At 42.3% G+C, this 254,294-nt stretch overlaps 3 protein-coding genes across 6 annotated transcripts; 1 reads left to right on the top strand and 2 right to left on the bottom strand.

The window, feature by feature from the left end:
* Positions 1 to 27,022: 27,022 nt before the first annotated feature.
* Positions 27,023 to 29,291, bottom strand: LOC147619836 (ubiquitin-conjugating enzyme E2 variant 1D-like). The gene is made up of 4 exons (XM_086825681.1): positions 29,141 to 29,291; positions 28,230 to 28,372; positions 27,491 to 27,616; positions 27,023 to 27,262 (listed from the first exon to the last, which is right to left on the bottom strand). The coding sequence occupies exons 1-4, from the start codon at positions 29,268 to 29,270 to the stop codon at positions 27,122 to 27,124; spliced, it is 540 nt and encodes a 179-aa protein (XP_086681807.1). The 5' UTR covers positions 29,271 to 29,291; the 3' UTR covers positions 27,023 to 27,121.
* A 59,618-nt stretch (positions 29,292 to 88,909) lies between these two features.
* LOC147619835 (DNA-directed RNA polymerases IV and V subunit 2-like) lies at positions 88,910 to 203,098 on the top strand. Of its 2 annotated transcripts, XM_086825679.1 has the most exons (7): positions 88,910 to 89,001; positions 122,797 to 123,213; positions 176,980 to 177,261; positions 186,716 to 187,641; positions 196,932 to 197,226; positions 197,634 to 198,838; positions 202,365 to 203,098. In XM_086825679.1, exons 2-7 carry the CDS (start codon positions 122,797 to 122,799, stop codon positions 202,834 to 202,836), a joined length of 3,597 nt encoding a protein of 1,198 aa, XP_086681805.1. In that variant the 5' UTR covers positions 88,910 to 89,001; the 3' UTR covers positions 202,837 to 203,098. The 2 variants fall into 2 exon arrangements, with proteins under 2 accessions (XP_086681805.1, XP_086681804.1); XM_086825678.1 differs by lacking the exon at positions 88,910 to 89,001 and having other exon boundaries at positions 122,425 to 123,213.
* A 37,574-nt stretch (positions 203,099 to 240,672) lies between these two features.
* Positions 240,673 to 242,973, bottom strand: LOC147619834 (uncharacterized). Of its 3 annotated transcripts, none has more exons than XM_086772640.1 (3): positions 241,693 to 242,973; positions 241,343 to 241,471; positions 240,674 to 241,103 (listed from the first exon to the last, which is right to left on the bottom strand). In XM_086772640.1, exons 1-3 carry the CDS (start codon positions 242,832 to 242,834, stop codon positions 240,956 to 240,958), a joined length of 1,419 nt encoding a protein of 472 aa, XP_086628766.1. In that variant the 5' UTR covers positions 242,835 to 242,973; the 3' UTR covers positions 240,674 to 240,955. The 3 variants fall into 3 exon arrangements, with proteins under 3 accessions (XP_086628768.1, XP_086628766.1, XP_086628767.1); XM_086772641.1 differs by having other exon boundaries at positions 240,676 to 241,103; positions 241,343 to 241,468; XM_086772642.1 differs by lacking the exon at positions 241,343 to 241,471 and having other exon boundaries at positions 240,673 to 241,103.
* Positions 242,974 to 254,294: the final 11,321 nt, after the last annotated feature.

The following is a 254,294-nucleotide window of genomic DNA, read 5'->3' as shown; positions in this document are numbered from 1 at the left end:
CTCTCTCATTTTATTGGGGGGCCAGATCAAGAGCAATATTTTTCCATGCTCAATCACATGTTGGCGCATGATCTAGTACTCACTACCCCAAATTGGTATTATTTTTCATGTTCACATAAATGGTGGTGGAGTACAGTGGGTGCAGTGCTTGCCCAATTGGATGACACCTCCAAGATGGACCGGCCTATCCACTATGACACCCATCAACACAATCGAGCTAATCAGAACTAGTCCACCACTGAGAGGGAAAATTTGACTATTGTTTATTCCCTTCATAAATTTTGTCATTATATATTCACCCATTTTGTGGTGATTATTGATCATCACACCTTGAAGCATCTTCTTCTTTTTTGGGACCAATAATATTTATTTATATTAACTGTTCCAAATTTGTCATATACCAAAGCCAGAACCAGAAAACCTCTATCTACTCTTTTTTCACCTCATTAAGATTTTACATAAAAACTCCCATCTTTCATCCTCACACAAGAAGCAAGATTGTTCCCAAGAGATCTGATACCCCAGCAGTAAGCAAGCCTCCATCATGGCATATGTAGTGCAACCATCGGGGGGGGGGACTATTTTTCCAGAATTCCCCCTCTTTGACCAAACTTTGACTGTGGGTCTAGTGCCAATCGGGTTCTCAATGAAAGCAACAAAAGTGTGATCAGTGTGTTTTTCTTGCGGTACCACCTCTGAATTTTAGGTCCAAATTTAGGAGGCCTTTTCTTCTCAACCTAACACCTCACCTGCAGAGCAGCAGAGCAGCCAACAATCCATCATTAGGGGAAGACCCCTAGTATGTTTGACGCTTATCAAGAATCAGGGCAATATTCAAAGCATATTCCTTTGCAGGTTTAGAATCAACAAATGCAGCTCAAGAGACCTAATTTTATTCACAATACATATAGACCAGCACATGCACACACATTTATGCATTAGCTCTGATTCTTGCAACCCTATACATGTAGCCTTCAAGAATACAATTTCATTCCTGCTAGTCTAGATTTCCCATAAGATGCAAGTTTTGATAATATTAAACACCAGCCCACTGAATTCATCACTGAGACTGACCACTTACCAAGTAACCAGTCCTCCCAAAAAGTTTGCATGTTCAAACCCTTGTCAATCCATTTAGACATTTTGCACCACGTGCTTCTTAAAGCTGGGCATTCCCAAAACACATGTTTGCCATTTTCCTATTGAAGACATGCACCTAGGGCAAATGCCATGAGCCATGTTTCTCTTTTGCAGTTTATAACCAATAGGTAATTCCCACATGCAAACCTTTCATAAAAAAACTTGAAATTTCCTAGGGACTTGATAATTCCAGATCAGGTTCCATCTCTTTTTCCAACTCCATTTTACATTCCATATTTTATTACAATATAACACATTGGCATCCCCCTTTCTCATTAGTGCATAAATGTCCCTAGTTTTACCCTCCTTTAGTTTGACACCATTGATCTAAGTCCAATCCTTGCTCCAGACTGAAGTGTTAGTTGTTGTGGAACATAATTCACTATGCAACACCTCTCCAGCACCTGAGCCCTGCCGTCTCTCTCTCTCTCTCCTAGTTAGCTGAAATTCTAGAGATAAGAGATTCATCTCTTTCCACCGAGCTAGATCCCTGTCCCAGTAGTTAGCCAAATATCTAATGCCTTTATTGTTAAGATTCTTTGCCACAGATGTATCAAGTGAAGAAAGAGGGGGACCAAACTTATGTGTCCACCATAAACCCAAAGACAGCATGGAGTTGCTTGTTACCCTTCCACCACCATCCCAAACCATGAAACCCAAGTTATCCTTCTAGCAATTGCATAACAGATTGCAAAACTTTGAACATGTGATCTTGAGGGGGGCACATGAGAAAAAATTATCCTTCCAATTTAGGTTCCCCCATCTGCCCTTAGCCATAATATCATCCATCTCCACCAGTTCCCTCATCATTAGAACCCAAGTAGCATTTTTAGATAAAAACCTAGGGATCATCGGAGTCCTTATGGCAACACAATGACTGGGCAAATGAATAATACCAATGCCCCCTTCCTTTTTAGGAACTAACACTTTATCCCAAGCAAGCCAAGCAGGGACTCTTTTCTTACCATTGCCATTTCTCCATAGAAAATCTCTAATAGGGCCAATGATTTTCTTCTAATGACACTTTAGCACAGGACTTAGAAACATGACATAAGCATTCAGAACTGAATTGCAGATATCAACCCTGTTATGGAAGGGAATTTTCAAGCCTTCCCACTTTTTCAATTTATCCAAAAACCTATCAATGGCCCACATTACCAACTGTTTATTAGTAAGTCCAACACCAAAAGGAACACCAAGTAGTCTGACAATATGGCCCTTTTGCACAACCTCACAACCCCACCTTTGAAGATCAAAGTCATTGTCTTCAGTCATGCTTATAATTCTAGATTTCAGAATGTTACATTTAGAACTAGAGGCATTGGCATACTCCTGCACTAGCTCTAGAGCCCATCTCACATTATTGTTCTCAACCCTTAGAAACAATAGAGAGATATCAACAAAACATTGGATTACTAACTATTCACTGTGCTTGAGCTTTAAGCCTGTAATCTTCCCTTCAATGTATGCTAGTTCTAATGACATTATTAAAGGGTCAGAAGAATTATCAAAAAGCAGGAGGGCTAATGGGCAACCTTGTCTAACTGATCTATTAATCTCAAATCCCCCTACAACTCTTCCATTGAGCAGCACTCCCCAGTGTCCTCTCAAGGTGTGAATGATGTCCACCCAGAGAGCCTGTATGACCTCCGCCGGTGGAATCGCCTGGCGGTCTATGGCCTCCCTGCATCGGGCTCTCCATATGTGCCAAGCCGTCATGCTACTGATCATCTCCCATCTGTGCCCGTCCCCATCCTGGGAGACTGCCGAAGAGAAGTCTGGCGTCGGAACCACTGCCATCGCCTTGTCAGAGACCTGGATGGTCACACTGCCAGGGACGTCCTCGTATCCAAAAGGGCCGGGCCGTTGTCCGTGGCCCAAGCCACCGCACCCCACGTCACCATCATCTCACCTGGCGAGCCTGCAAAAACCATCCTGAGAGCGCGCTGCCAGACCTGCTGTGCCTGTGGGCAATCCCATAAGCAGTGCCGCTGCGACTCCTGTGCATGGCTGCACCGAGGGCATGACGCTGGGTGTCTGCCAAAAGTTAGCCAAGCCCCCACAGCCAGTCCTCTATGCGCTGTAAGCCAGAGAAAAAGCGTCACCTTCCGGGGCCGGAAGCTGTCCCAAAGGCGCTGCCAGAAGTCCCTAAGGAAGGCAGGGGAGAGCCCCTGACGCCGCTAATGCTCGGCCGCCGCCGGGGTGCCCTCAATCCTGTGCCTCTGGATCCGCTGCCCCAACCTCGCTGTGTACTGAAAAAGGGGGTGCCTGGGCTGGTAGGGGCCGAATAGGGATCTCGCCAAAGCCACTCGCCTGGATCCCACTGTGAAGGCGAATAAGAGGCCTGCTGTCCCAAGCCCATAATCTCCAAGAATAGTCCTCCCCTATCGAGGCCGGTGAGGGGTCTACATGCCACTGTCTCTGATGAAAGCCGACCACCCGCACCCTCTGAAAGATACAACCCTGGAACTCATCCAAATCCAGTCGGGTCCTCTAAAGCTGGCCTCCCTCCCCCACCTCGAAGGTGAGTGGGGCGACTCTCTCTGCTGAGCCGTAGACCGCTAGAAGGATCTCATGCCGAGTAAAGACGCCCATCCACTGTGGAGGTGGAGGGTCCTGTACTGGAGTCCGCCACTCCCGGGGGATGGCCGCCTCAATGTCCTGCCTCATCAACTCTCTGCCCCTCATCCCGCTGAGTCTCCTCTCGTGAATCTCTAGAGGCAGCTGCTGAAAACATATCTAGTCGTCTAAGGACTGGGCTGGGCCGGAGCTCAACGGGCCCCACGACACATGAGATCGCGATCCAACCATATGACCACTGGGAAGTCGGATCAAGGGGTTCCAGATCAATGGCTGCCTCTCAGGCGCTCCTCATCGGTGCCCGGGGGAGTCTGGAAGAGTGACGGCCTCAGATGCTCCCAGGCCCTTAGAAGGCTAGCTGCAAAACGCTCCTCGAAACCAAGGCCCACTCCTCTGGATCGCTGATGCTGGGGGTCCAGGGGCCGCTAAGAGAAGGAGTGCGGCTGAGAATCCTGGAAACAAGAAACTCCTTCCACGGCTCGGCGCGCCTGGTAGGAGGCCACGAACCACCAACTTGCCAAGCAAAGCTCGGCTCTGACAAATAGGATCAACTATGCCCAGGCCGCCTCTCTCCCTCGGCTGAGTGATCACAGCCCATGCCACCTTGGCCCTGGCGGGCCGCTCGTCACCACCGGACCAAAGAAAGTTCCTGATGAGCCTCTGCACCTGGCCAATGCACCCCCGAGAGAAGGCCCAGCAAGAAGTGATGTACCACATGGTAGCAAGCAGAACCTGGTTGGCCACAACCACTCGGCCAGCCAGAGATAAACAAGCGGTACTCCAATACAAAAGCTTCTTCTGAATGCTCAGAAGAAGGGGGGCTATCTGCTGCTCCGGAGATATGTCAATGCCCACATAGCATCCCAAATAGCGCACTGTAGTGCCGTGGGCCAGCCACTGAAACCCATCAACTGGCCTCCAAGTTGGGGGGCACAGAACTGACCCACAACCCACACGACTTGTGCCAGTTGATCAAAGCGCCCGAAGCTCTGCAAAACCTGTCCATGGTTGAGGCGAAGCGGCGGAGGTTCTCCTCCCCTCCCTGAAGATAGACAGCAGTGTCATCCTCAAACTCCGAGTCTAGGAGCTCCTCCGAGGTGCCGATGGGGAGCTGGAGGCCCCGCAGACCTGTATCCTGTGCCGTCAAGACAGTGCTCATGGCCTACGCCATAAAAAGAAAAAGAAAGGGCGCCAAGGGGCACCCCTGCCGCACCGAGCGCGAGAGCTGGAACCTCTCTCCGCGCACGCCCTGTATCAGCTGGCTATGAGCCGATGTGTAGAGTGCAGAGACCCCACGGATCCACTAAGGGGGGAAGCCCATCCTCTCCATAGTGCCTTCCAAGAAGGCCCAGTCCACCCGATCATATGTCTTCTCGAAGTCGAGAAGGAGCACTACCAGATCCTCCTGCCAAAATCTAGCCAAAGCCGTAGCCTCCCAAAAAGAGAAGATGTTATCCAGGATGCTCCTATCCTGGATGAAGCCTGTCTGCGTGGAGTGGATGATGTCTGGAAGGTGAGGCTGAAGCCGCCTGCTGATCGCCTTAGCTAGGACCTTGTAGGCCGTGCCTAGCAAGGTGATCGGTCTCCACTATCTAATCTCCAGTCTGTCTCCTCCCTCTTTGGGGATCAAGTGAATCAACCCCTCTGCCATGCTGTCCGGCATGTATCCCGACTCCATGATCTCCTGGAATGCCAATCTGAAACCCCTATGCAAGAGACCCCAGTACCTCTGGAAGAAAGCCACTGAGAGACCATCCTCTCCTGGGCATTTTCCCCGAGGAAGTGCCTGAAGAGCCGCCTCCAATTCCGCATCCGAGAAGGGGGAGAGAAGGGAGTGCTGCAAATGGGCCGGCACAACCGGTCTCGTGAAGCTCCAGACTGCCTCCCGAGCCTCTCTCACCCTGTCATCTGTTGGCTCAGCAGAGAGCAGATCCTGTAAAAATCTATGGCGATCGCCCGAACCCTGGGGGGATCCACCACTACCTGGCCATCAGCCTGCCGAAGACGCCTGAGACCCTCTCGTCTGAAGCGAGGCCCTGTCACCTCAAAGAAATCCCGAGTCACTCTGTCTCCAGCTTGTGTCCAAAAAGATGCCCGAGCATGGAATCGGAACTCCACTCGCCTCTCCCGATGGATCTGATCTCTGTGCGAGCTGACTCCATCTGCTCTGAAATCCAAGGGCTCGTAGGATCCCTCTCCTGCAGTCTCTGATAGACTCCTCCGCAGGCTCCTCTCCTGCTCTCTGAAAGCCTCCAGACGGTCCACGGCAACCTGTCTGAGCATCCTCCTGATCTCCTGCAAACCCCTGGCAAGATCGCTAGCTGCCGATCCTCTCCTGAACTGAAGCTCCCGCCAGACCTGCTCAACTCTGGTCGCAATCTCGGGCTCCTCTATGAGACAATCTAGAATCCGGACGCTCTGGCCTCGCTCTCCTCTCGTAGGGTCCTCGATCTGGAGAAGCACTGGAAAGTGGTCTGAAAAAGAAGAGCCTGCAAGTATACCCACAGTGCCACCTCTATCGCAAGCCCACTCATCAATGTAAAACCTGTCGATGCGGGAAAGGTTAACTCCTATGACCCGTCTATCCGAGCACGAGAAAGATAAACTCCCCTGCATCCTGCCAAACTCCGAGAGAGTCCACGGATCCTGGCCTCTCACCTGCAGCACTAGCTCCTCCCAGGCAGCAAGCTCCGGCCCATGGATGGTCTCCTGGCTGCCCCCCATCCTGTCCTCTGCATCCTCTAGCATGTTGCAATCCCCCCTAGGCACCAATGGTCTGCCATGGGGAGGGACTGCCTAATGGTGCTCCAGAACTCAGCTCTCCCGGTCGCCCCGTTAGGGGCGTAGAAGTTGAGGAAGCCAATGCGGTCTTCCCCAACCCGAAGGATGATCCACTGCGCTTGACCCTGAACCAGAGTGCTAGAATCCACAACCTCGGATAGAAGCTGCTCGCTGACTGAGATGCATACTCCACCCTGGTTCCTCTAGGAGCCATATGCCGGTGACCAAAAAGTGTGACTCCTACTTGGCAAGATCTTCCCGCAGGTGTGGGTGCGCCCGGCAGAAAGGTGGTGCTCCTAGATGAAAAGGATATCTATGGGCCCTCCAACAAGAGCCCTCTGGATCTCCTGGCGAAGTCTGCCCTGACCAATGTAGCAGCGAGGTCCACCAAGACCCTGGATGTTCCATGAGAGGATCCTCATGGATGAGCTATGGCAAGTGAAGTAGCCGCCACCACTGGCTCACCCCTCTTAGCCGGCCCGGATGAGCTGCCCTCCACTCTGTGAGTCTTGGGCGCCGGCTTGAGGGAGAATAGTCACTGTCTGTCCGGCGGCGGCGGGTGCGGAGTCTCTCCAAAAAGAGGGTGACCCGTCTCTGTGTCCAGCCCCACTCCACCTTCGCCCTGTCCAGGGCATAGGCGTGAGACCAATCCTCTGCATATATGTATCTAAAGGTAGGCTGCATCCTCGGGGCGGTGTGGAGGAGAATCAGCAGCATCGCCTCAACTGAGGTGTGGACCGGATCCACTCGCCAATCTCCTATACCAAACAAGCTCATGCGGGCTGAGTGTAATCGGGTCTGCAATAGGTCCGTGAGCCCCAAGTCACTGAAGTGGTGAGAAAACTCCAGTATCTGATCACACAAAACTTCCTCTACAGAGTTGCAATCCCATGCTGTCTGGGGCAACACTGAGAGGAAAGGAGAAGGCCACCATGCTGCTCACCACTGAAGGAGAACGAGATGGATGGCACACCATGCATACTCGCAAGGGCGCGACCAGTGTCTCGAATGGGCCAGCATCCAGCTGGAGGCACCTGAAGAAACCGTAATCCACTGGGAGCCCCATCACTCACGGGGGTCCCCCAGGGGAGGCTGGTGGGAGAGAACTCTGTGGCGGGTGAAGCCAGGATCGCCATCTCCACCGGCCCGGAGTGGCGGTGGAACAGCCGCTGAACTGAACTCTGGCCTACCCAGCTGCGCTGCCCCGGGGCAGTGGGTGGTCTGGAGGAGTATCCTAGAGAGGCCAAGGGAGGGATGGAGACTCGCGGAGAGGAGGGGGGAGAGCGAGGAGAGGATGGAGAGGCATCTGCCAGAGGAGAGGTGTCAGGGGGGCCGCCAGGGGAGGCGGGAGGGGGGGGGCTGGGGGGGAGAGGGGGGGGGAAGGAGTGCTCTCCGAGTGAAGGGAAGAGGGGACGGGGGTCGCGGAGTGCGGCCCAGGATCCTCAGGAATCTGCTCCATGGAGGGGGCGGGGCCCCCCCGCGGGGGGAGGCGGGAGCAGGGTCTCCACATGGGGGGCTCCACCGGCGGCCTCAATAGGCACTGAGACTGAATCCTCGTCCATCGGGGTGGGACCTACTGGCCGCCTATCCCTAACTAGAGCATGGGTGCAGGTAGGTGCCTGGACGCTAGCCGGAGTCGCCTGTCTGCCAGCCTATCCGCCAGCCTGTGCTGCTTGCTTTTGCTGGCGTCTGCGACGGTCCCTGCGGGCCGGGCGTTTCCGCCGGTGAACCTCCTGCCATCCGCCAGCCTCCTGGGTCTGCGCGGCATCCTTCGCCGGGGGGGCCTGATCGTCAGATGATGGTGCCTGCTAAGACGAGCCAGGGATGTCCGGTCTCTGAGGTGGATGGCCACACCTCGAGCCTCCTGAAGGGGGTCCAGAGGCGGCAGAACATGAAGGATGAACCCCCTTGTGGGGACAGGCGCGTGCGAGGTGGCCCATCTCCCGACAGATGTAGCACTAGTTGGGGAGGCCCGAATACTCTACGCGCTGTATCAGATGTCCTCCAGAAAGACAAGGGAGGAGGATCGTCTTTGGGAGGGACTCCGGTGAGACGGAACCACAACACGAATGGCCGGGAGTCCTGCTGCCCGAGCTATCACTGAAGCCGCTGTCTGAGGCGTCTCCACCACCTGCCCGAATGCCTTGCCAATGGATGGCAAGAGAGGCAAGTACTCCCTGCGAAGTCCAGGAAAGCAGATAGTGATGGGGAAACCTGTCGCGCCTGCTAGCGGGTCAGAAGTGGGGTCGAAACCGTGAGTCCGTCACGCTAGGAACGCCCGGGATGAGCAGAGGGCAATGGGGCTCCGAGCCAGCACCGTTTGAGCTGCCTGGGGGGACTCGAAATCCACTTGGTAGTAGCCACGTCCCAAAAAATCGATGCTGATGATCTTGGCAGGCACGCCAACGAGGCTGCCTTGCAGAAGGTCGCGAAGCTCTCTCCACATCGGATGGCTACCCACTATCTTGCAGACCAAGGAGGAGGCCTCAAGAGCGGATACTGTGGAAACAAACAACTGATGATCTGCATCTATGAACTCCAGACGGAGACCGAAATCGGCGGGGGTAGTCGGAGCGGCTTCCATGGAGTCCTCCATAGGGAAAAGGCCAGAGACCGAGGTCACCAACGGGAGGGACACAGCCCTACGAGGAAACGGTGAGGCGGAAGGAGAGAGGATAGCGGGCGGAGCGGGGGGGGAGGGGAGAGCTGAGGCGGGCAGGCGACAGGCAGCGAGGGGGTGGGGGGCATGCGCAGGCTGAGAGAAGGTGGTGGGGATGGCGCAGTGAGGAGGAGGGAGGGGCTAGCGCAGCTAGTATTCTTCATGTTAAGGCAGTTTCTGGAAGCATCTCCACTTCCTCATCATCCCTCTGATTATTCTGAACCACACACGAACCCTTCCTCGTTTCACTCAATATCAGCCCAGTATTTTGATCAATCATCATAGGGTTATCTCTTTCCACCAATGGGCTGAAAGGGTTAGAAAAAATGATAGAGCTCAAACTCTCATCGTTCCCATTCTTTCTACTCTCGGGACCTCAATTAAGTTGGGCCTTCCTAGCCTCAGCTTAACCTATCTGACATTGGATTTGCTTTTAACTTTAGCCCAACCCCCTTCCCTATAGTGTTCTCCCTAGATTCCAACATTATTTCCTTCCCTTTAGTCTCTTTCTTCTAAGAATCCAAAGGTACTCTCTCTTTGTCACTTCCCCCCCCGGTTAGCCTGTTGTACCTCATCCCTCGTAGATTCTAAATCAGGACAGTCTTTGGCAGTATGCCCGAAGGCCCCACATCTGAAGCAAGCACTAGGGAAAGCTCCAAACTTGAGGCCTAAATCAAGCTTACCCAATTGACCTAAATCCATCTCCATAGATTTTGGAGTTTCATTAGCTGGATTTCAAGTGATACACACACTATTGCCTTGCCTCCCTCCTACCTCATCACCAAGAACATATGACATAGAGAATAGGGATTGGGCTATATCACGCAACATGGGAGGAAGCCAGGGAGGAAGCCCTATGACTTCTACCCAAACGGGCATGCATTCTACAAACTTTTATTGACATCAAACAAGGGATCAAAGGGAAAAACATGCACCAATTGTTGCCCAAAAAACAAAGGCCCCTTGGCAAACAACTCAAAAACACATTGACCTTTGATAAACAGCACATTGAAAAAACCCTTCCCCAAGTAGAAGATCTTAGAAACCGCACAGTCATGCAGAATGCTTTCCTAGAGCCACGTACCTAATTCACCCTTCGACAGAGGCTTTCCCGGGCAGAAAAGAAATACGCTACACATCGAAAATAACCCTATTTGGTTTCGAATAAAATCTTGGCTAAGTTTCAAACATACCTTGTTCTTCACTTGATTACAGAGTCTTTCATTTAGCCAGTCTGAAACACATTTTTTCTTGATGCACTCAGCCTCAATGTCCTCACTGGTGTGCTTCATCTCTTCCTTTGCCTCCGGATCCTAGTCCCCCCATCCAATCGCCCCCTCATCCTCACGTAGAAGCCATCCGCTAGAGGCCACCACCATGCAAAGCCCAAGTAGTCGACCGCCCATTGATGTACATTCCACTAACCCACTGCCCTTTAACATGTGCGACACGTTGTAGTCAAATTCGATCGCAAATTGTGGGTTAAGCCTGTAACCTTAAAGTATTTTCTTAATAAGGCTCAAGTGGCAAGTCTCATTTGGAGGTGGCTATTGTTTTGTGAAGAGTTTTAATTCCATATTATGGTGCGGTGAGGGGAAATACCATGTGGCCAATTTTCTTTCAAGAGTAACTAGTGGGGAGCCAACTTTTGGCATTTGTGATGACCTAATAGATATCATGTTATTTGCAATAAATGCCACTCCCACTTGGGATGAGGATATTGTGGTGCTACTATGATGAGCACGGCCTTCCCTGAATCAGTGAGCCCCAAGGAGAAGCATAGTCTTCTCATCAAAAGTTGACTGTGCCAAATCATCTCACAAGTCAACTCTACACGATGGGGAGGAATGAGGTTCTTCACCACTATGTCGATCCTCATGAGGTGAACTTAATTTTTGTTAAGATGCTCGTGAAGGTCTATGTGGAAAAACCCATCTTCTTATCTGGGCAAAGAAGGTTATTCACTCTAGGTTATGGTGGTTGTCCCTACTTTAACACATTATAAGAACCATGTGTGCCACTCTGATGTGTGTGCTAGAGGTTGTCCCAATCCCACAAGCAAGGATTTCTCTATGTTGCATGTCTCCAGCCCATAAGATCCCTTTGAGAGATGGGGCATAGAATTTATGGGGCATAGAATTTATGGGGCCTATCACTCCAAAGGATCACTTAAGCAGCTATGTAAACATCCTTATGGCCAAAGATTAGCCACAAAATGTGTGGAGGCAAAGGTCACAAAAGGGACAACACAACAACCCACAGTGCCAAAATTCCTCTATGGTAACAGTTTTACTAGATTTGGGTGCCCCTTGGAGATAGAGGCCCCCAATTCATCAACAATGAGGTGATGGACACCTTGCTTGCCTAGTACCAGTCTTTCAAAGAAAGTCCTACACATACTACCCACCAAGAGAGGCCACCACCTTGTACATCCCATTCTATCAAAGTGGGACAAAGCCCTTTAGGGGGTACTATGGGCTTATCGTACTACTTTCAAGGCCACCACCTTGTACACCCCATTCTAACTTGCTTTTGATCATGCCCTTTGAGTTCAATGATGGATCAATGTGGGTGGAAAATCCTAATGAAGAAGGATTTGGAGTGGCTTATTCGACTAGATAGGTAGCTCAAGGTCTTGGAGGAGACTTGTTGCCACCTAGCATATATGGCTATAAAAGTGAAGCAATCAAGAAGAAAAGATTGGCATGATTACCATATTTGCAGAGACCACAATTTGTAGTAGTAGGGGATTTGGTCCGGGTTTACAACTCCAAGTATTTGAAGAAGGCTCGAAGCTCATGTATGGGTGGCAAGGCCCATATAAATTGGTGGGCATTTTGCCCAACACTAGAACTAGACACACCCTAGATGGCATGGCACTCTCCCCCCAATCAATGGCTCTTGGGTGAAGAAATATTGGCTGCCCCCATGGAGCGAAAAGGGAATCCCCTATTCCTTCACATTGTGTACTATTATTATTCCTTTTCTTTTTTGCATTATTATGGGATCACTTTAGATAATTTAGCAAGTTCACCTTAGTTCCCCACCACCTACCCAAAAGTCTCAGACAGCTGACCACAAAAGTCTTGCCATGGCCAGAGAGTTTGCCACTATCCATGAGAAAGAGTTTGCCACTATCCATGAGGAGGAGTTTGCCACTATCCATGAGGAGGAGTTTGCCACCGTCCACAATTTTTTGGTTTGACCAAGAGGACACCACCATGAAGCAGAGGTTTGCCCACCGCCGACCCAAGTTGAGGATTTACATCAACCAAATGGCTACTATTTTTTTTTAAAGTGTTTCTCACAAACCAAGCAAGCCCGTTTTCAAAAAAGTGTTCTCACATACCACCCTTTAAAAGATCACCACCTAGAAGGGAGGAAGGCTATTAAAAAAAACAAAGTGCACCGACCAAGAAGAAGACATCGCCGACCACGAGGAAGGAGGAGATCACCAATCATGGAGCACTAAGGTCAACTAGAAGAACTCGCCCAAAAAAAATTTACCCCTGACCAGGCATGCCAGTGTCACCACCGAGTTTGCCACCAACCATATCTGCAAATTCCACCCACCGACCATATCTATTAATTTTACCACCAACTAGAGACCAGTGGCCAAGCATGTCAATTTCACCACTGAGTTCTCCATTGACCATAGTTGTAAATTCTTCCCCCACCAACCAGAGGTCTATATATTTAAAAATATATATATGCCTTATCCTCCCTCACACCCATGTGGCCCATCAGGCCTAGAATTTGAAGGGCGTCCTTATTTTTTCTTTTGAAGGGCTTTTCTTTAACTCGGTTTTCTTTATGAAGAGATTAGAAGGGCATATAACTAAATTTCCCAAAACCCTTCCTTTCCTTTAAAGGGTAATTGTGTTTTCACCCTTCTTGTTGTGAAGCTTTTGACCTCCTTGGAAGGGTACTGCAACCTTCAAATTCTAGCCCTGTGGCCCATCTTATATGCTCATCAATTCACCCCACCCCCTTTAAGGAAGGCCCGATCCTGGTGAAGGAAGTGGATTCAAAAATAGAAAAAGAGGAACAAATTATCATTCCCGAAGCTCATGTCTTGTTCTTTGATGGTTCGTATAAGAGGAGTATACATCACGCCACCGGGGGTTATATAATCCAGGATTCAGAAGGCGGGCTGATTCTAAAAGATGGAATACGTTTGAAAGCCGAAAGTAATAATGAGGCTGAATATGCAACGTTGTTTAAGGGACTGTAGGCTGCTCTAAAACAGAAAATTCAGAAGCTAATTATAAAAGGAGATTCCCTGTTAGTAGTAAAGCAGGTCTTGGGTAGCTGGTGGGCGAAGAATCCGAGATTAAAAGGATGTCTGGCTGATGTTAGAAGGTTGTTGCATCAATTTACAGCATGGAGAATTCAACATGTGCAGTGGGAGGACAATCATATTGCACATGAGTTAGCCCAGGAGGTAATTGATTAAGACCCAGTAATTGCAAAAATTGAAGAGCCATTATACAGAGGGAGAGAATACCTGTCTAAGGTGGTGGATTACTTACTCTCAGGTCGCTTGCCTGAGGAGCTCAAAAAAGGCCAAAAGTATCATTTTATCAGGAAAAGTAAGCATTATGTCATGATTGGAGATGAATTGTACATGCAAGGAGCTGATCAAGTATTGAGAAGAATTCCCTGGAGGGAAGAAATATATCATATTCTATCTTCAAATCATGAGGGAGCTTGTGGAGGTCATTATGCATTTAAGATCACTTTGCAGAAGATATTACTGGGGGGTTATGTATGGCCTTCCATCCAGAAGGATATTTAACACTGGTGCAGGTCTTGCCATGAGTGCCAGAGAATGGGAAAAAGAATCTTAAAAATGGAACCGAGAAATATCATGCTGGTATATGACATTTTTGAGAGGTGGGGGGTGGATGCAATTGGACCATTTCCCAGGACGGCAAGAGGGAGGTGTTACATGCTTACTGCGGTGGATTACCTATCAAAATGGGCAGAAGTGAAGGCGGTGAAGAGAGTAGATAGTAAGGAAGTGGGTGATTTTGTGTATGAACATATATGCTGCAGATTTGGTATTCCTATGGAGTTATTATCAAACAATGGTCTTGAATTTCGAGGAGAGGTAGTTGACCACTTATGCAGAAGACTAAACATCAACCACAAGTATGTCACTCCTTATCACCCTCAATGCAATGGTTTGAATGAAAAATTCAATGGTGAATTTAAGTTGATGATGACTAAAATGACAGAAAGTCATGTAAAAAATTGGGATGTAGAGATGAATCGTGTATTATGGGCATACAGAGTTGCGGTGAAATCTGGCACACAATTCTCACCATTTCATTTAGTTTATGGAAAAGAAGCACTCATGCCTATTGATGTAGAAATTCCAGCTTTGAAGTTTATGGTTGAAGAAGGATATGAACCTATCAGTTGTTGCAGAGAAAGATTGTTGGCTTTGCAAACAATCCAATTAGACAGAGAACTAGCTTTGATCACTATTCCACTATGCAATTGAAAAGACAAGGAAAAGAGAATAAGGAGGTGAAGCAAAAAGAAATCGAAGAAGGTGATCTAGTTCTCAGGTATAATAGCAAGCTGGATAGTACATTTCATACTGCATTCCAGACAAAGTGGGAAGGTCCATACAAAGTTGAGAAAAAGTTTGATAATGGAAGCTATAAGCTTACTGATTTAAATGGAAAGAAGCATAAAAGAAGAGTGAATGGTCTGCGATTAAAGAAATATTTTGCTCGGTTGATGTTAGCCTTAAAAGAAAAAGATTGGGAAACTTATGATGCATGTCAGGAGGTTGTGAAGAGTACAGAGGAAGATGTGAATATTACATCTCTGTTTGTACAGCTGCTAGACATGAATGTCTCAGCAGCAGAAATAGGGGGTTGCTAAATATGTGTGGACAAAAACAGAGACCGATGATGTGTATATACTGTGCAAAATACTAAGAGCTTCAGGAATATGTAATCAGTTTGAGTCAGTTTTGAGTTTTGGTTGAGATAAAATTCAATGTACCAGAGAGAGAAAGTAAAGAGAGAAAAATAAAAGGGTTTTGGCATAATTTCCAAGGTTTTTGAAGAGGAATTGAGGTACCCTGTGACATGGATGGTGGGCTGTGAGAACTGGACACCTGTGTGTCAGTAGGAGTTTGATTTGGAATAGGTGGCAGGTATGCAGGCCAATGCTAAGTGTCAGCACATGAAGGCTCAGGAAGCCTCATGGAGAACTCACCTGGTTTTGGAGCCTGCGAGAGTTCATTTTGAAATTTTTTTGAGCGTGGCGATGAAGTAGGCACCTGTTTTTTTTGAGTTTGGAGGAGCTGTGAAGCTATGGATGTAGAGGAGATCGACTATGGAGTTGCTACTACGGATGCCCGAAGAGGGATGCCCGAAGAGCTGATGGCGAGCAGAGGTTGCTGAATTTGCTATAGGAGGCCGCGGGAAGCAAGAGAGAGCCGGGTATTGCATTTCCATCAAAAGGAAAAGGTGACTTTCGAAGATTCTAGAGACAGAGCCAGAAGAAGAAGGGCGACCAGCTTGGGGGCCATGCTGGAGGTTTTCACGGGCGGAAGAGGTAGGGCAGAAGAGGTAAGACGACTCCTTTTTTTTTTAATTTTCCAGGTGCCAGGAGCCAGGAAAAGGGGGCGGCCTGTAGAAAAAGCCTGTAGGAGGCTGCTGAAATCTGTCCCGAGCAAAAATGAGCTGCTTCCAGGGCGAGAAGATTGCATGAGTGGCTGCTTGCTTGGTTGTTGTTGATGTTCAAGGAGCTGGGGCGTGGATAGAAGTATGGATGTCAGGGGAGCAAGATGCTAGCCATGAGATCAGAGACCGTGGAGTGTTAAGAGTGGCCTGCTGTGGCTGTGGGATAGTTGGAAACAAGGAGCCTTGGAGGTCTGTTGTCACATTTTGCTGAGAACTGGTCGAAGCACTTCTTCACATCAATACTTGGTGATTGAAAGAGGAAGAGAACCCTTGGAGAAAGGCTAACAGATTTGCTGCAGGCTGTGGTCAGTGTGTCGAGTTTAAAGTAAAGAGGGAACAAGAAGCAGCAGCATGGGCTGTCCAGAAACATAGAGGAGAAGCCAGAAGAGGAGGTGTTGGCTAGGAAAGTTGTTGAATTTTGAAAATTGACTGTAATCTCCTGTGTGAGAGCATACCGGACAGGTTTTCTGGGAAGTTTTGTGTAAAGAGTCAAAGCTGGAACTGAGCTCTTGTATACATGCTTGTAATAGTTGCTGTCCTGAAAATATAGTTTTGTAAACTTGAAGAAAAGCTTTGACGATAGCCCACCTCAGATATGTATCTTTTCCTGGAGTTTGGTCCGGATATCAAAGAACTGTACTTTGAAGATGGTTCTATGTTTGAGGTCGTTTATTCTGAGAGTGATGCAGGGTACTGGGGTCAGTCATAGTTCATATCGCTGAGGGGGAGTGGGCTGATTATGAATGGGTGTTAGATGAAGATGGTTCTGAGGATGTAATGGATGTTAAACTCTGTAAAGACGAAGACTTGTATTGAAATAAAGTTTTGTACATACTCTTGGGTCTGGTGTTCTGGGTGTGTTTGTATCAGTGTGTGGAAGTGTGACACTCTATAAAGGCATATATAGCTATACCGCTTCCGTGTCACATCAAAGTCATCATATGGTACCTTTTCCAAAACTTTAATGCTTTGCTAGTGGTATTTTGGTATAGAATTTGTTATTTTTGACATCACCATTATGTCCGGAGTGGACAAGAACCCCAAGAACAACTTTTGAATCACTTAAATTAGACACCTAGAGAGGCAAAAATAGGCAAAAAAGGTCGAGATGGTCTCATTGCCATTTGGCACGAATAGAGACTTTCAATAACATTGTAAGCCTCTATTCGCGCCAAATGGCAATGAGTCTCTTCTATACCTATTTTGGTCATTTTTGCCTCTTCGGGTGTCCGATTTAAGTGATTCAAAAGTCATTATGGGGGTTTTTGGCCACTCCAAACACAATGGTGATGTCAAAAACACCAAATTATGCTCCCAAAATACTATCAAAAGAAATGTATGGCCTCAAGTGACTACAAAGTTTAGCTCCAAAGAGCTTCTCCGTATCCAGTGATGATGTCAGCCGTATTGAATAAAGTAACTCTTATCTCATTTGAAAAAGATACCCGCATTGAACGTGTTCTCGACCATTTTTTAAAAAGGTACCCTCACTCAATGTGCACTTGACTATTTTTGACTATTTTTTGATTTTTTTTGCTATTTCTCTACGTTACATTGGCTTCTTCCTAATTGGTTGCGCTCTATTTTCTCTTTCCTCTAAAAGGCCCTCCTAAAGACCTTCAAAATGTCCTAATGGCTGCGTGACAACCATTTTAGATTATTAGATACTGGCATAGTTATAGTGCCAACTCATTTAGTCGGGTTCACATTATGGACCGACCCTTGTATGTTGTAGTAGTTGAGTACTAACCCATATAGTGTGTACTCTTATCTTTATGTTATGTTGGTTGAGTAGAGAAGAAGACAAAAGAAAATTCAGCTATCCATCTCTCTCTTGTGTCTTTCTTTCTCTTGTGTGTGTGTGTTTGCTTGCTAGGGTTTGAAGCTCTCCCTCTCCCCCACATTCTCTTTAGGTGCTTTCCTCACCACCCATCAACCAACCCTTGTTCCTTGGTGGCTACCTAGGTGCTTTCCTCACCATTAACCACCCCTTCCATTCTCACCCACCCAGGTGCTTTTCTCACTATCATTGAACACTCCTTTTATCCTCACCATTGGGTTTTCCTTTTTGTCTACCACCACCACCGTTCATTCCTATCCATTGACCATACCTCTCACCATCCCCACTCTACTCTCATCATCTAATGGTCTACCACCACCATCGTTCATTCTTATCCATCAACCATACCTCTCACCATCCCCACTCTACCCTCATCATCCACCATTGGTTCCCTCATCACCAATGCCATTATCATGGATTTTAATTTCTTAGCATCTTACTCAGCCTTTCATCTCCAAGTGTGCATGCATGGTGGTTTTGTTATCATACATACTTGGGCTTTTTATCTGTTGTTGCTATTACTAGTGGTTCTTTCACGGAATATGACCCCATTTTAGCACTATCTTGGTTGGTTTTGCATCTCAAAGATAGTTAATGGCTATAAGGACAAATGACTTTAACCCAAGGGAGATCCAAAGAAGAGGCCAAAGCATTGGAACTTCAAGCATAACATTTAGGAGAGGCAAGGTCTAATATCCTAGATTCTAGCTTGGCAAGTGGTAATGTGCTCTTATACATTGCATCCCTTGTGGCTTGAAGATCATTCCAATATCTCGAAGCATACATGATGCATAATTGCATACATGAGTGGGATGTATGAATGTTGTATTACTTCTAGATCTGGCCCATGAAGAACTAGGTAAAATTGGAACTAGTTTGACATAAGAACACCCATTCCTTATATGGTTGGCTCTCAAAAGTTATTGGTGGATTGGTAGTGCTCATAATCAAGCATAGTGCAACCAAAGTGCAAGAGATTGAACATTCAATTTGACATCATCAAAGACATCCAGGGGATTACACCGTATGCACTAGGCATTCAAGTGTCTAAACATCCTGGCACATCTAGATTTACATACGTGGATCCTTTTGGCATTCATTTGGTGTTTTATATGCTTTCTTGTACTTCAATTCGGCTTGGGTTTGGTCTTTTAGCCTCTTATGGTGGGAAGTTGGACATAATCGGCATATACCAGTTCAAACAGAGGTAAAATTGTTGAAAACTAGCTGATCTTACTTACCAAATGTCGGACCATTCTAAAGACCTCGGCTGAGTTTTTTGCTTTGTTTAAAAAAAAATTTCACCCTCTAGAGGTTTTCCATGCCTAGGTCTAGAAGCCATAATATTTATCAATTCTAAGAGAGACTTTGCATGGTGAAAGTCCTACCTAGAGGCTAGCTATCATCTCACATTACAAAATGGAGGGTTTATGCATTTGTAAGGTCCGGACCAAGAAATCAGCCATGTAGGTGACTTTTCCACACAGAGCTCTAGAGCCAACCTAGGAACTTTTAGTTTAGATTCGTGATATCTCCTACACACAACTATGGAGATTAGGGCTTATCTAATGACCTACTAATGATACTACATGATTAGACTAATCTAGGGTGGATGGTGCCTAAGTACACTCATGATGAATAAGTATGTGTAATAGACTCAAGCATAATGAGGTTACAAGATTAAGACTTGTACTCATAAAGAGGCTTGAGATGTGTGCAAGTGATATGATTTCATTGCTTGAAATGGCCCACTTTTAAATGAGGAGGTACACCCTTGGGCTTGTACATCGATGTGGGATAATTTCCTTTGCTCATGTGGCTAAATGCTATGTTTGCTCTTGCTTGGCTAACTCAACTCACTCCCTATCTCTTCCTTGTGCTCTTTGGCACCACAGTCAACACCCCCCTTGGTGCCAAATCTTTGGGCTACTCAATGTAGTTGGATGTCGGTTACAACATATTTTCACCCCCCTTGTTTCTAACTTAGCTGGGTAACTCATCAAAGGCTCTTTGGCTTGGTTACGCTCTAGCTAAGAGGTTACTTTAGAGATGGTCGAGTTGATTTTCACTCCCATAGGGTGCTATTTGGCTACTCTTTGGTGGTCGAGTGTTCTCAAAACATACAATTTGCCTACTCATTTGGTGGCTTTTATAACATATGATTTAGGTTAGGGTAGTGCTTGGTAGCTCAATGTTGCTTAGTGTTGTTTTGCTGGCTTGAGATCTCCTTGCTTTTGCTAGATGAAGATCCCTTGTTGCTTCCTTCATTCATCATGTCGATGTTATTTCCCTTCTCTTCTTTGCATTACTGGATGCTTGTTGCCTCTTGATCTTTGCTCTTTGGCTTGACTCTTGGCTCTTTGACAGCTCCTTTGGTGTGGACGACATTCTTCTTGTTGTCACTGATGCTTGGTGCTTTGATTCTTCCTTTGATGCTTTGTTCTTGATTTCCTTATGTGCCTTTGATTCATTTAGTGTGGATGCCATGCTATATGATGTGGTCATCTCATGCACTTGTGGATGCCATGCTATATGATGTGGTCATCTCATGCACTTGTGCTTTGGACATGCTTAGAATTGTGCTTTAACATTCATGCTTTGCTTTATGAGATGCTTGATTTGCCCGAGGATATGTGACCCTTCCCTAATGAGATTCCTAATGTTTGATGCCATGTGAGAGGGTCTTACCATGAGCTAGAAGTAATGTCCTAAGTATTTGATTTCCTCTTGAAAGAATTTTCACTTTTTAGAATTAACATAGAGCTGATTCTCTTGAAGAAGTGAGAACACTTTTTCTAAATGTTACTTGTGCTCTTGAGATGATTCTTACTAAAAGCTAAGATATCATCAAAAAACACTACAACAAAATTTTGATATTTCAAGAATATTCTTATTCATCATTCTGTTGAAAGTAGCTCGAGCATTAGTCAAACCAAATGGCATAACTAAAAACTCATAATGACCGGTTTGGGTTTTAAAAACAATCTTGAAGATATCCCCTTCATCTATTTGAATATGATGATAAACTAGACCTTGCTAAAGACTTGTGCTCCCTTGAGCTTATCTAGCAAGTCATCCACTCGAGGTATCGGATATCGGTTCTTGACAATGATCTTGTTTAGTGCACAATAATAGATACACATTTGATATGTTCCATTCTTATTTTTAATGAGAAGAACTGGAGCACCAAATGGAGAACTTCTAGGTAATCAATTCTTTCTCTAACAGTTCCTCAACTTGTCTTTGGATCTCTTTTTGCTCAATCATGTTAACTCGATAAGGAGCTTTACATGGTAGAGAGCTACCATGGATTATTTCAATTCTATGATCTTCTAGACAAGATTTGGGAAAGCCAAGAGGTAAGTCATCCATAAAGCAGTTAGAGAGCTTGAAGATGAAAGGATCATGAGACACATTTGGTTTAGAGTCAGCTTGAGCACTAAGCTAGTTGTTTGATAAGAATAAAAAATATCTTCTCCTTTTTCCTTACAGCTCTTTTTGCTTAGGTATCAGTCAAATGGTATGAGTTTCATAATCAATCTAGGGATGTCTCCATGAAATTCCTAAGATAACATCAACACCTTGCAAAGGAGCCACTAGAAATGTTCTCTTTTATTTTAGTGAATCCATTTCCGATTCCAAATTCTTAACCTCTTTAGTGCAGTTGTACTTAGTATCTTGAAATGCAGCTTTCACTTTGTAACTAGAGTACGATGCATCTAGGTTAAGTGCTTTGCATTTTTAGAAATGAAGTCATGTGAGCTACCATCATCATGCAATATAGAAATTAATTTTTTGTTTATTTTTCCTTGAATTCTCAATAAAGCATGAATTGAAAACTTACCTTTATCCAAATAATCAGGATTAGAATTACTCTCTTGCTTAAAAGAATTATCGTCATATTCTTCTAAGATGCACATTTCTTTTACTTCTCAGGACAGTCTAGCACAAGGTGTCCTTCCTTCATCCAAATAATCAGGATTGGAATTACTCTTGCTTAAAAGAATTATCATCATCTTCTTAACAATGTTGAGACAAGCCAGAGGTGCAGAGTTCTTTTTCTTCTCAGGAGACAGTCTGGCGCAAGGTGTCCTTCCTTGTGACATCTGAAACACTTAACGATTTGATTCTTTGGCTAACCATTATAGGGTTTATTATTGTTGTTGTTGTTGTCTTTCCGAGCATCTCCTTTGACCACATCTTTACCCTTATGCATCCTGGATTTATCAAAAGTACTTGAAGGAAAAGATGGTTTAGAAGACTTCGTAAAAGACTTTTCCGGAATCTCTAGAAATAGATGTTTTATGTTTAAAATTTAAAGCAAGATCCATAGTAGAACTAAGACCATGAGAATGAAACATATTGACATCAACCCTAATAGTAGGCCTAAATTTTCTTTGTTGCTCTTTTTCCTTGACTTTCTCAATCGCTTGAACCTGTAATAATAGAATATCCTAGAATTTGTCAATGTAGACATGGACATTCTCTCTCTCGACCTGGCGTAAAGTGTCCCATTGTTGTTGTGACACACTTTAGCCTTATATTAAGAAGGTAGAAAGTGTTTCTTTAAGAGTTTTGGGAACTCTTTCCATGTCGCATAGGTCGATGTTTACCTTGCTTGATAACATTCCATGATAAAGCATCACTTTCAATCAAGTGATTACAAGCACACTTAATCTTGTCTTTTTTCAAGAAAAATAATAATCCAATTGGCTAAGCCATGCAATAAGTACTCATGCATCTTTCTTGCCATCATAATTATAGAAGCTAATCCATAAATCTTTTCGAGAACTCTAGGCACATAAAGTAGCTTTGATAGTGTGCCTAACAGAATCACTTTCCTCCTCATCAGAGTTAGAAGAGTCACACTTACGCTTAGAGTGCTTCACATGATGCTCTAGCTTGCTTCGGAGTTCACGCTCACTTGCAATTTACTCTTGAAGTGTAAAATTTTACTCTTGCATAGTGGGTTGTGCAGGTCAATTGGCCATTGTAAATAAATAAATAAAGAAAACGTAATTTAATGATGCAGATAAATAAATAAAGACAAGAAACTTAGCTCTTGAACCGTGTTAAATTCGAGTTTGAAGTCGTCAAATGGTTGATCTTAGCACCGTCCTTTTACTCCAATTTCGAATAAAATTCGAGCGTGATCAAGAAGCTTGAGTTTTAGTCGACTTTGGCAAGATTTTTAAAGCCACTTCAAATTTCGTTGAGTATCCAAAAATCCTACCGAAGCTTGATGTGATGAAAAAATTGGAGCCAAAGATAATACCTCCAAAAACTTTCAATTTTTTATCCCTTTTGATGCCCAAAATTTTGGTTGCAAAAGGGCTTCCAATTTTTTGAAAAAGAGATAAACATAAACCTTTTTGTAATTTTGTGCAAGTTCAATAGACCTGAAATTTTTCCTTTAGTTGAGCTCCCTCCTTTCTCTTTTTTGACCTTTATGAGATTTTGAAGATAAGCTTGTATAAGCTTTTATGTAAGCTTTTGCTTCTTTTTTTAAAAAAAAAAGCTTATAATAGATATACTTGTAAAGCTTATAAGCATAGAAGCTTTAGCTTCTTTTAATTTTAAAAAAACTGCCTTCATCTATTGAAACCCATCGGCTGAGCTCCAATGCGAAGAAGAAGAAAATATGTAAACCAACCAGTAATTCGGCCACCGCCTCTGAATGAGAAGGAAATAAAACAATTGCCACTTCACAAGATTGATTGAGCTTTCTCTAATTGGTTAAACTCCTTTTTCTCTTTATTTAATTCAAAAAGTAATTCACCCAAAAAAGTGTATTTGAGCACTTCCTTAACCAAAATTGATTTGTGGGAGATTGTCTACCCTCCATTATAGATTTTCCTCTAGCAATTTGATGATTGGGCTCAAACCTCCTTTGGTAGTAGATGAATTCATCCATATGGTTAGATTATAGAGGCCAAAATTTGAGAAAAACCATTTTTCAAGAAAAGGGTGGTTTGGTAGTTTCTATAGAGTGGTTTGCCACCTCCGTTATCTCTTGGTCTTTGCCCTTTGGTTAAAAATCATACAACTCTTGAAACCTTTGAATTAAGTCTTCAAGCTTTTAAATCTTGTCTCCATCCTCCTAGACCCATAGCTTTGATACCACTGACATGGATCCAATTCTTATAAAATAGAGGAAATAGAAACTTGCAAGAAAATAGATTATTCATCCCACTTAACACATCAAAAGATCACAAATTCAACATCAATAGAGGAAATAGAAACTTGCAAGAAAATAGATTATTCATCCCACTTAACACATCAAAAGACCACAAATTCAACATATTCAAGATTTGAATGAATAACAAATAAAAATACTTAGCTCAAGATAACGACTCAAACATTGGGTGCAATCATCTCCCCTCATGTGTGCGGCCCCTCCCCACACATAAGTATTGACGTAATTATGCATCCCAAAATAGGCCATAACCTCCAAAAATACAAAAAGGTGCTTTTTCTTGCACCACACTCTCATGCTCAAAATAGAGTGTCCATAAATTGAGGCTAGGGTTAAAGCATATCATGCTTTACAAAAAAATTCTAAGTTTCCAAAAAATATCAAAATGTACACAAGCTAGCACATGTATATACGGAGCTTGTTTACAAAAATGTGTGTCAACAAATAATAATGTGCGAATTCTCCTCAATCTTCTGAATCCTCTTCACCTATAAAATAACCAAAAATAAATTAGTAAACAAATATTGCATAAGTATCCAAACCATAACTACACACATGTTTGCCAGACGTAAGTAATCTAGGAATCACCCTTCCATACAAACCAATTGTAATAAACATTGGAGGCCCCAACCATACGTCAATATATACCAAATGTATTAATATTTATAATTGCATCACCCATGATATTAACATGATTTGTCTTGATGCAAAGATAATCCAAGCGTTCCTGAATTATCTAAGAGGATAGAATAATATTTTTAAGAGAGCTTGAAATATATTCCCATAACATATACTATGCTTCCAATAAATCTAACAAGATTGATCTTTACCCATCATTAGGCTTTTCTTCCATTACACACTTACGCACATACATTTGCGTAATCACATTCCAATTTCCTTACACTCCATGAATATAGAAGTCCATACTTAACCATTATAATATTTATCATCTATTTGAACAAAGCCCCTTTTCATCAAGCACATGTTGTAGTTGTTAGAAGCTTCTATATTAGGTATTCATTACCAATCCTCATCATCTTGACAAATTTGTTTCCATTAACAAGTCTACCTATGTACTTTCTAAAGATAGAACTGTTCTGCATTATTTTCTTGTCTAGGAAACCTACTCTTATTTTAAAAAAAATCAAAAGAATAGCACCTCTTTAGATGTGGCAAGTCTTTGTATCTAAAGGCATTGACACCATGGCGTGCAGGTGCCTTTGCAACCTTCTGCCTTCGCCAGCCTAGAGCCATTAAAAAAAGGATGGGAATAAAGTAGTGGATGAAATTTTCAAAACATGGTTATGTTGCCAAACCTACCCCAAAGTTTCTAACAGATTTGATTCCACAAGTATATTCATGACCAACTCTATGCACTTTAGTAGCTTCCTAGCCATGGGTACTTTGTCAACATTAAAACCCTATTCCCCCTCCCTTGGTCTGCATTTCATGTGCATGGTTTGTACATTATGGTTGTGATGGCCAATGTAAAGAGGCAAGCATGTTTGACAACCCTCTTCCCCCTTCCTTGGTCTGCACATTAAGCATTCCTTTGATGTGCATGGTTTATACATCATGGTGTGATGGCTAATGTAAATAGTCAAGCACGTTTGATACACATTATACGACATTATGCAATAATAAAAATAACATATGAGGCTATAATCAAGCGTGTTTAACACACATTTAATAAAAATCTCATATGAGGCTATGGTTATTATCGTGGTGCTTTGTAATAGTGACTATTCTAACCTTGCATAGATTTAACATGGACCATTCAAAATGGCTTTGGCTTTTGGCCCCAAATTTAATGGAAGACGATAAATTTCCACATCCATCCAATAGTACCATTGAGTTCGACATTGGTAGTGATGTGATTTTTCCACATATGACCATCAATTTTATGCTTCATTCCATTCATGGCACCACCTTTGTTAGGTGTAGCATGAAGCTCAAAGATGATACAACCAAATGTGTGGGTAATTGCCTCATAATAAACATTTGCTTTACCTCATTAACCAACTTTTTATCATCTCAATCTTTGGAAGGCTGCCAAATTTTCCATTTCACTTGGACATTTGCATTGGTTCCAGTTGTTATCAAGAACTATACACATTAAGTAGATCAAGGTTAATACATATCAAGGGGCATGATTCCACTCAACCAAATACAAGTGTAGATGTAGATGATCTAGCCTTGTAACCCTCTAATCAAGCTAATTCCCTCATAAGAAGGAGATGGCCTAAGAACAAGGGCAAAGAAGGAAGGTAGAGTACAAAAAGGGTTATGTTTCAATTGTGTGAAAGATACAAGAAGGAGATGGTCAAAGAACAAGGACAAAGAAACAAGATAGAGTATAAAAAGGATTACCTCTCCAATTTGTTGCAACACCTACTATTGATAGCACCACAAAAAATGGGCTAAAAAATATATTTCAAAATGCGTTGAAAAAAGTTAATACACCTCAATTACTTGACATTGAGATTTTCTCTAGCACACCACACGATATTAACAAATGTGCCTCCTCACACTAAATAGGACTTATGTCATCTACATATGAGTATGTAAGTATTTCACATACTACTTTAGTACTATGCAAGCATATGCAAAAATTTGCACAAAATGTGCACATGGAATTTTATGTATACACATTGAAAGCAAATCGATTGCTATGAAATTTCTTGTAACATAAAATGCATAATTTCATATTTAATCCAAACATAGTCTTGACAAAGATTTTGTATGCAATGACTACCTCCCCACCACAATGAACCTATGGAATTAAAATCATGTCAAATCCAAATGTGCTCTATGATCTTTGTTTGGTAAGAGAGTCAACATTCATATCTAAAGCCACGGTTCTCAAATATCACTAGCAAATTTGTATTAATCTCAGCACTTCTCAATCACTTTAGAATGAGAAGAAAATGTATTACAGGAAGAAAAAGATTTTTGATGACTTCCAAACAAAGAGATTTGATTGATGGTTATACATAAGTGCTTGAGTAAAGGGTAAGAGTGCATACACATGTTTTTGTTCCAAGCATAAATACAAAACTATAATTTTCCAAAAAGAGTTATTAGATCTTGCTTTTTCAAAAAGAGCTATAAGATCCTGCTTTTTCAAAAGAGTTATTAGAGCTTGCTTTCTCAAAAGAGTTATTAGATCCTTCTTTTTCAAAAGTGCTATTAGATCCATAATATACAAGTGAAGCACATTAAAATGTACTACCCTCATGAGGTTGGAGGAGCTTCTTGTTTTGAGGAAGTGTCATCTCCCTTTTTAAATCAATTAATATGTCTTCCATTGTATTCTCCCTCTTCCATTTACCAAGCAATGAGAATAACCTTGGCTCCACCTGAACTCAAGCAAAGGGAATTATCCTGAAACCAACAAACTAGATGTTTCTTCCCTCCCCTTCTTTCCAACCCACACACATGCATGCACATAAGCTTATTCTTTCTAGCATTCAAGCACACTTTACACCTTGGGAAAAAAAAATACCTTTGTTATATATTATGGTGAAAAAAATATATGTGCTACTTGCTAAGCCTAATTAGTGCAATTCAAGCGGATGTGAGCTTACCACGCCAGTCTCTTGGTTTACACATGCCATGTTTATTTTTGAGTGGAACCTCACGCTTGGTGGTTTATCGGGGTAGTCCTTATCACAGAAAAGCTTGAGCTGGTAAATCCTCCCATCATGCACAGTCTGTATGGAATATCACAAAGCACACCACAAAATCTCGTGGAATATCTCTAACATAAGAATCAAATATTAATCCTCCCCCCTTTTAAAAAAACCCAATAATGGATCCAGTGCATTACACTCTTCTTGTTCACCTTAGCATCCTAATCTTAAACTTGTGCATTATCTCAAATAAAGTGTGCTTAGTTTAATATATGTAGATAGTTTGCATTTTTCATGAACATCACACCCTTATTTTAGCCTGTACTTAAAAAATGATCAAGACCTTGTGTAGTATGCATAGCTTATATTCTTATCACACCCTTATCTTAGCATTTTCAAATTATGAGTACATTTGATTAAGACCTTGTAAAGCATAGCTTATATAATTTTCCAATCTAATAATAAGTATATCATGAAAGGTTGTATGAATAAGTAAAAGCAGCAAAGCTAACTTAATGTTAAGCTTGTGAGTATGTTTTCTATCAATGATTAAGAATAACACCTAGGGTTAAGGTTAAAGAGCACAAGAATTACAATGACTAAGAATAACACCTAGGGTTAAGGTTAAAGAGCACAAGAATTACAATGATTGAGAATAACACCTAGGGTTAAGATTAAAGGGCACAAGAATTACATTACTAGGGCCGACAATGGTGCCAGTCCAGGAGCGCATGAAGATGTCATCCCCATCATCATCCATGCCATAGCTCACCGTGCCATCTCCTATGCCCTTCTCTCCTCTTTCTAACTCTTCAAGCAACCGGAAGTTTCTGGGGACTGCAAGGAGCTCAACATGCCATACCATACATACATGTCAGTAGTAAACATACGTGCACCCTACCTTAATATCACTAAACTATATCATTAAAAGCTAATTAATGATGATAAATCACAAATTCAATCAAGGGATCTAGGCCTACTGCTCAAGAATTAATCTCTAAAATTGGGTTTCTTTTTTAATAAAAAGAGGGTTTATGTTAGGATCTTTTCCTTTATGAGTAGGATTAACAGTCCTCTCAAGTCGCTTAGAAATAGCAGAGCCCATCTCCAATTTCTTGTCCTTCCCTGATGATCACACTGTCACCTTTTTGAATGATAATGAGGAAGCATTATACCATAATTGGGGCTTACTGCGCTCTTTAATCAGTGTATAATGTCCTTTGATCTAGGCAATTAAAGCAGCCTTTGATAAGATTACGCCTGATTTTGCTAAGTGTACCACTGATTAAGATGGTTTTATGATGATAAACTACACAATAATGGGCAAATCTCTCAGTCAAATTAGGAGATTTAATTGGCCCAATAACCCACAGATATAGATCTAGGTGCTGATTTTAAGGGGGGAAAAAAATTTAATTATGGCCAACTAGGTAGAAGTAGAGGACACTTCAACTCTGCCAAAAGCAACCGAAAAGCAGGGGGGGAAAAAGGGAAGTAAAATGAAAAAAGAGAGAAAAAAAAATAAGTAAACAAAATTGGGTAGTCTACCAACCCGATTTTTATGATTTTAAAAGAAAAAAAAAAGGAGAAATATTGGAGACTTACCGACAACAGAGCGTTGGAATCCCATGGCGTCTTCTTGCTGTGGACGACGAAGCTCTTGCACACTCAAAGGCCGCCGTGCATTTTGAGCTTGCTTTATTAAAAAAAAAAAAGCTAGTGCATGAATAAGCATAATACATGGCCCCCCCCAAGCATCTTTTATCTTTTGCTTTTCCACCCACCATCATCTAACAAAAATTCTCCCTCCATCCATACACCTACACAAACATGGGCAGCATGAATCTTTCCTAGTACCAAACCCACATCCCCACCATGATCTAACAAAAACTCTCCCTCCATCCATACACCCACACAAACATGGGCTGCTAGCATGAATCTTTCCTAGTACAAACCCACACTTATTACACACGCTTCACACATCCCACAAACATGGGCACCAGAAATCTTTAGTGGCATCGTACTACAAGGCTCGACCATGGCAGATGTATGGCAGACATCCGTTCTCAAATCAAAGTCAACAAAAAGTGTGCATGGCTTTATAAACACCCTTATTCTCACTCCATTTATACACCTAGTTTTATATTGATTGAAAATGTAGATTGATACTTTACATGCATGTAGTATGTATGTATTGAACAAAGGCATATCTTTCTCTCATTACGTGAAGGAATAGAGATCACGTCCCACACCCATTGGGGAAACTTGGTAGCCCCATTGCATTTAGATGTGCGTGTTTGATAGGCTAGAAAATGTGTAAAAACTTTAAGGATAGCTATCTGACAGAGTACTACAGATGTGCTTGTTTGATGGGCTAGCAAATGTGTAAAAACTTGAAGGATAGCTAGCCGACATAGTACTTCGGATGGAGTTCAACCATGCAATTTAATAGTTTTTTAACAAGTATTTAGAGGATCTAGAATAACTTAGAGGGAGAAATAGGTCTCCCTTGTGTGTCTGTGTGATATAGCAAACTACTTTGTGTGTGTGTGTGTGATAGACACACACATGAATACATATGTTTATGTACTCATGTGCATGTACATGTGCATTTGAGTATTAATAGATAGTGATAGCTTCCCTGTACTAGAGAAAACTCGGTCGTAGCTCCTCAGGTTGGTTTGGAGTTGTTTCATTACCCACTTCTGAGGTGGTCTAACCGTATGAGTTAATTAACCAAGGTAAATGTTGCGAGTTTCACGGGGATATGACAAGGCTACCTTGCTCTTGGACCCATTGCAGGGCCAGACTCTCATTCCGGATTCAAGCCCATCGTGATGCCGAACTACATCGAGAGTCCTCGACTTTGAACCCTAGTTGATAGCCATCGAATGCACGTGCACATGAGTTCATAAACATATGTATTCATGTGTGTGTGTGTGTGTGTGTGACACACACACACACACACATGAATACATACGTTTATGTACTCATGTGCATGTGCATTCTCTCTCTCTCTCTATATGTGTGTGTGTGTGTGTGTGTGTGTGTGTGTGTGTGTGTGTGTGTGTTATGGTGTGTGCACGTGTATTTTTGGAGTGCTATTATAGCAATTTAGGCATTAGGATCCTAATTGAGAGACCTCATGTTCATAACCTTTGTTATAATTATATGGATCATCTGTGATACACTATCTTGGCTATACTTTCAAGAGAGTATTGTAGGGCTATTATAGCAATTTATGGATTAGGATCCTAAACTAAGAGACCTCATGTTCATAATCTTTATTGTAGTTGTATGGATCACCTGTGGTACACTAGCTTGGCTATAATTTCTAGAAGACTACTCTCTCTCTCTCTCTCTCTCTCTCTCTCTCTCTCTCTCTCTCTCTCTCTCTCTCTCTCTCTCTCTCTCTCTCTCTCTCTCTCTCTCCCCCCATGATGTGCCTGGTGAGGTGGCTTCAAGGCTCAAATAAAGATTATAAGGTAAAGGCTTCTTTTTATTCTATTTATATGTATGCTATATATTTTCAAATCCACGATATCATAGAATCTCATGCTAGCATCATGTGAAGCCTTCCTTTTTACATTACCTTTGATAGATTCTTTACTTTCTAATGGTAAAGTATTGCATAAGAAATAACATTTTCGTTACATGTCAAAAAATTCATAACTTAGTCAACATCATAATCAATGTGAAGATTAACATTCGTTTTTGTAGGATCATGACCACTAGTTCTAGGTCATTGGATAGACATTCTTTTTTCATAATTTCCAGCTACAACTTGTTTTCTTTAAAAAAAAGGTACCAAAATGATATGGTGCAATTTAGTATTTTTTACGTGGTGCAATTCATGTATCTCTTATAAGGCCTTCTACTCCCTTTTATGGTTTTGCAAAGAATGTTGTTACAAAAAGCTTATGTGCTTTTCTTGACTTTGATGAAAAACCTTGTAAGTTTAAAGCAATTGCATGTTTTATAATTTTGCTTGAGTCAAACTTTGATGAAAAGCATTGTAAGTTTAAAGTAATTTCACATTTATGCATACTAGGCCTTGTAAGGTTGTGACTCCTTAAAAGTACTATAGATTATTGTTTTGTTATTAAAGAAGTTATTTGAATGTTATGACATCATCTAGGAAAGAGACAATTGACTTTTTGGAAACTTTCCAAAATAAAAACCTCCTCATTATAATTCTTTTTGCTATAAATAAAGGCATATGCTAGATCAAAGCTTGAAATCATATAGCTTCGATGCCTATTTTAGTGCTAGCTCTAACGATTTTGACGGCGATTAATAAGGTTTTTGTCACTTATATATTTAGCAAATTTGTAAAGGGATAGTTCTTGACATGCTAGAGTGAATTCCATGTATAAATAAATGGAGGCATGAAAACATGGTAGTGTTACATAATAATCTTATGTTGTCTTGTATGAATAGCAACATATAAAAGAGTCGAGGGATGGGTGGTTGTTTTTTTTTGTAGAGTAAAAATAAACATTTCCATGTTTAATGCCTTTGAATGAGTTTAGAGATAATTTGAAAGAGATTCAGGAGAAGGTGTCAATAAGATAAAAGAATTTTGAAGGTTTACTATGCTTATAGGGGGTTACAACTTGAATTTACATGTATGCTTTACATTTATACGTGTGAAAATGTTATTATAGAAATGAATATATTTGTAGTGGTAACATTGGTAAGGATGAAGGTTATGGTATGGCCAAATATGGTATATGGCAACTAGTAGGATTGATTAATCAATAATGATTTCTACAATTTGAAGAAGTATAAGTAGGACAATGGGTAGTATGATTTAATGAGGGCAAGGGAATGTTAGCAAATGTATAAAACTTTTTAGCAATAGACTAGGGGTGATAGTATTAAATATATTAAGCTAACTAGGGGTGATAATATTAAACTTTTAGTAGTAGAGTTGATTGCCAAAAAGGAGAGAAGAACACTCAGATAGACATGCATAACTTATAAGATCCCTCTCTATTCTTATGCTAGCTACTCATTTCTCCACTTTTATCATGCATGGCCAATCAATCATACAACATCTGAGATCATGTCATTATGGTATACCCTTTTCAATCACAGGGGCAAAAAATGAGAGAAGAACCCTCAGATAGACATGTATGAACTTAGAGAGAGGCCTACTCTAGGTCTATCACACCACACAATATGAATGTAACATTAGTTTGTTACTTATTTGCACAATATATCCATGCCCATTGATGAATCCTCTCTCTATTTGTCAATTAACTTTATTACATAATACTACCTTCAAACTTGAGCCACTCCTACTTTACTCCCCATTTAATGAAAGAAATGACTATTCCACAAAAGTTGCAACACAATATATATTGATGTTTTCCCCCCTTATCAAGGTGGGATATCAAATAAAGCTAGTAATTCACGATGAAGTGCACCTTAGTTAAAATAATTGAACATTTCTTCAATTTTGTTAATTGCTCAGGTTCATTATGAGAACATCATCGACTCAAATCCCTAGTTCATAATGTAAAAGAGCATATGCATATAATGTAATCTCTTCTTTCCTATGTTGTATGTGCACTTAATACACTCCCTGAACATGTAAATCAAGGTCATAACATGAGGAACTTGGCTTCCATGTTATACATGCTCTTAAGACACTCTCTAGATCATGTGTATCAAGGTCATAACATGAGGAACTTGGATTCTATTTTGTACATGCTCTCAAGACACTCCTTGATCATGTACATGAAGATAATAACACAAGGAACTTGGCTCCCACTTATAAAATCCTTTTAATTAGTCATGGGTTCCTCAGGTCCTCACTTACTCCCTACCAATCTAGTGATAATAAGCATATGAAACGGCAACCTCTTAGATTTGTGATCATATCTTGCATTATGCAATAGAGTGAATGTCCTCTCTACTTTATGTGGTACACAAGAGGAATGTGACAAACATGGCTCTCCACACATGAGAGTGAAGCTCTTTAGCTCAAGAGTTTCACTCTCCACACATGAGAGTGAAGCTCTTTAGCTTAAGAGTTTCACTCTCCACATGTGAGAGTGAAACTCTTGAGCTAAGCTAGCAAGAATCCATGATATTGGTGTTTGAGAGGCAAGGTGGATGTCTTTTATAACATCTTTGGTGCTTTTGCAAGGGAATGCCATGAAGATTTAACATACCACAAACTTGAAGATGTGCAAAACTTGGATATTTTGTGTATGTTGTTTTGCTTTATTTTGAGTTTTATTTTGATTTTAGTTGAAAGAATCTATCATGTTGTTCTGCAATGTTCTGTAATAGTATAAAAAAGTTAGATTTCATAATAAAAATGAAGAGTATATAGAAAACTCATAGATCTAGAAAAGGTTATCATTGTTTGCTAAAAACTAGCCTTACGAAAAAAGTCTTTGCTTGGAAAGTGGAGTTACTTGAAAAGCAATTGCTTGAATGATCGACTGCCTCCATGAGTATATAGTGAGCTTGTAGATGCTCCTTTGTTCATAATTATCAATAAGGGAAATAGGATTTGCATTTGTACAAGATGGAATATGGTAAGAATGGGGTCTACAATATCTTTCACATTAGATACTTTATCCAAATGTAGTATTGTGAATTACATGGGTGATTGTAGATGTTTCTTTTTAGATTGTCTTTAAAATGTGTTTAACATATTGTTAAAATTTAAATATGCTTATTTTTTGAAAGATTTTAAATTTTCAATAAATTTTAAAAAATAACTACAAAATTGAGCCTAGAAAAGATCTCTATTACAAAAACCTTTAATACATCCAACACATAACCTGATCATCACATATTGTGTATATAATTATAGATTAAAAACATGTAATCTATTTATTAATAGGCTTTTAAGATTTGAAACTACTGGTATTAATGTGTACATAATAAAGAAGGGCATAGTAAACAATACATGACAAATAATCTTGAAATTTCTTATTATATTTTAACACAAACTTAAATTTTCAATGCATCTAAAATTATTTGACAAAAAAATTTCAAGAACATGTGATAATCAACTCTATTACTTAAACACAAAACACTTAGGACTAACTATTACTTTTACAACACATAACCTAATCATCACATATTTCCTATATAATTATAGATTTAAAAACATGTAATCTATTTGTTATTAATAGGCTTTTGAGATTTGAAACTATCAATATTGATGTGTAAATAATCAAGAAGGGCATAGTAAATAATACATGCATTTGCAAAAAGAAAAATCTTGAAATTTCTTATTCTCACTATCTCTCTCTTATTAAATCCTAGAAAGATGTAGCTAGCTTAAATATCTATTAATAGTGAAAAGTATGAACCTGCACTTGGGTACTTTACACCTCAAAACATGCCTCAAAACAAGTATTGAGAGTAAGTTCAAAAAAGTGATAAGAGAGATCGAATGACACTTGCATGGGCTAGTCACTAATAGCTTTCTTATAAGCTCTTTAAACTTTTAATCAATATGCACCATTGGCAAGGGAAAAGCATCAAACAATTACCAAATTGGTTAGGCTATAGGGTGGAACTTGAACTATTGTGATAATCATTTTAAAGGTAATATTTAATTATTGAAATAGGGTTTGCTATTCATGCGGCTCATGATGGAGCTAGGCTCTTGCATACCTAATGAGAGACTATTTTAGTCTAGGTAGTGCATACCTCACGAGAGAATTTTTTAGTCCTTAACTTGGATGCAGATAATGTTATTGTATATAGATTAAAGGAAAATGCTTTATCTACTTTATTTGAGGATGGAAGTGAATGATTCAATAGATAGTGGTGGTGTAGAAAGTAATGAAGAGTGGTAGAACTAAATTGTCCTTGTCCATGTGATTCATATGATTCTCTTTTTTTGGTTGTGTAGATTTTGTTAAAACTACCTTGATTACTTGACCATTCAAGATAATTATTTATTCTAAAAATTAAAATTTAATTATTTTTTATAAGTACTTTCATCCCCCAATTATCGATATCCTTACATATTAAAGGAAAAAGTCTTGGGTTATAAATTCCTTGTGAGTAATGTGTCTTTATAACTTTTGAAGAAATATATAGGAATCTTTTAAATACCTAATCAATTTACAAGTGTGCTTAAAATTATCACCAACAGATGTAACTAATATGATACTTTTATAAATATTAAAAGTATGGAGGAATCCTCAGGTGGTGTCCTAGAAACACAATGAGAAAGATCCACTATTAATGGCTAGCCATGTGATTACTCTTAAAGGCCATGTTTTGGAAATGTCACAGTAAGAAAAGTAATGTAAGCATGATATGGTGGTCAAAATTATTCAAAGATATATGAATATATTGTAAAAATTATGATATGTATCAAAGAGCAAATTATCTAGTGGGATGCATTAGAGTGCACTAAAAGATTTTCCTTTTGAGAAATGAAAACTATGTCGTGTTAGGCTAGTTAATATGAAAGTCTAGCCATGAATTACATCACAAAGTGGGTAGAGGAGGCCAATTTAGTGTGAGAGAGCAGACACAATGCTTGCTCAATAGTAAAGAATATTATGAGAATATTATAGTGTAGTTTGGTTATTTGGTAAAATTAGTTAGTTTCTCAAAAAGGTCATCATCATCAACAAGGAAATAGCATCAAGGAAAATCGAAGCTCATTTTGGGGCCCTCTAAGAAATTCTTTAATTCTCTATTTATTTAATCTCAAAATTTTATAAAAGTGAAAAAAAGATCCAAAAGAAACATTATAATAGCCCCACATACTGAAAAGGTGAATCTATTTATATCCTCGTGCATTTAAGACGGAATACATGACACTAACTACATTACACATCATATTAACAAACTAATGTACACACCATACTGAAGGTATTTTCTATTTAATATCAAACATCAAATTCATTGAATTTTTAAATTTTGGAGGTAACAAACAAGTTTTGCGTGCCATTAGTCCTAATTTGGTATGATAAAAGGTCTCGTTTATATCAACAAACAACATAAAAATAGAAGGAGGTGAACATTCACACCGAAAGAGGATTTATCATCTTCATATAGATCTTGAAGATGATTATGCTCCAGTTCAGAAAAGGAGAAAAGGTCCATGCATTGGTGCTATGGAGAGAGAGAACATGAGGACATCAGGATTACGCCATATTGATCTATGGTGTGATGGCTCAATTTATCCCAAATGCCCAATCACAAACTCCACTCTCTCTTTTTCTGAAAGAAGGGAGGAAGAGGATGACTCGTTAGTGTGGAGCCAGGAACATGGGACATCATTTACATGGAGTCCAAGACATGGGTGAAGGTCACCATGAAAGCTTGCTTGAGAAAGACTTGAATTGATATTGAGTAAACGAGGATAAAAGTGATTATGAGTTATCTACAACTTGGCTTTATAATTGTCTTATATACAAAGAGAATAAAAGTATAGAGGGTTTTATGCAAAGATTAGACAAAAATTTCATGCAAGTATCTCAAAGTATTGTGCAAATTGATGAGGAAATTAGTCTTGAAAGATAAGATCATGATGTTGGTGGACTTGCCCACATGCATACCCAAAGGGTCAATCACAAGGGCAAGTATGTAGAGCTAAGCAAGATAGAAATGAATGAGTTGGTGGTACCCATTCTTGGTTACACTTCATGCTTGAGTGGGGATGCAATTCTTCAAAGATTTGGATATCAAAAGGGATAAAAGATGCTTGCCGCTCACTCAACCTTTTGATCATTGCATGGACTATGATTATTTGGGCCTTTGTGAGTTCATTGAGGGTATCCTTATAGACAACACACTTGCTGAAATTTCTGAAAAGCAAGTGATTGTGAAGCCATACACTCAAGTGAAAGAAGTTTTGGACACTATCTCATGTGCTGATTGTATTCCGGCATGCATAGATCTTTTTCCTATATTGAAAACATCCATACGTGTTGACGTAGTGGCCCATTGTGAGCCAATGATGGCTGAAAAATTTCAGATCATTGATAGCTGTGAGGACGAGCTTCCTTCACATTTCTTAAGGATTCTTCACACTTGGCTTTACAATACATTGATTGAGGATTATTGTGGGCAACAAGCACATGTGGATTGGCACCAAGCTTCTTGGGATTACTCATCTTTTCTTGGGATTACTCATCTTTTCTTGGGATTGACTCGTCTTCAAGAGGTGGATGGTTTTGATTTGGGAACTACATCTTCTATTGATGCATGTATCCATGGGTATGATGAGTTTGTGGAAGAAATAGATGCATATGCTTACAAGAGATTGGACAGGATTGCATCTACTTTGTGTGATGCTCATGGTGTGGACATATGTGATGCTCAAGCATCGACTAGTGTTACCCATGCATTGTTTGTGGGTAGCCGTGCCTTGGATTCATCTATGGATAGTGTTGGTCACACATTGATAGGTGGTTTGTGGACTACATTTGTAAATCCAACTTATGATGCTTTTCTGAGTTCGGATTGGAAAGTTTATGATTGTGAGCTTTATGAGACCGCTTCATGCGTAGATGCCTTATCAGAGTCCAGTATTGATAGGGATCGTGCCTATGTTAAATTTTAGAATCATACTTGGGATAGTAGGGAGGATTACACATGCAGTGATGATGATGCACGCAAGGATTTAGCCTATGTTGATCATAGCTATGTGCATTACATTGATGCCTTACACATACACCTATTGGAGATGATTTATACTTTGGTGATATGAATGGTGATTCTCCTAATGTAGGGGATATTGGTAGGTTCTATGCTCATTGCATAGAGGATGACACCAAGGAACTGACATCTTTAGAGAGTCTATGTGAAGCTCATGATCACACCTATGCAAGGATATTGGCTATGAGGTGTGTGTCTTTGGACTTTGTGGATGCCGACAAGAGGTGATGGTTTATGCAATTGGGGAATTCACTTTTGGATGTACTTTGTGCCATTTGGAATGTAATTTTTATGGGGAGCACATGACTATCTTCGTCTCATAGACTATGGTTCTTTATATTCTTTGTTTGATCCGAGAGGATACATGCTTAGCCTTGCCTCTGACGATGTTTCGACATTGGCCATTTGATCTAGGAGGTTCTAGAGCTATTATCTTGGCTAATTCATGACGTGAATTTCCATTTTACCCAAGGGGTTACATGGTTGTCTCTATCTCTTGCGTGCCTTTGGTGGATAATATAAGGAGACATAACAGTGACTTTGCTTGCTAGAAATTCCTGTAAATCATTGTAAGAGAGCTTCATACTACTTGGAGATTATGGAACTTGCATTTGGAAGTGTTGCTAAAGGAGGTACCATCATGAAGAGCAAGTTTGGGGCTGTTTTGCATGCTTAAGATGAAATTTTTGGTCATGGGAAGCAATTTACAGCCATGAATCATTTGGAATTCTCTGACATGAGTCACTTGTTTACATGTGGATTCCGAGGCACTATTATGTGGATGCCCAATCCATACAGAGGCCTAAATGTTTAATGTTTCAAGGATGAAACCTATGGGTGGGGATGGTTTGTAATATAGTGCTATGGGACTATATGGACCCGGGCCTTGGGCATGGCCCAATGTGAATAGGACATTAATAAGTGTGAAATGGTAGCCAAAGTATATAAGACAATATAGTGCTATGGGACTATATGGACCCGGGCCTTGGGCATGGCCCAATGTGAATAGGACATTAATAAGTGTGAAATGGTAGATTGTCAAGCTCGCCGCCCTCAAGGAAAGGCATGAAAATAGGCATCCCAGATGAATACAATCCTTGAGTCCCATACAATTGACTCTTTCACCATTAAATGCAAACAAACTTTGTGCAAATGGCTCTCCTCTTTTGAACCATAGACTACTCCTTGAGTCTCATACAATTGACTCTTTCACCATCAAATACAAACAAACTTTGTGCAAATGGCTCTCCTCTTTTGAACCATAGACTACCCACTTGAGTAGACACCATATACTCAAGAAAAGCTTACACTTTCATTGGTTTCAACAACCTTGTCTGCATAAGTCCATACATCATGGAAAACCTAAATCTTGCTTTTGCATCCATGACCTTTTGACTTTGAACATTACCACCATAATGTTCTATATTCCTTATGTCTTCAAAAGCATATTGTCCTTTGTCTTTACTCTCAATTGATAAAGAACTTTGATAGGCGTTTCCACCCATTTTCCTTGAAGATGAAAAGTCTCCAGTTGGCCTTGCTTGAGAGAAGCCTCGTCCTTGTATACCATACATACTTAAAGACGGTTGCTTAGTATAAACATTGCTTCTTGCTTTCACAGCATCAAAATCCTCTTCATCACTATCCTCATTAATTGAGTTAGTAAGATCACTCTCAAGGGTGTTGAGTTGAGACTCAACTCCACTTTCTTGGTTCCAATCACCATTGCTAAGAGTAACCTCATAGGAAGAATCATAGCCACCTTGATTGAGTTAAGATTCAACTTCACTTTCATGGATCCAATCATCATTGCTATGAGTGACCTCATAAGAAGAAGCATAGCCACCTTGATTCTCATAGGCATAAGCATCTTTCATACCTTTTGAATGCCCTTAAAGATCAAACTCGTAGTCTTCATCACATTGATCATTATCCATGCATGTTGAATCTTCATGATGCCGCTATCCCCATCAGAAGTATCATCTTTAATGGAATATTCCTCATCTGTGGTGGTACAACTTCCATTACAAGTACTATCATTGGTATTATAATCATGTTCATCCCCATAATAGCTTTCATCATCCTCACTATCATAGTCACCCATGACTCCCAAATAATATATCGGACCCACAATTGCCTAACTATGCCCCCAGTACAAGATTTAATCAACTAATGACTTTGGAATCCGAATGACAAGGTTCAAACCTTGTGTCATAAAGCTTATGGTGTGAGGATTGAAGCCCAATGATTGCTTTCCAAATAGCCCTAAATCCTCTTAACTGAATTAGGGTTTAACACTCTGCTCTATGTAGTCAAAAATAACCAAAAATATTAAATAGATTGTATTTTGCTCAAACGGACTCCAAATTTGATGAGCTTTAGTTTGCCACATCCGCAATGGAGAGAATAACGTGTATGCCACCTTGGTTTGCTTTCCAAATAGCTCTAAATCCTCTTGGCTGAATTAGGGGGTTCAGCACTCTGCTTTATATAGTTAAAAACAGTCAAAAATATCAAATAGGCTATATTTTGCTCAACGAACTCCAAATTGGATGAGCTTTAGTTTTCCACGTCCTCAATGGAGAGAACAACGCATATGCCACCCTGGATCCCACTTTGGATGTGCGCTTTACCTCGTTGTTTTGAGATTTGTAACGCCGTCCATTTTTTACTACACCACTCAAATTTGCGTGATCTTTAGGTCATTGGAATGCTCTTGATGAGTAGATCAAGGATGTGTGAAAATGGATTTTAAAAGTCAATTGCCTTTGTTGATCGATTGCCTTTGTTGATCAAAGTTGACCAGTAGAAAAGTTAACCGCTTTGCGTTGGCCGGTCAAATGGTCTCCAAACCAGGCATGCTTGGGCTTGTTGGAAAGCTCTTGATACATACCTTCATAATGTGTAATCACTTTTTGCCTAGCACCAAGAATTTATGAGTGGGCCACACTTTTGTGTATACAGTCCCAAAAATAATTTGGTAGGAAATCTTGAAGTTGACCACCTTTCTAGAATCCTATTTAAGGGATCAATAACTTGTAGAAATCTCTCAAATGAGGCTATCAAACACTCCATAGGGCTTCAAATGAGGTCACACTAATAAAGGCTGAATTTGATCCTAGCGCACAGCCCTGTATATAGCCAAAATTGACCCACAAGTCTCAAGTGTGCAAAACTTGATCACCAATGATATTCTCAATGTCCATAAGCATATATTGGCCCAAGAATAGCATTTGACATTGAATTTTGACAAAAATTCCACATGACCTAGCGATGACACTTGCTTATTGGGAATGTTACCAGTATCGAAATCGGACACTTGAGTGCTCCAAATTTAGCTCTTGGATAGTGCTAGCAAGCCATGCAAGTCACTTTAAAACTACCGCAATGGTTCTAGACTGAATTGATGATTTGTGCGATTGCAAAAATTACCAAAATTGTCAAAATTTTGACATAACCTCCTTTGTATTTAGTGCTGAATCTCAATGAATCTAATCATAAAATTATGTAATCAAAAGCATAGCAACTTGGACTATCTAATTCCCATTGCAATTCCCATTCCAACTTGGACTATCCAATTCCCATTACAATTGCATCCAACTATTGTCACAAATTTACCCACTCTTAGATCCTCAATGCAAAACGATGCATATGCCCATTGTCAATCTTTGCATTTGAATTTGCCAATTGAAATATTGCCACTTGTTGATGATAGAGTTGATGTAGCGAGTTGATGCTTGCCGTTCTCCCGGCCAAGCACTTCTTACCCCCTTACAAAGTTTGAATCTAAGGCAAGGGTTGAGGCCATGTCTTCACCACCTTGTACCTAGATCTCTTTCCATACTACTTTCCCACTGCACTCACAGCATGGAAAGTTCATGACAAACTTCCTCTTAGCCTCTCCTCCAATGCCAAGAGTACTCTCACACACATCTAGATTCTATAATTAGATGTGTAGGAACAATATGTAAGATATGTGTAAGCTTTAATTGAAAGATTGTCAAGCTTGCTTACATGTGTGGCACTTATAATTGCATGCCCAATCGAAAAATCCAATACAAGAGTTTCATGTTGTTGATGAAGATCAATAGGTTTTCACTTCCATGTTGCATAGCTCCAACTCCATTGCTTTGTTGAAATCTTCAAGGATTCTTGATGCATATTTGAAATGAAATTCTCATGCATTTATGCATAAAGATGATCCCAAACACTGTGAAGAAGGGCAAAATGGTTGCATCCTCACGAACCAAAAACGCGCAAAAAACAGCCACCATATGAGCTTGAAATAAAACTATTTCTCTACCCAACCATTTCCTTAAGCTTGGGCAAGATTTGATTGAAGCACCAAAAATTTGGTACGACTACCCCAAACTAAGTCAAATTTGGTGTAGAGCCTAAATTTTGGCCAAAATCTTCCAAAAGTTTACCAAAATCAATGAAAATGAACTTAATCCAAGGTCTCCATCACTCTCCCATGCCAAGAAAATATTTTCAACCATGAAATAGGGAGAAATTAGAAAAAAAATCAAGAAAATGCTAAAAATGGATTAAAGGCATGAGCTCTAATACCAATGAAAGAAGGGAGGAAGAAGTCAAGAACATGGGACATCGTTTACATGGAGTCCAAGACATGGGTGAAGGTCACCTAGAAGCTTGCTTGAGCAAGACTTGAATTGATATTGAGTAAAAGATGTTAAAAATGATTATGAGTTATCTACAACTTGGGCTTATAATTGTCTTATATACTTTGGCCACCATTTCACACTTATTAATGTCCTTGGCATTCACATTGGGCCATGCCCATGATCCATATAGTTCAATAGCACTTTATTACATTTTAAATCCAACATCACTCTTAATATTTACAGGAGATGGTTACAAAGGTCTGCTCGGATACATCTCAAGTCATTGATGGCTGCAAATGTGTACAAACACTTATATCAACAAGAAGCAACAGCCAAACCAGAAAAGATTATTGAGTACAACAACAAGAAGCAACAGCCAAACCAGAAAAGATTATTGAGTGTTCAAAGTTGAAGGAACTACTTATTACAAGTGAGATTGAAGAATTGCTAAAGAAAAAAGAGAAACTTAAAAAGCAAGAAGAAAAGAAACTCTATTAGGTAAAAGACAAAGAAAGAAGAAAGTTTGAAATCTTGCATAATTGAAAGTAGGCAGTGGTGGATGCAAGCGTAGAGTGTGACAAGCAAGGTAAGAATTATTATTTAAGAAAATTAACTATTATTAAATGTAATTTTGAATGAATAATAGATTAGTAAGATACTATTTTATTAGATATTAAGAACACAACTTATTCTTCAAGAACCTATTGGAACCAAACAAAGAAAACGTGAATCCTAATAACCTTCTAATTAAATAAATGAAAGGATTGGTACCTTCTAATATTACAAATAAAACATGAATCCTAATAACCTTCCAATTAAATAAATAAAAGGATTGGTACTTTCTAATATTACAAAGGATATGATTGAAGATAAAAGGTATAAAAAGGTGAAAATAAATGTTGTGCATCAATTTATTGATAGCAATAAAGTTGATGTTTATGAAATTCAGGAAGAATTACACGAGAGCAGTGTTAGTAGAAAAGGGTATACTTCTATTTTCAATACTGTATCCAAAAAACTATAGGACCAAAGAATCAAACGCATGCTTTTGCCAACAGTTGTTGCAAAAGTATAGAGACTAAGAAGCCTCTTAAATCAGTAGGTGGATGAGTATATTGGACAATGTTTCTGTACCAAACATTCTTCTAAAGGTAAAAAGTGCAGTATAATGTACTGTGAGACCCCTCTGTCCCCTCCACGCACCGGATTCCTGGTTGCTAGCAGCAGAAGTAGCTTCTTCTTGCTGTCGGGCAGGGTTTCCCACTTGGAGCCTCGCCCTCAAATGTCCGGACACAAGACTAATCTGGTGGTCATTCCGAAACCGAAATCGGGAAAATTTCCCTTGCTCGAAAAACGGGGACAATTCCACCTTTTTGATTTTCTTAACGAATTTTCTAACAGGGTCAAGAGACTAAACTATCCTTCACCTGATTAAACCAAATAGAAGAAAAACTATCACAGGAAAACTATCATTGACTTAGTTTGAAAAAATCCACGCTTTTTTCCTAACCGAAATCAGGCAAACTATCACAGGAAAACTATCACTGACTTAGTTTGAAAAAATCAACGCTTTTTTCCTAACCGAAATCAGGCACAGCCATTGATCTAATCATTTGAGGAAATCAATGCTTTTTTCCTAACCGAAGTCAGGCATAGCCATTGATCTACTCATTTGAGAAATTCTTCAGGTTTTTATTTAACTACTCGAATTCTTAGCGTATTCCTATTATTTCAATTTAATTATTAAAACTCCACTGATTCCAGCCTAACCCCATCTGGCCCATGGGTTAGCCACCGCCCAACCACTGGAATCGGTAGAACTAGACAATTACTCACCCACCCATAATTGAATGCCTTTCTTAACTTTTGCTTTCGAATACAGATACGCACACACTCCTCTTTAAAACTTTAACATATAAAATAATCCATTGGCAAACGGTTATTGGTTACAGATATCATAACTAAAAAATTCCATCCAGTCCCTTGTTTCTCAAAAATCAGTATCACTCTGGACTCTCCATTGAGACCAAGTGGTCAGCCAACGAGATCTAGTAATAGATTACAATAATCATTTCGTCCATCATACATATCTTCCACGACATATGCATGGGTGTCATAGGCACCGCAAGCCCGTGCATCTCCTGGTCAGAACCCTCCAGGATCCTCCTTAGGTGTCTTGGCACTTCACTCAGGACCGCTTCGTCGACCCTCGCCCATCGTACCGGAAGCGCACCATTTTTTAACCATACCGAGGTTGGTCAAGGCTTTGTCGCGTGAGCCATCCTTTGAACACTCCCCGCCAACTGTTGCAACCGACCTTCCCTTAGAAAAACATATACCAAATGCTCCCTCTAGCATTGTGGCGTAAGACAGTCCTTTAAGAAAACACGATTTCTAAGCAAGTTTTCAGTTTGATTTTCTTTTGAATACAAGGAGTATTTCTTGAATCAGTATTCCCAAAACTTCTTGATCGGAATTCAAAATTTCATACCAAAATTCCTCGAATTCTATAACCTTCATTCCACAGATCAATTCGAAGGGCCTCAAACTTAGTTTCAGATTTGGTGGGAGTTTTGAGTGTATTTTTCTAAACTGGTCACACTTTCTTTCCTCGAAACTGACGAAAGAGTTTGGTCTTGGTCATAGTTTGATTCAAGGTTCGAGTCGGATAAGATTTTTCCTGAACTATCTTTCTCGAAAAGGTTTGGTAATTCAGTTACTATTTTACTGAATTTCTTTCTTTGAATATTCACTTAACTAATTTCTAAATTAGTTACGAATTTCAATGAGGAATAAATTAATCATTTATCTAAATATTTTGATCTTAGTAGATTTCTTGAATTTTCTTTTTTACAATCCGTGTGAATATAAAACGATAGAAATTTCTCTCTTAGAGTATTTAATTATTCATTTATCAAATACTCATAGAATTTAAACATAGAATTTAAGAGAATTCTAATTTTGATATAAAAATTCTTTATGCATCTATTTATACATAAAAATCAACTTCAATGGGAATAACACTTTTATAAAAAAAATCCTTTTATGCATCTTTCTATGCATTGAAATCAATTTTAATGAGAATAACACTTTTATAATAAAAATTTTTCTTTATACATCTTTTTATGCATAGAAATCAAATTTAATAAGAATAACACTTTTATAATAAAAAAATTCCATTATGCATCTTTTTATGCATAGAAATCAATTTTAATAAGAATAACACTTTTATAATAAAAAAATTCCATTATGCATCTTTCTATGCATAGAAATCAATTTTAATAAGAATAACACTTTTATAATAAAAAATTTCCTTTATGCATCTTTCTATGCATAAAAATCAATTTTAATAAGAATAACACTTTTGTAATAAAAAAAAATTCCTTTATGCATCTTTCTATGCATAGAAATCGAATTTAATAAGAATAACACTTTCATAATAAAAAAATTTCCTTTATGCATCTTTCTATGCATAGCAATCAAATTTAATAAGAATAACACTTTTATAATAATAAAAATTTCATTATGCATCTTTCTATGCATAGAAATCAAATTTAATAATTAATATCAGTGATATCCATGCATATTCATAGGTGAATATGTACATGGAGTAATTAGAATATTTCTTTTAGATGCAAAAATGGTGGGATTTACTTTTTTGGAATAACAAAAAAACAAACTTTCTTTTTCACAAAATTCTGGAAAATTTTGCCATAACCTCCTTTGTATGGCTGACCATTTCTCATTTTTATCTTTCTTTACTTAACTTAATTAACCCAATTTAGAATTATAGAACTCTAATCTACACAATTTTCTAAATTCAAAAGAGTAAACAATAAGAAGAGTTTAATTAATCACTTAGTTAATCTTTATAGGATTAAGAAAAGTTGGAATGTAAAGAAGAGAAGGGGGTGGGCTTTTCATCAAAGGCATAGCATTTGAATTTAATTCAATCATTTGCAAAACATAAAAATCAAGAAAACCATAGATTTTACATTAAAATTCGTAAACAAAGTAAGAAAATTAGCTTACATGGAGCTTGTAAGCTCTCCTTTGGCTTGAGGGATTGAGGGTTCTACTCTTGTTTGAAGCAATAGTGGCTATCAATTCACTTTGGAGAGGATTAGGCCAAAAACAATTGAATTATTAAAAAATTCAATGTAGATGGCTCAGGACAGGAGTAGAGTAACAGTGCATAAACACCATTAAGCTTTTACAAAGGAGGGAGGCTTCTATTTATAGAAAAAAGTGAGCCTCTAACCAAGCAAACTGATTCTAGAATTTTTCAGATCAGTTTGGTCAAATTTTGACCATTTTTTGGTCAGTTCAGCTTACTTTTTGGATCTAGATTTGAAACAGGAGAGAGAAGAGATGAAAATATCTCATTTTATTGATTAAAAATTGGGGGAAATGATGAGAAAAAGGTGCCTAATTCATGAGGGGAGATCCCCACACTGAGGTGTCAAAATTCAGTTTTTAATTCTTTTCTTTGGTCCTTGGTCCACTCTTCATCTTACGTGAGTATTCACTCATTTTGGGGGGGGTTTCTTTTATTCTTCAATTTATCTCCTCTCTACATTTGGTTTAATCTCATTGGCCTATCAAACCTTTGTTTGGACCTTAATCCAAATTTTTTTGAAAACAAGGGCCCTTAGGCTAGTAAGGTCTTTTGTGCACATTATAATTTATTTCTAATGCACCTTAGGCTAAGGTCTTTTGTGCACATTATAATTTATTTCTAATGCACCTTAAGAATTTCTTTTTGAACTTCTATTTCGGGGGAATTTATTTTAATAAGAAGGAATATTTTTCCATCCAAAGATATCTAAAAACTAAATTATCTCTCTCTAGAATATTTTCTCTCTCAGGTAGAAACAAGATCTTTTATTATTCTGAAAAGGAGATTGATTACAGGGGAAGAAATTGCGTTCTTAGAATTTGCATCTGAGGTCGTTTCGGGCTCCGTTTTTGCATTTCAAGTTCTGCACAGGTGTTTTTGTCATTTTCTGCAGAAATTTCGACAGTGCAATTTTCTGCAAAACAGGCATACGTATTCTATTATGGACCGTGCTACATAGCACGAGTTGTTCTCTGTTCAGTCTTTGCTTCATTACAGGTAGCTTTTGCATCAGTTTCAGTCAGTGGCCATGGCTGATAACAACAATGATGTATTTCGCATGTTATCTGCTGATGACAAATTGGATGGAGACAGCAACTACCCACTTTGGGCATACATGATGCAGCATGTTTTGGTTGCAAAAGGAGTGTGGAACATTGTGTAGGTTATGGATGTACGTCCAGGTTCTGTGGGATGTAGGATCTGTTGAGGATGTTGCAGGTTCTAGCAGCTCTACTGTTGCTGCTGTCGTTGGGATGGTAAAGATGCGCAGGCTCATGCCTTGATTGCACTTTCTGTCAAACGTAACATCACCCCACATATTCGTTCAGCTAAAACAGAAAAACAGGCTTGGTATATTCTAGCTGGTTTGTATGCAGGTCGTAACGAGGCAAAAATCGCTTACCTACGTAAAGAGCTAGAATTGAAGATTATGCAAGAAGATGATGACATGAATGTTTTTCTTACTGAGATTAAAGATCTCAAAGAACCGTTGATTTCTGTAGGTGAGATTATTCCTGATCATTCTCTTGTGCAGACTGTTCTTAATGCTTTACCTGAGACATATCAGACTTTTGCTTCCACATGGAGACTTCTTAATGAGGACAGACCTGATGCTGTCAAGTATAATACTTTAGTCAACAAACTCTTGCAAGAAGCGCAGTCCAGGCAAAACAGGGCCAGGCAGCGTGCAGTTGATCAAGCATTTATTGCTGCCTAGCAGCAGAGAAGAAGTGGTAAGGCAGCCCCTTCCACTGTTTCTTCTCCTATTAGTAGGTCTGCAACTTCTTCTCCTTCCATAGGTAGCAACAATAAGTCTGAGAAGGCTCTTGATAAAGGCAAGAAAAAGACCAGGTGCAACTATTGTAAGGCAAATGATCATATCAGCCCCTTCCACTGTTTCTTCTCCTATTAGTAGGTCTGCAACTTCTTCTCCTTCCATAGGTAGCAACAATAAGTCTGAGAAGGCTCTTGATAAAGGCAAGAAAAAGACCAGGTGAAACTATTGTAAGGCAAATGATCATATCATTAAGAATTGCCCTAAGCTAAAGGCTAAAGAGGCAAAGAAGAAAGAGTCAAATGCAGCCACAATAGCGGATGCTTCTACAAATGCAGATTCTGCAAATGTTGTGCAGGATACAGAATGGGCGTTTAGCGTGTATTACCAGTATGACCCATCTGTACATGATGCATGTTTGGCAGTTTCTGTTGACTCTCATGTTTGGTATTTTGACAGTGGTGCTACAAAGCACATTACCTCGCATCGTGATATGTTCACTTCTCTTGAGGCTGTCCCTAATGGGAATACTGTCACATGTGCCAATAATGCTTCTTACCCAGTGAAGGGCGTTGGTAAAATTATGCTTACGACTGCAAATGGCAACGCTTTCACACTTTCAGATGCTTTGTATGTGCCAGGGATAAAGAAGAATCTATTGTCTGTCTCTGCGCTTGCTAGACTTGGACTTGTAGTCAAATTTGTAGATGACAGATGTATTGTTCATGATTTGACTTCTGGTGATACGATTATTGTATCTGGCACCTTCTTTTGTGGGCTGTATAGGCTCAATTCTTATGACAAGTGTGTGGAAGATTCAACAAATGCAGTTTCTGATGAAAAGGCGGTTTCAGATGCAAAACTATGGCATGCTCGTTTTGGTCATATGAACTTTGCTAGTTTGCTGCATTTGCAGAAATTTGATATGGTTGCTTCATTGCCTCCTCTTGAGGCACCATTGAAACATGTTTGTGAAGGCTATATTTTGGGCAAAATGTAGCGTTCTGTGTTTCTAAAGGATGGTTCTGTGCGGGCCACTCGCAAATTGCAACTTGTACATAGTGATGTATGTGGGCATATGCAAACTCCATCATTTGGTAAACACTTGTACTTCGTGACTTTCATTGATGATTACTCAAGGCATGCATGGGTATATCCACTGAAGGCAAAGTCTGAAGTGTTTTTGTGCTTCAAACAGTTTTTTCTTATGGTTGAAAATGTATCCAATTGTACTGTGGGCACCCTCCATTCTGATCGAGGGGGGGAGTACAAGTCTAAAGAGTTTGATGCATTTCTGGCTAGTCGTGGGATAAAACACCAATGTACAGTGCCATATACCCCTTAGCAAAATGGTGTTGCTGAGAGGAAAAACAGGTCACTTATGGAGATGGCACGATGTATGGTCAAGAGCCAAGCTTTGCCACATGCGTTTTGGCTTGAGGCTGTCATGTGTACTGCATATGTACTCAACAGGTGTCCCACTAAGGCCTTGCAGTCTATTACTCCATACGAAGCTTAGCATGGCAGGAAGCCTTCTATTGGTTACTTGCGTGTCTTTGATTGCTTGGCCTATGCTTTAGTGCCTATGCAACAACGCAGAAAATTGGATGATAAGGCTGTCAAATGCATTTTTTGTTGGTTACAGTACTGAGAGCAAGGGTTACAGATTGTATCATCCGTAGTCAAAGCGTATCTTGATTAGTTGAGATGTTGTTTTTGTGGAAGATGCTGTGCAGCCTTTGTTATCATGTACCAAAGAGACAGGTGTGAGCTCACGGGATGTATTTGATACATTGTTGCCTCTGTTCACAGGTGGGAATTCAAATGTAAGTCCTAATGAGGTAAATATTCAGCCTATGCAGATTTCAAACGACATCATAGATCAGCCTATTTCTGATGCAGATTTACAAGATGTAATTTCTGAGGATAGGGCTGAAAATGAGTAGGCTAGAGGTATGCCTAAATGGCTGGTGCAAACCTTGCGTGATAGTAAAATTGATGCACCTATATCTAGTCGTACTCGTTCAGGTTTTCAGCATGCCTCTTATGCATCAGATTGTTATGCTTTGGTTGTGTCTAGTATGTGTGAAGAGGAAGAACCTCTTTCATTTGATGAAAATCAAAAAATTGGTTGGCTGCAATGCAAAGTGAATATGATGCTATAATCAAGAATGGTACATGTCCTTGTGTGATTTGCCTATTGGTAAAAAGGCCATTGGATGTAAGTGGGTTTTTAAGTTGAAATGAAAGCCAGATGGCGGTGTTGATTGCTATAAGGCTAGACTTGTTGCAAAGGGTTATGCTCAAGAAAAGGGCATTGATTTTGATGAGACCTTTGCTCCCACTTGTTGTATGACTACCATTCATAGCATTTGTGCATTGGCAGCTCATAATGGTTGGAATGTACATCAGCTGGACATAAAGACTACGTTCTTGAATGGAGATTTGCATGAGGAGGTGTATGTATCGCAGCCTCGTGGTTTTGTTCAAAGAGGGCAGGAAAACAAAGTGTGCAGGTTGAAAAAGGCTTTATATGGTTTAAAGCAAGCTCCACGAGCTTGGTATGAAAAGATACATGCATATTTGACTGCACATGGGTTTCAGAATAGTCCAACAGAAAGCACTTTATATGTTAAACGTGTGGATGGTGTACATCTAATCATTGCTCTCTATGTCGATGACATGCTGCTCACAAGACCAAATGAGAGTCATATTGCTGATTTTAAGGCTGATTTGAATGCCTCTTTTGAGATGTCAAATTTGGGGCATTTGCATCATTATTTGGGGATACAATTTAAGCAGTGTGATGGAGGTATTGCTTTGTGTCAAACAAAATATATTGAGACATTGTTGCGGAGATTTGGCCTTGAAGACTGCAAGCCTATTGCTACTCCAATGGAGACAGGTTTGAAGTTGAGTCTTCATGATGCTGGAGACCACTTTAATGTCACACTCTATCAGACAGCTGTTGGTTGCCTCATTTATGTATGCATTACGAGGCCGGACATTCAGTTTGCAGTCTCACAGGTGAGCAGGTTTATGCATAGCCCAGGGTCTCAGCATTGGAAGGCAGTTAAACGCACCTTTCGCTACTTGAGTGGCACCATACATCTTGGGTTGTTTTATCCCAAGGGGGGATTGTTGCCGCCAGATTTACATGCCTTTTCGGACTCAGATTGGGCTGGTTACTATGACACAAGAGTGTCCACAAGTGGTTTTTGTTTCATGCTCGGTAGCTCATGCATATCTTGGTTGAGCAAGAAGTAACCTACTGTGGCCACTTCTAGTTGTGAAGCTGAGTACAGGGCAGCTTTCACAACTATGGTTGAGTGTGTGTGGCTCAGACGGCTTATGGCTGATTTGGGTGTTGGACAGGAGTCTGCCACCTCTATCTACACTGACAGTCAGAGCGCATTGGCAGTTGCGAGAAACCCAGTTTTTCATGCTCGCACAAAGCACATTGAGGTGCATTATCACTATGTCAGGGAGAGACTCTCAGCAGGAGAGATCAGCTTGGCCTATGTACCAACACAGGACAACCTCGCCGATCTTTTCACAAAGGCGCTTCCTCGTGAGAAGTTCGAAGCTTTCCGCAAAGCTTTGGGCTTGCTCCCCTTTGTGGATTGATCTACTTCGGGCATGGCACTCCCGTATACATGAGTGCCAGCTCTCGTTCACACCATCACTCCCAGGGAGGATTTGCTGCCATATACATAGGCAGTGATGTGTGTGAACACACTTAGGACCGCCGGGGCACTTTTTTCCTCTTTAGGAGGTTTTTTCCCCCGGCTTGTATATACACCCATCATTCTAGGGCTAACTTATCTTTGTACATTGACACAATCTAATACACTTTGTGTTGTGTGCATTCTTGCTTCTTCTTCTCTAAGCTTTGTGTGCTTTCTTGCAACCCTAATTCAAACACTTTTTTGGAATAACATAAATACAAACTTTCTTTTTCACAAAATTCTAGAAAATTTTGCCCTAACCTCCTTTGTATGGCTGACCATTTCTCATTTTTATCTTTCTTCACTTAACTTAATTAACCCAATTTAGAATTATAGAACTCTAATCTACACAATTTTCTAAATTCAAGAGAGTAAACAATAAGAAGAGTTTAATTAATCACTTAGTTAATCTTTATAAGATTAAGAAAGGTTGAAATGTAAAGAAGAGAAGGGGGTGGCCTTTTCATCAAAGGCATAGCATTTGAATTTAATTCAATCATTTGCAAAACATAAAAATCAAGAAAACCATAGATTTTTCATTAAAATTTGTAAACAAAGTAAGAAAATTGGCTTACATGGAGCTTGTAAGCTCTCCTTTGGCTTGAGGGATTAAGGGTTCTACTCTTGTTTCAAGCAATAGTGGCCACCAATTCACTTTGGAGAGGGTTAGGCCAAAAACAATTGAATTATTAAAAAATTCAATGTAGATGGCTCAAGACAATAGTAGAGTAATAGTGCATAAACACCATGAAGCTTTTACAAAAGGGGGAGACTTCTGTTTATAGGAAAAAGTGAGCCTCTAACCAAGCAAACTGATTCTAGAATTTTTCAGATCAGTTTGGTCAATTTTTGACCATTTTTGGGTCAGTTCAGCTTACTTTTTGGATCTAGATTTGAAACAGGAGAGAGGAGAGATGGAAATATCTCATTTTATTGATTAAAAATTGGGGCTCATGATGAGAAAAAGGCACCTACTTCATGAGGGGAGATCCCCACACTGAGGTGTCAAAATGCAGTTTTTTAATTCTTTTCTTTGGTCCTTAGTCCACTCTTCATCTTACGTGGGTATTTACTCATTTTTGGGGGATTTTTCTTTTAGTCTTCAATTTATCTCCTCCCTACATTTGGATTAATCTCATTGGCTTGTCAAACCTTTGTTTGGACCTTAATCCAAAATTTTTTAAAAAACTGGGGCCCTTAGGCTAAGGTCTTTTGTGCACATTATAATTTATTTCTAATGCATCTTAGGAATTTCTTTTTAAACTTCTATTTCGGGAGAATTTATTTTAATAAGAAGGGATATTTTTCCATCCAAAGATATTTAAAAACTGAATTACCTCTCTCTAGAACATTTTCTTTCTCTAGGCCAAAGCAGGTAAAACAAGATCTTTTATTATTCTGAAAAGGGGATTGATTACAGGGGAAGAAACTGGACATCTTGAGGGGCTGGGGAGGAATCTTACATGTACAATGCATGGATTAATATTTTCCTTGACTTATAACAACTTCAAAAAAGAATGGTAGAATTTTATAGTATCATGTTTGAATAATGTAAAGGTCTTCTTAAGTTTATGATCAAATTGAATAAATGTGAGATAGTAAAGGAAAAGAAGGTGGAACACATGACAGTCACATTGGTGAATAGGGCACTTGATCCATCCATGAAGACAAAAGATAACCCAAAGTATTTTAGTGTGCCATTTGGTATATCTCTACAATGTATGATTCTCTCTCTTCTTTGTAATTCCTATTGTCACATGATGTTATTGATATGTGTTAATCCCATTTTGGATTAACAAACATGATCCTCCAATTGAGGACATTAATAAGTGTCATGAAACGGCACTATAAAAGTTGTACATTATGAGATATTGGCCACCCAAGGCCTAGTAAGTAAGTTTTGGGTGCCCAAGTGTGAATAAGGGCCAAATGTATATAAGGCATTTTCTCATAATGAAAAGACACAATCCCCTTTGTGCTATAAAGAGCTCTCCCTTGTGTCTTGAGAGAGATTGAGAGAGAGAGAGAGAGAGTGATTGCCTTATGCAATGGTGCGAGCGACTCTACAATGATAGTGTGGAGGTGGAGCTTAACAAGCGAGCTGGAGGTCTTAAGGGACTCAAGTTCGAAGCATTGGTGCCCTATGACAGTTGTGATCTATTGCTCATCATTTAGTTGAATGTGTTTTCCCTCTTGGAGGTGTGGTAGCCCTAACATTTTTGGCCTCTACTGGGGAAGCACCTTTGTTTCTTCCATCCTCTTGGAGTTTCAGCTCCCATTGCATAAGATTCATGATTGCCCTTGCATTATGGTAGTGTATTGTGTAGAAAATGAATGGATAAGATTTGTGTGGTAGGAAGAAATCGTGAGAAATTGGTTTGTGATGTTGTGTATGTTTGTGGTGGAGTGGTCTTAGGATAGAGCTTCACTATTTTTTTTCTATTAATTTTGATATTTACATCATTGGAAGCACCAACGTGAATGAAGAGGTTGGTGTTTTGTTTTTCTTCTTTTTCAAAAAATTCACAAAAATCAAAAACCAAAGGAGCCATTGACTGTGCCAAAAACTTGCATTCCATTCCTTAGGCGTGGCACAATCAATTTGGGATTAATTGGATAAGTATTTTGCACCCAAAATCATAACTTTCGACATGGAAAGTTTCACGTGAAACTGCAAAAAAACGTTCACGCTATGAACATTTTCTGCAACTTCACGCCGCGAATCACTCCCAAAATCAGCACCGCATTTAACGTCACAAATCACGGGATTGCCTTCCCAAAAATAGGCAACCTTATCCTGACACCTTTGCCGCTCGACCTTTGCCGCCCACCACAGAGTCTGCCAAAATTTTGATCATGTGAAAGTTCAGCAAAATGTTCACGACGTGAAAGTTTCCAGAAAATCTTGATGGCGTGAAACCCTTTTCAAAATCTTCACGACGTGAATCCTTTTATGTTCACGATGTGAACTTCTTTTGCAGACTCGCGGTTTGGTCTAATACACAAATAGTCAGGCCAAGGCCACAAAGGTTGGTAAGGGAGAGCAACCTATAGCAAAAAGAGGGAGTCTGACCCGAAAGGCAAAAATATTTGAGCACGTGAAAGTACAGAATAACGTTCACGCCATGAACTTTTTTCTGACTTTTCACGCCGTGAAAACCATTCTCTGTAGTTTCACAGCTTCAAAAACAGAGTGATAGAATCAGAAGCAAAATCAAACTGGGTCGACAAAGTAGCTTATCAAATTGTACATACATGCACTTAAGATCTTGAAAACTCATCGGAGACGATCTTACATGCACTTAAGATCTTGAAAACTCATCAGAGACGATCTTACACCTGATGACAGTGCATCGAATCACCCAGGATCTTATTATCAAAGAAGTGTGGGATCAGGACATTTCGCAAGCACACACCTGAGTGTTTTAAGAAACCTGACCACTGCTAAAACTGATAGCGAAAGAGTCCATGAAAGAAGGGCTAAGATACATTGGGTTTGGGGAAGAGGAGAAACCACCCTCCCCAACCAGGTCCAGTGGTATCATTGATATCGTGCCCAGGGATTTTTTGGCCTCCAAAACCAGTCATGAAGAAGAAGTGCAATCTACGTCATGAAGAAGAAGTGCAATCTGCGAGCATGGGTCCATCAACCAACGCTGGACTCAGTCCACGACAAGAAGTGCCCATCTAAACGTCGAATTCTAGGTTGTCGAATATCGACACCCCCCAAATAAGACGGGACATGGAAAGTGCGACCGGGCTGGGTTAAATATTATTCCCCACCACCGAGGAAGTGGAGTTAGACCTTAAACGTCGCGAGGTGGAACGAAAGCTACTACGAGAATTGAGCTTAAGGAAACAAGAGCTCGATACTCAAAGGGCGAGCACTGAGAAAAAGGAAACGGGAAGTTTAAACCCACTCCAATCATGAGGGAAGGAACCAGAGTTGGTTATGGGAAGAAGTGAGGGAGAAATTCCAAACTTGGAACCCATAAACGAGGAATCCAGAGTGGAGGAAGGGTTTACAACCATAGAAGAGGAGGATAACCTAGCAAGAGTGGCGGGTGAAGTAGAGGACCGTCTGCACACCAAAAAGGATATTGAGCAGATGATCAATCACCCCACATTCCTACAAGACATGGAATGTCTGATTCTACAAAGATATATAGAGGTGACTAATGATGATGAGCCACTCCAAGGTACAACGGCTCGACCATCCCATGGACCAGAAATGCCTAGAAGAGCCAATAGAGGAAGGCCTTAATATACCTAGTGAATAAACCTTGCACCACGGGGAGAATCACGCGATGGTTGCTATTATTGTTGGAATTTCAGCAATTGGTGTTGATGATGATCTCCCTGATGCTGTGAGTTGGACATGGTACCCGAATGGAGTGAGGAAATCTCAGAGTATCTAACTTATGGTTTTCCACAGGAAATACCTTTGATGAACAAAGATAAAATGCGACGGCTTATCAAGCTTATTGCACTTTATCTACTGATTTTGCGGGGGAACTATATAAGGTAGGAAAAGATAATGTGCGCAAAAGATGCGTTAAAGAAGATGAGTTCGTCACCATATTGGAAGAAGCTCATTCAGGGATAGCAGGCGGGAATTTTGTTGGAGAAATCACAGCTCAAAAAGTGCTTCAAGCAAGACTATGGTGGCCTACGTTATTCAGAGATGCCATAGAATTTGTCAAAAGCTGTGAGAATGTCAACGTTTCGCTATTCCGCAACAAAAGGACAAGATGCCGCTCACCCCTATTATTGTAAGACAACCGTTTGAGAAATGGGGGATAGATTTTGTGGGACCTATTAGTCTATCGGCACATCCATTCCAATTCCAATACGTGATCGTGTGGCCACGGACTATTTCACAAAATGGGCAGAAGCCAGAGCCTCAAAGAGAGTTGATGCACAAACAACAACAAAATTTTAATACAAGCAAATCATCTCTCGAGGTTTGGCTGCTCGTTAGAATAAGTTAGTGATCACTGCTCAGATTTTATTAATGAGGTGATCGATCATTTACTTGCAGGATTCTTAGTGGTTCATCGAAAATCATCACCTTATTACCCACAAGCCAATGGTCAAGCAGAGAGTACAAACAAAATTTTATGTACTATCTTGACAAAAACCTTGGAAGCAAGTCGAACAAACTGGGAACGTAAGCTAAAAGCAGCCCTATGGGCATATCAAACATCATATAAAGTAGCGACGGGATACACTCCCTTCCGTCTCTACCTTATGGTGTTGAAGCAGTTCTGACCCCATGAAGTACCTAGGCTCAAGCTTAAGGATTGCCGTACAAGAGCATTTAACGGAGAATGCATTATCTAAAAGGCTAATTGACTTAGAGAAGCTTGATGAAACTAGGTTGATAGCATCACATGGACTCATGGTTGAAAAAATATGTAGTAGGAAACATTGATTCAACAAAAACCTTAAGCCAAAAGAACTGGGATAGGGGACCTTGTCCTCATTTATGGTGTCGGAAGCACCAGGAAGAAGAAACTCAAATACCAAGGCCTGGGACCATTCCGAGTATCGGAGATCACATCTCAGGGGTCTGTTCGAATTGAGACAATTGATGGCATTCAGATGGAGGGTTATGTCAATGATGGAAGTAAATTTAAAAAATATTTTGGACCACTGACCCAAGAGATGCTCTTGCAACAAGAACATCTCTTAAAACAACAAAAACAGCTTGCAAAGTAAAAAATCCAAGCAAGCTCAAGAAGAAGCTAAGGCTAGGGAACAATTATTGCACAATAGACTGATATATGTCAACATGGCTTCATGACTCTCTTGGATGAAGAGAAACTAAACATTGAGCCAGCACGACTCAAGGTTGGACTTACTACAGCTAAAGGCCATACACAACAACCATTGCATTGATAGATACGGGGTCCAGTCATAACTTGATCTCATATGAAACCTTGGTAACATTAGATAGACCACACCTTGAACCCACTAATGTGCAAGTACGTAGTGTTCACTTAATCACAAAAGCCGAGGGATTTTTAAATGTTAATATTTCCATCATAAATAATTCCTTATTCGGGAAGGTGTTTGTCCCTACAGGTTCCATGGGAGAAGAAATGATTCTAGGATGATCCTGGATCTGTGCAAGTAAATGCAATATCCAATGGGAAGAAAGGATAGCATTGTTAAGCACGAGTGACAAGGTCATGTCCATACCCTTATGGAGGTTGACATACCGAGGAAAACACATCATAACCGATGAACAAACAACACCGAGTGCAGTGGCAACACCTCAAAAAATAGAACCAGCATCCGTCCCATAAAGCTTGCCCACACAATACCTAACATCAAAGATTACATAGAAGTGGGTGCCCAAGATTCAACTTAAAGATCAACCAGACAAAAAGGACACCATGAATGATATGAAGACCACATTAAGAATTTGCAAAAAATTCAAAAGTTAGACCTTGTTGATACAAACCGATTCGCAGGACTCCAAGCATCCCAAAGGACCTCAAAGGTTCCATAAGCAATGGATCCGAAAGGACTTGCTCTGTGAGCACAAGGATACTACCAAGGCAATACGGCAATATGGGTACCCAAACCCCACTCAGTGGCCAATACCACAAGCAGTTCAAGTCATAAAAAAGAGGGTGGTAAGAGCATAAAACATCAACTCCCAACTCAAGCAAGAACCTCGCCAACCCTTGTGTGGAGGAAAAAGACAACTCAGCCAAATGGATTGGGAATTGCCAAAGCAGAACCTAAAGGTAGAAACAAAGAAGTTAAAAAAGGAGACACATATAGAAGCCCTCCACCATAAGGCACAATGACCACATTGTTCAGCTGGGTGGAAGGAACGATAAAAAACTCCCACATAGAGCTAAAACGACTGCATCAACAAATGCCACAAAGTGCCCAAGTGACCCCTTGGTTCTTGTGGCAATAAAACAAAAGGGTGTCTAGTGGTTGCATAATGGGTAAGGTAAGCAAGGTATCATTCTTTCATGTGCATGTTTGACTGCTTGAGCATGAAGGAAAAAATGAGAAGTATTCAATCTTATTATTTCAAATTTCACAAAACATTCACACCGTGAAATTTTTTACAAACATTCACACCGTGAAATTTTTTACAAACATTCAGGTCGTGAACAAATTTACAAACATTCACACCGTGAAATTTTTTACAAACATTCATGCTGTGAACAAAATCACAAAGGTTCACGCTATGAAAAATGGTAATTTTTCACGGGCCAATCATGCAATGCCACGTGGTATTCTTCATTAAGGCAGCTGCCCTGTTCGACGTCTACGTTATAAAATCAAATTTCTTTCCTCTTTTTGTCATTTTGCATATTGATCGATTGTGCATCCCTTTCGATTGCATCTCCCGAACCCGCCATCTCATTTCAACCTTTTCGACGATCTCCTTCGAGGTGGGAGCTTGATCCTCTTCTTTTCGTTTTTATTTATTTATTTTTGTTTTTGTATTTGTATTTGTATTTTTTCAAAGATTCATCACATCTTGTGTATAAACACTGTAATTAGTATAAACAATGACTTCGTAACATCTTCACATGTGCATCTTTCAATAAAATTAAAAAATGAAAAAATCCTCATAAACAAAAAATCATAATCAACGATTCACACTACATCCTACAGTTTTATGGAAACTCAGGATCGTGTTTCACATGAAACCTACGATTTCATGAAAACTCGACTTTTCACGTCTGTATTTCACAGGTAGACTTTTCACTTTTTCAAGTTTGCTTTTTCACGTCATGCCTTTTCACGTAAGACTTTTCATGTCTGCATTTTCATAGGTAGACTTTTCACGACTAAATTTTTCAGGTAAAACTTTTCATGGCTAGACTTTTCACGTGTGCATTTTCACAAGTAGAATTTTCATGACTAACTTTTTCACGTAAAACTTTTCATGGCCATACTTTTCACGTGTGTATTTTCACGGGCAGACTTTTCCACGACTAACTTTTTCACATTTGCTTTTTCACGTCTGCCTTTTCATGGCTAGACTTTTCATGTCTACATTTTCACGGGTAGACTTTTCACGACTAACTTTTTCACGTAAAACTTTTCACGTCTGCATTTTCATAGGTAGACTTTTCACGACTAACCTTTTCATGTCTGCCTTTTCATGGCCATACTTTTCACATCTGCTTTTTCACACTTGACTTTTTCATGGCCTGCAGATTCACAAACTCAGTCTACCCATGCACCTCCATGCCATAACAACCTGACTATTAACACACCCCAAGATTGCTCCTACACTAACAAACTCCTCAATCCAACTAACCTATTACCCATTAAATTTTTAAAAAAGAAAAAAAGAAAAGATGATATCAACCCCACCAGTCGTTAGACTGATCCGAGGTGCATGTATAGATGCCGGCCTTGGAATCAGAAGCACTCGAGACCCCAGTGACAACTCAAGCCAGCAGCGCCACTGGATCCCCAACAAGTTAGAGAAAGAGGCAAGCACAACACCCAAAGATAAACTTTTTGGGCCCTTATGCCCAAACCTTCCATGGGGCCATCATCAGCAAAGAAGCTCACAAGGCCCATGGAAAGGTAGCCCTCCCATACCACAGCCCGGAATGCCTACAAATTTTGGAGGAGGCTGAAGTTAAAGAAAAGCTGGACAAAGTCGGTCTAGGTAAGATGCCGTAGATACTCCCAAGAAGTATCGACACAGAACTATGCGTAGAGTACATCAAGACCTATGACAAGGAGACCAAAAGAGGAACCATCACCAAAGCAGATGGCACTACTAAGCAACTCCTCATCATAGAAGATCTCATACGGGATGCCCTTTAGCTTCCACCTGCGCAATCAAGGTCCACGCACACTCCATTGACAAGATGCCTCTAGATGCCATGCTCAAGAAAAGTTCGTACAACTTGAATGGGGCAACCGAGTATGAAAATATCCAAGATGAGGCTACGGAGAAAGCTTGCAAGGCCATGTCCTTGATGATGCAAGTAAAGCTCGTGGTGTGGACAGATACAATAGGGTGAGTCTAAATAAAAGCACATGAGGAGAAAGAAGATGGCTGGGCACAATATGTACATAAAGAGATGGAGAACTACTTGAAATCCCACCAATCTAAAATATGTAACCCATACCTCCTCACACAGGTTCTAAATCACGTAGCAAAAAGGCCTCTCAAGGAGCCCAAACCAGAGGAACACATGTAGCTAGCACTAATACTAGACCAGCCCACCAAATTAACTGAAGATATGCAAGAAGGGCCGGCTATCTTGATGGAGACCAAGGAAATCATAAAGTAGATCAAGAAAGGGTGAAAGAAGAAAACAGATAAGAATATGAGGGGAGTGCTTCCGGATGTAGCTGCTAAGTCACAGAGATTAGAAGCAGAAGTGGCCAAGGAAATCCGCACATACCAAGAGGCACTTCAAGAGACCATTCTCAGCCAAGCCACACATGAGCCTCAGCAACAAATCACTCCCCCGACAAGCCCAGCACAACTAATTTCTACATATCTGTCTCCCCTCAAAGAATCAACTCTGGCAGACACACCAATAGAGATAGCACTCGAACAAGCAGCACCAATAGATGCTGAGGAAAGACAAGGTGTTGAGGCGGCCACAACTCAAGAACAAGAACCAAAGGCCCCCATTGATGCAAGAAAAATACTAAGAACTCTAGAGCCATCCAGTCCAAGCAAGAGAAGGAGGTTGGAAGATGAAGAAAAACTACCCCCGCTGGCCTCCCTGCAGAACATCGACTATCAACAATTCTTGCAGGAGACCATGGAAGGACTCAATGAGCTGCTCAACCAACCTCTTGACAACACATATGCTCCACAATCATAACACCGCCCTCTCGAAACAGGTAAAAGATGCATCCACACAAGTGAAAAGATTAAAAACCAACTTGGAAGCAGCTGAAGCTACCCACAAGAATGTCATCTCATGAAGAGCTTGAAGGCCACAGAAGAGCAAGAGAAATGGTACAATGCCCTGGAGAATAATAACATGGTCCTAAGCCAAATAATAGTGCAAAGAATCAAGGAGAATGTGGACCTCAATGCCAAATTGGAACAAGTGAAGGAGCAGCTCCAGAAAGAAGTCATCCACACAAAGGAGCTCACTACACTTCATGCACAACAAATACAGGAGTTCCAAGCCAATGCCATGGCCAATGAAGAAGATTTGCAATGCCAAATCCAATAGCTAAAAGCACAGCTAAAGGCAGAGGAGGAAAGGGCAACCCATTTACAACATGAAAGGGAATAAACAAACAAGGCCCATGCAGAAAACATTAGAGCACTTAATGAGACTAAGTGCAAACCAAGCCGAAGCACAAAGAAAAGAGTTGGTACACGAAGAGAAAGTGACACGGCTTACACAACAACTACACGACACTCAGAGGCTCTGGCTGCCCAAAGGCTCCAACAAGTGAAGGAGCAGCTCCAGAAAGAAGTCATCCACACAAAGGAGCTCACTACACTTCATGCACAACAAATACAGGAGTTCCAAGCCAATGCCACGGCTAATGAAGAAGATTTGCAATGCCAAATCCAACAGCTAACAGCACAGCTAAAGGTAGAGGAGAAAAGGGCAACCCATTTACAACATGAAAGGGAATAAACAAACAAGGCCCAAGTAGAAAAAATTAGAGCACTTAATGAGACTAAGTGCAAACCAAGCCGAAGCACAAAGAAAAGAGTTGGTACACGAAGAGAAAGTGACACGGCTTACACAACAACTACACGACACTCAGAGGCTCTGGCTGCCCAAAGGCTCCAACACATTATCGAAGCTCAGGAAAGAGAAGCAATGACCAGGCGGGCCCAAGAAGACACAACACGAGGATTCGAAGAATTAGATGCTGCAAGGATGGTTAAAGAAACGTCAATTTCAAAACTCCTTATCAACACAAACTCCCACCTACAAAAGTTAGAGCGTGTCCAAGATAGAAGTCAACGGCCAGAGCCAAGCGACTCAGAATCAAAATCCACTTGGAAGAAACCTCTTCCAAGCAACCTGATATCTCGAAAGTGTAGAGCGAGGTCGGAGGCAAAGCCCCCAGGACCCAATCCCGAGCTTGGAGAGACGGGACGGGTGAGATCCAAAGATTCTGGCAATGAGGGTCATTTTGGAGTCTTTTTCTATTTCGGCGTAGAGGACTGTGAGCTCGGCTTCGAAAAATACAATGGTTCGCCCGGGCGAGGGAGAAAGATTAGCCATGATGCTAATCAAGGAAAAAGGCCCCGACTTGAACCCGGATAAGGAGCAATCCGAACCAAGGGGGAGGCGTTGCGGGGCGGAGGAAAGGAAAGGAGGGTGGAAAAGGGAAAAGCAAAAATCTCATAATTACATGATGTCTGCTAAGAAAAAACTAAAATCACATATAATAAAAATGACACAGAGTCCATATAGATTTGCATGATACAAAGTTCATGAACTAGTGGTAGTCAAACACCAAGGATGTTAAACTTTCATATCTAAAGATGGTAGACTCATATATAATTTGGTGGAACGTGGACACTTTATTTTATTCCTTTTGTTTTAAAAATCTTTAATTATGTGCCCTATTTCTCACAATCATGGAAAAACCTGCATGTAACTTGGGTCTATCTAGTGCTTGATTTGTGGCTTCATTAAGAGGCTAACTCGTTAAAGATTTAGAAGCTCTACTTGCTTTTATCATGATATCCTCAAGAAAAAGGGATGAATCCATGGAATTTAAGTTCAAATTGTGTTGATTTACAATTATTGTTGACACACACTAGCTATGTGCTAGTGTGGACACTTCTCTAACGCAAGTGATGTGCTAGTGTAGATATAAAGGCTATTATTTGATGTGGTTAGTGATGTTTAATTAAGTATTATTTGCTACGATTAGTGATGTTTAATCAAGTATTAAATAGAGTTTAATTATGAAGCCTTATAATTCCTCCACTACAAGGACGACTCATCCCCTCCTCCTCTCTCTCTCTCTCTCTCTCACCGTGCCTGCGTTTATAGGGTTTTGCTGTTTCATTTAGGATTTTTAGGAGTTCACTGCTCACCATGTTTTTAGGGTTTCGCTGCTGTATTTAGGATTTCGCTACTCACCATGCCTGCGTTTTTAGGGTTTCGCTGCTGTATTTAGTGCCTGCGTTTTGGGGTTCTCTCTCTCTCTCTCTCTCTCTCTCTCTCTCTACACGCCCCTGTTCTCCCTATTTCGCACTTGGGTGCTGCGCGCACCCGGCCCCGTCTACCCCCTGTGTCCCACTCACCCTTCCTCAGGCCCCCAAAGCAGCAACATAATTTTCTCTCTTAGGCCCCCAAGGGGATAGCAACATAATCTCCTCTCTCTCTCTCTCTCTCTCTCTCTCTCTCTTACGCTCTCTGCAGAAGAACTACCACTCTGAGCTTCAGCGTCATCATCCGCCTCCTCTTATGGAGTACAATGGCACCTACACCCGATCATGCAAATGGGAGGGTTTGTAATGCAAGCTGACCAACATCATAGACAAGATGGAAAAACACATTTCAGGACAGGAGGAGAAGAGTGTGCTAGGGGATTTATCAAAGGACAGGTTGAAAGTGATCAAGGACGTACTGGTATGGCAAGAAGACACATATTTAGGTGAAATCAAAGCATTACGAGAGGGTCAACCTTGCAAACGGAGATCTCTCAGCTTAAGGAGAAGGTGCAAGGGATTAAAGAACGGGAAGATAGAGAGATCAGCCCTGACATCGGAGAAATCAAGGTCGAGCTCCAGAAGGGGTTTGCTGAGGTGGTGAAGGTGGAGACAGCTATGGTGAAACATGAAATTCAGCAAGAGGCTGAAAAGGATAATTTGGGTGGTGGTCCAAACGAAAGGGCGAACGGCTTTGATGAATGCCACCCTTGAGGAGGAGAGAATGCGTCAGGTACGCCGATTGAACGTACGGGTGATAAAGGGGAAGACTACTCTCCGGAAGAGGATGGGAAAATGCTATGCAAGAAATTGGGATACGACGAAGATGAGACACCCTTCAAGAAAGCTTGGAAAGTAGGCAGAGACACTTCTAGTCCACATCCTCTCATAGTACAGTTCGAGGATGACACAAGAAATTGGGGCTGGATGAGGAGGACCTTGGGATACAGAGATCTTCGGAGGATCGAGGGGAGATCAAAAAACATGGGGGACGGCTATTGGTGTTTGGTGCGCATCATCGGCTCATTATTTATAATGGGCTTGAGAGGTGGCCAGGCTCAGGAGCCTACACTTGTTTTTCATATAGAGTATAGAGGAGGGAGGAGAACTGTTGACTACATTCTTGGTCCCATAAAGACCATGAGTCTCGTGGACTCTTTTTCCATCCCTACTTGTCCTATTGGGGTGGATCATACATACCTACTACTATCTTTTTTACGAGCACATCCTTCTAGTTCTACCACTTTACCTACTACTAGTACATCACTTTGCCCTACTATATATTTCACACATGATTGTGATCATTTATATAGTACTTCTATATAATACCGAGGCCTTCTTCATCTAGACCCACACTCACCTCTTGACAGTCTTACTACACAGCTTATGGATTTATTACATACATCCGCTCTATTGAGCTTCCCATATTCCTGTAGAGGAGTACTACCAAGAGTAACACTAGAAAGATGCCCCAAAATAGTTGGTACGATAACGAGTGTCTGGCTACTCGTTCACATCTCAAATGGGAGGTAGAGAGAGGTGAAATATTGGGCCACAAGGCACAGAGACTTAACCAATCTTTAACTCGCGTCGTAAGAAACACATGTTCAAGGAAACCAAACGTTGGGACATGTACCACTTATTTTTGAGCAACAATTCAGATGAGGCTTGGCAGAGGCTATGGGAACACCGTTCACACACCCTATCTCTGACCCTAAGATCTTATGCTCAGTCACTATATGATGTGCTAGATCAGCCGCCCTATACCCTATCGTTCAGAGCCTCAGCCCACTCACTCTACTCTCTTTACATCAAATATGGTGGAGAGTGCTATACGCCAACTTTAGCAAAGACGCATGGAGGACCACACAGGCCTTAGAGGTGAACCTTTTTCATATGCAGCTGACACGGTGGTGCCATTTATAGGACATCTCTTTAACAAGGCTATCATAGAGCGTGTTCCTGCCCACATGGACTTTACACACTATTTCCCCCATCCATGAGGCTGGCGACCCTATGGATCGTGTGCGATGCCCGGGGATTATCAGAGGAGCTTGCTAGCACTATTAGTGTTAAGCAAGGATGTCCATTATCTCCCACCCTGTTTGGATTATACATTGATGAGCTAGTAGATATTGTGGACAGAGGGGGGGATAATGGATCATCTTTGACAGATCTATATGTAGCTTTGATGCTTATGCAAACAATGTAATACTTGTCTCGGATACATAGCAGGGGTTACAACGGCACATGGATGCCTTGAGAGAGTTTTGTAATCAGAGGGGTATGACGGTCAATCTTGGTAAAACCAAGGTTATGATTTTCAATACCACGAAGTAGGGGCGAGAGACCACCCACGTCATATACCAAGATAGACGTGTGGATGTGGTGACTTCATATGTATATTTAGGTGTCACCTTTACTAGCATGGTAGGGAGGTTCTCCATGAGACAATCAATTCAGGGGACAGGGTAGCCAGAGGGTATGCAGCTGTAGCTTTACTTGAGAGGCAATGTCACCAGGCGCATTTTCAGGAACCCCATACAAAGGGATGGCTTTTTGATACCATGGTCACACCAGCCTTGATGTATGCATCCCCCATCTGGGCTCCAAGACTATCAATGAGCGGATGGCAAGGTTTAGAGTGCCCATAGATACTTGTGTTCTCACAGATGATTCATAGTAAAACCTCGACGCCACATGAGATAGTTTTGACAGAGTTTGCGCCTTTGCCCATGCTAGTGGAGGCACTCTTTCAGATAGTGACATTTATTCAGCAGGTTAGGCACATGCCGCCAGATAGATTACCGAGACAAGCCCTAGAGTCATCAGAGCAAGTAGCAACAATCATGGTATACAGAGGTTTTACAAAGGTTTTCATTACATGGGATGAGTATGGATAGGCTCTCTCCGTTTCTATATGATGAGGACCATCTGACCATGAGACTCTCCCATGTGGAGAGGAACCAATTGATACATCAAGACTTGATACAACTATACACACGTCATACATGGATTGATCCTTCACAACCTCTTCATGTGAAGAGGTAGCACTACCACGATAATTTCCTACAACTCACAGAGGATGGGTTTGTGCAGAGACCGGGTTACATGGATGTATATATGTCTCATGCGCACTACTATTGGGCAACTTCAAGTATCTTCACACTCTAGAGATAGAGACAGGGATAGCTACACAAGCCCCGAGGGATACATATATCTGCAGCTTGTGCCACATAAAGGTAATAGGAGCATTATGTTTGCCATTACCCAGTATACTATGAGATTCGGGGGAGATACCACTGTCTCTTCAGAGAGAAATCTGGTCCACTCAGCAACGTTATGCAGTTTCATGATCAGAGATGCTTGGGGGGATTTTGATGGAGTTACAACATCATAGAGAGTAGCTATTACAGCAGCTCCCACAATAGAGGGATACTACATCAGACACGAATCACTACCTTCTTCCAGCCACTCAATGGTGGGACATCCTCCACATCTCCTTCAGTCCAAACCTAGGTCACTCAAAGACACACTATCTCTACATCTACTACCAGAGGAGTGACATCAGCCTGAGCGAGAGAGCTACGATCCAGCAGGAGACGGCCCCACCCACCTAGCCCTCGCAAAGAGGACAGACCACATATTGATCTAGCACAGATTGGGAGATATCTTGCCCCTAACCCGATGTATGACATCCTACACCCAGTCATTGGCACCGGTTGGAGCTAGATGCTTTATTGGATGTATTACCCCCCCTCCCTCCAACCCACCCCAGAGTAGTTAACCAGAGCCCTATATGTGATTTATCTCCACATTATAGAGTACTTTGTACTTTTTTTTTCTTTTGTATCCATTTGATGTCCATTGAGACATGATGATGATGTACACAAGTTTTGTCTCATAGGCCATTTTTTGGCCTTTAGAAGACGTTAATAAAATCTCTCTCTCTCTCTCTCTCTCTCTCTCTCTCACACACACACACACACACACATATGTGCATGTGCACACATATGCACACACACACACACACCCACATACATACACACGTATGCATATATGCACACACACACACCCACATACATACACACGTATGCATATATGCACACACACACACACACACACACACACACACACACACACACACACACATAAACACACATACACATGCACACATGCAGACGTGCATGCACACACACACACATGCATGTACAAACACGCACACACACACACACACACACATACAAAACATCTCTTTGTAAGTAGGTGATCATCACCATACCTGGATTTTGTGGTGGGATCATTCTCCACATTTAACTTATTTAATCAAAAGATATTATCATAATTGTTACATTTTCTTGGGAAGGAAATGTATATATGCATTTCTATATTCATATATTTTTCGCAAGATGTGTTGCTTTACTTGATAGTTATATTTACTTGTTTACACACACACACACACACACACATGATGTGCTGCTCTACTTATAAGTTATAATTACTTGTTTACACACACACACACACACACACACTAAATAAGGGCCTACTCAGTCACCTAAAAGTTTATTTACATCTGAATCCAACAAATGCCTAATTTGTCATTTCTCCCTCTCTCTTTATTCCTCAAAATTTATCTTTCTCAAGTTATTTCATAATAGAACTCATGATGCTTAAGAACTTTTTGATGAAAAATATTCTTTGACAAGGCAGACCTCAAGTGCAATACTCTCACAAATAATTCTCACTAAGAGATAATACGCTAAAGTAATAATCTTACAAAGAGAAACACATAAAAAATGTACATATTAATAGCATATAGTCTCATAATTAAAAACAAGCATTCAAGTGCCATCATGAATTTCTCAGCCATGTGGATTTCTACTTCCTTATCAAAGGCACAAATTTTTATTTTTATTTTAAAAGAGGGAAGCTAGCTTTCTTATTGATTGCCCATTATCTATATACTTTCTCAAATTTTTATTTTTATTTTAAAAGGGGGAAGCTAGCTTTCTTATTGATTGCCCATTATCTATATACTTTCTCAAATTTCAAATACCCACCCATGAACTACTTGAAGTATAGCTCACATGGATATTTTTTAAAATATTTCCTAGCATTATGAAAGTGCAATCCTTTAAACCACCACTATCCAAAAAGTAAAAAGTGATTCATATCCAACTACCCACAAATCATTGTCCAACAGGACTGATAGGAGGTAGAAAAATACTTTACAATAACGAAATTAAGAGCTACACCAAAATGGATCAAAATGCTTACCAATTTGGTGTGATGGATCTATTTATCCTTTTTAAGTGATTTCAAAATGTTTTCCTCAATTTCATAGTCCTACTTACTTATTACAATAAGAATGAGACACTTGGTAATGGATTTCTTGGTTGTGTAAACATCTTAAATAGGAACTAAGTATTGAGAGGCAAAATACATATCACATTCTTTATTACATTAAAAAAATCTTCACAAATTTTGCAATCTCTAAAGTAGATATTTCAAGATTAAGAAGAGATGTGAACTTCAGATATTGCAAACATTAGAGAAGCACAAATATTTTCTTGAGAAAGAGAATGAAGCTCTAAAAAAACACTTTCATCTTTACAAAAAACTCGATTAGGGATTAGAAATAGAAAGAAACATGCAAAAGTGGTTGTATGGAACTTTTTATTATAATTTTTAATGAGCTAGTGACGTAAGGCTCGGTACATGTACAAGTCCTCTACCTCGCTTGGATTTACCTCTCATGTGAGTGATGTGGATATTTATGGGAGAGTTAATGTTTTGCAAGCTATTAAGTCTTCTTCACCATGGGTAAATATAAGCTTTCGGCCACACTACTCTATTCAATCAGCATGATATTGGAGAGACAAAATCATGTTGGGGATATTGATGAGGTCAATATAACCACACTACTTTGTTAAATCACCATGATATTAGAGAGGCAAGCATGTTGGGGCTATTGATGAGGTCATTACAACCTCACCAACATAAAGTGAGGGACCCATTGGTGTGACCTATCTTGAGAAGAAGTTAATGAAGCCACACTAACACAATGTGATATGGTACGTTACTATATGGATGGGATGATAGAAGCTTTCTTTCTTATGTGGAAGATAGGTCACACATCATTGGTAGGGAGGAGGCATATTTATGTAATGATGCAACCACTATATGGTTTGAAGGTGCTACCACATATAAATTACAAGCTTTCCTTTCATTTCTAAACTTTCAAGCAACCTATGGATGGAGCTGTTGAGAGAGTGAGTATGCACAAAATGGCCACTGTCGGGCTGCCTCCACTCAGAGCCCATCCAATCCCTCAACCCACTCACCCGTAAAGGGTGTTGTAGGGATGAGGGAGGCCTAAGGGTCTTTTAACCCTTATACTAAGGGTTTTTAAACCCTTTCAATTGCATGTGGGATAATTCCCAATCCACGTGGCATCGGAGGGAGACGGCTCTTCCAACACCTCCCCTTGGCTTCACAGCGATCACAACAGAGGCTCTTCCAACACCTCCCCTTGGCTTCACAGCGATCACAACAGAGGCTCCAACGAACGTATGATGGCTTGGATCAGGGGCTTGACAACGGCTTAGGCTTAGAGGCAGCATTGGCTTGGCCATGGTAGCTGCAGCTTGGTCAGGGGCCATGGCGAGCTTGGGGCGTAGAGGCTTTACAAAGAGCTTGCCTAGCAGCGTGTACACACAAGAAGGATTAGACGATGAGCAATACAAGGCAAGGAGAGCAACCCACTCTGATACCATGTTGAGAGAGCGAGTATGCACAGAATGGCCACTGCTGGTCGCCTCCACTCAGAGCCCATCCACTCACCCGTAAAGGGCGATGGAGGGATGAGGGAGGCCTAAGGGTTTTTTAACCCTTTTAATTGCATGTGGGATAATTCCCAATCCACGTGGCACCCAAGCGAGACAACTCTTCCAATAGGAGCAATGGTAGCATTGAGAAGAAGAAAGTGTGAGCTTGAGATCCTTGTAAGTAAACACACACATAAAAGCACACAATTGAGAGAATGACTGAATTTTCCATAGTGTGAAACTAGCTATATTAGCTAGCACTATAACTATGCCATAAATCTAGGAAACCAAAGTGGTTACATAGCTTGTAAACCACTATTGGGTGACATATCAACCATAATCTTACCAACTATGCTAGTGGCATAAGTGTGAAGATGACACCTTGGCATGTCATCTATGTGCACTAGTTAAGCTCCATATCTCAATGCTTCCCCTTGAGCTCAACTCTATACCATGCATTTCAAGTAAGCTTTTTTGAAATAGAGGTGCTACACCATGCCTCTATAAAAGCCAAATCCCATCACCACCTTTGTACATAAGAAGCGTCATAGCTCACCCAAAGTTTTCAATTCAAAATTCTTCTTAAGAAACATCTTCACCTCATGAATGTTAGCATCATTGTCCCTTGTAACAATAAAGCATCAACATAGATGACTACGAACATAATTCCCTTGTCAGTATTTTCCATGTAAAGTGAAAAATATATTGTAGATATCTGAAATCTAATAGTGATAAGATTATCTTCCACATGCTCTCCCTTAAGTAGCATGAGATAGCTAAGTTGGAGCTTACCTCACCCATTGTACCTACTCATGGTATTCTGCCTCAATCTTCTAGGCCAAGGTCTAACAATAAAGCCACTACTAGAGGACTCTCCTAGTCCACTAAGTACATGTGATTGCTACTCTCCATTCATTTGCAGCACAACCACATTGTTGTTTACATTAGCCTCTAGGGAATATTCCATAACTACTCATCTCATCCAAACACAACATCCCTACTCACTTGCATCTCACATGTAGTGGGGTTGTAGCATCTGTAAACTTTATGCTTAAGGGAATATCCAGTAAAGATATATTTTCCTACCTTGGGATCCAATATTTTTCTCACCTCATCTGGTACATGTACATAAGAAATGCACCCAAACACTTTCAAGTGTACTAAATTTGGTTTTCTACCAGTAAAAGGCTTTTACTCAAGCATCATGCTATGATGAATCACTGTAGTGTGGGGGTTTTATTCATAGTATAAACTACACTTTCTTTAGCCCAAAAAAGGTGAAGTACTTTTTCTCATTCAACAATGCACGAGCAATTTCTACAATATACATATTCTTTCCTTTCTGTACTATATATATTCTTCTCTACAACCCATTTTGTTGCGGGTGTACTTGCAAATAAGCTACCTTTGTATCCCAAATTGATTAGGAAGAAATATTTTTCCCTACATCTAATCTTAGGCATTTTATGTACATGCCTTTGTCTTTCTCACTAGGGAGAAATTATCCCCCACCATCTAATCTTAAGCATTTTATGTGCATACGTTTGTCTTTCTCACTAGGGAGAAATATTATCCCCCACCATCTAATCTTAGGCATTTTATGTGCATGCGTTTGTCTTTCTCACTAAATTTACTAGGGAGAAATATTCTCTCCCCCCACAATCTAATCTTAGGCATTTTATGTGCATACCTTTGTCTTTCTCAACATAGCCTTGAAGCTCTAAAAGTTCATAAACACTTCACTTTTATCTGCCCACATGTTCTTAGTGTGATCATTAATGTAAAATACATAATAGTGGCATTATTTGGTTGATGCCACCTTTGTTGGTCCCCAAATAATAGAATGCACTACAAAAGGTCTTTGACTTACATTCTTATCATGTGGAAATGCATGCTTAGATTAATTTCCCAATTGGAATACTTCATATGCTTTGTGCATTCTATCCACTTTGAACTGGGCATGCAGCATATTTTCAAACCATTGAATATTGTCATGACCAATCCATTTTTACCAAATGTCAATGTCTACAATCACAGCTGCACTATGTGCAAACATTGCCACCTTCACTTAAGGCATGTTTACATCTAATGTTAACATTATTCTCAGTATGTTCCCCTTTGCAACTAAGCATTTACAACCATGTGACACTGGTTATTGAAATCTTCTAAGAGACTGCAAAAGAAATTAATCATGCTTCTTGAATTTGTGTTTGCACTCTTCTTCCTTCTAGATTGTTGTGCTATTTTGATTTGCGCATCTGCACCTTATCCATCTAGTTTCCACACCGCCTTTGCCACTTTGAGATCGCTTCACACCTGTTTATATACATTACATCTCTCTCAACACCATGCTTGGGAGGGGTCATGGATTCCTCACACAATGTATAAGGCCATATTCCATTGTATAAACCCGAATATATGAGCTGGTGCTATAACTATACCATAACTCTAGTAAACCAAACTGGATGTAAACCACTGACGGCATATCAACCATAATATCACCAACCATGCTAATGGTATAAGTGCGGAGATGTCATCTATACACTTGAGCTTGATATCTCAATAAAAATAGATTCTCACTTTAGGTATGACAGCATTTTAACTCTCAAAAAATGTGTTAATGCTCTTAATGTCCCCTTGTTTGGACTCTCCATTATCTTCAAGGTGAACACTCAAAAGCTTCCTCTTACATGATATGTGGTGTACCTTGTTATATAAGGGATAACTTGAAAGGAGATGAGGTTCTTGTTGTAAAGGTTTTAAGTCATTTTTATATCATACCACACATTCATCAACATAACTTGAAAGGAGAAGAGGTTCTTGTAAAGGTTTTAAGTCATTTTTCTATCATACCGCGCATTCATCAGCATATGTTCAAGAGCCAATCAATTATCGATGATATTATAACATGGCATTTAACCCATGAATCCATTGAATTATGACAAATTAAGGGATAAATTCTGATGCATGGAAAGCACATTGAGAATAGATGGCCAATTTTTAAGGAGGAGCTTTATCACTTGCATCTAGGCCTAGATACAGATAGTGTGAATCCATTTTGTTTTCTCCCCACATCATAGTTAACATTGCCCATTGTACTATGAACTATAATCTTCTGTGTTAAGAAAGTTATGTATGAGGGCCATGGAAGGTACCCGCCTATAGATCATGATGCTTTGTATATGAACGATCTATGGGGAGAATCTAAGCATCAAATTGGAGAGATGCATGGATGGAGAGCTTTGGAAGACCACCTTCAAGCATGAAGCGAATCTCTCATCATCTTCCTTATTGGGGGAGTTATTGATTTATCATCTACTAGATCCTATACACACTTTTAAGAATATTAATAGTTCTATTCTAAAAGTAGATTGATGAGAATGAGTGAAGTACAAGAGAAGTGACATGATAAGGCCACTTACATACACTCATAAGAGTGCGTACATAGTTTTGGGGGGGGGGGGGAAATCTCCTAAAGAGGAAAAACGTGCCTCGGATCCGTCTATAGTGATGATGTGAACATGTACAGGGATCATGTGGCCGATCAATCCCCAAATAGCAATAATCCAAAGCTTTGCGAAAATCTTCAAACTTATCTCGTGAGAGAGCCTTCATGAATATATTTGCCACATTGTCGTGTGTAGAGACATAAGGCAGGCTAATCTCTCCGGCAATGAGCATCTCCCTAACATAATGATAATACACCTTCATGAATATATTTGCCACATTGTCGTGTGTAGAGACATTGTCGTGTGTAGAGACATAAGGCAGGCTAATCTCTCCGGCAATGAGCATCTCCCTAACATAATGATAATACACCTGAAATTGCTTTGTGTAAGCATGAAACACTGGGTTCCTCACTAATGGGGCTAATGCACTCTAGTTGTTTTACTGAAGATGGAGGTGGATAAATATGCCAAAAGGCATCTAAGCCATACACTCCACAATCGCTATATAAAAGCTGCCATGTACTCAACTTCACAGCTCAAAGTGGCCACTATCGATTGCTTCTTGCTAAAGCATGATATGCCTAAATCACCAAGGTTAAAGCAAAAGCCACCAATGGATACTCACATGTCATAACAACATTGAGCCCAATCATGGAATCAGTGAAAACATGTAGCTGAACATCATACACCTTAGCATAGAATAAGCCAAGGGACTGAGTACCCTGTAAATGAATTCTCGTTTGGCAGCCTGCTACCAATGCTTACTTTCGGGGCTGTGCATAAACCTGCTCAGCTAGGAGACCCAAATTGAATGCTAGCCTCATATTACATAGATAGATGAGATATCCCAATAGCCTACCTGCTTGCAAATAAAGTGATACATCAAATACATCCTAGAGACTAAGCCTAGCACTTATCTCTCTATTGGTGTAGCAACATGCTTACAATCTTCAAGACTAAACCGTGTATGTACTTTAACTCCAGCATCTTAATACCATTATACTCTACATAAGTCGTATGCCCAAATAATAATGTAATGAGACCAAATCTGTTATCTCAAATGTTACATGTAATTCAGCCTTGAAGGCTGAAATCTTCTCCTCATTAGGGCCTGTGAGAGAAGCATGTCACGAACATTAGGGCATCTCAGAGCAGCATGTCACCAACATTAGGACATGTGTGCGAACAGCATGTCACGAACATTAGGGCATCTCAGAGCAGCATGTCACCAACATTAGGACCTGTGTGCGAACAGCATGTCATCAACATAAAATGATGGCTAAAAATTAATATTTACTCCCAGGGGATTCACCTGAAAATATATAAATGTAGCACATGAGTTCATCAAGAGGGGTATATTAATTTAAAAAAGTTACAGAATTACATTTACAAGAGGGGGTTTTTTAACTAATTTTGTAAAAAAAAAACCATAAGTTTATGAAGAAAAAGGGGTCATTTTATTCACATAAGTACGTAAGTGTAAGGGGTTTTTTAAATACTCCTTGAACGCAGGTGATTCATAGGATTTCTTCATAGTGCACCCCCTTGAGTATTTACTTCTCTTTACATAGAGGGTACTCTCAGCTAGATTATTACAAAAACCATTTGCAACCAAGTATGTGTTTATCTTCTCATATCATGCTCTGGGAGAGCGTGCTTAAAGCCATATAAATATTTTCTTAACATGCATGCTTTAGATTCTTGTCCTTTCTCAACAAAACCATGAAGGTGAGATATATAAAACTCCTCATGTAAGTCACCATTTAAGAAGGCAGTCTTGATATCTAACTGATGTACATTGCAACCATGATGCGCTACTAATGTAATAATACACCTGATTGTAGCCATACGAGACATGGGTGCAAAGGTCTTATCTAATCTATGCCCTTCTCTTGAGCATAACCCTTTGTAACAAGCCTTATATTGTAGCTTCAATGCTACCATCAACTTTACACTTTAGCTTATAAACCTACTTCAATGCTACCATCGGCTTTACGCTTTAGCTTATAATGGTTTTCCATAAAGTAAATCTGCTAAATACCAAGTGTCATTTTTGAGGATTGAGTCATACTCATTCTACATGGCCTGCATCCAATGATTATTTTCATGTGCTTCCCTTAAAGAAAATAGGTTCCTCTTCATTTCATATACTCACAACAAGAGCATGATTCACAAAGGAATAAGAAGCATGATGGGAACCTACACATGTCCTGCTAGGTAAAGGTGCAGCTAATTTGTTATCCTACAATGTCTACACCAACCATTTTGGCATACTCTTGGGCACATGTATGGCTTCCCTTTCCTTATCCAACCACATGATCCATAACTGCTTCATCAATAGACTGATCTATGGACTGAAATTCAAGCTAATTTTCAACCAATATGGGTTGATTTGCACCTTTTTGCATTCATTTTCTCCATATATGGTTGCCTGGCATTGTACAAAGGTAGGAGTGTATCAAAGTTGCCCTATGAGCATACACTTTGTTTCTTTTAACATAAAAGCATGGATTTAACTAAGTTCTCAACAAATACAACATCTCTACTCACAAAAATCCACTTTGTGGTCTGATGGCAGAGTCTACACCTTTTTCTTTTGAGCTGTGTTTCACAAAAATACAATTTACTACCTTATCAGCTAGCTTATTACATTTTTGCTTATAAGCAAGACAACCAAAAACACGCAAATGAGCCACAAAAGGCTTCCTACAATTCCAAGCTTCATAAGGGGTAATTTTTTGCAAGGCCTTGGTTGGGCATTTGTTTAGCACATAAGTGGCATAACTACCTCCAACCAAAAAACAAGAGACAAATTTCACTTTATGTGGCTGGATGGTAGAGTCTATACCCTTTGCCTTTTGAGCTATGTTCCAACAAAAATACATTTTACGGCCTTATCATCTAGCTTATTACGTAGTTGCTCATAAGCAAGACAGCCAAAAACATGCAAATGAGCCACATAGGCCTTCTTACCATTCCATGCTTCATAAGGGGTGATTTTTTACAAGGGCTTGGCGGGGCATTTGTTTAGATTATAAGAGGCATAATTGCCTCTAAACAACCAGAAAACATGAGGCAAAGCCTTTAACCATGCAATGTGAAATCTCCATGAGAGATTTGTTGAAACGGGATCCTTTAATCTTCTTGAAGGGAATAATCAAAAACTCATAAAATATATCAAATATTAAAACAACTACTTGAATTAAATTGAACATTAAAGTATATAACAAAACATAAGGCAAGAGAAAGAAAAACATCACCATCAACACCATGCTGGGTGCAATCTTCCCCCCCCTTGTGCATGGCCTTCCCCCACACAAGAGTATTTTTATTAGCTTTCTTGCAAAAATAGGCCATAGCTCCCAAAAATATACAAAGTGTGCTTTTAGAGAGCACGACACTCTTCCACAATAAAAATAGAGTGTCCCAAAAATTGGGGCTAGGGTAAAGCCTTTAGGCTTTATTAAATTCAACATTATAAATGTATTTTTCCCAATGTATCAAAATGGAAAAATCAACTACTAAGGTTACTAAATATGATGCGCATATGAAACATTCTCCTCAACATTATTCATCAATCCTTGTAATCTTCTTGACCTGAAAATATAAGCCCAATTAATAATTAAATTAATCCCACAAATATTAAACAGGCACAAACCATAACCAACTCATGACTACCAGGCGTAAGTACTTCCAGGGATCACCCTGCCAATACAAACCTAACTGAAATAATCATAGACGGCCCCAAGCATACGTCATATACCGCACGTATTAATATTTATAGTGGTGTCACCCACGATATTAACCTAGCCGGCATGACGCAAGAGTAACCTAGGCGTCCCTAAATTACTCAAGAGGGAAAAACAATATTCTTAAAGAGAACTTAAATATATTCTCATGACATCCCTCTTGCTTGAGTTTGCAATTGCCCTCAATTGTTGCAGGTTTGCTGGGTTTGAAAAGAACGAAGGATCTCAGGATAAGCTTGGAAAAATTTCTCGAGCATCCATTTTGCATCTTCTTCGAGGATGGTTTTTGAATGTCAAAAGATATTTAATTAACATGGATCATAACAGTCCCCCCTGTTGGGAATCAACTGTCCTCAGTTGCGCAATCAATGAGTGGATGGCTTCATGGCACAAGTGGAGGACAAGATCATCATATCAAACAATTTCTGAAATTAAAACCAAACAAGTGAATGCATGTGAAATGTATCTAAGTGTCCCATACCACAGAGGTACCTTCCACATACAAACACTCGCTGGTGAAAGATAGAAGACATAAATACGACTGGTGTAGCCACCATGTAAAACCAATCTAATGTCCCATACCATAGATTAATTCCACACGACACTACGTTAAGAACAGAAGTTTGAGACGGAGTAGCTAATTCCCTCTGAAACTTTCATTCTGACATAACTTTTCTCTATCCTCAAAATTAGACTACAAGTCTTATTCCAAAAATAAATTAGGTCGAAATGGAAATTCTTGTCAACTTAAGATTGAAAAATAATCACTTACATTACTGTCAATAACTTGATGAATTCTGGGGATTTGTTCTTGATCTTAATCTTATAATTGTCTAACTAAATTCTCGGGATTTGTTTTTGATCTTAATGTTGATGAATTCTCGAGATTGGTTTTTGATCTTAATCTTAATCTTGTAATTGTCTAACTAAATTCAAAAAATTATAATCTTTGAATAGGTTTATAATTCTTGAATTTGTGAATCTTACTTGTAAACAATGAAATCTAAAGGGGATCTTGATCTCTTAAGCTTAATCTTAAACTTGAAATCAGAACTTGAAAAAAGATAGACATCTTGCACCCTAGTTGATAGCAAGAAATTGATATACTAGTAATGAATCATGGCTTAGATTAAAAATACTTGAATGGACGAAAATTGAGAGATTAGTCTTTAATGAATCATAATTGCAATTCTTGAATAAATCTTGTTCTTAAGGGGTTTAAATCTTGTGGTTAAATATATCTTTAACTTAGAGCAATTCTTGGTCTAGAAAGAATCTTATACTTGGATAGATCTTAAACTAGAACACTTGAAAATTTAGACAAAACTTTACTTGAATTGGTATAAACTTCGTAATTGTGATTGGCATACAACTTAAGCTTGGTTTCGAGTCACTTGAGAGACATTTCTTTACTTTTCTCATCATCACTAAATTCGATGGTGAAGCAATTGATAACTTGAATCAAAGATTGGAGAAACTTGCTTGGTTCTTGAATCTTCAAATTGGTCTTAATCTTCTATGAAATGTCTAGCAATCATTTTTACTTGAATTTGGGCAACTAGATCTTGAAGATAACTTTTGCTAATCTTGTCTCGATCTTTCTAGTTAGGTCACGGTATCTAAAATTCTTTTCAGGAGCTAAAGTTTTCCAACTAGGTCTAGAAGGAAAGAATATTCAGAAAACAGATACAAAAGCAAACAAGAAATTGTATACAATAAATAAATTTTTGTTAACCCATACCTCCACCTTTGGTTAATGTGTCGAGTGCGTTAACCTCTTCGGTGTCAAGCAGGTCCTTTGATGGAATTTGGTTCTTCTTTTTAGTTGGGAAAGATTTAGCATAATGTCCCATCATCTTACACCTGAAACACTTGACAATAGACAGCTTGGATACGATGTCATTAGTCGGGCTATGCATGTCAGATGCTTCTACAATTTTAACTTTCTTCTTAATATATTTGTTCATTCTAGACAGACGTCGTTCAATCTTTCTTTGAACGTTATCTCAATGCTCTCGTTCTTGATTCAAAAGAATATGGAGAGAATCAAGCTGTTCCTGAACAGTACGACGGTGCTGCGGATATTCACCCATTTCCTGACAATTAAAAGGAATAAGAAAAATTTAAAACAAGAGAAAAGATAGGGTTTCTTATCTCATATGGAATGTCGAGCTAGATGTGAATCCTGCCAAGTTAGCTCAATACACAAATGCATAAGTTTTCAAGAAATAATCCATGTATATATACTTTTAAAATTAGAAAACTAGCCGTAGGTTAAAGCAATATTTTAATGATATCTTCACTAACAAGCTGTTTATATTATTCGTACTTCATGAGGATTTAGAAAACAACATTATTCACAAGAATTTGACTAAAGTCTCAAAATTTCTCTTGAAGTAAATTCTAAAAATCTGTAGAAGAAATCCAACCTAACTATATGCACATGAGATTCTTTTCCATAAAATATGATGGGAATAGTCAAAAAAAATATTTTCTTTTGTAAAACATTTTACTGATCTCATTTAAGCTTATTTGAAAGTTTTTAAAGCTTAGTAAAAAGCTTATATATATATATATATATATATATATATATATAGTAAAATAATTTTCCTTCTACTAGGGTGCGCTCAGCGCATGAATAGAGAAGGGAAATGAAAAATAATAATAGTAATAATATGAAGCTTTTTTAATTAATTTTTTTAAATTATTATAAAGCTTTATTTCTATTATAAAGCTTTTAGCTAATATAAGCTTTGTAATAATCAAAGCTTTTAAGCCTCCATAAGCGCAAAGCTGAAAGTTCCTCCCCCCAACCTAAATTCGCAGCGTTCGCCCCGCCGGCTGGATGGAGAAAGAAGCCGCCGCCACCGCCCAGGTACGAAGGAGGGAGAGAGAGGGAAAGAAATCAATTGGAAATTGTATATATATATATATATATATATATATATATATATATATATATATATATATATATATTACTCTAAGCTTGTGCCCAGCAGCGTAGAGGAGGAAAAAGTAAATAAAAATTAGAAGTAATTTTTTTTGAAAACAACTTGAATAATTCTCATCCCTCTATTATAGAAACTGAGCAAAGGGAAGGTTTAGTAATTCTAATTATGGTTCTCCATGCTCCTCTGCTTGCTCTTTCAATCCGTATAGACAGATTAAGAAGAGGATTAGCGAAGAGGAAGGTGGTTTTATGGTTTTCGGAAACCCACTAATGGTTTTCCACCTAGTTTTACCCTTTGGGCAATAGATTGATGGAGATTGATTACCCAATGGTTAAAAACAAGCTTTATTTCATCCATACATAAACAAAAATCCCTAAACGTGTTCTTCTTCAATTTAAATTCAAAAAATTTACCAAAATCACCTCTGTTTTTGTCTCTTTCACCTCTTTTGACAGCCTTCAAGAAAATTAAATTACACCAAAGCTCTGATACCACTGAAACGGGATCCTTTAATCTTCTTGAAGAGAATAATCAAAAACTCATAAAATATATCAAATATTAAAACAACTACTTGAATTAAATTGAACATTAAAGTATATAACAAAACATAAGGCAAGAGAAAGAAAAACATCACCATCAACACCATGCTGGGTGCAATCTTCCCCCCCCCCCCCCCTTGTGCATGGCCTTCCCCCACACAAGAGTATTTTTATTAGCTTTCTTGCAAAAATAGACCATAGCTCCCAAAAATATACAAAGTGTGTTTTTAGAGAGCACGACACTCTTCCACAATAAAAATAGAGTGTCCCAAAAATTGGGGCTAGGGTAAAGCCTTTAGGCTTTATTAAACTCAACATTATAAATGTATTTTTCCCAATGTATCAAAATGAAAAAATCAACTACTAAGGTTACTAAATATGATGCGCATATGAAACATTCTCCTCAACATTATTCATCAATCCTCGTAATCTTCTTGACCTGAAAATATAAGCCCAATTAATAATTAAATTAATTCCACAAATATTAAACAGGCACAAACCATAACCAACTCATGACTACCAGGCGTAAGTACTTCCAGGGATCACCCTGCCAATACAAACCTAACTGAAATAATCATAGACGGCACCTAGCATACGTCATATACCGCACGTATTAATATTTATAGTGGTGTCACCCACGCTATTAACCTAGCCGGCATGACTCAAGAGTAACCTAGGCGTCCCTAAATTACTCAAGAGGAAAAAATAATATTCTTAAAGAGAACTTAAAATATATTCTTATGACATCCCTCTTGCTTGAGTTTGCAATTGCCCTCAATTGCAGGTTTGCTGGGTTTGAAAAGAACGAAGGATCTCAAGATAAGCTCGGAAAAATTTCTCGGGCATCCATTTTGCATCTTCTTGAGGATGGTTTTTGAATGTCAAAAGATATTTAATTAACATGGATCATAACATCTGTTCTTCCTCTCAGTCGCACCATTTTGTTGAGGTGTATAAGATACTGTGCATTGTTTTTCATGTTTCTTTTAGCCATGTATACATGCAACTCCTTTGACATATACTCCATCCCTTGATCTGTACAAATGGTGCCAACTTTACATGTAGGTCCCCATTTTTAACCATAGAAATAAAGTTTCTAAAGAATGTGAAAACCTTAAACTTTGCCTTCAATAGATACACCCAAGTGTGCCTAGAGTAATCATCAATAAGAGTCACAAAGTAGATATATCCCTCGATTGACCTCGATTGATGGTTTTCTCATGTGACCACATACATCACTATGTATAATTTTCGGATAGGCCGAACTAATCCATCTTTCAGGAACGATGATTGCATCTTGCCCAAAATGCACCCCTCATATACATGTTTGGTAGGGGCCTCAAGATTTATTAACTCTAACACCACCTCTTGCCTTTTAGGGTGTAATAAACTGCCAAAGTTCAAGTGACCAAAGCGGGGGCATACCATAGCTCTGCGTCACTCATAGCATGTATGGAAGTAACTAAACTTGTCCAATCTATAAATCCCATGGCTTAGAGTACTGGATACCACAATGATGTTTCCATCACTTTGGTCATGGACTGTACACCTATCATCAACAAATCTGACCACTAGGCCTTCCCTAGCAATGGCAAAGAGACTAACAGCAGCAAGTTCTTTTTAATGCCTGATATAGGACCACAACGGGTAGTTGGTCTTATCAAGCTTATTCTCAGTGACAAAAAGCATATCAAATGCATCATTGGCTACCATTCTGCCTCTACCATTTTATGTGCAAATAACTAATCTTTGACACAAAAGTCAAATATCCCAAAGTTACATGTAGGTACTGTTAATGCCCACTAAAGCCAGTCGATCAGGATAAGAAGTAGGAAACCTACAAAGTGTATGAAAAGTTAAAGAGTATAGAGTGTGGAAATGATACTTATCAGGAATGAAAAAATTAATAATAATGTTAATGATGTTGTTGAAACTATTGAAGGATGCACTCCCTTGGGATGCCTGTTGAAATCTTACAGCATGCACATGACCCGAAACACTTAATAACATGCAAAAATTATGTTACCATAGTTAACATAGTTAATAGTACACTATATGGAGGTGTGTTAGGTCCGTGAGAGCTCTAAAAGACATGGAAGCCTAGCATTCCAAACCAATCTTGCTCTCTTACCAAAGAATTCATAAACAAAATATTTATCAGAGGCTCTCACTTTGGCATAGAGAATAGGAGTGACCAACAAGAGTAGGAGTAATTAAGGGAGTGTGATTTCCATATAAGTATAATCCTCTCACATAATTATCTTTATATAAAATGTATTCATTATGTAATGACTACCATGTATAACTCCATGTTTTCATTATTAAGCATGAGGGATATTTTTTGAGCTTTTTTTACGAGCTTTACAGTTTTTAATGAGCCTTTTTTATGAGATTCGTAGTTTTTTTATGGGCCTTTTTTGCACCTAGGGTTTTAGAAAGCCATTATAATAACTAAATCAAAGATAATAAAATTGTATATGTAAAAATAACCACTCAATACACACACACACACACACACACACACACACACACACACACACACACACACACACCTATGTGTTGGGGAGAAAATTGTGAGATTTTTGGCTAAGTGCACAATTTTTGTGAGCTTTTTCAAGAGCGGCCCTTATGCACCTCCACCATGTCTAAAATCCTTCCCTCCATCCCCCAAGCAACCATGACCTCTTGTATTTTTAATGCCATGGTAACATAAGAGGCTCAACATCATAAAATCATTTGCATAAAAGCATTTACCCATAAAAGCATAAATTTGATGATCCAAGCATTCAATAAGACACTGACTATACATATTTCATTTTATAAAATTTCTTCAAAAGGATCATCCCACACCAAAATAAGGCTATGTGAACATTTACGAGGACATGTGAAAAAGTACAACATGAAATTATTTACTAAGTGTTGATCCTAGGGTGGCGAAGGAGTGAAGAATCATCAATACTAGAAAGGATTGCCTGGTGCATAAGCATGTCATGATTTTTATGAAATCTCTATACACTCATGAAAATGAAATATATATGCTTGCAAGCCACGTATGGTTTTCTACCTATCTCTCTCTTTTGGAAATTGGGACAAGTGCACATTAGTTCTATCTTGATGTGCACATCATAATTTCTTCCCCCCTCTGTTTAAAAATGGAACACACAATGATAAGAGGTTTAATCATTGTCTCCCTAAATATAACAACACTTGTTATTCTTTTACATGCCTCCTTCAATATCCCATGGCTCCACTTAGAAGATCTTGTCACGCTAGGCTGTGTATGTTTTTATGAACATTGAGTTCCTTTATTACCAGTGGCTAACATGTTCCTTGCCTTGCAGGAAAGCTACATTTATTGTCCTTGAGGTTCCATGGGTTGGATCCATTTTTTGCAAGCTTAAACCGGCATTTGTTAGGTTGATAATCTCCAAAATGTGATATTTTTTCCTACAACCACTTTCCACAACTTGGAAATTCAGGCTTGGGCACAATATTATGATTCATGTGCCCCATGTGTGGGTGGTATCATCAAGGTAGAACCATATCATTTGTGGCTTTGGGGATCCCAACCCCAGATGCCACCTCTCTCAGAGTAGAAACATGGAGCCACCACACCTCTTGAGCAATTTTAAATATATTGGTTGCATTTTATCTTTCTATCTATCCACCCTAGATACTTCGCTTTTTGGAGTTTTCTAGAGTTCTCCATATTTCCCACAAAGCACAATTTATAGCCTCTTCAGCAACAAAGGGGGTGGTAGGAATATTACCTTGCCCCATTGGTGGGTGGTAGGAATATTCCCTTGCCCCATTGGTGGTGGCATTGGTGATGTAGAAATTTATATTGATCCTCTATTGAGAGCATGTCCTCCCCACCGTAAGCACTAAGAGCCAAGAGAACATGCTCTGCTACCAATTGTTAGAGTGGAAAGGGAGTGGAGACAAAGGTAACAACACACTCCAAGTTCGTATATCGAAGGGTTTCTCTTGGGAAACTGTTCTTTAGTGCTCATCTCTCTCTCTCTCTCTCTCTCTCTCTCGGTGGAAACGAGCCCTCTACCACATGAATTTACACTCATTTTCATACCATTTTTTTGAGGTTGTGAACCAAGAGGAGGTTTAGCCATGGAGTCAGTGGTATGATGGAAATTGGCATGTGTGAAGTCATGGATGATGGAGGCGAGCTATGCTGCTGCGAAGACGAGGAGGGAGAGAGGGGACGATAGATCAAGTTGAGATATGTGATTAAAAATATGTGCATCATAAATTGGGTTAATGAAAGATCGTTCATTAGAGATAAAGAAGTTAAACCAACAGAGACAAGGAATAAATATTGGAAATTGAATGGTGTTTGACCACCACTGGTGATGTGATCTAGGTTGGTTGTGTCGTAGGTCAACCTAGGTCATCCAACCACCCTATAATTGGTCTACATGGCCCAAAGTAACCACATCACCCCAATTATGATAATATTAGATCAAACATAAGGCTGTTGATGCAAGCCCATTCAAGGTCATATGGGTGCCCATGATTTGGGTTCTGATAATATGTACCTAGGAAGATCTCCTTCTATCCTTAAGTAAGCAAGTGATCAGCCCACACTCTCATGCATCCTATTTGGCATGGTGCCAAATCTACATAACCATCTAGCCACCACCTATGGCCATCCCAACGTCTAAGCTAGGCACAATCGAGAATTTGAGTGTGCTCAAACATAAAGTAGCTTCTCCTCATATAGGGCCTTATAAAATAGAGCAACCTATGTTACTCACATAGTAACAATGACAAGGGTGGGTCTTTATTTTCTAATGCCACCCCTGAATGTCCACATGTAAGTGAACCACCTCTTTGGTCCAACGTGAAGATGTTGCTCCAACAAATCTCTCCCAAGAGCTTTTGTGAAGATAGTTGCATAATTATTTAATGGTGGGTAATAGACCTAGCTAGACATCTCCATTCATGATTAGCTCATGCACAAAGTGATATTGTATCTCATTGTGCTTTGTATGAGTGTGGAGCATCGAGTTCTTTCCAATTTCCATGCAACTTTGATTATCCCACAACAACTCTATTAGTGGTTACTCCTGTTCACCTTCCATGTCCCCTAAAATTCTTCTCAACTAGATTATTTCACATGAACAAGAGCACCTCTATTAGCTACTCTTGTTTAGCTTCCATGTCCCCAAAATTCTTCTCAACTAGACTACTTCACAGAAGCAAATCAAACTACCTTATAATCAAACTTTGAAGAAGTAAGGGCCACCATAGGCTATTTCTTACTGATATAGGAGATAACTCTAGACACACATGAAAAAAAATAACATGTCCCCTAAAATTCTTCTTAATTAGACTCCTTCCAATGAATAGGAGCACCTCTATTATAATATGTCCCCTAAAATTCTTCTTAATTAGACTACTTAACATGAATATGAGCACCTCTATTGAAAAACAATAACACGTCCTCTAAAATTCTTCTTAACTAGACAAACATGAAAAATAATAACGTCTCCTAAAATTCTTCTTAACTTCATTGCTTCACATGAATAGAAGCACTTCTATTGGCTACTCCTATTCACCTTCCATGTCCCCAAAGTTCTTCTCAACTAGACCACTTCACATGAAGCAAATTAAGATACACCTTATAATTAACCTTTGAAGAAGTAAGGGATTGTACTGATCTACCTTACTGATCCACCAGATAACTCTAGACATACGTGAAAAACAATAACAAAAATTGATTATTTTCTATTACAATCTCTTGCCCAATCTTAGTCACAATATCTCGAGTTAACATTGAGTCCAAAGTACTCCCTAATATATATTCAACACATGCATCCTTGCCTTCTAATTGTTCTCTCAAGCCTAATGCGAGAACCTGCTCTCATCAATACACCAACTACAATTTTAAAGCCAATGTTTGACCATGTAGTTTAAAAGAAATCAAACTTCTCATAAACTTTTCGTACTCCTTCACATCCATGAGTTATTAGGGGATTTGCTTCTCATGGTTTCCCATCAACATCACGTTGTCCACATAATTATGATCATGTACTCGCCTTGCTCAGAGAAAACATATAGATTTGTATACGACGGGATTTTAGAAAGACTAATACTCACCAAAAAAGTGTATGTCAACTAGTATCAAGATTAAGAGGCCATTCTCAAGGTTTTGGATCCTTGGTTTGATTTGTGGTCTCATTACTAGTTCCTTAAAACTAGCCATGCTTTTGCAACCATGGACATGTGCTGAATCAAAGTTATAACATAATCATTGAAATTGGTGACGGTGGCATGTAGAACAATTGTGTCCATTCTCCTCCATGCCAAAACAAGACCTAGATTTGGTGAATTGTTTGAATTTGTAGGATCCATCTGTATGAGGATCTAGAGTAGCTATAACCTCCTATCAAGCCCAATAGTGGTTAACACATGAGAGGACCTCAACTTCAACTTCAAAAGTGTATAGTTGGTCCCATCTAATTTTTCCCTTGTTGGTAGTAGTTAATCCCTTGACGCTGTGTTATTTGCAAGTTAGTTATTTCTCCAAATCTACTACCGTAAAGTTGCTTGTTGCAAATAAGACTTGTCACATGTGCCATCATTTTGAGTGTGAGATATCCTTACAAGCATGTTGATGGGGTGATAGATGGATAAGCTTTCACACATGCAAGGGATACCCAAGCGAAAAAAGCCTAACATGTCCGTGCACGAACTTACGTGGACAAGAGATTTCGCACGGTAAGGCATGAGTGGGAGGGTACCATCTGCCACACGTGCCAAAACTTTGGCTTAAAACTCTTTTAAAGATAATATATAAGAGCTGCATGGACTGCGAAAGGAAAAGAGGATCAAAGGTGACGCTGCTTGCGCGGACACACCGTCCGACAGGTTAATCACCTCGCATTAAAGCTGATTAATCAAGTTTTAATTTCTGTATTAAGTCTTCAGTAGAGCGAACATTAATGTAGACAATACCGCGGAATCTTAACTTGGTGTACCCCCTTCGAATATTGGATTAATTGCTCAATTATGGTGCGCATGTTGATATATTATGTGAATCTTGCCCTGTTTGATTGAGTTGAGCACGACGCTGGCCAAAAAGACAAGCCTATAAACAGTTCAACATGAGAATCTACAGTTTAGCCAACCTTTCAATGCAATCAGTTAGTAGTAAATATTTAAATTCCACCTCGGCAGGAAGAAGCCTTGGTGAGGTCCAGGACGAGATCAGATACATGGTAGTGGACCAGCATATGATGGCACCGAAGTGTAAGGGATGGTAGTTTTTTGATGGCATAGGCAATCCAACTGACCATATATGATCCATTATATGATGGCACCCAAATGTAAGGGATGGAAATGGGTGTTGTGGTGGAGTCAGGGATGAGATGAGTCTTTTAACCATCAGAACCAAGCCAGCCTTCCATATATGGCTCATATCAACGGCACCAATGTGCAAGGGATTGTAGGGTGAGTGTTAATAAAGTTGAAAATGGCCTTGCCCGCCAACAAGGGCAACACCAACAGCCTTTATTTTCCCCTTCACCCACTAGATCCTCGATCATTTTCATTATGAGAGTTCTCTTTTAACGCCACCACCAAGTAGTGGGGATAGTGAATGATCCATATGATGGCACCCAAGTGCAAGGGTGATGGGTAATGTGGTGGAGTCTGGGATGAGATAAGCTGGGAGCCTTTGGGGATATAGATGGGTAACATGGTGGGTTGGCACTGGTAGCAGAATTTGGGCTTTAAGCATGCCATTTTCATGTACGATCACCAGTGCAGCCACAGTTAAGGGTGCACCCAAAATGTTAGGAATCTCTGGTATGCAGGATAGTGGGAAATAGCATTCAAGGGTAAGGAACTGGGTAGACAAGCTTTTCTTCAGGGTCGGGGGGTGAGGGGCGGGGGAAAGTCATGACAGTTTTGAGAGGGGCGGGGGAAAGTCACCCCATGCACAAGGGACTGCTGGTAAGTACCTTGATGGTGGACCAAAGATCATCTGGAACATCCTCTGCCCAGAAGGCATACATTAAAAAGTGCACAGAGGCTTTTTGGGGAAATTAGAAAGCAAACAATCCCATGGCTATGACATGGATGTCAGAGCTCATCTTCTGGCGTTCTTCTTCTGAAAAGGCAAGGATTGTCAGTCATTGTTTGGGGGTGACTTGAGAACAGTAGAAGCAAGAGACTTGAGAACAGTACAAGCTTTTCTTCAGGGTCGGGGGGTAAGGGGCACGACAGTTTTGAGAGAGGAAAGCTCTTGTCACCACATGCAGAGGGGGGTAAGTACCTTGATGGTGTACCAAAGATCATTTGGAAACATCCTCTGTCTAGAAGGCATACATTAAAAAGTGCACAGAGGCTTTGTGGGGAAATTAGAAAGCAACCAATCCCTTACTTGGCTATGACATGGATATCAGAGCTCATCTGCTGGCATTCTTCTTCTGAAAAGCCAATGATTGTCAATCAGCTTTTGGGGGTGACTTGAGAAGAGTAGAAGCAAGAGACATTATACTAAACAATGGATGGGAGGCCAGTCTGTGTCCACGGCAAAATAACGAGGAAAGGATGGGGACTCTTGAACTCAATACTAGGGAATATCATGTATTGTGTATGATCAGCCCCCTCGTAAAAATTCTAAGGCCCAGCCTCCATGTCCCACCAAGTGAGATAGAATGGCATAAGCAACACAATTTTTTGCCATACTCTGTGGGCCTCTATGCATCCCTAACTGCAAAATGGACTTTGAAAAGGAGTGCATCTGGGGATCTTGGGTAGCACCTGTGACAGCCCTGACCAGTAGCACCTTACGAGCTGTCAGCCAAAAAACAGCATGACCTTTTGGCCTATGCCATAAATCCAAAGTCTCCTCCAAAAGAAAGTTTGTGTAGCCCTGGAGACATTGTTATTCTCACAATTTGGCTTACAGGACTTTGCAATCCTCCTTATTAAAAGCTCTACATGGCTCTAGTGATAGGTTGGTTCTCCAGTGGGGTCACCTCATGGGGACGAATATGGAATTGGAGCTGAATCTATGGATTGTTTCTTCCCTGGAGACATGGTTATCCTCACAATTCGGCTTACAGGACTTTGCATTCCTCTTTATTAAAAGGTCTACACAGCTCTAGTGATAGGTTGGTTATCCAATGGGGTCTCCTGGTGGGGACGAATATGGAATTGGAGCTGAATCTTAGGATTGTTTCTAAGTGTGTATTCAAAGAAGGAAGGACTTAAAGTATCAATCCATCCCCATGGATCCAGATCCCATTGCAAATCTTTTTTTTTTTTTTTCGGGGAAAAAGATCCTTCAATTAGTTAAAGAGAAAATAGCCACAAAGGGCTAAGTACAACCACAAAGGGCTAAATACAAACTTGCTTCATATAAGGGCGGGAAACAAGTGATCATAAGGGGGAGAGATGCTTCTCCTCCAGCTGGCCGCTCTATGAGGAGAAGGCTATCTCATAAAGGGGGAGAGGGGGGGAAACAACCACACAGGTGGTATGTAGTGCCAGATGGGGTCACCGCCTCTATCAGTGAGGAAAGGGCCAGGCCTCCAAAGTCTCAAGAAGGCTTCCTGCCACTTCAGCATGCGGTCAGAACCTCCGTGCAGCTTCCCCCACTGACCGCGGAGGGTGTGAATGATGTCGAGCCATATGCTTCTGATGGTCTTAGTAGCCGGCGGAGTGTGGGTACCCTCGATGGCCTCACTACATCTAGCACGCCAGATGTAGGGTGCATAGTGTGTATCTACCGTGTGCTACATGCATGCAAGACTAGTTTCGAGGCTTGGGGAAGCTTGGAACTAGGCAGGCTGATTGACGAGCTGAGTTAGGGAAATACTAACGGGCGGGCACCCAAGTATGGACGGGCGGGCGGCCATGTGTGGATGCCCGATGACCGGCCAAGAGCCTATAAAAGGGTGGCCAAGGTTAGTTATTGGGATATAGGGAGTCTCGCGAGTCTGGATCTAGTGCAGACGTGCACCTGCTTTACACAGCTGAGGCCGGCAGCAGTCTCGAGGCTCACGAGGGCAGCTTCGTGGCGGTATGGGACGTCGCGAGGAGGAGATTGGTCGGTACGTCATCCTAGTTAGCTCAGCTCGTGGCTCGGTGGGGACAGCCAAGACTGTGGGCTCGCCCACGGCTGTCATGGTTGGGAGGTGAGTCAGGCCTGCACCCCCCTTGCTTGTTTGTTTGTTCGTTTGTTTGCAGGATTCGAGTTTTGAACCAAGATCGATCACGAGGGGATTTGTGGGGATTTGACAGTGGTATCAGAGCATACCTCGTGAACGAGCAAGTCGGTAGGTAGAGAAGAAGAGGTTGAAGAAAGGTATGTGTTAAAAGCTTGCTGTTTTTTCTTTGCATACTGCAGATTTCAGAATAGTATGTGTTTTTTCTTCATCGAAGACACCCATGTTGATGGGAGGTGGTAGTCTAAGTAGGGTTGATTACTTTGCAAAGAAGAGGCATGTTTGTGTGTGCAGTCATACGCATGAACTGCAGGGAGAGAAACAGAAACGAAAAGCATGTTTGCTTTTCGTTGTTTTTTGGCGCAAGAGAGAGAGAGCGAGAGAACTGCTGGATTGGCGTGTTGCTGGCGTGTGTGCATGTTGGTCGAAAGAGGCCCTGCTGGCGGGCGCCCAGGGTCGTGTAGGTAGCTGTGTAACCAGCCTAAGGCCTGCATGACTAGGCGGCCCGGCCAGGCTGCGTAGCCAGCCAGGCAGTGCCCAGGCCAGGCCAAGCGGGCGCCCAGGCCCAGCGAGGCAGACGCCTAGGCCTATGCCGCTTTGTGGCCACGCCTACGTGGGCTGGCACAGGCGCAGGTTGGCGCGAAGGACCAGGCAGACACACAGGTGGCGATGGCAACCGTCCGGCGAGGTGGCAACAACGCTATTTTCGACGAGACTTGAAAAAAAAAAAAGCAAAACAGCAAGCGTATGCGCCCAACCCGATTCGACGCTTTGCTTTTTTGTTTTTATTAAACTTAAAAAACAAAAAAAACAAAAGTCGAGGGTCCTAAGGTTTCCAAGGTGTTTTCGTGGAATGCGAAGGCTTGCCGGCTACGAAAGGTACCGATGTCGATCTTTTTGACGATTTTGTGTCAAAATCAGATTTCCAAGAGTTCAAAGTAGCTCTCGAAGCTTCTTCGACGGAACGTCAGGCACAAATCGCAGCCCAGATGCAAGCTTTGCAGAACTCCATCGCTCTCTTGACCACTACCCTCTCTACTTTCTCGGGTATGGATACCTTGGCTTCAGCTTTAGGCCCCAATATTACTCCGGAACCGTTCGGGGGCGAGCAAAAGCAGCGCACCAAGGAGATTGTGGACACTTGGCTACATAAGTGGCAAGTTCACTTTCAGTTTCATCCATATGATGATGGAAAGAAGATCTAGTTAGCAGCAGGTTTCCTGTCCGGCAAAGCTTTGCTTTGGTGGAAGAAACTCAACCCTAAGCCAACGACTTGGGCACAATTTGAAGACATGCAGAGCTTCACTTACAGGTTTATGAGAAGGAGTTGTTGGCTGTAATTCATGTCCTTACTATTTGGAAACACTATCTTTTAGGGGCTGATTTTATGGTCAAAACTGATCATCAAAGTTTGAGATACTTTTTGACTCAAAGTAAGCTCTCAGAGAAGCATATGAGATGGGCAAATTTCCTCTCAATGTTTCATTTTCAGATTTTACACACTCCAGGGAAAAAGAATGTGGTGGCGGATGCCTTATCTAGACGACCACAGGTTCATGCTATTACAGTTGCATACCATGAGGACTTATCGGATATGCGTAATACTTATCATCTGGATGAGGATTTTGCACATGTATGGGTTGATTTTCAAGAGGGTATTGCTGTCCCATCTTATGTCATAAGAGATGGATATCTCATGATGCAAAATCGTATGTGTGTGGTAAAGAACCTTCGCCATAAGGTTATGGATGAGTGTCATGCTTCTCCATATGCAGGTCATAGAGGCATTTTGGCCACAGCACAAGCTTTGGAGAGGTATTTCTTTTGGCCACATATTCGCAAGGATATTGAAGCATATGTACGTGAATGTATGGTATGTCAAAAGGTCAAGTTTGATCGACATAAAGCACCTGGATTGCTTCAGCCTTTGCCTATACCAAATGAACCATGGGAAAGCATTGCTATGGATTTCATTATGGATTTGCCAAGGACGCCACAGGGAAATGATGCTATTTGGACCATTATTGACAGGTTTAGCAAGCAGGCACATTTCATTCCCGTGCGCAAGACAATAAAGCCAGATCATATGGCCAGGATGTTTTTGGCACAGATATTCAAACACCATGGCATGCCTAAATCTATTGTGGGGGATAGAGATCCTAGAACCACAAGTTTATTTTGGCGCGCATTGTTTGACAATATGGGTACAAAACTGAACTTCTCATCAGCTTACCATCCACAGACAGATGGGCAAAGTGAAATAGCAAATTCAGCCGTCCTCGACTTGCTGAAATCTTATGTATCCGACCGCAAATCGGATTGGGAGAAGTATTTACCACTTGTGGAGTTTGCCTACAACAATACGGTACATACTTCTACGGGCAAGGCGCCCTTTGAGATTATCTATGGCAAGGTGGTACTACCACCCATCCTTCGTACAAAGGATGAGATTTTTGCAGCAGATGAGTATGTCAGAGACTTAGATACTGCATTTGCACAGGTACGGACAGCCATAGAGAGGTCTCAAACCAAGAATAAAAAGGCAGCTGATAAGCATAGAAGGGATGTACAATTCAAACAAGGTGATTGGGTCTTGCTGAAATTTGAAAAGGCACGCCTTCGGAAGAGGCCAGGAAAAGAGGGAAAGTACCCTAAACTTTCCAACAGGTATTATGGACCTTTTCAGATCTTGGAGAAGATCAATGATGTTGCATTTCGGCTTGTACTCCCAGATCATTGGAACATGCATAATGCTTTTCATGTGAGCCTATTGAGGCCTTATGTGGGACCGACACCGTTTGAGCCGGTTTTGGAAGACCCACCCGAGGTGGATGAGCTGGAAGAGATTCTTCAACTTGAACAGATTGTTTTTCACAAGGAACGAAAGCTTGCGGGAGGCAAACTTGTTCGTAGGTACCTTGTGAAGTTCAAGAATTATTCAGCTTTGGATGCAAAATGGATGGATGAGGCCTACTTCGAGGATTACCCAGATCTTTTGAAGGCCTATCTGGAGGCTTTTCAGTTGCGGTCAACTGATTAGAAGCCGGGGGGATGTCACAAATCCCTATATTCTAGGGACATGCAGATGCGTGTCAGGCCTAGAAACATGCGGATGCATGTATGTATTATACCTGAGCATGTGTATGGATCATATGAGTGGATGCATATGAGTCCAAGGACATGGCAGGACATTTGTGGACTTTCGGGCGGTGCCCGTGTGGATTCCGGCCATGCACACATGGTGTGTTATGATGGCAGGCGGAATATTTTCAAGTACAAGAATGATGATAGGTGGTTCTCCAAGTTTACATGTGCACAATGCATAAATGATGCATGCCATAACTTTATTTTACTTTGTGTGACATTGTCTTGCTGCCTGGACAATGCTTGTTATTTTGGCTTGTGAAGTCCGAGGGACCGGGGACGCCCGGGCACCTTGTGGACGCGTGTGTGCACTCCTGTTTGGGCCTAAAATTGTGGGCTTATGGGTTTTGCAGGTGGTAAGTGCGTCCACACTCAATTTACAGCTTATTTCATTTACTACTAAAGTTTATTGGTTTGCAGGTCCACACTCATTAATAAGTGGCCGGACAACTTATAATGCGTTCGCATTTGGTTGGACCAAAATTAATGAAGTCCGGACAACTTATGGCCATTTCCCATTTGGTTGGACCTAAACTTATACAAACAGAACAAATGGAACACTATGGGCTGGACACCTACCTGGACACCTTATGGGGACACTTGTCAGCCTGTTTGTGAACCCACCAAGCCCCTTAGGTGGCACTGGAGAAAGGCGCCTCCTTCAAGAGGCCATTTGGGCTGTTTTATTCATAACTTAACACATTGGAGAGAGCTGGTTGAAGCTTTGGGAGTTGCTACAGGGCTGGTTGCTTGCTTCCCGGACTCACACAAGCTTGGATATCGATCCCCACACTCTTCTAAAGGGCTGGTTGGTAAATTTCAGACCTGTATTTTCTGGTTATTGCGAGTTTTGGGCTGGTTACAGGTGTCCAAAGTCAACTTGGACAATACAGGACAGCTCTAGGGACCTCCACAGGGCTGTAGGACCCTTTACAGGTGGATTTCTCGCGATGGAAAGCTGCTGTTTTGGACTGGTTATTGCATAAAACAGGCCGGACAGCAATGGAATATGTGAGCATGGATGTGTCTCAAGGATTCCTGGTGTAACAGGTGTTTAGGGCAAGCATTGGGAACACTTGCTTGCGGAGAACACAGGTTTCTGGATCAGTTTCTCGCGTGGAAACAGGGCCTAAAGATCCATTTACATCTTGTGCAGGGCGGAGTACCTGTGAGGATTGTGAAACTCTTGTGCAGGGCGGATGTACCTGTGAAGAGGCTTATGCAGGGCGGATGTACCTGTGTGTAGGGCGGATGTACCTACAGATTCTCTTGTTTGAAATGTATTCATTCATGATGTATTTGGAAGAATCAGAGGCAGGCTGGTGGTGAATCCCCAGGCACCCGTAATCTTGTACTTTGCAGACTCTTTTGGTAATATAACCTAAAGGGGGGGGGTCAGCCTATCATCGGCCCCTTTATGTGGTGTACTGTCATTTTCAGCTTTGTGGTTGTAATGCTCAAGTGTTAAGTGCTCAGAATCTTGTTCACATTTATACGATTCCAATACACGCGTCCGCCTCCCGTTACATCTATACTCCACCCTTCTCTCCTCAATGGACCGAATCTCCGTGCGGGTAGCTGCGATCTGACTCTCAATCCACGGGCTATTCGGGGAACTCTCCTGAAGACGTTGTAAAGAGGCCCAGCCCCTCCTCAGACTCATCTCCTGCTCCCGAAATCCCTCTAATCTCCTATGGGCTGCCTACTGTAAGAAAATACTGACCTCCCCAAGGTCCTCATCCAAAGTGCACACTGCAGATCCTGAGGAAAAGTCTAGACCCGCCCATATCTGCTCAATCTGGCTACAAATCTCGGGGTCCTGAATGAGGCTGTCTAGAATCCTGGAGCTTGCATGTCTGTCATGCCTCCACGGGTCCTTTAGGGATAGAATTACTGGGGCATGATCTGAAAATGTATCGCCTGCCAGAATACCAACCATGCCTGCCAGAATACCAACCATGCCTCCATGGCTGCAAGCCCACTTGTCAACATAAAACCTGTCCACCAGCCGAGAGAGGTTGGGGCCAGTGCTCCTATCCGATCGAGAAAAGCTAAGACTCCCAGGGCTACACCCAAACTCTGGAAGATGCCAAGGGTCCTGTCCCCTAAGAATTAGTATCATCTCCTCCCATGCAGAGTACTCCACCCCTGAGACAGTGGCCGTGCCACCTCCAAGTCTGTCCTTTGCTGCCTCCATCATGTTGAAGTCACCGCCCATGCACCAAAAATCAGCTTGGGGAAGAGCCTGTCGGACAGTGCTCCAAAAGATAGCTCTTCTTGCAGCCGCATTTGGGGCATAAATGTCGAGGAAGCCAACGCTATCCTCTCCAATCATAATGGTAACCCATTGAGCACGTCCTGGAACTATGACTCCTGATCTTGTCATAGATAGCAGAAGCTGCTCACTGACAGAGAGACACACTCCTCCTTGGGTCCCTTAAGGGCCGAAGGATGGAGACCAAAAAGTATGACTCCTGCTTGATAGAATCTTCCTGCAGCGAAGGGTACACCCCTCAGTAAGATGGTGCTCCTGAAGGAAAAGAATGTCGATAGATCCCCCCACCATAGCTCGATGCAGCTCTCCTCTAAGGACTCTTCATGTCTGAAAGCACTGAGGCCCCCCTAAGCCCTGAATGTTCCATGAGACAATCTCATGTCAATCTTTGTGTGAGGCGGAACTACCGGAACTGCCCTCCACTCGAAGAGTCTTGGGCGCGGGTGTGAGGCAGCTTAAGAACACAAGAAGGCCACTATAGCTCGCCGACTCACCACCTTCGGAACACTCACAAGCACAAGGGGCACCACCAGCTTCTCTAGCTGGAAAGAAAAAAAAATCTCTCTCTCTCTCTCTCTCTACCACCCAGAGATACCCAAAGAAAGGCAGTTTCAACAGCTCACATATCTCATTATCAAAGCCTTTTATCTGTCAGCAAAGCTAAACCACTCACATATCATCAACACAAACCCTATTGTCCATTTACAAGGGGTCACATATATTTTATCAATTTATAAGCTTCAACCCACTCTTCCTTGCACTCTCCTTTATATCACACACACTGCCCAAAGCTTCTCTTGGTCTCACACCAGAAGTCTCGAAACAAGGCAGCTACTACTTCTCTTCCTCTGCATCCAGTCTCGGTGTCGTCCAGCTTCTAACGACTGCCAGTCTCATCTGCACCACCAGCTCGTCTTTCTCCCACTGTCCAGGCGACCTTGCTTACTCGCCAACCACTACCACGTACAGAGGCTGCTGCCACAACCTGTTCTCCAGGATCGCCTAGAGGCCTGCAGCCCTTTAGCTATCACTCGCCAGTCCTTGGTCTTCCAGGCACACAACTTGCCTTGCCTCTCACTCGCCAACCTCTGGCTCTGCCTTTCTCTTGCCAGCCTCAGAACACACACAAGTCGGCCTCTCTTTTTTATGTCTGTAGCGCCTGAGGGAGAGCGTCCACTTTCTGGACCCGGGCTATACCAAACACGGCAGATTCACCAACGCTGGCCTCTGCAGCGCTTCCACACAATCACCTGGCCTTCTCTGTTTTTATACCCCCGACTCCTCAGCTCCAAGCGGCCATCTTCTTTTCCAGCATGCAGCAGCTTCAGCACCTTTGATATCTGCAACGCCTCAGCAAAGCGCTTCACACGCACAAGGCGGCCAGCTCTCAGTCCACCCACACGGCTTCCTCTGGCTTTCGAGCGCTTATCACCTTCTCTTGCGGCTGCGCTTATTTCACACTGTCTCTTCACTCGACCCCCTGGTCGGTGCCATACAGAATCACCAGCGCTCCTTCTCCACCAGCCACCGTATCAACGAGGCTCTTCTCTTCCAGCGCCTGCAGCAAAACGATTCTCCACTTATATTCCCGGCGGCCCCTACTCATCTACTCCTTCGAAGCGGCTACAGTCGTGAGCTCCTTTTCTCTGGCTCTCCCTCATGAACACCCAGGCGCCTTTTTTTCAGAGCCCCCCCCGGTCCTCTTGCTTTGCTCGCTTCTTCGTTTTCTCCACCAGCTTCTAGACGACGCCAACCTTCGAAATGCTGGCAGCCTACAACACCCCCACGTGGCCCTTATAAGGTGGCCACATAACATATGTATTATTTATTTTTTTTAAAGCCTCAAAGCCACCAAATGATGGCCACCCACTAATGCTAAAAGACTCTCCTTCTCCTTTCTTCAAATCATTACACCGCACCCATAACCTCCAAAATAAATGCGAGAGCTGCCCACAGCCTCGTCATCAGCATCATCAACTTACCAATCGTGAGTTGCCATTCAGTCTCGGTGCCATGCATTTAGTAACCACCCACTCACCATATGCTGCAATAAACTTCCAGATCTCCAGCATTTGTTTCCTTAAAAAAAACACGTGCATATACCAGCTCACAACAAAACCACTCAGCCTGTACATTTGCCAGGGCATTCAGGGCAAAGTTTTATTGCACACCACGCATCCCATATGTACACGGGCTCAAAACACCTTTACAGAAAAAAACCTGACATACTTTGCCCAACCCCCAGCCTGCTGAATCATTCATGATCAGCAGTAAAAAGCATTTCAAGACCTAAATCCATATCCAAAAACTGCCCTTCATCTGGAATCACATCTTCAGACGCTGCATCCTGCACAATCACCATTAAACGTGTATAATACTTCTTCAGCCTGTATCCATTTACCCTGGAAGCATGTAAAGTCCCATCTAAATCTGCCAATTGATAGGTGCCATTTGCAAATCCTTGCATCACCAAGAAGGGTCCTTCCCACTTAATTTGAAACTTCTTATGAAAGGCATTATCCAGCCTGCTATTATAACGTAATACCAAGTCATCCTTCATAATTCCTTTGCTTTTAATCTTCTTGTTGAACTTCTCCAGCGTCCTTGCCTGCATATCTTCATAATGCTTCAAAGCATTATCCCTGTTCAGCTGTGCTTCTTGTAAATATAACAGCCGCTCTTTAAGGGCATCTTTAGGCTCTTCCAAAAGCTTTTCCAACATTTTCACAGCTGGTATCTCCACCTTAATAGGCAATAAGGCTTCCTTCCCATAAACAAGATGAAATGGAGTGAAACCCGCAGCAGGCAACTCCAAATCCCAATTCTTGCCTTGTTGCTCTGTCACCTTAGATAAAATCTTGATCAACTCACCATTGAAACGCTCATTCAGGCCATTACACTGTGGATAGTAAGGTGTGGTAAAACTGCGACTGATCTTCATTTTTGTACACAAATAATCCATAAGCTCTGCTCTGAAACCTGGATCCTGATCAGAAAGCAATTCCAATGGCACACCAAATTTACAACAAATATCCTGATATACAAACTTTGCCACCTCCTTAGCAGTAATTTGTTTCACTGCTCTTGCTTCCGCCCATCTAGAAAGGTAATCAACTGCAGTCAAGATGTAGCACTTCCCTCGGCTAGTAATAGGCAATGGTCCCACAGCATCAATTCCCCATTTTTCAAAAACATCATAAGCAAGAATTGTCTTCCTCATCTCAGGCCTTAATATCCGTCTACTGTGAGCTTGGCATTGTTTGCATGACCTGCACCAATGATTAACATCCTTATGTATACTTGGCCATACATAACCTTCCTGCAATACCTTATGCAAGGTGATCTTTGAGGCAAAATGTCCACCGCATGCTCCTTCATGGTTTTCCTTAAGAATTTTGTAGATTTCTTCCTTCGAAGGTACCCGTCGCATTATCAAATCAATTCCCTTCAAATACAAAGCATCACCAACCATCACATACCTTGCAGCTTTCCTGATGAAACCATATCTTTTTGATTTTTCAATACCATTAGGAATCATCCCTGTCAACAAAAACTCTTCAACATCCTGTAAATTCTCCCTGCCACAATAAAATGATGCATGAGCTTTAAGAACAAAAACTTCACCAATCATTCCCTGGGCTGCTTCATGAGCCTCCTCATTATGGCCTCGATCCACATGCTTTAAACTCCAAGCTTCAAATTCCTTCAACAGACCTTTAATCTTAAAACACATTTCTTTGAGTAACATATTCTTTGACTTCCAAACTCCCAATACCTGTTTTACCACAAGCAATTCATCTCCTCGAATGCGAATCCTGTGTACACCATGCTTCAAGCATATTTGCAATCCAACTTCCAGAGTCAGATATTCTGCTTCATTGTTGCTATGTGCATCCACCTTAACACCCTTCTTAAAAACAAGGCAACCCTGTGGATCATAAAGCACCAAATCTCCTGAGGCTGCATCATGACTTTTCCTGTAAGAACCATCAAAATATAATAAGTGTGCATTCACCAACTCAGCCGCATCTTCAACTGGCTTCTTGATGGTCTCCTCCTTTATAAGAAGAGGACTCTCCTTATATGTCAGTAGATCAGCTAAGGTAGCCCTGGTACTCTCTTCCACCAAGAATGAGAAAGTAAATTCCTGCAACTCAATCACCCACTTCATCATAGCCTTAGATAAATTTGTGCCATTTATCAACTGAGGCAAAAAAGTGTAGCTCGTCAAAAACACAAAGGGGCGAGGCAGCAAGTAATGGCGGAACCACCTACATGCATACATCACACTAACCATAACAAGTTCCACTTCTGATAACAACCTTTCTCTGGCAAGTTTTACTCTGCTAGCATAGTAGACTGGTTGCATATAATGTGATTCTTTCCCCTTCTGTACCAACATAGCTCGACATAAAATACCTATTCCCAATTAGGCGCCTGCATTGTAGGAATAGCTCCCAACACCTCTTTCACTTTTTGGAAAACAACCTCACACTCCTCCGTCCAATGCAAAGGATCATGTTTTGCTGCTTGCTGCAAAGGATATAACAACTGTGAAGATAGAGAGATGAATCGAGCCATATACTTCACCTTTTGCACAAAAGTAGCCAGTTGCCTTGTATTCTTTGGTGTAGGAAGAAGAAGAAGAGACTTGACTTTATCAGGATCTGGATCAATACCATTCTCTGAAATAACATGGCCCAAGAGCTTCACCCTCGGTTGAGCTAAAAAACACTTTTTTGGATTTAATTGACCACCACACTCATCATAACGCTGAAAAACTGTAGCCAGCTTATCACAATGCTCTTGCCTGGAGCTGTATATACAAAAATCATCAATAAAATCCTTCACAAATTTGTTCAAAAAAGGAGATAATACCCAATTTGCCCTTCTTTGATAATAGGTTGGTCCATTCATCAATCCAAAAGGAAGAACTTTGTAGCAGAAACACCCCCACGGTGTAATGAAAGTCGTCTTGCGCTGATCTTCTTCTGCAATCTTTAACTGGAAATAACCTGAATACCCATCACAAACACTATACCTTTCATACCCAGCTACAGTATCCAAGATCTCATCCAAAAAAGGTAGGGGGTAAGAATCCTTCTTTGTAGCAGCATTCAAAGGCTTGAAATCCACACATATACGCCACCTGCCATCTTTCTTTGGACTCACCACTGTAGGACTTACCCACTCAGCTGTATCCACTGGTGTAATGAAACCTGCACTCAACAGCTTATCAACTTCCTCTCTCAGGGCCTGCATTTGTTCTCGTCCCATCCTGCGAAGCTTCTGCCTAATTGTTTTTACTCCTTCTTTCAATTCAATCCTCAGATCTGGCCCTTTAAATCCTCGAATCTCCTTATAAGAGGTGATAAACAATTCTGGAAAATGAGACAGCATATTAACATATCTAACCTTTTCTCCACTCGAGAGATCCGGACTCAGCATTCCTTCAATCAGCTCCTGCTTCTTCTTCACTTCTATCTTTGGTTGCATTAATTCCTCGATCACTTCATATGACCCCATAGTATCTTCTCCCTTAGCACCCACTTCATGCACTTCTTTATCTTCATCACCTTGTTGCTCTGATATTAGGAAGGCCACATCTGCCTCTTCTCCACTAGAAGCAGTAGTTGATGAATCCATCTCTGATTCAGAAGTACTGGTGGTAGTTTCCTCTTCACTCGAATCCTGTGGTCTCTCCCACACATCATTCAAAGATCTCATCTCAAAGGATTTTTTATTACCCTGCTTATTATGCAAAGAAATGGTCCCATACCTCCAGTCCTGTACTGCACCCACCACTCGCAACGAGGGTCGTCCAAGAATAATTGGAAAAGCACCAAGACCCGCAGGCATGACATGAAAATCTACAGTAGCTTTGACATTAAAAGCTTCAATTTCCAATTCCTTTATCATACCAAGACATTTTACCTTTTGATGATTAGCCATCCTGATTCGAAAACCAGAAACCCCAGACACCCTCAAGCCTGACTGCTCCACACATGATTGGGTAATCACACAGATTTGAGCTCCTCCATCTATATAGGCCTGACCAAGGTTCCTACCTTTACTCCACACCTCCACAATAGGGCAAATATCTGGAAGCTCTTCTAAAGATAGTACTTTGACTGACCTCTTCTCTGACTCCTTTTCCATTGGATTCACAAGTCTCTTCCATTGCCTTCTCAATTTTGGCACCATCTCTACCAACTGCCCAAAAGTGATGTTGGCCTTCCTGTTCACCAAATCAGATTTCAAATCATAGCTGGTTTGCCCATCCCCCAGTGGGAAGTCTGACACCTGGAACCTTCTATGAAGCTTCCGTTTCCTTTTGGCTTTCACATCTTCTCCTTCCTGCTGCTTCCCCTTCTTATGGCTGGGTCCAGCCACCCCTTTTCCTTCTCTTTCATCTGTTGTGCGCTTGCCAACAGGCATCACATCCCCTTCTTCTCTCACCTGAACATTCTCCAGAGTAACAACATTCATGACCTTTGCCTTCCCCTTCTCCTCAGCTGTGATTCCACTGGGGCCTGCTTGATCCCTGATATCAATACCATAATCATTTGACCTGTCAGGTAACTGTGAAGGTAGTGGGTACATATCACCACCCATACGCTGAGGCTTATCACAATCTGTACTCAGATGACCAAGCTCACCACAGTTCCAGCATGTAGGGATGAAACGACGGCCCCTACCGCGACCACGTCCATACCCTGCTTGTCCATCTCCCCCTTCAGGATTATTGCCACGGCCTCTACCACGTCCACCACCTGTACTTCCCATTAAATTTAAGCTCAAATTCTTCATAAGATCAACCATCTGTTTCATATTCTGTCGCAATCCCTCATCAGAACCTGCAGGAACCAAAGGTACTCCTTGACTAGCTTGTGGCACCATATGCATAGCTTGGGCTTCAGTGGGCTTCATCCTCTCAATCACTGCATTCATGTGTGTAGCCTCCACTCTACGAATCTCCGGCTGTGCTACAACTGGAATCATCCCTAGCTGATTCATCCGCTGTAATTTCCAGTCTTTTGATTTAGCAATTTTCACCGCATCCTCATAAGACCTGGGCTTCTTCAATTCCACTTTCCAGCGAATACTCCTCTTAAGCCCGGCTACAAACTTGTTTTTCTTCATCATGTCAGGGGATACCTGATCTTCCCCTAAAGCCCTGCATAGAGTTTCCCATAGCAAAGAAAATTTCTTCATATAATCATCTAATGATTCAAACTCACCTTGTGTCAGAGCTTGCACCTCATGCCAAACCTTGTCGGGGTCTTCTACCTTCTTGAACCTGTTGCTAAGTGCTGTCTTTAATCCATTCTCAGTCATATCAAGATGTGGAACAGCAACCCTCAATGACTCCTCATAAGTCCTGTACCAGAACCTTGCATCCCCTTTCAAACAAATGCTTAGTAGCCGCAACACCTGTACCGACTCATTAATATGGTTGCTTATGCATGCAACCTCCATTCTTTCCAGGAAATCTGCCACATCCTCATTAGGGCTACCATAAAACTCTGGGTAAGACATCATTTTAACCCCCAAACTTCACCTCAAAACCCAAGGAAAACCTTCCCTGAAACTCTCAACACCTAGGGCCTACACCCTGGTAAACTCAAGAAAATAGCAGAGCTATCCTCAGTCAGACAATGCTAGAGCAACTCCTCAGTGGGGGCACCAGAAAGATGTGAGGCAGCTTAAGAACACAAGAAGGCCACTATAGCTCGCCGACTCACCACCTTCGGAACACTCACAAGCACAAGGGGCACCACCAGCTTCTCTAGCTGGAAAGAAAAAAAAATCTCTCTCTCTCTCTCTCTCTCTCTCTCTACCACCCAGAGATACCCAAAGAAAGGCAGTTTCAACAGCTCACATATCTCATTATCAAAGCCTTTTATCTGTCAGCAAAGCTAAACCACTCACATATCATCAACACAAACCCTATTGTCCATTTACAAGGGGTCACATATATTTTATCAATTTATAAGCTTCAACCCACTCTTCCTCCCTTTATATCACACACTCACAGCAAACAACTCACACACACACTGCCCAAAGCTTCTCTTGGTCTCACACCAGAAGTATCGAAACAAGGCAGCTACTACTTCTCTTCCTCTGCAGCCAGTCTCGGTGTCGTCCAGCTTCTAACGACTGCCAGTCTCATCTGCACCACCAGCTCGTCTTTCTCCCACTGCCCAGGCGACGTTGCTTACTCGCCAACCACTACCACGTACAGAGGCTGCTACCACAACCTGTTCTCTAGGATCACCTAGAGGCCTGCAGCCCTTTAGCTATCACTCGCCAGTCCTTGGTCTTCCAGGCGGCACAACTTGCCTTGCCTCTCACTCGCCAACCTCTGGCTCTGCCTCTCTCTTGCCAGCCTCAGAACACACACAAGTCGGCCTCTCTTTTTTATGTCTGCAGCGCCTGAGGGAGAGAGTCCACTTTCCGGACCCGGGCTCTACCAAACACGGCAGATTCACCAACGCTGGCCTCTGCAGCGCTTCCACACAATCACCTGGCCTTCTCTGTTTTTATACCCCCGACTCCTCAGCTCCAAGCGGCCATCTTCTTTTCCAGCATGCAGCAGCTTCAGCACCTCTGATATCTGCAACGCCTCAGCAAAGCGCTTCACACGCACAAGGCGGCCAGCTCTCAGTCCACCCACACGGCTTCCTCTGGCTTTCGAGCGCTTATCACCTTCTCTTGCGGCTGCGCTTATTTCACACTGTCTCTTCACTCGACCCCCTGGTCGGTGCCATACAGAATCACCAGCGCTCCTCCTCCACCAGCCACCGTATCAACGAGGCTCTTCTCTTCCAGCGCTTGCAGCAAAACGATTCTCCACTTATATTCCCGGCGGCCCCTACTCATCTACTCCTTCGAAGCGGCTACAGTCGTGAGCTCCTTTTCTCTAGCTCTCCCTCATGAACACCCAGGCGCCTTTTTTTCAGAGCCCCCCCCCCCCGGTCCTCTTGCTTCGCTCGCTTCTTCGTTTTCTCCACCAGCTTCTAGACGACGCCAACCTTCGAAATGCTGGCAGCCTACAACACCCCCACGTGGCCCTTATAGGGTGGCCACATAACATATGTATTATTTATTTTTTTTAAAGCCTCAAAGCCACCAAATGATGGCCACCCACTAATGCTAAAAGACTCTCCTTCTCCTTTCTTCAAATCATTACACCGCACCCATAACCTCCAAAATAAATGCGAGAGCTGCCCACAGCCTCGTCATCAGCATCATCAACTTACCAATCATGAGTTGCCATTCAGTCTTGGTGCCATGCATTTAGTAACCACCCGCTCACCATATGCTGCAATAAACTTCCAGATCTCCAGCATTTGTTTCCTTAAAAAAAACACGTGCATATACCAGCTCACAACAAAACCACTCAGCCTGTACATTTGCCAGGGCATTCAGGGCAAAGTTTTATTGCACACCACGCATCCCATATGTACACGGGCTCAAAACACCTTTACAGAAAAAAACCTGACAGCGGGCATAGACGGGGAATAGTCACAATCTGTCCTGGTGCGGAGTCGTGTCAAGTGGGGTGGATCTTGCCCTCCATGTACTGCCACTCCACCTGAGCGCGAGAGTATGCATACTCCGTGCTCTATCAATCACAATGGAGGTATCTGTAAGAAGGGGGGAGAGGTACTGCGAGAGAGGTATGCATGAACACAAAAAGTAGCACCTCCAAGCTGGAGGTCACCATCTCCCCTCCCTGGTCTCGGTGTGCTGATCCACCAAGCTCCATCCTGGCCAAAGGCCATAGATGAGTAAGAACGTTTGTGGTCCGGAAATCCTGTAGATGATGCAATAGCTCAACTGCCTGATCCTGTATGGTAGCAGCCATCGACTCTGAATCCCACTCTGTCTCGGGGGCTGTGCTGAAGGGGAAAGAGAAGATCATCGCGCCATTATCTGGCGTAGAGGGTCTAGAGTGGTGGAAGACCACACATACCCGAATAGGGGCTATGGTCTCCTCCAAACTGTCTGTCCGTTTCGTCGGAAGACACCAGAAGAAACTACAATCCACAGGCTGCTGCAAGATCTTGGGGGGCCCGCCTGGAGACTTAGGTGGGAGAGCCCTCACTGGTGAGGCCGCAATGGTCATCTCCACCGGCTCTGAGAAAGGATGAATTAGGGGGTGAACGGTACTCGCTGGCTGTCTCCTCTCCGGGTCGGGGGCTAAGGGGGGCCGACGGGAATGCTCTGGAGAGGCGGAAGGGGCAGGGGGATTGTAGGCACGGAGAAAGAGGAAGGGGCAGATGGAGTGACTGCGGGAAGAGTCGGAGGTGAGGGTGGGAGAGGGGGGGGAGGAAGCGAGGGGGAGTGGGAAGGCGGAGAGGTTGGAGAGGGATGCTGCTGAGAGGTATCCATCGGAGAGGAAGGCTGAGAGGTCGGAGAGGGATGCTGCTGAGAGGTATCCATCGGAGAGGAAGGCTCGACGAAGCGAGGGTGGGGTCAACTTGCCCCACTGGGCACTGAAGGCCAGAGGAGAAGTCGCGATGAGGAATCGGCCGCCACCTCGGGGGGGCGGGGGGACCCTCTCCGTGACTGGAGGGGGCCTGCCGTCTGCGGCGGATGGGTGCTATGATAAGTGCTCGAAACGGTTCTCTGACAGAACCGAATCCTCCTGCATGTTGCCAGCCTGGCGCGCACGGTGGTGACACTTAGCTTTGGTAGTGACTGGGGCGGGGGCCAACCGTCCGCCAGTCTCCGGCTGATGGGTCCTCCATGGTCGGAACCTGGTGCTCCGCGGCCTAGGAACTTACTCCTCCCTGGGCCCCTTGATGAGGATCTGAGTGGGAAGTAGGAGGGGGAACCACCGGGGGTAGTCGCCTAGTCTGACACCGAGGGAAAACTTTGGCCAAATGACCCATCTATCTGCAAATAAAGCATTGGCTTGGAAGGTTGGAATACTCCACTCGCTGCATAATGGGATCGCCTCGAAGACTGGGAATAGATATCATGTGAGGCTCAGAATCCGGTGAGGCAATACAAATGCGGAGAGATGGAATCCCCGCTGCTCGTGCGAGGGCCGAGGCAGCGGTGGGGGGGGGGGGGTTCTATCACTCTCCCAATGGCACCACCAATCACTGGGAGAAGAGGAAGGTATTCCTTCTTGAGGCCTGGAAAGCAGACTGTCATGGGAAAGCCTGAAACTCTAGCTAATGGGTCAGATATCGGGTCGAAGCCGTATTGCCACCGTGCAAAGAAGGCTTGGGCCGTACGCAAGGCAATGCGGCTTAGCTGCATGACAAGATCAGACGCCGCTGGTGAGTCCAACTCAACGTGGTAGTAGCCTCGTCCCAAAGGATGAATATCTGCAATCTTTGCTAGTGCACCTAGGAGGCTAGCCTGAAGAAGATCTCTGAGTTGGCCATGCCCGGGGCGGCTACCGACAATCTTGCATACCAGAGTGGAGGCCTCTAGGGATGCGACAGTCATAGCGAGAAGTTGCAGGTCCGCTTTGGAAAACGAAAGGCAGGTAACGGCAGCCTTGGTCATGGGAGACGGAGCGGCCGCCATGGAGTCCTCCTGGGGGCGAAGACCATAGAGGCCGAAACTTGCCGAGACAAAGAAGAAATACCCACAACCTGAGGGCGCTGCCGGAGGAACAAGGATGGGCTAGAGATGGCAGAGAAGAGAGGAAAGGAAGGGGCGGAGGGCGCAGAAAGGAAAAGAAAAGAAAAAAAAAACAAAGAAAAAAGAAAGAGAAAGAAAAAGAAAAAAGAAAGAGAAAGGCGGCGAAGGGAAAGGGGCAGAAAAATAAAAAAGCAGCGAAGGGCAAGCTAAGGGAGAGGGGGGTCGCTGAACTAAACGGAGAGGGTGGTGGTGGACAAGAAGAGAAGAGAGGGGGGAGGGTCGGCGCTGAGAGGGGGGGGGGTGGGGCACAGCTGTGAAGAAGGAAGGGGCAAGAGCAGCAGGCGAAGGGGGGGGCGAAGCGCAGGCCGAACCATGGGAGGGGGGGGGGGAGGGGAAGAGCTACGGCTGAGATTGGTCCTAGCTACTTTAATCCCAAGTCCCATTACAAATATTTGTTAGGGAAACCACTAAACATTAAAGTCTCAAGGCTGAGCGACATACCATGTGTGCATGTAGGTCCATAATGCACATACCTGTGTTTGCCTTGCTATCTTACAACTTTAAATAGCAGGTAGTCGTGCATCTAGTAATGGCTCCTCATTGGTCCAATCTGCATTCTCTAGCCTCTCTCATGGGAATAAGGTTTCTGGACCATTATGTCAATGTATACCATTACCATGCAATGTGACAAAGATTCCAAGACTTTACGGATGGGCCGATCTCCGAAATTATCCCCTAGATACTGCAGACCATTTTGGGTTAAACACCGGATTGGTTCAGTTTCACATATGAGCTAGACTTGCCTTCTCGTGTGAAAGTTCATCCCATATTTCATGTCAGTAGACTTAAGGAAGTACTGGGTGGAGCAGACCAGTTAATTACTCTTCAAGAAATTATAGATGTCGAGGATATGACATTGTGCCACATGAACCGGAAAAGATTCTTGGATTTCGTGAAAGACGATTGCGGCATACGCTACTCACAGAATACAAGATCAAGTGGAAGAATCGTGTTGAGGACGCTACATTGGAGACAGTGACTACCCTTCAGAGGGATTACCCTGAGTTTTTACTGAGCTCAGGAGTGAGCTCTTAGAAGAAGGCTTATTTGGCTAGGAGGCTTTCTTATTAGTGTACAGGTTTGCATGGTCATGATCCTTTAGAGGATCTTTTGTGGGGGTTTTTTTGGGGCCATAGGTTCTGTGTGAGCCATGTGGCTGATATACATTTTTACATATAGTATAAAACACCATTTCACGAAAAAAAGAAGGGGAGTTTCATGTGCACAGAGTGTATCTATCGTGTGCAGTAGGCACACAAGACTAGCTTTGAGGGTTGGGGTAGATTGGAGCCAGGCAGACGGATTGGCGAGTTGGGCTGGGGATGGATTGACGGGCGGGCACCCATGTGTGGACGCTTGGTCACCGGCCAAGAGCCTATAAAAGGGTGGCCAGGGTCAGTCAATTAGTCAGAGTCTCGTGAGACTATGCGAGAGCTCTGTGGTTGGAAGCTTGGATCTAGTGTAGATGTGCACCTGCTTCATGCACCCGAGGCCAGCAACAGTCTCGAGGCCCATGAGGGTAGTCTCATGGTGGTATGAGACGTCATGGGGTAGAGGCTGGTTGGTACGTCTAGCTAGTTAGCTTAGCTCGTGGCTCAGTGGGGATAGCCAGGACTTATGGGCTTTGCCATGGGTGTCGTGGCATGCAACTGTAAGTGCCGATTGTAAGTGGATTCACATATACTTTCAAGTTCATGCTTCATAACTCACACACTTGTATTCACATCTCAATTCCTAGTAATCAAGTGATGTGTGAGGGTACCTCGACATTTGGAGGAGAGACCGGGGGAGCATGTCTTGAATCCGCCTTGCCGTGAGTGCCTTAGAAAAGCGGTAAGGTGGAGGATTAGGTACTGGTGGTGAAGAAATGGTCCCGACTTGTGCCTAGTTTCGACCTCGGTGCAAGGGTGGGAAGGGCTTGGCTGGGAGATTGGCAAACTTCAACGCTCTACATCGACTTCTGAGTGTCTATTGTGGATGCATTTTATTGGGCAAGGATTTAGCAAGCAGGGGATTCAATATTGCAATTGATTTCAATTGATTTGATATTGAGATTTAGTTGCAAAAACAAAGGAGACGTCAAAATTTTTACGAAAAGCACTTATGCAAGGCACTTGAGGTTACATGTGGATGCCAAGTTACAAATTGATGAGATTCATGCCTTCAAATAAGGTCTAAGACATTGCCAATGCAAAAGGGAAGTGAGGACTGAATTGGAGAGAAGTTTGAGAGTTTTCTGCTGTGGCACTAAACCCTAATTCAGTCCAAGAGGGTTAGGACTGCTTTGAAGGTGTTTGCATAGCCTCATTCTACTCTTCAAGAGCTATGTTTGGAGCCCTCAAGTGTTCGATTCGGACTCCGTTTACTTTTCCAATTGGCAAGTCTACCCGCAAGACAAGAAGGCTGCCCAGTCAAGAACAGCACTTCATTTTGGAAAAGTGAGCATAGGGCTAGGTTCCCCATACCCTAAGCTTTCCATCTAGCCTTAGATCTCACCATTTGAACAGTGGAGCTATCTGCTACATCCATTTTTCCACTGGATACTCTGTTTTTGTAGAAATTAGGGTTTCTGGACTGAACCTTTTTTGACATCATAGCTGGATAGTATGCTCTTCTCTCATTTGGGCAAGCTAAGAACTTCAAGATTTGGACCCTGTTTACTTGGTCAAAGTGGCAAATTACTCACCGGTTGACTTACGCATTGACTGTGGTCAAAGTGATCATTCACGGGTGTTCTACAAATCATTGCCTCTCCATAGAGAGAGTACTTACGCATTGACCGTGGTCAAAGTGATCATTCATGGGTGTTCTACACATCATTGCCTCTCCATAGAGCTAAAGAACTCGTAAACAAGAGTTTGGGAACATATCCAACTTGAAATTGGTAATTTTTCAATGGCATTAAGTCAAAGGCTAAGGCTACTTTCAAGGAAGTAGTTGAGCATGAGGGTGGTGTTCCGGAAGCAAGGCAAGATGTTCAAGAGCATGTGCAAAGTAATGTTGAATTGCATCAAGGGTCGCACTTACCACAAGAGTCCATTGAGAATCTAGGGATGATGCAATGGATGGAGAATATGTACCTTGAGCAACAAAGGACTAACCTTGATTGACAAAGTACTATGAGCAAATTGGTACAACTTATAGAGAGCTTAGGCTAAAAATCTCAAGATGATGCAAGAAAGGAAAGATTCTTTAACCTCTTGGATCAAAGATTTGAAGCCATGGATCAAAATTTCAAAAAGGTTAATGACACCTTGCATGAAGAGTTTATTGAGATCAAGGAAGGGTTCACTAGCTTAAGGCAAGAATTGGACAATTGGAATACTTCTCCAACTTTGCAAGATCACGATTCTAATGACTTGGGTAGCCGTTTCATCAATGATTCGGGAGCAGGTCATGCTTATGATTTTTATGGATATTGGGATAGTGTAAATTTTGGTGGCAATGCATATGCCTATGATGACTATGTCTATGTCTAGGATTATCATGCCTATGATGACCGTGATGCCTATGACTATGATATTCATGGTAGTCATGATTTTTTGTTATGAAGGCATGTATGCTAATGAGGATTTAGCAAATGTATTTGGTATGCCAATGCATTAAGTTGATGCATATGGATCAAGTACGTCTATGCATGATTCTTCTTCAATGCATATGTGCAGTCAAAGATACCCTTCACCCTTGTCTATGAATGAGCTACATTGTCAAACACTCTTCTCTTCAAAAGGAGTGATTGGAGAAAGGCAATGCATAATGTTTGATGGTGAAGCTACTACAAGTGAAGCCAAGATAAGGAGGATCAATGTACGTGAATTATTGTTGCTGACTCTTGGCTTCCCTATTGCTTTGAGTGGGGATAGAAGACCTATTATACACTCATTGTTGCTAGATTTGGGCTTTGCCAAAAGCAATGGAGGATCTCCGATCACTTTTACATTTGACCAATGTATGGAGTGTGACTATGTGGGCCTTTATGCACATATTATGGGTGTTGAATTGGAGGGCATACTTGCTGTAATTTCTGGACAGCAAGAAGATGAAGATACTTGGTTGCTAATACTTTCTCGACAAGTCAGCAATGTGTCCGTGGTCAAAGGGGATACACAAGTTGAAAATGGTTATGATTGGACAGCTTTCATAAGTGCTTTGATTGAGGAATTTTCAGCTTATGACATGATGCCACGAGGTTATGAGAACAAGAAAGGGGGGCTGAATGGACAAACCAATCTACTATGCCAGCCGCCTCCTCACACCCACTAAACAAAACTACACCACAATTGAGTGGGAAGGCCTGGCTATAGTCTATGATTGCCAAACGTTCTGACACTATCTCTTGGGCTCCCACTTCATTGTCATCTCGGACCACCATGCTCTCAAGTATCTTCTCAATAAGCCCGAGGTGGCTAGTCGTGTTTGGCGGTGGTTGCTGCTCTTCCAAGAATTTGACTTTGAGATCCTCCTTTGATTGGGCAAACATCATGTCATGGCGGACCACCTTTTCCGCATCGACACTTGGGAGTGTGCAACGTTGATGATGACCTTCTTGATAGTGTCCTTTTCAAAGTCGATGCTGCCTCGGACTGGTATGGGGATGGCCTTGCTTTGCTTTCCACAAGACACTTTCCAGTTGGCGTTAGCCCCAAGGACAAGTGTCGGTTTTTGGTAAAGAGCCGACCCTTCCAAATTATGGCTGGCAAATTATAGCTGGCAAACTCTATAAGGCTGGTCATGATGGTGTTTTACGTAGGTGCGTTAGTCCTCATGAAGTACCCCACCTAGTCGAAGATGCCCTGTTCCAACATGACCTGTGGTAGCCTACCATGTTCAAAGATTCTATTCCATTTGCCAAATCTTGTGATACTTGCCAACGGTGCGGGCCCAAACCCACGTGTCAATCCCACCGGCCCCTCCAAATCTCCCTCACTTGGTCCCCTGGGTCTTGATTTCATGGGACCCATCAACCTAGTGGCACACTCGAGCCAGTGTAGACACGTTCTCGTCGCCACCGATAACGCAATCAAGTGGGCGGAAGCCCAAGCCACCGAGGATTGCATGGCTAACACGGTGGCGTGGTTCTTATAGGAACACATCCTTGTTTGCTTTGGTTGCCCCTTGGAAGTCACCAGAGGCTACCACTTCGTCAATGAATTCATCACCACCTTATTGAGTAACTATAAGATCTTCCACCGCAAGTCATGTGCTTATTACCCCCGGGCCAACGGGTAGGTGGAAAGCACCAACAAAGTGCTCTATCACTTACTCCGTGAGATGTGCCATCAAAACCCGAGTGACTGGTCAGAGGCCCTCCTCGCCACCTTGTGGGCTTACAGAACTGCCTTCAAAGTCACGACCCGCCATGGTCGCTTTTAGTTGCTCCATGGTTTGGAGTCCACTGGGTAGGGACCTCCCGCCAAGATGACACTACCCACAATGCTTCAGTGCTTCGTATTACCATCTTGGACGAAACTTGAGCATTGGCAAACCAGGATTTGGAAGTGGAATAAAACAGAAGGAAGGCATGGCATGACCACCATCTCAGGCAAATTGTAGTGTACCTGTAGAGCAGGGTTGGTTTCCCGGCATACTAACAGGTGGCTTTTATGTGGAGAGTATGTTTGGAGTCCTTGATGCTCACAGCACAATATAGAAGACACTAGGGAACAGAACACAACACAAGATTGCAAATACAATAGAACATGCCAAACTAACCCTCTCGACCCCGAGGAACCCTTGGAGATGGCCAGCCAGAGGTCGTGGTCCCCACTCCAAGCGTGACGAGTTCCACTTTCGACCTTGTCCTCAATCTCTCGGCTCCAAAATATGAGCAAATCATCATGAGTAGGAATCCTGTACTTAAGCCTAATCTTATGTGCCAAGCCCTCTTGCAGATCACTACATTCAACCCCACCACTCTAATCCAAGCAGAGGATTATATAACAGGAGCACAACTAGCTACTTTACCATACCCTTTAGTGGGAGATAGGCTCGATGCATGAGAGCTGGGTCTCAAGGCTTGCCAACCTGTGGCTTCTTGATTTGCTCAAGATATGCATAGTTACATTCATGATCACCCACGCTTACAAGCGATGGAGGGGGGAGCATTCAGTAGTGTCACTAGGGAGGTTGTGAGAAAATACCTATAGATGTTGAAGGCCAGGTTGTGGTCGACAACTTTGGTATCGAGGTGAGCCTACAGATTACCATTCCTTGCCATGAAGGAATATGTTAAAATATATAGAGCATGTCCACGGCACCTTTGTGTTGAGCCATTATTTATGCCAATCAAACAAAGGTTTACTCCTAGGGAATTCCATGAAAGGGGTGCTCGTGATTCCCACTTTGTCTATAAGTTCCTTCACTTTAAGCATATCCTCTTCAATACTCTCAGCCAGCAACGATAGTTCATGCTAACCACAGTGAATGCATGGAAGGTGATCCCTGTTATCCAACGATAGTGGCCAATGTGCGGCTCCTCAAATTGATCATCCTTCTGATTGATATTTAAGATGCTTATGTTCACAACTACAACCATGAGGGGTTGCGCTTCGACCTCCAAATAGTTCTATAACGGGTCCACCAACCCCCCGCCTCGACTCGTCCGACATTCCCACCCCCTTGTCGACTCATCTAGACCCCGACCCCCCTCCTGACTTGAACAACCCCACCCACCCCCTCACAACTCTTCCCCCTCTCTGGACTCACCCAAACCTACCCTCTCGAATCAGACAACCCCAACCCCCCCCTCTCGAATTGGACATCCGGCAGCCATCCCTTTCCTCTCGCCCTGTATTCCTTTTCCCTCTCCTGATCGTGGACAGACCCTCTTAACGACTCGCCCCAAACCTCTCTACTCGACCCTTTTCTCCTCCCGAATTGCCCACAAACCACCCCCCCCCCCCCCCCCCCCCCCCTTCTCTTCCGATTTGCCCAATCAACTCCTTCTGACTCACCCATCTATCTTCCCTCACGACTTGCCCAATCCTTACCCCCCTCTTGGCGCGGTTTCCCCCAACCTCACACCCCAGATCCCACCCCATCCCACGACTCCGACCATACCCCCAGCCAACTGCCTTATTTTATATTTTTTCTCTTCTCCCCACTACCTGCTCACCACTCCCAAGTTTTTTTTACACAACCCATCTTCCAGAGAAGCGCTTTCGATTCCATCCGCAATCCACCACACCCCGTGTGCAAGCCTTTACCTCAATCCACCCAACTCCGACTTGCCGCCTTTCAATCATCTCAATTGCTCCAGCTCTCTCTTCCTCTCTGTGCCCTGGCCCTAGCCCCAACCTCCCTGCTGCTACCGCCCCCTGCTGCTACCACCCCCTGTTCTCCCCCCCACCGATTTTCCAACCAGTCTCCCTACTCGCCCACACTGTTTCCCTCGCCCTTCCTCTATTACAAAAAAAAAAAACACGAGAAAAAAAAGGCAAAAGAAAACAAGAGCACAGCTTGAGCGCCTGGTTTCCTTCTTTAGTTTTTTTTGTCATTCATATCCCTTCTCAGCCCATCATGGCCGACGAGTTACCTAACAACCCTGTGACATACCAGCACTTCATAGTCTGCTTCCTCTAACCGGTGCCGCCATCTTCTTCCTCCCAAGTGCCACCTCTCATTTAGTTACCTCCTCCTGCACACAAGTCTCTGCGACAACACCTTCGGTGGCCATGGAAGTTGCCTCTACAGCACTGTTCTACTGTACCACTGTCTCCACCTCTTGTATCGGCCGATCAGCCACACTGGCTCCATAGGTAACTTTTTCCACCCCCTCTTTGATCCTTTGATTCCTCCTCATCCAGATCCTCTTCCGATAGCGAGTATATTCCATTTGATGATGAGGCGGTAATGTCCACTTCTAGCCCACCCCCTCCACCACCTGTTTGCCACCACGGGACGAAAATGAATGGGTACTCTCGAAACTAATAAGAAGGGTAAACAGGTTACCTTAGTAGTACCGCTTGCATGGAGATTATGTTGACACTTTTCTGTGTCGTATAAGGATTGATTACTCTTTGAACCTTTCTGAACATGCGTCGGTTTGGTCAGGTTTGTACTTTGATATGCCTCTTGAAGAGTATTCTTTACCCATTAAACGGCTTCTACTGTTGAAGAATTCCTATCTCTTGCATGCACTGTTTCAGGATATGACTGTTGATGTCATTGACACATTACAAGTTGAAATGTATGAGAACATAGACATTGCATGGTATCATTTTTTCCCCGTATGCAAACGGTTATTATTGAATATGGCAAGTGGTACTTGTGCAACACATATATCAACTAAGTATATGCAGTTTCTAGAGGAGACCAGTCATACTCGCATGCTATCCTAGCAAGAGGAGGATCATATTGTCTATGCAAAGCATGCATTGGCTCTCAATGACTATTGGACATTACAGAAATGGCACGCCAAAAACCCTTTTTGGATAAGGGTTTCTCATCTAAATCTTTTTTTAAAAGATTGCATGTTTCAAGACAAAAACAATGTATATCTAGAGTGACGAAAGAGAATGGCAATTGGACACATGACATACACCAGCTAGAGCATGATTGTGTTATGTATTTTCAACACGTTTTTGCAACACCACTAAAGATGACTCTTGATATTCGTAGGGCTTGGTAGGAGCTTTTGTCTCATGTTTTCAACATTGTAGATATGAATGAAGCGGTTGATTTGGAGTCCATATTTTCAGTTATGAAATTGAATAGGGCAGTAAAGGCGCTTGGTAAATGGAAGACTCCAGGATGGGATGGATTGATGGTGGAGTTCTTTTTGCAGTTTTGGCCTATGCTTGAAGAGTCACTTTTGCTTATGATCAATGAGGATTGGAATTTTGGCATCATGCCTTTTGCTTGGTAGGAGGAACTGATAAGATTGGTGCCAAAAAAGGATTTGTGTCAAAAACTTTCTGATTGGCGCCCTATTACCTTGATGCTAGTGATCTATAAATTGATCACTAATCGCCGCAAAAAGATCTTAAATAGGAGTTTGCATCTAGCGCAATATGGTTTTGTGTCTCATAGACAAATAACAAATAACATTGCTAATGTCTATGTTTTTTTTTCAGAAAGAGACTTCATGAGAAAAAACATACACAATCACAGCTATAAGCCGGAAAAGAATAGAATCACCCCAATATGTAAGGTGATTTCAACCACTGAGGAGCATCATGATGCCATGTAAGACTTGTGGTACTAGAGGAAAAGAAGATGCCATGGTCCCACTTCCGCATAAATATCACGCGCTTCGCTTACGCAGAACGAGAGGGCCCCTGAATGCGAGCCCAAGTAGCCATAAGAGTATGGATGATATCACCCCATATAGTACTAATGCACTGAGACTCAAAAGTCTGGACACCCTCAATAGCGTCCGTGCATCTACCTCTCCAGATCTGTGGTACTAGAGGAAAAGAAGATGCCATGGTCCCACTCCCGCATAAATATCACGTGCTTCGCTTACGCAGAACGAGAGGGCCCCTGAATGTGAGCCCAAGTAGCCATAAGCGTATGGATGATATCACCCCATATAGTACTAATGCACTGAGACTCAAAAGTCTGGACACCCTCAATAGCCTCCTTGCATCTACCTCTCCAGATCTGCCATGCTGTAATACTGGCAACAATCTCCCAATTGAAGTCAATCCTTTGTCTGGGAGGTGTATAATTAGAGTGAGGAACATCCTGCAATAAACCATGCTGGTGGGCAATACCTCTACGAATGAAAATAACAGAATCTGTACCACTGTCCTCGTAAAAAAAAGTTGCGGATGGGACTGGGAGAGCCAAGCAACTACCCCCCAAGTCACATGCATGGCTCCGCCACTCAATTTGCCCAAAAGTTGGGCTACAGAATCCCAAATCTGTTGTGCAGTGCCGCATCCCCATAAACAATGTTGTACAGTCTCAGAATCTGCCGCGCACCTAGGACAGGAAGGTGCTACACCAAAAACTGATCTCCACTGATTGGTGGGGAGACCACCATGTAAGAATAACCAAAAGAAATGAGAGATCTGGCTCCTTCTGTATGAGTGCCAAAGTCTATGCCAATATCTGCGCTATGTCACTGGAGAAATATCATAGCTCTCCCAATGAGGCTTGAGAGTAGGGATCCTATGCATCTATCGAGTGAGGAGATGCCTGGCATTCCGGACAGTGAAACTGAAAAAAAAAGGAAGGCTTTTCAAAGGATCAAAGGCATCGATCCACTCCCACTCTCCTGGATCCCATTGAAGATATTTGATAGGACTGCCACCATATAACCACAAACACCACGAGCCATGAGTCACTATTTGAGGATAAGGGTCAATGAACCAATGCTTCCCATAATGACGAACAATCCTCACTGGACTAAGCCTAGTATTTGGGATGATCTCCTCCATACTACATCTCCTCAATCTCCCTCTAGGCATGATAGAGTAAATGATGCAGTCTGTAGCCTCCTGGCCCGGGAGAGCAATGACCTGTAGAGGTATGCATATCCTCGAAAAAACTCCATGCCAACTCGGATGATAGTCTCCATGAAAGGTCCCAGAAAGCCACTCATGCAGAATAGCTGCATCAATCTGATCAATACGAATGCGAGAGCCCCTAAGATGCTGAATGGATGCAGCTCTCCGATCCTCCAGAAGACTCTTAAAGGTCTTCCAAGCAAGAACTGTGTATGCACATCTCCCATCTTGACCATTGCATATAACGAGATGCACCGAGTGGCCAACTAGTCTCATCCCTAATGAGCTCGTTCCACATAATAGGTTGTTGGTCAGCCTCATCCAAAGACGTAGGAAGCCTTTGTCGCAAAAAAGATCTCATGCTTCTCCATGCTATGACAATGGCTACAATAAGAGGGGAAGATGGTGCCTTGATATCAGCCTTTGTGAACAAAAAACGTGTGCTGGGCGTCCAATCTCTCCTGACCCTGGGTGTACATCTGGAAATCTGAGACAAGAAAGCGAATGTCTATGTTGGCATAGTATATGCAAAATATACTAAGCAGGATGTGATCTTATTGCAAGTTGATATTGCTAAGGATTTTGATACAATCCAATGGGATTACATTGCAGAAATCATGGCAAAGTTAGGCTTCAGTCCAAAAATGCGGAAACAAAATTCAATGGTTGTATCGAGACAACACTGCCAGATGCATTTTGGGAAAAGGCTTATTCTCTCTCTGTGTTCTGTATAGATCTATTCGACAAGGCTGCTCTCTCAGTGCCTTGCTCTGTGCTATTATTTCTTGACATATCAATAAGCTCACTGAGGTTTGTAGATTATGTGGGCTTCGTCTCCCTGATGGTCACCTTTTGGTTACTCGGGCATATGCTAATGACTTTTTCTTGTTTCCTAAGAATACGCAATTGGACCTGCAATGCCTCATGAACACCTTGCACATGTTTGGAATAGCAACAGGTCCTTTTATCAATTTTAAAAAATCAAAACTATTGCCTCTTGGTGAAGCTCAATGGCAAGGTATTCTTTGGCTTGGGGAAATCATATCGCCTGCATAACATGTCAGTCATTTGGGATATCCTTTGGGGTGGAACTTTCACCTCGTGATGCTACAGATTAGGTACTACAAAAACTTATGATTGAATTGGAAACTCTCTACTTGGACACTTCATGTAAAATTGAGAATAGTTCAATTGATTTTAATGGCTTACATTCTGTTTTTTCTCTCTTCTGGCATGGTCTTAAAACCAAATCTCTTGTTTTATGACAAAAAGGATTGAGATCTTTTGGCAAAATTCTCATTATAATAAGGCCTTGCGTCCCCTTAACTATGAGTTCATATGCTTGCCAAAAATGCATGGAGGACTTAACATTAAAATATGCATTATCACGTTCTTGCACACAAAGCCACCTTGCTTCTCACTTTTCTCGTGCGCAACAACAGCCCTGGACGCTTATGACTGCAGCTCTTTGCTTTAATATGAACACGGATGCATTTGGAAAATGGCAACTAAGCTCTTATGTCTCTCGTCTCCTTGCAGGCAAGAAGCTTGTTCTACAATATATTTAGTGGTCACATAGACCTCCTAAGGCTGCCAATACTTTGAGACTAGAAAGTGTCTTTTGGAGCCATGCATTCCGTACTCCTTTGGCTCTCCGTTCCTCACGGGGGAGCTTACTTTCTTTCTACAAAAGGCATTCGGGTTTGCGAAGATGTTGTTGATGCTAAAGGAAAAGTTATGTCCTTTCCTTGAGCTCAAAGTCATTGGCAATTGGGTATGCACTACAGACCTTTATGGTACATGTTACAGGAAACAATTGCAGACTTTTAACTCCACTTTAGGTTGTTCCGGATGGTGAAAGTACAGAGGATTGGATTTTTCTATGTAGGGAAGATTCTAGACCTTATTCTAGTTTCTCTTTCTCTCAGGTTTCAGTTGCTTTGATCTACAAGTTGATTATTCATGTGCCTTGGCTTGTCGATCGAGTTAATAAGATTTGGCTTCTCACTAAGAAAACATCTTGGTGGAAACAAAACCTGAAGAAAATCTGGCATAGTAAATTGCCACTCAAATCTAGATTATTTTGATGATGATGCTTGTTGGGAGTGCCCCTAATTAGAGAATTTCTTGAAAAAAGACACAGTTGCTATGAAATGCCCTTCTTGTCATTGAATAAAGGAAATAGTGATGCATCTTATTTGGTCTTGTCTAGAGACCAAAAGTTTGCTTAAAGTAAATTTCACATTCTCTTAAACTCAGATTCCTAGAGTATTTCTTCTCTTGATTTTCTTGGCTTTTTGGTAGGTGGCCTTGTGGATTGGATCATGCACGGCCCTTTCTAATCTGGACTAGATATTGGGCTTTGTGGACAATACGGCATGCAAGAAATCATTTGGTTTTTCATTCCATAAGGATTGCATGCTATCACTACTTTTCCTTGCGTCAGCCTTTGTTTGATAGCATCCATCTGCATCAGATCGATGATTGCCAATTGGCTTTGCAGTATATGGAGTGCATCGTTTACACTCTTTTGACCACCGGAGCCTACAATAGTGGATCTTCTAAAGCTGTGTAGACAAAACACAATATATTTATGAGAAAGTGGAAGGGTGGCATCTCCACTCGTACGGGGCTTTTATGGCAGCATAGTGCCCTTGATTCATTGATATCTCTCTACCTTTGGGCTTGAGATGTCCCTCTGTATGATTTTATTTTTGACTTAGTAGAATTCTTTTTTAAGACCACCTTGCAATAGGATCTCTCTAACACAAGGAAGATCCAAGCATAGATTTGTGGGCATATAATAGATACTAGAGCTGGCCCAATGTATGAAGTGGCTGATCTTCAATCAATACTAAAGATCTCATATATTCCACAGAAGTTTTGGATATTGGAGTTGTATTCTACTTACCGACATAATTACAGAATCGATATGTGGTTTTTGCAGATGGAGAGTGTGAAGAGTATGGACATTACATGTGACACAGATACATTTATGGATGATGGCGGAGGCACACTGACTGATGCAGATGAGAAGAATCTTTTTGATAGGGCTTGTGAATCTTATTTTGAAAAAAGAAGCTTGGTAGCTCATCAGATTGGCTCCTATAATCAGTTCGTAGATGAAGACATTCATAAAACATTTGCAGATGCTCCTCCCTTCAGCATTAGACCCAATAATGGCAAGCAGAGTACACAAGCTGATGGTATGCTGGAATCTGCTCAAATCAGCTTTGGGCCCATAGCAATGCATAGGCCAGAATGGACAGATCAGCAAGGGAATGTTTTGAAGATGCTCCCAACAGAAGCACGGCTTCGAAAAATGACATACAATGCATCCATTTATGCAGATATCAATGTGAAGGTTTCTTTTGAACATTTCCTTTCTTTCAATACATCATCTTTGCCCTTACTTTCGTTGTAGAAACAATACACTTGTTTTACTTTCAGTTCTGATGTTTCATGTCACACATCAGAGAAACCAATTTATGCAAATGTAATGCCAATATGATTATGTATGTATGAATTGTCTGAAGGTTTAGGGTCATATCCAAAATGGATCATCGCTTGCTGATGTCATGCTTATAAACTAGGACGATTTCATGATGATGTAGTTGCATCAAGGTCATGGAAGCGTAAGCATGTTGATGTAAGCATGCTTGTGTAAGCAGTGACTTGTGAAACATTGTAGCAGGAGGCTTTACCTCCTTAATAATAAAAGTGTAAGTGGGTTTATTTTCCACTCATTATTCTAATTTAGTTTTAGCCTCTATAAGAGCCTCCTCTTTTTTTTTAAAAAAAAAAAAAGGGAAAAAAGATCCTTATATTAGTTACAAACTTGATTGCAAATGGGAAGCGAGAGTCAAGAAGAAAAAGGGGAGGATGCTCTTCTCTTCCGGCTGGCTGCTCTAGGAGGAGAAGGCTATCTCATATAGTGGGGGGAGGGGGAAACAACCACGCAGGTGGTCTATAGTGCCAAGTGGGTTTGCCACCACTGTCAATAAGAAAGGGACCATGACGCCATATCCTCAGGAAGGCATCCTGGCACTTCTGCATGTGGTTTGAGCCACCGCTTCCCCCATTGACCATGGAGGGTATGAATGATATTGAGCCAAATGCTTTGGATGGATTCCGTTGGCGAGGTGAGGGTGCCTTCGATGGCTTTGTTGCATAGAGCTCTCCAAATATGCTATGTAGCAATACTGCTTTGCAATCTCCCATCTCTCATGAAAACTTCGAGTGCAGTGACCTGTGGTGGAACTGGAACTGGCATTGCAAAAATATGAAGGTGAGAGACTTGAAGGGCTAGTCCCCTACCCTCCCGATATGACATGATGACTGTGGCCTAAGCGGCCCAAGCAATTGTGCCCCATGTAACAATGCAGGAGGGTGCTCGATCCATAGTGAAGATGTGTAGGATCTGCTGCCAAACCTGCTAAGCCTTCTGGCAATCGCAAATACAATGATGCTGGGACTGGCCACACTATGGGAAAAATGCTGGTCTAATGTCACAAATACGGAAGCATGTGCACAGAAAACCTTATCCCATACATAACATCATGGCATCATACATAGCATCTGAGAACATCATCATTATACTTTGACACAACTGAAACAACAATATGAAAACTTGCACAAAAACACAGCACTACGGGTTGAAGTTGGGCCAACCTCCCCCCCGAGGTATCTTTATTACCAACTAAGTGTTCCAGTACAAGAGAACGGGTGCCAGAGAGTAAACACTCTTCAAAATGGCACCAGATACATTCAGAATAAGATGAAACAAATCAAACAATCGCCTAAGTCCTCAAACTCAAGCTTCCTTTCCTGGGCAAGAAATTTGTGCTGATGCTTTGTGGAAAATCCGATGCTGTGAGCTCTTTGTAGTTACGGAGAGAGCACCGCGAGCTCCCCAAACCCTGAATCGCTTCTTTCCTCCATCGCTGCACCCCTCATTCCTCCTTCGCTGCGCCCCTCCTTCCTCCATTGCTGCGTGAATCATTCCCTTTCGCCTCTGATCCTCTCTGCCTTCGCTTCCTTCCTTCTTCGCTGCCCCCTCCTTCTTCCTCCTTCGCTACGCCCATTCGCTTTTCTTCCTGCTTCGCCCCCTTTCCTCCTCCGCCTCCCCTCCTTGCCTTTGCCCGCCCTAGCCCTCCTGTTGATCGTTTCGCCTCCCCCCCCCTAATCGCCTCCCATCCTTCCTCCGCCTCTTCCCTCAGCGCAGCGCTGTTGTGCTGCCCCTCCCCCGCCCCTCTTCGCCTTTGTGTCCAGCCTCTTCCCCTTGCTTCCCTTTTCTTTTTTGCTGTTCCCTTTTCCACCCTCCTTTCCTTTCCTCCGCCTCTTCGCCTTCCTCTTCCCCTTGGTTCGGATTGCTCCTCATCCGGGTTCAAGCCGGCCTTTTTCTTCGATTAGCGTCATGGCTAATCATTCTCCCTCAGCCGGGTGAACCATTGTTTTCTCCGAAGCCGAGCTCGCAGTCCTCTACGCCGAAATAGAGAAAGACTCCAAAACGACTCTCATTGCCAGAATCTTTAGATCTCACCCGTCCCGTCTCTAGGCTCGGGATTGGGTCCTGGCGGCTCTGCCCTCCGACCTTGCTCTACACTTTCGAGATGTCAGGTTGCTTGGAAGAGGTTTCTTCCAAGTGGATTTTGATTCTGAGGACACAGCGTCATAGGTTTTGAAGGGCAGCCCTTTGCCATTGGGCCCGAGAAAGATATTCTTTCTTCCCTACTCTAGCTACTTTGACCCTGTTGAGGAAGACCGGAACCGTTTCCCGATTACTCTCAGATTTCCAGGTCTTCCGCGTGCATATTGGCCTATGTTAGAGGCCATCGGGTCTGCCTTTGGGCTTGTTCTTCAAGTGCCCCCCCTTCACGCCTTGCCGACATCTTCTGCCCAGGCGGTCATTGCCTCGGCGGATGCTGTCCTTAGGGTCATGGTTCTTGCCCGTGACATTGAGCTCTTTGAGGACTATGTTTTGCTTCCGGCCCTTGTGGCCCTTTGAAGCAACGTGTGGAGATTGCAGGTAAACCCGATTAGTGCCGGGTTTGTCACCAACAGGGTCATCAGTGATTCTCCTCTTGCAGATTGGGGTACAGATGTTGGTTTTAGATTGGGGTACAGATGTTGGTTTTACTTGGATTGAGAGAGGATGCTCTGCTAGATACCTTGGTTGTCAGGTGGGTGTTGACATCTCCCTTGCACAACAGTTTGCTCCAGTGCTCTTAAGCATTAAAAGCAAACTTCATCACTGGAGTAGGAGGAAGCTCGACTTGGCCTTTAGAGCTTTGGTGGTTAACCAAGTTTTGCTAGCCACGACATGGTTTATTGCTTCGTGCTGGATTTTTCATAAGGGCTGCATTGGACAGCTTCGTCGCCTTATTCGAAACTTTCTTTGGTCAAGGCTTGATGAAAATGCACACACCAGGGCTAGAGTTGCTTGGGAAACCATTATCAGGCCTAAGCAGGAAGGGGGATTGAATATCATTGACCCTGAGGTGCAATGTAAGGCTTTGCTGTGTAAGCTGGTTGTTAGGGGCTTTCTTCCAGGCTCTGAGCTGTGGAAGGACTTTCTCATGCAGCAGATCGTGAAGTGTGTCCCTGTTCGCAGAGGTGACTGGACTCTCAGCTCATGCTTTATTTTTTCGGATGCAGTCCACCGCTCCCCTTCATCCCCCTTGGTTAGGTTCTTCCTACGGGCCTGGGACTGCTTGAGGAGTTTTTTGGTACACATCCCCCCGCGTTCAGCGGAGGAAGTTAATCGGCAGCCCATTTTGTGGAATGATTTGGGCCAGAGGATCATTGTATTGACATAATCCTTGGTAGCTCTCCTCCTAACTGACCTCCTTATAGTGTGTGTTGCCCAACAGGAGAAAATTATGACTCAAGTGAATGATTTGGTTGAAAAGGGGTTGATAAGGCCAAGTTCTTCGCCTTATTGTTCTCCAATTTTGCTTGTGCAGAAGAAGGATGGGACATACAGAAAGTGTGTTGATTACAGGGCCCTTAACAAGATTACCATCAAGAACAGGTTTTTGATTCCTAGAATCGATCATATTCTTGACACACTTGAGGGAGCTTCTTGTTTGAGTCGCATTGATCTTAAGAGTGGCTACCATCAGATTAGAGTGATATCTCAAGATGTGCACAAAATGGGTTTCAGAACCTCGTTTGGGCCATATGAATATTTAGTGGTGCCATTTGGTCTTACAAATGCTCCTGCCACTTTCAATAGAACGATGGACATAATTTTTAGACCTCACTGCAAGTTCACAGGAACTTTCTTTGATGATATTATTATTTTTTCAAAGAGTGAGGCTGAGCATAAAGAACATCTCGCCATTGTTTTTAAAGAGCTTAGGAAACACAAGCTTTTCATCAATGGAAAGAAGAGTGAATTCTTGTTGTTAGCGATCCATTATTTGGGGCATATTGTTTCAAAAGATGGTGTACGCATAGATCCCGCAAAGATTCAAGCTATGAAGAACTAGCAAGAGCTTCAAAATGTTCATCAAGTTAGAGGCTTCATTGGTCTATGTCTTACTATCGTCGATTTATTCGGCACTTTGCTTTCTGGGTGTCTCCGTTGCATGATCTGACGAAGAAGAAAGTTGCATTCCGTTGGTCCGATTCAGAAAGGACAGCTTTCCAAAAGTTGAAGGACGCCATCATCTCAAGGCTTGTTCTTATTATTCGAGACTTGCATAGACCTTTTGTGGTCGAGTGTGATGCATGTGGATATTGTTTTGGGGCTGTTTTGAATCAAGAGGAACATGCAGTGGCTTTTGAAAGCCACCGTCTACAACATGCAGAATTGTACTTGTATGAGAAAGAGTTGTTGGCCGTTACTCATGCGCTACAAACATGGAAGCATTATCTTTTGGAGGCTGAAGTTATGGTTAAACAGATCATCAGAGTTTACGGCACTTTCTCACACAGCCTAAACTCTTAGAAAAGCATCTAAGGTGGGCAAATTTCTTGTCCATGTTTCATTTTTAGATTTTGCGTAATCCGGGCAAGAAGAATTTGGTGGCGGATGCTTTGTCACGCAGGCCTCAAGTGCATGCAGTGACTACTGCCTATCATCGAGACTTCTCAAGAATGCGAGATATGTATTCTGTGGACACAGATTTTCAGCTTATTTGGGTTGATTTGAATGATGGTACTATTTGTCCCATCTTATTCGATTCGAGATGGTTTTCTGATGATGCAAAACTGTATTTGTGTGGTCCAAGAATTGCGCCAAAAGGTTATCGAAGAGTGTCATGCTCCTCCATATGTAGGTCATCGTGGTATTCTAGCTACTATATAGGATTTGGAAAGATATTTCTTTTGGCCAACTATACACAGGGATATCGAAGCTTATGTTCGTGAGTGCCTAGTGTGTTAGAAACTCAAGTTTGATAGGGCACAGGACACCTGGTTTGCTTTAGCCCTTACCCATTCCATAGGAACCATGGGAAAGCATTGCCATGTATTTCATTATGGATTTGCTGAGATCGGCACATGGTAATGATGCAATATGGACTATCATTGATTGTTTTAGCAAACAAGCACATTTTATTCCTGTGAGGAAAACCATCGAGCTACGGCACATGGCAAAGTTGTTTTTGGCTCAGATTTTCAAACATCATGGCATGCCCAAATCTATTGTGTGGGATAGAGATCCTCGGACCACTAGTTTATTTTGGCAGGCATTGTTTGATAATATGGGCACAAAGCTGAGTTTTTCATCAGCTTATCATCCTCAAACAGATGGTCAGAGTGAAATTTCCAATTCAGCCATACTTGATTTGCTCAAGTCTTATGTATCAGAGCAGAAGTCAGATTGAAAAAAGTATTTGCCATTGGTTGAGTTTGCATACAATAACATTGTGCATTCTAATAAGGCTCCGTTTGAGATAGTCTATGGCAAGGTGGTTCTTCCACCTATCTTACACACAAAAGATGAAATCTTTTGCAGCTGTGCGCTTTTGCCGCACAGGTCGTAGCTGGGGACTTGCCGAGCACCGTATGCGAGCCACGAATGGCTGCAAGCATACAACCAGGGACGGAAGCTCAAACAGAATGCAAAGGGTGTGTCACTCACCGCTCAACCGCCGCCTTGAAGGATTCCCGCGTCGCAACAGTGAAGGAGGAGCCGCCGTCGCCGCTCTACCGCCTCTCCGCCGCCGTGCCGCTACACAGTGCTCGATCGCTCTCTCACTCTCTCTCTCTCTCTCTCACACACACGCAGGAGAAGGAAACCAAGGAGATAAGGCAAGAGCACTCTTGTATTCACAACACATGAGAATGAGGATTTTAGGGTTACATTTGACTCTTATAGGTGACTTGGCCGTTCACACTTGGGCGTCCATACATGGCCGGCCGATCCTAACCCTTATCCTACTGATATTCAAGGTGCGCCTCTCATCGGCGATCACCCAATCCCTTCATCCTTAACATATGGTGCCGACAAGTCCGACCCATGCTCAGAATAGTTAAACTAATTACATGACGTAAAACATAGTACGTCTCATTGTCCGTCATAGGTTAACATGCCCCCCTTCTTGATGTAGATTCCGTCCTCGGAAGGTATGGTATGGTACGCTCGATAGGGTTGTTGTGGTAGACCGTCTGCAAAACAGGGAAGTAGAGTGAAAGTATGCTGGAATTCAAAAGATATAAAGTGTATAAATTCAAGCATGTTAGACCACAATAGATGTTACTATGAGAACTTAGTTTAAGGGGTCACATGAATGAGCGAGTGTAGCAAATTAACAGGAGTTTAAAATTATTGAAAGTAAATCAAGAGTTAGCAAGGTGTCAAAGGTTAATCAAGGTTTATAACTGGCCTAAGTCAAGGAAAATAACCAAGCTTAATAAATAAACAGATGACCACACTGTGTCTATTCTAAGAACAAGTTAATACCACGAGCCTAGGGACACAAGAAACATCAGAGTTACAGGAGCCTTTTGCCTTTATTTTTTTTTAATGCACGTGACAATTTTTACATACAATGGCGACCTTCCTAAGGCAAAACTAACATCGATCCTGGTACCATGTTTAACACAAGGCATTATCCAGAAATCTATTAGCTCACTTTAGGCAAGGCTATCCCCTACCAACCAAGGCATCGGTCTGGAGTAGTATACTCCTCGCCTACCGAGTATCAATAAGGCGATAGGCCAACATTAAAGCACATCATAGACTTGTATTGCCATTTATTGTAGACTCTTTAAAAAAAAAATAAAATAAAATCTTTTGATCTTCGCTCCTGAACTATAATTTGTCTTGCATCCTTTCGACAAAGGGGTAAAAGCTATGTCCTAGAGGTCAACACACACATGGCCAGGTGTCAAACATTAAGATGGTTTAATCCTAGACCTAAGACAATCGTATTCCAAGGTTAACTAAAGACTGCATGCATTCTCAAGAATATATCCAATAAGGTTAAACTCATTAATGATTCACACTAGCACGTCAGGCAACTTCAAAAACTAAGTAGTACATTGACAATTTCCATGTGGTCATGCATTATAGTTCATGCAATTAATTGAACAGTAAAAATGAAAGAGAGTAGGTATGGAAGAATTACACCTGTATTTTGGAGATCTCCTTGATTCGATGAGAAAAATGCCAGCAATTTGATGAGATATTTATGTATGTGTTGCGGCTATCTCAGGACTTGAAAGCGAACCCACCTCAAACTTTTTAACCTGTACAATCAACTAACAAGCACTATACCTCGAGAGGCACATCAGTGTGAAAAATTAAAGACTCGTGTAAGGAATCCAAACTAGAAAAAACTTGAAAACACTAACCTGCCTACCAGTCACCACACTACTACTGAGGATACGGTAAGAGGATATTGTAGAGTCTTGGCTCTAGCCCTAAGGCTAAGCCTCTATCCGCATCATCCAAATAAATAAAGTCAACCTCAGTAGTGCCATGAGTTTCATCCGTCCATTCATCATTGTGAGATATTTCCTTTTCATTTTCCCATCCACATAAACTCATCAAGAATGTAACCATGCAGGAATAGTCATCTTGTGAAAAAGGAAAGCATTGGGCTAATGGGGATATGTCCTCTACGGAGTAGGGGTCAGTTATGGTCAATAGGCGAATTAGCCATTCTAATTCCTCAACATTTTCCTCTCTGGCTAGTACATCTATATGATCCCATTCAGTTTCAATAACAGGATAGCACATGTGAAATATCTGAGAAAGGTATAGATGATACCTCTCACCAAAGGTGGGAGTGGATGAAGTGTATGATGATCGTGCATCTGCCATATCTGCAAACACAGATATAGCATCAGTAGGTTTGTGACAGGTCAATCTAGTTCTTGATTGTATACGGATATTTCTCCTCTTTTTGTGCTCTTGCTCTTTTTACTATTTTTTGTTTTCCTTTTCTTTGTTTTTTTAAAAAAAATGTATGAAGCTATATATATACATTCCCTTGAATTTGGCAATTACATGGTCAGGGGAGAAGGTTAAGGAGGAAGCATTAGAATGTCGAGCGTGAGTACATGCTCCCCCTTTCCTTGGGTAGATCATATTATTTGCAATGATGTTGCAGCCTCTTGGAACCAATTTGTCCAGTGGGTCATAGGTTGTGATGTGGGCAGATAGCTTTTTATGACCCTTGTGGCCACATCCAATTGTAGAGATGGTAGTGTACGCTCCCATTAACGAATGGAGGAAATGGTTTCCGACGATAATATTACAAAGGGAGACGTAGACTCATCGGTTTTTTGTTGGGTGTTGACAAGAGTAGGTGTAGAGCATGTAGAAACTTCTATATGAGTGTGTGCCTGGCATGAGGAGCTAGAAGCTTCATGTGGCTCTCCCCTTCCTGAGCTAGGTGGTAATGATCGATATCGTTTGGGAATCCAACCTAACTCTGGAAGAAGTGGTGCGGAGCACTCTGTTACCTTTCCCTTACCACGGTCTTGAATTGTCATTGGGGTGGCAACAATTGGTTTGCAAGGTTTTACAGGTGATGTAGAGGGATTCAGCTTATGTTTAGGGACCCAAATCTGGTCATTCCCCTCGTAGTACCCTTGGGCTACTAATAATTTTTTAGGGATCCATCGCGATGTCACATTGCCCTTTCTTGGGTGGGTAGCTGCTTTCCTTTTACGAGGCTTCTTGGTGAACGAAGCTTTTGGGACCCATTTGTATATACGCTTTGGCATAGTAAGCGGAGCTTTAGAGACCACACTGCATGTTTCCACTCTTGGCGTTGAAGCGTTAGAGGGGTGGCAAACAATCAAAGATGGTTTTGCCACTGGATTTTGTGATTTTTCATTATCTAGCATTTGAGTGGATGACTTAGGTGCGGGATTTTGAGCGGTCAGACCTAGTGTTGGTTCTTGCATTGTGACTCGTCTAGTTGCCCAATCGATATTGCACTTGGTGGCCATCATCCATTTGCGCCCTAAGTTTACAGTCCCTTCCATGGTACCCGCAGGCATAACCAAAAAACTTTGAATTCTGGTTCCCTTGTCATAGGCAACCAGAGTGTGCAGAATTCCTGAGACGGGGGTTTTCTTCTTGTTGATTCCTTGAACTTGGATAGCACTCTTGGATAAAGGTGGTTTTCCAAGCTGACACCACACACCATATGATAGCAAATTGTGTTGAGCTCCTGTATCCAATAATGCATTATACAGCACCTCCCCGTAAGGACTCTGTAACTCAATTGGGTATCTTAGAGGCGGGTCAGATTCCAGTGCATCCTCCTCTGCTTCCTCAAAAAATACTTGCGTAATTTCCAAGTTGGCTTCTCATTGGCGCCTAGCACGCTGTTGACGTTCTTTGGCTTCAACTCTCGCTTGTATCTTCTTAAGCTCAGCTTGTTCTTTAGCTGCCTTCTTTTGATGGATTGCATGTAACTCCTCTTGGCTCAGGGGGTCATAGTATCTTTTGAATTTACTCCCATTAAGGAATCCAATGGTTTCAACTCCGTCGAGAGTCTCCACTCTAATGGTACCTTGCGGGGTAATTTCACATACTCTATACGGTCCCTTACCAGTGTATTTGAGCTTCTTCTTTTCGTTACGCACTCCATACATCAGGACTTTATCCCCAACCTTGATATCCTTGTCCTTTAGGTGGCGATCAAACCATTTTTTCCTTCTATCCTTCTCCACAAGGGCATTGTATACAGCCAATTGTCTTTCTTCGTTTAGCTGCTCAAGGATATATAGACGCTCTACTAAGGGATTACCATCCCAATCCTCTTGAGTAGCAACACGAAGACTAGGAATGACAAATTCCCACGGCATGACTGCTTCTTGGCCATATACCATTTTGAATGGTGTGCAATTAATAGCCACTTTGTACGCAGTACGATAGGCCCATAAAGCTGTCGTAAGCTTTAGATCCCAATCCGTGCGATGAGCTTCAACTGTCTTTCTCAAAACAGAGATTAATGTCTTGTTTGTACTCTCGGCTTGGCCATTCGCTTGCGGATAATAAGGAGTAGATTTATGATGGGATATCATGAAATTTGTTGTGAGCTCCTTAATCACTTCATTTATAAAATGCGTACCATTGTCACAAGTTCAAAAGGACAACCGAAGCGTGTGATTATATTTTCAAAGAGGAACTTGGCTGTTGTCCTTGCATCTGCCTTACGTGTCGCTTTCGCTTCAGCCCATTGTCCTCCACTGGTCTCCAAGCAAGGCTACCATGTCATCACCTAATACCTTCTTGCACACAAACATGGTAGATATTTGTGAGAAACAAAATTGATTGAACATCTTGGCAAAAAAATGTATTGGGCATATCCAACTAAGACTCACAGATCGAGAAGGCTTTGCAAAATTCAAAGACCCTTGTATATCACAAAGCATCTTTGATTTTATGACCATTATAGTCCAAACATTTGGAATTGGCCATTCTATAGAAGATAGGGGTGAAGATGTGATTATCTGTAGCTTACCAAACCCATCATCCTGCTTTGGCACCAAATAGGAGTGCCGATAAAAGAAGACCTTTTCCTTAAGAAGTTCTGCACTTGTTTTACAAGAAAACATTGCCTGACCAATATCTGCATATAATGCTTGAAATGTTCTGGTAAGGCTCTCCAATGGCTGCTCCTCTACCATATTTTAAGGAAAAATATCTGCAAACAAGAAATAAGTTGACTTAGATTGAAACATCTCTATCAGAAAATCTCACATGCCCATTTGGTCATATAGTCAGTGGCCACAATAATATAGCGAGATTGTGTGTTTCGGGCCGCTGGGCTAATTGGACCTACAAAGTCTAAACCCCACTTTTCAAATGGTTGGTTTACTTTGATTGGATGTAGGGGCATCTGATCTTTCCTCTGGGGTTTCTTGTATCGTTGGCATTCATCGCAACCCTTCACAAAGAGTGATGCATCTTGGAACATAGTGGGTCACCAATACCCTGATTGTAAGATCTTTCGCGCAGTTAAGTCTCCTGAGAAGTGACCACCGGCTACACCCATATGTGCCTCTTGCAAAATGTATAGATACTCATCCTCTCGGGCACAACGCCTAAGAACGTCATCCTTTCCTCTTTTATAAAGAGTCCCGGCTATCAGGCAATAGGGTTCGCATTCTTTGATTAGCTTTCGAGCTAGATCTTTACGAAGCTCCTTGGGTGGGAAGCCATTAACCAAAAAGTTAACAATCTTCTCACTCCATTCAGGCATTGTCTCCACCATGAACAGGGAAGTGTCCGGTAAGTCATCATCAACCCCCGTAGGAGCCTCACCATTAGGTATGCGAGACAAATGATCAGCCATAACATGTTTTTTGCCAGGTCTCACAACAACAGTGAAATCAAACTCAAGAAGAATCAATAGCCATCGTGTGATTCTTCCTGTGGAGCATGGTTTGTTTACCAAATACAACAATGCTTGATGATCCACATAGAAAACAAACTTGGTGGCAAGGAGGTAATAACGAAATTTCCTTACTGCATGTATTATTGCCAACCCTTCTCGCTCCGTAGTGGTGTAGTTCATCTCAGCATCGTTCAACTGCTGGCGACTGGCAAAGCTAATGGGGTAGTCTAGCTTGTGTTCTCCAGGTTGAGTCAACACACACCCAATAGCAAAGTTTGATACATCAATATGCACATGGAAGAGTAAATCCCAGTTAGGCATTCTCAAGATTGGAGCACTCGCCAAGGCCTTCTTTAGTAGCTCATAGGCACGATCACATTCTTCGGTCCAAATAAACTCGATGAGAAGCTTATACAATGGTCGAGCTATCTCGGCGAAGAAGAGAATAAACCTTCGATAATAACCAACGTGGCTCATAAAGCGTTGGACTCCCTTGTAGTTGGTGGGTGGTGGCAGTTCCAGAATGACCTTGATTTTACTCTCGTCCGTGGAAATCCCATTTTTGGACACTATATGCTCTAAGATAACTCCGTGTTTAACCCAGAATTGGCATTTGAAAGGATTCAAGGAGATGCGATATAATCTACACCTTTCAAATATTTTTCGTAAACACATCAAGTGCTCGTCCCAAGAGGAATGAACACAAAGATCATCTAAGAAAGCTTCACAGAAGTCCCTTAGATATTCCTTAAAGGCCGTGTTTATCAATCGTTGGAATGTTGCAGGTGCATTGGTTAAGCCAAAAGCCATGACGCGAAAGGCAAACACTCCAAACTCCGTGTGATAAATGCTGTTTTAGCTTGGTCCTCGACTGCAATTGTGATCTGATTGTAACCCGAGTACCCATCTAAAAAGCTATATGCCTCCTTTCCTGCCACTCTTTCAAGCACATGTTCAGAATATGGCAAGGGGTAATGATCCCTTCTGGTGGCTGCATTAACCTTTTTGAGATCAACGCACACTCTGAGTTTTCCATTCTTCTTTGGCACGATGACTATCGGAGAAACCCATTCTGAGTGCTCAATTGGGTATATGAATCCACATTTTACCAGCTTTTCAATTTCCTCTTGTACAATCTTTGCGTACTTAGGATTCATTGGGTAGGGACGTTGCTGGACTGGTTTAGCAGTGCTAATCATTGGAATCGTGTGTTGCACCACTGAGGGTGGAACACCCTTCATATCATGATATGTCCAAGCAAATATATCCTTGAATTCTTTAAGAAGCTTCGTAAGTGCAGCTTCTTCCGCCTTGGTGAGATCTTGAGCAATAAAAACTGGTTTAGACTCCTCACCCGGATCTGCTAAGTCTATCTCCTTAACTACCGCAGGGCCATCGTAGACACCGCTACTCCCATTGGTAGGCGTTCGTTGGGCTTTTGTGTAGACTACTTTACGTTCCCCTATGGTGAATGATTTGAAATGCTCGAGTGCGGGGCGTAAGTCTACTGGTTCTTGTTGTGCCCGGTTTTTTTCTTTTAATTCCGCCTCCTTTTGTTGTTGAGCCAACTCTTGGTTTTGCCGCCTTCTTGCAGTACGACTTAGTTTTGGCTTCTCTTCGATTTCTAATTGGGCGACGTCATGAGGTTGCGGAATACACCACATGACACTTTGGAGGTATTGTCTCCAATTATCTGCTATCTTCCGATGAGCGTCAATGGCTCCTAAATAACTAAGCCATTCTGTAGTGGATCTCTCCTTGTTTATTGCAGTTCGTACATTAGCTCGATAGCGTTGGCGCTTATGTCTCGTTTTCTTCTTACCAAGTTTTTGATTTTTGTTTCTATCAGATTCGGACTCACTTGGTCGATCTTCACTTGTGTCCCCCTCACTTTCGGATGAACTGTAGGAGGTCACTGTCCTAGGCCTTGAGCACCTTGCTTCCACATTTGGGTGAATATTTGATTCATTTTCCGCATTCAGTTTCTTCTTGAGATTCATACTCAGAGTTGCATTGGTCAGAGTCTTCGCTACTTTCAGTGTCGGTGGAGTTTGCCACTTTCTCGCCATCAAGAGTCAAGTGCATAACACCTATCATGTTTATTGGCACTAACGGTGGCGTATCTTGCCCCTCAGGTGTTACCCAACTTGTGCCTCTATTTCTCCATGTGTCTATGGTTGCCGCTAGGTGTACCCAATTCACGTTATCTGACTCAGTCATACCCGGTAGGACATCCATATAAGGAGAATCTTTCCCATCATCAGTCTCTTTTTTGCATGTATAGCAATACCTTAATGGGGCGGAGTGAATAGTGGTATCCGATCGATTATCAATGATAACCTTGCTTCCTAAAGGATGTGCACGACCATTCTCAAGATCAACTCGAATGACAGTCCTGGAATTGTAGGTAGACATGGTTTTTCGACCAGTCATGTACCATTTGTGCTTCCCTCATGAAAGGACATCCTAAGATCATTTGATATGACATAGGATGCTTGGAGAAATCCATTACAATGAAGGTATGTTTTACCTTGTATCCCAGGACCTTGATCTTAAGGTCCCTTAACATTCCAATAGGTTTGCAATAGTTCCATTTGCCATTTTAACCACTATATTTGTGACTTCGAGGTGAGGTCTTCCCATAGATTCCCAACAGTTTTTAGTCACAATGCTCACTCCAGCACCACCATCAAGGATTCCCTTTAGAGTTAATCTCTTGGTAGTAATGGGGAGGGTGGCATTAGATTCGTCACCTTCAAAGTACTGTCCCAACTTGTTCACAGGTATTTCAACGACCGAGTCTTCATCTAGGTTGGGTTGTAGATCCCAATGTTCCCCTTCATCTTGAAGCATGTCGGGTCTATCCATATTTGCAAATTGTGGTAGCCCCGCCTTTAGTTCTCCATTGAGAAATGCCCGAAGAGCTAAGAATAGCTCAGGATCTCCGTATAACTTGGAGATAATCGTGGTTCTAATTTCAGAGGACATGAAATCCATTAACTTGGACACATTCAACGGTACTTTTCGAGACATCGCCCCTTGACTAGGGACTGGTGAAGATGGAATCACTTCCTCTTCGATGGGGTCAGGTATTCCCTCACTAAACATTCTTTCAAGCAAAAAGGGTGTTTGCCCACTTCCTGATGTCCTATCCTCACTTTCTTCCCGAATAATACTAGGTATAGCTAACGGTTTATGATTCCTGTGAGGCTGAACTTGTGTAGGAAACACTGTGTCTGGAATTTTGATTTTTCTCGGGTTTGGCTCCAGTTCTCTTTGTGTTTCTTCCACCAAACCCCTTAAGTGTTGCACTTGTTCAATCTCCTCAACTGGGTTTGGGTAAGTTCCAATCTTTTTCTTGAGGGTTTTTGGCCCACGTGGCTTGTCTTGGGGAGTCTCAGTCAGTTTGGATGGTCGAGAGGGCATTAACTGACTAGGTTGTGGGGCTGAGGAAGTTTCCTTCTGTTTCCCCTTATTTATGTACTCGCTTGATTCTCCTTCATTGAGCTCCCGAGTGGGTTCCTCCCTTAAGGTAGTGGCTTTGGTCCCCATGGTTTCTATTGAATTAGAATCATCTTCAGGATCATTCATATACACGGGGTCGTCTCTTGTCCCTATGTTAGTCTTTGAACTGGGCTTGGAGCTCGTGGCATTAAGCGATCTCTTTCGTCGTGTTTTCTTTTTCTTTGCATGAGCGATTGATGCAGTATCCCTCTCTTCAAGAATGTAGTTTTGATTTTGAAGCATTGACCATGTAACTACATTCGCGGGTACAACGGGTGTGGTTCCTCGTGCTTGGTTGGTGACCTCAACCAAATTCAATGGCGTAATCTTGGGTGCATTAGGATTATGTGGACATTGAGCAATCAAATGATCTATGCCACAACGATTACATGTAAGTACCGGCATTCCCGATGTGCTCCCTTGATTTGGTTGCATATGAGTAGTGATCTTCTGTAGCCTATTAGGGCACTCTGCTACACGATGCGGTCCACCACACTCGTAGCATTGAAGAGGTGGTCTCCTCGCCAAGGTATTAAGGTTTTGCCCTCTTGTGGCGAGAGCAGCCGCTTGATATACAGGCTTGACTTGCCCGAAATGATCCTCCATGTAGTACTGGGGAATCATTGCAAACGTATCAATCCCATATGGAGCAGTGGAGTCTATCTCCTCTTCATAATCCCCACACGCACTATGTGACTCACAACCCATCTGGTTTATAGGAGTAATCCTTGGATGTGGAGGTTGTGGTCCTAGCACTGGCGGTGGTAACGGCACAGACTGGACTACATTCGGATTCCTTGGAACTATGTGCTGTGATGACGGTTGCTCGACAGGTTGTGCAGGCATTAGCACGGGTACTTGAGGTGTGTTTGACCAGGCTAGTGGTGCCTGATTTGCCAACATGCGCTTAAGTACTAGGCAATCTTTAGATTGATGGCCATACTTACCACATGCATTGCAATTCCCATTGAATTTGACTCTGAATGTGGGACATTCACTCGTGCTATGTGGTCCTAAGCAAACCGAACACCATTGTTGTTCTCTCCTTGGGTACATATGGCTATTCTGAGGAGCTCGATTACCCCTAAAGTATTCTTGGAGAGCCTTAGTAAGGTCGGTCACAGACATTTCAGATATCTTGGGCTCCTTGGCAATAGGTTTCACCGTCATTGGCTCGTGCCCAGATACTTGCGAACTAACGGATTTTGTTTCTGAAGACACCTTTTAACCTGCAATCATCAAGTTGTCTTCTAACTGGATTGCATTGGCAGTGACTGCTTCCCACGTTGTAAGACCTCTAATGACTAGGCCATTGTAAATGTCCTCGTGGCGCAATCCTCGGATGAATCTATCGAGGAGTTGGTTGTTATTGAAGCGTTCATCGGGAGTGCAGCGAGAATTTAGATGCTTCAATCGACTTATAAAGTCTCTCACTGACTCCCCTTCCTCGCGTTCAGCTTTTTGGAGTTGAGATGCTACTCCCCAAAGCACACCCTCACGTATGTATTCTTTCAAGAACAATCTCTTGAGAGTGGGGTAGTGAGTACGCTCTTCAACCCTTAAGGTTCGATACCAATCTCCGGCCTTCCCACTCAAGATTAAGCCTAAGGCTTTACACTTATGCAGCTCATTGTGCTCTTCCAAGGAATCACACACGTGTTCAAAGACTTCAATGTGCTTCCTAACATCCTTGTTACCACTGAAGTTTTGAGTGAGCTTAGCCACTTGTACTGCCTTGCTTCTAGGTTCTCTCTCAGGCATACCCCGCATGTTTTCCGCAATAGATCGTCCGATCGTCTGAGCAAACGCTGCGAGATCACCTAGGTGAGCAGGCATAGCTGGTGGAGGCACTTCTGGGATAGCCTGGCTGATAGGAGTTGGCGTTGGTCTGAGTATGTTGGCAAATGACGTAGGATATGATATGTGACTAGGCCTAGCTCCTCTTGGATAAGGGTTGTGATAAGGCGGTCGTGGAGCATACGCCATTGGCATACTAAGAGGCGTAGGAGCTACATGAGCATGAGTAGCGATAGGTACATAGGGTCGATAGGCACTGGCACGCACTGTTGTAGGTACTGTTCCACTAGGTAGTGGTGTCGTACTAACTACAGTGGTAACAGGTGCGCTTTCTGTCATGCTCATCATTGGGGTAGGCATTGTGGATTCCTTAATGGAAAGTTGAGCCAAGGTTGGAAAACTAAAGTTACTACTCGTGGGCTCAACCTGCATTGAGACTCTAGGCGAAACAACATACGAAGGGTCTATGGGACTCACCGAGGGAGTCTCCAATTGTGATAGGGTTGGTTGTTTGGCCTTGCCCGTATCCAAAAACCTCATAGGGCCAGTGGAAACTAGGTTCACTCCCCTATTTTGCCTCTCAATTTGGATAATTCTATGAATAACCTCACATATCATTTGCTGTTGCTCTTCTAGATTAGTGGCGCTAGATGTAGATCGTAGGACTTCTAACCAACCTACATGGTATGTGTAGCCCGTGTATAGGTCAGTTAGAGTCTCTGTGTGTAGATCATATTCCCAATTTTCATTGAGAAATATCCCATCTAGACTTGGTGTGCCAAACGGTTCTCTTGAAGTGGACGCAATGTCACTTCTTATGGATTGGCTTCTAGGGACCTCTACTTTAGGAAGAGCATCGAAAGTTGGTAGCTCAGTAGGGTCCTCATTAAACGAAGTGGGTAGAATATCCACATGGACACTCTTTGGGAGGGTAGGGTCTACATAAGATGTAAATGGTGAATCTACTACCCCTCCTTCTTCATTTACTTCGCTTGTCGCATGCTCAGAGCGTGTAGCTCTACTAAAGGTCTCTATTAGACGACTAAACATGCTAGATCCGGGTTGTGGGGCCCAACCTGGCATGTTTTGGCTTGTCTCCTCAGGGTTCTTGGTAAGGTGCCCTTCCATGGCTTTTGAGTCAGAGGACGAGTCACTATCCACTATTCGTGGATCTTGGGTTGCACTCCCTTGGGTTCCAGCCGAAGGCCAAGATGCCAATGTGGAGGGATGGTGTGAGCCTGCGTAAATTGAAACGCTTTCTAGTGGTTCAGGCTCTAGCACCCGACCAGAACGTAGATGCATGTGACGTGGGTACCCTACGTGCGTTGGTAACTACCCTTGAAACTCACACAAGTGGTTTCTTAGGTGTTTCGCACCTTGTTTTTAGATTGTTTTTAGATTGTTTTTAGATTGTTTTAACTCGTTTTTGACCCCCTTACTTACGGTCGAACTTGGACTAGGGCGTGTGATAGCTCGAAACGAGCGTATCGTTTAAAGGGTCCTAGCGTGCTTTACAGCACCGTGTTCGCCTATCCAGAGCTCCTGTGGTCCTCAAAACAGTCCGTTTCCCTTGGGGGGAAGGGGCGAAAGCCTATTTGCTTGTGGAGGAAAGGGTGAGGGCTTTATCCCACATGCTCACTTTACTCCTTGGGGAGTGGGCTACATATAGGGCACGACTTCCCATAAGCTCTCACTTGAAAGAAAGCTATGGAGGCTCACTCTCCTATATATATATATATATATCAAAAGACCGAGACCGAGACCGGGGTCGGGGCCGGGGCCGTGGGTCGATTGGGGTTTTTTCTTTTCAAAATTTTTTTCTCCAATTAAAAAATCTTTCCTCTCCACACGTTTGGTTTTTTTCTTTAAAAATAAAATTTAATTTTTTGTTTTTTGTTTTTTATTTTTTTATTTTTTATTTTTTATTTTTTGAGAAAAGTTTTCTAGGGTTTCTTTCTAGGGTTCAGCCTTGGCCGCGGCGCAGTTCGCACACAGCACTGGTCTGGGGATTCAGGAATCCCTCCCTCACACGCAGAAAACCAGATAACACAACGTGCGCCCATACGCGGAGCGGAATAATAACAAAAGAAACAGAAATGCAGAAGACAAATTGCAGAAACAGATTGCAAAACACAGAAACACCTCAACAGCAAACACACAGACGCCTTTCTTACAGTGTAAATTAAACTTCATGCATCAGCCAGAGCTGCAAACTGGAGCTTGGTGCAGGGCAACTCCCCGGCAGCGGCGCCAAAAATGTGCGCTTTTGCCGCACAGGTCGTAGCTGGGGACTTGCCGAGCACCGTATGTGAGCCACGAATGGCTGCAAGCATACAACCAGGGAAGGAAGCTGAAACAGAATGCAAAGGGTTTGTCACTCACCGCTCAACCGCCGCCTTGAAGGATTCCCGCGTCGCAGCAGTGAAGGAGGAGCCGCCGTCGCCGCTCTACCGCCTCTCCGCCGCCGTGCCGCTACACAGTGCTCGATCACTCTCTCACTCTCTCTCTCTCTCTCTCTCTCTCTCACACACGCAGGAGAAGGAAACCAAGGAGATAAGGCAAGAGCACTCTTGTATTCACAACACATGAGAATGAGGATTTTAGGGTTACATTTGACTCTTATAGGTGACTTGGCCGTTCACACTTGGGCGCCCATACATGGCCGGCCGATCCTAACCGTTATCCTACTGATATTCAAGGTGCGCCTCTCATCGGCGATCACCCAATCCCTTCATCCTTAACATATGGTGCCGACAAGCCCGGCCCATGACTCAGAATAGTTAAACTAATTACATGACGTAAAACATAGTACGTCTCATTGTCCGTCATAGGTTAACAGCAGTAGATGAGTGGTTCGGACAGCCATAGAAAGATCTCAGGCTAAGTAGAAAAAGGCTGTTGACAAGCACATGCGAGAGCTTATTTTCAAGGAAGGTGATTGGGTGTTACTTAAGTTTGAGAAAGCACGTCTTCGGAAGCGGCTAGGTAAAGAAGGCCGGTTTTCTAAGCTTTCAAATAGGTTTTATGGGCCATTCTAGATCTTGTAGAAGATAAATGAAGTGGCTTATAGATTGATATTGCCCGATCACTGGAAAATACATAATGCATTTCATGTCAGCTTGCTGAGGCCATATGTGAGACCACCTCCTATATGGAACTAGTTTTGGAAGATCCACTAGAGGTGGATGAACTTGAGGAGGTATTGCAACCTGAGTAGATATTTTTTCATGAGAAGCATAAGCATACAGGTGGCAAGCTAGTACGCAGGTATCTTGTGAAGTTTAAAAACTATTCGGCTATGGATGCAAAATGGATGGACATGGATTATTTTGAGGATTATCCAGAGCTTCTAAAGGCCTATCTAGAAGCTTTTCAGTTGCGGTCAATTGCTTAGAAGCTGGGGGAAATGTCACAAACTTCCTCACAGCTTATGTTTTCTACTGATCATGTGTGCCTGACATGACCTACATGTATGGCTGGTGGATCCTGACTTGGTGTGTCTGTATGGCTCATGGAGCCTGACATGACAGTACATGTATGGCTCATGGAGCCTTACATGATAGTACATGTGTGTCTTGTGGGGACTGACATGGTGTACATGTATGGCTCATGGAACCTGACATGATGTGCTTCTCTCGGACTAGCTATCCTGGAGATCTTATGCATTTATGTTTTGGGAAGGTTTCGGAAGGATCGTGAGCCCTAGACATTTTAACTGATACAATTGAGCAGATGGGTGTTTCTTCCAGTCTAGTTGCACGCATGTGTGCGCATGACTTGATTTTATACTTGGATGACTTGTTTTGTTTGCTTGGACAATGCCCGAGATTACTGCATGTGTTGTCCATGGGCCAGGGACACCTGGGCACCCTATGGACATGTATGTCTACACCTGTTTGGGATTGACAAGTGGTCTACATGTGTTTTTTAGGTGGTAAGTGTCCCCAAAAACCCAATTTATAGCTTCATGATTTCACATACTAATAATTATGGGTGCAGGTCCACACTTACTTATAAGTGACCGGACAAATTATAAGTTATTTTCACACTGGGTAGGACCAATTTAATACACGTGGAGACCAATAGATGGGCACAGGACAAGATTTGGACCACAATCTCTTGTAGGCGTCCCCTTTTGGACCAGAAACGCACACGCCTGGGATATTTTCAGCGGTGGAATTCTATTACGGGGGTGGAACTCTATTAAAGCTAGGGAACTCCAGTTTTGGATAGGCGTCTACTTTTTGGTGCATAGGAGGAGCTATTCGATTGGTTCTACAACCTCCTATAGCCATCTTTCACTACGGACCGCGATGGAATTCAACCAGGGGTGTGGCCAAGGCTGGTCGACTTCATCTGGTGGCTGTTTTTGATGTTGGTTGACTGTTTACAGCCCTAAGAAGCTGCTGGTCAGAGCATTCGGAGGTAGGGAAGTGCGGGCCGAGACATCCTCTATTGATCAGAGACCATCTGGCTTGTGAACTACTGCTGGTTGACTTCTCTTGTGGCTTCTAAGAGTTGATCGACTTGCTTTGTGATCTAGATAGGAGGAAGATGAAGATGCAGGCCTATCCCGAGCTGATGTGGGAGTGCTATTGGCTGTCCATGGTTGTCCTACATGGGCTTAATGCTGGGAATGCTCTCTGGTGCTGAAGATTGATATCAAAATTCAGCATATGTTTTGTTTTGTTTTCATACATACTAGAAGAAATAGGTGCTAGCCAGTGGAGAATCCTTGGGCACCCGCAAAAGTGTATTCAGAAGCAGACTCCTTTTTGGTAATCTAGCCATAAGGTAGGGGGGGGGTTCAGCCCATCTTCTTGTCCCTAGTGTGGTGTATTGTGCCGAGTTGAGATCTTTCTTTTATATGGCATGCTTACGTGTTTATTTAGTTTTTCATGATTGATAAGATTTCCGTGTTAGAGCTGCCCTTCTGTTACACCCTCTGATCCGTTTACCTAGTGGCCACATGCTAGGGGCTCGGCCTCATGTACCTTGGGGAGCTTTGAGCTGTAGCACACCTCTTTGCCCGGCACGCCTTGTTGGAAATAAGTGCACACTAGGTGTACTATTTCTCTAGTCTAGTTTCAGTTGAGTCTTTGTGTCTTGAGTCTAGTGCCATGTGGCACCTCTACATTTATCCCATAAGTCAGTCTACTCAATCTTGTACTTCTCACCTATATATTGTAGGTGTCACATCAATGAAAGTATCAATCTTGTGTCTTGTCTACACTCATCTCAAGGTATGTCTAAGCTTTGTGTTTCCTTTTAGTCTTGCTCTCATTTCAGTTTCAGTTTTAGCTTTGTCTCTCCCATTTTTCACAACATGGTATCAGAGCAGTGCTACTATGCTGCATTTTTCTTTCCATTTTCTGAACTGCTTCATCACTGCCTCGCCACTGAAACCACTGTGTGTTTTTTATTCTTTCCGCTGACCAAAATAAAGGCACGTCTGCTGCCATCAGATCTTTTAGCGCCACTGCAGCCCACCTGTACCTCTCACAATGCTGCGTCGCTCTGCTGCAACGCTGCCCACCTAGCCACTGCCACCTTTGCTTGTTGTCTGTCATTGACTTGCTGCTGCAGCAGGTCACCCACCTCTTCGTGCCTACTGCTCACCTGCTCGCGCCCCGCTTACTCCTGTCCATCATCAATCTATTATCATTGTACGTGCTGCAACCATTGTCTCTTTCATTTGAGATTGTCACATCTCTCTCTCTCTCTCTCTCTCTCTCTCTCTTATCCATTCACCACAATGGATGTTTTTCACCCTCCATAGCTGGAGTCTCTCCTGGTTGACATGTCTTCTCAAGTCGTGGACCTCCTGGATATTCAACTCATGCAACAACTCGCCATTTTTGGATCTCCGGTCTTCTCGACATCAGCTCGACACCCCTTTTGTGAAGGTAAACTCCAATGCTGATTTTGGACCTGATTTGCAACATCTGTGCAAAAGGCATTTTCCCCTTTGTTATTTCCCATTTCCTCTCCATCTTCACATGTGGGTTAGCTGTCCATTGGACCAGCCAGACCTGCAGCAGCAAATTTAAAGCAGCAATCAAGTGTATGTTGTGTTCTATTTTCAGTCTACTCTCTATCTCTTGAAAAATAAAAAATAAAAATAAAAAAAAGGTAAAAAATAAAAATCTCAATACTGAATTTCATTGACTTCTCTATCTTGTACGGGATTAGACACTGCCCTTGCATTTCAGCAAGTGGTAAGACCTTCCCTTCATCTATCTGTCTCTCATGTACGGGATTAGACACTGCCAAATATGGTAAGACCTTCCCATCTCTCTCATATTTGTCTATGCTTTCATGCTATCTACCACCATTGATCACCAATGATGTAGATCATGGGGTAATATCATGTCTATTTGTCTACATGGACTTATCTTAGTCCCTATCCAAGAGGCACCCCTGCATTACCCACTCTAGCAGGAGGATTGACCTTGAGGAGGGATTATCTATCTAGGTCCATCTCTCTGTCTATCTACAATCAGTCAGTCTCTCTGTCTATGTGTCTATCCTGTGTGTCTATCTTGTCACATGTCTTTGACACTCTATCTATCAGTCTATATGCCTCTCTTTTGTGGATTAGCTACCCACATTCTCTTGGCATTTTCTGTCTATGTCCCCATTTATCCTCTATCTGTCAATCTCTCTCATGTCTATCTGAAAGTCTCTCTCTCTGTGGGACCACTCTACTGGCTGATTGTCTCTCTCTCTGTCTGTCTATGATCCACTCTTGTCCCTACCCTTGTGGACCATATGAGGATATCACTTGAGGAGGGGTGTCTCAGGATCTTTGTCTGTCATGTCTTGTCTCTCAGTCTATCAGTCTTTATGTCTGTCTTCTGTCTTCTAGTCTTGTCCACCTTGTCTTCTAGCTTGTCTCTCAATCCTTGTCTAGTCTCTCTGTCTTGGTCTTATCTTTTGTCATGTCATAGTCTTGTCTTTTTTGTCTTCCTCCTAGTGTCCACTTAAGGAGGGTGTTGGAAATAAGTGCACACTAGGTGTACTATTTCTCTAGTCTAGTTTCAGTTGAGTCTTTGTGTCTTGAGTCTAGTGCCATGTGGCACCTCTACATTTATCCCATAAGTCAGTCTACTCAATCTTGTACTTCTCACCTATATATTGTGGGTGTCACATCAATGAAAGTATCAATCTTGTGTCTTGTCTACACTCATCTCAAGGTATGTCTAAGCTTTGTGTTTCCTTTTAGTCTTGCTCTCATTTCAGTTTCAGTTTTAGCTTTGTCTCTCCCATTTTTCACAACACGCCTAAGACAGTGTACACTATAGTGAACCCAGGTCCCCTCTAGGCAGTATGTCCTCAGGAGTTGTCACAAGCTAGAAGAGACGTGAGCTATGGGGCGCACGCATAGCTCACTAGCACAAAGCACACACGCATGAGCAAGAACACAAATGAACAAGAACACTGATGAGCAAGAGTACAGCAAGAGCACGTAGAGGAGAAAGAACAGTGAAAGTGGCAAGAACACGAGAATATGAAAATAGATGAGACTAGTATTTATAGAATGATCCCCATCACACAATCCCATATCCCTTTGTACAATGCCGTTTGGCCTTTGCACTGGTTCAAGGGTGACCATCAAGTGGCCTTGCTGTAATTGATGTTGAGGAGCATGGTGTTCATCAAGTGAGCACAAGAGACAAGTGGTGCATCATTGTAGTGTCAGTGCAAGTGGTGCAAGTGTTGCACTGGCCCAGGTGTCAATGGAATGAGCTGGACTGGTCCAAGGTAGCTGACACTTTTGTCCCGTCCAAAAGTGAAGGACGAAGGTGGCCGTAGGAGTGGAGTGGCTACAAATCGCCCACCACTAATCGATTCACCATCCTCTGTGAATGGCAAAGGAAAGCCGATGTAGAGGATGGAGAGGTTGCCAAGACATTGGGTGATATGTATGAGTTCAAAATAGAGATTACAATAGAGATTTGATCAACATGCTTAGTGACATATACAATGAAATGAAATAAAATCCTACATACTAAACTTCGAATGTAGTAGCAACCAAAAGTTAACTAGAGATTTTAGGTGTGAGGAGGTGCGGTAGAGCCATTCTGCCTTGTAGATGGGGGTCCACTAGTAGCTGCACTCTGACTATGGCTGGGACCGGCAAAACAGGTGTGGCCATGAGGCCCCCAAAAGCAAACTGCAGAGTCTGTCGCACAGCCTGAAATTGAGTAGTCTGCTCCCTGAGAGAGGAAAGGTGTGCAAGATCTATATCCATCGTTGCGAGGTGTGACCTAGCAGATTGAAGCTCCACCTCCAACGTGGCGGCATAATGCTGGGATGTGGTAAGAGAAGATCTGAGAGTAGCAACTTCTGCACAAAGTTGCGTAATAGTAGTAGTATCTTGTGTCATCTTCTCCTAAAGCCGGGTCACTTCCTGAGAGTGTAGTTGGTGGATGGTGTGGTTGGCGTGGCGCAACTCTCCATGTAACTGGGACCATTCCTTTGATAGTAGGATGAAATAATCTGTGAGGTACTCAGAGTAGATGGGTGCCTCGAGGAACACACTGTAGAAGTTGTGCACTAGACAACGGGCACGGGGGGCACGCGGAAAATCCAAGGTGTGGGGAAGCTTGGTGAAGGGAAGCTTATCTCATAAGGGATCAGAAGTAACATATGTGAACGGAGGTTCTCGGGGATCCCGAGATGTGGAGTCATCGTCTCCAGAATCCGAAGATGATGCGGATGGCAAGGATGGAGATGAAGATGGTGGGTGTGCAGCAAAACCTAGAGAGGTATTCACCCCGATGGGTGCAGGAGAAGCATCAACACCTCGTGGGCTCAATGGTGGGGTGTGCTCCACGTCAAGAGGAATAGAAGAGGAAAAAAGTCATGTGTGAATTGATGGGTGCAGGACCAATAGGTGGGGAGAGTGGTGAGGTAGTGAGACCAACAGAAGGCAGTTAGTGAGATTGGCAAGTTGATGAGCCGCATTCCTCTCCCGAGTGAGGAAAACCATTGGTGTGGTCACCCAAGAAGCATAGATTATGGATGAAGCTGTGGATGAACTGAAGGGGGCAAAGGCTACCAGGATCCTTGTGGACGAAGGTGCATATCGGCAACGTTGGCGAGGATGCTAGGGCTGGTCTCTGCGGACACGTGCATGAACTCGCTGGCGCCGAGCAGGCGGGGGCGGAAGGGGCACAGGATGACTGCTTAATACTCGATGCAGAATATAAGTAAGGAAGTGGACACTGGGCCAAGCAAAGTTGGAGATGGATGAAAGCTGGTGCTGGACATATAATCTACGGCATTTATTACGAATGGTCTTGTAGATGAAGTGGCTAAAGGGATAAGGTCTGGCCATGCATAAGCAGTAGAAGGCCTATGTGGCAAAGGAAGAAGTAAGTGGGCGAGGGTTGGTGGATAAGTCGTGGAATAGAAAGAAGTAATGAAAAAGGATGAAGAGGGACAAGTGGCGAGGAGACGCTCTATCACCTGTAATAAGAGAAACAGTAGAGGTGCTCAATTCAGCGGTGGGAATGCCAGTGATGAGGATGTTGGACTGGTGCCTATGAATGGAAGGGTTAGGGGGGCCAACCATATCGGAAATAGCTATGGCAAAGAGACGAAAGGTGAGGTTATTGGCAAGACCAAAGTGAGGGAAATTGCGGATGAGGGAGGCGCACAAAGCGGGATCAGCAAGAGGAAGTTGGATGGTAGCCAAGCCTGTCAGGCCGAGTGTGGTGAGCTTGGAGGGAGTGAAAAGGGAATGAAGAGGGGGTCTTGGGAATCGGTTAGGCTCATGGAAGTTAATATAAAAAGTGTACTCATTAGAGTTGCGGTAGGGGGCGATTTGGAAAGGGGTGATGAGAAGATTGGAAGGAGGTGGGGTAGCTTGTGGCAAGGGGTTCGGTGGTTCAGGTTCCTCATCAGATGGCATGTAGGTGGGGCCGTTGGTTAGCCCAGGTGAGGAGGTGGAGTAGGGGGAGCCATCAGGGGTGGTGGTGAAAGAAGAGTATAGATCAATGTTATCCACCGGAACATCATCATCTGTGTCGATGGCAATGAAGTTCTCTGCCCTTGGCCGCGTGGAGCGAAAGAGGTAGTCATGTTCCGGTTTTGGGTGAGGCTGCAATGGACGGCCCTAGGTTTGCTTGGTCCAAACTGGAGACGAGGATGGTGAAGATACTGAAGTGCAGATTTCGGGCCGAAGTCGCAAGGTGTCCACATTTGAAACTAGTTGAAACCGATCCTGTCAAGTGGGAATAGACTTCGTTGGACACCCACACGCATAATAGCACAACTTAATATCACAATTTAAAATGGACAACTTAATAACAACTGAAAATTGAAATGAAATAGATGGACACCAGCACTGGGGCCGGAACGGGCCGACCCCCCCCCCCCCTCAATATATGATATATTATTGGGAGTATTTAACAAATACAATGCTCCATGGGTTCAATGAACAGATGATGTCCATGTACAAATGAATATAGTACCAAACAAAAGGCTCGAAGTAGATATTCGAAGGAGAGCGACCACTTGAGTGGTCTAGTCTCTACGTGCCTGTGCCTTCACTGGACTCCGCGGAGAGTGCCCCACTGGTGTTCCAGGACCACGCACAAACAGGCGCTCCCGTACTAACGCGTGGCTCTCCTGATCTCGGCACCTTTGGACCGTGGTTCTCCAAAAGCTTGGACTACCCGGCACCGAATGGGTGTTAGCCGTAGAGAGAATCCCTTATTAGATTTACAACAAAGTTCTTTACTTAAATCTGAATTTACTTGTAGCTTGCAGATGGAAGACCAATACCCGAGGTGTCTGTGTGCAGCTACTAGTGGTGGATACCAAGACACAGAAGCCTGTCGAGAAGATGGAGGAGGATCTGCTTGTGTTGAAGGTGTAGCCACCTAGGAGGTGCAGTGTCGCCTGTAGCCACCTACTTGTAGCTTGCAGATGGAAGACCAATACCCGAGGTGTCTGTGTGCAGCTACTAGTGGTGGATACCAAGACACAGAAGCCTGTCGAGAAGATGGAGGAGGATCTGCTTGTGTTGAAGGTGTAGCCACCTAGGAGGTGCAGTGTCGCCTGTAGCCACCTATGAAAGGGAGGTGCAACCCCATGCAGCCGCCTGTAGAGGGGAGTGCAGCTGCCATCAAAGGAGGAGGAGGCGCACAGCCGTCTGGAGGGTGCAGCTGCCATCAAAGGAGGAGGAGGCGCACAGCCATCTGGAGTGTATGTGCAGCCTGAGGAGGAGGAAGCGCACAGAAACCGCTTGCAAGAGGAGGCAGCGCAGCCTGCTGGAGATGGCACACAGCCGCCTGCAAGAAGAGGCAGCGCAGCCTGTATGGAGGTGGAGCGCAGCTTGTATGGTCGCCTGGCTGCAGTGGAGAAGGGAGGGCAGCCTGCTGGAGAACCGACGCAGCCGCCAACCTACAGTGCAGCCGTCAGCCTGTGGTGCAGCCTGCTCTGCTGGGGATGGCACGCAGCCGCTTGCAAGACGTGATGCGCAGCAGTTCTGATGTGCAGCCGCCTGTGAAGAGCAGCAGCGCAACTTGAGAAGATGGAGGCGCACAGTCGCCTGCAGAGATGCTGAAACCACCGAGCTGCAGCCTGTAGAGGAAATCACAGCCGTGTGGTGTGTGCAGCCATAAGCTGTAGACGTGGAGGAAGCGTAGCCTGAAGAAGGAGGCGCACGATCATGTGTGGGATGCTGAAAGATGGTCGCTTTTTTTTGTAGATGTTGGAGGGGGAGAGAAACGACCACGGCTGGCCGGCTCCCCACGTTTGCATGGGGGCGGCCAGCTTCATGGTGTGGTGTGGGTAGGTGACCATGCACCCACCCCCACACACACAAAGGGTTAAGTGTGGCTCCCCCACCTTGGCCCATATGTGGGTGCCCCTAATGGGTGCCCACTTTTAAATGAAATGTGAACTTACAACCTTATAAAATGAAAGGTTAGAAATAAAACTATTAAACCAACAAGTGCAATACACTTACCACCTGTTCACATGCAACAAAACTCGTCAGAAGACAGAGCAAACTTCACGACTCACTGGCAGGCGTCCCCGCTCAGTAAGTGACACGTCAAGTAGGCAAACACAAGAATACAAGTCATGCGAAAACAGTTTCAAACATGCAAAACATGAGTGCATGTGCAAATAGTATCATGGACATATCTCCCGTTCATGGAACAAGTACAAAATATCTGTCGGGCACAAAAATGGCATGACATAAAACATAAATCCTAGTCTTCCTATGGAGTGACAGTCCCATAGGTAAAACACAGTTCCAGGCACGAGCCTCCCTATGGAGTGACAGTCCCATAGGTAAGACACGGCACAAATACTGGCTCTTCCATGGCGTGACACTCCCATGGATAGAAAATAGTCTAGGTCATACACGGGTGGCACCAGTCTGGCTCCCGTCCATACGACACCATCCTGCTAACACACGGGTGACACCAGTCTGGCTCCCGTCCATGTTAAGCAAAAATACTGGCCTCTTCACACCGGCCTGGCGTCAAGTGAACAAGACACAAAACTGGAGAGATGGACCTAATGGTCGGCCAATTGGTGACACTAGGGGACAGGTCAAACCAAGAGGGAGTGTGGTAGTGGTAAAAGTGGTACCGGCAGGTGAGCCCAGGCCTGCAAGAGGTGTGCCAAAGTGGGATCTTGTACCTGCAAACTGGTCCTCCAAATATGAAGCTTTGGTTGGGAGCAAAATTGGGACTTGCAGGTGGCCCATAGAAGGGGGTTGGACCAGCAAATAATCGCAGACCGGCAGGGGTACTGAAAATGTAGCTCGGGCGTGGAAAAAAATCCTGTGTGTGGATTGAAGCTCGGTCCTACAAATGGAAGTGTGCAAACCTGTGGATTGGAGGAGTTCCAAATTGACTGGCAGGAGTCACTGTTCCAAATTGTCTGGCAAAAGGAGATGGACCAAAGTTGGGACCTTCAATAGGTGCACCCGCATGAGGAGTCGTCGGGTTGTATGTATGGGTGGTGGACACCAATGGAGGAGTGGGAGTGAGAATGGAGACAGGAAGGTCCCTTGGGATTGACAAGGTTGGGGAAGTGGGCGGGCTGTGCGTGGTAGAAGTTGCGGAGGTTGAGGTTGATGGAGAGAAGGCCATGGGGCAAAGAAGATGTGGCGAAGCGATGTGCCAAAAGGGTAAGGAGAAGGATAGGAAGTTGCCAAAGTTAAGGCTGAAAGGTGATGGAAAGAAGTGCGCAAAAAGGCGGGTTGTTGATGTGCCAAGTGGCTTGAAGGTGGGGCAGTGGGCTAAAGTTGAGAGGAGATGAGGGTGAGCCGGTGAGACAGTGGACCAAAAAAACGTGGAGTAGGTGTGATGGTGTGCCAAAAGAAGCAAGTGTAGGAGGGTGTGGCGGTGCGCCAAAAAAAAGAAAGTGTAGGAGGGTGTGGCGGTGTGCCAAAAAAAAAGCATGTGGAGGAGGGTGTGCAAAAGGTAAAATTCTCTAGATAAGGGTGGCAAGGGTGAGATGAGGCGGTGTGCCGAAGCGCAAGGAGCGAGAGAGGTAGGGCTGGTGGCAAAACAGGTGTACATGAGTTAGTGTGCAAAAGCGCAAAGGAGCAAGAGAAATAAGGCTAGCTGCAAAACGGACACATGAGTTAGTGGGCAAAAGCGCAAGCGGCACTAGATGATGCTGGCTGGCAAAAGCAAGAAGGCGCGGAGTTGGTCAAACATGCATTACAGCCAATAGTGGCTTATAATGATCCAGATGGCCATTTGATCATTGTGCAGTGTATGTTGAATGGCTAGGTTTATGAATCTGCATCGGTTTATGCTCCCTCAATATCAGCCCAAAGAGATAATCTGTGGCACAAACTTTTGCACTATCCATGGCTGGAAAATGCATTTCTATATGGGGACTTTAATAATTCACCACCCACTGTCTGTTGGCAGCACCTGTGGTCAATCACATATGATTGCAGTTGAAAGTGTATCATGGGCAAATGTAATGCATCATCTGAATGCAATGGATGTCTAGAAAGAAGATTGTCTAGACAAAAAAGGTTTCCCATTTCATCTTAATGCCTTTTCTGATCATCATGCCAGATTGGACCATTGGTACAATTTAAATGCTGATTACACTGATCCAGTGGCATGCCATGTGTGGGTTGATTATTCCTTGGGACTGATCCTTTATGGATGGTCTCTATTTAGATGTTCCCATTGATGATGTACAACTGCCAGAAAAAAGGCTTTGTTGGTGAATAACAACTATCTCACTCACCCCTTGTTTCATGATATGGTGCTTGATAATGTTGATGCACGTTAAGAAGTACGAGGACATAGATGTTGCTTGGTATCATTTTCTAATTCACATGCAAGGAGTAAAAATTGACTATGGAAAATGGTATTTAGGGAAAGAAAGACAAAGAATTACTGGGCTAAAAAATCAATTACAAGTTTTTAAAGAGCTCAACCATACTCATGTCTTATCCCTTGAAGAAGAATTGCAAATGCATTATGCCAGCCACACGAACTGGATAGAAATGATCAAAGAAAGCTCCAAAAATGGCAAGTTCTATCATTATAGAAACCTCTCCTTTTTTCTTTTTCTTTTTTTGCAAGAAAGAGACTTCTATTAAGTATGAAAAAGACATACAAAAGTCACGGCTGTAAGCTGGAAAAGAATAGAATTACCCCAATATGTAAGGTGATGAGGAGCATCATGATGACATGAGAGACCTGTGGGACTAGAGGAAAAGAAAATGCCATGGTCCCACTCCCTCATAAATATAACGTGCTTTGCCTGCGCAAAACGAGAGGATCCCTTAATATGAGCCCAAGTAGCCATGAGAGTATGGATGATGTCACCCCATATAGTACTAATGCACTGAGACCCAAAAATCTCGACACCCTCAATAGCCTCCATGCATCTAGCTCTCCAGATGTGCCATGCTATAATACTGGCAAAACCCTCCCAACTAGTGTCAATCCTCTGTCTGAGGGGTGTATAATCAGAGTGAGGGACATCCTACAATAAACCATGCTGGGCAATACCTCTACGAATGAAAATAGCAGAGTCTGTACCACTGCCCTCGTAAAGAAATTGTGGACCGGACTAGGAGAGCCAAGCAACTACCCCCCAAGTCACATGCATGGCGCGGCCAGTCAATTTGCCCATAAGTTGGGCTATAGAAACCCAAATTTGTTGTGCAATGCTACATCCCCATAAACAATGTTGTACAATCTCAGAATCTTCCGCAAATCTAGGGCAGGTAGGTGCTACACCGAAAACCGATCTCCACTGATTGGTGGGGAGACCACCATGTAAAAATAACCAAAAGAAATGAGAGACCACTGATTGGTGGGGAGACCACCATGTAAACATAACCAAAAGAAATGAGAGATCTAGCTCCTTTTGTATGAATGCCAAAGCCTATGCCGATATCTACGCTGTATCAGCAATAAAGAGATATCATAACTTTCCCAATGAGGCCTGAGAGCAGGGATCCTATGCATCTCTCGAGTGAGGAGAAGCCTGGCATATTCCAGACCGTGAAACTGAAAAAGGGAAGGCTTTTTAATGGATCAAAAGCATCAATCCACACCCACTCTCGTGGATCCCACTGAAGATATCTGATAGGACTACCACCATATTGTAGAAAATATGAAAGCAAGAGCAGACTAGAAATGAAACAAGAATACAAATGAAAGACAAAGAGTTACCTTGAGATGAGTGTAGACAAGACACAAGATTGATTGATTATTGATGTGACACCTACAATTTATAGGTGAGAAGTACAAGATTGAGTAGACTCACTTATGGGATAAATGTAGAGGTACCACATGGCACTAGACTCAAGACACAAAGACTCAACTGAAACTAGACTAGAGAAATAGTACACCTAGTGTGCACTTATTTCCAACACCCTCCTTAAGTGGACACTAGGAGGAAGACAAAAAGACAAGACTATGACATGACAAAAGATAAGACCAAGACAGAGAGACTAGACAAGGATTGAGAGACAAGCTAGAAGACAAGATGGACAAGACTAGAAGACAGACATAAAGACTGATAGACTGAGAGACAAGACAGAAGACATGACAGACAAAGATCCTGAGACACCCCTCCTCAAGTGATATTCTCATATGGGTTCACAAGGATAGGGACAAGATGGATCTAAAACAAGACACAGTCAGATTGATAGACAAATAGACAGACAGACAAGACTAGATAGACAGAAGATTAACTGTAGACCTGACTGTAAACAAACAGATGGACCTTGAAGACATCCCCTCCTCAAGGGCAATCTCTGCCTCTTGGGTAGGGACAAGAGAGAGGTCAAAAAGCATAATGAGTAAGACACTAGAACCCCTTGACCTACATCATCGGTGGTCAAAGTGGTAGACAAGAAAGGTGAAGTAATGAGAAGGCCCACTCCTCATCATGTGAGGAATGAACAGCAAGATCTGCTGATGGAGATGCTGCAGCAACATGGGCTGAGGTAGATGCAGGGGCTGATGTAGAGGTTTTAGAGTAGCAGTCCTTCTCCTGGTGATTATCACGGCCACAAATGGTGCATGGATGAGCCTTGAAGTAGTGTGGACAGCAAGAAAGTGGGCGGATAGAAAATTCAGGCCGGCGGGTTGCTTACTGATATGACGAGCTGCATGTGCAATACTAGAGGATAGAAGCGAACATATAGAAACGGTGAGATACAAAAAAAAACGTGAGGCAGCTCCCAAAAATGTGGCGGCAGATAGTTGTGTAGGAAAAATGGGGGAGAGACAAAGCTAAAAACTGAAACTGAAATGAGAGCAAGACTAAAAAGAAACACAAAGCTTAGACATACCTTGAGATGAGTGTAGAAAGGACACAAGATTGATACTTTCATTGATGTGACACCCACAATATATAGGTGAGAAGTACAAGATAGAGCATGAGTGCATATGGGATAAATCCCTGAGTGCCACGTGGCATACACTGAGATGACCAAGACTAAAAGTACTCCTAGTGAGCACTTATTTCCAACACCCTCCTTAAGTGGACACTACGAGGAAGACAAAAAGACAAGACTTTGACATGACAAAAGATAAGACCAAGACAGAGAGACTAGACAAGGATTGAGAGACAAGCTAGAAGACAAGATGGACAAGACTAGAAGACAGACATAAAGACTGATAGACTGAGAGACAAGACATGAGAGACAAAAGATCCTGAGACACCCCTCCTCAAGTGATATCCTCATATGGGTCCACAAGGGTAGGGACAAGAGTGGATCATAGACAGACAGAGAGAGAGACAATCAGCCAGTAGAGTGGTCCCACAGAGATAGAGACTTTCAGATAGACATGAGAGAGACTGACAGATAGAAGATAAATGGGAACATAGACAGAAAATGCCAAGAGAATGTGGGTAGCTAATCCACAAAAGAGAGGCATATAGACTGATAGATAGAGTGTCAAAGACATGTGACAGGATAGACACACAGGATAGACACATAGACAGAGAGACTGACTGATTGTAGATAGATAGAGAGATGGACCTTGATAGATAATCCCTCCTCAAGGGCAATCCTCCTGCTAGAGTGGGTAATGCAGGGGTGCCTCTTGGATAGGGACAAGATAAGTCCATGTAGACAAATAGACATGATATTACCCCATGATCTACATCATTGGTGATCAATGGTGGTAGATAGCATGAAAGCATAGACAAATATGAGAGAGATGGGAAGGTCTTACCATATTTGGCAGTGTCTAATCCCGTACAAGATAGAGAAGTAAATGAAATTGAGATTTAAAAAAAAAAAAAAAAGAGATAGAGATAGACTGAAAATAGAATACTTGATTTCTGCTTTAAATTTGTTGCTGCAGGTCTGGCTGGTCCAATGGACAGCTAACCCACATGTGAAGATGAAGAGGAAATGGGAAATAACAAAGGGGAAAATGCCTTTTGCACAGATGTTGCAAATCAGGTCCAAAATCAGCATTGGAGTTTACCTTCACAAAAGGAGGTGTCGAGCTGATGTCGAGAAGACCAGAGATCCAAAAATAACGAGTTGTTGCATGAGTTGAATATCCAGGAGGTCCACGACTTGAGAAGACATGTTGATGAAGAAGAGAGTGCGGGGATAGCTGCTGCATGTGCAGTACTAGAGGACAGGCCGGTAAGCTCAAGTAGAGAGGCGGCAGCTTCATGATGAACCCCCGCAGCAGCAAGAAGGAGAAGGCGGGCAGTTGTTGGCGCAGATCTGGAGTTGCACGCTGGAGCAGAATCAACAAGCCGAGCAGAGACAGGAGAAGACGGCGCAGCTGACTGATATGACGCGCTGCAACAGCAGCAGGTCGACTACAAAAAGCAGGGCCAGCTAAGCAGCGGCTAACAGCAAAGGTGGCGGCCTGTTCTGAACTAAGCGACTGCAGGCTATCGCTTACAACTAGGAATGGCAATGGCTGAGTCAGCACTTGAGCTGCCATGGACTGTGGAAAGCAAGAGCAGCGAGTAGATAGTCGGTGAGCTGAGGCTATGGTGGGTTGAAGGGAGCCAGGATAAACCTGCTCTGATACCATGTAGGAAAAATGGGGGAGAGACAAAGCTAAAAACTGAAACTGAAATGAGAGCAAGACTAAAAAGAAACACAAAGCTTAGACATACCTTGAGATGAGTGTAGACAAGACACAAGATTGATACTTTCATTGATGTGACACCCACAATATATAGGTGAGAAGTACAAGATAGAGCATGAGTGCATATGGGATAAATCCCTGAGTGCCACGTGGCATACACTGAGATGACCAAGACTAAAAGTACTCCTAGTGAGCACTTATTTCCAACAAGTTGTTGGGCTGCTACAGCAGCAGGTCGACTACCAAGAGCAGGAGCAGCACCCAGCTAAGCGGCGGCCAACAGCAAAGGCGGCGGCCTGTTCTGAACCAAGTGACTGCAGCAAGAAGAGGGGCAATCGCTCACAGGAAACAGGAGCAAAGATGAGGGGAGCCAGGATAAACCTACTCTGATACCATGTAGAAAATATGAAAGCAAGAGAGACTAGAAATGAAACAAGAATACAAATGAAAGACAAAGAGTTACCTTGAGATGAGTGTAGACAAGACACAAGATTGATTGATTATTGATGTGACACCTACAATTTATAGGTGAGAAGTACAAGATTGAGTAGACTCACTTATGGGATAAATGTAGAGGTACCACATGGCACTAGACTCAAGACACAAAGACTCAACTGAAACTAGACTAGAGAAATAGTACACCTAGTGTGCACTTATTTCCAACACATATAGCCACAAACACCAAGAGCCATGAGTCACTATTTGAGGAGAAGGGTCAATGAACCAATGCTTCCCCGAACGACCAACAATCCTCACTGGACTAAGCCTAGTATCTGGGATGATCCCCTCCATGCTACATCTCCTCGATCTCCCTCTAGGCATGATAGAGTAGATGATGCAATCTGAATCCTCCTGTCTCAGGAGAGCAATGACCTACAGAGGTATGCCTATCCTCGAAAAGACTCCCAGTCAACTCGGATGATAGTCTCCATGAAAGGTCCCAGAGAGCCACTCATGCGGAATAGCTGCATCAATCTGATCAATACGTATGTGAGAGCCCCTAAGGTGCTGAATGGATGCAGCTCTCCGATCCTCTGAAAGACTCTTAACGGTCTTCAGAACAAAACCTGTGTATGCACATCTTTCCCATCCTGGCCATTGCATATAACGAGACACACAAAGTGGCCGACCGGCCTCACCCCTGATGAACACGTTCCACATAATATGTTGTCGGTCAGCCTCATCCAAAGACCTAGGAAGCCTTTGTCGTAAAAATGGTCTCATGGTTCTCCATGTTCTGACAATGGTTGCAATAAGAGGGGAAGATGGTGCCCTAATATCAGCCTCTGTGAACAAAAACCGTGTGCTGGGCAGCCAATCTCTCCCAACACGGCGTGTGTATCCGCAAAATCTGAGACGAGAAAAAATCCTTCCAAGGTTGAGTGCTTTGGTAGGAAACCTCTGACCACAAGTTTGCAGAGCAAGGCCCTGCACTGAACATCCGGATCAATAATATTCAGTCCGCCCTCTTGTTTGGGCTGAATAACTATGAGCCAAGCTACCCTGGCACGAATGTTGTAGTGCCATCCAAACCCGACAAAAGAAAATTGTGGATCAATCTCCGCAACTGACAATGCACGCACGAGAGAAGCACCAACAAGAGGCAATAAACCAAGCTGAGGCAAGCAATACCTGATTAGCCACCAAAGCTCTAGAGGCTAAATCTCATCTCCGCAGCTGACCAATGCACACACGAGAGAAGCACCAACAAGAGGCAATAAACCAAGCCGAGGCAATTAATACCTGATTAGCCACCAAAGCTCTAGATGCTAAATCTAATCTTCTGGAGCTCCAATGAAGAAGCTTCTTCTAGATGCTCATAAGTACCGGAGCAAACGGATGTGTAGGAGTAACCAACCTGGTTCAAATGCCAAACGGTGAATGGACACAAAATTTTATTGAGTTGGAGAAAGAATGTGTCACTCATTTTTTTTTAGTGAAGATGTATTTTTATTAATAATAAGAAAAGAGTACATATAAACTGTGGGATAGTCTTCTCAAACAATGAAGAGAAGAACTACCCACAGAAATTGCTCAATCCAAAATCCTCTTAGTGAGTAGTTTCATTGCATCTGACTCCGGTATGTTTATACTCACCACATTAGCAATGTTAGCTTTCACTAAACAAATAACTTTCTTAGGATCTACACTTTGCATGCCATCATTAACAAAGACCAGAGTGTTCCTCGTAGACCATATCTCCCATAGGCATGTAAATCTTGCAAATCCAAAAAGGCTATTACTCTCCTCTGCTGGACCAATCTTTTTACCCAAAACCCAATGGGACCATGTACATTGCAGCTCAAAAATGTTCCCCCCCCATTTAGAGAGCTGTGTCCAAAAGGATCTTAATGCCGGGCATTCCCAAAAGGCATGCTTGAAATCCTCAATGGCTGTTTTGCATCTTGGGCATATCCCTGAGGCCATATTTCTGATCATCAGCTTACAGCCTAACGGAAGAGCCCCAACCATGATTCTCCACAAAAAAGTCTGAGCATGTGTTGGCAGTTTGGATCCCCAAATTCTTCTGCATTTGGATTCCCAGCATTTGTCCGGCCAAGCTACTTTCCATATTGTATGGAAATGTTTAAAATCTCTCTTCTCTTGCATTAACATCTGATAAAACTTGGCAGTTGATTCCCGACCAAGGGGAAGTCCATCTGTCCACCCCCAATCTTTGATCCACCTATCCGTAAGCTTAGAAGTATTGATAGTTAGTGTCTTGAGCTTACCAATAATTACATGCAGATGATTCTTATCAAATCTTGAGAGACCATACATGATAGATAGTTGATCCTCATCTCTCCACCCCAGAAGAGGACCATCCCTGAAATCCTCAAATCTGTTTATCCCTTTGTTGCTAAGTCTTTTGCTCACTTTGGGCTCAATGAGGGCTAATGGGGGAAAAAAAAAAGGGGACCACCAAACATTATACATGAATAATGAATTTCCTGTGATTCTGGGAGATCCCTGCCATTAAATGAGGGGAATGATCCTCTTCCATTTCTTAATCAAAAATTCAGCAAAGGGCATATTTTTAAAGACAAGAGGAGCATGGGAAAAAATCTTATCAATCCAAGAGAGTCCCCTCCATTTGCCTTGCCAACTCATAGTCATATTCAGAGAAAGCTCTTTAAGCATCCTAGTCCAAGGTTGACTCTCCTGTAGAAAGGAGGTCAACATTTTTGGCATTCTCGCCATTGCATGTGTTTCCATGTCTAGGATGCCAATTCCCCCATCCTTCTTGGGTTTACACACCTTCTGCCATGCCAATAAGGAACATGGTCTCTTGCCTTGCTTATTCTTTTATAGAAAGGCTTTAGCATAGCTTAAAGCTCTCTTCCAGAGGCATGCTGTAAAATCTATACAAGGAGTAAAGAAGTGAAAGCATGCCAACAACACCATGTTTACTATTATTACCCTTGAATGAAAGGGAAGAAATACGTTGTCCCAAGCTCTAAATTTGGCTATGAATTTGTCCATAAGCCAGCCCGCCATGTCTTTACCTGAAACATCCATGGGGCATCCCAAATGTCTAAAGATCTGGCCTTTGTTCACAACTTGGCATCCCCATCTGGTTACATCAAAGGATTCATCCTCGGTAAAACTGATTAATCTTGACTTGTGACTGTTACATTTGGAGCTAGAAGCATTTGCAAAGACTTGTACAATTGCCAAAGCCTTTCTAACATTATCATTGGATGCATCCAAGAAGAGAAGTGAGTCATCACCAGCAAAGCATTGAATCACCATCTGCAGTTCATCATTCACTTGTAGACCTTTTATTTGATTTTCAGCAGCTGCCAACTCAAGAGCTAGAATCAAAGGATGAGAAATTACAGCAAACAACAATGGAGCAAAAGGGCAGCCCTGTCTGACCAACCTTTTAAGGTTGAATGAGCCGACCACAAAGCCATTGAGCATAAGACTTGACTTAGCACCAAAGCTGAGCACATAAATAATGTTTGAGATTATGGGTCCAAAACCCAACTTGGCAAGCACTCTGCTAAGAAATGACCAATGGACTCTGTCATAGGCTGTCTCTAGGTCCAGTTGCAGCATGATGCATTTTTGCTTCTTCTTCTTTGCCATCTCTTTCCCTAATCGGGTTGTATATATGTTGTCCATTATGGATCTCCCCTTAATAAAGCCATGTTGTCTGGGGGAAATCACCTTTTGCAATAATGGAGTCATTCCCATTGCCGCAACTTTAGCTATGATTTTATACAAGATTGTAAGCATGGTGATTGGCCTCCAATGTGAAAAACCTTCACAGGCCACCTGTTTAGGAATCAGTTTGATTAGCCCTTCCTTCACACTACTCTCCAATTGTTGATGCTTGAAGGCCTTATTCACAATGAAGGTGACTGGAACCTTGAGATATGACCAAAACTCGAAGAAAAACTCCACAGTAAGGCCATCCCAGCTAGGGGATTTATCCTTCCCCATTACTTTCAAAGCATTCAAGCATTCATCTTCCTGGATGTTCCTCTCAATCCATTTGGCTTGGTCCAACTCCACTGCTTGAGGGATAATGTCCAGAATCCAGTTTTCAGCAAAGAATCTTTCCGTGGACTTATCCTCCTTCAGGCTTAGAGTATCCCCAAGGAATGCAGTCCAGGCCGCAGCCAATTCCTTGGGGTTTGAGATCATTTTACCATTGCTATCTCTAGCCTTGGAGATGTACTCTCTATCCCTCTTCTCTTTGAGAGATTTGAAGAAGAATTTCGAAGGGGTTTGAGCTTGACCAAAGTATAGCTTTCTTGACAATAATCTCCCTTTTTGAGCTCTCTTGTTTTCTATCTCCTCCCACATACTTTTACATTTGATAAAATCTCTCAACTCTGCTTGTGATAGGGGTCTGGACTGTCCAGAATGTGTTACTCATTTTCAACATGCTTTTGCAACAACTTCTTGGTTGATGACCGATAGCACTTTGTGTGCTTGTTCTGAGCTACTTTCTCATGTGGAATAAATCATGGTTGCACATGAAGCTCAAGTTCTTGAAATTCTTTTCTCGGAATTAGAACTCAGTGCTGTCGTTAAATCATTGGGTCGATGGAAATCTCCAGGTCGGGATGGTGTAACCGTGGAATTCTTTCTTCAATTCTGGGAAATACTAGCACAACCACTCTTGCTTATGATCAATCAATCATGGCTATAGGGTATCATGCCATACTCTTGGCAAGAGGGGTTAGTCAAACTCGTGGCAAGAGGGGTTAGTCAAACTCGTGCCAAAAAAACAAATGTGTCCAAATATCTCTGATTGGTGGCCTATTACATTGATACTTGTGATCTATAAATTAATCACTAAAATGGCCATTGCTAGGATCAAAATGATCTTGAATAGGGGCCTACATTCAGCACATTATGGCTTTGTTCGTAGATGACAAATCACAGATAATATATGTAACGCATAGGGATTGTAAAAGGGCTCTCTGGAAGTAAACACATAGCTGAAACGAATCTCCAAAGAAGAGAAATTGATTCCGAGCATGGTACATAGTCCACAATGCCCAGAATCTAGTCCAGTCAAGGAAGTCGGTATAAGCTGGTAGTGGAGGAGAGAGACAACCAAAAATCCACAACATTCGCTCGAAACGCCTCCTAGGAAAACGAGCTTAGAGGTGTCTAGACAAGTCATCAAGAAAACCCTGAGAGTGCAAGTAATAGCAAAGAAGGCGAGGCAAGGTCTCTCTAGGATGGGAGCATTGCCTACAAGATGATGTCGCAATATGCCTCTGTGCCAAAAGAGTTCCCGATGGGAATACCCCAAATCTCTTGCTTGAGGGGAAATCTGCTCTTCCAAATTCTTTTCAATGCAGATTTCCATCAAGCAATAGATTTCGATATATGCCAGAGGCGATTTGCATGGTCCTCAATCCATGGGGGTAGTAAGAGCAACCTGTAAGCCTTGGCCATAGACAATTGGTAAAAAGGCACAAGAGTATATCCTGGAAGTAGTCTCCATGCCTCCTCAAGCATCGGGACTGGGTGAAACGGTTGCATAATTTTTGAAATGACTCTCCATATTGATTTGTGTGAATCCCCAAATTAGATTACCAGACAGCTTGTGGAAAAGTGAAAACATAACCATTTTCATCCACGATGTCACATATGTGACAAATCCCCAATGTAGACATATTGTAGGCCGTTCTTGGATGAGACAAAGCAAGTGATTGATCAAATACCCTGCTCCAATAAATACTCTGTAGCAACATTGCGTTACCCCGATTTGGAGGATTGTAGATGGCATAGGATAGCTTGCCAATCTTGAATAAGAGTAGTCACATATAGAGAGCCCAGGATATGGCCAGTGAAACACCCAAAGACTATATCATCATAATTGATTGTCATGTGCATCCCGCACTTGAATGCCACGTAGACATATCTTTACAGAAGGTGTAGGACCTGGGATGGTGAACTGGTCCCATGTGAGCCCAGTCCGGGGACGAGTCAGCCAGGGATCCATCTCAGTTGTCCGAGGTCAGTTGTGCATTGTCTTGCACAAGAGTCCAAGGTCAGGTGTGCACTGTCTTGCACATGAAACAGTGCCAGTCTGCGCTGTGAGTCTCTCTCTGGAATGATGTCAGTGATTTTGTGTATCTGGTACGGTACCAAATGCCAGATCATTGTGTAGTTAGTTAGGGTTTGCTTTTAGAACAAGGGGCCAGCCCATAGGGCTACCCTGGGTCTTTGTGTGGCATGGGGATAGTGTGAAACCACCCCCATGAGGGCCAGGAAGGCCCCTGGCTGAACCCACCAGCCATGGAGGGGCTGTAGGACAGCCCTAGGGGCAAGCATTCAGGAGATACAGTCTTTGTATGGCTGTAGGGCAGGTATGGGGCAGCCTGTAGCCCATACAGGCTGCCCAGCCCCTGCCCAGCCCCTAGACTGTGTGCAAAACAGTGTCCAGCCCATGTAGAAGCATGCGCCTGATGTCCAGCCAGCCAGGAAGAGATGCGCAGACTTTATGGGATTTTTTCCAGCATTTAATGCTGAATTTACAGTCGTGGGACATTTTGTTGGTGGCCGCCTGGATTTATAGCTGGCCGACTGCCCTTTGTGGAGTAGTATAAATAGGAGAGCCCACAATCCCATTGTTTCATCTCATATTTCCCCAAGAGCCAAGGCAAACAAGGGCTAGACGAGCCAAGGAGTTGCTAAAGCAAAGGGGTGAAGGAATGCAGGTCAAGGGCAGAGATTTCTCAGCCAAGAAAGATCAAGATTTCTGTATTTTCTTTTCAAATTCACATCATTCTAATAAAGCAAATACACCATCCGTGGTGGGGGCCCTACAGAGGGTATTTGGGACCCAATACTGTGTCTGAAGGAACATGGAAGCTACTGCTAAGCTAGATTAGAAAGCAGGAAGAACTGAGCAAGGCTAAGCTAAGGCGGAAAGAACACAAAGACAAGCATGATGAAGAAGCTAACTACTCAGACATAGACTCAAGTTCAGTTAGGCCACAAGATTGAGACTTGTGTTCATAAAAAGACTTGAGAGCTTGCTGGATGATATATTCATGATAGAGACCTCACTTATATAGAAGTGAAGTACAAGTGTTACAATGACACCCAACTATATGGGATAATAGAAAGAGTGCCACATGGCAACTCACACACAAAGACTAGTTCCTAGTACACACTAGGACACCTTGACTTCATGTTCCAACACCCCCCCATGAAGGAAAGGTGAGTGATATCATGAGTTTATAAAAGATGCAGTTCCTTGATATACCCAACAAATCCCCCCTCAAGGAAATGCCTCATACTGCAAGGATAAATCATAGGCTCATGGTCTCTCATGCCAGGGTCTCTGGTCAAGGATAAATCCACGGCTCTAGTCTCTCATGCAAGTTGGACATCCTTGGGTAGGTACAGAATATGGGATATACCAGGACAAACACACAAAATATAATAGATACCTCTGAGAGGTTCAAACAGATAAGACAAGATACCCTTGCATACTCATAGCGGTTGCAACAGGTTTACAAAAATCCTTTTTGGAAACATGATCCAGGCAGGGAACCCTAGAAACAGAAATCTTTATCATCTACCATATATGCTTTTTCATCACTTGTGTCCTCCACCATATTTGCTGAATTTTTCTTTGAGAAACAGTTACTTTCAGAGTGGCCATTCTTGCCACAAATCCCACATGGCTTGATGCGAAAACAATCTTTCTCATCATGATTGTTTTTGCCACAATGTCTACAAGCTTTAAAAGAAATCCTTTTGAACTTGGTTGCCAAAGCTTGTTCTCCCTCCACTTGGTGAAGGGAACCAGAGAAAAAGCCGCCTGTGGGCAGATGCAGTGGATCATGTGCCGATGGAGGATGTGATGTATCCTTGGTCGAAGTGTTGATGTGTTTGTGGTTGAAGAGGCTTGGTCGTCAGACGCAAGGTTGTAGTTCAAGAGGCAGTGAGGCCGTGGTTGAATTCCCTTGGCAGTAAATCCAAGCCAGAATGTTTGTAAGGTTGTGTGAGTAAAAGCTTCCGTGTCGGAAGAAGCTTGTATGAAGTGTTGATCTGGGAATTTAAAGATGGATGATACTGGTAATGTATCTGGCTATGGTTGTGTGTTGGTATCCTGTGTGTTGATTTGCAGGAGAAGGCGCGATTGACGTGTTTGGTGGTGTAGTCCACGGGTTTACACTCTCACAGCGCACTTTGTGCCAGCCTTCGATTACCTCGTCACGCACACGGTGGAAGTGTATGTGTTTGCTGGGGTCCTTATATGATGCCTTACATGAGGAAGATTTGGATGTTTCTTGTATTCAGCTTTTCTTTTACTGTTTCTGATGGATAGGGCATAGGCTCTTTTCTCGAGCATTGCCCTGATGTAAAATGGATGTTTCATAATATAATTTCTTCGTTTCACCAAAAAAAAAAAAAAGTATGTGTTTGCTGGGTGTTTACTTTGATTATGGTACCCTTGTTTTGGCTGTCTTTCTGGTGTGGGTGGTGTGGTGAACTGTGTGAGAAGTGTTCCAGCCGTTGGCTGGTGGTGCCCCCGTGGTGCTTTTTTCCAAGGCTGTTGGATGGACAGCTATAGAGGCAGGTGATTCCGTGTCCGGAATTTCCGACAGCTTTTTGGTGCCCCCACTGAGGAGAGCTCAAGGATTGTTGCAGATTTTCATGATGTGGTCTTATCCAGAATTTCATGGCAGGAAGAGTGAAGATGTGTTTGACTTTTTGGAGCAAATGGAGTTGGCATGCATTAGCAATCATGTTACAGATGAAGAGCAGGTTCTGAGGCTAGTGAAGATTTTCTTGAAGGGAGATGCTCAAGCTGGCTTAAGGATTTTGAAGCATAGGATGCGGCATATGAGCTACATGGTGTTTTGACTTTAGACAGGTTGAAAGAAGGCCTTTTGGAGCATTTTCAGCAAGCGGAGGAGCCTAGTGTGCTTTGGCAGGAGTTGAGCATCTTGAAGCAGGTCCATGGGCAATCACTGGATGATTTTGTGAAGGTATTTACATGTCTATGGGGTAAGTGGTGTACGGCATTGAAGCAGGAAGTTTCTCCTATGTTTCTGAAGAAAAGCTTGTTTATTGATGGTTTGTTACCCCATTTGAAGGTCAGGGTTGAGTTGAAGAATCCCAAGTCATTTGATGATGCAGTTAGGGTTGCTAGGAAAAAGGAAGGCAAGATTTTGAAGCAGATGGAGATGGGTATTTATCCGCATGAAGGTGTTGTGTCTACAAGGGATATGCATGTAAATTTGGTTGAGGTGGATAAGAGTCCTATGCAAAGTTTAATTAGACAGGAGCCTCAAAGGCCTATACAGGTGCAAATGCCTTTTGATTTTTTTCCAAAGTCTTTAAAGCATGTGAATGTGGATGAAAAGCAAGATGAGGAATCTAGGTCAAGGTTTGAGACTTTTGTAGATGAGGAGTTGCTAGTGGATTCTTCTTTGGATTGGGATGTCATGGTTGTACATGACAGTGATTTGAAATGCTCTATTGAAGATCATTTACATTCGGATCTGGATGACATGCATGCACATGGAAGCAAAGAGGATGATGCTTTGGGATTGGCTGATGATAAGAAGGAAGAGGAGTTGGATACAGAATGCTTTGGGGATGATTCTTTGTCAAATTCTACAAGGGAGGAGGATGGGGTAGAGACTTGTGATGAAGTGAAGATGGTTTGCAATGCGGATGTGGAGAACATGGAGGAAGATCCTATTGTTATGGATTTTCTTGGATAGCTTGATGGTGGTATGGTACCTGCGACGATGAATGATATGGATGTTTTTCCATTTGATGCATTATGTGCTGGGGAGTCTTTGGACGATGATACTAGGGGGGTTGGCAACACTCAAGAAGATATGCATGTAGATTGGGCTGATGAAGAGCGTTGTGATGTGAGTATTATCCTTGAGGATGATATGTGGGAAATTGCTAGCCTTGATGAACAGGAGCCAAAGATAGACATGGATGCAAATATGGTTGAGAGTGTACTAAGGCTTCTTTGCGTGTTGCTGAAATGCTAAAGACAAAGTCCATGGATGACAAGGATTCTGAACCAGTTGAGCTGTATGGTTGTGAAGAGATGCCTGTTTTACAAGAGTTGGAAGTGCTTGTGGACACTGCTGTTGGAAAGGATCTGGATTTTTGTGTGCATAAAGGTCAAAATGTTGGAACTTGGCCTTCACTGGTAATGATTAATTGGATGCTAGATGTTGCAATGCCACAGGTTTTGAAGACGAGGAGGTTTGTTGTGGGTGAAGTGCTTTTTTATGGTTTATTTGAAAAGCGAAGGCTTGAAGGTGATGCTGTGAGGTCAGAGTCTGTGAATGCTTATCAGATGATGGACGGAAATGATTTTGTGGCACATATAGTCGACGTTTGGTATGTAGTGATACAGCCATTGTTTTTCACAGATGTTGGAAAATGGGATGGTGAGTTACAGCTGTTTCCTTTTGATCCTGGTGGATAGCTATTGGACTTTATCTTTTTGCTGCTGAGCATAAATGCTCTAGCAGACGGGGGGGGTTGGCAAAGTATGTTAGGCAAAAATTTGAAAGGTGTTTTGGGCTTGTGTACATATGGGATGCATGGCATGTATAAAGCTTTGCCCTGGAATGCCTTGGCAGATGTACAGGGTGGATGGTTTGGTAGTAGGCTTGTACAGGTTTGTCCGGAGTGTGGTCTGCTGGAGGTGATATCAATCGTTCGGTGGCTCCGTATGTCTGCGTATCCCTAAAATGGAGTGGGCACTCGTAGGCTGTATTTGAAGGTGTGGAAGCATGGGGGGCAATTAAATATTGAAGGGGCCAATGTTGCCTTGAAAATGGTGTGAAAAGGAAGGTGAGGGTGGCTACGTGTATGCTATGTGTATGCATGGCAGGAAGGAGGTAGCGCAGGGAGAATTCAAAGCAAAGATGCCAAATTGGGCCAGGTGGGCTCTTCCAGAATGATTGCAGACGGCTGGCGATGACAGACTGGGTACGTCAATAAAGGATGGCGCCGACTGACTGGAAAAAAGGGGCGCAAAGGTTAACGAAGAGAGGAAGAGGGAGTAGGGTCCCTGGTTTTGATGGCTGGCGTGGCTAGCAGCACGCAGGCGCAAGGGAGAAGCGTGGCTAGCAGCATGCAGGCGCAAGGGAGAAGCGTGGCATTGGGTTTTGAAGTGTTGGCTGCAGCTGCAGGCGGCCTCGAGTGTGCGCAACAGAGGATAGAGGAATGGTTTTGGGCTTGCTTGGGTTGGCGCAGCTGCTGACGATAGCTGGGAGACGTTGATAGCAGGCCAGGGGATATAGAGCGAGCAAGGCGGGCTGCTACGAAGGCTGGCGACTGGCGCAGCCGACAGGTGAGAGAGTTGGTTTTTGGTGTTGGCGCAGTAGAGGTGCCGATTTGTGGGCTGGAGACAGGTGGGGGTCGCCTACGACAGCTGGCTATGCAGAGCTGGTGAGGGCAGAACAAAGGAGTGGCCTTGTTTTTGCTGACGGTGGCTGGTGACTCCGACTGTAGGCAGAGAGAGTAGGGAACCAGAGAAAAAGCCGACTGTGGGCAGATGCAGTGGATCATGTGCCGATGGAGGATGTGATGTATCCTTGGTCAAAGTGTTGATGTGTTTGTGGTTGAAGAGGCTTGGTCATCAGACGCAAGGTTGTAGTTCAAGAGGCAGTGAGGCCGTGGTTGAATTCCCTTTTTGGCAGTAAATCCAAGCCAGAGTGTTTGTAAGGTTGTGTGAGTAAAAGCTTCCGTGTCGGAAGAAGCTTGTATGAAGTGTTGATCTGGGAATTTAAAGATGGATGATACTGGTAATGTATCTGGCTATGGTTGTGTGTTGGTATCCTGTGTGTTGATTTGCAGGAGAAGGCGTGATTGACGTGTTTCGTGGTGTAGTCCACGGGTTTACACTCTCACAGCGCACTTTATGCCAGCCTTCGATTACCTCATCACGCACACGGTGGAAGTGTATGTGTTTGCTGGGTGTTTACTTTGATTATGGTGCCCCTGTTTTGGTTGTCTTTGTGGTGTGGGTGGTGTGGTGAACTGTGTGAGAAGTGTTTCAGCCGGTGGGCTGGTGGAGCCCCCGTTCGTGTTAGTGTTTTCCAAGGCTGTTGGAGGGACAGCTATAGAGGCAGGTGATTCCGTGTCCGGAATTTCCGACAGCGAGCTTCGACGACGAGAGAGACCAAGAACGATGGGACCAGAGTGCACCAGGCAGGCCAACTAGGGCACCAGGCTTGAGTGTTACAGATATGTTCCAGCAGATGATGCGAGCAATCACAGACCAAACAACCAAGTTGGACGAGCAGAAGGCGCAGATCTTGGCTTTGGAAGAGTGTACCCGTTCTCCAGCGTTGCGTTTTCCATCTCCTCCTCCGTCTCCTTCCGTAACCCAGATTCGAGATTCGAGATTCGAGACACAGGGACCCTCTCGCGGGGTCACGACCGTAGCCGAGCTCTTTGCTTGAGTTGCAGATGCGTGCATTGGAGATCCGACAATGTGAAGACAAAGCCATCCAACGCGTGGAACACGACCGTTACCTAGCAGCTTTGGATGCCAGATTGACACCGGCGGCGCTCTCGAATCATTTTCCCGAGAAAATGAATTTCAGTAAGTATAATGGTAAACTCGATCCCACAACTCTTTATTCATGATTACATCAGTTTGAAGCTTACTTTGCCACAGTTAGAAAGACAGATACTGATAGAGTGATCTTAGCCAGTTGGTACTTGGAAGGTGAGGCCATTCCTTGGTGGACTCAGTGGGATCATGCCCACACCAGATTAGGTATGGCAGCTTATGTGTGGGACGAGTTTGTCCACGACCTTAAGCAGCGGTTTCTACCGCCCCACTACCTTGAGCGACTCGAAGACAAGTTCAGGGGAGCGCATTAGAACGCGCAACCAGTCCTTCAGTTTGCCAATAGAATTTCGACCTTATGTTTGCAGTTAGGCTTATCTCTTTCGGACAAGAAAGGGCAGTTTTTGTATGGCCTTGACACGCAAATCCAATGGGAGGTGCGAATGTTTAGGCCAGCCACCTTTGAAGACGCACTCTCGCTTGTGTAGAGTGCAGAAACGAAGCATAATGGTGGTAAGCCCAAGACTTCCCAGCCGGCTTCTCCCAAGGCTACCACCTCAGGAGGCAAAGGTCAGAACCAGACGGGGTCTTCCCCAGGATAGAGCCCGGGAGCCTCTGGCTCCAAGAACTTGAACAATGCATCTAAGCTTACTCTAGACCAGAAAGCGGAGGAAGGCAAGACAGGTGGCAAGTTGAGTGTTGAGGAGCTTTCTCAGTACAAGAAGGAGGGTAGATGTTTCTTCTGTCATACAAAAAAACATACTTGTCGGGATTGTCCTAAGAAGCCTCCAAAGCCTGCCGCCGCTACCTCCACAGCTTCCGTGGTGAGCTCAGCTCCCACACAGACCCCAGTGGCTGCCCCTAGTTCTTCAAACCCCGGTGCTTGAGTTAGAGAAATTATTAGCCGGATGCTCGAAGATAAGCAGACGGGCGCCCAAGACGAGGAGTATGAGCGCAACGAATTGCTCAAGTCCTTTGGCTACATAGGTGGCCAGAGAGTTGTTGTCTTGTTTGACAGCGGCAGCACGGAGGATGTGGTCACAGAACAGGCCACTAGGCATGCCCGTTTCGACCTGACTTCGGTGGACAAATAGGTTGAGGGTTTTAGCACAAGCATGACAACGAGCGTCAAGTATGAAGCTCTAGGTGCTAAGTTAGTTATTCAAGGCATAGAATTTGTGCGTGATTTTATGGTTGCCCCTCTTGTAGGAGCACACATAATTTTGGACATTCAGTGGTTTCACAAGTTTCTTCCTGATGTCAAGTGGGACAAGCACACGTTCCAGATCAATCGGAATGTGTCGAACGTCCCAGTGACCATTAAGTGTGAGCCAGGAATTCCAAACTTTCCGCTCATAAGCCACTTGCAAGCTAAGCGAGCAGTCAGGAAAGGCGCACATTGTGCAATGATTTACATCTAGATAGCCCAAACGGTGGCCAGTGCTTCCAAGAAGTACTCGGCTCTCCATGAAAAGTTACATAAGATTTTTCTTCGGGACAGTCTCCCTCCCCAGCTCCCCTTGTCCAGACCGGAGGACCACAAGATTGACCTCCTTCCAGGCTTGAAACCCCCGAGCAAGTTTTCGTATCGCCTTTCCAAGGCAATGGAATCGGAGTTGGACCCCCAACTCCAAGAATTGTTGCAATCTGGCTTCATCTACCCCAGCGTGTCGCCATTTGCAGCACCGATCTTATTTGTCAAGAAGAAAGATGGGTCTTCCCGTTTGTGTGTCGATTATCATGCACTCAACAAGCTGAGTATCAAGAGCAGATTCCTGATGCTTCGAATTGATTATATTCTCAAGAGGCTGAATGGAGCACTTGCCTCGTGGGACGAGCCATTTCAGGTGATCACCGATGCGAGTAACATCGCAATTGGAGGTGTATTGCAATAGAATGGTCATACACTTGCCTCGTGGGACGAGCCATTTCAGGTGATCACCGATGCGAGTAACATCGCAATTGGAGGTGTATTGCAACAAAATGGTCATACAGTAGCTTACATGTCTCGTAAATTACTGTCCGCAAAGAAAAACTACTCAGTCTATGATCGTGAACTCCTAGCAGTTATACAGGCCTTGAAACACTGGAAACATTTTCTGTATGGCCGAGACTTTGAGGTTTGCACTGACCATCAGGCATTACGCTGGATTCAGACAATTCCAAGTGCATAGTGGAGTGATCGACAACACCGTTGGAGTCAGATATTCCAGCAATTCGGTGGTATGATTGAGTACCTTCCAGGAAAGGCCAATCCAGTGGCCGATGCTTTGAGCAGGAAGGGACAAGTGACTACGATTCAAACCACTAGACTCGATCTTGTTGGTACAGGACTAGATGACATGAAGCCACGTACGCGGATTCCGAGGAATTCGGTACACAGTGGGAACAAGCATTGGATGCCACAGGACCATTCCACTTTCTGATACGCGATGGTTGGCTTTTCTACAAAGGCCGACTGTGTGTCATGAAGTCGTTCAGGGCAACTCTTCTCCGTGATGCCCATGACGCCATTATAGGTGATCATAGGGGCATGAATTCGACTATGGAGAAATTGGAATGGCAATATTATTGGCCAAAGATGAGGCGAGATGTGTTTACATATGTACAACGCTGTGATATTTGTCAAAAGGTGAAAGCTCCTCGTGGAAAGAAGATAGGGTTGTTACAGCCCTTGCCAATTCTTGAGGGTCCTTTCCAAGATATTTCGATGGACTTTGTCACGAATCTGCCTCCCAGTCCAAGTAAGCGTAATACGCAGTGCTTAACTATCGTTGATAGATTTAGCAAATTTGTTATGCTTATTCCTTGTAGGGCCAATGTGACCGCCGAGGATATTGTCCAGTTGCTCATTCAGCATTGGTACCCGATTGGCGGGATTCCTAGGACCATAGTGTCAGACCGAGATGCCAAGTTTACCAGTCATTTTTGGAGGGCATTGTTTGATAACTTTGGTACTAAATTGAAATTTTCAAGTGCATTCCACCCACAGACGGACGGCCAGACAGAGATATACAACCAATTGGCCTTTGATGTGCTGAAGTGTTATGTCCACGATCATCAAGGTGGGTGGGAATCATATTTGCCTTTGGTTCAAGCTGTTTTGAATGATTCTTTTTCTTCAGCTATTGGCAGGATTCCATATGAGGAAGCGTTTGGAAGACCTTTCTAGTCGTCGTTGACCAGGATCTCGTCTTAAGTACCAGAAGCAAACAGAGTGACAGAGTCTTACTAGGAGATTTTAGAGTCAGTAAAAGACAGATTGGCTAAAGTGCAAGAGGCCTACACTCGACAGGCCAATAAAAACCGAAGGGATATGAAGTTTTCGAAAGGGGATTGGGTTTATCTTCGGATTATGAAGCAAAGGTTGAAACAGGTGGACAAGCGATGCCCAAAGTTGTCTTTCAGGAGCTTTAGATCTTTTCCCCTCAGGAAAAAGATTAATGAGGTGTCTATGCAGTTAAAGCTACCTCCGAGTTGGACTATGCACGATGTGTTTCACATCAGTTGGTTAAAGCCATATGCAGGTCCTATCCCTTCAGAAGTCAAAGACGAAACGGAACCAGATATTGTTGATGAAGCAGAAGTTATGGTTCCAGAACAGATCCTTCTGCACCGTTTCAAGCATGGCTCAGGCCGAAGACTAAGACAGTTCCTCACAAAGTTTCATTACTGAGGGACCCACGAAGCGGTATGGCTTGACAAAGAGTTTTTCGAAGACTATCCGGCATTATTGACGGATTATTTGAAGGCTATGCAGCTTCCGTCAAGTTAAGCAGAAGGGGATGATACGTGCATCCCGCACTTGGATGCCACGTAGACATATTTGTATAGAAGGTGCAGGACCTGGGATGGTGAACTGGTCCCATGTGAGCCCAGTCCGGGGGACGAGTCAGCCAGGGATTCATCTCAGTTGTCCGAGGTCAGTTGTGCATTGTCCTGCACAGGAGTCCAAGGTCAGGTGTGCACTGTCCTACACATGAAACAGTGCCAGTCTGCGTTGTGAGTCTCCCTCTGGAATGATGTCAGTGATTTTGTGTATCTGGTAGGGTACCAGATGCTAGATCATTGTGTAGTTAGTTAGGGTTTTCTTTTAGAACAAGGGGCCAGCCCATAGGGCTACCCCGGGTCTTTGTGTGGGCATGGGGATAGTGTGAAACCACCCCCATGAGGGCCAGGAAGGCCCCTGACTGAACCCACCAGCCATGGAGGGGCTGTAGGACAGCCCTAGGGGCAGGCTAAGGGCAAGCATTCAGGAGATACAGTCTTTGTATGGCTGTAGGGCAGGTATGGGGCAGCCTGTAGCCCATACAGGTTGCCCAGCCCCCAGACTGTGTGCAAAACAGTGTCCAGCCCATGTAGAAGCATGTGCCTGATGTCCAGCCAGCCAAGAAGAGATGCGCATACTTTATGGGATTTTTTCGAGGATGTAATGCTGAATTTACAGTCGTGGGACATTTTGTTGCTGGCCGCCTGGATTTATAGCTGGCCGACTGTCCTTTGTGGAGTAGTATAAATAGGAGAGCCCCTCAATCCCATTGTTTCATCTCATATTTCACCAAGAGCCGAGGCAAACAAGGGCTAGACAAGCCAAGGAGTTGCTAAAGCAAAGGGGTGAAGGAATGCAAGTCAAGGGTAGAGATTTCTCAGCCAAGAAAGGTCAAGATTTTTGCATTTTCTTTTCAGATTCACATTATTCTAATAAAGCAAATACACCATCCGTGGTGGGCGCCCTACAGAGGGTATTTGGGACTCAATACTGTGTCCTCTCCATCTCTCCCTCTCTCTCTCTTTTTTCTGCACATCTTCATTCAGTTTTGTGCGTTAATTCCGTTGTGTAAAGTGTGCTGATTTCTGAGCATTGAAGTTACCTATCTTCTCCGAAGCTACTGCATGTGACATTGATAATCCAATGTCCATAATGCATGCACACACACTTTTTTCAAAAAGTAAAAACCAGTGTTCTATTACCAAGGAGCAATGAACATGGGGAGGATGTACTTCAAAGAGAAGTCATTCAATGCGTGCCTGCGTGCGCACACACACACACTCCGCTTTTTGTCTCTGTCACGCACGCCCACCCGCGTGTCCACATGGATGCATTCATGAGAAGAAATTCTCCAAAACTCCGAAATGTTATGATATTTAATCATAAAAATGAAGCATCTTGTAATCAAATATTCGATGCCAGCCATAAATATATAGGTGAAAATGTAGACTGCAGCATGATATTCTTTGACAGAAGCATGTCTACATTGTGTTTAAAAAACAGTGAGAGAGCTAACTTTTTGTCTTTAAAGTTGTATCTCTTATAAAAAATAGTTTAAGTTTTGGAGTTTGATTTGTTTTTTTGGAATGAATTGACCAATGAAGTTGTGCAGATTCGTGCATTATGGATCGATGAAGAAGATGAAGATGGCAACAGTTTTTTTTGGCATCGCAAGAAGCAAAAAGAAAGGACTTGCTATACAAGGATAGCAGAAGGGAAGCCAAAAGTGATTGAAAAAGAAGAGGTTTTAAGGAGAGTTTTCGTAGGAAAGATCCCTGTGATGGTGATGTCCAATATATGCTATTTTTCTGATTTGCGAAGGGAGGATCACATTAGGGCAGGCCATTGCCACTTTGACAATGGGGGTTATTTCATCATAAATGGTTCAGAAAAGGTTTGAATCTTGGTTACCCTTCTAGAAAACATCTCGGACAAATGAAATTCAAGGAATTTTTTTTCATTTGGAAATAATTTTGTCGAAGTCTCTTAAAAAAATGACGAGAAAAATGAAGGCATAGTTTTCCCAATGCACATCCAAGTGAGTGCCGTGCTGGTGCAATCTCCATAGTGTAATGTGGAGCCCAATTCCTTCAATCAGTATCTCCTATGAAGTAACATGACTTTTGCAATGTGACCAAATCCAAGGGGGTGACTTGCATTGTGTGTCTATTTGCATGAATGGTATGTTTAGTTGGTGTCCCCTCATAGAAAGCCTAGCTACAGATTCTCAGCCTTCATGTCTTTATGAAAATCAGGACAAGTGCATGAAGGTTGAGACTTAATGCGCACATCATAAGATCCACCACCACCATGACTTCCAATGTTGTAGGCATACTGCTTGGCACTCATTAATATGGCAATGCCATATTAAAGACACTTACATGATTAATGCTTATGGCCCTCGCCAGCCAATTAGCTTGCATGCATAAATTCAAGAAGTTTGTTTGTATTTGTTGCAACATCAACATGGCTATTCACAACATGAACTAAAAGAGAACAGAAAAAAGATCACCAGAAGGTGCAGGAAACCGCGAGCTCCCCGAACTGCGCCCCTCCTTCCTCCCTCGCTGCGCCCCTCCTTCCTCCATCGCCTGAATCGTTCCCTTCCGCCTCTGCCTTCGCTTCCCTCCCTCATCGCTACCCCCTCCTTCTTCCTCGTTTTTTCCTGTGCTCCCCAATCTGCGCCCCTCCCTCCTCCTTCGCTGCGCTCCTCCATCGCCTGAATCGTTCCCTTCCGCCTCTGCCTTTGCGTCCCTCCCTCTTCGCTGCCCCCTCCTTCTTCCTCATTTTTTCCTTCGCTGCGCCATTTTGCTTCTCTTCCTGCTTCGCCCCCTTTCCTCCTCCACCTCCCCTCCTTGTCTTTGCCCGCCCTAGCCCTCCTATTCATCATTTTGCCTCCCCTCCTCTAATCGCATCCCCTCCTTCCTCAGCGCAGCGCTGTTGTGCTGCCCCTCCCCTGCCCCTCTTCGCCTCTAAAATTTCAGCCTCTCCCTTGCCTCCCTTTTCCTTTTTTCCTGTTCCCTTTTCCTCCCTCCTTTCCTTTCCTCCACCTCAACGCCTTCCTCTTCCCCTTGGTTTGGATTGCTCCTCATCCGGGTTCGGATTGCTCCTCATCCGGGTTCAAGTCAGCCTTTTTCTTCGATTAGCATCATGGCTTATCATTCTCCCTTGGCCGGGCGAACCATTGTTTTCTTCGAAGCCGAGCTCGCGGTCCTCTACGCTGAAATAGAGAAAGACTCCAAAATGACCCTCATTGCCAGAATCTTTGGATCTCACCCGTCCCGTCTCCAGGCTCGGGATTGGGTCCTGGCGGCTCTGCCCTCTGACCTCGCTCTACACTTTGGAGATGTCAGATTGCTTGGAAGAGGTTTCTTCCAAGTGGATTTTGATTCTGAGGATGCAGCCTTAGAGGTTTTGAAGGGAAGTCCTTTGCCATTGGGCCCGAGGAAGATATTTTTTCTTCCCTACTCCAGCTATTTTGACCCTGTTGAGGAAGACCGGAACCGCTTCTCGATTACTCTCAGATTTCTAGGTCTTCCGCGTGCATATTGGCCTATGTTAGAGGCCATCGGGTCTGCCTTTGGGCTTGTTCTTCAAGTGCCCCCCCTTCACGCCTTGCCGACATCTTCTGCCCAGGCGGTCACTGCCTCGGCGGATGCTGTCCCAAAGGTCATGGTTCTTGCCCGTGACATTGAGCTCTTTGAGGACTATGTCTTGCTTCCGGGCCCTTGTGGCCCTTTGAAGCAACGTATGGAGATTGCAGGTAAACCCAATCAGTGCTGGGTTTGTCACCAACAGGGTCACTTTGCTCGAGATTGTCCTTGGGCTCGAGGTTGCAAGAGGCCTCATAAGCGTGCCTCTCAGGCGCCACCTCCCTTGGTTCCTTCCCGTCCTTCAGTCCACCAGGTATGGCGTGTTGTCTCTCACGCCCGCCTCCCTGGTGCGATTGATGGGAAGGCTTCCTCGGATCATGTACAGATAGATGATGTTTCTGGTCAGAGGGATGTGTCAGTTGATGCATCTTTGCAGAGAGATGATATTTCTGATTAGGATGATTTTGTGAAGTCCTCTCTACTTGGAGGGGGTGATATGTAGGATGTTCAGCACAGTGGGGATCATGTATTGCAGGATTTTGAGCATGATGCCATTGCCCTTGATGCCCCGCACGGCGAACAGGTTTCTCGTATATATGCAGGCAGGGTGCAGGGCCTCGGACAAGGGCATGTCAGTGGACTTTGCCCTGTGGATTTTTCCCGTCCTCCAGCATAATGAGAGGTGTCCTCAGGCTGCCCATCGTCTTCTTAGATCGGGGGTTAAACACCCTCTTCTCTTCCATGAGAATCGTCTCATGGAATGTTCAGGGCCTTGGAGGGCTTCCCACTCGTGGTAGGAAGCGGCTTCTTAAGGACCAGCTTCACCCTACTGTTACAGGAGGGTCTACGAATGGGCTTTTGTTGCAGGAACACAAATTGGATAGATCTCAATGTGGCAAAACTAGTAAGATGCTTTATGGCCACACCTTCTGGGCCTCGGCAGTTGGGACTAGAAGGGGTGCTTGTATTTCACTGGTAGCATCTATTATACCTCATGTTATTGGGCACGGTGTTATCATCCCTGCTAGAGTGCAGTGGATCTTGATCATGCTTGAGGGTCAGAAATTGGGAATTTTGAATATCTATGCACCTAACGTGAGAGGTGAAAGGGTGGCCTTTTGGGACACCGTTACAAATGTCATTCCCCAGGTTGATCATTGGATAGTGGGAGGAGATTTTAATATGGTTGAGCAACCTTCTGACAAGAAGGGTGGACGCGAAGGGGGTTTACACCCTTTGGAGCGAGCCTCATGGGAGAGGTTCACGCTTTCCTTTTTTGGCAGGGATTGCTGGATTGAGGATGACTTCCAGAGAAGGCCAAATTCCTTATCTTTCTCTTGGCATAACCGCAGGAGCGGGGATGAGAGCATCTTTGCACGTTTGGATAGGTTTTATGTGGATGATTGGTCCTTGGACAGAGGAGGCACCATTGCTATTATGCCTGGCACCACCAAATCCGATCATTGTCCCATCGTTTTGTGTCTCAGGGAGCCTGGGGCTCGCTCGGTCTCTCCCCGTATCCGTATCCCTGAGTCTCTTTATGTAGATGCTGACATTTCCCTTGAGATCAGAGAGATATGGAGATCTTGTGACGGTCCTGATCCTCGTCACAATATTGCGCTAGCTCTTGAGAGGACCAGCCATCATTATCATAGCATTGCCTTGTCTAAGAAGCAAGAGGTTCTGGACAAGGAGAGAGCTATTAGGCATAGGATTGCTGCTCTTCAGAGGGAACATGAAAAGCATCCACATGCGACTTGGATTACAGACCTGTTGACCACAGTTAGAGTAGAGGTGCAGTTGGCCATGGACAGGAGGGCTGAGTTCTCCTTTCATGCGAACGAGGCCTTTTGGACTCAGATGGGTGGCAGATGCAACAAAGAGTTTTTTTCTGCACACAGGCCTTCCCATAGTAGGTACTTGCAGGAATCGCAGGGTGAGGTTCAGATTGAGCCTGATAAGGTGAGGGATATTGCTTCAGAATTTTATCGATCTTTGTTGACTGCAGAGGTGCCCTCCCCTCAGAGAGATGTGGCACGGCAGAATGTTTGGGAGTGCATGCCGAGGCTCATTACAGATGCTATGTGTTCGTCCCTGGATGCCTCTTTCTCGAAGGATGAATTCCTTCACGCACTGCATGCTCTTTCCAGTGGTTCATGCCCCGGGGATGATGGTCTTTCTCCCGCCTTCGTTATTCTTTTTGGGGATCATATTGGAGATGCTTTCACTGTTGCCCTTCAGGAAATGTGGTTGTCGGGTATGATGCCTCCATACCTCCATAGTTGCAAGCATTCTTTGCATTCGTGCATTCGCATTCGAGAATGCCGAGTTTGCAAAAGAATGCATCGAGGGTGGATGCATTCGCATTCGTGGCGGGTAAAAAAATTATTTTTTTGGGCATAAATAGAATGTTCAAAGTCAATGCTTGAAAACACAATGAAAAACTTGAAAGCTTGAAACTTAAAAGATGTTAGAATTTAGAACTTAAGACTCAAGACTCAAGAGTGCTGGAAATGTACTCAATACTCATATTATCACATAAAGAGTGAAGTACATAAGTCAGAGTACCAGACTGTAGTCCCAAGGCAAAGAGCCCAACACACTAAAAGTGTAGTGTGCTCACACGGGAAAAAACCCTTGTCCAGCCAAGGTAAAAAGTGCCCGTGTGTGAGAGGTCATGTACATGGTGAATCGTGATCATTCATCATCTTCCTCTTCAGAGGAAGAAGATGAAGTAGCATCCTCATCTGTCTCAACAATATCAGCTTCAGCCTGCTCACTACCAACTGCATGCATGTCCTCTTCTTCCTCATCCTCCATAGACTCACGAGCCTCTTGTGAAGAAACAAGTCTCTCATCATCAAAGTTTTAAAAAATTGTAAGTGTTAAAAAAATTGCAGGCAAAGTTTGCAAAGGGATGCAAACTGCAAACGTTTGCAAACGTTTGCAAAGCCTTGCATTCGAGAATGTTTGCAACTATGCATACCTCACGGAGGGGCTGATTCACCTTATCCCCAAGAGTGGGGACAAGACTGACATCAAGCAATGGAGGCCCATCACCCTCCTTGGATCTGCATATAAAATCTTAGCTAAAGCCTTGCGTATAAGGTTGCAGCCGATTCTCCAAAGGACTATCCATGATACCTAGAATGGGTTCCTCCAAGGAAGGAGTATATTTGATAACATCTTTTCTTTCTGGGAAGCTGTCGAGTGGGCAAAGGCTAGTCAGCAGCCTCTTGCCATTCTTTTGCTTGATTTTGAAAAAGCTTACGACGCAGTGGATTGGGATTTTTTGGAGGGCACTATGGCACACATGGGGTTTTCCCAAAACTGGATCAGAGGGGTGTGCTGCCTATACAGGGAGGCTCATAGCACTGTTTTAGCCTGTGGGGGGCGTGGTGAGCGTTTTCAGATTTCTCGTTCAGTGAGGCAGGGCTGTCCCCTTGCCCCTTTTCTGTACCTCATTGTAGCTGAGGCTATGAGCAGGTTTCTTAGGGCTGCCCCTGGTGTTGTGGGTCTTAGGCCGCCTTTATGTACAGAGGAAGAGTTTTTGGACTCTGAGTTAGCAGATGATATGGCGTTGTTCCTTGAGGCTTCAAATGCTTGTTTATGTGCTTTCTGGACAGCCTTGGAGGCCTTTTGTTTGGCAGCAAGAGCTACTATCAATTGGCATAAGTCAGTCGGTTTTTGGATCAGTGATTCTCCTCTTGCAAATTGGGGTACAAATGTTGGTTTGAGAGAGGATGCTCTGCTAGATACCTTGGTTGTCAGGTGGGCGTTGACATCTCCCCTGCACAACAGTTTGCTCCTGTGCTCTTAAGCATTAAAAGCAAACTCCATCACTAGAGTAGGAGGAAGCTCGACTTGGCCTCTAGAGCTTTGGTGGTTAACCAAGTTTTGCTAGCCACGACTTGGTTTATCGCTTCGTGCTGGATTTTTCATAAGGGCTACATTGGATAGCTTCATCGCCTTATTCGGAACTTTCTTTGGTCAGGGCTTGATGGAAATGCACACACCAGGGCTAGAGTTGCCTGGGAAACCATTATCAAGCTGAAGCAAGAAGGGCGATTGAATATCATTGACCCTAAGGTGCAATGTAAGGCTTTGCTGTGTAAGCTGGTTGTTAGGGGCTTTCTTCCAGGCTCTGAGCCATGGAAGGACTTTCACATGCAGCAGATCATGAAGTGTGTCCCTGTTCGCGGAGGTGACTAGACTCTCAGCTCACGCTTTAGTTTTTCGGATGCAGTTCACCGCTTCCCTTCATCTCGCCTAGTTAGGTCCCTCCTACGGGCCTGGGACTGCATGAGGAGTTTTTTGGTACACATTCCCCTGCGTTCAGCAGAGGAAGTTAACCGGCAGCCCATTCTGTGGAATGATTTGATCTTAGATGTGCATGGTAGGCCTCTTGGGCTAGCTATGCATATTCTTTGGGCTGGCTGGGAGACGCTTTGCCCTTCAGTGTTGGCTTGGAAGAGGTTTCAGAGCCTCACCGAGGTACAGAGATTGGATCTCACACAGCATTTGAGAGGCTCTAGTCAGAGGATTGCACAGATTGACACAGCCATTCCCAACCACTGGATTACTGGATCTTTCTTGGAAGACCATCATCATTCTTGGTTTGGGCCTTTTTCTGGGACAGGTGTTCCTCTTCAGGTTATGGGTCTCTTCTTGCCTAGGGAGGATGATGTACCGGTCTTCTTTTCTGTACAGGATGGATGGCAGTTGGAGAGATGTGACGTGCAGGACCTTATTGAGGGTCCCAGATTCGTCCAGTCAGAGTTGTTGGTAGGTTAGGGAAGCACGTTTTTGTTGACCCCCCCTCTCTGGGATGATCACAGAGAGTGTTAGCCTTTGGTTGTATGGTGGCTGCCCTATCAGACATTTGCATTGGGACCCCAGTGAGTGGGTGTGGAAGGATGCTTGTAACCCCTTGAAAAGCATGCCTTTTTTCAATTATATGGTGCGGAATGCCAAACATCTTATCTTGGGACACATTCAGAGTGTCCCTACTCTTAGACCCCATTGGGAATCTTACGGCATTTCGACTGACATTCAGAGGGTTTTTTGGCGGAGATTGTGGCATTCTTATAGGTAGCCACAGATTTCCTTCTTTATCTGGGTTTCTCTTCATGGTGGTCTGGCCACCAATCAGTGGAGGTCAGTTACTGGTGCTTGCCCAGCATGCCCTAGATGTGCAGGAGTTTCGGAGTCAGTTTACCATTGTTTATGGGAATGAAGGGAAGCACAGAGGGTTTGGTCTACGATTGCTCACCTCTTTGGTAGGATTAAGAGGGATGCTATCATTTCTTTTGGTTCTATCATTTGGTTGACACAGTCTGGGCCACAGCTGAGATTCGAGGGGACTGACAGGAGCTTGGCCATTATGGTTAGGCAAGGAGTTGCTCGGTAGTGTTGTCTTCAGGATTTGCCACTTTCACACTTTGTCCCTCCGGCACAGAGGTTAGACAGTTCTTGGGAGATTATTGCTAGCATCTCAGCCTGGAATATCTGGAAGGCTAGATGCACCGAGGCTATTGAGGATACTCCCGTTTTTGTTTCTCAGTGTCTTTGCAGGATTTGGAGTGATATTATTCACACCATCATGGCTACCTGGGCCAGAATCCAGGGATCTTCGAGGGCTGCGGAGAGGAAGCGTGGCCAGTTTATGAGAGAGTGGGACATTGGTATCTTTTTCACATCCTCTCATTCGGGACCCTATTGGCAGCACAGGGCTCCTGATTGGTTGAGATATCCACCTTTCTTGGTGTGAAATCTCCATTTTGTAAAAAATTTTCATACTTAATAGAAGTCTCCTTTCTGGAAAAAAGACAACCTGAACTAAAACAAAAAATACTATGTACTTTGCCATGGATTGCCCCAAGGCTAGGGGTTAAGGAGACGGTGCAAATTTGAGATACAAGAAGAGGACACAAAAGTTGTCTTGCTTTTAGACTGCCTTATTTATTTGTATTTTTGGATGGAAAAAATGCCTTTCTTAGGAAATCATTCCTAGGACAAGAACGTGGTGTTCTACTCCTGCTGGTGACAGACCCGAGCTGGCACTGTCTAGGTCTACCTACAATCTCCATCGTTGCTTCAACGGTCCCAGAAGCAACACAAAGTCTGCAATAAGCTCACTTTTAGGAGCATGCACCATAACCGAGGACAATGTCCGCCGAGACAAAGACCACCTGGGTGGTAGAGGTTGGCAAGGCAAAGGATAGGGGGCACCTGCATGACTAGCCCAAAATCTGACCCAATGTTTCCAGAATCGGCCAGTATGCGGGAGGAAGATGTGGGAATCTGAGTCTAAGAGGTTCGGTATTCTTCAATGTATGCGGAGCTGGGTTGAGCACCCAAGCGGCGGACAGTCCCTAGTTTAGACACTTGGATGTTAGCCATGTTTGGCCGGATGGTTAGGAGACAGCTTATGTAGTCTTGGCATCATGCCAAGTAGGATGCATATAAGGGCAGGCCGACTGGCCACACACCAAGGTACAAGGAGATATTCGTGGGACACCTTGTCCTTGGGTTGCAGGCCAACACGGGCACCCAGACAACCTTGGATGGGTCTGGAAGTTACGCATGTACAGTAGGTCTTTGTTGTAGTATAATATGGATCTTGTTGGGTGATGTGGTTGATTTGGTCTATTTGGACCAGTTGAAGGGTGGCCGCATACGATACGACTAACCTTGTATAAATATAGACTAGTTCGTCAACCTTCTTAGTCATATTGAGATCACTGAGTTTAGATTTATCTTTATTGTGTTGAGCATCCTTTTATGTGCATGCCATCCTCTGTCTAGAGTCTACCTAGAACGCCATCAGAACTCCTTTTCGGAGCACACGGGTGGGAAGATGCCATCAATTTGTAAATTTGGTTTGGAATACTGCAATAGGAATTCAGTATTATTCTCCATCTCTCTTGCATCAAGTGCCTTTGTTTCATGATCATTCGTTTGTGGTAATATTATCTTACACTAGGAGTTGCAGATCTGCTACAGAAAAATGACACTGGGGAGTGGTCTGAGTTGGGGTAGATGGAGGCATGGAGTCCTTCGAGGGGGAATAACCAGAAATGGCATGCTGGTGCCAAAATGAGAACAGGGAAGACCCTAGAGCAATGCAAGGGGGCACCGCGGGGGGGCGGGGGGGGGGGGGGGGGGGGGGGGAGGCATAGGCAAAGGACAGAGGGCAGGCATGAGGGGGGAACACACACGTGGGCCGAATGGGAGGGGGGGTTTCCAGCTCGAAGGCTCACGGGAGCTCTTCATGGCCTTACTCTTTTTAAAGAGGAGCATCCCTAAGGAATGTGTTCTCACTTTACTGATCATCTTAAGAGGGGATGTCTCATCTAAGGACTCAATTCCCATGAAATTTAGGTTAAGATCGATTGTCTCTTCATCCAACGTCTCTTACACTACCTTGGCTGGCCTTTGTTTGACCAGTGTCTTTTGAATTGGATGTTTTTTTTGCTTGGGCATCTACCTTCTCTTCCATTTTTTTGTTGAAGAGAATTAAATGAAAGTTCAATTATTAATTTTGTTAAACATTATTTACTATGCTTTCAAATACATTTGCTGTGATTTGACAATGTGCTGCATAAGTATATTGACAATCCATACCCTAATCATGCAAACACCCATTATTTTTTATGAGTTTGGTGATTTGGAACTCTAGGTCTGATTGTATAGTGGTAATTTTTGTTAGATATAGGTGTATGTACTGATATTGATAGAAGTTCATAAAAACAGGTATTGAGTTCTCAAGAACGGATTCTACACCGAATTTTGTGCACATCATTGAGAAAAGATGAAGGTTTCACTTGCACATTTACATCATCAAGTACCAAAAAGCCGATAAGGCAGATCAAGACTACAGCAAGGATCATATTTTCTAATACGAAGTCCAAGACTCAGCGAGGAATACCGTTTCTTACAATTCAGTTCTTCGGACTCAAAAGTCCTGTCCCGGCAGTCATCTTGTTCCGAGCACTTGGGGTCGCCAATGATAAGGTACTGGTTGAGAGGGTTTGTGAGGACGCCAGCGATAGTGAAATGGGAAATCTAGTGGTTCCCTCTTTGTACCAAGCAGATGAAGAGATGGGTTTGTTCCAAAAAGTAAGCAAAGAGGATTCTGTATATGAAGAATCTACCGAAAGCAAACAACATGCCATGCATTGTCTCCAAAAGTATGTTCACCTACAAGCATCAGTCCAGGAGATTTTAGACAAGAACCTCTTTCCTCATCTTGAAAACGCTGATACACAGAAAGCCATGCTTTTGGGTTACATGTTTCATTGCCTCTTGTCATGCTTTCTTGGGCGGCGGAAACCAGACAGTAGAGATGAATTTAAAAACAAGCGTGTTGAATTGGCGGGCAGCCTTTTTAGCCGGCAGCTAAAGCAACTGGTGTATCAATTTCAAAAAAACTTACAAAAAAAGCTGGATAAAACAACTGCAAACGCAGAAAGCTTCATGCAGCAATTGCAGTGCCATATTGATGGGTCCATTATAACAAATGGGTTTACAACTGCTTTGTCTACTGGGAATTGGGCAGGTCGTACCAGTGGGGTGGTTGCCACACTGAAACGTAATAACTTGCTCGATACCTTGTCTCACCTTCAGCAGATACGTCTTCCAGTTCCATGTGTGGTCAAACAAAATGGGCAATACTACAGGTAAGTTATTCCATGTGAGTCAAATGTTGCTCTTTTTGAAGGAGAATTTCTCATACTATGGGGTAAAAACATAGTCTCAGATGCACAAAGAGCCCTTAAGTCCTAGAGTGCACAAGTAAGGGGTACCTTCTATACAGAACCATGTGTGTATGTGATGAGAGAGAGAGAGAGAGAGAGAGAGAGAGAGAGAGAGAAATGAAATGATATATTAACGTCTTTAAGAGGCCATAATGGCCTATGAGACCAAAACTGAGAGGACATCTGAAGTTGGTGTCTCATCAAAGAGAACAACTAAATGAGCCTAAACAGTACAATAAAGTGATTGTCTTACAGTTATAAGAACAGAATTGGAAGACTCCGAGATGATACTGAGTAGAAAATACTGGAAAATGTATATCAGGTAGATCCATGTTTGCTGATCAGCTGAAGTGTTGCCCTCTCCTTAGATCAAGTATCTCCGCCATGGGGCTGTCTAGAATGGAGAGGTTGTAGAAGCGAGGCGCCTCCGAGCCTATAAAATACTTCCAATAAAGTGTGTTACCTATAATTTACACGGTATTTGCAATCTTCATAAATGGAGATGTTTATGGGATTCTATACATATGAGGAGACTAGATATAGTTTGTTTGCCACAAACACCACGAGCCATGAGTCACTATCTGAGGAGAGGGATCAATGAACCAGTGCTTCCCCGAACAACCAACAATCCTCATTGGACTAAGCTTGGTGTGTGGGATGATCTCCTTCATGCTACATCTCCTCAATCTCTATCCAAGCATGATAGAATAGATGATGCAATCTGTATCCTCCTTGCCCGGGAGAGCAATGACGTGCAAAGGTACACCTATCCTAGAAAAAGCTCCCAGCCATCTCAAATGATAATCTCCATGAAAGATCCCAGAGAGCCACTCGTGCGGTATAGTTGCATCAATCTGATCAATTCATATGCGAGAGCCCCTAGGATGCTAAATGGATGCAACTCTCCGATCCACTGGAAGACTCGTGATCAAATATCTTCAGTGGGATCTAGGTGAGTGAGAGTGGATTGATGCTTCTATTTGGGCTCGTATTCAGGGGTTCCACTCAAGCACGTTGTATTTATTCTTGAGTGGAACCATGGCATTTTCTTTTCCTCTAGTCCCACAAGTCTTTCATGGCACCATGATGCTCCTCAGTGGTGGCTGAGATCACATTACATATCGGGGTGATTCTATTCTATTTAGGCTTATAGCCGTGATTGTTGTATGCCTTTTTTCATACTTAATAGAAGTATCTTCTTTGTTTTTTTTACATAAAAACCCTTTTTCAGTTTCATTGTCTAGAATGCCATGCTTCTCATCATTCGACAAATGCATAGGATCCCTACTCTCGGGCCTCATTGGGAGAGTTATGACATCACTCCAGTGATACAGTGTTGATATTGGCAAAGGCTTTGGCATTCATACAGAAGGTGGCATTCATACAGAAGGAGCCAGATCTCTCATTTCTTTTGGTTGTTTTTACATGGTAGTCTCTCCACAAATCAATGGAGATCGATTTTCAGTGTAGCACCTTCGTGCCCGAGACGTGCGGCAAATTCTGAGACTATACAACATTGTTTATGGGGATGCAACAATGCACACCGTATTTGGGGTTCTATAACCCAACTTATGAGCAAATTGAGTGGCTGCGCAATGTATGTTACTCGGGGGGGAATCGCTTGGTTTTCCCAGTCTGGTCCACAGCTTTTCTACGAGGGCAGTGATACAGACATTGCTATTTTTATTCATAGAGGTGTTGCCCAACATGTTTTTTTGTAGGATGTCCCTCACTGAGATTATACACCCCACAGGCATAGGATTGACACCTGTTGGGAGATTGTTGCTAGTATTACAGCATGGTAGATCTGGAGAGCTAGATGAATGCAGGAAATTGAGGGTGTCCAAATTTTTGAGTCTCAGTGCATTAGTAATATATGGAGTGATATCATCCATACTCTTTTTTTCTTCTTTTTTTTTTTTAGTGAAGATGCATTTTTATTAATAATAAGAAAAGAGTACATATAAACTGTGGGATAGTCTTCTCAAACAATCAAGAGAAGAACTACCCATAGAAACTGCTCAATCCAAAATCCTCTTTGTGAGTAGTTTCATTGCATCTGACTCCAGTCTGTTTATACTCACTAGACTAGCAATGTTAGCTTTCACTAAACAAATAACTTTCTTAGGATCTACACTTTGCATGCCATCATTAACAAAGACCAGAGTGTTCCTTGTAGACCATATCTCCCACAGGCATGTAAATCTTGCAAATCCATACACTTTTTTTTCAAGGAAGAAACTTCTATTAAGTATGAGAAAGGCATACAACAATCACGGCTATAAGCCTGAATAGAAGCACCCCAATATGTAAGGTGATCTCAACGATTGAGCATCATGGTGCCATGAAATCTAGACACCCTCAATTGCCTCCATGCATCTAGCTCTCCAAATCTACTATGCTATAATAATGGCAACAATCTCCCAACAGGTGTCAATCCTTTGTCTGGGGGTGTATAATGTGAGTGAGAGATATCGTACAACAAACCATACTGGGCAATACCTCTACGAATGAAAATAGCAATGTCTGGATCACTGCCCTCGTACAAAAGCTGCAGACCAGACTAGGAAAGCCAAGCAACTGCCCCACAAGTAACATACATGACGCAACCACTCAACTTGCCCCTAAGTTGGGCTATAGAACCCCAAATATAGTTTGCACTTTTGCATCCCCATAAATAGTGTTGTATAGTCTCAGAATTCGCCGCACATCTCAGGCAGGTAGGTGTTACACCGAAAACCGATATCCATTGATTGGTGGGGAAACCACCATGTAAGAACAACCAAAAGAAATTAGAGATTAGGCTCCTTCTGTATGAATGCCAAATCCTATGCCAATATCTGGGGCTATCACCTTACTTGGGAGTGCATATAAGATTCTTGGTAAGGCACTGAGCATTATATTGCAGCCTATTTTGCAGGATGTCATTCATGATACTCAGAATGGATTCTTATACGGAAGGAGCATATTTGATAACATTTTCTCGTTTTGGGAGGCCGTGGAATGGACCAAAGTGAGTAATCAGTCTTTAGCCATTCTGCTTTTGGATTTTTAGAAGGTCTATGATAGAGTGGACTGGGACCATAGTTGTCACGATACGACGATACCGTACGGGAATTTTCGGTACGATATGAAATTTTCGGATACCGTACGATAAAATACGGTTTTTTTATTAACACTTACAAACTATGGAGCTTCAAGCTTTAATGTGAGGGAAGGTTGGGGGGGGAGGAGTCTACAATGCTTGAGGAACCAGAACATGGAGATGTGTCTCTCCCAGTTGGATCTCCCAATTGTCTCCAAAAAAGAACCTGCATGGGTAATGCAATACCAAAGGTCTCCTAGTGTAGCGTTTATGACTAAGGAACCATCCTTGCACAAATACGAGCAATGCACCTAGGGTGATAGGTTTAGGGACTCCTCTCTAGATCAAAATGGCCATGTCCAAATCTTCTCCCTCGTACATCACTTGAGGATCTGATTGTCTAGCCTCCCTATACCAGGGATCTCCAAGTGATGTAGCAGGATTCTCTCATCCTACCAATGAAGTGTACACTACCAATCTACCTTGCTAGATTTTTTAGTCTACCTTGCTAGATTTTTTAGGTCTTTGAGCAACCCCATATGGAATACTGACTGGACACGAAAGTTGCGAAGTATTGCGGGCATTTGGGATCTTCGTTAAGCAGGATTTCTATATTTTTTTTAGCATTTGGAATTTTTTTCGCAAGGTGTGGGGGGGAGGGGGGGTTTTTAAAATTAAAAATTTTAAAAAAATCGCACCGTACGGTACGAATGGGTTCGTACCGGTACGAGAAACAACTATGACTGGGACTTCCTTCAAGGTACTCTTATCCATATGTGTTTCTCTCAGAGATGTATCAGGGGAGTTCCATGCATGTATCGTGATGCCCACAGTAGTGTGCTCGCTTGCGCGGTGATAGAGGAGAGCGGTTTCAGATCTCTCGCACAGTACGAGAGGGTTGCTCTTTAGCCCCATTATTATATATCATAGTTGCAGAGGCCATGAGCATCTTCCTCCCACTTCACTGCTCGTATTTCTGGGTTGAGGTTGCCTCTTTGTAGTCAAGAGGAGTTGGTTGACTCTGAGTTAGATGATGACACAGCCATGTTCTTGGAGGCCTCACACATGTTTATGTTCCTTCTGGGTGGCACTAGAAGAGTTTTGTTTGGCAGCAGGAGAACTCATTAATTGGCACAAATCTGTTGGTTTTTGGATTAGCAACTCGCCAAGATTTGCTTGGGGTGTAGAGCTTGGTTTTACTTGGATCAATCGAGAATGCACTGCTAGATATTTGGGATGCCAGTTGGGGTTGATATTTCTCCCGCGCAACAGTTTGCTCTGGTACTTATGAGTATCCCGAAGAAGCTTCTTCATTGGAGCTCCAGGAGATTAGATTTAGCCTTCGGAGCATTGGTGGCTAATCAAGTATTTCTTGCCTCGGCTTGGTTTATTGCCTCTTGTTGTTGGTGCTTCTCTCGTGCGTGCATTGGTCAATTGTTGCGAAGGTTGATCAGCAATTTTCTTTGGTTGTGTTTGGATGGCACCACAGACACACGTGCTAGGGTAGCTTGGCTTATAGTTATTTAGCCTAGACGAGAGGGGGGGCTGAATTTTATTGATACGGATGTTCAATGCAGGGCGTTGCTTTGCAAACTTGTGGTCTAAGGTTTCCTACTAGGCACTGAGCCTTGGAAGGATTTTTTCTTGTCTCAGATTTCCGGATGTACACCCCATGTTTGGAGCGATTGAATGCCTAGCACACGGTTTTTATTCACAGTTATTGCAACCATTGTTAGAGCATGGAGAAGCATGAGACCATTTTGGCTGCTTCCTAGGTCTTTGGATGAGGCTGACCGAAAACCTATTATGTGGAACGAGTTCATTAGGGATGAGGCCAGTTGGCCACTTGGTGCATCTTGCATGCAGTGGTCAGGATTGGGGAGATGTGCATACACAGTTAACCACAACCCAACACTATGTGGTCTTTTGGGGCATAGGGGCAACTGGAGTTTGGGCAGCTGAAGGAGGCATCTGCTGGGTAAGACCACGCCACCTCCTAGTGTGGAGTCTCAATGTGGGACAATCTCTAGCAATGTGGTCCTGTCGATGACAAATCCAACACTGGTCAGGTTTGCCTGCAGTCTCCATCCTCTAACTGAAATGAGAGCCGTCAGGCCTTTAAAGCATGATATAATCGTGAGTAATCAATGCATCAGGAAGAAGCACAAAAACCCAGGGTACACCATCAAAAGCGGCGGTGACAGAAGTGGAAGCTAAGGCGGGAGAGCCCGGAAGGGCCGGTACCTCCAAAAGATGTCCCTATGCAAGCTAAAGACCAAGGAAGACCAAGGAACCGCAATGAGACCGGGGTTAGTTGTTGATCCCATGAGCGGCAAAGGATTTGGAGTTTCTTCAATTCCTATCCCTTGTTGACAAATGCTTTTATTTGTGGAGATTTTAACAACTCTCCACAAAGGGAGGATAATACATTTGGCTCCTCTCATAAGTTACATGTTGAGTGTCAGGCTTGGAACAATTTCATTCTACAAATACATGCCTCTGATCTTTGGCTTTCTACCATGGCTGGAATTCTAGGATTCGCTTATCGCCATGATGCTCTTACTCAATACTGGGCTGGATTGGACAGATGGTATTTGTTACATACTCGATAGTATGGCTCCTTTTCATGTAAGCTTCGAGTTGATTATGCCTCAACACTCTCTGATTGTACACCACTGTGGTTGACATTATATTTTCATATGCCCTTATGGGAACCTCCTCTACAGCGTCAGAGATTGTTACACATAAATAACAGCTATCTCTCGCATGATGCCTTCAAAGCTTTAATACATGATGCCATTTCTCCAATTCCTGCTCAGTTGTTAGATAATGTTGACATTGCTTGGTTTCATTTTGTGCAACGAATGAAAATAGTCATTTTCTAACTATGGCAGGTGCTATGTTGCGAATGCCAGGGAAAGAGTTGAAATGGCTAAGCAACAAATCCAATTTCTCACGACGCTCAGCCATCTTCAAACTCTTACGCAAGATCAACAAATGTGTTGTGCGAAGTCAAAGTGTGTGTCTCTGTGAATTAACAAAGAAAGATACAAAAATGGCAAATCCGATCGAGATGTAAGCAAATCCAAGATAAAGGTTACTCATCTAAATAATATTTGTATACTGATAGGTAGAGACACAAAATTGTGCGTGTTAAGAAATTTGATGGAACATGGACATCCACAAAAATGGAGCTTGCAACAACTGAATGTCTCAACCATTATCAGCACATATTTCTGAGTTTATCTGTTGCGGGTACTAATGTTCATGATGCTTGAATTTTTTTCTTAAATTGTGTGTATGCCATTGTTGACAATGTATCTGCTTTGAGATATTTCTTTTCTTCACTAAGGAAGAGCGGACACATACATTATATGGCATGGGACATTGGAAGTCACTTGGTTGGGATAGTCTGATGGTTGAATTCTTTGTTGCCTTCTTCTGGAATGAGCTTAAACTTTCAATCTTGACCATGATTAATGTTACATGGGAAACACAATGTATGCCTAATTCTTGGAAAGAAGGCCTTGTGACTTTGGTATCTAAAAAATCATTGGGAGAATCCTTTAGTGATTGGAGACCAATGACATTAATGCCAGTTATCTATAAATGCTTGCAAATCGTATTGGTGGTCTACTTTTCCATGGTTTGCATCCACAACAATATGGTTTTGTCCCCAAAAGACGAATTATGGGTAATATTACTAATGTATATCTGACGATGGAATATGCCAAATATACTTATCAGAAGGTCCTTGTTATGTAGCAAAAGCTTTCGATATGCTTCAATGGGACTACATAGCTAAGATCATGGCTACAATGGGCTTTGGTTGTAAAATGAAACAAGCTATTTTTTGGTTATATTGAGAAAGAATTGCTTAGTGTGTTTTGGCTCGTAATCTTTCATCGAAGTGGACATTGCAAAAATCTAGGCGTCAAGGATGCCCTCTTAGTGCATTACTCTATGTAATTTCTGTACATCCACTTTTGATGTATATGGATGTTCTGAATGCCCAGGGGCAAAGACCAAAGATCATCTCAAAAGACATAGCGCTCCTGTATGGGGCTTGGTTTTCCACAACAATCCCAAGGCATCAGACATAAAAGTATCAATATTAGTTTTATGCCAGAGCAACAGTGGCAAATAAAATTGCACATAGGCCATAATGATTGATTGAATAATTCTGAGATGCACATGTAAAGGCCATGTAGAAAGCTTCCAATATGCTAGCTTGGCCTTTAATTTGTTCAATACCCAATGAATGGCATCCTGCACATAGATATATACCATGCCAGTGGATATCCCAAATGTCTAAGCAGTTGGTCTGGTGGAATAATTTGTCCTGGCCATAGTAGTGCATGATGCCAGTCACACAAGAAGTCAACGGAAGTAGTTTAGACTTAGAAAAGTTGATATAAAGTCCAACTACTTTACCAAATAATTCCAAATTTCTCATGATGCAAATGCATGGTGGATTAAATATACTTGATCTACATTATCATCTCTTGGCAAGAAAGGCTACCATGATTCCCACTTTTTTCCAACTTTGGCAGCCATGGGCCATAATACTTGGAGGCCTGTGTGCTTCCATCAAGACGAGAGCTTATGGCAATTGGCACATTTCTCACTGGGAAGCAGTGCTTAGTAAATTTGAAGGAAAAATTTCAGGATGCCTTTATGCATCTTCCCTTCTTTGTGAATGGAAATCAGCTTTGTCTTCTATTCACTGGCATGGTAGAGATGCACTGACTGGGAATTCTTTTTTATTGGAAAGCATTCATTGGTCTTCAGTGTTTCCTCAACCACTTGCAGTATAAGAACCATGAAAGGCTTGCTTGTCGTCCTCTATTGGAGTTACCACTGTGGCAGATTTGTGTTGACTTTTCCACAAGCTTGTTTGAAACATAACTTGGGTCTAGACTCTTCATTTTCTTGAACCACTTACCATCCCATCCTTGGATGATTAGGGTAGACTTCATGATTGGCAACTTATTGGTCATACGAGTTCTCTTTGATTGGATGCACTTTCGGCAAGTAATGTGTACAAATTGTTGCTTCCTTCCCCGTGGATTCAGCCTCATGCCGATACTTTATGGGGATTGCATAAGAATACTTTATGGGGATTGCATAAGAATATTAAATGGTGGAAACAAAGGCTTTGAATAATTTGGGGTCCTCTCAAGGAGCGTCTATTCTTATGGAGATGCCTTGTGGGAATACTTCCAGTTTATGTTCTGACTCGTCATGATGGGGAACAAGGCCTTCTTTATACATGGTCTTTGTCAGAGGGATTGCAGAAGAGGTGGGAGCTACTGTTGCACCACAGATCCCTTGGTCAAGGCCATCTTCCAAATTCAGCTCCTGTGGTGCATGCTCCTAGCTGATGCACAGATGGTCAGAGGCCCATTCATGTAGTACTCATGTACTTCTGAGCCACGGCCATCCAATTAGTAAAGAGTAATCCTCTTTGACCTCAGGTAACTAGAACACCACAAAGAATGGGATTTCGTGGATCACCATGGTGACTCCTTCCACTAGGCCTTACGGGGTCACCTCCCATTGGTCGGCTAACTGAGCACAGATGTTCGCTGGTCTCATTACGTTGAGACCCACTACACGGAGTGTGAATTGTGGCATTAGGTTTACCCCCAAGGCACTATCAATAATTTCCCATGAAAGTGGGGTACCCTGAATCTCTGAGAGGAAGATGCATAGAGGCCATTGAGGGGCCTCAAATCTTTCGTATGCAACCGCTATGTCCTTTGGTCTAATATTGTTCATTCAGTGTGCAAGCCCTCTTCCTTTTGATCAAGTTTATGGGGACTTCAAGATTTGCAGACGATAGATAGATTGCTTGAATGCATATCCATGGAGACAGCCAACCCATTGGCAGTTTCAAGGATCTTGATCACTGTGACAACCCCCAGATTTTTAATGCCTCTGGATTTTTTGTTATTTTATTATTTGTTTAATAGAATCCTCCTTTTTTATTAGAACAACAAACATTATAAAGCATGATCGTTTTTAACATATTAAAGTTTTATTTCTAAATTTCAGTATATATTCTTTAAATTGCTAGGTTCATCCTATAAAAATATTCCATGATGAGCATAATTTGTGTTTGCAGAAATACATATGCTATGGGAAGGGTTTGCATCGTGGAGACACCAGATAATGAAAATTGTGGTATTGTCAACACACTTGCTATTGGATGTGAGATTACTTTAGGGTCGTCGGTAAATCCTTTGCTAGATATCTTGGGACAACAATGTCCACAAGATATAACAGAAGTTCCATCATCATCTGTGAAGGATGTAACAAAAGTCTTCTTGAATGGGAATTGGGTAGCAGTTCATGGTAATCCTAAGGACCTAGTTAGGCACTTGCGCAATCTTCGTCGGCAGTCATACATTCATCATGAGGTGTGTAATTTATTTCCTAGAGTTCTGCTTTTTTGGGAAAGAAAGTTCCAAGAATCTCTTCACATCTTTACAATGATACGAATAAACAGAAATCAAGTGGTTGAAGGTCTTTTTTTTAAGAGTATGCTGAATCTATGTTAAGTAGGCATTTTCATCCTATAAAATTACTAGAAGTCTAATCCCCATATGTTATCATCTTCAAGATACAATAGGACTGAAATGTAGGTGACTGGTAATGCTGAAGTCGTTAGCTTTGGTTGTATGCGATGTGGAAGAATAAGTATGAATTATTTGAATCATTAAGCTGAAGTCCAATGGATATTATTTTCAGGACGATTTCGAAGGAATGTGTCCATACTTGTATAGTTAACCACATGCCTTACCACCCTGATTGTCATTTTCGACAGGTTGAGATTGCAGCAGATCCACATCGAAAGGAAATTCAAATTTTTTGTGATGGTGGCCGGTTCATAAGACCTTTGGTTGTGGTAGAGAAAAATCACCCTTGCATAACCAAACAGCAAATCAAGGAGTTGCAGTCACAAAGGACACACGTGTGTAGATATTTGTTATGTCATGGAGTACTTGAGCTCTTGGGACCTGAAGAAGAAGAGAGATGCATTGTGGCGGAAGATTTGAAGGAGCTTAAGGATTCTAGAAGTGAACATGACAGTAAACACTTCACTCATTGCCAGCTACATCCATCATTTTCCTTCTCTCTTGGCACATGCCTTATCCCATTCTCAAATCACAATGCCTACAACCGAGTCATGTATCAGGCTCAGAAGCATGGAAAACAAGCCATAGGTCTCTACACAACATGCTTATCAGCAAGGTCTGATACAACAAGCCATCAATTGTTTTATCCACAGAGGCCACTTTGTGACACCAAAGTGGCAAAACTCTTGAACCGACAAGATCTTAGCAATGGGCAAAATACCATAGTTGCTATCTGCCCATTTTATGGATACAATCAAGAGGATTCGATCATCATCAACCAATCGTCAGTTGACCGTGGACTCTTCAAATCTAGCCATTTTCAGTCTTTTGACTTTGAGATAGATGCAAAAACTGAAAAGCTTACAAAGTCATCTCTGAGCTCAGATAAGGACACAATGCCGTTGTTTCAACAGAAGCTGGATGATGATGGACTTCCCTTCATTGGTGGAAATTTTTTCCCACATGATATCCTTGCTAGAAAAGAACGCCTGGAGGACTCGACATCTCAGTGGGAAGGCTCGTGTTTGAGATTGAATGCAATTGAAAAGGGAAGAGTTGATCAAGTGATTATAGCATCTGATGATGAGGAAAATGCTACAGCACGTGTGAGATTGAGACAGACGCGTGTTCCTGTTGATGGCGATAAGTTCTCCTCAAGGCATGGTCAGAAGGGTGTTGTTGGGTTTCTGTGTCGCCAAGAGGATATGTTTTTTACACGGGAAGGGATTGTGCCAGATATCATCATTAATCCCCATGCCTTCCCAAGCAGACAAACCATTGGTCAATTGGCAGAAGGCATTGTTGCAAAAATTGCTGCAGTTAGTGGCAGAAGAATAGATTCTACACCGTTCAGCAGAACAGATATGCACACCATCCTACAAGAACTTCAAAGGTGTGTGATCTAAAATTCTTCTTGTTATCTTCATGAATGGAACACACACGCACATGCACACACGCGGACACACTTATTTAAGTATGGATGTTTAAAGATAATAAATCAAGGCATATTCTCCCAATCACTTCACCCTCGCTCTCTTCCTCTCTGTGCTCCCTTCCTCCTGCCCACCATTCACCTCGCCCCCCTGCTGCGCAGCTGTGCACCTGCACATTCTGCCCACCATTCCCCTTGCCCTCCTCTCTACACAGCCCCTCTCCTGCCTGCCATCTACCTCGTCCCCTCCTCTCTGCACACATCTCCTCCTGCCTGCCATTCACCTCCTCCTCCTCCTGCCAGTCTGACCGCCTTCTTCTCTGCCCTAGTCAGCTTCTCCCCTCTCTCCTCTCCCGCTTCTTGGCTGCATCAGCATACGGAAAATTATTAAGGTGTTCAAGACAGCTGCCTGTCTCTTAACTGGCATTATGTCAAACCATCTCTAACTCCAATTTGGTCTTTACCTACTTTGTATACTCTGTTCAGACCTCTGAATCCACGATCCAAGATAATTGGATTCCCCTTTGCTTCTTACAAGAACTCTGACAGGAATACTTCCTTCCCCAATTCGCTTCTGCATCCAACTTCCTGGGCTCCAGATTGATGATCCTTTCCCATTCTCCCCTGTTTCTCAACTTTCCACAGTCAAGATTCAGCTACCTATGGTTGATCTCCTTTAAACATGTCATACAATCAAGGGACCCAATTCATGCTAGCAGTCCACACTTAATCTCTGAAGTCTACTCAAACCCTTTGAATTGATGAAATTGAACCAATTCAATCAGATTTTGACTCCTCTTTCTCAAGGCATACACAAGCTTAGTACTCAAAACTTATGATCAATAACCCATCATACAAACGTGAAAACATCAGATACAGAGCACTTGATCACACTTCACAGCACTACGTTATATACAAAACTTACAGTAGTACCTCCTCAATGGAGCTTACAGAAGCAAGACAAAAAGCGATGGTAGCTTTACGCTCCTGAGAATGAGTAGCTTGATCAAACTGAAGAAGTTGAAGCCCTCTTTGATGAGCTTCCAGCAAGTAACGGCCAGCCTTCATCCAACATCAACTCCAATTACCAATAGTTGCTCTAGGAAAGAGCCAAGTTCTAACAGAATAGATGCCCTAGATGCTCTAGCCCTCCAATTCACCTTACATCCACCTCTACTCTGGTTCAGATTCCCCCTGTCCCAAATTGGCCACAAAAAAAGTCTACAATTTCCAAACACAATCTCTGATATTGATAGTTCCTCTTCGATTAAGCTTGAATTCAACCGCTCTATTCATGCAATTCACCATCCCCTGTTGCCCTGCTCCATATGCATTCATCACCTCCACTTTCTCTCCTCTCTACTCTTTCCCATCACAAGCTCTAACACAGGTCCATCTTCTTCAATTCATCATCCATCCAGGTTCCCTCTGCTCACCTAGAGGCTCAACTCTTTCAGTCCTGTGCTGTGTGAAAAACACGACGTTTTTCCTGTCCCCTGTTGCTCAGCACCTCTGATTATTCAACATCTCAGCTCTCTCTCTCTTCTGAATGTAGAATTCTACGTTTTTTTCCTATTCCCTTGCTGCTGTGCACTCCCTGCATGCCAAATTAGCAACCACACATTCTTTCTATTCTCAATTACCCCCCTTTCTTGCTCTTCCCTGACTGGGGACACCTCCCCATACTGCCAAATGGACTTCTAGACTTTGGATGCACATACTAAGGCATCATTCCTATGCACATGACCAGCTATGATCCATTCTCGCACCATCACACACACTCTTATTTCCCATTCATCCCAACACCACAAATATGTTATGACTATGTACAGCCATGCCTTTTCAGACTTAAACTCCCAACCAGCCTATGCTATCACATGAACTTACACCATGTGGATGTCGGATTCAGATGACTATGCATCATCAACATGCACATGACCAACTACGGCTTATTTCCACCATCCTCTACATGTAACTCAATCATCTACTTTCAAGCACCAAACCGTAAAAATCTAAGGATTGCCTATAGCTACTCTTTCCCATATTTATACCAACCATGAACTTCTACCTGGGGCTCTAATCCCTCTTGCAAGCATCACCAAATTTCCCCTCACAGCGGGCAGCAGAGGGGTAGGCAGGCAGAAGAGGGGATGAAGACGAGCAGAGAAGGACGCACATAAGAGGGTGAAGGCAAGCCTCAACAGTCGGGGAGCTCAAAGGAGACCTAAAATTCGCATTCGTTTGTTCTCTCGTTTACTGGCACATTTAATGATCAGCATCATCCTAGGTGGCTGGGTGTTTTCTCCAGGACAGGATTTCCATCACAGATGTTAGCCTTGCTGGACAGGATGAGGAGGGAGATCATGTTTTTTCTTCTATCTAGCCAGGATGGAAATTGATGAAATGTGGCATGGATGAGATTATTCCTAGCACTGCCCTTTATCAAGTGAGAGTACTTAGTTTCTCAAAAAGCACCCATATGTTAACACCACACATCATATTGTGACCCATATGGTGGATGTTCTATTAGATATCTTCGTTGGGATCCTGTTGAGTGGGAGTGGATTGATGCAGCCAATCCTATGAAGAGTCAGCCTTTTTTTAGCTAGTAATGCCAGGCTCCTTTTACTTGGACAGATTTAGAGGACTCCTACACTCAGGCTGCACTGGGAGAGTTATGACATCACCCTATTGATTCAAATGAGATTTTGGCACAGACTTTGGCACTCATACAGGAGGAGCCAGATCTCCCACTTCTTTTGGTTTTTTTTACATGGTGGCCTCCCCATTAATCAGTGGAGGGCTATTTTTGAGCAGACCCTTCAGATGCATGCCAATAGCTTTTGAGACAGTACAACATTGCATATAGGGGTGAAAAGCTCCTTAGAGGATTTGGGGCTCTATAGCTCAGCTTATGAGCAGATTGAGGAGAGAGACCATTTATGTTACTAGGGGTGTTATTGCTTGGCTCACTCAGTTTGGTCCACAAATATTTTGAGGGCGGGGATCTGGACACACCCTGCCATAATGATATTCAGAGGTGTGCATGCTATTGGATATCCCTCATACACAATATAGAACACCTCTAGAGAAGATTGATACTACTTGGGAGACCATTGCCAGTATCACATTTTGGCAGATTTAGAGGGCCAGATGCACAGAGGCTATTGAGGGCATTCAGATATACGACACTGAGTGCATTTGTACTAGGAATCAAGGGATCTTTTTCTCGTCGACCCCCATATCACTCCTTTGGCACCTTTCTGCCCCAGATTGGTTGAGATCACCCTACATTATGGGATGAGGACTTTTTATTCTGGCTTCTAGCTATGATTTTGTATGGTCCATTCAAACTTAATAGAAGTCTCTCGTTTCTGGAAAATAAGGATAATAAATCAAGTTAAAGATCAGTATATATCTTATACACAAGAAACTAAGATCAATCTGGACTAGATATAAGGAGGCTGTGATTGCATTGATTTTGCAGATTGGGATATGGAGAAGGAAAGGAGGTTATGATGAATGGAAGAACTGGGGAGCAACTGAAGAGCAAGATATCAATTAGTCCTGTTTTCTATCAAAGGCTGGTCCACATGGCTCTGGATAAACTGAAGTATAGAAGCAGGGGCCGTGTTGATTCGCTTACCAAGCAGCCTGTCTCGGGCCGTAAGAAGCAAGGAGGCGTGAAGTTTGGTGAAATGGAAAGAGATTGCTTGATAGCCCATGGGGCTTCAGCAAATTTGAAAGAGAGATTGTTTCTGTTGAGTGATCCTTATACTGTCTTCATTTGTAGCTCATGTAATATAGTTGCTTGGAGAGAAAAACAAGGACTGCGATGCTGCTCTTGCAAGAGCAGTAATCATATTGTCCAGGTTCACATGCCCTATTCCTGCAAGCTTCTCTACCAGGAGCTTTTCAGCATGGGAATACGTCTAAAGTTTTGGACTGAGCTCTGCTAAGCCTATTTAAACAGTCACTAAAATTCTCCTCACGTCTTAATTTTGTGTTTTTTGTATGTTGCACATGCTCTACTAGAGTCACTCATTCATATTTTAGCAACCTTGCTTTGCTGGGGCTATTTATTCACATTGCAAGTTCAATCCAAGCCATTGTCATCCAGCTTAGGCACACATATGAATATGTCAGTTCTTGCATATTTTATCAATTTGTTAGAATGAATGCTTCTGCAGTGGTAACATCATATCTCCAGTAGAAATTCACATCCATTTTAGTTTTGTGATTGGAAACTTCTGCTTTATATATGAGAATTTATTTACAAAGCTCTTCCAAAAAGACCAGTGCCTTCAGGGCCAGATAATATACTTTGAAACTATGGACTTTGAGTGTTTTTTTGGAAGAAAAGGACCTGTGCCTGCAAGGCCCAATATTCTTTTATTTTTATTTTTGCATGAGAAGATTCATGTAGTCACGAGGTTTTTTAGAATGGTCCAACTTGTGCTCACAAAGTAGCCACAATACCACCCCGTAGATTTGAATTCATCAAAGCTAAAAGAAAAAAGATACTCTTAGATGTCTTTATCCTGCTGCATGTAGTGGGACCACCCTCTTCCTCTATTTGTGCCCCATAGATCCATCACATGCAGTTTTGCTACTTGAGACAGCATCAAAGCTGCAAAGTAGTTCACCATGGACTTGTTGATATGGTATGGGCATTGCCCAGAGTATGCAGATTAGATACACAACTAAACTTTACTTTCTCATCTTCTGCTTGCACGCTGCTGCCCTGTGTTTAAAACACATGTTTTGCTTTTGCTTTTGCTTGCTAATCAGAGCAACATGCATGTCTGCTAGTTTGATCTCTTCATCCATGGTTTTTTTGCGTGCAATGTGGCTAGATTCTTTAGGTCTCCATGGTTGGCATTGGCATGCAATGTGTCTGCCTCCATTGTTGGCATTGTACATGCATTGTACCATGGTTCTCTCGGTCTTTATGTATTAACTGCTGAGTCTCATTTTAAGTCATTATATTTATGCTCAAGATGGAAATAGAGGAATTTCATAATACATGGATTAGGCGACATATTAACCCTTCTTTGTGGCACCCTTCCAATGTATGTCCTTCCAACGTATTGTAAGTATGTTGCCAATGAGAAGTCAGAGGATGTTTTTAGTTAATTGTGTTAGCATGTGTGTAAATAGAAATGCAAAAGCATAGTATGGCTATGGATGGTGTGACTAGGCAGAGGATGTTTGAGGTGCATTGCATCACAACATATGTTGAACACATTGACCAAGGAGTGTCAAACGAGGTCATGCCTTAGGCTTGTACAAAAAAATTCAGAAAGGGACTGTGATTGTTGGGTAATGCTACCTTTGTTTCCATTCTACAAGATTGCAATCAAACAAGAAGCTTGGAGACATGTAAGAACATTTTTCTCTTCTACCTGAATATGCTGGGAATGTTTATGGCAGCCATTATATTGTGTATATGGGAGTTGTTAGCCTAATGGATTAGCAATCCCTTCAAAGTTGTTTTTATGCCTTATTATTTGTTGCAATCAAAATCAAAGCATGATTCAAAAGATGGTGAACTATGCGCGATGAGGGTGAAGCCAGAGGAAACTCTAGTGCCTTGTTGTCAAAGGTCTTGATTGCTTCGAATCCTATGTAGAAAAAACGATGGTTGGGACATTCAAGGACCATGCAAATGCAGCATGAGCCCAAATTTTGGTTGTACTTGGTGTTTAGTATCTTAAAGATATCAAAATATGCATTTAACTGTGGTTTTTTTTTTTTTAAAGTTTGGCGTTAGAAGCGGGCTTAGTACCCATGGGACCCCCCTTATCCCACAAAGCAGGGGCAAAGCATCAATCGGAACACAAGGGCAAGACATCAATCGGGGTAGCAAGCAGGGTTCGAACCCACAACCTGGGTTTTGACAACGAAACGCCTTAAGCGACTGAGCTACTGCCCGATGATAATTTAACTGTGGTTTGAATTTGCGGTCTGGTGCACGTCTATGTTGTTATTGGTCTACAAGCGTGCACAGGCAAGGTAGAAAAATTGATGATCCTTGGATAGACTTGGTGCCCACTGTCGAACACTTCACAAGAATAGAAAAAGCATTTTGTGTTGGCGGGTTCTTCCCCAAGTGGTTACCTCACTTCTCTACAACCTTCCGATGCTCAGGAAATTATTTCAGCTGATCCTTTCATAAATCCTTTTCACCATGGATTGAAGAGGATACTGTAATAGCAGTAGTGTCGCCAACATGCTCCGCCCCCCTTCGTGCGCCTGCATCCCTGCCACTTCCTGCTGTTCGCGCACCTCCCCCTCTCCTCTTCGCTGCCATGTCCTCGCCTTCCTTCTAAGCCATCCTCCCCTCCGCCTCCCCCCCCCCCCTTTGCCTCCATATTCCTCACTGCCTCCCTTCCTCCACCCCTTGACCCTAGCCTCAAGAACGGATCATGGCTAATCAATCCCTTCCGGCTGGGCGAACCATTCCTTGCGACCCTCTTCACCGAAATTGAGAAAGACTCCAAGATGACACTCATTGGAAAAATCTTTGGTTCCCACCCCAGGCCGGTGATGGTACTAGCGGGGTTGCCCTCTTGACTTCATGCTCCATTTAAAGATGTAAGGCTACTTGGGAGAGGATTCTTCCAAGTAGACTTTGCCGCAACGGAGGCAGCCTCCAAAGTGCTCAAGCAAGATTTTCTTGGTCAAGATTAGATGGCACTGTACACACCAGAGCAAGAGTAGCTTGGGAACCATTATTATGCCTAAGCAAGAGGGAGGATTGAACATCATTGACCTTGGGCTTTTCTTTGTAAGCTAGTTGTCAAAGGATTTCTTCTTGCCACTGAACCGTGGAAGGATTTTCTTCTGTAGCATATTACAAGGTGCACACCAATTAGAGGAGGTGATTGGATTTACAACCCATGTTTTATCTTCTTGGATGTAGAGCACCGGCCACCTTCTTCGCCTCTAGTGAGATCTCTTCTGCGAGCGTGGGAATTGCATGAGGAGTTTATGCAGATGGATGCAACCATGCCCAACTCATGGTTTGGGGTGTTTTCAAGGGCAGGGATACCCGTTCAGGTCATGTGCCTTCCCACTTGGGTGAGGACGATGTACCAGTATTTTACTCCATTCAAGATAGATGGCTCTTGGAGAGAAGTCTTAAACAGGATATCATTGAGGGTCCGGCGAGTGAGCGGTGGGCAAGGTAGGGAAGCACTTCTATATTGATTCCCCTCAAGGGATGATTACAAATTTTTGGAGCCTCTAGTTATATGATGGGTGTTCTATCAAATACCTGAACTGGGACCCAATGAGTGGGATTCGAGGGATGAAAAGAACACCCTTCTTTAGTTACACTATGCGGAATGCTAGACACCTGGTTCCAGTCTTGGATCTCATTGGGAGGCTTGTGGGATCACCCTTGACGTTCAGAGAGCTTTTTGTTCCAGGTTGTTGCACTTGTACATAAGGGAAACGAAGATTTCCTCTTCTATTTGACAAACAGATAGTCTACCATTGCCTATGGGAGTGCAAGGAGGCACAGAGGATTTGGATTGCTTATGGGAGTGCAAGGAGGCACAGAGGATTTGGATTGCAATAGCACATCTTTTTGGAAGGATGAGGAGGGATGCCTACATTTGTTTTGGTGATATTGCTTGGTTGACACAGGTGGGCCCTCAACTCCGGTTTGAAGGGAACGATAGAGACATGGTCATGAGGATTACCGGTGGGTGGTGCCATCTTCAAGACATGCGAGATTCAAGTTACGTGTATCACCAGCACAAAGATTGGACACTACATGGGAGATCATTGTTAGCATCACATCTTGGCACACCTTGGTTTATGATACACAATGCATTTACAAGATTTGGTGTGATATTATCCACGGCTCTCATGGCCACTTAGGCCAAGATTCAGGGATCTTGCAAAGAGAAAGCATGGCCATTTCATGAGAGTGAGATCATGGCATCTTTTTTCACTACATCTCATATGGGACCTTGTTGGTAGCACAAGGCACCAGATTGGTTGAGATTCCCCCCCCCCCCCAACTTGATCTGAAATCAGTCTTTTTGTTTTTAAAAAAATCATACTTAATAGAAGTCTCTTTTCTAGGGAAAAAAAAAAGAGAATATCATAATTTTTACAAGCATTTTCTTCATACTTAAAACTAGAAGCTAAAAATTTTGAGGAGGTTTTTCCTTCTCCCACCATTTTGACAAGTATTTATCAAATTTTGAATCCGCTTTAGAACATATCTTCTCGCTAGCCATGCACCCTACCCAAGCAAAGTTGCAATTTCAATAACCTAACACCTCTTGGAACTAAAAGAAAAGCGTTTTGTGGGGATAGTCACCAAGCGAGCTTGGTGGGAGGGAGCTTTTCTTGGCTACCCTCTCTCCCTACTTTAACAATCTCTCTCTAACTATTGCCACCACCATCTCCGCCCACCACCGCCCAGCCCAGCCCAGTCCACACCACTCTCTCTCTCCTTCTCCCACCCTCTTCCCTCCCCCACTCTCTCTCCTCTCCTTCCCTCTGTCTCTCTCTCTCTAGGAGATCCTCCTCTCTCCTTCTCCCACCCTCCCTCTCTCTCCACTTTCTCCCTCCCTTTCACTCTCCCACCCTCCCTCTCTCTCCTTCTCTCCCCCTCTCTCTTCCCTCCCTTTTCCTCTCCCACCCTCCCTCTCTTTCTCTATCCTTGTCTCTCTTTGCTAACACACTCTCTCTCTTTTCTATTACCAACGTCTATTTCTTTCCCTTCCTTTTACTCTTCCACCCTCTCCCTCTATCCTTCTCTTACCTCCTATCCTCCTTCCCTTTCTCGCTCTCTATATCCTCCTCTCCCCTCTCTTTCTCTTATCTCTTATGTCCCTTTCCTCTCTTGCTCTCTATATCCTCCTCTCTCTCTCTCTCTCTCTCTCTCTCTCTCTCTTTGCTCACTCTCTCTATCTTTCTCTTTACTCTCTCTCTCTCTATCTTCCCCCACTCTCTCTCTATCCATCTCTTTGCTCACACTCTCTATCATTCTCTTGACTCTCTCTCTCTCTCTATCCTCCCTCTCTCTTTCTCTATCCTTCTCTCTCTCTTTCTCTCTCTCTCTCTCTCTCTCTCCCCCCCCTATCCCTCTCTCTCTCTCTATCCTTCTCTCTTCTATATTTCTCTCTTCCTCTCTATCCTTCTCTTACCTCCTATCCTCCTCCTCTCTTTCGCTCTCTATATCCTCATCTCTCTCTATCCATCTTGTTGCTCACTCTCTCTTTCTCTTTACTCTCTCTCTCTCTCTCTCTCTCTCTCTCTCTCTCTCTCTCTCTCTCTCAGTTAGTTGTTTAGTTGTTTTTAGCTTTTCTTACACAGACATTGTATCAGATCCACCAATTGTTGTAACCTTTTTGGTCTCATAGGTCATTTTGGCCTTCTGAAGACGTTAATATATCATTTCATTTCTCTCTCTCTCTCTCTCTCTCTCTCTCTCTCTCTCTCTCTCTCTCTATCTATCTATCTATCTATCTATCTATCTATCTATCTATCCTTCTCTTTGCTAACTCTCGCTCTATCCTTCTCTTGGCTCTCCTTCTCTGTCTATCCCTCTCTCTCCCTCTATATCCTTCTCTTTGCTAACTCTTTAGCCCTTCTCTTTGCTCACTCTCGCCTCCCTCTCTCTCTCTCTCTACCCTTCTCTTTTCTCTCTCTCTCTCTCTCTCTCTCTCTCTCTCTCTCTCTCTCTCTCTCTTTCAATCTTTCTCTTTACTCACTCTCGCCTCCCACCCTCTCTCTCTCTACCGTTCTCTTTGCTCTCTCTCTCTCTCTCTCTCTCTCTCTCTCATTTTCTCGAACTCCTCATTTTGTTCTTGCTTTCTTAGGAATCTCCTCAGAAGACAAGATCCTTTTTTTTCTCTCTCTACCCTCCTCTCTCACTATTGCAGTCCCTTTCTTTGCTCACTCTCTTTATCCTCCCTCTCTCTCTTCCCTTCTCTTTGCTCTCTCTCTCTCTCTCTCTCTCTCTCTCTCTCTCTCTCTCTCTCTATCCTCCCTCACTCTCTTTATCCCACTTGGAGCTAGACTGGCAGCACCTTTTTTACTATGCGGATGGTGCTAGATACAATAGACAGGTTACAGAATGGAGAGGCACAGGATCATAATGGGCTAGTTGGAGAGCACTTCTCATATGCACGAGACACTTTGGCTCCGCTCATCGTACATGTGTTTAATCGTGCCATTTGTGAGGGTTTCCCAACAAGCTGGATAGAGCATATCATTGTACCACTCTTTAAGAGTGGGGACCCCATGGTACCAAGCAACTACAGGATGATCATGATTGGTCATTACTTGGCCAAACTATATGGCTCTATATTGGAGTCGGAGCTGAGCCAATGGTGGGCATAGAGGCATGGTCATCGAGCACATGGACAGGTTGGCTTCAGGAGAGGACTTACTACCTTGGATCACATACTGACACTTCAGGCACTTATTGAAGAGGGTAGGGCGCAGAAGAGAAGGATATACTGCTGCTTTGTGGACTTCCGTAAAGCCTTCGATATCGTACCACCACGTGCCAGGCTTATGCACAGATTGCATGACATTGAGGTACCCGAGGATATGCAGTGGGGGATATATGCTTTGTATGAGTCTGTGTGACAAGCAGAGTCCGAGCTCCAGGCGGACTATCTGATAGGGTGACCAGCACGATAGGGGTAAAGCAAGGATGCCCGCTATCGCTCACTCTCTTTGGACTGTACATTGATGCGGTCTCTGATTATGTAGGCAAATTGGGAGGCCCAGGGGCATGCCTGGCAGGGGTGTTGATACCCATCTTGTTATATGCTGATGATATTGTTCTAATCTCAGACTCTTCGGAGAGATTACAGAGACACCTGGATGCATTACAGGCTTTCTGTGTGCAGATAGAGATCTGACAGTGAACCTTGGGAAAACCAAGGTTATGGTGTTTAACACCACACATGCATGGGTGACGAGATCAAAGCCTCAATTCACTTTTCGAGGGAAACCGGTAGAGTACATCAGGTCGTATGTCTACTTGGGAGTTACTTTGACAGGACCGCGTTTCTCCCTGAAAGGAGGCAGCAGCAGCTAGATTAGCTCGAGGGCATGCAGCCTTGGGGGCACTTGAGAGGCAGTGTGCACACATACAGTTTCAGGAGCCACGCACCAAATTGTGGCTATTTGATACGCTTGTCACACCAACCCTCTTGTACAGAGCTCCAATTTGGGGAGCCAATATACATCACAGATCTCAGAGAGGGACATATGAGGGATGGAGGCAAATGGAGAGACCACTGATTATGATGATTACCCGCATGATTCAGAGCAAATCAGTAGTACCACATGAGATTGTTCGGGCTGAGCTAAGTGCCCAACTAGTAGTAATCGAGGCCCTATTCCAGGCAGTTACCTTTTTACAGTAACTATGGGAGCTCCCTCAGCAGAGGTCTCTCGATTGGCATTAACCTCATCCATACAGTTGGCAAAGGATGGAGATACTCATTGCTAGTACGCTCACATGAGATCATGGTTTGACCTACACGGTTTGCGGATAGAGACACTACCACCCTTTTAGTACAGTCTGGATTGTCCATTTTTGGATCTTACCGGCTCAGAGCAAAATCGCATGATCAGGATGGATATCATCAGAGTGGACACAGAGAGGACATGGACTAGCCCCCTCCTTGAGCCCTTAGGCACGAAAATGGCTCATTACAAGAGCAATTTTCTACACCTCTCACCATATGATTTTATCACCACTCGCCCGACGTACATGGATGTACACCTATCACATGGGATACGTTGTGTCGCCATTGGACACAGATCCGGACCTCATCACACAGCCTGCGGAAGTAGACAGGGCAATATGTGCATCAGATCTTGGATGACTGCATTTGTCAGCTATGCTACCAGGAGGTAGAGACAGAGGAACACTACATTTGCCGATGTATAGTCTATTATGAGATCCAAGGGAGATATCACTACCTCTTTCGAGAGGGTTTTGGGCCGTTATGCAAGGTCATGGAGTTTGAGGATCAGAGATGTCTGGGATTGTTTCTACTTGAGCTCACGAGACACAGAGAGACCCTCTTGGCAGATAGGAGGCTGAGCCATGATGTACTTAGATAGAGGATCCTAACAGAATTCTTGGGCGCACCAACACTAGCAACCCAGCCCACACACCTCTTGATACCTCCTCCATTGGGCCATCAGGGCATCGACCACGCTCCCAGAGAGTCACCACTGATAGAGCAGTTATCTTATGTCGTGCTCGTCGGCCACGCCCACCAGGATCCCGACCACGGCATCCTCACCATCGCCAGATCAGAGCCATTATTGATCGGCATCGGAGGTGCCTACCTCGCTTCTATGACCTCTCCATTCTAGACAACCCCATGGCAGAGATACTTGATCTAAGAAGAGGGCAACACTTCAACTGATCAGCATACATGGATCTACCTGATATACATTTTTCAGTATTTTTGAGTATTTTTTAGTATTTTCTATTCAGTATCATCTCGGAGTCTTACAGTTCTATTCTTATAACTGTAGGACAATGAATTTATTGTACTTTTTAGTCTCATTTAGTTGTTCTCTTTGATTTGACACCAACTTCAGATGTACTCTCAGTTTTGGTCTCATAGGCCATTATGGCCTCTTAGAAACGTTAATATATCATTTCATTTCATTTCATTTCTCTCTCTCTCTCTCTCTCTCTCTCTCTCTCTCTCTCACTTGCTCTTTCTGTCTTTCTTTTTGCTCACTCTCTCTATATTTCTTTCTCATTTTTCCATAAAGCTTACTTAACTCATGTTTTGCATACAGATCCTCGAGTCTACAAACACTTCACTACCTTATTCATTCACACAATACAGAAAATGTCGATTCTTTATTGGTTTGTACATATATAAACATCGTTGCAAAACTAACATGTGTTGCTCTCGTCCTCTTTCTCTTGACATAATTATAAGATCATGACAAAATCATAAACAGCTATTACAAATAAGATCATGACCCAGTCACTTGACTATTCACAAATAAATATGTTTAGTACATTACAATAAAATCTTCATCAAGACACCCTCCACTACATCCTCATCAGGGTCAATATAAACAATTGTTACAAATAAGATCATGACCCAGTCACTTGACTATTCATAAATATGTTTAATGCATTACAATAAAATCTTCATCAAGACACCCTCCACTACATCCTCATCAGGGTCAATATAAACAATGTTCATGCCTAATTTTTTTGCTAAAGCTCTTTAATACTTTTCCTTGCTTTACATGACGGCCCAACAAGCTATCCCAAAAGTTATATCCATGTTAAGATCTACCTACAAAGAAAATATCTCTTAATTTCACCAAAAAATGTAAGGCCCTTATTTAAAAGCGCATGAAGAGTTAACTCGTACCTCGCCATGATGTCCCATGTGGGCGTTTGTCCCACTACATCATGTTGCAAGGATCAATGATATAATCAGGTGAGAAAGATTGTGTATGGTTTTGTCCAACTATGCTTATGAAGATAGCAGCAACGAGGGTATGTATCTGCACAAGAGTATGAGATGATTTTTGTAGAAAAAAGTAATTGTTAATGAAAACTTGTATGTTTAGTGTTACTTAACTCTTTTCCAAAGGCTCTTCCAATATGCGTTGTACATCGCACATTCACCAAGGTAGCTAAGGAGAAGCCAGAACGCTCGGTATGAGCTATAATGGTTGCCACTTAACACACAGTACCGATGACAACAATAGAGCCACTGTCGCCTAAGATGCTTATAAATCTGAAGCAGTGCATGAGAAGAAACAATGAAAAAAAAAAAGAGGAGAGGAAAAGGTATAGAGAGAGGAAAAAAGACAATGAAAAAAGAGTTAGTCAGAGAAAAAGAGAAAGCTATCTTTTTAGAATTTAGAGAGGTAGAGAATCTCTTAGAGAGAGAGAGAGAGAGAGAGAGAGAGAGAGAGAGAGAGAGAGAAAGAGAGAGAGCACAAGGATGTGTGAGTGTTTTTAAAGAAAGGGAAAGAGTGTTTTACTATTAAGAAGAGGAAAGAGAGAAGAAGAAGGCATTTTGCTTTTAAGGGGGGGTGGAAGAAAAGGCGTTTTGCTTTTAAGGAGAGGGAAAAGGAAAAAAAAAGTGTTTTGTTTTGGAAAGGAGAAGAAAGCTGTGGAGAGAGAGAGAGAGAGAGAGAGAGAGAGAGAGAGAGAGAGAGCGTTTTAATTTTAGAGGGGAGAGAGAGCGCATTTTGATTTGGGGGTGGGTGCCCACTATAAGGGCGACGGGTCCACTAAGGACGATCGCCGATCACCCTTAGTGGGGGCAAGCCCCACTAAGGGTGACGGGCCCACGAAGGGTGATCGTCGATCGCCCTTAGTGGGCAAGCCCGCCTACTAAGGGCCACGTAATAAGGCTTGCCCACTAAGGGCGACGGGCCCACTAAGCCCTAAGTGGGCAAGCTTTCCCACTAAGGGCAACGGGCCCACTAAGCCCTTAGTGGGCAAGTCTTTAGTGGGTGTACATCACTAAGGACAACTCACTCATATGTGCTTGTGATGTACATCATTATTTAAAAGTATAACGTCACAATCCACTACATATGACACATGTTACATGATGTACAATGCAATTGCTTTTCAATATAGTCCACCTTCTTTGTGTGTGCTAGCTTAACATGTACTTAAGGGGTTAGGCAGTACATTATTTTCTTCTATCATTTCTAATGATGAGGAGTTGCCACTTGCTATCTTTCAACGAGTTGACTTTATAAGCATAACTTTGTAATTGTGGCTAAACTTAAATGAGAGACCTTTATTATAATGATGATGACAATGACCATGATGATGATAAACATGCTCAGATGTTGCATTTTGAATCTTTTCAAATTCTCCCATGCATTGTTGGGCAATACAAGGATGTACTCTTTATTTGAAATAAAAATGGATGGAATCATAAAAGAGATGATAAAAAGGTTAAAACTTAAATTGGGATCACGATAGAGATATAAAAGTTATGCAATGATTATATGAAAGCTTATGGAATCATAAAAGAGATGATAAAAAGGTTAAAACTTAAATTGGGATCACGATAGAGATATAAAAGTTATGCAATGATTATATGAAAGCTAGTTATGGAATACTCATTATCTAAGAGTTAGTTATGAAATAATCATTATATAGAAGTTGGTTATGAAATAATCATTAAAAGAGAGGTAGTTATGCATGCATTTATTGTATAGTATAATTATTGAAAATAAATTTTATATTTTGTGTATTATTGACATTATTTATAATGATTTTTTTTATAAAATGAGTATAATTTTTTTTAAATCTAATATGTATAGAATTCGCATTTAGACTTTGAATTCATTGTCATTAGTTTGTTGTATGTTTGTGAGATGGTTTTTTAAGAACTTATATGTTTCTAAGCTAGTTTTCTGAGAGCTTTTTTAAACCATGGAGAGCACTTCTTTTCACATTTTTGTTGGAAGTTTAGAGAGTGATCCTATTGTTACAACTGTACATGGTCATTATTATATTACTAAAGTTGATGATTTTGATAGAATATTATGTCCTCACTCTAGATTGAAAGTTTTTACAATCAAACCATAAGATGATGGTGTAGATTATCTTACACCTATCCAGTCAGCTAGACCCACTGTGGAGAGGAATCATGTTATAACTTTGATAAAGATATAACAACATAATACCTTGTTATTCTAATAATAGGAGAGTCAAGCAACACTACAACAAGCACCCCAAAAGAAGTTATTATTGACCTTACAATAGAAGATTCTCCCACAGGTACACCACTTTAGAAGAGTGTGGTCAAATACTTATTGTTTAAGAAATCTCATACTGGTGTTCTTCGTAGATGGTTATTAGCAAGCACACATATTGAGAAAGTAGAAGAGATTCCTCAAATCTATAATGGTTATGTGACTTTTGAGTTGCCAAATGTACATGATCCTTCAGTCTCTCCAATGCAAGGAATGGAGCAAGCACATGATGGCATGGCCATTGTCGGGTGAAACCTATAGAGAGTCATGTGAAGTTTCCTGGGGTTGTACGAAAGAGTTCTTGTGGAGGCTTATTTGAGTGCACTTATGCCTTGTGTGTGGAAGTAGAACTATGAATGGCACACCGAATACAACATCATGGATTAGTAAGCTTATTATCTTGGCTTAATTTCAATAAACTTTGATTTATAAGAGTATTTATTAGAACTTTGTGATTTTTCACATGCACAATGCCACTGACGACATAGTCGCTTGTGCTCTTTCTAAAAATTCCTAACTACATATTGTACTATATGGATGTTCAAGCTTTGTTCCCAATGAAAAATACACGAACGCTCACGACCTTCCAATATATTCTCTAGTCCATTATTATAGACAGTCCTGACTACCCTACAGTTGGCTCCAACCTCATCAGCCATGAAGCCAAAAAAATCTGGCTTGGAGAAGGTTGTTTGGACCATTACATTATTAATCATCTCCTAGAAAAGCACATGTGCCACTGTGTCCTCCTCTTTCATTTCACAAGTTGCAATTTTCATGAGCTCTTGCAGGCTGCATGCCATCATACGACAATTGAAAAAGTACTAAAAACAAGATTAATATTTTTCAAGAACTTAACAAGATCAAACTCTACCTTGGATCATATACATGTGCAGCCATTGTTGTCCATTCTTACATATGCCTGGTGTGATCAAAACAAACATAAGCCTTTCTTAAATCCCCATCTCCTGTTTGGCGCATATGGTTCACCAGATCTAAACCTGATGCAGGCCCTGTGGTTGACATTTTAAACACATAACATCGGTATGACTCATCCAAAGCTTGTCCAGGAAAACGACTACCATGGAAGAACTCAAAAGCACATTCCCTCTTCAATTCTAGGATACTTGACTCTACTGCCTTGCACTGAACTTTTGATCCTAGAAGCACGTGCCATCCTCCTGAATCTACAAGAGAGAATTGGACCAATTAACAAACTATGTAAATGTTCATTCACAAGAATTACCAAACAATTAAAATCAATATGAAAAGAACATTATCTTTGACATTGAATTAGGGGATGCATGTGTTCCAATAATAGTGATAACTCTATGTTGCTAATATTTGATTCATTCTTCGTATGCTTCCTGTGACAACTGCATCCAATACGAGTTGTTTGGTGATATCCATTTGTACCTTCCTCGAACCACTTGTAGCAACCTCTGAAACTACCTTCTTATCTTTTGCAATGCCTACCTTAATGTGCCTCTTTGCACCTCATGCAAATGTTTCCCTTGATGTATCATTATTTTATGCATGAGAAATATTAAATGATAAAAGAGGAATTTCCATGACATTTAAAATTCAATCATTTAAATGGAAAAAGTGAAATTCTTAGCATATTGAATTAATAGATAGATTTTAGATAAACTTATTTTATGCATAAGAAATATTTAAATGATAAAAGAGGAATTCCCATGACATTTGGAATTCAATCATTTAAATGGAAAAAGTGAAATTCTTAGCATATTGATTTAATGGATATTTTCATTAAAATTCAAAGAGAGATTCTAGATAAATTTATTTTATGCATGAAAAATTTTTAAATGATAAAAGAGGAATTCCCATGACATTTGGAATTTAATCATTTAAATAGTAAAAGTGGAATTCTTGGCATATTGAATTAATGGATATTTTTATTAAAGAAAAATAAAATTTTAGATAAATTTATTTGATAATAAAAGAGGAATTCCCATGACATTTAGAATTCAATCAATTAAATTTAAAAAGAGGAATTTCCATGATATTTGAGATCCAAGAAATTAAATGAAAAAAAGATAATACCGAGGCCAAGAAATTGGCTGAAATATTAGAAAAATCCCATCGGTTTTGTATCAAAAATAGAAAAGTGTTACTAAATGTGAAATGGATATGGATGTGAAAGAAGAGATGAGAATGAGATGTGAGTATATGTGAAAGGATGTGATATAAATGAATGTGGATGTGAATGAAGAGATAAGAATGAGATGTGAGGATATGTGAAAGGATGTGATATAAATGGATGTGGATATGAATGAAGAGATGAGAACGAGATGTGAGAATATGTGAAAGGATGTGATATAAATAAATATGGATGTGGATGTGATAGGATGTGAGGTGATGTAAATGAATGTGGATGTGGATGTGATGTGATGTAAATGGATGTGGATGTGGATGTGGATGAGATGTGATGTAAAGGGATGTGTATATGAATGTGATGAGATGTGGATGAAATGTGATGTGATATGATGTGAATCGGAATAGATGTGAATGAATGAGATGTGATGTGAATGAATGAGATGTGATGGGAAGGGCCTTCAGATGGAAGTACCGCAATTGTATACGAAATCCTTGACTTGCTTGAGGCCTAGATATGATGGTATTTACCTTATGACTCCAAGGACCGTGACTACCCGTATATACTGTGGGTATAACTGCAGCTCTTTACTGACAATATATATGAGTAAATCTAAGACCTTGAAATTATAAGCAAAAATGCTATCCAAATGATGAATTCGAATGTTGGTTGATATGATTTTAGAATTTTGGTTGAGAATTGATGAGTTGATTTGGATTCTGATTGAAAAGATAATGATTTTCGAATTCTGGTTGAAGGAAGATAAGTTGAACAAAGGAAGATAAGTTGAACAAAGCCACAATGAGGATGAATGGGACGAATCCCAGTAATGATGCTAATAATTGGAATGGCAATAATGACTTCAGCAAATCACTACGAGATTAGTGGATTGTGCTGGACAGATTGTTGTTGTTTGACCCTTAACCCAGTGGATCTAATTAAGGGATGACGAATTGAAAACCTGTATAACTAAAATTCCCATGGAGGAATGATCAGATGGAACTTTTGGTCTGATGGACCGTTACTGTGTTAAAAATATCAATGAATTATTCTCTGATAATGAGTTCTGTATGTTCTGTTAGAAGGGATCTTTATCCTATGATTCTGTGGGGGGGATAACCAATTTGAAGAACCCCAGAATCAGCTGGATCTAAAGTCGGATTTGAATTATAAATAAAGAGACTTAATAAGAATTTTCGTATTGATAGGATCATGGATCGAGGTCGTCATGGTAGGAATGATAACCCCCAACTCGATGAGGAAGAACTCAACTTGGATGTTCGTAAAACTCTTCATAGATTGTAGCCTGGACCTTTCAAGGGTGAAGGGAAAAACTTGGGTGAGGCTGTGGAGAAGTGGATCGAAGCAATGGAAGAATACTTCCACGTCACCGGGTACAACGAGAAAAGTAAAATGGCTCTTGCAAGGTTGAAGATAGTAAAAAGAGCCAGAGTGGCATGGAGAAACCGCTGCGAGACAAACCGTCTAGATTGAAACACCTAGACATGGAATGATCTCAAAATTTATCTAAGGAAGAGATTCTCTCCTCCCGGCTTTTTAGAAACCAAGATGAACGAATTCTTAGAGTTAACCCAAGGGAGCAGAACTATTGAAGTGTATCACCAAGTGTTTGCTTTCCTCTTCAAATACTCGCCACCACTACTTGGATGAAGAACAGCTGATGGCCAGGTTCATTCGGGAACTGAACGAACCTTTAAATATCCTAGTAAAGAATGCCAAGCCAGTTTCCATGGCCGAAGCAGTACGGATGGCGAAGGATTTCACCAAGGCCTTTGATGTCAAGGTCCCACCGCCGAAGCTAGCACCATCATCTTTCAAAAGATTTCTAGCTCCAGAAGGTGATTCCAACCTTCCACTGCCTAAGAAACAACAAGGTCAAGCTCAGGATAAGGAAAGTTCGAGAATGGAAGAAAGGTTCTTTTCTCGGAACTCAATCCCCTGGAATTCAACTTCAAAAGTTCTACCCTTGAACAAGGAAGTGAAATGGTATAACTGTCAAGGATTTGGACATCGCAGTATGGATTGCCCAACTCCTTTTGGATCAAGGTTTTCGGGGCGGGAAAATCAAGGACTGCGATTCCAGACTCCAGCTCCTTCCTTCCAGAGTAATCAGTGGATTTATAAAAAATCAATTCTACCCATATTTCCCAATAATGCTCAAAATTTCACTTTTTATAAATACTCATAATTTGAATTATGCTAAAAATTCATCTTTTCACTCTTTTATAATAAATAAAAATTTCTTTTATGTATAAAAATCAATAATGATAAAAGTAACACTTTTATTAAAAAAATCTTTTATGCATACAAATCTTTTATCATTTAAATATTTCTCATGCATAAAATAAATTTATCTAAAATCCCTCTTTGAATTTTAATAAAAATATCCATTAATTAAATATGCTAAGAATTCCACTTTTTCCATTTAAATGATTGAATTTCAAATGTCATGGAAATTCCTATTTTATCATTTAAATATTTCTCATGCATAAAATAAATTTATCTAAAATTTCTCTTTGAATTTTAATAAAAATATCCATTAATTTAATATGCTAAGAATTTCACTTTTTCCATTTAAATGATTGAATTACAAATGTCATGGGAATTCCTCTTTTATCATTTAAATATTTCTCATACATAAAATAAATTTATTTAAAATTTCTCTTTGAATTTTAATAAAAATATCCATTAATTCAATATGCTAAGAATTTCACTTTTCCCATTTAAATGATTGAATTCCAAATGTCATGGGAATTCCTCTTTTATCATTTAAATATTTCTCATGCATAAAATAAATTTATCTAAAATCTCTCTTTGAATTTTAATAAAATATCCATTAATTGAATATTCTAAGAATTTCACTTTTTCCATTTAAATGATTGAATTCCAAATGTTGTGAAAATTGCTCTTTTATTATTTAAATAAAATTACCACAGTTTTCTCTTTTCTTAATTATTTAATCATGCATAAACCTTAAAAATTAGTTTTCCATTGAATGTGACGAAAACCATTCTTTTAGCATAGGATGACCAATCCTAGAATATGGTAGGAAGTCCTCTTTTCACGTTATGCATAAGAATGAATTATGTATCAATTTCTTAAAAATTTTATCATAGCTCCACTGCTATTACTAATAATTTTTTATATTTTTGAAAAGAATAAATTTAGTAATACAATTATGATAGTATAACTATCTTCTAAACTTAAATCCAATTTATGGATTTCAATCATAAGCTTATCATAATTTTAGAAGCATAAAAATATAAGAAACCACTTTTTTAACCTCTAGCTTCACAAGCCTAGAGTTTGATTTGTCAATAGAGAATTTATCAATGAGAAGCATCATTTGAATAGAGAATTGGTCATAAGAATGACCATTCTTTTGGGGAGAGAGAGATAAACATAAAAAGCATCCTAATTAAGCATAAATATAAACTTTTCTTAATTATTCATTACAACTCTTAAGAAAAGCTTGATTTGCATTATAAACACTTAATTTAGAAACTTCTCAAGCTTGAGAGGGGTTGAGAAGTGAAAACATTGAGAATAGTAGAGAAAAACCATAAAATTACACTGTACCTCTTACTGTACCTCTTGTTTTGACTTGCTTCTCTATCTTAGAAGAAGCCCCCAACCAATCAATTGGTTGGTGTGTCGAGAGAAAAGCTCCAAGGATAGAAAATGTAGAGGATTTTTAAGGGATAATAGAAAATATCATTATTTTAATGTAATACTAGTATGGTATAGTTTATTGATTTTTTTACAAAAGACTAAGAATCTATTTATAGGTGAGGGAGGCCTCTAACCAAGTCCAACTGGGCTCTAGAATTTTCCAGGTTCAGTTTGGCTGAATTTGGACAAGTTTGGACCTAGTTTGGCTCCCTCTTTTGATTTGGTTTGATCCAGGAGAGAGGAGAGATAAAAAATATCTTAATATTTTTTATTTAAAAACTCATTCACATGTGTGAAATAGGCACCTCCTTGAAGTCTCCCCCCCTCCTTACCAAGGTGTCAAAAATGTATCATTATACCAAATTATCTCATTTTTTAGTAATATCTCATAGTTTTTAACTAATAAACCTTGTACTCAATCAACTCTTCATCTTATGCAAACATTTACTCATTTTTGGGTATTTTCTTCTATTCTTTGGATTTATCTCATCCCCACACTTGGATTAGTCCAATTGGTCCATAGGAACCTTAATTGGACCATAATCTAGAAATTTTTAAAAATCTTGACCCTTAGGCTAAGGTTCTTTATACACATTTTCAATTAATTCTAAATGCACATTGGAAAGTTTTTTTTTAATTTCTATTTCAAAGAAAATCATTTTAGACACTAGGAGGATTTTTATATCCAAAAATATCTCAATTTTGGATTACCTCTCTCTAGATATTTTCTCTTTCTAGGCCAAAACAGGGTAAAACAAGATCTTGGATTACCTCTCTCTAGACATTTTCTCTTTTTAGGCCAAAACAGGGTAAAACAAGATCTTTCTTTTATTTCAGAGAGGGAAATAATTACAAGAATAGAAGTGGAGGTTCTTACACCTTTACACCTCAAAAGATGGAGGAAGGAATCTTACATCCTACCCCACTTAAAAAACGTGAGATGTCCTCATCTCGCAGTTGGAGTATGATCTCTTTCATCTTCTTCTTCTTCTTCAATCGCTTCCAGTGTTACTGCCTTGGAAATGGATGGCCGATTTGGGAATCTCTCTCTTTGACTTCTCCTATTCTGAGAGGCAGAGGTCTTGCATTACTTTGGATTGAAACTGTGGGTTGGTTAGAGGGTCTATCTTTGGGATTTTCCTGATTTTGGCGGAAAGAAACTTAATTACTTTGGAAGGAAGGAGCTAGAGTCTGGAATCTTGGTCCTTGATTTCCCTGCCCCGAAAACCTTGATCCAAAAGGAGTCAGGCAATCTATACTGCGATGTCTAAATCCTTGACAGTTATAGCAGGGTGGAACTTTTGAAGTTGAATTCCAGGGGATTGAGTTCCAAGAAAAGAACCTTTCTTCCATTCTCGAACTTTCCTTATCCTGAGCTTGACCTTGTTGTCTCTTAGGCGGTGGAAGGTTGGAATCACCTTCTAGAGCTAGAAATCTTTTGAAAGATGATGGTGCTGGCTTTGGCGGGACCTTAACATCAAAGGCCTTGGCGAAATTCTTCGCCATCCATACTACTTCTTTGGCCATGGAAACTGGCTTGGCATTCTTCACTAGGATATTCAAAGGTTTGTTCAGTCCCCCGAATGAACCTGGCCACCATCAGCTATTCTTCATCTAGCGATGGCGAGTATTTGAGGAGGAAAGCGAATGCTTGGTGAGACACTTCAATAGTTGTGCTCCCTTGGGTTAACTCTAAGAATTCGTTCATCTTGGTTTCTAAAAAGCCAAGAGGACAGAATCTCTTCCTTAGATAAATTTTGAGATCATTCCATGTCTAGGTGTTTCGATCTAGACGGTTTGTCTCGTAGTGGTTTCTCCATGCCACTCTGGCTGTTTCTACTATCTTCAGCCTTGCAATAGCCACTTTACTTTTCTCGTTGTACCCGGTGACGTCAAAGTTTTCTTCCATCGCTTCGATCCACTTCTCCACAGCCTCACCCAAGTTTTCCCCTTCACCCTTGAAAGGTCCAGGTTCCAATCTATAAGAGTTTTACGAATATCCAAGTTGAGTTCTTTCTCATCGAGTTGAGGGTTATTATTACTACCATGACGACCTCGATCCATGATCCTATCAATACGAAAAATCTTATAAGTCCCTTTATTTATAATTCAAATCCGACTTTAGATCCAACTGATTCTGGGGTTCTTCAGATTGGTTAGCCCCCCCATAGAATCATGGGATAAAGATCCCTTCTAACAGAAGAACATATAGAACTCATTATCAGAGAATAATTCATTGATATTTTTAACACAGTAATGGTCCATCAGACCAAAAGTTCCATTTGATCATTTCTCCACGGGAATTTTTGTTATACAGGTTTTCAATTTGTCATCCCTTAATTAGATTGATTGGGTCAAGGATCAAACAGTAGCAATCTGTCAGCACAATCCACTAATCTCGTAGTGATTTGTTGAAGTCATTATCGTCATTCCAGTTATTAGCATCATTACTGGGATTCGTCCCATTCATCCTCATTGTGGCTTTGTTCAACTTATCTTCCTTCAATTAGAATTCAGGAATCATTATCTTTCAATCAGAATCCAAATCAACTCATCAATTCTCAACTAGAATTCTAAAATCATATCAACCAGCATTCAAATTCATCATCTGAATAGCATTTTTGCTTATAATTTCAAGGTCTTAGATTTACTCGTATATATTGTCTTAGATTTACTCGTATATATTGTCAGTAAAGAGCTGCAGTTATACCCACGGTATATACGGGTAGCCACGGTCCTTGGAGTTATAAGGTAAATACCATCATATCTAGGCCTCAAGCAAGTCAGGGATTCCATACAATTGTGGTACTTCCATCTGAAGACCCAATTTTCAATTTACGAATCTTCATTCTGAATATCAATTTGTATGAATTTCATCACACAATTACAATCTTTTACTCGTACTTCATAAAATTTTGACATTTCTTGCTTCTCGGTTGATCTACTTTAGCCAATTTGCTTTGATATCAGCTGAAAGATCCCTGTCCCCTCCACGCAATGAATTCGGGAGTGCTAGTAACGGAAGTAGCACTTCTTACGCAGGGTAGAGCCTCTCACTCGGGGCCTCGCCCATGAATATCCGGACAAGAGACTAATCCCTCGGTTCTTCCAAAACCAAACCCGGAAAAACTTCCCTCGCCCAGAAAGCACGAGCGAATCATCTAGGATATTTTTATTCTAACGTAGTCAAGAGCCTTAACTAACCAAACTGATCCGACTGAACCAGTAAGTTACATGGTCACATGAAGGAAAAGACTTGCACTTGGATCATAGAGACCAATGCTTTTTTCCTCATTGCCGAGAGGCACAGCTGTTGATTCTTTTCTATAGAACAAGTACTATCCATGATTTAATTCATCTATCGTTCATAACAGAATTGAGGATCCATTTAGGAATTTGGTTATGTTTTGTCCCGGGTACCAGGGAGGAAAAGAGTTCCCAGGACCCCTAGCCGCGGCGCTTCATGCAAACTTCAAGATAGTCACGCCACTTACACACCCAATATGAAATTGCCTTTTTCACAGATTCAGCTGTCTTTAAAACAATCTTTTAATGAAACCATAGTATCACTGATCAAATTCCTCCAAAATATCCGGTTGAATTCTAATTTCCAATCATTCCTTCATCGATGTACCTGTGGCATCATTGGCAACCAGAATGCTCACCACCTGTCCACTCAGTGGCCTTTTCAATACTTCCGAGCTCACAGTACCCGGAAATATATTCACTTATAAAAATCCAGATCGACTCTTCGTTGAATATCAACAAGATCAACCAACATATCCATATAAAAGAGCCATGGACTCATCCGTTGTTGAGGACCAGCAAGGTTAATCAACCAGATCCATGCTCGAGTTCAGAAAACAACTCTAACACTTTGTTCTATTTTCTTCCTTGATGCATGTGTGGGTATCTTCGTCGACCCAAAGCTTGAGCACCGTATGGTTAGCACCCTCTAGTATCCTTCGCAAGTCACCTAGCGTTTCACTCATAGGCCGCTTCCTTGGTCCCTCATCCACCGTACCGGAAGCTCACCATTTAAATCGAACCGAGGCTTGTCAAGACCTCGGCCGACCTTGCTACGCGAGACGTCCTCCGTTGACTCTCCGTCAGCTGTTGCAACTTTATCACTTAGGTATCCACACGACCTCATTTACAAGATGGTCAAAATGCTTCCCCAGCATTCTTGACATAAAACAGTCATTTAAAAACAGGTCATAAATACAGTTTCTATAACGAACTCTCGTCTTTCCACATTGTTTCACATCAATCCACATTACTTAATCCACGTCCAATCATATGTATTCCCATCGTTCTTCATCCATTCTCTTCCAATCACACCATATTCCATCTCATCACATCTATCCACATTTATCCTCATCACATCTCATCCATTCGCATCCACATCACATCTCATCCATTCGCATCTACCCATATCCACATCACATTCATTCACATTTTATCCATTCATATCTACCCCGATCCACGTCACATCACATCACAGCCATTTCACGTCACATCTCATTCATTCACATCTATCCCGATTCACATCATATCACATCTCATCCATTTACATCTATCCCGATTCACATCACATTCATTTCACATCACATCTCATTTATTCACATCTATCCCGATTCACATCTCATCCATTTACATCTATCCCGATTCACATCACATCACATCTCATTCATTCACATCTTTATCGATTCACATCACATCCATTCACATCCATCACATCCATTTACATCACATCCATTCACATCCATCTATCCACATTATATCACGTCCACATCATATCTCATTCATTCCATCCATATTACATCACATCTACATCTAACCACATCATATCTCATTCATACACATTCCATCTCATTCATCCACATCCATTCAGTCATTCACATGCACGTCTATCCGCATCCATCCATTTATTCACATTCATATCCACATATATTCAAATCACATCACATTTCATCTACATCTCATCACATGTACATCCATATTCCTTTACATCACATCTCATCCACATCCACATCCATTTACATCACATCACATTCATTTCATATAACATCTCATTCATTCACGTCTATCCTGATTCACATCACATTCATTTCACATCACATATTATTCATTTATATCTATCCCGATTCACATCACATCACATCACATTTCATCCACATCTCATCACATTAACATCCACATCCCTTTACATCACATCTCATCCACATCCACATCCACATCCATTTACATCACATCACATCCACATCCACATTCATTTACATCACCTCAAATCCTGTCACATCCACATCCACGTTCATTTACATCACATCCTTTCACATATTCACACATCTCGTTCTCATCTCTTCATTCATATCCACATCCATTTATATTACATCCTTTCACATATCCTCACATCTCATTCTTATCTCTTCATTCACATCCACATTCATTTACATCACATCCTTTCACATATACTCACATCTCATTCTCATCTCTTCTTTCACATCCACATCCATTTCACATTTAGTAACATGTTTCTATTTTTGATACCGATGTGTCTTTTTCTAATATTTCAGCCAATTGCTTGGCCTAGGTAAAGGTTCTTTTTCTCAACGGATATTTTCATATTCATGAGATTTACAAAAATCAATTCTACCCATATTTCTCAATAATGCTCAAAATTTCACTTTCGATAAATACTCTAATTTGAATTATTTAATTGATTGAATTCTAAATGTCATGGGAATTCCTCTTTGATCTCATCAAATAAATTTATCTAAAATTTTTCTTTTTTTAAATAAAAATATCCATTAATTCAATATGCCAAGAATTCCATTTTTATTATTTAAATGATTGAATTTCAAATATCATGGAAATTTTTCTTTTATCATTTAAATATTTCTTATGCATAAATTGTTTTAATCTAAAATCCCTCTTTGAATTTTAATAAAAATATCCATTAATTCAATATGCTAAGAATTATACTTTTAAATGATTGAATTCCAAATGTCATGGGAATTCCTCTTTTATCATTTAAATATTTCTCATGCATAAAATATCACTCTTTGAATTTTAAAAAAATATCCATTTTTTTAAAATTCTAAGAATTTTACTTTTTCCATTTAAATGATTGAATTCCAAATGTCATGGGAATTCCTCTTTTATCATTTAAATATTTCTCATGCATAAAATAAATTTATCTAAAATCCCTCTTTGAATTTTAATAAAATATCCATTAATTCAATATGCTAAGAATTTCACTTTTTTCGTTTAAATGATTGAATTTTAAATGTCGAGGAAATTATTCTTTTATTATTTAAATAAAATTACCAAAAATTATCTTTTCTTGATTATTTAATTATGCATAAATCTTAAAAATTAGTTTTCCATTGAATGTGACGAAAACCATTCTTTTAGCATAGGATGACCAATCCTAGAATATGGTAGGAAGTCCTCTTTTCACGTTATGCATAAGAATGAATTATGTATCAATTTCTTAAAAATTTTGCCATAGCTCCACTGATAATTTTTAATATTTTTTTTAAAAAATAAACCTAGTAATTTAATTATGATAGTATAACTATCTTCTAAACTTAAATCCAATTTATGGATTTTAATCATAAGCTTATCATAATTTTAGAAGCATAAAATATAAAAAAACCACTTTTTTAACCTCTAGCTTCACAAGCCTAGAGTTTGATTTGTGAATTGAGAATTTATCAATGAGAAGCATCATTTGAATAGAGAATTGGTCATAAGAATGACCATTCTTTTGGGGAGAGAGAGATAAACATAAAAAGCATCCTAATTAAGCATAAATGTAAACTTTTCTTAATTATTCATTACAACTCTTAAGAAAAGCTTGATTTGCATTATAAACACTTAATTTAGAAACTTCTCAAGCTTGAGAGGGGTTGAGAAGTGAGAACATTGAGAATAGTACAGAAAAACCATAAAATTACACTATACTTCTTGTTTTTGCTTGCTTCTCTATCTTAGAAGAAGCCCCCAACCAATCAATTGGTTGGTGTGTTGAGAGGAAAGTTCCAAGGATGGTTGAAGAGAGAGAGAGAAGTTCCAATCTCTCCAAAATGTAGAGGATTTTTAAGGGATAATAGAAAATATCATTATTTTAATGTAATACTAGTATGGTATAGTTCACAGATTTTTTACAAAAGACTAAGGATCTATTTATAGGTGAGGGAGGCCTCTAACCAAGTCCAACTGGGCTCTAGAATTTTCCAGGTTCTGTTTGGCTAAATTTGGACAAGATTTGGACCTAGTTAGGCTCCCTTATTATTTGGTTTGATCAAGGAGAGAGGAGAGATAAAAATATCTTAATATTTTTTATTTAAAAACTCATTCACATGTGTGAAATAGGCGCCTCCTTGAAGTCTCCCCCCCTCCTTACCAAGGTGTCAAAAATGTATCATTATACCAAAATATCTCATTTTTTTAGTAATATCTCATAGTTTTTAACTAATAAACCTTGTACTCGGTCAACTCTTCATCTTATGCGAGCATTTACTCATTTTTGGGTATTTTCTTTTATTCTTTGGATTTATCTCATTCCCACACTTGGATTAATGCAATTGGTCTATAGGAACCTTAATTGGACCATAATCCAGAAGTTTCTCAAAATCTTGACCCTTAGGCTAAGGTTCTTTATACACATTTTCAATTAATTCTAAATGCACATTGGAAAGTTCTTTTTGAATTTTTGTTTTAGGGGAAACTATTTTAGACACTAGGAGGATTTTTATATCCAAAAATATCTCAATTTTAGATTATCTCTCTCTAGATATTTTCTCTTTCTAGGCCAAAACAGGGTAAAACAAGATCTTTTTTTTATTTTAGAGAGGGAAATAATTACAAGAACAGAAGGGGAGGTTCTTACACCTTTACACCTCAAAAGATGGAGGAAGGAATCTTACATCCTACCCCACTTAAAAAACGCGAGATGTCCTCATCTCGCAAGTGGAGTATGATCTCTTTCATCTTCTTCTTCTTCTTCTTCAATCGCTTCCAGCGTTACTGCCTTGGAAGTGTATGGCCGATTTGGGAACATCTCTCTTTGACTTCTCCTATTCTAAGACGTAGGTCTTGCAAAACTTTGGATTGAAACTGCGGGTTGGTTAGAGGGTCTATCTTTGGGATTTCCCTGATTTTGGCGGAAAAGAACCTGATTACTCTAGAAGAAGGAGCTGGAGTCTGGAATCCCAGTCCTTGATTTCCTGGCCCCGAAAACCTTGATCTAAAAGGAGTTGGGCAATCCATACTGCAATATCCAAATCCTTGACAATTATAGCATTTCACTTCCTTCTTCAAGGGTGGAACTTTTGAAGTTTAATTCCAGGGGATTGAGTTTCGAGAAAAGGACCTTTCTTCCATTCTCAAAATTTCCTTATCCTGAGCTTGACCTTGTTGTCTCTTAGGCAGTGGAAGGTTGGAATCACCTTCTGGAGCTAGAAATCTTTTGAAAGATGATGGTGTTGGCTTCGGCGGGGGCAGGACCTTGACATCAAAGGCCTTGGCGAAATCCTTCGCCATCCGTACTGCTTTGGCCATGGAAATTGGCTTGGCATGCTTCACTAGGATATTCAAAGGTACGTTCAGTCCCCTTGATGGATGTGAATGGATGTGAATGTGATAGATGTGAATGGATATGATGTGAATCGAAAAATATGTGAATGAATGGATGTGATGTGATGTTGTGATGTGAATCGAAAAAGATGTGAATGAATGAGATGTGATGTGATGTGATGTGAATCGGGATAGATGTGAATGGATGAGATATAATGTGATGTGAATCAGGATAGACGTGAATGAATGAGATGTGATGTGAAATGAATGTGATGTTATGTGATGTGAATCGGGATAGATGTGAATGAATGAGATGTGATGTGGATCGGGGTAGATATGAATGGATGAAATGTGAATGAATGTGATGTGATGAGAATGGATGAAGAACGATGGGGATACATATGATTGGACGTGGATTAAGTAATGTGGATTGATGTGAAACAATGTGGAAAGACGAGAGTTCGTTATAGAAATTGTATTTATGACCTGTTTTTAAATGACTGTTTTATGTCAAGAATGCTGGGGAAGCATTTTGATCGTCTTGTAAATGAGGTCATGTGGACACCTAAGTGATAAAGTTGCAACAGCTGGACGGAGAGTCAACGGACATCTCGCGTAGCAAGGTCGGCCGAGGTCTTGACCAGCCTCGGTTCGATTTAAATGGTGAGCTTCCGATACAGTGGATGAGGGACCAAGGAAGCGGCCTATGAGTGAAGTGCTAGGTGACCTGCGAAGGATCCTAGAGGGTGCTGACCATACGGTGCTCGGGCTCTAGGTCGCCTATACCCACGCATGCATCGAGGAAGAAAATGGAACAAGGTGTTAGAGTTGTTTTCTAAACTCGGGCATGGATCTGGTTGATTGACCTTGCTGGTCCTCAACGGATGAGTCCATGGCTCTTTTATATGGATCTGTTGGTTAATCTTGCTGATCTTCAATGGAGAGTCCATTTGGATTTTTATAAGTGAATATATTTTCGGGTACTGTGAGCTCGGAACTATTGAAAAGGCCCTTGAGTGGACAGGTGGTGAGCGTTCTGGTTGCTAATGATGCCATAGGTACATCGATGAAGGAATGATTGGAAATTAGAATTCAACTGGATATTTTGGAGGATTATGATCAGTGATACTATGGTTTCATTAAAAGATTGTTTTAAAGACAACTGAATTCGTGAAAAAGACTTGCAGTAAACATTTTGGTACCCACACTTGTTGAGATTCCGGAGTTCTTTAAGGAACTCGCGTAGGCTTTTGTGGACGATGTTGTGGAGTATTTTTCTTTTTTCTTGGCCTTTGAGTACTGCGTTGAGGAAGATGCTTTGACTATCAAGGCACTCAAATTTGGTTTGCACCTTCGTTTAGTAGCCTTGAGCTATAAGTAGTTGCTTCTCCATCCACATCTTGATACCATTAAAATACCTTGAATTTGGTTGTCTTGGTGGATTTTTCGTTTTGGTTGAAGGGAGAGGTTGTGAGCCCTACTTCCCATTAGTTGGCATGCTGAGGTTACAGGTTTGAGACTTATGGACATTGTTGACGATGATGTTTGAGTCTCTTGCAGAGTGGCATTCGATGATGAGGCTTTTGAGCATATTGCCATCTCCTTTGGTGAGGTTTGTTCGATATGAAGAGGCATAGGCTCTGGGTTTTTTCCTTTGAGTTCCTTGTTAGAGATTGATGGTTGTGTAGGGGAAACTTCTTCAAGGATAGCTATTAATTTGTGAGGTTTTGGCCTAGAACTTCATTGGTGAGGATGGGGTTAAAGGAGTAGATGCTTTATCGGAGTTGGTCATGGTAGGTCATTGTGTAGAGGGGTTTTCATGGAAGAGGCTTGTAATTTTTTGCATTCAGCATCATAGAAATCCATTTGGGTTGGATCCTCTTCCTTGCAATATGGTATTGTCAACTCTGTATCATTGACCATCATTGATGACCATATTGCGAGTAAAGCAGAGTGGTGCTTGGGTAGCAATAGTCCATTTATGCCCCAAGATCAAATATGCTTCTAACACATACTCAACCACAAAAAACTTGCGAGTAAGGGGGTTAGTTTCAATATACATTGTATGTTTAAAGTACCCCAAACATGGCATGTTCAAGTCTTGTGTAAAGGGAATTTTTTTAGGATGAGCCGTGAGTATTAGTTAACCTAACAAATTCCATAACTCGAGGGTCATGAGATTGTGTTCTTGTGTTAGATAAAGATGTGCTTGAGCTGTGGTGATTTTATTGGAAAGTTCCAATCTAACCAGAATCCTAGGAATATTTTCAGTAAGATATGTTGGAAGTTCCAGCTTCTCTAAGGTCTCTTCCTCCTGTAATAGCAATTGTACAATGCTTGCAAGAGTATTCAAGGTGACTGTTTGCATGGATTCATCAATTGAATATACAACAAGTCACGTATCCAAGTTTCACCAAGGATGACATCATACTCAAGGAAATCTAGGGTAACATGGAATGTAAATTCCACATCTTCATCGATTGTTTGAGTAGCATAGCTAAAGTAATCGGGAACGTCAATGTTTTGTTCATTGGCTCCTCTTGCAAGAGTGTTCAAGGTGACTATTTGCATGGATTCATTAATTGAATATACAACAAGTCACGTATCCAATTTTCACCAAGGATGACATCATACTTAAGGAAATCTAGGGTAACATGGAATGTAAATTCCACATCTTCTCATCGATTATTTGAGTAGCATAGCTAAAGTAATCGGGAATGTCAATGTTTTGTCCATTGGCTCCTCTTGCAAGACCATTGTATGTAGGGATGAGTTTAGGTTGTCCCAATGACACCCAAGTGTCTATTGTCATGATGTTATGACTAGCTCGAGGGCTAATAAATGCGTGTTTACGCTTAACATCATTGCCTGTAGGAAAATCTAACCATTCCATGATAGAATCTTCAAGAGGGACCAAGGATATTTCATTTTGTGTTTTAGCTTTAGATCCCGTTTTTATTTCATATTCCCATTCACTTTCATCCTCTTTTTGGCTCTCAGCTTTTTCAAGAGTACCCAATGTGTATAATGGCACACTTGGCCCTCTGACAATTCTAACTAAATTCTATTTAGAAACTTGCGAATCCTCACAGTTTTGTTCTATGTAGTTCTTTATGTCTTGGTATAGCTCATGTTGAGCCCTTAAAGGTGCAAGTGCTGATATTATGCTGGCTTCACCATGACAGAAGAGCATTCCTCCAAATGAGGTTTTGAGAGACTACTTTTATTTCGTAAGGGATTCATCGAATTCCTCACATGCTTTCTCAACTGCATAATTCGTGCAATCTATCACTAAAATGACTCTTCTGTAGAGAGTATATCTTCCACTTGAAAGGGGGAACCGGTACTCCTTTGGGCTTTGTATTTTGGTTGCTTTTTGAGGATTGGCATTATGAGGCTCAATCACAACTCTAGTGATCATGTAAGACACTCAACCATGCTAAGCATGCTCTCATGAGCCTGCTTTTTGCGTTCTGCATATGTCATATGATCGTGATTTTTAATTTGGGGCGGTTGGGTGGGTTCTAGTTTCTTGAATGGTCTATGAGATGCACCTAGTGCCAAATCAGAACTTGTTTCATCCTCACTAAATGATGTACTAGAACTTGTTTCATCTTCTTACTTTCTTTGGATCGTCAGGTTTTCTTTATGTTTGCCCATGTGATGAGATCAAATTCTGGTTTTTGTATCCAATGTCACATATGTGGGTGTTGTGATTTGAGTAGTGGCCTTTGAGATGGATGCTTTTGCATCATGTGTAGCTTTTGGCTGTTTTGGGTTTATGTCCTCCACAGGCTCCTTTTCCCTGTCCTCTTTTTCAACCTTGTTGTTGTCCTCTTTTTCAACCTTGTTGTTGATAGTTTGTTGTCCCTTGTTTTCCTTGGTTTAGAAGGTTTTGTTTTCTCTCTCGGTTTATGCTTTAAAGCATGTTCTTCTACCCATTTCGAGGTATTATCTTTTGCGTTCTTTTTGACCATTTCTTGTGCCTTGGCTTGTAAGCATATAAGCACATTCAACGGTACCATGGACAATTGCCCATTTTGTATACTTAAGATGCTAAGAGTTGTATTCTGTGAGACAAGTTGCAGTGAAGCAACTCACCTTGGGCAATCTTGGAACATGTGATCAATGCCACATCATTCACACATGGGTTGCAAAGTGTTAGTGACTATGGGCATGGAAGTATTCCAAACTGTGTAATCTGCTACTTTGTGAGGTCCATGACAATAGAAACACTGAAGTGTTTGATTAACAGCTTCCTGAGCAGTTTCTACCTTTTGGACTGTTTCTATTTGGTGCATGGGGGAGATGGAGGTTTTGAGTCAATTGTTGATGAATTGGGACACTTTGTAGTATCTAGACCAAAGGATTTACAATATATGTAGTATAAAAAGACAGGTGCCTTGTATGCACAATGGGAATTAGGATGGTCGTATAGTGATTACACTTAACACAAGACATTTCGCTCCTCACTTGTAGAGGCATTAAGGATGTTTAAATGGCTTTGAAGGATTTCATCCTCTCTTAGAGATGTTGATTAAAAGCTTTTAAGCAAGGCTGCATAGAATTCAGGGAATGACAATTCCGAGATTGATCGTTCTTTTGCCATTGCTTCATTTGGTTTAGATGAGGAACATCTCGTAGCATGATCATCTTTTCCAGCATGTTGTCATCTAAACGTACTGCTTCTTTACAACATTGATTCAATGTTTTCGAGTTGGATACAATGATCAAGTTGTGTAAGCTGTTATTCTTTAAGCCCATCATGAAACATCTCTTCAATTGAGAATCGTTTAATTTTTCCCATGACTCACATTGTGAGTCCAAGAGTTTTATCCGAAGGATAAAGTCTCTAATGGTTTCGTTTGGTTTACGCTCAATTGAATAGAGTTCTTTTGTTGCACTCCACCAATCACCTTGTCTTGAAAAACCATGGATAAAGGCTTTTTTAAGGTTCTGAAGTTGGTCTTAATCATCGGCATCAATGTGATGAATCATCGACTAGCTTTTCCCTCTAAGCGTAGGTTCAACGCATGTACCTTAGTGGGCAGTTAGGATTTCCAAAGGCTTCACATCTCTCTTTAAACATTTGAATGAATTGAACAGGATCTGTTATGCCATCGTATTTGCCCATAATTGTGGAAATCTATACGGCCATATTTCTATATGAGTCACTGAGGTCGTATGTGAGTACTCTTGTGGGTAGGGACTCACTCAGTCCTTGGGCAACCCCCTTCGTAGACTAGTAAGTATATCTAAGGTGTGGGCATCTAGGGGTTGGAAAGGATTGGTACCTATAGGATTTGTGGAAATATTAGGTAAAGGACCCAAGGCCGATGGGATCTAAGTGACAGGGGGTGCAAAACCCGATGACACTCTTGTTGTTGGCATGGCAAATGGTATTGGGAGTTACAGTTAGGGCATAGATCTCAATGGCTTGAAGATGTCAGCCATTGGGTTCCTCTATCGTTGCCATGTCTGATTGCCTAATTGCTCTTCAATGAGCAAGCACAATGTTTTTTTTACTTTTTATATTTTCTCACAGCCCATTACAGCCTCAAGATGCCTGGCGTACTCTTTCTTGGGTGGTTAAACGAGTGTTCGTTTGTCCTAATTAGCTTAGACGCTACACGCACGTGAACGACCTCTTAGGGATATTTTAAAGTGTATACTAATAACATCCCAGACGGAAGAGGACGCCCTAAAACCTATTTTCCATCACTGTCTCAAAATGAAAACAAAATTAGAAATTTTCTCTCTGTTTCGCAGCACATTTTTCAGAGTGTTCCAAAACGAATTTGGAAAAACTTTGTATGAGAGAGTTGTAGTATTTTTGGAGTACTATAGCTTTGTCTCTCTGAGTCGTTCGTGATTTTGTCGTTTAGACCCTCAAAAAGTAGCCCAAATATGGTTCGAAGTCATTTTCGTGCTGTTTTTTTTACGATTTTTAGTGCTTTTCGGGTTATTTTTTGCCTCGATTTTCAGGTTGGAGGCTGCTGGTAAGAGGCCAAAACGATTGATTTTGACTTCAGATGGCCGAGACCAAATTTGAAGAGCTCGATGTCGGCTTTCTGATGAGCACTAGAGCGCCTTCATCGAATTCACAGTTTAGGAGATACGAGCCTCCAAATAGAGATGCAGTTCACGGCGTGAAGCAGACACAGATCTTATCAAATTTGATTTTATTTTTATTTTTGCCGACAGACCCCCTTTCGAGGGGGCGCAGTTCACGGGGTGAAGTGGAGGACTTCACGGATTTTATCAAATTTAATTTTATTTTTATTTTTATCTCACCGACGGACCCCCTTTCACGTCGTGAACTAGCAGGGTACAGTTCACGGCGTGAAGCGGACTTCATAGATTTTATCAAATTTGATTCTTATTTTTTTGGTCAACGGACCCCCTTTCACGTCATAAACTAGCAGGGTGCAGTTTATGGCGTGAAGCGGACTTCACGGATTTTATCAAATTAGATTTTTTTTGGGGTTGACAGATCCCCTTTCACGTCATGAACTAGCAGGGTGCAGTTCATGACGTGAAGTGGACTTCACAGATTTTATCAAATTTGATTTTTTTTATTTTTTATTTTACCGACGGACCTCCTTTCACGTCCGGGACTTCACGGATTTTATCAAATTTGATTCGATTTGATTATTATTTTTTTACCGACGGACCCCCTTTCACGTCGTGAACTAGCAAGGTGTAGTTCACAGTGTGAAGCGAACTTCACGGATTTTATCAAATTTGATTTTTTTTGTGCGCTCGAGGCCTGTTTCACAATGTGAAACACTTACTGGTTCATGCCGCTTAGGATGTGAACCGATTTTTTATTTTTTATTTTGTCGACGTGAACCTTTAGGCCATGAGACCTTAAGACATGAGAGTACAGAAAATGGTTCACGCGGCGTGAACCATATTTTTTTTTTAGTCTAGTGGGAAATACGAATTTCCTTGTTTTGGGGGGGATATTTTTTGAATTTAAAATTAAGGAGATATGGGCATTTTTCCAAAAAGATAATTGGGAATCAAAAAGTCAACCTTTTATTATGACACCCCTTTACACCCTTATAAACGACCCCCAAAATGTAAAATTTGACAACTCATGGGCATCTACTCATTGAATGCTCATTAGCCTTATGAGTTATGTAAAAAGGTGATTAAGAACTAATCAAAGATTAATCCTTTCACTATTTTTTTCTCTTTTACACTAATCAAGGGCTCTAATTAACCACTAATTCTTAATTAATTCACATAATTGAGCACATCATTGGATAGAGCAAGGGAATGCTAAGCTATGTGCATCAACAAATGTGTACATTAATCTAAAATAGGAGATTAAGTAGACTCTTAGAGTCTACTTCCTCCAATTGATAAAGAAATTGATGTAATTAGGTGTTTTGATGCATCTAGATGCTCTCAAAACACTCAAAAACACTAATTTTGACTATTCACGATCAATTTAGACCCAAAATAACACATTTTCTAAATTTTTGTCCCTTGAAGTGGATTAATTACTCTTAATGACAAAAATCGGTCCATTAAGAGAAATTAGTCGAATTCAAGGGTTTTTTAATGTTTTTGAGAAATTTTTTGAAGGATTAAGCTACTCCTAATGCTTACTAACACTCTAATGTAAATAATTTCAACAAAAAAACACACAAATTAAGCTAAAATTAATGATTTTAGTTCTATGTTTAACACTAAAGAGAGCTAAAATTCACTAAAAATTGTATTATGTTGCATTGTTTGATGCAATGGGATGTAAACTAAGCCTAATACAAACTATGTGCAAGCCCTAAGAACATTAAAAACCACATTAACAACAAAAACAACAAATTAAGCTAAAAAGCATTCTTTACAAAACAAAAAAGAGAGCTATTTCTCACAAAAAAGAGAGCTATTTCTCACAAAATCATACACAAATCACCATAAAATCCACATCTTTTTCATGGGAAACCATTAATCAAGATAATGGGCAATGGGTAATGCGTAGATTAGAGGAAAAAAGATGGAAAAAGCCAAGGGATGGTTCCCCGACAGCGCCGCTAAAAATGTTATGGCTCACCTTAACCCCACTAGAAACACGTCCAACAAGAGATTACCTAGTGAACCACAACTATCATGAGGATCCTTCCAATGGCCGAGCTCGTAACCCTTGAGGTCTCCAAGCTCTACAACTCCTTGAGAAGCAATTCCACCGTGCCTCCCGCGTGCGTTGTCACACTGCTACGTCGCAATACGGGTACTCGTCCCTCCTCTCACCTCACTTCACTCACACACACTCACTAGTATGCATTAGGGAGGAGAGAGATTAGCAAGAGCAAGACTCTATTGCACAATGGGAGAGTATGTTGTATTATGAGAGAAAATCACTATACATGGCCATAAGTTTTCACACTCACTCAAACCGTGGAATGACTAATAAGAGTCCTAATACTATTACAATGATTACTCTCATAATATATCTATGAAGTACATCACTTAGGACTTCATCCTAACTTGCTACCACACGCTCTTGAAGCGAAAATTGCCATAAATATTCCGTCACACCATTACGGAACGGGCGTATACCCAAATTTTAGATTTAGACACCATTGCTTCATATCTTGAATGTATGACCTTTTGGTGTATCTACCTTGGCTCCTTGATGTAAGATAATAGTGGTAGTTTTTGCTAACCCTAGGAATGGGTTAACAGGGTGGGACAAGGAGAGAGAGGGAGGGAGGGAGAGAGAGGGAGAGTGAGAGAAGGAGAGAGAGGGAGGGTGGGAGAGTGAAAGGGAGGGAAGAGGGTGGGAGAAGGAGAGAGAGGGTAGTGTGAGCTCAGTAGTGGTGGGACAAGGAGAGAGAGAGAGAGGGAAGAGGATGGGAGAAGGAGAGAACGGAGGGTGGGAGAGCAAAAGGGAGGGAGAGAGAAGAGAGGGAGGCAGTGTGGGAGAAGGAGAGAGAGGGAGGGTGGGAGAGAGAAAGAAAGATATATTAACATCTCCTAAAGGCCGAAATGGCCCATGAGACCAAAACAAGGTACAACTAATGATGATGATGTCTCATCATAACAAATCTGAAAGAAAGAATGAAAATAGTAACATCCTAAGAGAGGTAAGAGCTGAAAGCTGAACCATTGAATTGTCATGTGGTAAACTCCTCCGGTGGGCAGGCAATGATGGCTCGAATCTGCCAATGGTGAGGGAGTCGTGGAAGCAATCCTCGTGGTCATGGGCGTCTCGCTCTTCTACAGATGGCAATGGCTTTGTCCAGGGTGACTCCTCTAGAGAGTGGTCTGCCAGGTAGGCCTGTAGATGGGGGAGTAGAGGCTGGTGGGGTTACAGTGCTGGCTCTGAAAAAATCTGTGAAGGCTTCCTGTCTAGGCGGCTCTGGTCCCACTGCCCTCCTGTCCCTCAATAGGCTTTCTCTGTGGCGTCTAAGCTCAAGTATGAAGAGCCCTAAGCACCTTTGGTCCTCAAAGTACATGATCCGACACAAAGGTCCAAAGCCTTCACGGAATAGGCAGTGGTACCTCCCTCGGATCTCATAGTAGACAGTACAACGACATATATAGTGTTCCTCTGACTCCACCTCATGATGGCAAAGATGGCATATGCGGTCCTCTAGTGATATATCCTCATATCGACCTGTCTCTATCCTTAGCCGGTGTGAAGAGGTGTGAATCTATCCAATAGCACTCCGAATACCATGTGAGACGTGTGTGTCCATGTAAGCACGATGTATAATAAACCCGTCCAAAGAGAGGTGTAGAAAATGACTATGGTAGTGTGCCATTCTCGTGCCCAATGGCTGTGGGGGCCTGACCCATGTCCTCTCTGTATCTAGTCTCACAATGTCCATCCTGATCACCCGATTCAGCTCTGAATGGCTAAGATCTACGAATGGGCAGTCCACGCTATAAGTAAAAAGGCAAGAGAGCATCAATACTTATGCCATGCAAGGCCAGCCATGTGCGCATTGGGACATACCAACACTGGGTGTCTCCCTCATCTGCAAGTTGTTTGGACGAAGTGAGTGATAGACGAGGGTATTTCTGCTGAGGGAGCTCCCATATTCTATGGAGAAAAGTAACTGCATGGAACAAAGCCTCAATAACCACTGGGGCAGCCCCCATCTCTACCTTGATGATCTCATGTGGTAAAGATGACTTGCTCCGAATCATGCGTGCAATCATCATCACTAATGGCCTCTCCATATGCTGCCATCCATCATAATAGTCTCCCGTCCTATCCTGCCAATGGTTCCCTACTCTTATGGAAAAGACTAGGCCCCCATATCTCTGCTCCATAGAGAAGTGTCAATGTAACCAGAGTGTCAAATAGCCATAGTTTCGTGCGTGGCTCCTGAAATTGTATGTCTGCACACTATCTCTCAAGTGCTGCGCCGCACTGTCTCTCAAGTGCCCCCAAATCTCCAAATCCTCGTGCTAGTCTAGCCTCTGCTGCCTCCCTCATAGAAAACCGCGGCCCTCTCTGAAGGTCACCCCCAGCAGGTACACATAGGATCTGACATACTCAACTGGCTCTCCTCTAAACGTAAACTGCCTCTGTGTTCTAGTCACCCATGCTTGTGTGGTATTAAATGTCATAACCTTGGTTTTACTAAGGTTCACTACTGTGAGATCTTTGTCCACACAAAAAGAGAGAAAGGAAGGGAAAGAGGAGAGAGAGGGAGGGTGGGAGAGATGAGAGAAAGGGAGGGTGGGAGAGATGAGAGAGAAGGAAGGTTCTTTCCATACATGATGGTACGCACGGATGTCCACTCAAGAGAAAGGATGGCATATCTCTTTTTGAATCACATGCCACACATAGAGGCTTGCATAAATGCTTGAATATCCTCTGAAGGGAAAGGGAACACCCTTTCTGAAACATAGGTCATACATGGTGAACTTACAAAAGAGTATTTGTGTTGAAACTAATCTTTTGCCTAATCAAGACAGTCATAAAAGTGGCATCCATGTTTCTTTGTGGAAGATCAACCAAAATGTATATTGAGTAATTATACTCCAATGTTTTTTTACTTTTTGCCATGGATTGAAGTGGAGAAAAGTCATTTTGCATAACTCTTTTTTGAAAGAATTATATCTTTTTGCTATCTATTGATAAGTGAAAAGGCTTTGGGTCAAACCAAACCAATCTTTTCTCAAACATTCACTCAATATGTAAGCCCCCATCTAAGTGTTTTATACGTGATGGGAACAAACATTTGTATTAACTACATCATGTATTTAACACTTCAACTTTTAAGGGATTGGCCATGGTTGAGTATCATTTAGTTCTAAGAGAAATCATAAGAGTGATAGGTATAGAAGGATGAAAGAGAAATCATAAGAATGATATTTATAGAAGGATTAAAGGCAGCACACTAATTGGCATGCTATTGTATTCATTTTGTTAGCTTGAGTTAAAACTTTTAACTTCTTTCTTTTTCATGCATTCTTGGTTATATTGCTTTTACTATCAAACTTGAATCCCTAAATTTTAGTTCTCTCCTTGACTACACACCTACTCTATGGGGCTTTGGAATGCACTTGCTTTTAGTTAAGATATTCTTTAAATTTAAAATGGAGAGTTAATCAAATTCCTATATCTTTTGTGAGATGGTTTGAATGATGCTTGAATACGTGCCTTAGATGAAGCATGATTAAATGCAAATGTGAATGAAATGAAACGAGTTCTTCACAAGTGAGTTGGCATGTAGTATGGTTTTTACTTCCTCCAAGGGTGGAACATGTTTCAATTACAAGACAAAGGGGGAAGAAATTGGTAGACACACTAAAACTTTGGATAGTGAGCTTTCTACACTAGAGGGGTATAAATGGGATGCAAATGTAATTGCCCCTATCAAATGATGTCTTCTTCCATCTCAAAAATGGGGGTGGGCGATTTCACAATTATCAATGACAAAAGGGGCCATTCAGGCTTGGAATGGCTCCTCCAAAATTGAGTGAGAATGGATGTGCTCATCTTCATAGGTGACAATGAGCATGCTAGGATCATCTAGGGCACGCTCCACATGCTTCTTGGCTGGACACTCCTTTGCACCACTGCATTTGTAGTAGCTCCTGCAAAATTTGCTTACAAATTTACAAGATTTCAAGGATACTGACCATGAATTGACATCATGGTCATGATCAAATATGGGTTTCATACTAATCATTACAATATCTGGAACATGTACGTGCATGCTCGCATGTGTGTGCCCACGCGGACGCGTGCATGTGCATGCCTACACACAAGTGGGTATAAGGAATATTAAAAGAGAAATAGCCTGCTTGATTAAAAGAAAGAAACCAATATAAACCTTGGATAGGGAGAACCCTTTATGGGCTTTTGGCCATACTTTCTCCAAGAGTGTTCATCACTAGGAATTTCTGCAATCTTATCACTAATAGCAGGAACTATCTTCACTAATTTGCTCTTCAATTTCCTGCTGGAGGTACAAAGTGGACTAGTCAAGATTTACAAAGTGGACTAGTCAAGATTTGATCCAACAAAGTAAAGCAGCAAAAACAAAATAAAATAGCATCTAAAAAGTTGAGAAATAGTCCAGCATCACAATAGTCAAGTCTTATAAAGTGGAGGCATAATTAAGAAGTTTAGTTAAGCATTAAAACCCTCCCACTAAACTGTAATTAAAGGAAATAAGCTCACCTGCGTTTAGCACAATGGCGATTGGAAGCACATTTCAATCCAGAGTCATCTGATTGTGAAGAGCTTTTGTGGTCCATGGAAATCAAAGGCTGTTGTCGGAGGACAGGAGGCACGCTGCCTTCTAAACTAATACATGAAATGAGAGAATTTGTGGAGGCGGTGGAAACTGCAGGCGTAGTGCTAATCACATTTGCCTTCTCTAATTGAGCCAGAACTTGCTTTTCAAATCCGAGATTAGAGCGTTGATTAGTAGGCCCAGCTTGTGTTAATTGACCTGCGATTTTTCCCGCGTTGCCAACTAATGTAAGCCCTCCATGCCCGATTCGGCCCTGGTTTAGTGTTTTTTGGTCTGTTAGTCCTCCATCATTACACACTAATGAAGCACTTTCATTACTGGTAAGAGTTTCATGCCCAGGGAGGCCTCCTTTGTAGAGAGGGGTGCCCATAATCGGTTGTGGGTGAAAAAGTGGTGGCCTGAGGTACCCATTTGTGGGCAGCACTTGGCGGGGATCCTTACCCCGAACTCTGCCTGCATCTGATGAGCCTTTTTGATGAGATTTAAGCTCCTCTGAAGGCCTTACAGAAGAGGAACCATCTGGTGAGGGAGCCTGCTTGTTGAGATTGATGGAGGGATTACTATCATTTATGGAGGAGGAGTTATCATACCTGATGAAGGGGTTACTGTCCCTAATCAAGAGATTATCACCTTGCTTGTTGAGATCATTGAAGGAGCTACCCTTGCTCCTTTGCAGAGAGAGAAGAGATGCACCATTCTCTTCATCGAAATCATCAGAGCAAGTGGTGGATGAGGTGGTGGCAAGGCGAGCTGTGGAAGCAAAATGATCCTGAGAGCAAGGGGGTGGCAAGGTTTGAAGGGTATTGGGGGTGATGGAGGTAGGGGCTCTCCTCACTCTGGCATGGCTTGAGCTTGAGCTTGAGAGGAGAGAGATGACATGTTTGAAGTGTTGAATTGTGTCCAAAGCCAATTGTTGTTGTTGTTGTTGTTGAGAAGGGGGTGGGCAAGGGTGAGAAAACAGGTTAACAAGGCTATGGAGGCTCTCAATGCCTGCAGAGGCAGCAAGGTGCACATCAAAATCCAAGGCCAAAGAAGAAGAGGACGATGACGAGGAGGCGGCCAACATGTTGCTCTTGCAAAAGCAGAAGAAGGTGAGGCAAGGGGCTAGAGATACTGCATAATAATCATAGCACCATTTAAGATATACTAAGGGTTAAAGGGTATATAATATATGATAATGTTAGTATTAAGGTGTAGTAAGGGACCTTAGGGTATGTATATTATGATCATAAATAGAATGGAATGCACCCTATTTTTATACACAGAGCAAATGCATTTTAAAATTACCAAAAAAAATTGTTGGGAGAATACTTAAAATATATTAATCAAACCATCCTTTTACAACTCTCGTGAGCCCCCATCACAATTTTAAAATAAACAAAGAAAAGATCATAGCCCCCCGTCAGCCTTATATCATATCCTCACCGTCCCATCTCCTCCCATCCTACGGCTATCCTCTTTACTCAAGCCTGCCCTTTGACGCACACGCACACGCACACGCGCTATGGTTTGCTATCTTCAAACTTCAATATATATTTTTAGTAATTTTCTAACATTAATCGGTCCACAAAATGCTTCGTTTTGACTGTCTCCACCTTAAAGTGGAGTGTTAGTGATCCCCTCACCCCCCCTAATTTTTCAAAATGTACTCCCTTTCATTTCAAAGACTCGTGCATTTTCACGTTTCAAAGACTCGTGCAAAATATGCCCCCTTTAACGGCTTCACATTTCAAAGACTCGTGCACAATATATATGGTATATTAGTAAAATACCAACAATTTCTAAAAGTAGCTTGTTAGCATGTAAGTCTAGACCCAAACACTTCGAACTTTCCTTGCATGCAATTTGCATTTTCAGTGGTTAACCAAACATTAAGTATAATAAAAAGATATTATTGTAACATTCAATACTTAACGTGAAACAATTGATATTAGCCTTTAACATGTTATATTTGGTTATTGTACTTTAAAATGTACTGCAATTAGTCATTAATATTTGGTTATTGTACTTTAATATGCACTACAATTAGTTATTAATTTATAGAACGCTATAATTAATTATAGTTATAATGTGTTATAATTAGTTATTAATTTAAAGTACTATTAGTTAGTTATTATGAATCTCTCTCTCTCTCTCTCTCTCTCTCTCTCTCTCTCTCTCTCTCTCTCTCTTTCATGGCCATGATCCACCCGAGTTCAAGTCCCACTGTTGGTCGTATATGCCCTTGTGTTGCTTTCTACCGATGTTAATACCTCTCTCTCTCTCTCTCTCTCTCTCTCTCTCTCTCTCTCTCTCTCTCTCTCTCTCTCTCACACACACACACACACACACACACACAAAACAAAAGCATGCTTTTGTAAAGAAGTGCTTCTCTTGTTGTTTTTTTTTTTTTGGGTTTGCAACACAAGTCTTGTTACTATTGTTTAGATGTTTCAAAAGTTTTCACTAGCCTTTTCTTGATAAAGAATTTAGATATGGTCAGTGTGTAAAAAAAAAAGCATGTGTAGTTTACCTTCATAAAATTTATGGCGCTTCTCCATGGTTTTATTTTAACAACATTGTATAAAAGATACATTCTATGACTTACAAGCATATTTCTTCACATGCATCGACGACAACTAAAATGATCTCATGCATCCAAGTGTAACTATGCATGATTCCATTTGGGAATTAGTTTCATGCATTCAAGTGACTCAATCTATAAAAGCTAATTAATTTAAAAAATGAAACTATTCAAACACGATAAGTTGTATGTTGATATATGATCTGATGGTGGTTGACATTTTCCACACTACATTAAATCCTTTCACCACTCCCAATAAGAAGCACACAAAAAGGATTAATGGTTAGAAGGGACATATATTTTAAAGGCTAGAAGTTTTCTTAGATACAAGAGTAAAGGGTTAGTATTAGAGTACAAGGTTGAGTTAGAGATGGTTAGCTCTAAAAGCTCTATAGATTAAAAGATAGAGTAGGGAATAGGTTTGAAAAACTCAACCCATTGCATGCTAGAGTCATTGATAAATGCAAAGCAAGCTCAAACACATGTTAGGATCTTAGCAAACACAAGGAGGTATATAATTTACTAAGACATTGACAAATGTAAAGAAAGTTGAAGCACATGTCAACTCTTTACCAAAGTTACACATAAGTTACTCATTTTCTCCTCCTTCTAAAAGGCACTATTGTCTCTCTTTGGTTTTTTTGTTTCTTTTCAAGCTTTCCTCTAACATAGATATCAAGATCTTGGAAAACCAAATAAAATAAATGCTTCACTGAAGAAATTAATAAATAAAAGGCAAGCCCATTGAATTGTTCGAAAAGTTAAGGGTAGAAAGAATGCATTACACCTTAATTCTCTTTAGCTTCTTGTACAGAAGCTTAGTTGTCCCAGATCTCTTTTTACTTCCATTATCATTTTGATAAGGTGTAACCTCTGGGTGATCTATCATTTTGATACCAGTAATATAAACAATCTCTTGCATTTTTTTTAAAAAAAAGAATGCATTACCGCCCTTTTTTCCTAAGGCACTATTACCTTTTTTGGGTCTTCTTTTCGATTTCAGAGCTCCTTAAAGCCAAGACAAAGGAGAAGATCTAGAAGATGCATTTTTGGGTCTTCTTTTCTATTTCATATCTCCTTAAAGCTAAGACCAAAGAGAAGCTCTAGAGATGCATTTTTGGGTCTTCTTTTCTATTTCAGATCTCCTTAAAGCTAAGGAGAAGCTCTAGAAGATGCATTAGAAACTAATATGTACATACAGTTTTCATATAGAAGATAATTTGGTTTAGAATGTAAGTGCAAAAAATGAATACTACAAAAATTATAACGTAATTCATACAAAAAAATATGGTCCAACATATAATTTTTGTGTTATTTGCACATGAAATGATTGCCAAATTTGAATAATGTAGCTTAGTTTTTTAGCCATGGTGGTTATCTAATTAAAATCCACTTGAAAAGGTCTCATGCATTTGATGAAGCTTTCAAAATTTATCATCATACAAAGGTATTGCAGGTATATATTCAAACAATGGCATTTTAGTGCACAAAAAGTTTTCTAAGGTATGATATTGCTATCACATTAAGCAACCTCAACTAACACTAATGGCCCCAATTCTCCCTTCTACTCTATGGTGTGGTGCACCAGGAAACCCCAACCCTCCTCTGACACTTTGTACATTGCGAATGCTACAACCTGAGAGAGAGAGAGAGAGAGAGAGAGAGAGAGAGAGAGAGAGAGAGAGAGAGAGAGAAAGAGAAGAAGAAAGAAAGAAAGAAAGAAAGTTGTATTAACGTCTTCAAAAGGCCAAAATGACCTATGAGACCAAAAGGTTACATCATATCCATGAGGTACATAATCCTGGGTACAAAATAGTAATAAAGAAAGATAACAAAAATCTAGAACTTTAAAATCTGATCTAGGTACATGAGCAGAGAGCTCTCATATCACCCTAATACATCCCTCATGGGCCGCTGTGACATGGTGCTCAAGGTGTTAAAACTGAGCTGGCGTGAGAAGGTCCTGCAATGATGGGAGATGATGGCCCGGATCTTCCTATGGTGGCATGGCCGTGGGCGAGGGCCATGGGGTCTGGGATGTCAAGCTCTGTATAACTCAGTGGCTCTGTCAAGTGTCACACCTCTCGGCGGAGCTCCTACACTAGCCTGTGGTCTGGGTATGATGGGTGGATCGGCTCGGAGTGCTGGTATGGAAGAAGTCAGTGAGAGCTCTGTGTGCTGGTCCTCGAGCAGGTATAGTTGATCTGGATCTCACTAAGGACTCCCTGTGTCTATGGAGCTCTAGAAGAAAAAGTCCTAGGCATCTCTGATTCGGGAAGTCCATGATCCTGGAAAGTGGTCTGAACCTAGCTCGGAAGAGGCAGTGGAACCTCCCCCGAATCTCATAGTACACGGGGCATCGGCATATATAATGGTCCTCTGTCTCGGGCTCTGTGTGACGACATAGCTGGCATATCTGGTCCTCTGGTGCGGCCGCCCTGGGCCCATATCTGGCAGTCTCCACTCTCAGCTGGTGGGACGAGGTGCGGATCTGGCCGATCGGACATCTCACCCCCCAAAGGATAGGTGTATGTCCATGTAGCGTGGAAGGATGATGAACCCATCCTCTGTCAGGCATAGGAGGTGATCTCTGTAGAAGGCCATCTTTGTCCCTAGTGGACGACTAGGTGAACTCCATGTCCTCTGAGTATCAAGTCTGACAATGTCCTTCCTGATAACTCTGTTCCACTCTGTGCGGCTGAGAGCAAATGACGGGGCCTCTATGCTATAGTGGAAGGGGGGAAGTGCCTCCATCTGCATACCGTGCATTCCAAACCAAGTGCCTACCTGTGCATACCAGCACTCTGTACCTCCCTCAAGTGTCAACTGTCTCGAGGACTCCATGGCTAGCCGGGGGGGGGGGGGTATCTATCAAGTGGAAGCTCCCATAGCCTATGCCAGTATGTCACTGTCTGGAATAGAGCCTTGGTCACTATCAGTGGGTGCAGCCCCCATCTCTGCCCGCACAATCTCATGTGGCACTGATGGTTTACTCCTAATCATGTGTGAGATCATCGCCAGTAGAGAGAGAGAGAGAGAGAGAAAGAGAGAGAGAGAGAGAGAGAGAGAGATTTATTGGGGTTACATATTCTACTTTTTTTTAAAACAATTGTGGTATGGTTTGCTCATGCATAATTCTTTTTCACTCTTAATGCCTATCCAATTTAAGCCCAAACTCTTATAACATAAATATATTCTTTTTTGTGTGAGAAAACTATTTATATATTACTTTTTTTTTAAAAATGTAGTTTGTGAAATAACAATATAGGAAATACTAAGGCAGAGAGTTCATCGTCCTTGGACATGAAGATGTGTGAAGAGCCTTGGCTTTAACTATTAAGTCCATCCACCTTATAAACCTGAGCAGGGGTGGTTCTCCTCTCCCAAAGACCAACACATTGTGATGATTGTGATCTGATTTAGTGCCAGCCTAAGGCAAGGGCGGGGTTGATCTTCCTCATCTAGCAATGTGTTCTTGCACTGGAATGTGCCACCCTATCTCGCAGCTAGTAGGGCTAAGTCTCCTTAGCTAGAGGGCAACTCTAGAATAAGTGACAAACTCTTGAGAACTATAACCAGCAGGGCTATCGGTCTCTAGAGGCTCCTAGCCAGAGGGCAATAATAAGTGGTTAGGTTTGTGGGGGGAGGGTAGCATGGCTTCAACTTTGGTGAGGCTGTTGACAGAGCCATACAAGCCAGAGAACTCATCAACAATCTGTAAGAAAGCATCAACATTGCTCTCAGAATACTATTATTATCATCAGCAACAAAAACCTGAGTGAACATTTGTTTTGGGGTGTCTGGTAGCTTGCCTGGGGGGGTACATACATAGCCATGCATGTTGGAAGTGCTTAAGTCTAGTATTCGTACGTTCATAGCCATGCATGTTGGAAGTGCTTAAGTCTAGTATTCGTACATTTAAAATATTGTTGGTGTGTGTGTGTGTGTGTGGGGCGGGGGCCGAGGCCAGGGCGGGTACATAGCCATGCACGTTGGAGTCGTCCGTCAAGTGCTTAAGTCTAGCATTCGTACATTTAAAATATTTGTGTGTGTGTGGGGGGGGTGGTGGTGGTGGTGGTGGTGGTGGTTGGGGAGGAGGAGGATAAAAACACAAGGGAACATGATCAGATGTCACTATGTCTAGATAAAATTCGGTGTGCAGGCGGTGGTGGTGGTGGTGGTGGTGGTTGGGGTGGTGGTGGTGGTGGTGGTGGTGGTGGTGGAGGAGGAGGAGGATAAAAACACAAGGGAACATGATCAGATGTCACTATGTCTAGATAAAATTCGGTGTGCAGGCGGGCGGGGGGCGAAAGGATTTCAGGTTTCTAGCCTTGTACCTCTAGGCAAAAGACGATTAGATGCCACTATGTCTAGACATAATCTCGTATCCAAAGGGGAATTGATCCACCACCCTTCGTCGGTAAGGTTAAAGGTAGCATCGGTCAAGTCTGGCATCTCGACATGTTTTCGGCTTTTTTCAATTGGTCCAAGACCTCAAGTCTATTGGACAGTCCCTAACCAACATTCCCCTTTTGCATGAAAGAGCATCCGCCAATTCGGACTAGAATCTAGTTCTAATTATAGAATCATTCAGGGCATATACACCCGAGAGGGGAGGTTTAGAGTGAGATGGGGAAAGGTTTAGAGCTAGGAGACTTACCTTGAGGAGTTGCTAGGAGACTTACCTTGAGGATTTGCCTGCGAGTCCTCCCAACTTAGTGACCATTCCCTTTTTGGTGAGGAGGTGCCAAGCATTCTACAACACATGCTGATAAAGCCTTTACTATTGAACTCTCCAATCTATCTCTTTGCAGAGATATATTTGCAAAGATAGATAACGACTGAGCTTTTTAGCCCACTTCATTTATGTGTTTGAGTTGGGTTCTCTGCCCGTCAAGGTCACCTGTCCATGCAAACATTGTGATCCATTGCATGATGTTATGGCCATCAACTTCACCAATGTCAATGACAACTCACATTTCTCATGCTTCATAAGTCCCTTAGCTTTTCCTCTCAAATAGGGGAGAAACCAATGCTGCATGGCCGACATGCACTAGGTATCCCTTTTGAGTAAACACTCTTCCAGCTTGCTTTTCCCACTACTTACTAACCTTTTTAATAGCTTTGCCTCGTATCCTTGAATATAAAGAGTGTTACTTATATGTATTTAAAGAGTTGATATGACCAATTTGGAGTATTTGGGTGGGGCACCGGCCATCTTGGCTAGTGGTGGCGAACAGTCTAGCCAAGGATGGTGCGAGTTCAAATCTCCGCCTCACTTCGCTCCACAAGATGGGGTGGTGTGAGTAATGTCTGTTTGCAAGAAGAAAAAACAAGGATTATTTCATAAAAATAAATCCATTGGTACCCTTGAGTCTTTCCTTAATTTGAATAAGGATAAAAAGGAGATTTTCTTTTAAAGGGAATTTGAAGTGCAAGATGATCTAAGTGCCCTTTGGTGAGAAATTATCCCTTGCCTAAGTGATCCAACTCACCTTCTGATTATCACATACCTTATAAATGATGTCTTATATAATAAATATCATCTCCCCTCAAACATAATATCTAATAGCTTTGATGTGTATATGTGTGCACACATGCATTGAGAGAGAGAGAGAGAGAGAGAGAGAGAGAGAGAGAGAGAGATGCCTACAATTTAAAAGATTCAAAAAAAACTTCTAGGAGCTACGGATAATACTTCTGGAAGTATACCTCATCCATCTATCCACAAGTGAATAATTCTTAAACTTCACAAGGTAGCATCTTTGAAGTTTTCTACCTGCAAGTTTATACACCTTGTGAAACACAATTTTGTCTAGTTGTAACACCTCTTCCGTCTCATCCATTTTAGGTGGATCTTCCATAATCATCTCTTTAGGCTCCGCTCCCATAAATTTGTGCAAGAGGATTACAAGAAATGCATTGTGTATCCTCTAAAAATTCAGCAAAGCAACCGACCAAAAAGCCACTTTATTGATTTTCTTAATGACTTGAAATGGTCCATAATACCTAGTAGAGATCTTGGGAGATATCCCCTTTTTCCCAGGCCTCTTCCAAAGGCTCGCTTTCCCAAACTACAGGAGTACCCAATCATTCACTTTGATGTCCAAATTCCTTCTATGCTTTTCCTAAGAGTGTTAATGGCTATCCACACCTATGAATAGGCAATTTCAAGGTCCCTGACATTGGTGACAAAAACCTCATCTTTTGTGCAAAGGATGGGTGGCAATACCACTTTGCCATACATGATCTCAAATGAGGCCTTTTCGTAGAAGCATATACTATGTTGCTGTATGCAAATTCCATAAGTGGCAAATACTTCTCCTAGGAAGTTTTTAATTAGAATTTAAGCAAATTAAACATGACTAAATTTGTAGCTTCACTTTTCCCATCTGTGTTTGAGGATGATAAGCTGATCAAAAATGATGCTTACTGCCCATATTATTCAAAAAGAGCTCTCGCATACCATGACGCTTAAACACATGTGATATAAACATTATAATCATATGCTTAGCTTTTATAGTCGTTTTGACAAGCAAAAAGTAAGCTTTCTTACTAAACCTATTCACAATTGCCCATATTTCATCATTGCCATACTGAGTATGAGGCAAATCCATAACAAAACATGTGGCAAACCTTTCCCATGGTGGCTAGGTTCAGAACTAGCAAAGGCTGAACTAAATTGAGAGCCTTTTTCTTATTAAATTTCACCTTTTGACAGGTGATACATGAACATACATAAGCTTCGATGTGTGGCCAAAAGAAATACCTCTCAATCGTTTCAGTGGTAAGAAATTCCTGTAAGTCATTGTGTATAATATGGAGGAGCATGATATTCATCCAAAAATTTATGCCTCATGTATTGTTTTCAAGAAAGAGACTTCTATTAAGCATGAGAAAAGCATATAGTATTCATGGCTATAAGCCGGAATAGAATCACCCCAATATGTAAGGTGATCTCAACCACTGAGGAGCATCATGGTGCCATGAAAGACCTGAGGGATTAGAAGAAAAAAAATGCCATGGTCCAACTGTTGCATAAATACAACATGCTTTGCCTATACGGAATAAAAAGACCCCTGAATATGAGCCCATGTAGCCATGAGAGCATGGATGATGTCACCCCATATAGTACTAATGCACTAAGACTCAAAAATTTGGACACCCTCAATTGCCTCCGTACATCTAGCTCTCTAGATCTGTCGTGTTGTAAAACTGGCAATAATCTCCCAATAGGTGTCAATCCTCTATCTGGGTGGTTGTATAATGTGAGTGAGGGACATCTTGTTAATAAGCCATACTGGGAAATACCTCTACGAATGAAAATAGTAATGTCTGTACCACTGCCCTTGTGGAAAAGCTATAGCCCAGATTGGGAAAGCCAAGCAACTACCATACATGGTGCAGCCATAGAGGTTAAGAATACCAAAGTGTGTGACACCTTGCATAAGAAGGATCCACTTCACTCTCACAGGTAAAATGACACCATGTCCAATGATGCAAGGCAAAACCACAACTGAACTAGAAATACAAACAACACCTTTGGTACCAAGATGGCGACCAAAAGGTGTGTCCTGAAAGAAGATTGCATGATCTCCCACACTGGCTAGCATCCAATTTATGCTCTTGCAAGAGCAATACATCCACAAGCTGAGTTTTGACAATTTGTGTCTATTGACATGGAAAAAAAAACCCCAAGACCTTGAATGTTCCATGAGACAATCCTCATAAGAACTCAGAGTAGGAATGACCAAATCTTGTGGTCAACAAAGGACACCCTTTAGAGATGGAGGTACGTCTCACATAGGTAAGGGAGTGAAAATATGACAATGAAAACCTTACCTCTCATTCCCACTCTAGGGAAAAGCTAGGGCTGGTCCTTAAAACTAGAGAGGTACCATGATAATGCGATTGTGCAACATCATCCTCAAGGGTAGAATCATCGTGTATCTATAATTCTACATCCTCATACAAGGGATCAAAATCTCATGCATGTAGAGCCTCATCCTCTAAAGAAGGATCCACATCCTATGAGACAACAACTGCCAAAAGGAATGGGGTGCTTCTAGATAAGGGTTCGGGTAAGGGGGTAGGTACGGGGGTCCGAGGGTGCATGCCATCTCTAACCACAACCCAATGTTATGTGGTCTACTGAGGCACAAGGGGTAACTGGAGTCTAGGGATTCATCTGCTAGAGGTAAGACCACCCCATCTCCTAGTGCGGCCTCTCGATCTAGAAAAATATCCAACAATGTGGCCCTGTTTGATGATAAATCCAACAATACTAGTAAGGTATGCTTGTAATCCCCATCCTATGATGGAAATGAGAGCCGTCGAACATCTAAAGCATGATATGATCATCAGTGATCCATGCATTAGGAACAAGCACAAAAACTCGGGGTACACCATCAGAGCGGCAATGATAGCAGCACAAACTGAGGCAGGAGAGCCCAAAAGAGCCGATACCTCTAAGACCTAGCCAAAAGATGTCCCTATGGAAGCTAAGAGCTTCCAATAAGATCGAGGAAGAGCAGGGAACCGCAATGAGACTGGGGTAAGTTGTTGGTCCTCCACCACTAGATCAAAGCCCACCTTATATTGAAAGTAGAAAATCTTCCTAGGGCCAAGAGAAAAGGGGCTGCCAGCCACCAACACCTGAGAAGTAGCTTCTGGAGAAAGAAAGTACACCTAGAAGAAGCCTTGACCAAGTAGACGTATATCTTGGAAGTGCACAATCAGCTCCATAGGGAGAGGTGCCATAAGCCATTCATGGGCTTGTGAGGGAGAGGGGTGGGAGCCATAAATCCTCGCACAATAAGGGTGGTATGGACCTCAATGTCAATGTTGTGTTAGAGAGAAATGAGCTTGTCTTGCGAAAAGTTGATGATTCTCCCGGCTTGTGGAGGTGAGGAAGGATTAGTTGTGGGCGGAAGCCATAAGACTAATCAATGGTGGGTGGTCAACTAGAATCCAAGTAGAAATAGCTGCTGAAAGGAAAAGCAAAGGCCAGAGAAGGAGGCACGGAGCAGAAGCGCGGGCAGGAGGCAACGGGGTGTAGGAGGAAGCAACAGGGTGTAAGAGGAGGCACGAGCAGAAGACTCGGGGGGTTCACCTAAAAATATGTAAGTATAGCACGTGAGTTCAAATGAAGGGGTTTTTTAATTCAAAATATTAAGGTAAATTTACTGAAATACATTTACAAAAGGGGTTTTTTAATCGATTTTGAAAAAAAACCCGTAAGTCCTTAAAGAAAAAGGGGTCATTTTATTCAAGAAAAATTTACAAGGGGTTTTTTAAATATCCCTTGAACACACATGATACATAGGGTTTCTTAGTAGTGCACCCCCCAAGGCAGAAGAGAAGGTAGAGCAGGAGGCGGGAGGCAATAGCACGAGAAGAGGTGGCGAGAGTAGGAAAAAAATGAGGGCAAAGGAGGAGGTGGGGGCAAAGGCGAGGGAAGAGGAGGAGGTGGGGGCAGCAGCGCAAGCTCCTATTCTCTCAGCGTGTCCACAGGTGAAGGATTTTAAGAAGCTTATGCCTCATGTTTGGAACTACACATAGACAGATATCTTTCGTATAAGAGGCACGTGTATGATGAGCCATCATATCAACCCTAGATCTATTAATTTAGCATTCAAATGATACATGTCTTGCATCACAGATAAGTCTTGATGTGAGGCAATTAGAATTACAACTACATATAGATTTCTTAATAGAGCATCTGCAATACCACATTCTTCTTACCAAGGGTGTGAAAAATCTAAAAATGAAACATGGAGAGGAAATCTGTCATCCTCATATGTTTCTCCGAAAGCAAGCTTTGCTGATCGGTCTTGAATGTCAGTTTAGCTCCCACTAGTTAGTGTTTCCATATTTTAAGAGCATGAATTATAGCCAATTGCTCTTTCTCATAGATGCCAAAGAGACAGTTCAGCATCATGCAACTTTCTACTCTCATATGCA

This window comes from Cibotium barometz, chromosome 32 (genome assembly GCF_041138505.1).
Source record: "Cibotium barometz isolate CiBa-2024 chromosome 32, ASM4113850v1, whole genome shotgun sequence".
Lineage (NCBI taxonomy): Eukaryota > Viridiplantae > Streptophyta > Polypodiopsida > Cyatheales > Cibotiaceae > Cibotium > Cibotium barometz.
The sequence above is the reverse complement of the archived record's forward strand: the minus strand, read 5'-3'. Positions and strand labels throughout refer to the sequence as shown.

Excerpts from the sequence above, each read along its gene's own strand:
- LOC147619836 (XM_086825681.1), bottom strand. The coding sequence starts at position 29,270 with ATGCTTATTCATGCACTAGCTTTTTTTTTTTTAATAAAGCAAGCTCAA. Across the intron at positions 28,373-29,140 it reads ATTCCAACGCTCTGTTGTCG|TCCCCAGAAACTTCCGGTTG; the intron begins GTAAGTCTCCAA and ends AGCTCCTTGCAG. Across the intron at positions 27,263-27,490 it reads TAAACCAAGAGACTGGCGTG|GTGGAGCCAAGGTTATTCTC; the intron begins GTAAGCTCACAT and ends GCTTGAGTTCAG.
- LOC147619835 (XM_086825678.1), top strand. The coding sequence starts at position 122,674 with ATGTATGAAGTGGCTGATCTTCAATCAATACTAAAGATCTCATATATT. Across the intron at positions 177,262-186,715 it reads TCATAAATGGTTCAGAAAAG|GTATTGAGTTCTCAAGAACG; the intron begins GTTTGAATCTTG and ends TCATAAAAACAG. Across the intron at positions 198,839-202,364 it reads ATCCTACAAGAACTTCAAAG|ATTGGGATATGGAGAAGGAA; the intron begins GTGTGTGATCTA and ends TTGATTTTGCAG.
- LOC147619834 (XM_086772640.1), bottom strand. The coding sequence starts at position 242,834 with ATGTTGGCCGCCTCCTCGTCATCGTCCTCTTCTTCTTTGGCCTTGGAT. Across the intron at positions 241,472-241,692 it reads CGCCATTGTGCTAAACGCAG|CAGGAAATTGAAGAGCAAAT; the intron begins GTGAGCTTATTT and ends TTGTACCTCCAG. Across the intron at positions 241,104-241,342 it reads AAGGGTTCTCCCTATCCAAG|GAGCTACTACAAATGCAGTG; the intron begins GTTTATATTGGT and ends CAAATTTTGCAG.